Raw genomic sequence first — 288,358 nt, 5'->3', positions numbered from 1 at the left:
TGGGAACAGTCCAGCCTGAACTGCCAAGCCATGTCTTCCCTGGACCGGAAACAAGCATCCTGGGACCGGTTTCGGATTCATAATCCTCATCAGCCAGGCTATCTTGAATCCAGTGGCCAAGTGAGCAAGGGACTCACGTCTGAGCATACCCTGCCACACTTAGGGCGAACAAAGCGATACAAAAAGGGATGATGGACGAAGCGTTTGAGCAAATCAAACACTCACCCCCAGTCAACTGATCTGGGCTTAATCCATCATCATTCTTTAGCTCACTCAGCCACCCCAGTTCAGACATGGCCATATGCAAATCAGTCTGACCCTGTGCCTCATGGGAACAGTCCAGCCCGAACTGCCAAGCCATGTCTTCCCTGGACCGGAAACAAGCATCCTGGGACCGGTTTCGGATTCATAATCCTCATCAGCCAGGCTATCTTGAATCCAGTGGCCAAGTGAGCAAGGGACTCACGTCCAAGCATACCCTGCCACACTTAGGGCGAACAAAGCGATACAAAAAGGGATGATGGACGGAATGTTTGAGCAAATCAAACACACATCCCCAGTCAACTGATCTGGGCTTAATCCATCACCATTCTTTAGCACACTCAGCCACCCCAGTTCAGACATGGCCATATGCAAATCAGTCTGACCCTGTGCCTCATGGGAACAGTCCAGCCTGAACTGCCAAGCCATGTCTTCCCTGGACCGGAAACAAGCATCCTGGGACCGGTTTGGGATTCATAATCCTCATCAGCCAGGCTATCTTGAATCCAGTGGCCAAGTGAGCAAGGGACTCACGTCTGAGCATACCCTGCCACACTTAGGGCGAACAAAGCGATACAAAAAGGGATGATGGACGGAGCGTTTGAGCAAATCAAACACTCACCCCCAGTCAACTGATCTGGGCTTAATCCATCACCATTCTTTAGCTCACTCAGCCACCCCAGTTCAGACATGGCCATGTGCAAATCAGTTTGACCCTGTGCCTCATGGGAACAGTCCAGCCCGAACTGCCAAGCCATGTCTTCCCTGGACCGGACACAAGCATCCTGGGACCGGTTTCGGATTCATAATTCTCATCAGCCAGGCTATCTTGAATCCAGTGGCCAGGTGAGCAAGGGACTCACGTCTGAGCATACCCTGCCACACTTAGGGCGAACAAAGTGATACAAAAAGGGATGATGGACGGAGCGTTTGAGCAAATCAAACACTCACGCCCAGTCAACTGATCTGGGCTTAATCCATCACCATTCTTTAGCTCACTCAGCCACCCCAGTTCAGACATGGCCATATGCAAATCAGTCTGACCCTGAGCCTCATGGGAACAGTCCAGCCCGAACTGCCAAGCCATGTCTTCCCTGGACCGTAAACAAGCATCCTGGGACCGGTTTCGGATTCATAATCCTCATCAGCCAGGCTATCTTGAATCCAGGGGCCAAGTGAGCAAGGGACTCACGTCTGAGCATACCCTGCCACACTTAGGGCGAACAAAGCGATACAAAAAGGGATGATGGACGGAGCGTTTGAGCAAATCAAACACTCACACCCAGTCAACTGATCTGGGCTTAATCCATCACCATTCTTTAGCTCACTCAGCCACCCCAGTTCAGACATGGCCATATGCAAATCAGTCTGACCCTGTGCCTCATGGGAACAGCCAGCCCGAACTGCCAAGCCATGTCTTCCCTGGACCGGAAACAAGCATTCTGGGACCGGTTTCGGATTCATAATCCTCATCAGCCAGGCTATCTTGTATCCAGTGGCCAAGTGAGCAAGGGACTCACGTCTGAGCATACCCTGCCACACTTAGGGCGAACAAAGCGATACAAAAAGGGATGATGGACGGAGCGTTTGAGCAAATCAAACACTCACCCCCAGTCAACTGATCTGGGCTTAATCCATCACCATTCTTTAGCTCACTCAGCCACCCCAGTTCAGACATGGCCATATGCAAATCAGTCTGACCCTGTGCTTCATGGGAACAGTCCAGCCTGAACTGCCAAGCCATGTCTTCCCTGGACCGGAAACAAGCATCCTGGGACCGGTTTCGGATTCATAATCCTCATCAGCCAGGCTATCTTGAATCCAGTGGCCAAGTGAGCAAGGGACTCACGTCTGAGCATACCCTGCCACACTTAGGGCGAACAAAGCGATACAAAAAGGGATGATGGACGAAGCGTTTGAGCAAATCAAACACTCACCCCTAGTCAACTGATCTGGGCTTAATCCATCATCATTCTTTAGCTCACTCAGCCACCCCAGTTCAGACATGGCCATATGCAAATCAGTCTGACCCTGTGCCTCATGGGAACAGTCCAGCCCGAACTGCCAAGCCATGTCTTCCCTGGACCGGAAACAAGCATCCTGGGACTGGTTTTGGATTCATAATCCTCATCAGCCAGGCTATCTTGAATCCAGTGGCCAAGTGAGCAAGGGACTCACATCTGAGCATACCCTGCCACACTTAGGGCGAACAAAGCGATACAAAAAGGGATGATTGACGGAGCGTTTGAGCAAATCAAACACTCACCCCCAGTCAACTGATCTGGGCTTAATCCAACACCATTCTTTAGCTCACTCAGCCACCCCAGTTCAGACATGGCCATATGCAAATCAGTCTGACTCTGTGCCTCATGGGAACAGTCCAGCCCGAACTGCCAAGCCATGTCTTCCCTGGACCGGAAACAAGCATACTGGGACCGGTTTCGGATTCATAATCCTCACCAGCCAGGCTATCTTGAATCCAGTGGCAAAGTGAGCAAGGGACTCACATCTAAGCATACCCTACCACACTTAGGGCGAACAAAGCGATACAAAAAGGGATGATGGACGGAGCATTTGAGCAAATCAAACACTCACCCCCAGTCAACTGATCTGGGCTTAATCCATCACCATTCTTTAGCTCACTCAGCCACCCCAGTTCAGACATGGTTATATGCAAATAAATCTGACCCTGTGCCTCATGGGAACAGTCCAGCCCGAACTGCCAAGCCATGTCTTCCCTGGACAGGAAACAAGCATCCTGGGACCGGTTTCGGATTCATAATCCTCATCAGCCAGGCTATCTTGAATCCAGTGGCCAAGTGAGCAAGGGACTCACGTCTGAGCATACCCTGCCACACTTAGGGCGAACAAAGCGATACAAAAAGGGATGATGGACGGAGCGTTTGAGCAAATCAAACACTCACCCCCAGTCAACTGATCTGGGCTTAATCCATCACCATTCTTTAGCTCACTCAGCCACCCCAGTTCAGACATGGCCATATGCAAATCAGTCTGACCCTGTGCCTCATGGGAACAGTCCAGCCCGAACTGCCAAGCCATGTCTTCCCTGGACCGGAAACAAGCATCCTGGGACCGGTTTCCCATTCATAATCCTCATCAGCCAGGCTATCTTGAATCCAGTGGCCAAGTGAGCAAGGGACTCACGTCTGAGCATACCCTGCCACACTTAGGGCGTACAAAGCGATACAAAAAGGGATGATGGACGGAGCGTTTGAGCAAATCAAACACTCACCCCAGTCAACTGATCTGGGCTTAATCCATCGCCATTCTTTAGCTCACTCAGCCACCCCAGTTCAGACACGGCCATATGCAAATCAGTCTGACACTGTGCCTCATGGGAACAGTCCAGCCCGAACTGCCAAGCCATGTCTTGACTGGACCGGAAACAAGCATCCTGGGACCGGTTTTGGATTCATAATCCTCATCAGCCAGGCTATCTTGAATCCAGTGGCCAAGTGAGCAAGGGACTCACGTCTGAGCATACCCTGCCACACTTAGGGCGAACAAAGCGATACAAAAAGGGATGATGGACGGAGCGTTTGGGCAAATCAAACACTCACCCCCAGTGAACTGATCTGGGCTTAATCCATCGCCATTCTTTAGCTCACTCAGCCACCCCAGTTCAGACATGGCCATATGCAAATCAGTCTGACCCTGTGCCTCATGGGAACAGTCCAGCCCGAACTGCCAAGCCATGTCTTCCCTGGACCGGAAACAAGCATCCTGGGACCGGTTTCGGATTCATAATCCTCATCAGCCAGGCTATCTTGAATCCAGTGGCCAAGTGAGCAAGGGACTCACGTCCGAGCATACCCTGCCACACTTAGGGCGAACAAAGCGATACAAAAAGGGATGATGGACGGAACGTTTGAGCAAATCAAACACACATCCCCAGTCAACTGATCTGGGCTTAATTCATCACCATTCTTTAGCTCACTCAGCCACCCCAGTCCAGACATGGCCATATGCAAATCAGTCTGACCCTGTGCCTCATGGGAACAGTCCAGCCCGAACTGCCAAGCCATGTCTTCCCTGGACCGGAAACAAGCATCCTGGGACCGGTTTCCCATTCATAATCCTCATCAGCCAGGCTATCTTGAATCCAGTGGCCAAGTGAGCAAGGGACTCACGTCTGAGCATACCCTGCCACACTTAGGGCGTACAAAGCGATACAAAAAGGGATGATGGACGGAGCGTTTGAGCAAATCAAACACTCACCCCCAGTCAACTGATCTGGGCTTAATCCATCACCATTCTTTAGCTCACTCAGCCACCCCAGTTCAGACATGGCCATATGCAAATCAGTCTGACACTGTGCCTCATGGGAACAGTCCAGCCCGAACTGCCAAGCCATGTCTTCCCTGGACCGGAAACAAGCATCCTGGGACCGGTTTCGGATTCATAATCCTCATCAGCCAGGCTATCTTGAATCCAGTGGCCAAGTGAGCAAGGGACTCACGTCTGAGCATACCCTGCCACACTTAGGGCGAACAAAGCGATACAAAAAGGGATGATGGACGGAGCGTTTGAGCAAATCAAACACTCACCCCAGTCAACTGATCTAGGCTTAATCCATCGCCATTCTTTAGCTCACTCAGCCACCCCAGTTCAGACATGGCCATATGCAAATCAGTCTGACACTGTGCCTCATGGGAACAGTCCAGCCCGAACTGCCAAGCCATGTCTTGACTGGACCGGAAACAAGCATCCTGGGACCGGTTTTGGATTCATAATCCTCATCAGCCAGGCTATCTTGAATCCAGTGGCCAAGTGAGCAAGGGACTCACGTCTGAGCATACCCTGCCACACTTAGGGCGAACAAAGCGATACAAAAAGGGATGATGGACGGAGCGTTTGAGCAAATCAAACACTCACCCCCAGTGAACTGATCTGGGCTTAATCCATCGCCATTCTTTAGCTCACTCAGCCACCCCAGTTCAGACATGGCCATATGCAAATCAGTCTGACCCTGTGCCTCATGGGAACAGTCCAGCCCGAACTGCCAAGCCATGTCTTCCCTGGACCGGAAACAAGCATCCTGGGACCGGTTTCGGATTCATAATCCTCATCAGCCAGGCTATCTTGAATCCAGTGGCCAAGTGAGCAAGGGACTCACGTCCGAGCATACCCTGCCACACTTAGGGCGAACAAAGCGATACAAAAAGGGATGATGGACGGAACGTTTGAGCAAATCAAACACACATCCCCAGTCAACTGATCTGGGCTTAATTCATCACCATTCTTTAGCTCACTCAGCCACCCCAGTCCAGACATGGCCATATGCAAATCAGTCTGACACTGTGCCTCATGGGAACAGTCCAGCCCGAACTGCCAAGCCATGTCTTCCCTGGACCGGAAACAAGCATCCTGGGACCGGTTTTGGATTCATAATCCTCATCAGCCAGGCTATCTTGAATCCAGTGGCCAAGTGAGCAAGGGACTCACGTCTGAGCATACCCTGCCACACTTAGGGCGAACAAAGCGATACAAAAAGGGATGATGGACGGAGCGTTTGAGCAAATCAAACACTCACCCCAGTCAACTGATCTGGGCTTAATCCATCGCCATTCTTTAGCTCACTCAGCCACCCCAGTTCAGACACGGCCATATGCAAATCAGTCTGACACTGTGCCTCATGGGAACAGTCCAGCCCGAACTGCCAAGCCATGTCTTGACTGGACCGGAAACAAGCATCCTGGGACCGGTTTTGGATTCATAATCCTCATCAGCCAGGCTATCTTGAATCCAGTGGCCAAGTGAGCAAGGGACTCACGTCTGAGCATACCCTGCCACACTTAGGGCGAACAAAGCGATACAAAAAGGGATGATGGACGGAGCGTTTGAGCAAATCAAACACTCACCCCCAGTGAACTGATCTGGGCTTAATCCATCGCCATTCTTTAGCTCACTCAGCCACCCCAGTTCAGACATGGCCATATGCAAATCAGCCTGACCCTGTGCCTCATGGGAACAGTCCAGCCCCAACTGCCAAGCCATGTCTTCCCTGGACCGGAAACAAGCATCCTGGGACCGGTTTCGGATTCATAATCCTCATCAGCCAGGCTATCTTGAATCCAGTGGCCAAGTGAGCAAGGGACTCACGTCCGAGCATACCCTGCCACACTTAGGGCGAACAAAGCGATACAAAAAGGGATGATGGACGGAACGTTTGAGGAAATCAAACACACATCCCCAGTCAACTGATCTGGGCTTAATTCATCACCATTCTTTAGCTCACTCAGCCACCCCAGTCCAGACATGGCCATATGCAAATCAGTCTGACCCTGTGCCTCATGGGAACAGTCCAGCCCGATCTGCCAAGCCATGTCTTCCCTGGACTGGAAACAAGCATCCTGGGACCGGTTACGGATTCATAATCCTCATCAGCCAGGCTATCTTGAATCCAGTGGCCAAGTGAGCAAGGGACTCACGTCTGAGCATACCCTGCCACACTTAGGGCGAACAAAGTGATACAAAAAGGGATGATGGACGGAGCGTTTGAGCAAATCAAACACTCACCCCCAGTCAACTGATCTGGGCTTAATCCATCACCATTCTTTAGCTCACTCAGCCACCCCAGTTCAGACATGGCCATATGCAAATCAGTCTGACCCTGTGCCTCATGGGAACAGTCCAGCCTGAACTGCCAAGCCATGTCTTCCCTGGACCGGAAACAAGCATCCTGGGACCGGTTTCGGATTCATAATCCTCATCAGCCAGGCTATCTTGAATCCAGTGGCCAAGTGAGCAAGGGACTCACGTCTGAGCATACCCTGCCACACTTAGGGCGAACAAAGCGATACAAAAAGGGATGATGGACGGAGCGTTTGAGCAAATCAAACACTCACCCCCAGTCAACTGATCTGGGCTTAATCCAACACCATTCTTTAGCTCACTCAGCCACCCCAGTTCAGACATGGCCATATGCAAATCAGTCTGACTCTGTGCCTCATGGGAACAGTCCAGCCCGAACTGCCAAGCCATGTCTTCCCTGGACCGGAAACAAGCATACTGGGACCAGTTTCGGATTCATAATCCTCACCAGCCAGGCTGTCTTGAATCTAGTGGCAAAGTGAGCAAGGGACTCACATCTAAGCATACCCTACCACACTTAGGGCGAACAAAGCGATACAAAAAGGGATGATGGACGGAGCATTTGAGCAAATCAAACATTCACCCCCAGTCAACTGATCTGGGCTTAATCCATCACCATTCTTTAGCTCACTCAGCCACCCCAGTTCAGACATGGTTATATGCAAATAAATCTGACCCTGTGCCTCATGGGAACAGTCCAGCCCGAACTGCCAAGCCATGTCTTCCCTGGACCGGAAACAAGCATCCTGGGACCGGTTTCGGATTCATAATCCTCATCAGCCAGGCTATCTTGAATCCAGTGGCCAAGTGAGCAAGGGACTCACGTCTGAGCATACCCTGCCACACTTAGGGCGAACAAAGCGATACAAAAAGGGATGATGGACGGAGCGTTTGAGCAAATCAAACACTCACCCCCAGTCAACTGATCTGGGCTTAATCCATCACCATTCTTTAGCTCACTCAGCCACCCCAGTTCAGACATGGCCATATGCAAATCAGTCTGACCCTGTGCCTCATGGGAACAGTCCAGCCCGAACTGCCAAGCCATGTCTTCCCTGGACCGAAAACAAGCATCCTGGGACCGGTTTCGGATTCATAATCCTCATCAGCCAGGCTATCTTGAATCCAGTGGCCTAGTGAGCAAGGGACTCACGTCTGAGCATACCCTGCCACACTTAGGGCGTACAAAGCGATACAAAAAGGGATGATGGACGGAGCGTTTGAGCAAATCAAACACTCACCCCCAGTCAACTGATCTGGGCTTAATCCATCACCATTCTTTAGCTCACTCAGCCACCCCAGTTCAGACATGGCCATATGCAAATCAGTCTGACACTGTGCCTCATGGGAACAGTCCAGCCCGAACTGCCAAGCCATGTCTTCCCTGGACCGAAAACAAGCATCCTGGGACTGGTTTCGGATTCATAATCCTCATCAGCCAGGCTATCTTGAATCCAGTGGCCTAGTGAGCAAGGGACTCACGTCTGAGCATACCCTGCCACACTTAGGGCGAACAAAGCGATACAAAAAGGGATGATGGACGGAGCGTTTGAGCAAATCAAACACTCACCCCCAGTCAACTGATCTGGGCTTAATCCATCACCATTCTTTAGCTCACTCAGCCACCCCAGTTCAGACATGGCCATATGCAAATCAGTCTGACCCTGTGCCTCATGGGAACAGTCCAGCCCGAACTGCCAAGCCATGTCTTCCCTGGACCGAAAACAAGCATCCTGGGACCGGTTTCGGATTCATAATCCTCATCAGCCAGGCTATCTTGAATCCAGTGGCCTAGTGAGCAAGGGACTCACGTCTGAGCATACCCTGCCACACTTAGGGCGTACAAAGCGATACAAAAAGGGATGATGGACGGAGCGTTTGAGCAAATCAAACACTCACCCCCAGTCAACTGATCTGGGCTTAATCCATCACCATTCTTTAGCTCACTCAGCCACCCCAGTTCAGACATGGCCATATGCAAATCAGTCTGACACTGTGCCTCATGGGAACAGTCCAGCCCGAACTGCCAAGCCATGTCTTCCCTGGACCGGAAACAAGCATCCTGGGACCGGTTTCGGATTCATAATCCTCATCAGCCAGGCTATCTTAAATCCAGTGGCCAAGTGAGCAAGGGACTCACGTCCGAGCATACCCTGCCACACTTAGGGCGAACAAAGCGATACAAAAAGGGATGATGGACGGAACGTTTTAGCAAATCAAACACACATCCCCAGTCAACTGATCTGGGCTTAATTCATCACCATTCTTTAGCTCACTCAGTCACCCCAGTCCAGACATGGCCATATGCAAATCAGTCTGACCCTGTGCCTTATGGGAACAGTCCAGCCCGAACTGCCAAGCCATGTCTTCCCTGGACCGGAAACAAGCATCCTGGGACCGGTTTCCCATTCATAATCCTCATCAGCCAGGCTATCTTGAATCCAGTGGCCAAGTGAGCAAGGGACTCACGTCTGAGCATACCCTGCCACACTTAGGGCGTACAAAGCGATACAAAAAGGGATGATGGACGGAGCGTTTGAGCAAATCAAACACTCACCCCCAGTCAACTGATCTGGGCTTAATCCATCACCATTCTTTAGCTCACTCAGCCACCCCAGTTCAGACATGGCCATATGCAAATCAGTCTGACACTGTGCCTCATGGGAACAGTCCAGCCCGAACTGCCAAGCCATGTCTTCCCTGGACCGGAAACAAGCATCCTGGGACCGGTTTCGGATTCATAATCCTCATCAGCCAGGCTATCTTGAATCCAGTGGCCAAGTGAGCAAGGGACTCACGTCTGAGCATACCCTGCCACACTTAGGGCGAACAAAGCGATACAAAAAGGGATGATGGACGGAGCGTTTGAGCAAATCAAACACTCACCCCAGTCAACTGATCTGGGCTTAATCCATCGCCATTCTTTAGCTCACTCAGCCACCCCAGTTCAGACACGGCCATATGCAAATCAGTCTGACACTGTGCCTCATGGGAACAGTCCAGCCCGAACTGCCAAGCCATGTCTTGACTGGACCGGAAACAAGCATCCTGGGACCGGTTTTGGATTCATAATCCTCATCAGCCAGGCTATCTTGAATCCAGTGGCCAAGTGAGCAAGGGACTCACGTCTGAGCATACCCTGCCACACTTAGGGCGAACAAAGCGATACAAAAAGGGATGATGGACGGAGCGTTTGAGCAAATCAAACACTCACCCCCAGTGAACTGATCTGGGCTTAATCCATCGCCATTCTTTAGCTCACTCAGCCACCCCAGTTCAGACATGGCCATATGCAAATCAGTCTGACCCTGTGCCTCATGGGAACAGTCCAGCCCGAACTGCCAAGCCATGTCTTCCCTGGACCGGAAACAAGCATCCTGGGACCGGTTTCGGATTCATAATCCTCATCAGCCAGGCTATCTTGAATCCAGTGGCCAAGTGAGCAAGGGACTCACGTCCGAGCATACCCTGCCACACTTAGGGCGAACAAAGCGATACAAAAAGGGATGATGGACGGAACGTTTGAGCAAATCAAACACACATCCCCAGTCAACTGATCTGGGCTTAATCCATCATCATTCTTTAGCTCACTCGCCACCCCAGTTCAGACATGGCCATATGCAAATCAGTCTGACCCTGTGCCTCATGGGAACAGTCCAGCCCGAACTGCCAAGCCATGTCTTGCCTGGACCGGAAACAAGCATCCTGGGACTGGTTTTGGATTCATAATCCTCATCAGCCAGGCTATCTTGAATCCAGTGGCCAAGTGAGCAAGGGACTCACATCTGAGCATACCCTGCCACACTTAGGGCGAACAAAGCGATACAAAAAGGGATGATTGACGGAGAGTTTGAGCAAATCAAACACTCACCCCCAGTCAACTGATCTGGGCTTAATCCAACACCATTCTTTAGCTCACTCAGCCACCCCAGTTCAGACATGGCCATATGCAAATCAGTCTGACTCTGTGCCTCATGGGAACAGTCCAGCCCGAACTGCCAAGCCAGGTCTTCCCTGGACTGGAAACAAGCATTCTGGGACCGGTTTCGGATTCATAATCCTCATCAGCCAGGCTATCTTGAATCCAGTGGCCAAGTGAGCAAGGGACTCACGTCTGAGCATACCCTGCCACACTTAGGGCGAACAAAGCGATACAAAAAGGGATGATGGACGGAGAGTTTGAGCAAATCAAACACTCACCCCCAGTCAACTGATCTGGGCTTAATCCATCACCATTCTTTAGCTCACTCAGCCAGCCCAGTTCAGACATGGCCATATTCAAATCAGTCTGACCCTGTGCCTCATGGGAACAGTCCAGCCCGAACTGCCAAGCCATGTCTTCCCTGGACCGGAAACAAGCATCCTGGGACCGGTTTCGGATTCATAATCCTCATCAGCCAGGCTATCTTGAATCCAGTGGCCAAGTGAGCAAGGGACTCACGTCTGAGCATACCCTGCCACACTTAGGGCGAACAAAGCGATACAAAAAGGGATGATGGACGGAGCGTTTGAGCAAATCAAACACTCACCCCCAGTCAACTGATCTGGGCTTAATCCATCATCATTCTTTAGCTCACTCGCCGCCCCAGTTCAGACATGGCCATATGCAAATCAGTCTGACCCTGTGCCTCATGGGAACAGTCCAGCCCGAACTGCCAAGCCATGTCTTGCCTGGACCGGAAACAAGCATCCTGGGACTGGTTTTGGACTCATAATCCTCATCAGCCAGGCTATCTTGAATCCAGTGGCCAAGTGAGCAAGGGACTCACATCTGAGCATACCCTGCCACACTTAGGGCGAACAAAGCGATACAAAAAGGGATGATTGACGGAGAGTTTGAGCAAATCAAACACTCACCCCCAGTCAACTGATCTGGGCTTAATCCAACACCATTCTTTAGCTCACTCAGCCACCCCAGTTCAGACATGGCCATATGCAAATCAGTCTGACTCTGTGCCTCATGGGAACAGTCCAGCCCGAACTGCCAAGCCATGTCTTCCCTGGACCGGAAACAAGCATACTGGGACCGGTTTCGGATTCATAATCCTCACCAGCCAGGCTATCTTGAATCCAGTGGCAAAGTGAGCAAGGGACTCACATCTAAGCATACCCTACCACACTTAGGGCAAACAAAGCGATACAAAAAGGGATGATGGACGGAGCATTTGAGCAAATCAAACACTCACCCCCAGTCAACTGATCTGGGCTTAATCCATCACCATTCTTTAGCTCACTCAGCCACCCCAGTTCAGACATGGTTACATGCAAATAAATCTGACCCTGTGCCTCATGGGAACAGTCCAGCCCGAACTGCCAAGCCATGTCTTCCCTGGACCGGAAACAAGCATCCTGGGACCGGTTTCGGATTCATAATCCTCATCAGCCAGGCTATCTTGAATCCAGTGGCCAAGTGAGCAAGGGTCTCACGTCTGAGCATACCCTGCCACACTTAGGGCGAACAAAGCGATACAAAAAGGGATGATGGACGGAGCGTTTGAGCAAATCAAACACTCACCCCCAGTCAACTGATCTGGGCTTAATCCATCACCATTCTTTAGCTCACTCAGCCACCCCAGTTCAGACTTGGCCATATGCAAATCAGTCTGACACTGTGCCTCATGGGAACAGTCCAGCCCGAACTGCCAAGCCATGTCTTCCCTGGACCGGAAACAAGCATCCTGGGACCGGTTTCGGATTCATAATCCTCATCAGCCAGGCTATCTTGAATCCAGTGGCCAAGTGAGCAAGGGACTCACGTCTGAGCATACCCTGCCACACTTAGGGCGAACAAAGCGATACAAAAAGGGATGATGGACGGAGCGTTTGAGCAAATCAAACACTCACCCCCAGTCAACTGATCTGGGCTTAATCCATCGCCATTCTTTAGCTCACTCAGCCACCCCAGTTCAGACACGGCCATATGCAAATCAGTCTGACACTGTGCCTCATGGGAACAGTCCAGCCCGAACTGCCAAGCCATGTCTTGACTGGACCGGAAACAAGCATCCTGGGACCGGTTTTGGATTCATAATCCTCATCAGCCAGGCTATCTTGAATCCAGTGGCCAAGTGAGCAAGGGACTCACGTCTGAGCATACCCTGCCACACTTAGGGCGAACAAAGCGATACAAAAAGGGATGATGGACGGAGCGTTTGAGCAAATCAAACACTCACCCCCAGTGAACTGATCTGGGCTTAATCCATCGCCATTCTTTAGCTCACTCAGCCACCCCAGTTCAGAAATGGCCATATGCAAATCAGTCTGACCCTGTGCCTCATGGGAAGAGTCCAGCCCCAACTGCCAAGCCATGTCTTCCCTGGACCGGAAACAAGCATCCTGGGACCGGTTTCGGATTCATAATCCTCATCAGCCAGGCTATCTTGAATCCAGTGGCCAAGTGAGCAAGGGACTCACGTCCGAGCATACCCTGCCACACTTAGGGCGAACAAAGCGATACAAAAAGGGATGATTGACGGAGAGTTTGAGCAAATCAAACACTCACCCCCAGTCAACTGATCTGGGCTTAATCCAACACCATTCTTTAGCTCACTCAGCCACCCCAGTTCAGACATGGCCATATGCAAATCAGTCTGACTCTGTGCCTCATGGGAACAGTCCAGCCCGAACTGCCAAGCCATGTCTTCCCTGGACCGGAAACAAGCATACTGGGACCGGTTTCGGATTCATAATCCTCACCAGCCAGGCTATCTTGAATCCAGTGGCAAAGTGAGCAAGGGACTCACATCTAAGCATACCCTACCACACTTAGGGCAAACAAAGCGATACAAAAAGGGATGATGGACGGAGCATTTGAGCAAATCAAACACTCACCCCCAGTCAACTGATCTGGGCTTAATCCATCACCATTCTTTAGCTCACTCAGCCACCCCAGTTCAGACATGGTTATATGCAAATAAATCTGACCCTGTGCCTCATGGGAACAGTCCAGCCCGAACTGCCAAGCCATGTCTTCCCTGGACCGGAAACAAGCATCCTGGGACCGGTTTCGGATTCATAATCCTCATCAGCCAGGCTATCTTGAATCCAGTGGCCAAGTGAGCAAGGGTCTCACGTCTGAGCATACCCTGCCACACTTAGGGCGAACAAAGCGATACAAAAAGGGATGATGGACGGAGCGTTTGAGCAAATCAAACACTCACCCCCAGTCAACTGATCTGGGCTTAATCCATCACCATTCTTTAGCTCACTCAGCCACCCCAGTTCAGACATGGCCATATGCAAATCAGTCTGACCCTGTGCCTCATGGGAACAGTCCAGCCCGAACTGCCAAGCCATGTCTTCCCTGGACCAGAAACAAGCATCCTGGGACCGGTTTCGGATTCATAATCCTCATCAGCCAGGCTATCTTGAATCCAGTGGCCAAGTGAGCAAGGGACTCACGTCTGAGCATACCCTGCCACACTTAGGGCGTACAAAGCGATACAAAAAGGGATGATGGACGGAGCGTTTGAGCAAATCAAACACTCACCCCCAGTCAACTGATCTGGGCTTAATCCATCACCATTCTTTAGCTCACTCAGCCACCCCAGTTCAGACATGGCCATATGCAAATCAGTCTGACACTGTGCCTCATGGGAACAGTCCAGCCCGAACTGCCAAGCCATGTCTTCCCTGGACCGGAAACAAGCATCCTGGGACCGGTTTCGGATTCATAATCCTCATCAGCCAGGCTATCTTGAATCCAGTGGCCAAGTGAGCAAGGGACTCACGTCTGAGCATACCCTGCCACACTTAGGGCGAACAAAGCGATACAAAAAGGGATGATGGACGGAGCGTTTGAGCAAATCAAACACTCACCCCCAGTCAACTGATCTGGGCTTAATCCATCGCCATTCTTTAGCTCACTCAGCCACCCCAGTTCAGACACGGCCATATGCAAATCAGTCTGACACTGTGCCTCATGGGAACAGTCCAGCCCGAACTGCCAAGCCATGTCTTGACTGGACCGGAAACAAGCATCCTGGGACCGGTTTTGGATTCATAATCCTCATCAGCCAGGCTATCTTGAATCCAGTGGCCAAGTGAGCAAGGGACTCACGTCTGAGCATACCCTGCCACACTTAGGGCGAACAAAGCGATACAAAAAAGGATGATGGACGGAGCGTTTGAGCAAATCAAACACTCACCCCCAGTGAACTGATCTGGGCTTAATCCATCGCCATTCTTTAGCTCACTCAGCCACCCCAGTTCAGAAATGGCCATATGCAAATCAGTCTGACCCTGTGCCTCATGGGAAGAGTCCAGCCCCAACTGCCAAGCCATGTCTTCCCTGGACCGGAAACAAGCATCCTGGGACCGGTTTCGGATTCATAATCCTCATCAGCCAGGCTATCTTGAATCCAGTGGCCAAGTGAGCAAGGGACTCACGTCCGAGCATACCCTGCCACACTTAGGGCGAACAAAGCGATACAAAAAGGGATGATGGACGGAACGTTTGAGCAAATCAAACACACATCCCCAGTCAACTGATCTGGGCTTAATTCATCACCATTCTTTAGCTCACTCAGCCACCCCAGTCCAGACATGGCCATATGCAAATCAGTCTGACCCTGTGCCTCATGGGAACAGTCCAGCCCGATCTGCCAAGCCATGTCTTCCCTGGACTGGAAACAAGCATCCTGGGACCGGTTACGGATTCATAATCCTCATCAGCCAGGCTATCTTGAATCCAGTGGCCAAGTGAGCAAGGGACTCACGTCTGAGCATACCCTGCCACACTTAGGGCGAACAAAGTGATACAAAAAGGGATGATGGACGGAGCGTTTGAGCAAATCAAACACTCACCCCCAGTCAACTGATCTGGGCTTAATCCATCACCATTCTTTAGCTCACTCAGCCACCCCAGTTCAGACATGGCCATATGCAAATCAGTCTGACCCTGTGCCTCATGGGAACAGTCCAGCCCGAACTGCCAAGCCATGTCTTCCCTGGACCGGAAACAAGCATCCTGGGACCGGTTTCGGATTCATAATCCTCATCAGCCAGGCTATCTTGAATCCAGTGGCCAAGTGAGCAAGGGACTCACGTCTGAGCATACCCTGCCACACTTAGGGCGAACAAAGCGATACAAAAAGGGATGATGGACGGAGCGTTTGAGCAAATCAAACACTCACCCCCAGTCAACTGATCTGGGCTTAATCCATCACCATTCTTTAGCTCACTCAGCCACCCCAGTTCAGACATGGCCATATGCAAATCAGTCTGACCCTGTGCTTCATGGGAACAGTCCAGCCTGAACTGCCAAGCCATGTCTTCCCTGGACCGGAAACAAGCATCCTGGGACCGGTTTCGGATTCATAATCCTCATCAGCCAGGCTATCTTGAATCCAGTGGCCAAGTGAGCAAGGGACTCACGTCTGAGCATACCCTGCCACACTTAGGGCGAACAAAGCGATACAAAAAGGGATGATGGACGGAGCGTTTGAGCAAATCAAACACTCACCCCCAGTCAACTGATCTGGGCTTAATCCAACACCATTCTTTAGCTCACTCAGCCACCCCAGTTCAGACATGGCCATATGCAAATCAGTCTGACTCTGTGCCTCATGGGAACAGTCCAGCCCGAACTGCCAAGCCATGTCTTCCCTGGACCGGAAACAAGCATACTGGGACCGGTTTCGGATTCATAATCCTCACCAGCCAGGCTATCTTGAATCTAGTGGCAAAGTGAGCAAGGGACTCACATCTAAGCATACCCTACCACACTTAGGGCGAACAAAGCGATACAAAAAGGGATGATGGACGGAGCATTTGAGCAAATCAAACACTCACCCCCAGTCAACTGATCTGGGCTTAATCCATCACCATTCTTTAGCTCACTCAGCCACCCCAGTTCAGACATGGTTATATGCAAATAAATCTGACCCTGTGCCTCATGGGAACAGTCCAGCCCGAACTGCCAAGCCATGTCTTCCCTGGACCGGAAACAAGCATCCTGGGACCGGTTTCGGATTCATAATCCTCATCAGCCAGGCTATCTTGAATCCAATGGCCAAGTGAGCAAGGGACTCACGTCTGAGCATACCCTGCCACACTTAGGGCGAACAAAGCGATACAAAAAGGGATGATGGACGGAGCGTTTGAGCAAATCAAACACTCACCCCCAGTCAACTGATCTGGGCTTAATCCATCACCATTCTTTAGCTCACTCAGCCACCCCAGTTCAGACCTGGCCATATGCAAATCAGTCTGACCCTGTGCCTCATGGGAACAGTCCAGCCCGAACTGCCAAGCCATGTCTTCCCTGGACCGGAAACAAGCATCCTGGGACCGGTTTCGGATTCATAATCCTCATCAGCCAGGCTATCTTGAATCCAGTGGCCTAGTGAGCAAGGGACTCACGTCCGAGCATACCCTGCCACACTTAGGGCGAACAAAGCGATACAAAAAGGGATGATGGACGGAACGTTTGAGGAAATCAAACACACATCCCCAGTCAACTGATCTGGGCTTAATTCATCACCATTCTTTAGCTCACTCAGCCACCCCAGTCCAGACATGGCCATATGCAAATCAGTCTGACCCTGTGCCTCATGGGAACAGTCCAGCCCGATCTGCCAAGCCATGTCTTCCCTGGACTGGAAACAAGCATCCTGGGACCGGTTACGGATTCATAATCCTCATCAGCCAGGCTATCTTGAATCCAGTGGCCAAGTGAGCAAGGGACTCACGTCTGAGCATACCCTGCCACACTTAGGGCGAACAAAGTGATACAAAAAGGGATGATGGACGGAGCGTTTGAGCAAATCAAACACTCACCCCCAGTCAACTGATCTGGGCTTAATCCATCACCATTCTTTAGCTCACTCAGCCACCCCAGTTCAGACATGGCCATATGCAAATCAGTCTGACCCTGTGCCTCATGGGAACAGTCCAGCCCGAACTGCCAAGCCATGTCTTCCCTGGACCGGAAACAAGCATCCTGGGACCGGTTTCGGATTCATAATCCTCATCAGCCAGGCTATCTTGAATCCAGTGGCCAAGTGAGCAAGGGACACACGTCTGAGCATACCCTGCCACACTTAGGGCGAACAAAGCGATACAAAAAGGGATGATGGACGGAGCGTTTGAGCAAATCAAACACTCACCCCCAGTCAACTGATCTGGGCTTAATCCATCACCATTCTTTAGCTCACTCAGCCACCCCAGTTCAGACATGGCCATATGCAAATCAGTCTGACCCTGTGCTTCATGGGAACAGTCCAGCCTGAACTGCCAAGCCATGTCTTCCCTGGACCGGAAACAAGCATCCTGGGACCGGTTTCGGATTCATAATCCTCATCAGCCAGGCTATCTTGAATCCAGTGGCCAAGTGAGCAAGGGACTCACGTCTGAGCATACCCTGCCACACTTAGGGCGAACAAAGCGATACAAAAAGGGATGATGGACGGAGCGTTTGAGCAAATCAAACACTCACCCCCAGTCAACTGATCTGGGCTTAATCCAACACCATTCTTTAGCTCACTCAGCCACCCCAGTTCAGACATGGCCATATGCAAATCAGTCTGACTCTGTGCCTCATGGGAACAGTCCAGCCCGAACTGCCAAGCCATGTCTTCCCTGGACCGGAAACAAGCATACTGGGACCAGTTTCGGATTCATAATCCTCACCAGCCAGGCTGTCTTGAATCTAGTGGCAAAGTGAGCAAGGGACTCACATCTAAGCATACCCTACCACACTTAGGGCGAACAAAGCGATACAAAAAGGGATGATGGACGGAGCATTTGAGCAAATCAAACATTCACCCCCAGTCAACTGATCTGGGCTTAATCCATCACCATTCTTTAGCTCACTCAGCCACCCCAGTTCAGACATGGTTATATGCAAATAAATCTGACCCTGTGCCTCATGGGAACAGTCCAGCCCGAACTGCCAAGCCATGTCTTCCCTGGACCGGAAACAAGCATCCTGGGACCGGTTTCGGATTCATAATCCTCATCAGCCAGGCTATCTTGAATCCAGTGGCCAAGTGAGCAAGGGACTCACGTCTGAGCATACCCTGCCACACTTAGGGCGAACAAAGCGATACAAAAAGGGATGATGGACGGAGCGTTTGAGCAAATCAAACACTCACCCCCAGTCAACTGATCTGGGCTTAATCCATCACCATTCTTTAGCTCACTCAGCCACCCCAGTTCAGACATGGCCATATGCAAATCAGTCTGACCCTGTGCCTCATGGGAACAGTCCAGCCCGAACTGCCAAGCCATGTCTTCCCTGGACCGGAAACAAGCATCCTGGGACCGGTTTCGGATTCATAATCCTCATCAGCCAGGCTATCTTGAATCCAGTGGCCAAGTGAGCAAGGGACTCACGTCCGAGCATACCCTGCCACACTTAGGGCGAACAAAGCGATACAAAAAGGGATGATGGACGGAACGTTTGAGCAAATCAAACACACATCCCCAGTCAACTGATCTGGGCTTAATTCATCACCATTCTTTAGCTCACTCAGTCACCCCAGTCCAGACATGGCCATATGCAAATCAGTCTGACCCTGTGCCTTATGGGAACAGTCCAGCCCGAACTGCCAAGCCATGTCTTCCCTGGACCGGAAACAAGCATCCTGGGACCGGTTTCCCATTCATAATCCTCATCAGCCAGGCTATCTTGAATCCAGTGGCCAAGTGAGCAAGGGACTCACGTCTGAGCATACCCTGCCACACTTAGGGCGTACAAAGCGATACAAAAAGGGATGATGGACGGAGCGTTTGAGCAAATCAAACACTCACCCCCAGTCAACTGATCTGGGCTTAATCCATCACCATTCTTTAGCTCACTCAGCCACCCCAGTTCAGACATGGCCATATGCAAATCAGTCTGACACTGTGCCTCATGGGAACAGTCCAGCCCGAACTGCCAAGCCATGTCTTCCCTGGACCGGAAACAAGCATCCTGGGACCGGTTTCGGATTCATAATCCTCATCAGCCAGGCTATCTTGAATCCAGTGGCCAAGTGAGCAAGGGACTCACGTCTGAGCATACCCTGCCACACTTAGGGCGAACAAAGCGATACAAAAAGGGATGATGGACGGAGCGTTTGAGCAAATCAAACACTCACCCCAGTCAACTGATCTGGGCTTAATCCATCGCCATTCTTTAGCTCACTCAGCCACCCCAGTTCAGACACGGCCATATGCAAATCAGTCTGACACTGTGCCTCATGGGAACAGTCCAGCCCGAACTGCCAAGCCATGTCTTGACTGGACCGGAAACAAGCATCCTGGGACCGGTTTTGGATTCATAATCCTCATCAGCCAGGCTATCTTGAATCCAGTGGCCAAGTGAGCAAGGGACTCACGTCTGAGCATACCCTGCCACACTTAGGGCGAACAAAGCGATACAAAAAGGGATGATGGACGGAGCGTTTGAGCAAATCAAACACTCACCCCCAGTGAACTGATCTGGGCTTAATCCATCGCCATTCTTTAGCTCACTCAGCCACCCCAGTTCAGACAAGGCCATATGCAAATCAGTCTGACCCTGTGCCTCATGGGAACAGTCCAGCCCGAACTGCCAAGCCATGTCTTCCCTGGACCGGAAACAAGCATCCTGGGACCGGTTTCGGATTCATAATCCTCATCAGCCAGGCTATCTTGAATCCAGTGGCCAAGTGAGCAAGGGACTCACGTCCGAGCATACCCTGCCACACTTAGGGCGAACAAAGCGATACAAAAAGGGATGATGGACGGAGCATTTGAGCAAATCAAACACTCACCCCCAGTCAACTGATCTGGGCTTAATCCATCACCATTCTTTAGCTCACTCAGCCACCCCAGTTCAGACATGGTTATATGCAAATAAATCTGACCCTGTGCCTCATGGGAACAGTCCAGCCCGAACTGCCAAGCCATGTCTTCCCTGGACCGGAAACAAGCATCCTGGGACCGGTTTCGGATTCATAATCCTCATCAGCCAGGCTATCTTGAATCCAGTGGCCAAGTGAGCAAGGGTCTCACGTCTGAGCATACCCTGCCACACTTAGGGCGAACAAAGCGATACAAAAAGGGATGATGGACGGAGCGTTTGAGCAAATCAAACACTCACCCCCAGTCAACTGATCTGGGCTTAATCCATCACCATTCTTTAGCTCACTCAGCCACCCCAGTTCAGACATGGCCATATGCAAATCAGTCTGACCCTGTGCCTCATGGGAACAGTCCAGCCCGAACTGCCAAGCCATGTCTTCCCTGGACCGGAAACAAGCATCCTGGGACCGGTTTCGGATTCATAATCCTCATCAGCCAGGCTATCTTGAATCCAGTGGCCAAGTGAGCAAGGGACTCACGTCTGAGCATACCCTGCCACACTTAGGGCGAACAAAGCCATACAAAAAGGGATGATGGACGGAGCGTTTGAGCAAATCAAACACTCACCCCCAGTCAACTGATCTGGGCTTAATCCATCATCATTCTTTAGCTCACTCGCCACCCCAGTTCAGACATGGCCATATGCAAATCAGTCTGACCCTGTGCCTCATGGGAACAGTCCAGCCCGAACTGCCAAGCCATGTCTTGCCTGGACCGGAAACAAGCATCCTGGGACTGGTTTTGGATTCATAATCCTCATCAGCCAGGCTATCTTGAATCCAGTGGCCAAGTGAGCAAGGGACTCACATCTGAGCATACCCTGCCACACTTAGGGCGAACAAAGCGATACAAAAAGGGATGATTGACGGAGAGTTTGAGCAAATCAAACACTCACCCCCAGTCAACTGATCTGGGCTTAATCCAACACCATTCTTTAGCTCACTCAGCCACCCCAGTTCAGACATGGCCATATGCAAATCAGTCTGACTCTGTGCCTCATGGGAACAGTCCAGCCCGAACTGCCAAGCCAGGTCTTCCCTGGACTGGAAACAAGCATTCTGGGACCGGTTTCGGATTCATAATCCTCATCAGCCAGGCTATCTTGAATCCAGTGGCCAAGTGAGCAAGGGACTCACGTCTGAGCATACCCTGCCACACTTAGGGCGAACAAAGCGATACAAAAAGGGATGATGGACGGAGAGTTTGAGCAAATCAAACACTCACCCCCAGTCAACTGATCTGGGCTTAATCCATCACCATTCTTTAGCTCACTCAGCCAGCCCATTTCAGACATGGCCATATTCAAATCAGTCTGACCCTGTGCCTCATGGGAACAGTCCAGCCCGAACTGCCAAGCCATGTCTTCCCTGGACCGGAAACAAGCATCCTGGGACCGGTTTCGGATTCATAATCCTCATCAGCCAGGCTATCTTGAATCCAGTGGCCAAGTGAGCAAGGGACTCACGTCTGAGCATACCCTGCCACACTTAGGGCGAACAAAGCGATACAAAAAGGGATGATGGACGGAGCGTTTGAGCAAATCAAACACTCACCCCCAGTCAACTGATCTGGGCTTAATCCATCATCATTCTTTAGCTCACTCGCCGCCCCAGTTCAGACATGGCCATATGCAAATCAGTCTGACCCTGTGCCTCATGGGAACAGTCCAGCCCGAACTGCCAAGCCATGTCTTGCCTGGACCGGAAACAAGCATCCTGGGACTGGTTTTGGACTCATAATCCTCATCAGCCAGGCTATCTTGAATCCAGTGGCCAAGTGAGCAAGGGACTCACATCTGAGCATACCCTGCCACACTTAGGGCGAACAAAGCGATACAAAAAGGGATGATTGACGGAGAGTTTGAGCAAATCAAACACTCACCCCCAGTCAACTGATCTGGGCTTAATCCAACACCATTCTTTAGCTCACTCAGCCACCCCAGTTCAGACATGGCCATATGCAAATCAGTCTGACTCTGTGCCTCATGGGAACAGTCCAGCCCGAACTGCCAAGCCATGTCTTCCCTGGACCGGAAACAAGCATACTGGGACCGGTTTCGGATTCATAATCCTCACCAGCCAGGCTATCTTGAATCCAGTGGCAAAGTGAGCAAGGGACTCACATCTAAGCATACCCTACCACACTTAGGGCAAACAAAGCGATACAAAAAGGGATGATGGACGGAGCATTTGAGCAAATCAAACACTCACCCCCAGTCAACTGATCTGGGCTTAATCCATCACCATTCTTTAGCTCACTCAGCCACCCCAGTTCAGACATGGTTATATGCAAATAAATCTGACCCTGTGCCTCATGGGAACAGTCCAGCCCGAACTGCCAAGCCATGTCTTCCCTGGACCGGAAACAAGCATCCTGGGACCGGTTTCGGATTCATAATCCTCATCAGCCAGGCTATCTTGAATCCAGTGGCCAAGTGAGCAAGGGTCTCACGTCTGAGCATACCCTGCCACACTTAGGGCGAACAAAGCGATACAAAAAGGGATGATGGACGGAGCGTTTGAGCAAATCAAACACTCACCCCCAGTCAACTGATCTGGGCTTAATCCATCACCATTCTTTAGCTCACTCAGCCACCCCAGTTCAGACATGGCCATATGCAAATCAGTCTGACCCTGTGCCTCATGGGAACAGTCCAGCCCGAACTGCCAAGCCATGTCTTCCCTGGACCGGAAACAAGCATCCTGGGACCGGTTTCGGATTCATAATCCTCATCAGCCAGGCTATCTTGAATCCAGTGGCCAAGTGAGCAAGGGACTCACGTCTGAGCATACCCTGCCACACTTAGGGCGTACAAAGCGATACAAAAAGGGATGATGGACGGAGCGTTTGAGCAAATCAAACACTCACCCCCAGTCAACTGATCTGGGCTTAATCCATCACCATTCTTTAGCTCACTCAGCCACCCCAGTTCAGACATGGCCATATGCAAATCAGTCTGACACTGTGCCTCATGGGAACAGTCCAGCCCGAACTGCCAAGCCATGTCTTCCCTGGACCGGAAACAAGCATCCTGGGACCGGTTTCGGATTCATAATCCTCATCAGCCAGGCTATCTTGAATCCAGTGGCCAAGTGAGCAAGGGACTCACGTCTGAGCATACCCTGCCACACTTAGGGCGAACAAAGCGATACAAAAAGGGATGATGGACGGAGCGTTTGAGCAAATCAAACACTCACCCCCAGTCAACTGATCTGGGCTTAATCCATCGCCATTCTTTAGCTCACTCAGCCACCCCAGTTCAGACACGGCCATATGCAAATCAGTCTGACACTGTGCCTCATGGGAACAGTCCAGCCCGAACTGCCAAGCCATGTCTTGACTGGACCGGAAACAAGCATCCTGGGACCGGTTTTGGATTCATAATCCTCATCAGCCAGGCTATCTTGAATCCAGTGGCCAAGTGAGCAAGGGACTCACGTCTGAGCATACCCTGCCACACTTAGGGCGAACAAAGCGATACAAAAAGGGATGATGGACGGAGCGTTTGAGCAAATCAAACACTCACCCCCAGTGAACTGATCTGGGCTTAATCCATCGCCATTCTTTAGCTCACTCAGCCACCCCAGTTCAGAAATGGCCATATGCAAATCAGTCTGACCCTGTGCCTCATGGGAAAAGTCCAGCCCCAACTGCCAAGCCATGTCTTCCCTGGACCGGAAACAAGCATCCTGGGACCGGTTTCGGATTCATAATCCTCATCAGCCAGGCTATCTTGAATCCAGTGGCCAAGTGAGCAAGGGACTCACGTCCGAGCATACCCTGCCACACTTAGGGCGAACAAAGCGATACAAAAAGGGATGATTGACGGAGAGTTTGAGCAAATCAAACACTCACCCCCAGTCAACTGATCTGGGCTTAATCCAACACCATTCTTTAGCTCACTCAGCCACCCCAGTTCAGACATGGCCATATGCAAATCAGTCTGACTCTGTGCCTCATGGGAACAGTCCAGCCCGAACTGCCAAGCCATGTCTTCCCTGGACCGGAAACAAGCATACTGGGACCGGTTTCGGATTCATAATCCTCACCAGCCAGGCTATCTTGAATCCAGTGGCAAAGTGAGCAAGGGACTCACATCTAAGCATACCCTACCACACTTAGGGCAAACAAAGCGATACAAAAAGGGATGATGGACGGAGCATTTGAGCAAATCAAACACTCACCCCCAGTCAACTGATCTGGGCTTAATCCATCACCATTCTTTAGCTCACTCAGCCACCCCAGTTCAGACATGGTTATATGCAAATAAATCTGACCCTGTGCCTCATGGGAACAGTCCAGCCCGAACTGCCAAGCCATGTCTTCCCTGGACCGGAAACAAGCATCCTGGGACCGGTTTCGGATTCATAATCCTCATCAGCCAGGCTATCTTGAATCCAGTGGCCAAGTGAGCAAGGGTCTCACGTCTGAGCATACCCTGCCACACTTAGGGTGAACAAAGCGATACAAAAAGGGATGATGGACGGAGCGTTTGAGCAAATCAAACACTCACCCCCAGTCAACTGATCTGGGCTTAATCCATCACCATTCTTTAGCTCACTCAGCCACCCCAGTTCAGACATGGCCATATGCAAATCAGTCTGACCCTGTGCCTCATGGGAACAGTCCAGCCCGAACTGCCAAGCCATGTCTTCCCTGGACCAGAAACAAGCATCCTGGGACCGGTTTCGGATTCATAATCCTCATCAGCCAGGCTATCTTGAATCCAGTGGCCAAGTGAGCAAGGGACTCACGTCTGAGCATACCCTGCCACACTTAGGGCGTACAAAGCGATACAAAAAGGGATGATGGACGGAGCGTTTGAGCAAATCAAACACTCACCCCCAGTCAACTGATCTGGGCTTAATCCATCGCCATTCTTTAGCTCACTCAGCCACCCCAGTTCAGACACGGCCATATGCAAATCAGTCTGACCCTGTGCCTCATGGGAACAGTCCAGCCCGAACTGCCAAGCCATGTCTTCCCTGGACCGGAAACAAGCATCCTGGGACCGGTTTCGGATTCATAATCCTCATCAGCCAGGCTATCTTGAATCCAGTGGCCAAGTGAGCAAGGGACTCACGTCTGAGCATACCCTGCCACACTTAGGGCGAACAAAGCGATACAAAAAGGGATGATGGACGGAGCGTTTGAGCAAATCAAACACTCACCCCCAGTCAACTGATCTGGGCTTAATCCATCACCATTCTTTAGCTCACTCAGCCACCCCAGTTCAGACATGGCCATATGCAAATCAGTCTGACCCTGTGCTTCATGGGAACAGTCCAGCCTGAACTGCCAAGCCATGTCTTCCCTGGACCGGAAACAAGCATCCTGGGACCGGTTTCGGATTCATAATCCTCATCAGCCAGGCTATCTTGAATCCAGTGGCCAAGTGAGCAAGGGACTCACGTCTGAGCATACCCTGCCACACTTAGGGCGAACAAAGCGATACAAAAAGGGATGATGGACGGAGCGTTTGAGCAAATCAAACACTCACCCCCAGTCAACTGATCTGGGCTTAATCCAACACCATTCTTTAGCTCACTCAGCCACCCCAGTTCAGACATGGCCATATGCAAATCAGTCTGACTCTGTGCCTCATGGGAACAGTCCAGCCCGAACTGCCAAGCCATGTCTTCCCTGGACCGGAAACAAGCATACTGGGACCGGTTTCGGATTCATAATCCTCACCAGCCAGGCTATCTTGAATCTAGTGGCAAAGTGAGCAAGGGACTCACATCTAAGCATACCCTACCACACTTAGGGCGAACAAAGCGATACAAAAAGGGATGATGGACGGAGCATTTGAGCAAATCAAACACTCACCCCCAGTCAACTGATCTGGGCTTAATCCATCACCATTCTTTAGCTCACTCAGCCACCCCAGTTCAGACATGGTTATATGCAAATAAATCTGACCCTGTGCCTCATGGGAACAGTCCAGCCCGAACTGCCAAGCCATGTCTTCCCTGGACCGGAAACAAGCATCCTGGGACCGGTTTCGGATTCATAATCCTCATCAGCCAGGCTATCTTGAATCCAATGGCCAAGTGAGCAAGGGACTCACGTCTGAGCATACCCTGCCACACTTAGGGCGAACAAAGCGATACAAAAAGGGATGATGGACGGAGCGTTTGAGCAAATCAAACACTCACCCCCAGTCAACTGATCTGGGCTTAATCCATCACCATTCTTTAGCTCACTCAGCCACCCCAGTTCAGACCTGGCCATATGCAAATCAGTCTGACCCTGTGCCTCATGGGAACAGTCCAGCCCGAACTGCCAAGCCATGTCTTCCCTGGACCGGAAACAAGCATCCTGGGACCGGTTTCGGATTCATAATCCTCATCAGCCAGGCTATCTTGAATCCAGTGGCCTAGTGAGCAAGGGACTCACGTCCGAGCATACCCTGCCACACTTAGGGCGAACAAAGCGATACAAAAAGGGATGATGGACGGAACGTTTGAGGAAATCAAACACACATCCCCAGTCAACTGATCTGGGCTTAATTCATCACCATTCTTTAGCTCACTCAGCCACCCCAGTCCAGACATGGCCATATGCAAATCAGTCTGACCCTGTGCCTCATGGGAACAGTCCAGCCCGATCTGCCAAGCCATGTCTTCCCTGGACTGGAAACAAGCATCCTGGGACCGGTTACGGATTCATAATCCTCATCAGCCAGGCTATCTTGAATCCAGTGGCCAAGTGAGCAAGGGACTCACGTCTGAGCATACCCTGCCACACTTAGGGCGAACAAAGTGATACAAAAAGGGATGATGGACGGAGCGTTTGAGCAAATCAAACACTCACCCCCAGTCAACTGATCTGGGCTTAATCCATCACCATTCTTTAGCTCACTCAGCCACCCCAGTTCAGACATGGCCATATGCAAATCAGTCTGACCCTGTGCCTCATGGGAACAGTCCAGCCCGAACTGCCAAGCCATGTCTTCCCTGGACCGGAAACAAGCATCCTGGGACCGGTTTCGGATTCATAATCCTCATCAGCCAGGCTATCTTGAATCCAGTGGCCAAGTGAGCAAGGGACACACGTCTGAGCATACCCTGCCACACTTAGGGCGAACAAAGCGATACAAAAAGGGATGATGGACGGAGCGTTTGAGCAAATCAAACACTCACCCCCAGTCAACTGATCTGGGCTTAATCCATCACCATTCTTTAGCTCACTCAGCCACCCCAGTTCAGACATGGCCATATGCAAATCAGTCTGACCCTGTGCTTCATGGGAACAGTCCAGCCTGAACTGCCAAGCCATGTCTTCCCTGGACCGGAAACAAGCATCCTGGGACCGGTTTCGGATTCATAATCCTCATCAGCCAGGCTATCTTGAATCCAGTGGCCAAGTGAGCAAGGGACTCACGTCTGAGCATACCCTGCCACACTTAGGGCGAACAAAGCGATACAAAAAGGGATGATGGACGGAGCGTTTGAGCAAATCAAACACTCACCCCCAGTCAACTGATCTGGGCTTAATCCAACACCATTCTTTAGCTCACTCAGCCACCCCAGTTCAGACATGGCCATATGCAAATCAGTCTGACTCTGTGCCTCATGGGAACAGTCCAGCCCGAACTGCCAAGCCATGTCTTCCCTGGACCGGAAACAAGCATACTGGGACCAGTTTCGGATTCATAATCCTCACCAGCCAGGCTGTCTTGAATCTAGTGGCAAAGTGAGCAAGGGACTCACATCTAAGCATACCCTACCACACTTAGGGCGAACAAAGCGATACAAAAAGGGATGATGGACGGAGCATTTGAGCAAATCAAACATTCACCCCCAGTCAACTGATCTGGGCTTAATCCATCACCATTCTTTAGCTCACTCAGCCACCCCAGTTCAGACATGGTTATATGCAAATAAATCTGACCCTGTGCCTCATGGGAACAGTCCAGCCCGAACTGCCAAGCCATGTCTTCCCTGGACCGGAAACAAGCATCCTGGGACCGGTTTCGGATTCATAATCCTCATCAGCCAGGCTATCTTGAATCCAGTGGCCAAGTGAGCAAGGGACTCACGTCTGAGCATACCCTGCCACACTTAGGGCGAACAAAGCGATACAAAAAGGGATGATGGACGGAGCGTTTGAGCAAATCAAACACTCACCCCCAGTCAACTGATCTGGGCTTAATCCATCACCATTCTTTAGCTCACTCAGCCACCCCAGTTCAGACATGGCCATATGCAAATCAGTCTGACCCTGTGCCTCATGGGAACAGTCCAGCCCGAACTGCCAAGCCATGTCTTCCCTGGACCGAAAACAAGCATCCTGGGACCGGTTTCGGATTCATAATCCTCATCAGCCAGGCTATCTTGAATCCAGTGGCCTAGTGAGCAAGGGACTCACGTCTGAGCATACCCTGCCACACTTAGGGCGTACAAAGCGATACAAAAAGGGATGATGGACGGAGCGTTTGAGCAAATCAAACACTCACCCCCAGTCAACTGATCTGGGCTTAATCCATCACCATTCTTTAGCTCACTCAGCCACCCCAGTTCAGACATGGCCATATGCAAATCAGTCTGACACTGTGCCTCATGGGAACAGTCCAGCCCGAACTGCCAAGCCATGTCTTCCCTGGACCGGAAACAAGCATCCTGGGACCGGTTTCGGATTCATAATCCTCATCAGCCAGGCTATCTTGAATCCAGTGGCCAAGTGAGCAAGGGACTCACGTCCGAGCATACCCTGCCACACTTAGGGCGAACAAAGCGATACAAAAAGGGATGATGGACGGAACGTTTGAGCAAATCAAACACACATCCCCAGTCAACTGATCTGGGCTTAATTCATCACCATTCTTTAGCTCACTCAGTCACCCCAGTCCAGACATGGCCATATGCAAATCAGTCTGACCCTGTGCCTTATGGGAACAGTCCAGCCCGAACTGCCAAGCCATGTCTTCCCTGGACCGGAAACAAGCATCCTGGGACCGGTTTCCCATTCATAATCCTCATCAGCCAGGCTATCTTGAATCCAGTGGCCAAGTGAGCAAGGGACTCACGTCTGAGCATACCCTGCCACACTTAGGGCGTACAAAGCGATACAAAAAGGGATGATGGACGGAGCGTTTGAGCAAATCAAACACTCACCCCCAGTCAACTGATCTGGGCTTAATCCATCACCATTCTTTAGCTCACTCAGCCACCCCAGTTCAGACATGGCCATATGCAAATCAGTCTGACACTGTGCCTCATGGGAACAGTCCAGCCCGAACTGCCAAGCCATGTCTTCCCTGGACCGGAAACAAGCATCCTGGGACCGGTTTCGGATTCATAATCCTCATCAGCCAGGCTATCTTGAATCCAGTGGCCAAGTGAGCAAGGGACTCACGTCTGAGCATACCCTGCCACACTTAGGGCGAACAAAGCGATACAAAAAGGGATGATGGACGGAGCGTTTGAGCAAATCAAACACTCACCCCAGTCAACTGATCTGGGCTTAATCCATCGCCATTCTTTAGCTCACTCAGCCACCCCAGTTCAGACACGGCCATATGCAAATCAGTCTGACACTGTGCCTCATGGGAACAGTCCAGCCCGAACTGCCAAGCCATGTCTTGACTGGACCGGAAACAAGCATCCTGGGACCGGTTTTGGATTCATAATCCTCATCAGCCAGGCTATCTTGAATCCAGTGGCCAAGTGAGCAAGGGACTCACGTCTGAGCATACCCTGCCACACTTAGGGCGAACAAAGCGATACAAAAAGGGATGATGGACGGAGCGTTTGAGCAAATCAAACACTCACCCCCAGTGAACTGATCTGGGCTTAATCCATCGCCATTCTTTAGCTCACTCAGCCACCCCAGTTCAGACAAGGCCATATGCAAATCAGTCTGACCCTGTGCCTCATGGGAACAGTCCAGCCCGAACTGCCAAGCCATGTCTTCCCTGGACCGGAAACAAGCATCCTGGGACCGGTTTCGGATTCATAATCCTCATCAGCCAGGCTATCTTGAATCCAGTGGCCAAGTGAGCAAGGGACTCACGTCCGAGCATACCCTGCCACACTTAGGGCGAACAAAGCGATACAAAAAGGGATGATGGACGGAGCATTTGAGCAAATCAAACACTCACCCCCAGTCAACTGATCTGGGCTTAATCCATCACCATTCTTTAGCTCACTCAGCCACCCCAGTTCAGACATGGTTATATGCAAATAAATCTGACCCTGTGCCTCATGGGAACAGTCCAGCCCGAACTGCCAAGCCATGTCTTCCCTGGACCGGAAACAAGCATCCTGGGACCGGTTTCGGATTCATAATCCTCATCAGCCAGGCTATCTTGAATCCAGTGGCCAAGTGAGCAAGGGTCTCACGTCTGAGCATACCCTGCCACACTTAGGGCGAACAAAGCGATACAAAAAGGGATGATGGACGGAGCGTTTGAGCAAATCAAACACTCACCCCCAGTCAACTGATCTGGGCTTAATCCATCACCATTCTTTAGCTCACTCAGCCACCCCAGTTCAGACATGGCCATATGCAAATCAGTCTGACCCTGTGCCTCATGGGAACAGTCCAGCCCGAACTGCCAAGCCATGTCTTCCCTGGACCGGAAACAAGCATCCTGGGACCGGTTTCGGATTCATAATCCTCATCAGCCAGGCTATCTTGAATCCAGTGGCCAAGTGAGCAAGGGACTCACGTCTGAGCATACCCTGCCACACTTAGGGCGAACAAAGCCATACAAAAAGGGATGATGGACGGAGCGTTTGAGCAAATCAAACACTCACCCCCAGTCAACTGATCTGGGCTTAATCCATCATCATTCTTTAGCTCACTCGCCACCCCAGTTCAGACATGGCCATATGCAAATCAGTCTGACCCTGTGCCTCATGGGAACAGTCCAGCCCGAACTGCCAAGCCATGTCTTGCCTGGACCGGAAACAAGCATCCTGGGACTGGTTTTGGATTCATAATCCTCATCAGCCAGGCTATCTTGAATCCAGTGGCCAAGTGAGCAAGGGACTCACATCTGAGCATACCCTGCCACACTTAGGGCGAACAAAGCGATACAAAAAGGGATGATTGACGGAGAGTTTGAGCAAATCAAACACTCACCCCCAGTCAACTGATCTGGGCTTAATCCAACACCATTCTTTAGCTCACTCAGCCACCCCAGTTCAGACATGGCCATATGCAAATCAGTCTGACTCTGTGCCTCATGGGAACAGTCCAGCCCGAACTGCCAAGCCAGGTCTTCCCTGGACTGGAAACAAGCATTCTGGGACCGGTTTCGGATTCATAATCCTCATCAGCCAGGCTATCTTGAATCCAGTGGCCAAGTGAGCAAGGGACTCACGTCTGAGCATACCCTGCCACACTTAGGGCGAACAAAGCGATACAAAAAGGGATGATGGACGGAGAGTTTGAGCAAATCAAACACTCACCCCCAGTCAACTGATCTGGGCTTAATCCATCACCATTCTTTAGCTCACTCAGCCAGCCCATTTCAGACATGGCCATATTCAAATCAGTCTGACCCTGTGCCTCATGGGAACAGTCCAGCCCGAACTGCCAAGCCATGTCTTCCCTGGACCGGAAACAAGCATCCTGGGACCGGTTTCGGATTCATAATCCTCATCAGCCAGGCTATCTTGAATCCAGTGGCCAAGTGAGCAAGGGACTCACGTCTGAGCATACCCTGCCACACTTAGGGCGAACAAAGCGATACAAAAAGGGATGATGGACGGAGCGTTTGAGCAAATCAAACACTCACCCCCAGTCAACTGATCTGGGCTTAATCCATCATCATTCTTTAGCTCACTCGCCGCCCCAGTTCAGACATGGCCATATGCAAATCAGTCTGACCCTGTGCCTCATGGGAACAGTCCAGCCCGAACTGCCAAGCCATGTCTTGCCTGGACCGGAAACAAGCATCCTGGGACTGGTTTTGGACTCATAATCCTCATCAGCCAGGCTATCTTGAATCCAGTGGCCAAGTGAGCAAGGGACTCACATCTGAGCATACCCTGCCACACTTAGGGCGAACAAAGCGATACAAAAAGGGATGATTGACGGAGAGTTTGAGCAAATCAAACACTCACCCCCAGTCAACTGATCTGGGCTTAATCCAACACCATTCTTTAGCTCACTCAGCCACCCCAGTTCAGACATGGCCATATGCAAATCAGTCTGACTCTGTGCCTCATGGGAACAGTCCAGCCCGAACTGCCAAGCCATGTCTTCCCTGGACCGGAAACAAGCATACTGGGACCGGTTTCGGATTCATAATCCTCACCAGCCAGGCTATCTTGAATCCAGTGGCAAAGTGAGCAAGGGACTCACATCTAAGCATACCCTACCACACTTAGGGCAAACAAAGCGATACAAAAAGGGATGATGGACGGAGCATTTGAGCAAATCAAACACTCACCCCCAGTCAACTGATCTGGGCTTAATCCATCACCATTCTTTAGCTCACTCAGCCACCCCAGTTCAGACATGGTTATATGCAAATAAATCTGACCCTGTGCCTCATGGGAACAGTCCAGCCCGAACTGCCAAGCCATGTCTTCCCTGGACCGGAAACAAGCATCCTGGGACCGGTTTCGGATTCATAATCCTCATCAGCCAGGCTATCTTGAATCCAGTGGCCAAGTGAGCAAGGGTCTCACGTCTGAGCATACCCTGCCACACTTAGGGCGAACAAAGCGATACAAAAAGGGATGATGGACGGAGCGTTTGAGCAAATCAAACACTCACCCCCAGTCAACTGATCTGGGCTTAATCCATCACCATTCTTTAGCTCACTCAGCCACCCCAGTTCAGACATGGCCATATGCAAATCAGTCTGACCCTGTGCCTCATGGGAACAGTCCAGCCCGAACTGCCAAGCCATGTCTTCCCTGGACCGGAAACAAGCATCCTGGGACCGGTTTCGGATTCATAATCCTCATCAGCCAGGCTATCTTGAATCCAGTGGCCAAGTGAGCAAGGGACTCACGTCTGAGCATACCCTGCCACACTTAGGGCGTACAAAGCGATACAAAAAGGGATGATGGACGGAGCGTTTGAGCAAATCAAACACTCACCCCCAGTCAACTGATCTGGGCTTAATCCATCACCATTCTTTAGCTCACTCAGCCACCCCAGTTCAGACATGGCCATATGCAAATCAGTCTGACACTGTGCCTCATGGGAACAGTCCAGCCCGAACTGCCAAGCCATGTCTTCCCTGGACCGGAAACAAGCATCCTGGGACCGGTTTCGGATTCATAATCCTCATCAGCCAGGCTATCTTGAATCCAGTGGCCAAGTGAGCAAGGGACTCACGTCTGAGCATACCCTGCCACACTTAGGGCGAACAAAGCGATACAAAAAGGGATGATGGACGGAGCGTTTGAGCAAATCAAACACTCACCCCCAGTCAACTGATCTGGGCTTAATCCATCGCCATTCTTTAGCTCACTCAGCCACCCCAGTTCAGACACGGCCATATGCAAATCAGTCTGACACTGTGCCTCATGGGAACAGTCCAGCCCGAACTGCCAAGCCATGTCTTGACTGGACCGGAAACAAGCATCCTGGGACCGGTTTTGGATTCATAATCCTCATCAGCCAGGCTATCTTGAATCCAGTGGCCAAGTGAGCAAGGGACTCACGTCTGAGCATACCCTGCCACACTTAGGGCGAACAAAGCGATACAAAAAGGGATGATGGACGGAGCGTTTGAGCAAATCAAACACTCACCCCCAGTGAACTGATCTGGGCTTAATCCATCGCCATTCTTTAGCTCACTCAGCCACCCCAGTTCAGAAATGGCCATATGCAAATCAGTCTGACCCTGTGCCTCATGGGAAAAGTCCAGCCCCAACTGCCAAGCCATGTCTTCCCTGGACCGGAAACAAGCATCCTGGGACCGGTTTCGGATTCATAATCCTCATCAGCCAGGCTATCTTGAATCCAGTGGCCAAGTGAGCAAGGGACTCACGTCCGAGCATACCCTGCCACACTTAGGGCGAACAAAGCGATACAAAAAGGGATGATTGACGGAGAGTTTGAGCAAATCAAACACTCACCCCCAGTCAACTGATCTGGGCTTAATCCAACACCATTCTTTAGCTCACTCAGCCACCCCAGTTCAGACATGGCCATATGCAAATCAGTCTGACTCTGTGCCTCATGGGAACAGTCCAGCCCGAACTGCCAAGCCATGTCTTCCCTGGACCGGAAACAAGCATACTGGGACCGGTTTCGGATTCATAATCCTCACCAGCCAGGCTATCTTGAATCCAGTGGCAAAGTGAGCAAGGGACTCACATCTAAGCATACCCTACCACACTTAGGGCAAACAAAGCGATACAAAAAGGGATGATGGACGGAGCATTTGAGCAAATCAAACACTCACCCCCAGTCAACTGATCTGGGCTTAATCCATCACCATTCTTTAGCTCACTCAGCCACCCCAGTTCAGACATGGTTATATGCAAATAAATCTGACCCTGTGCCTCATGGGAACAGTCCAGCCCGAACTGCCAAGCCATGTCTTCCCTGGACCGGAAACAAGCATCCTGGGACCGGTTTCGGATTCATAATCCTCATCAGCCAGGCTATCTTGAATCCAGTGGCCAAGTGAGCAAGGGTCTCACGTCTGAGCATACCCTGCCACACTTAGGGTGAACAAAGCGATACAAAAAGGGATGATGGACGGAGCGTTTGAGCAAATCAAACACTCACCCCCAGTCAACTGATCTGGGCTTAATCCATCACCATTCTTTAGCTCACTCAGCCACCCCAGTTCAGACATGGCCATATGCAAATCAGTCTGACCCTGTGCCTCATGGGAACAGTCCAGCCCGAACTGCCAAGCCATGTCTTCCCTGGACCAGAAACAAGCATCCTGGGACCGGTTTCGGATTCATAATCCTCATCAGCCAGGCTATCTTGAATCCAGTGGCCAAGTGAGCAAGGGACTCACGTCTGAGCATACCCTGCCACACTTAGGGCGTACAAAGCGATACAAAAAGGGATGATGGACGGAGCGTTTGAGCAAATCAAACACTCACCCCCAGTCAACTGATCTGGGCTTAATCCATCGCCATTCTTTAGCTCACTCAGCCACCCCAGTTCAGACACGGCCATATGCAAATCAGTCTGACACTGTGCCTCATGGGAACAGTCCAGCCCGAACTGCCAAGCCATGTCTTGACTGGACCGGAAACAAGCATCCTGGGACCGGTTTTGGATTCATAATCCTCATCAGCCAGGCTATCTTGAATCCAGTGGCCAAGTGAGCAAGGGACTCACGTCTGAGCATACCCTGCCACACTTAGGGCGAACAAAGCGATACAAAAAGGGATGATGGACGGAGCGTTTGAGCAAATCAAACACTCACCCCCAGTGAACTGATCTGGGCTTAATCCATCGCCATTCTTTAGCTCACTCAGCCACCCCAGTTCAGAAATGGCCATATGCAAATCAGTCTGACCCTGTGCCTCATGGGAAGAGTCCAGCCCCAACTGCCAAGCCATGTCTTCCCTGGACCGGAAACAAGCATCCTGGGACCGGTTTCGGATTCATAATCCTCATCAGCCAGGCTATCTTGAATCCAGTGGCCAAGTGAGCAAGGGACTCACGTCCGAGCATACCCTGCCACACTTAGGGCGAACAAAGCGATACAAAAAGGGATGATGGACGGAACGTTTGAGCAAATCAAACACACATCCCCAGTCAACTGATCTGGGCTTAATTCATCACCATTCTTTAGCTCACTCAGCCACCCCAGTCCAGACATGGCCATATGCAAATCAGTCTGACCCTGTGCCTCATGGGAACAGTCCAGCCCGATCTGCCAAGCCATGTCTTCCCTGGACTGGAAACAAGCATCCTGGGACCGGTTACGGATTCATAATCCTCATCAGCCAGGCTATCTTGAATCCAGTGGCCAAGTGAGCAAGGGACTCACGTCTGAGCATACCCTGCCACACTTAGGGCGAACAAAGTGATACAAAAAGGGATGATGGACGGAGCGTTTGAGCAAATCAAACACTCACCCCCAGTCAACTGATCTGGGCTTAATCCATCACCATTCTTTAGCTCACTCAGCCACCCCAGTTCAGACATGGCCATATGCAAATCAGTCTGACCCTGTGCTTCATGGGAACAGTCCAGCCTGAACTGCCAAGCCATGTCTTCCCTGGACCGGAAACAAGCATCCTGGGACCGGTTTCGGATTCATAATCCTCATCAGCCAGGCTATCTTGAATCCAGTGGCCAAGTGAGCAAGGGACTCACGTCTGAGCATACCCTGCCACACTTAGGGCGAACAAAGCGATACAAAAAGGGATGATGGACGGAGCGTTTGAGCAAATCAAACACTCACCCCCAGTCAACTGATCTGGGCTTAATCCAACACCATTCTTTAGCTCACTCAGCCACCCCAGTTCAGACATGGCCATATGCAAATCAGTCTGACTCTGTGCCTCATGGGAACAGTCCAGCCCGAACTGCCAAGCCATGTCTTCCCTGGACCGGAAACAAGCATACTGGGACCGGTTTCGGATTCATAATCCTCACCAGCCAGGCTATCTTGAATCTAGTGGCAAAGTGAGCAAGGGACTCACATCTAAGCATACCCTACCACACTTAGGGCGAACAAAGCGATACAAAAAGGGATGATGGACGGAGCATTTGAGCAAATCAAACACTCACCCCCAGTCAACTGATCTGGGCTTAATCCATCACCATTCTTTAGCTCACTCAGCCACCCCAGTTCAGACATGGTTATATGCAAATAAATCTGACCCTGTGCCTCATGGGAACAGTCCAGCCCGAACTGCCAAGCCATGTCTTCCCTGGACCGGAAACAAGCATCCTGGGACCGGTTTCGGATTCATAATCCTCATCAGCCAGGCTATCTTGAATCCAATGGCCAAGTGAGCAAGGGACTCACGTCTGAGCATACCCTGCCACACTTAGGGTGAACAAAGCGATACAAAAAGGGATGATGGACGGAGCGTTTGAGCAAATCAAACACTCACCCCCAGTCAACTGATCTGGGCTTAATCCATCACCATTCTTTAGCTCACTCAGCCACCCCAGTTCAGACCTGGCCATATGCAAATCAGTCTGACCCTGTGCCTCATGGGAACAGTCCAGCCCGAACTGCCAAGCCATGTCTTCCCTGGACCGGAAACAAGCATCCTGGGACCGGTTTCGGATTCATAATCCTCATCAGCCAGGCTATCTTGAATCCAGTGGCCTAGTGAGCAAGGGACTCACGTCTGAGCATACCCTGCCACACTTGGGGCGAACAAAGCGATACAAAAAGGGATGATGGACGGAGCGTTTGAGCAAATCAAACACTCACCCCCAGTCAACTGATCTGGGCTTAATCCATCGCCATTCTTTAGCTCACTCAGCCACCCCAGTTCAGACACGGCCATATGCAAATCAGTCTGACACTGTGCCTCATGGGAACAGTCCAGCCTGAACTGCCAAGCCATGTCTTGACTGGACCGGAAACAAGCATCCTGGGACCGGTTTTGGATTCATAATCCTCATCAGCCAGGCTATCTTGAATCCAGTGGCCAAGTGAGCAAGGGACTCACGTCTGAGCATACCCTGCCACACTTAGGGCGAACAAAGTGATACAAAAAGGGATGATGGACGGAGCGTTTGAGCAAATCAAACACTCACCCCCAGTGAACTGATCTGGGCTTAATCCATCGCCATTCTTTAGCTCACTCAGCCACCCCAGTTCAGACATGGCCATATGCAAATCAGTCTGACCCTGTGCCTCATGGGAACAGTCCAGCCCGAACTGCCAAGCCATGTCTTCCCTGGACCGGAAACAAGCATCCTGGGACCGGTTTCGGATTCATAATCCTCATCAGCCAGGCTATCTTGAATCCAGTGGCCAAGTGAGCAAGGGACTCACGTCTGAGCATACCCTGCCACACTTAGGGCGAACAAAGCGATACAAAAAGGGATGATGGACGGAGCGTTTGAGCAAATCAAACACTCACCCCCAGTCAACTGATCTGGGCTTAATCCATCACCATTCTTTAGCTCACTCAGCCACCCCAGTTCAGACATGGCCATATGCAAATCAGTCTGACCCTGTGCTTCATGGGAACAGTCCAGCCTGAACTGCCAAGCCATGTCTTCCCTGGACCGGAAACAAGCATCCTGGGACCGGTTTCGGATTCATAATCCTCATCAGCCAGGCTATCTTGAATCCAGTGGCCAAGTGAGCAAGGGACTCACGTCTGAGCATACCCTGCCACACTTAGGGCGAACAAAGCGATACAAAAAGGGATGATGGACGGAGCGTTTGAGCAAATCAAACACTCACCCCCAGTCAACTGATCTGGGCTTAATCCAACACCATTCTTTAGCTCACTCAGCCACCCCAGTTCAGACATGGCCATATGCAAATCAGTCTGACTCTGTGCCTCATGGGAACAGTCCAGCCCGAACTGCCAAGCCAGGTCTTCCCTGGACTGGAAACAAGCATTCTGGGACCGGTTTCGGATTCATAATCCTCATCAGCCAGGCTATCTTGAATCCAGTGGCCAAGTGAGCAAGGGACTCACGTCTGAGCATACCCTGCCACACTTAGGGCGAACAAAGCGATACAAAAAGGGATGATGGACGGAGAGTTTGAGCAAATCAAACACTCACCCCCAGTCAACTGATCTGGGCTTAATCCATCACCATTCTTTAGCTCACTCAGCCAGCCCAGTTCAGACATGGCCATATTCAAATCAGTCTGACCCTGTGCCTCATGGGAACAGTCCAGCCCGAACTGCCAAGCCATGTCTTCCCTGGACCGGAAACAAGCATCCTGGGACCGGTTTCGGATTCATAATCCTCATCAGCCAGGCTATCTTGAATCCAGTGGCCAAGTGAGCAAGGGACTCACGTCTGAGCATACCCTGCCACACTTAGGGCGAACAAAGCGATACAAAAAGGGATGATGGACGGAGCGTTTGAGCAAATCAAACACTCACCCCCAGTCAACTGATCTGGGCTTAATCCATCATCATTCTTTAGCTCACTCGCCGCCCCAGTTCAGACATGGCCATATGCAAATCAGTCTGACCCTGTGCCTCATGGGAACAGTCCAGCCCGAACTGCCAAGCCATGTCTTGCCTGGACCGGAAACAAGCATCCTGGGACTGGTTTTGGACTCATAATCCTCATCAGCCAGGCTATCTTGAATCCAGTGGCCAAGTGAGCAAGGGACTCACATCTGAGCATACCCTGCCACACTTAGGGCGAACAAAGCGATACAAAAAGGGATGATTGACGGAGAGTTTGAGCAAATCAAACACTCACCCCCAGTCAACTGATCTGGGCTTAATCCAACACCATTCTTTAGCTCACTCAGCCACCCCAGTTCAGACATGGCCATATGCAAATCAGTCTGACTCTGTGCCTCATGGGAACAGTCCAGCCCGAACTGCCAAGCCATGTCTTCCCTGGACCGGAAACAAGCATACTGGGACCGGTTTCGGATTCATAATCCTCACCAGCCAGGCTATCTTGAATCCAGTGGCAAAGTGAGCAAGGGACTCACATCTAAGCATACCCTACCACACTTAGGGCAAACAAAGCGATACAAAAAGGGATGATGGACGGAGCATTTGAGCAAATCAAACACTCACCCCCAGTCAACTGATCTGGGCTTAATCCATCACCATTCTTTAGCTCACTCAGCCACCCCAGTTCAGACATGGTTATATGCAAATAAATCTGACCCTGTGCCTCATGGGAACAGTCCAGCCCGAACTGCCAAGCCATGTCTTCCCTGGACCGGAAACAAGCATCCTGGGACCGGTTTCGGATTCATAATCCTCATCAGCCAGGCTATCTTGAATCCAGTGGCCAAGTGAGCAAGGGTCTCACGTCTGAGCATACCCTGCCACACTTAGGGCGAACAAAGCGATACAAAAAGGGATGATGGACGGAGCGTTTGAGCAAATCAAACACTCACCCCCAGTCAACTGATCTGGGCTTAATCCATCACCATTCTTTAGCTCACTCAGCCACCCCAGTTCAGACATGGCCATATGCAAATCAGTCTGACCCTGTGCCTCATGGGAACAGTCCAGCCCGAACTGCCAAGCCATGTCTTCCCTGGACCGGAAACAAGCATCCTGGGACCGGTTTCGGATTCATAATCCTCATCAGCCAGGCTATCTTGAATCCAGTGGCCAAGTGAGCAAGGGACTCACGTCTGAGCATACCCTGCCACACTTAGGGCGTACAAAGCGATACAAAAAGGGATGATGGACGGAGCGTTTGAGCAAATCAAACACTCACCCCCAGTCAACTGATCTGGGCTTAATCCATCACCATTCTTTAGCTCACTCAGCCACCCCAGTTCAGACATGGCCATATGCAAATCAGTCTGACACTGTGCCTCATGGGAACAGTCCAGCCCGAACTGCCAAGCCATGTCTTCCCTGGACCGGAAACAAGCATCCTGGGACCGGTTTCGGATTCATAATCCTCATCAGCCAGGCTATCTTGAATCCAGTGGCCAAGTGAGCAAGGGACTCACGTCTGAGCATACCCTGCCACACTTAGGGCGAACAAAGCGATACAAAAAGGGATGATGGACGGAGCGTTTGAGCAAATCAAACACTCACCCCCAGTCAACTGATCTGGGCTTAATCCATCGCCATTCTTTAGCTCACTCAGCCACCCCAGTTCAGACACGGCCATATGCAAATCAGTCTGACACTGTGCCTCATGGGAACAGTCCAGCCCGAACTGCCAAGCCATGTCTTGACTGGACCGGAAACAAGCATCCTGGGACCGGTTTTGGATTCATAATCCTCATCAGCCAGGCTATCTTGAATCCAGTGGCCAAGTGAGCAAGGGACTCACGTCTGAGCATACCCTGCCACACTTAGGGCGAACAAAGCGATACAAAAAGGGATGATGGACGGAGCGTTTGAGCAAATCAAACACTCACCCCCAGTGAACTGATCTGGGCTTAATCCATCGCCATTCTTTAGCTCACTCAGCCACCCCAGTTCAGAAATGGCCATATGCAAATCAGTCTGACCCTGTGCCTCATGGGAAGAGTCCAGCCCCAACTGCCAAGCCATGTCTTCCCTGGACCGGAAACAAGCATCCTGGGACCGGTTTCGGATTCATAATCCTCATCAGCCAGGCTATCTTGAATCCAGTGGCCAAGTGAGCAAGGGACTCACGTCCGAGCATACCCTGCCACACTTAGGGCGAACAAAGCGATACAAAAAGGGATGATTGACGGAGAGTTTGAGCAAATCAAACACTCACCCCCAGTCAACTGATCTGGGCTTAATCCAACACCATTCTTTAGCTCACTCAGCCACCCCAGTTCAGACATGGCCATATGCAAATCAGTCTGACTCTGTGCCTCATGGGAACAGTCCAGCCCGAACTGCCAAGCCATGTCTTCCCTGGACCGGAAACAAGCATACTGGGACCGGTTTCGGATTCATAATCCTCACAAGCCAGGCTATCTTGAATCCAGTGGCAAAGTGAGCAAGGGACTCACATCTAAGCATACCCTACCACACTTAGGGCAAACAAAGCGATACAAAAAGGGATGATGGACGGAGCATTTGAGCAAATCAAACACTCACCCCCAGTCAACTGATCTGGGCTTAATCCATCACCATTCTTTAGCTCACTCAGCCACCCCAGTTCAGACATGGTTATATGCAAATAAATCTGACCCTGTGCCTCATGGGAACAGTCCAGCCCGAACTGCCAAGCCATGTCTTCCCTGGACCGGAAACAAGCATCCTGGGACCGGTTTCGGATTCATAATCCTCATCAGCCAGGCTATCTTGAATCCAGTGGCCAAGTGAGCAAGGGTCTCACGTCTGAGCATACCCTGCCACACTTAGGGCGAACAAAGCGATACAAAAAGGGATGATGGACGGAGCGTTTGAGCAAATCAAACACTCACCCCCAGTCAACTGATCTGGGCTTAATCCATCACCATTCTTTAGCTCACTCAGCCACCCCAGTTCAGACATGGCCATATGCAAATCAGTCTGACCCTGTGCCTCATGGGAACAGTCCAGCCCGAACTGCCAAGCCATGTCTTCCCTGGACCAGAAACAAGCATCCTGGGACCGGTTTCGGATTCATAATCCTCATCAGCCAGGCTATCTTGAATCCAGTGGCCAAGTGAGCAAGGGACTCACGTCTGAGCATACCCTGCCACACTTAGGGCGTACAAAGCGATACAAAAAGGGATGATGGACGGAGCGTTTGAGCAAATCAAACACTCACCCCCAGTCAACTGATCTGGGCTTAATCCATCACCATTCTTTAGCTCACTCAGCCACCCCAGTTCAGACATGGCCATATGCAAATCAGTCTGACACTGTGCCTCATGGGAACAGTCCAGCCCGAACTGCCAAGCCATGTCTTCCCTGGACCGGAAACAAGCATCCTGGGACCGGTTTCGGATTCATAATCCTCATCAGCCAGGCTATCTTGAATCCAGTGGCCAAGTGAGCAAGGGACTCACGTCTGAGCATACCCTGCCACACTTAGGGCGAACAAAGCGATACAAAAAGGGATGATGGACGGAGCGTTTGAGCAAATCAAACACTCACCCCCAGTCAACTGATCTGGGCTTAATCCATCGCCATTCTTTAGCTCACTCAGCCACCCCAGTTCAGACACGGCCATATGCAAATCAGTCTGACACTGTGCCTCATGGGAACAGTCCAGCCCGAACTGCCAAGCCATGTCTTGACTGGACCGGAAACAAGCATCCTGGGACCGGTTTTGGATTCATAATCCTCATCAGCCAGGCTATCTTGAATCCAGTGGCCAAGTGAGCAAGGGACTCACGTCTGAGCATACCCTGCCACACTTAGGGCGAACAAAGCGATACAAAAAGGGATGATGGACGGAGCGTTTGAGCAAATCAAACACTCACCCCCAGTGAACTGATCTGGGCTTAATCCATCGCCATTCTTTAGCTCACTCAGCCACCCCAGTTCAGAAATGGCCATATGCAAATCAGTCTGACCCTGTGCCTCATGGGAAGAGTCCAGCCCCAACTGCCAAGCCATGTCTTCCCTGGACCGGAAACAAGCATCCTGGGACCGGTTTCGGATTCATAATCCTCATCAGCCAGGCTATCTTGAATCCAGTGGCCAAGTGAGCAAGGGACTCACGTCCGAGCATACCCTGCCACACTTAGGGCGAACAAAGCGATACAAAAAGGGATGATGGACGGAACGTTTGAGCAAATCAAACACACATCCCCAGTCAACTGATCTGGGCTTAATTCATCACCATTCTTTAGCTCACTCAGCCACCCCAGTCCAGACATGGCCATATGCAAATCAGTCTGACCCTGTGCCTCATGGGAACAGTCCAGCCCGATCTGCCAAGCCATGTCTTCCCTGGACTGGAAACAAGCATCCTGGGACCGGTTACGGATTCATAATCCTCATCAGCCAGGCTATCTTGAATCCAGTGGCCAAGTGAGCAAGGGACTCACGTCTGAGCATACCCTGCCACACTTAGGGCGAACAAAGTGATACAAAAAGGGATGATGGACGGAGCGTTTGAGCAAATCAAACACTCACCCCCAGTCAACTGATCTGGGCTTAATCCATCACCATTCTTTAGCTCACTCAGCCACCCCAGTTCAGACATGGCCATATGCAAATCAGTCTGACCCTGTGCCTCATGGGAACAGTCCAGCCCGAACTGCCAAGCCATGTCTTCCCTGGACCGGAAACAAGCATCCTGGGACCGGTTTCGGATTCATAATCCTCATCAGCCAGGCTATCTTGAATCCAGTGGCCAAGTGAGCAAGGGACTCACGTCTGAGCATACCCTGCCACACTTAGGGCGAACAAAGCGATACAAAAAGGGATGATGGACGGAGCGTTTGAGCAAATCAAACACTCACCCCCAGTCAACTGATCTGGGCTTAATCCATCACCATTCTTTAGCTCACTCAGCCACCCCAGTTCAGACATGGCCATATGCAAATCAGTCTGACCCTGTGCTTCATGGGAACAGTCCAGCCTGAACTGCCAAGCCATGTCTTCCCTGGACCGGAAACAAGCATCCTGGGACCGGTTTCGGATTCATAATCCTCATCAGCCAGGCTATCTTGAATCCAGTGGCCAAGTGAGCAAGGGACTCACGTCTGAGCATACCCTGCCACACTTAGGGTGAACAAAGCGATACAAAAAGGGATGATGGACGGAGCGTTTGAGCAAATCAAACACTCACCCCCAGTCAACTGATCTGGGCTTAATCCAACACCATTCTTTAGCTCACTCAGCCACCCCAGTTCAGACATGGCCATATGCAAATCAGTCTGACTCTGTGCCTCATGGGAACAGTCCAGCCCGAACTGCCAAGCCATGTCTTCCCTGGACCGGAAACAAGCATACTGGGACCGGTTTCGGATTCATAATCCTCACCAGCCAGGCTATCTTGAATCCAGTGGCAAAGTGAGCAAGGGACTCACATCTAAGCATACCCTACCACACTTAGGGCAAACAAAGCGATACAAAAAGGGATGATGGACGGAGCATTTGAGCAAATCAAACACTCACCCCCAGTCAACTGATCTGGGCTTAATCCATCACCATTCTTTAGCTCACTCAGCCACCCCAGTTCAGACATGGTTATATGCAAATAAATCTGACCCTGTGCCTCATGGGAACAGTCCAGCCCGAACTGCCAAGCCATGTCTTCCCTGGACCGGAAACAAGCATCCTGGGACCGGTTTCGGATTCATAATCCTCATCAGCCAGGCTATCTTGAATCCAGTGGCCAAGTGAGCAAGGGTCTCACGTCTGAGCATACCCTGCCACACTTAGGGCGAACAAAGCGATACAAAAAGGGATGATGGACGGAGCGTTTGAGCAAATCAAACACTCACCCCCAGTCAACTGATCTGGGCTTAATCCATCACCATTCTTTAGCTCACTCAGCCACCCCAGTTCAGACATGGCCATATGCAAATCAGTCTGACCCTGTGCCTCATGGGAACAGTCCAGCCCGAACTGCCAAGCCATGTCTTCCCTGGACCGGAAACAAGCATCCTGGGACCGGTTTCGGATTCATAATCCTCATCAGCCAGGCTATCTTGAATCCAGTGGCCAAGTGAGCAAGGGACTCACGTCTGAGCATACCCTGCCACACTTAGGGCGTACAAAGCGATACAAAAAGGGATGATGGACGGAGCGTTTGAGCAAATCAAACACTCACCCCCAGTCAACTGATCTGGGCTTAATCCATCACCATTCTTTAGCTCACTCAGCCACCCCAGTTCAGACATGGCCATATGCAAATCAGTCTGACACTGTGCCTCATGGGAACAGTCCAGCCCGAACTGCCAAGCCATGTCTTCCCTGGACCGGAAACAAGCATCCTGGGACCGGTTTCGGATTCATAATCCTCATCAGCCAGGCTATCTTGAATCCAGTGGCCAAGTGAGCAAGGGACTCACGTCTGAGCATACCCTGCCACACTTAGGGCGAACAAAGCGATACAAAAAGGGATGATGGACGGAGCGTTTGAGCAAATCAAACACTCACCCCCAGTCAACTGATCTGGGCTTAATCCATCGCCATTCTTTAGCTCACTCAGCCACCCCAGTTCAGACACGGCCATATGCAAATCAGTCTGACACTGTGCCTCATGGGAACAGTCCAGCCCGAACTGCCAAGCCATGTCTTGACTGGACCGGAAACAAGCATCCTGGGACCGGTTTTGGATTCATAATCCTCATCAGCCAGGCTATCTTGAATCCAGTGGCCAAGTGAGCAAGGGACTCACGTCTGAGCATACCCTGCCACACTTAGGGCGAACAAAGCGATACAAAAAGGGATGATGGACGGAGCGTTTGAGCAAATCAAACACTCACCCCCAGTGAACTGATCTGGGCTTAATCCATCGCCATTCTTTAGCTCACTCAGCCACCCCAGTTCAGAAATGGCCATATGCAAATCAGTCTGACCCTGTGCCTCATGGGAAGAGTCCAGCCCCAACTGCCAAGCCATGTCTTCCCTGGACCGGAAACAAGCATCCTGGGACCGGTTTCGGATTCATAATCCTCATCAGCCAGGCTATCTTGAATCCAGTGGCCAAGTGAGCAAGGGACTCACGTCCGAGCATACCCTGCCACACTTAGGGCGAACAAAGCGATACAAAAAGGGATGATTGACGGAGAGTTTGAGCAAATCAAACACTCACCCCCAGTCAACTGATCTGGGCTTAATCCAACACCATTCTTTAGCTCACTCAGCCACCCCAGTTCAGACATGGCCATATGCAAATCAGTCTGACTCTGTGCCTCATGGGAACAGTCCAGCCCGAACTGCCAAGCCATGTCTTCCCTGGACCGGAAACAAGCATACTGGGACCGGTTTCGGATTCATAATCCTCACAAGCCAGGCTATCTTGAATCCAGTGGCAAAGTGAGCAAGGGACTCACATCTAAGCATACCCTACCACACTTAGGGCAAACAAAGCGATACAAAAAGGGATGATGGACGGAGCATTTGAGCAAATCAAACACTCACCCCCAGTCAACTGATCTGGGCTTAATCCATCACCATTCTTTAGCTCACTCAGCCACCCCAGTTCAGACATGGTTATATGCAAATAAATCTGACCCTGTGCCTCATGGGAACAGTCCAGCCCGAACTGCCAAGCCATGTCTTCCCTGGACCGGAAACAAGCATCCTGGGACCGGTTTCGGATTCATAATCCTCATCAGCCAGGCTATCTTGAATCCAGTGGCCAAGTGAGCAAGGGTCTCACGTCTGAGCATACCCTGCCACACTTAGGGCGAACAAAGCGATACAAAAAGGGATGATGGACGGAGCGTTTGAGCAAATCAAACACTCACCCCCAGTCAACTGATCTGGGCTTAATCCATCACCATTCTTTAGCTCACTCAGCCACCCCAGTTCAGACATGGCCATATGCAAATCAGTCTGACCCTGTGCCTCATGGGAACAGTCCAGCCCGAACTGCCAAGCCATGTCTTCCCTGGACCAGAAACAAGCATCCTGGGACCGGTTTCGGATTCATAATCCTCATCAGCCAGGCTATCTTGAATCCAGTGGCCAAGTGAGCAAGGGACTCACGTCTGAGCATACCCTGCCACACTTAGGGCGTACAAAGCGATACAAAAAGGGATGATGGACGGAGCGTTTGAGCAAATCAAACACTCACCCCCAGTCAACTGATCTGGGCTTAATCCATCACCATTCTTTAGCTCACTCAGCCACCCCAGTTCAGACATGGCCATATGCAAATCAGTCTGACACTGTGCCTCATGGGAACAGTCCAGCCCGAACTGCCAAGCCATGTCTTCCCTGGACCGGAAACAAGCATCCTGGGACCGGTTTCGGATTCATAATCCTCATCAGCCAGGCTATCTTGAATCCAGTGGCCAAGTGAGCAAGGGACTCACGTCTGAGCATACCCTGCCACACTTAGGGCGAACAAAGCGATACAAAAAGGGATGATGGACGGAGCGTTTGAGCAAATCAAACACTCACCCCCAGTCAACTGATCTGGGCTTAATCCATCGCCATTCTTTAGCTCACTCAGCCACCCCAGTTCAGACACGGCCATATGCAAATCAGTCTGACACTGTGCCTCATGGGAACAGTCCAGCCCGAACTGCCAAGCCATGTCTTGACTGGACCGGAAACAAGCATCCTGGGACCGGTTTTGGATTCATAATCCTCATCAGCCAGGCTATCTTGAATCCAGTGGCCAAGTGAGCAAGGGACTCACGTCTGAGCATACCCTGCCACACTTAGGGCGAACAAAGCGATACAAAAAGGGATGATGGACGGAGCGTTTGAGCAAATCAAACACTCACCCCCAGTGAACTGATCTGGGCTTAATCCATCGCCATTCTTTAGCTCACTCAGCCACCCCAGTTCAGAAATGGCCATATGCAAATCAGTCTGACCCTGTGCCTCATGGGAAGAGTCCAGCCCGAACTGCCAAGCCATGTCTTCCCTGGACCGGAAACAAGCATCCTGGGACCGGTTTCGGATTCATAATCCTCATCAGCCAGGCTATCTTGAATCCAGTGGCCAAGTGAGCAAGGGACTCACGTCTGAGCATACCCTGCCACACTTAGGGCGAACAAAGCGATACAAAAAGGGATGATGGACGGAGCGTTTGAGCAAATCAAACACTCACCCCCAGTCAACTGATCTGGGCTTAATCCATCACCATTCTTTAGCTCACTCAGCCACCCCAGTTCAGACATGGCCATATGCAAATCAGTCTGACCCTGTGCTTCATGGGAACAGTCCAGCCTGAACTGCCAAGCCATGTCTTCCCTGGACCGGAAACAAGCATCCTGGGACCGGTTTCGGATTCATAATCCTCATCAGCCAGGCTATCTTGAATCCAGTGGCCAAGTGAGCAAGGGACTCACGTCTGAGCATACCCTGCCACACTTAGGGTGAACAAAGCGATACAAAAAGGGATGATGGACGGAGCGTTTGAGCAAATCAAACACTCACCCCCAGTCAACTGATCTGGGCTTAATCCAACACCATTCTTTAGCTCACTCAGCCACCCCAGTTCAGACATGGCCATATGCAAATCAGTCTGACTCTGTGCCTCATGGGAACAGTCCAGCCCGAACTGCCAAGCCATGTCTTCCCTGGACCGGAAACAAGCATACTGGGACCGGTTTCGGATTCATAATCCTCACCAGCCAGGCTATCTTGAATCTAGTGGCAAAGTGAGCAAGGGACTCACATCTAAGCATACCCTACCACACTTAGGGCGAACAAAGCGATACAAAAAGGGATGATGGACGGAGCATTTGAGCAAATCAAACACTCACCCCCAGTCAACTGATCTGGGCTTAATCCATCACCATTCTTTAGCTCACTCAGCCACCCCAGTTCAGACATGGTTATATGCAAATAAATCTGACCCTGTGCCTCATGGGAACAGTCCAGCCCGAACTGCCAAGCCATGTCTTCCCTGGACCGGAAACAAGCATCCTGGGACCGGTTTCGGATTCATAATCCTCATCAGCCAGGCTATCTTGAATCCAATGGCCAAGTGAGCAAGGGACTCACGTCTGAGCATACCCTGCCACACTTAGGGCGAACAAAGCGATACAAAAAGGGATGATGGACGGAGCGTTTGAGCAAATCAAACACTCACCCCCAGTCAACTGATCTGGGCTTAATCAATCACCATTCTTTAGCTCACTCAGCCACCCCAGTTCAGACCTGGCCATATGCAAATCAGTCTGACCCTGTGCCTCATGGGAACAGTCCAGCCCGAACTGCCAAGCCATGTCTTCCCTGGACCGGAAACAAGCATCCTGGGACCGGTTTCGGATTCATAATCCTCATCAGCCAGGCTATCTTGAATCCAGTGGCCTAGTGAGCAAGGGACTCACGTCTGAGCATACCCTGCCACACTTAGGGCGAACAAAGCGATACAAAAAGGGATGATGGACGGAGCGTTTGAGCAAATCAAACACTCACCCCCAGTCAACTGATCTGGGCTTAATCCATCGCCATTCTTTAGCTCACTCAGCCACCCCAGTTCAGACACGGCCATATGCAAATCAGTCTGACACTGTGCCTCATGGGAACAGTCCAGCCTGAACTGCCAAGCCATGTCTTGACTGGACCGGAAACAAGCATCCTGGGACCGGTTTTGGATTCATAATCCTCATCAGCCAGGCTATCTTGAATCCAGTGGCCAAGTGAGCAAGGGACTCACGTCTGAGCATACCCTGCCACACTTAGGGCGAACAAAGTGATACAAAAAGGGATGATGGACGGAGCGTTTGAGCAAATCAAACACTCACCCCCAGTGAACTGATCTGGGCTTAATCCATCGCCATTCTTTAGCTCACTCAGCCACCCCAGTTCAGACATGGCCATATGCAAATCAGTCTGACCCTGTGCCTCATGGGAACAGTCCAGCCCGAACTGCCAAGCCATGTCTTCCCTGGACCGGAAACAAGCATCCTGGGACCGGTTTCGGATTCATAATCCTCATCAGCCAGGCTATCTTGAATCCAGTGGCCAAGTGAGCAAGGGACTCACGTCCGAGCATACCCTGCCACACTTAGGGCGAACAAAGCGATACAAAAAGGGATGATGGACGGAACGTTTGAGCAAATCAAACACACATCCCCAGTCAACTGATCTGGGCTTAATCCATCACCATTCTTTAGCTCACTCAGCCACCCCAGTCCAGACATGGCCATATGCAAATCAGTCTGACCCTGTGCCTCATGGGAACAGTCCAGCCCGAACTGCCAAGCCATGTCTTCCCTGGACCGGAAACAAGCATCCTGGGACCGGTTTCGGATTCATAATCCTCATCAGCCAGGCTATCTTGAATCCAGTGGCCAAGTGAGCAAGGGACTCACGTCTGAGCATACCCTGCCACACTTAGGGCGAACAAAGTGATACAAAAAGGGATGATGGACGGAGCGTTTGAGCAAATCAAACACTCACCCCCAGTCAACTGATCTGGGCTTAATCCATCACCATTCTTTAGCTCACTCAGCCACCCCAGTTCAGACATGGCCATATGCAAATCAGTCTGACCCTGTGCCTCATGGGAACAGTCCAGCCCGAACTGCCAAGCCATGTCTTCCCTGGACCGGAAACAAGCATCCTGGGACCGGTTTCGGATTCATAATCCTCATCAGCCAGGCTATCTTGAATCCAGTGGCCAAGTGAGCAAGGGACTCACGTCTGAGCATACCCTGCCACACTTAGGGCGAACAAAGCGATACAAAAAGGGATGATGGACGGAGCGTTTGAGCAAATCAAACACTCACCCCCAGTCAACTGATCTGGGCTTAATCCATCACCATTCTTTAGCTCACTCAGCCACCCCAGTTCAGACATGGCCATATGCAAATCAGTCTGACCCTGTGCTTCATGGGAACAGTCCAGCCTGAACTGCCAAGCCATGTCTTCCCTGGACCGGAAACAAGCATCCTGGGACCGGTTTCGGATTCATAATCCTCATCAGCCAGGCTATCTTGAATCCAGTGGCCAAGTGAGCAAGGGACTCACGTCTGAGCATACCCTGCCACACTTAGGGCGAACAAAGCGATACAAAAAGGGATGATGGACGGAGCGTTTGAGCAAATCAAACACTCACCCCCAGTCAACTGATCTGGGCTTAATCCAACACCATTCTTTAGCTCACTCAGCCACCCCAGTTCAGACATGGCCATATGCAAATCAGTCTGACTCTGTGCCTCATGGGAACAGTCCAGCCCGAACTGCCAAGCCATGTCTTCCCTGGACCGGAAACAAGCATACTGGGACCGGTTTCGGATTCATAATCCTCACCAGCCAGGCTATCTTGAATCTAGTGGCAAAGTGAGCAAGGGACTCACATCTAAGCATACCCTACCACACTTAGGGCGAACAAAGCGATACAAAAAGGGATGATGGACGGAGCATTTGAGCAAATCAAACACTCACCCCCAGTCAACTGATCTGGGCTTAATCCATCACCATTCTTTAGCTCACTCAGCCACCCCAGTTCAGACATGGTTATATGCAAATAAATCTGACCCTGTGCCTCATGGGAACAGTCCAGCCCGAACTGCCAAGCCATGTCTTCCCTGGACCGGAAACAAGCATCCTGGGACCGGTTTCGGATTCATAATCCTCATCAGCCAGGCTATCTTGAATCCAGTGGCCAAGTGAGCAAGGGACTCACGTCTGAGCATACCCTGCCACACTTAGGGCGAACAAAGCGATACAAAAAGGGATGATGGACGGAGCGTTTGAGCAAATCAAACACTCACCCCCAGTCAACTGATCTGGGCTTAATCCATCACCATTCTTTAGCTCACTCAGCCACCCCAGTTCAGACATGGCCATATGCAAATCAGTCTGACCCTGTGCCTAATGGGAACAGTCCAGCCCGAACTGCCAAGCCATGTCTTCCCTGGACCGGAAACAAGCATCCTGGGACCGGTTTCGGATTCATAATCCTCATCAGCCAGGCTATCTTGAATCCAGTGGCCTAGTGAGCAAGGGACTCACGTCTGAGCATACCCTGCCACACTTAGGGCGTACAAAGCGATACAAAAAGGGATGATGGACGGAGCGTTTGAGCAAATCAAACACTCACCCCCAGTCAACTGATCTGGGCTTAATCCATCACCATTCTTTAGCTCACTCAGCCACCCCAGTTCAGACATGGCCATATGCAAATCAGTCTGACACTGTGCCTCATGGGAACAGTCCAGCCCGAACTGCCAAGCCATGTCTTCCCTGGACCGGAAACAAGCATCCTGGGACCGGTTTCGGATTCATAATCCTCATCAGCCAGGCTATCTTGAATCCAGTGGCCAAGTGAGCAAGGGACTCACGTCTGAGCATACCCTGCCACACTTAGGGCGAACAAAGCGATACAAAAAGGGATGATGGACGGAGCGTTTGAGCAAATCAAACACTCACCCCCAGTCAACTGATCTGGGCTTAATCCATCGCCATTCTTTAGCTCACTCAGCCACCCCAGTTCAGACACGGCCATATGCAAATCAGTCTGACACTGTGCCTCATGGGAACAGTCCAGCCTGAACTGCCAAGCCATGTCTTGACTGGACCGGAAACAAGCATCCTGGGACCGGTTTTGGATTCATAATCCTCATCAGCCAGGCTATCTTGAATCCAGTGGCCAAGTGAGCAAGGGACTCACGTCTGAGCATACCCTGCCACACTTAGGGCGAACAAAGTGATACAAAAAGGGATGATGGACGGAGCGTTTGAGCAAATCAAACACTCACCCCCAGTGAACTGATCTGGGCTTAATCCATCGCCATTCTTTAGCTCACTCAGCCACCCCAGTTCAGACATGGCCACATGCAAATCAGTCTGACCCTGTGCCTCATGGGAACAGTCCAGCCCGAACTGCCAAGCCATGTCTTCCCTGGACCGGAAAAAAGCATCCTGGGACCGGTTTCGGATTCATAATCCTCATCAGCCATGCTATCTTGAATCCAGTGGCCAAGTGAGCAAGGGACTCACGTCCGAGCATACCCTGCCACACTTAGGGCGAACAAAGCGATACAAAAAGGGATGATGGACGGAACGTTTGAGCAAATCAAACACACATCCCCAGTCAACTGATCTGGGCTTAATCCATCACCATTCTTTAGCTCACTCAGCCACCCCAGTCCAGACATGGCCATATGCAAATCAGTCTGACCCTGTGCCTCATGGGAACAGTCCAGCCCGAACTGCCAAGCCATGTCTTCCCTGGACTGGAAACAAGCATCCTGGGACCGGTTTCGGATTCATAATCCTTATCAGCCAGGCTATCTTGAATCCAGTGGCCAAGTGAGCAAGGGACTCACGTCTGAGCATACCCTGCCACACTTAGGGCGAACAAAGCGATACAAAAAGGGATGATGGACTGAGCGTTTGAGCAAATCAAACACTCACCCCCAGTCAACTGATCTGGGCTTAATCCATCACCATTCTTTAGCTCACTCAGCCACCCCAGTTCAGACATGGCCATATGCAAATCAGTCTGACCCTGTGCTTCATGGGAACAGTCCAGCCTGAACTGCCAAGCCATGTCTTCCCTGGACCGGAAACAAGCATCCTGGGACCGGTTTCGGATTCATAATCCTCATCAGCCAGGCTATCTTGAATCCAGTGGCCAAGTGAGCAAGGGACTCACGTCTGAGCATACCCTGCCACACTTAGGGCGAACAAAGCAATACAAAAAGGGATGATGGACGGAGCGTTTGAGCAAATCAAACACTCACCCCCAGTCAACTGATCTGGGCTTAATCCAACACCATTCTTTAGCTCACTCAGCCACCCCAGTTCAGACATGGCCATATGCAAATCAGTCTGACCCTGTGCCTCATGGGAACAGTCTAGCCCGAACTGCCAAGCCATGTCTTCCCTGGACCGGAAACAAGCATACTGGGACCGGTTTCGGATTCATAATCCTCACCAGCCAGGCTATCTTGGATCCAGTGGCCAAGTGAGCAAGGGACTCACATCTAAGCATACCCTACCACACTTAGGGCGAACAAAGCGATACAAAAAGGGATGATGGACGGAGCATTTGAGCAAATCAAACACTCACCCCCAGTCAACTGATCTGGGCTTAATCCATCACCATTCTTTAGCTCACTCAGCCACCCCAGTTCAGACATGGTTATATGCAAATAAATATGACCCTGTGCCTCATGGGAACAGTCCAGCCCGAACTGCCAAGCCATGTCTTCCCTGGACCGGAAACAAGCATCCTGGGACCGGTTTCGGATTCATAATCCTCACCAGCCAGGCTATCTTGAATCCAGTGGCCAAGTGAGCAAGGGACCCATGTCTGAGCATACCCTGCCACACTTAGGGCGAACAAAGCGATACAAAAAGGGATGATGGACGGAGCGTTTGAGCAAATAAAACACTCACCCCCAGTCAACTGATCTGGGCTTAATCCATCACTATTCTTTAGCTCACTCAGCCACCCCAGTTCAGACATGGTTATATGCAAATAAATCTGACCCTGTGCCTCATGGGAACAGTCCAGCCCGAACTGCCAAGCCATGTCTTCCCTGGACCGGAAACAAGCATCCTGGGACCGGTTTCGGATTCATAATCCTCATCAGCCAGGCTATCTTGAATCCAGTGGCCAAGTGAGCAAGGGACTCACGTCTGAGCATACCCTGCCACACTTAGGGCGAACAAAGCGATACAAAAAGGGATGATGGACGGAGCGTTTGAGCAAATCAAACACTCACCCCCAGTCAACTGATCTGGGCTTAATCCATCACCATTCTTTAGCTCACTCAGCCACCCCAGTTCAGACATGGCCATATGCAAATCAGTCTGACCCTGTGCCTCATGGGAACAGTCCAGCCCGAACTGCCAAGCCATGTCTTCCCTGGACCGGAAACAAGCATCCTGGGACCGGTTTCGGATTCATAATCCTCATCAGCCAGGCTATCTTGAATCCAGTGGCCAAGTGAGCAAGGGACTCACGTCTGAGCATACCCTGCCACACTTAGGGCGTACAAAGCGATCCAAAAAGGGATGATGGACGGAGCGTTTGAGCAAATCAAACACTCACCCCCAGTCAACTGATCTGGGCTTAATCCATCACCATTCTTTAGCTCACTCAGCCACCCCAGTTCAGACATGGCCATATGCAAATCAGTCTGACCCTGTGCCTCATGGGAACAGTCCAGCCCGAACTGCCAAGCCATGTCTTCCCTGGACCGGAAACAAGCATCCTGGGACCGGTTTTGGTTTCATAATCCTCATCAGCCAGGCTATCTTGAGTCCAGTGGCCAAGTGAGCAAGGGACTCACGTCTGAGCATACCCTGCCACACTTAGGGCGAACAAAGCGATACAAAAAGGGATGATGGACGGAGCGTTTGAGCAAATCAAACACTCACCCCCAGTCAACTGATCTGGGCTTAATTCATCTCCATTCTTTAGCTCACTCAGCCACCCCAGTTCAGACATGGCCATATGCAAATCAGTCTGACCCTGTGCCTCATGGGAACAGTCCAGCCCGAACTGCCAAGCCATGTCTTCCCTGGACCGGAAACAAGCATCCTGGGACCGGTTTCGGATTCATAATCCTCATCAGCCAGGCTATCTTGAATCCAGTGGCCAAGTGAGCAAGGGACTCACGTCCGAGCATACCCTGCCACACTTAGGGCGAACAAAGCGATACAAAAAGGGATGATGGACGGAACGTTTGAGCAAATCAAACACACATCCCCAGTCAACTGATCTGGGCTTAATCCATCACCATTCTTTAGCACACTCAGCCACCCCAGTCCAGACATGGCCATATGCAAATCAGTCTGACCCTGTGCCTCATGGGAACAGTCCAGCCCGAACTGCCAAGCCATGTCTTCCCTGGCCCGGAAACAAGCATCCTGGGACCGGTTTCGGATTCATAATCCTCATCAGCCAGGCTATCTTGAATCCAGTGGCCAAGTGAGCAAGGGACTCACGTCTGAGCATACCCTGCCACACTTAGGGCGAACAAAGCGATACAAAAAGGGATGATGGACGGAGCGTTTGAGCAAATCAAACACTCACCCCCAGTTAACTGATCTGGGCTTAATCCATCCCCATTCTTTAGCTCACTCAGCCACCCCAGTCCAGACATGGCCATATGCAAATCAGTCTGACCCTGTGCCTCATGGGAACAGTCCAGCCTGAACTACCAAGCCATGTCTTCCCTGGACCGGAAACAAGCATCCTGGGACCGGTTTCGGATTCATAATCCTCATCAGCCAGGCTATCTTGAATCCAGTGGCCTAGTGAGCAAGGGACTCACGTCTGAGCATACCCTGCCACACTTAGGGCGAACAAAGCGATACAAAAAGGGATGATGGACGGAGCGTTTGAGCAAATCAAACACTCACCCCCAGTCAACTGAACTGGGCTTAATCCATCACCATTCTTTAGCTCACTCAGCCACCCCAGTTCAGACATGGCCATATGCAAATCAGTCTGACCCTGTGCCTCATGGAAACAGTCCAGCCCGAACTGCCGAGCCATGTCTTCCCTGGACCGGAAACTAGCATCCTGGGACCGGTTTCGGATTCATAATCCTCATCAGCCAGGCTATCTTGAATCCAGTGGCCAAGTGGGCAAGGGACTCACGTCTGAGCATACCCTGCCACACTTAGGGCGTACAAAGCGATACAAAAAGGGATGATGGACGGAGCATTTGAGCAAATCAAACACTCACCCCCAGTCAACTGATCTGGGCTTAATCCATCACCATTCTTTAGCTCACTCAGGCACCCCAGTTCAGACATGGCCATATGCAAATCAGTCTGACCCTGTGCCCCATGGGAACAGTCCAGCCCGAACTGCCAAGCCATGTCTTCCCTGGACCGGAAACATGCATCCTGGGACCGGTTTCGGATTCATAATCCTCATCAGCCAGGCTATCTTGAATCCAGTGGCCAAGTGAGCAAGGGACTCACGTCTGAGCATACCCTGCCACACTTAGGGCGAACAAAGCGATACAAAAAGGGATGATGGACGGAGCGTTTGAGCAAATCAAACACTCACACTCGGTGAACTGATCCGGGCTTAATCCATCACCATTCTTTAGCTCACTCAGCCACCCCAGTTCAGACATGGCCATATGCAAATCAGTCTGACCCTGTACCTCATGGGAACAGTCAAGCCCGAACTGCCAAGCCATGTCTTCCCTGGACCGGAAACAAGCATCCTGGGACCGGTTTCGGATTCATAATCCTCATCAGCCAGGCTATCTTGAATCCAGTGGCAAAGTGAGCAAGGGACTCACATCTGAGCATACCCTGCCACACTTAGGGCGAACAAAGCGATACAAAAAGGGATGATGGACGGAACGTTTGAGCAAATCAAACACACACCCCCAGTCAACTGATCTGGGCTTAATCCATCACCATTCTTTAGCACACTCAGCCACCCCAGTCCAGACATGGCCATATGCAAATCAGTCTGACCCTGTGCCTCATGGGAACAGTCCAGCCCGAACTGCCAAGCCATGTCTTCCCTGGACCGGAAACAAGCATCCTGGGACCGGTTTCGGATTCATAATCCTCATCAGCCAGGCTATCTTGAATCGGGTGGCCAAGTGAGCAAGGGACTCATGTCTGAGCATACCCTGCCACACTTAGGGCGAACAAAGCGATACAAAAAGGGATGATGGACGGAGCGTTTGAGCAAATCAAACACTCACCCCCAGTCAACTGATCTGGGCTTAATCCAACACCATTCTTTAGCTCACTCAGCCACCCCAGTTCAGACATGGCCATATGCAAATCAGTCTGACCCTGTGCCTCATGGGAACAGTCCAGCCCGAACTGCCAAGCCATGTCTTCCCTGGACCGGAAACAAGCATACTGGGACCGGTTTCGGATTCATAATCCTCACCAGCCAGGCTATCTTGGATCCAGTGGCCAAGTGAGCAAGGGACTCACATCTAAGCATACCCTACCACACTTAGGGCGAACAAAGCGATACAAAAAGGGATGATGGACGGAGCATTTGAGCAAATCAAACACTCACCCCCAGTCAACTGATCTGGGCTTAATCCATCACCATTCTTTAGCTCACTCAGCCACCCCAGTTCAGACATGGTTATATGCAAATAAATCTGACCCTGTGCCTCATGGGAACAGTCCAGCCCGAACTGCCAAGCCATGTCTTCCCTGGACCGGAAACAAGCATCCTGGGACCGGTTTCGGATTCATAATCCTCACCAGCCAGGCTATCTTGAATCCAGTGGCCAAGTGAGCAAGGGACTCATGTCTGAGCATACCCTGCCACACTTAGGGCGAACAAAGCGATACAAAAAGGGATGATGGACGGAGCGTTTGAGCAAATCAAACACTCACCCCCAGTCAACTGATCTGGGCTTAATCCATCACCATTCTTTAGCTCACTCAGCCACCCCAGTTCAGACATGGTTATATGCAAATAAATCTGACCCTGTGCCTCATGGGAACAGTCCAGCCCGAACTGCCAAGCCATGTCTTCCCTGGACCGGAAACAAGCATCCTGGGACCGGTTTCGGATTCATAATCCTCATCAGCCAGGCTATCTTGAATCCAGTGGCCAAGTGAGCAAGGGACTCACGTCTGAGCATACCCTGCCACACTTAGGGCGAACAAAGCGATACAAAAAGGGATGATGGACGGAGCGTTTGAGCAAATCAAACACTCACCCCCAGTCAACTGATCTGGGCTTAATCCAACACCATTCTTTAGCTCACTCAGCCACCCCAGTTCAGACATGGCCATATGCAAATCAGTCTGACCCTGTGCCTCATGGGAACAGTCCAGCCCGAACTGCCAAGCCATGTCTTCCCTGGACCGGAAACAAGCATACTGGGACCGGTTTCGGATTCATAATCCTCACCAGCCAGGCTATCTTGGATCCAGTGGCCAAGTGAGCAAGGGACTCACATCTAAGCATACCCTACCACACTTAGGGCGAACAAAGCGATACAAAAAGGGATGATGGACGGAGCATTTGAGCAAATCAAACACTCACCCCCAGTCAACTGATCTGGGCTTAATCCATCACCATTCTTTAGCTCACTCAGCCACCCCAGTTCAGACATGGTTATATGCAAATAAATCTGACCCTGTGCCTCATGGGAACAGTCCAGCCCGAACTGCCAAGCCATGTCTTCCCTGGACCGGAAACAAGCATCCTGGGACCGGTTTCGGATTCATAATCCTCACCAGCCAGGCTATCTTGAATACAGTGGCCAAGTGAGCAAGGGACTCATGTCTGAGCATACCCTGCCACACTTAGGGCGAACAAAGCGATACAAAAAGGGATGATGGACGGAGCGTTTGAGCAAATCAAACACTCACCCCCAGTCAACTGATCTGGGCTTAATCCATCACCATTCTTTAGCTCACTCAGCCACCCCAGTTCAGACATGGTTATATGCAAATAAATCTGACCCTGTGCCTCATGGGAACAGTCCAGCCCGAACTGCCAAGCCATGTCTTCCCTGGACCGGAAACAAGCATCCTGGGACCGGTTTCGGATTCATAATCCTCATCAGCCAGGCTATCTTGAATCCAGTGGCCAAGTGAGCAAGGGACTCACGTCTGAGCATACCCTGCCACACTTAGGGCGAACAAAGCGATACAAAAAGGGATGATGGACGGAGCGTTTGAGCAAATCAAACACTCACCCCCAGTCAACTGATCTGGGCTTAATCCATCACCATTCTTTAGCTCACTCAGCCACCCCAGTTCAGACATGGCCATATGCAAATCAGTCTGACCCTGTGCCTCATGGGAACAGTCCAGCCCGAACTGCCAAGCCATGTCTTCCCTGGACCGAAAACAAGCATCCTGGGACCGGTTTCGGATTCATAATCCTCATCAGCCAGGCTATCTTGAATCCAGTGGCCAAGTGAGCAAGGGACTCACGTCTGAGCATACCCTGCCACACTTAGGGCGTACAAAGCGATCCAAAAAGGGATGATGGACGGAGCGTTTGAGCAAATCAAACACTCACCCCCAGTCAACTGATCTGGGCTTAATCCATCACCATTCTTTAGCTCACTCAGCCACCCCAGTTCAGACATGGCCATATGCAAATCAGTCTGACCCTGTGCCTCATGGGAACAGTCCAGCCCGAACTGCCAAGCCATGTCTTCCCTGGACCGGAAACAAGCATCCTGGGACTGGTTTTGGTTTCATAATCCTCATCAGCCAGGCTATCTTGAGTCCAGTGGCCAAGTGAGCAAGGGACTCACGTCTGAGCATACCCTGCCACACTTAGGGCGAACAAAGCGATACAAAAAGGGATGATGGACGGAGCGTTTGAGCAAATCAAACACTCACCCCCAGTCAACTGATCTGGGCTTAATTCATCACCATTCTTTAGCTCACTCAGCCACCCCAGTTCAGACATGGCCATATGCAAATCAGTCTGACCCTGTGCCTCATGGGAACAGTCCAGCCCGAACTGCCAAGCCATGTCTTCCCTGGACCGGAAACAAGCATCCTGGGACCGGTTTCGGATTCATAATCCTCATCAGCCAGGCTATCTTGAATCCAGTGGCCAAGTGAGCAAGGGACTCACGTCCGAGCATACCCTGCCACACTTAGGGCGAACAAAGCGATACAAAAAGGGATGATGGACGGAACGTTTGAGCAAATCAAACACACATCCCCAGTCAACTGATCTGGGCTTAATCCATCACCATTCTTTAGCACACTCAGCCACCCCAGTCCAGACATGGCCATATGCAAATCAGTCTGACCCTGTGCCTCATGGGAACAGTCCAGCCCGAACTGCCAAGCCATGTCTTCCCTGGACCGGAAACAAGCATCCTGGGACCGGTTTCGAATTCATAATCCTCATCAGCCAGGCTATCTTGAATCCAGTGGCCAAGTGAGCAAGGGACTCATGTCTGAGCATACCCTGCCACACTTAGGGCGAACAAAGCGATACAAAAAGGGATGATGGACGGAGCGTTTGAGCAAATCAAACACTCACCCCCAGTCAACTGATCTGGGCTTAATCCAACACCATTCTTTAGCTCACTCAGCCACCCCAGTTCAGACATGGCCATATGCAAATCAGTCTGACCCTGTGCCTCATGGGAACAGTCCAGCCCGAACTGCCAAGCCATGTCTTCCCTGGACCGGAAACAAGCATACTGGGACCGGTTTCGGATTCATAATCCTCACCAGCCAGGCTATCTTGGATCCAGTGGCCAAGTGAGCAAGGGACTCACATCTAAGCATACCCTACCACACTTAGGGCGAACAAAGCGATACAAAAAGGGATGATGGACGGAGCATTTGAGCAAATCAAACACTCACCCCCAGTCAACTGATCTGGGCTTAATCCATCACCATTCTTTAGCTCACTCAGCCACCCCAGTTCAGACATGGTTATATGCAAATAAATCTGACCCTGTGCCTCATGGGAACAGTCCAGCCCGAACTGCCAAGCCATGTCTTCCCTGGACCGGAAACAAGCATCCTGGGACCGGTTTCGGATTCATAATCCTCACCAGCCAGGCTATCTTGAATCCAGTGGCCAAGTGAGCAAGGGACTCATGTCTGAGCATACCCTGCCACACTTAGGGCGAACAAAGCGATACAAAAAGGGATGATGGACGGAGCGTTTGAGCAAATCAAACACTCACCCCCAGTCAACTGATCTGGGCTTAATCCATCACCATTCTTTAGCTCACTCAGCCACCCCAGTTCAGACATGGTTATATGCAAATAAATCTGACCCTGTGCCTCATGGGAACAGTCCAGCCCGAACTGCCAAGCCATGTCTTCCCTGGACCGGAAACAAGCATCCTGGGACCGGTTTCGGATTCATAATCCTCATCAGCCAGGCTATCTTGAATCCAGTGGCCAAGTGAGCAAGGGACTCACGTCTGAGCATACCCTGCCACACTTAGGGCGAACAAAGCGATACAAAAAGGGATGATGGACGGAGCGTTTGAGCAAATCAAACACTCACCCACAGTCAACTGATCTGGGCTTAATCCATCACCATTCTTTAGCTCACTCAGCCACCCCAGTTCAGACATGGCCATATGCAAATCAGTCTGACCCTGTGCCTCATGGGAACAGTCCAGCCCGAACTGCCAAGCCATGTCTTCCCTGGACCGGAAACAAGCATCCTGGGACCGGTTTCGGATTCATAATCCTCATCAGCCAGGCTATCTTGAATCCAGTGGCCAAGTGAGCAAGGGACTCACGTCTGAGCATACCCTGCCACACTTAGGGCGTACAAAGCGATCCAAAAAGGGATGATGGACGGAGCGTTTGAGCAAATCAAACACTCACCCCCAGTCAACTGATCTGGGCTTAATCCATCACCATTCTTTAGCTCACTCAGCCACCCCAGTTCAGACATGGCCATATGCAAATCAGTCTGACCCTGTGCCTCATGGGAACAGTCCAGCCCGAACTGCCAAGCCATGTCTTCCCTGGACCGGAAACAAGCATCCTGGGACCGGTTTTGGTTTCATAATCCTCATCAGCCAGGCTATCTTGAGTCCAGTGGCCAAGTGAGCAAGGGACTCACGTCTGAGCATACCCTGCCACACTTAGGGCGAACAAAGCGATACAAAAAGGGATGATGGACGGAGCGTTTGAGCAAATCAAACACTCACCCCCAGTCAACTGATCTGGGCCTAATTCATCACCATTCTTTAGCTCACTCAGCCACCCCAGTTCAGACATGGCCATATGCAAATCAGTCTGACCCTGTGCCTCATGGGAACAGTCCAGCCCAAACTGCCAAGCCATGTCTTCCCTGGACCGGAAACAAGCATCCTGGGACCGGTTTCGGATTCATAATCCTCATCAGCCAGGCTATCTTGAATCCAGTGGCCAAGTGAGCAAGGGACTCACGTCCGAGCATACCCTGCCACACTTAGGGCGAACAAAGCGATACAAAAAGGGATGATGGACGGAACATTTGAGCAAATCAAACACACATCCCCAGTCAACTGATCTGGGCTTAATCCATCACCATTCTTTAGCACACTCAGCCACCCCAGTCCAGACATGGCCATATGCAAATCAGTCTGACCCTGTGCCTCATGGGAACAGTCCAGCCCGAACTGCCAAGCCATGTCTTCCCTGGACCGGAAACAAGCATCCTGGGACCGGTTTCGGATTCATAATCCTCATCAGCCAGGCTATCTTGAATCCAGTGGCCAAGTGAGCAAGGGACTCACGTCTGAGCATACCCTGCCACACTTAGGGCGAACAAAGCGATACAAAAAGGGATGATGGACGGAGCGTTTGAGCAAATCAAACACTCACCCCCAGTTAACTGATCTGGGCTTAATCCATCCCCATTCTTTAGCTCACTCAGCCACCCCAGTCCAGACATGGCCATATGCAAATCAGTCTGACCCTGTGCCTCATGGGAACAGTCCAGCCTGAACTACCAAGCCATGTCTTCCCTGGACCGGAAACAAGCATCCTGGGTCCGGTTTCGGATTCATAATCCTCATCAGCCAGGCTATCTTGTATCCAGTGGCCAAGTGAGCAAGGGACTCACGTCTGAGCACACCCTGCCACACTAAGGGCGAACAAAGCGATACAAAAACGGATGATGGACGGAGCGTTTGAGCAAATCAAACACTCACCCCCAGTCAACTGATCTGGGCTTAATCCATCACCATTCTTTAGCTCACTCAGCCACCCCAGTCCAGACATGGCCATATGCAAATCAGTCTGACCCTGTGCCTCATGGGAACAGTCCAGCCCGAACTGCCAAGCCATGTCTTGCCTGGACCGGAAACAAGCATCCTGGGACCGGTTTCGGATTCATAATCCTCATCAGCCAGGCTATCTTGAATCCAGTGGCCTAGTGAGCAAGGGACTCACGTCTGAGCACACCCTGCCACACTTAGGGCGAACAAAGCGATACAAAAAGGGATGATGGACGGAGCATTTGAGCAAATCAAACACTCACCCCCAGTCAACTGAACTGGGCTTAATCCATCACCATTCTTTAGCTCACTCAGCCACCCCAGTTCAGACATGGCCATATGCAAATCAGTCTGACCCTGTGCCTCATGGAAACAGTCCAGCCCGAACTGCCGAGCAATGTCTTCCCTGGACCGGAAACTAGCATCCTGGGACCGGTTTCGGATTCATAATCCTCATCAGCCAGGCTATCTTGAATCCAGTGGCCAAGTGGGCAAGGGACTCACGTCTGAGCATACCCTGCCACACTTAGGGCGTACAAAGCGATACAAAAAGGGATGATGGACGGAGCATTTGAGCAAATCAAACACTCACCCCCAGTCAACTGATCTGGGCTTAATCCATCACCATTCTTTAGCTCACTCAGGCACCCCAGTTCAGACATGGCCATATGCAAATCAGCCTGACCCTGTGCCCCATGGGAACAGTCCAGCCCGAACTGCCAAGCCATGTCTTCCCTGGACCGGAAACATGCATCCTGGGACCGGTTTCGGATTCATAATCCTCATCAGCCAGGCTATCTTGAATCCAGTGGCCAAGTGAGCAAGGTACTCACGTCTGAGCATACCCTGCCACACTTAGGGCGAACAAAGCGATACAAAAAGGGATGATGGACGGAGCGTTTGAGCAAATCAAACACTCACACCCGGTGAACTGATCTGGGCTTAATCCATCACCATTCTTTAGCTCACTCAGCCACCCCAGTTCAGACATGGCCATATGCAAATCAGTCTGACCCTGTGCCTCATGGGAACAGTCAAGCCCGAACTGCCAAGCCATGTCTTCCCTGGACCGGAAACAAGCATCCTGGGACCGGTTTCGGATTCATAATCCTCATCAGCCAGGCTATCTTGAATCCAGTGGCCAAGTGAGCAAGGGACTCACATCTGAGCATAACCTGCCACACTTAGGGCGAACAAAGCGATACAAAAAGGGATGATGGACGGAACGTTTGAGCAAATCAAACACACACCCCCAGTCAACTGATCTGGGCTTAATCCATCACCATTCTTTAGCACACTCAGCCACCCCAGTCCAGACATGGCCATATGCAAATCAGTCTGACCCTGTGCCTCATGGGAACAGTCCAGCCCGAACTGCCAAGCCATGTCTTCCCTGGACCGGAAACAAGCATCCTGGGACCGGTTTCGGATTCATAATCCTCATCAGCCAGGCTATCTTGAATCCAGTGGCCAAGTGAGCAAGGGACTCACGTCTGAGCATACCCTGCCACACTTAGGGCGAACAAAGAGATACAAAAAGGGATGATGGACGGAATGTTTGAGCAAATCAAACACACACCCCCAGTCAACTGATCTGGGCTTAATCCATCACCATTCTTTAGCACACTCAGCCACCCCAGTTCAGACATGGCCATATGCAAATCAGTCTGACCCTGTGCCTCATGGGAACAGTCCAGCCCGAACTGCCAAGCCATGTCTTCCCTGGACCGTAAACAAGCATCCTGGGACCGGTTTTGGATTCATAATCCTCATCAGCCAGGCTATCTTGAATCCAGGGGCCAAGTGAGCAAGGGACTCACGTCTGAGCATACCCTGCCACACTTAGGGCGAACAAAGCGATACAAAAAGGGATGATGGACGGAGCGTTTGAGCAAATCAAACACTCACCCCCAGTCAACTGATCTGGGCTTAATCCATCACCATTCTTTAGCTCACTCAGCCACCCCAGTTCAGACATGGCCATATGCAAATCAGTCTGACCCTGTGCCTCATGGGAACAGTCCAGCCCGAACTGCCAAGCCATGTCTTCCCTGGACCGGAAACAAGCATCCTGGGACCAGTTTCGGATTCATAATCCTCATCAGCCAGGCTATCTTGAATCCAGTGGCCAAGTGAGCAAGGGACTCATGTCTGAGCATACCCTGCCACACTTAGGGCGAACTAAGCGATACAAAAAGGGATGATGGACGGAGCGTTTGTGCAAATCAAACACTCACCCCCAGTCAACTGATCTGGGCTTAATCCATCACCATTCTTTAGCTCACTCAGCCACCCCAGTTCAGACAGGGCTATATGCAAATCAGTCTGACCCTGTGCCTCATGGGAACAGTCCAGCCCGAACTGCCAAGCCATGTCTTCCCTGGACCGGAAACAAGCATCCTGGGACCGGTTTCGGATTCATAATCCTCATCAGCCAGGCTATCTTGAATCCAGTGGCCAAGTGAGCAAGGGACTCACGTCTGAGCATACCCTGCCACACTTAGGGCGAACAAAGCAATACAAAAAGGGATGATGGACGGAGCGTTTGAGCAAATCAAACACTCACCCCCAGTCAACTGATCTGGGCTTAATCCATCACCATTCTTTAGCTCACTCAGCCACCCCAGTTCAGACATGGCCATATGCAAATCAGTTTGACCCTGTGCCTCATGGGAACAGTCCAGCCCGAACTGCCAAGCCATGTCTTCCCTGGACCGGAAACAAGCATCCTGGGACCGGTTTCGGATTCATAATCCTCATCAGCCAGGCTATCTTGAATCCAGTGGCCAAGTGAGCAAGGGACTCACGTCTTAGCATACCCTGCCACACTTAGGGCGAACAAAGCGATACAAAAAGGGATGATGGACAGAGCGTTTGAGCAAATCAAACACTCACCCCCAGTCAATGATCTGGCCTTAATCCATCACCATTCTTTAGCTCACTCAGCCACCCCAGTTCAGACATGGCCATATGCAAATCAGTCTGACCCTGTGCCTCATGGGAACAGTCCAGCCTGAACTGCCAAGCCATGTCTTCCCTGGACCGGAAACAAGAATCCTGGGACCGGTTTCGGATTCATAATCCTCATCAGCCAGGCTATCTTGAATCCAGGGGCCAAGTGAGCAAGGGACTCACGTCTGAGCATACCCTGCCACACTTAGGGCGAACAAAGCGATACAAAAAGGGATGATGGACAGAGCGTTTGAGCAAATCAAACACTCACCCCCAGTCAACTGATCTGGGCTTAATCCATCACCATTCTTTAGCTCACTCAGCCACCCCAGTTCAGACATGGCCATATGCAAATCAGTCTGACCCTGTGCCTCATGGGAACAGTCCAGCCCGAACTGCCAAGCCATGTCTTGCCTGGACCGGAAACAAGCATCCTGGGACTGGTTTCGGATTCATAATCCTCATCAGCCAGGCTATCTTGAATCCAGTGGCCTAGTGAGCAAGGGACTCACGTTTGAGCATACCCTGCCACACTTAGGGCGAACAAAGCGATACAAAAAGGGATGATGGACGGAGTGTTTGAGCAAATCAAACACTCACCTCCAGTCAACTGATCTGGGCTTAATCCATCACCATTCTTTAGCTCACTCAGCCACCCCAGTTCAGACATGGCCATATGCAAATCAGTCTGACCCTGTGCCTCATGGGAACAGTCCAGCCCGAGCTGCCAAGCCATGTCTTCCCTGGACCGGAAACAAGCATCCTGGGACCGATTTCGGATTCATAATCCTCATCAGCCATGCTATCTTGAATCCAGTGGCCAAGTGAGCAAGGGACTCACGTCTGAGCATACCCTGCCACACTTAGGGCGAACAAAGCGATACAAAAAGGGATGATGGACGGAGCATTTGAGCAAATCAAACACTCACCCCCAGTCAACTGATCTGGGCTTAATCCATCACCATTCTTTAGCTCACTCAGCCACCCCAGTTCAGACACGGCCATATGCAAATCAGTCTGACCCTGTGCCTCATGGGAACAGTCCAGCCCGAACTGCCAAGCCATGTCTTCCCTGGACCGGAAACAAGCATCCTGGGACCGGTTTCGGATTCACAATCCTCATCAGCCAGGCTATCTTGAATCCAGTGGCCAAGTGAGCAAGGGACTTGCGTCTGAGCATACCATGCCACACTTAGGGCGAACAAAGCGATACAAAAAGGGATGATGGACGGAGCGTTTGAGCAAATCAAACACTCACCCCCAGTCAACTGATCTGGGCTTAATCCATCACCATTCTTTAGCTCACTCAGCCAACCCTGTTCAGACATGGCCATATGCAAATCAGTTTGACCCTGTGCCTCATGGGAACAGTCCAGCCCGAACTGCCAAGCCATGTCTTCCCTGGACTGGAAACAAGCATCCTGGGACCGGTTTCGGATTCATAATCCTCATCAGCCAGGCTATCTTGAATCCAGTGGCCAAGTGAGCAAGGGACTCACGTCTGAGCATACCCTGCCACACTTAGGGCGAACAAAGCGATACAAAAAGGGATGATGGACGGAACGTTTGAGCAAATCAAACACACACCCCCAGTCAACTGATCTGGGCTTAATCCATCACCATTCTTTAGCACACTCAGCCACCCCAGTCCAGACATGGCCATATGCAAATCAGTCTGACCCTGTGCCTCATGGGAACAGTCCAGCCCGAACTGCCAAGCCATGTCTTCCCTGGACCGGAAACAAGCATCCTGGGACCGGTTTCGGATTCATAATCCTCATCAGCCAGGCTATATTGAATCCAGTGGCCAAGTGAGCAAGGGACTCATGTCTGAGCATACCCTGCCACACTTAGGGCGAACAAAGCGATACAAAAAGGGATGATGGACGGAGCGTTTGAGCAAATCAAACACTCACCCCCAGTCAACTGATCTGGGCTTAATCCATCACCATTCTTTAGCTCACTCAGCCACCCCAGTCCATACATGGCCATATGCAAATCAGTGTGACCCTGTGCCTCATGGGAACAGTCCAGCCCGAACTGCCAAGCCATGTCTTCCCTGGACCGGAAACAAGCATCCTGGGACCGGTTTCGGATTCATAATCCTCATCAGCCAGGCTATCTTGAATCCAGTGGCCAAGTGAGCAAGGGACTCACGTCTGAGCATACCCTGCCACACTTAGGGTGAACAAAGCGATACAAAAAGGGATGATGGACGGAGCGTTTGAGCAAATCAAATACTCACCCCCAGTCAACTGATCTGGGCTTAATCCATCACCATTCTTTAGCTCACTCAGCCACCCCAGTTCAGACATGGCCATCTGCAAATCAGTCTGACCCTGTGCCTCATGGGAACAGTCCAGCCCGAACTGCCAAGCCATGTCTTGCCTGGACCGGAAACAAGCATCCGGGGACCGGTTTCGGATTCATAATCCTCATCAGCCAGGCTATCTTGAATCCAGTGGCCAAGTGAGCAAGGGACTCACGTCTGAGCATACCCTGCCACACTTAGGGCGAACAAAGCGATACAAATAGGGATGATGGACGGAGCGTTTGAGCAAATCAAACACTCACCCCCAGTCAACTGATCTGGGCTTAATCCATCACCATTCTTTAGCTCACTCAGCCACCCCAGTTCAGACATGGCCATATGCAAATCAGTCTGACCCCGTGCCTCATGGGAACAGTCCAGCCCGAACTGCCGAGCCATGTCTTCCCTGGACCGGAAACAAACATCCTGGGACCGGTTTCGGATTCATAATCCTCATCAGCCAGGCTATCTTGCATCCAGTGGCCAAGTGAGCAAGGGACTCACGTCTTAGCATACCCTGCCACACTTAGGGCGAACAAAGCGATACAAAAAGGGATGATGGACGGAACGTTTGAGCAAATCAAACACTCACCCCCAGTCAACTGATCTGGGCTTAATCCATCACCATTCTTTAGCTCACTCAGCCACCCCAGTTCAGACATGGCATATGCAAATCAGTCTGACCCTGTGCCTCATGGGAACAGTCCAGCCCGAACTGCCAAGCCATGTCTTCCCTGGACCGTAAACAAGCATCCTGGGACCGGTTTTGGATTCATAATCCTCATCAGCCAGGCTATCTTGAATCCAGGGGCCAAGTGAGCAAGGGACTCACGTCTGAGCATACCCTGCCACACTTAGGGTGAACAAACCGATACAAAAAGGGATGATGGACGGAGCGTTTGAGCAAATCAAACACTCACCCCCAGTCAACTGATCTGGGCTTAATCCATCACTATTCTTAGCTCACTCAGCCACCCCAGTTCAGACATGGCCATATGCAAATCAGTCTGACCCTGTGCCTCATGGGAACAGTCCAGCCCGAACTGCCAAGCCATGTCTTCCCTGGACCGGAAACAAGCATCCTGGGACCAGTTTCGGATTCATAATCCTTATCAGCCAGGCTATCTTGAATCCAGTGGCCAAGTGAGCAAGGGACTCACGTCTGAGCATACCCTGCCACACTTAGGGCGAACTAAGCGATACAAAAAGGGATGATGGACGGAGCGTTTGTGCAAATCAAACACTCACCCCCAGTCAACTGATCTGGGCTTAATCCATCACCATTCTTTAGCTCACTCAGCCACCCCAGTTCAGACAGGGCTATATGCAAATCAGTCTGACCCTGTGCCTCATGGGAACAGTCCAGCCCGAACTGCCAAGCCATGTCTTCCCTGGACCGGAAACAAGCATCCTGGGACCGGTTTCGGATTCATAATCCTCATCAGCCAGGCTATCTTGAATCCAGTGGCCAGGTGAGCAAGGGACTCACGTCTGAGCATACCCTGCCACACTTAGGGCGAACAAAGCGATACAAAAGGGATGATGGACGGAGCGTTTGAGCAAATCAAACACTCACCCCAGTCAACTAATCTGGGCTTAATCCATCACCATTCTTTAGCTCACTCAGCCACCCCAGTTCAGACATGGCCATATGCAAATCAGTTTGACCCTGTGCCTCATGGGAACAGTCCAGCCCAAACTGCCAAGCCATGTCTTCCCTGGACCGGAAACAAGCATCCTGGGATCGGTTTCGGATTCATAATCCTCATCAGCCAGGCTATCTTGAATCCAGTGGCCAGGTGAGCAAGGGACTCACGTCTGAGCATACCCTGCCACACTTAGGGCGAACAAAGCGATACAAAAAGGGATGATGGACGGAGCGTTTGAGCAAATCAAACACTCACCCCCAGTCAACTGATCTGGGCTTAATCCATCACCATTCTTTAGCTCACTCAGCCACCCCAGTTCAGACATGGCCATCTGCAAATCAGTCTGACCCTGTGCCTCATGGGAACAGTCCAGCCCGAACTGCCAAGCCATGTCTTCCCTGGACCGTAAACAAGCATCCTGGGACCGGTTTTGGATTCATAATCCTCATCAGCCAGGCTATCTTGAATCCAGTGGCCAAGTGAGCAAGGGACTCACGTCTGAGCATACCCTGCCACACTTAGGGTGAACAAACCGATACAAAAAGGGATGATGGACGGAGTGTTTGAGCAAATCAAACACTCACCCCCAGTCAACTGATCTGGGCTTAATCCATCACTATTCTTTAGCTCACTCAGCCACCCCAGTTCAGACATGGCCATATGCAAATCAGTCTGACCCTGTGCCTCATGGGAACAGTCCAGCCCGAACTGCCAAGCCATGTCTTCCCTGGACCGGAAACAAGCATCCTGGGACCAGTTTCGGATTCATAATCCTCATCAGCCAGGCTATCTTGAATCCAGTGGCCAAGTGAGCAAGGGACTCACGTCTGAGCATACCCTGCCACACTTAGGGCGAACTAAGCGATACAAAAAGGGATGATGGACGGAGCGTTTGTGCAAATCAAACACTCACCCCCAGTCAACTGATCTGGGCTTAATCCCTCACCATTCTTTAGCTCACTCAGCCACCCCAGTTCAGACAGGGCTATATGCAAATCAGTCTGACCCTGTGCCTCATGGGAACAGTCCAGCCCGAACTGCCAAGCCATGTCTTCCCTGGACCGGAAACAAGCATCCTGGGACCGGTTTCGGATTCATAATCCTCATCAGCCAGGCTATCTTGAATCCAGTGGCCAGGTGAGCAAGGGACTCACGTCTGAGCATACCCTGCCACACTTAGGGCGAACAAAGCGATACAAAAAGGGATGATGGACGGAGCGTTTGAGCAAATCAAACACTCACCCCAGTCAACTAATCTGGGCTTAATCCATCACCATTCTTTAGCTCACTCAGCCACCCCAGTTCAGACATGGCCATATGCAAATCAGTTTGACCCTGTGCCTCATGGGAACAGTCCAGCCCGAACTGCCAAGCCATGTCTTCCCTGGACCGGAAACAAGCATCCTGGGATCGGTTTCGGATTCATAATCCTCATCAGCCAGGCTATCTTGAATCCAGTGGCCAGGTGAGCAAGGGACTCACGTCTGAGCATACCCTGCCACACTTAGGGCGAACAAAGCGATACAAAAAGGGATGATGGACGGAGCGTTTGAGCAAATGAAACACTCACCCCCAGTCAACTGATCTGGGCTTAATCCATCACCATTCTTTAGCTCACTTAGCCACCCCAGTTCAGACATGGCCATATGCAAATCAGTCTGACCCTGTGCCTCATGGGAACAGTCCAGCCCGAACTGCCAAGCCATGTCTTCCCTGGACCGTAAACAAGCATCCTGGGACCGGTTTTGGATTCATAATCCTCATCAGCCAGGCTATCTTGAATCCAGGGGCCAAGTGAGCAAGGGACTCACGTCTGAGCATACCCTGCCACACTTAGGGCGAACAAACCGATACAAAAAGAGATGATGGACGGAGCGTTTGAGCAAATCAAACACTCACCCCCAGTCAACTGATCTGGGCTTAATCCATCACCATTCTTTAGCTCACTCAGCCACCCCAGTTCAGACATGGCCATATGCAAATCAGTCTGACCCTGTGCCTCATGGGAACAGTCCAGCCCGAACTGCCAAGCCATGTCTTCCCTGGACCGGAAACAAGCATCCTGGGACCAGTTTCGGATTCATAATCCTCATCAGCCAGGCTATCTTGAATCCAGTGGCCAAGTGAGCAAGGGACTCACGTCTGAGCATACCCTGCCACACTTAGGGCGAACTAAGCGATACAAAAAGGGATGATGGACGGAGCGTTTGTGCAAATCAAACACTCACCCCCAGTCAACTGATCTGGGCTTAATCCATCACCATTCTTTAGCTCACTCAGCCACCCCAGTTCAGACATGGCCATATGCAAATCAGTCTGACCCTGTGCCTCATGGGAACAGTCCAGCCCGAACTGCCAAGCCATGTCTTCCCTGGACCGGAAACAAGCATCCTGGGACCGGTTTCGGATTCATAATCCTCATCAGCCAGGCTATCTTGAATCCAGTGGCCAAGTGAGCAAGGGACTCACGTCTGAGCATACCCTGCCACACTTAGGGCGAACAAAGCAATACAAAAAGGGATGATGGACGGAGCGTTTGAGCAAATCAAACACTCACCCCCAGTCAACTGACCTGGGCTTAATCCATCACTATTCTTTAGCTCACTCAGCCACCCCAGTTCAGACATGGTTATATGCAAATAAATCTGACCCTGTGCCTCATGGGAACAGTCCAGCCCGAACTGCCAAGCCATGTCTTCCCTGGACCGGAAACAAGCATCCTGGGACCGGTTTCGGATTCATAATCCTCATCAGCCAGGCTATCTTGAATCCAGTGGCCAAGTGAGCAAGGGACTCACGTCTGAGCATACCCTGCCACACTTAGGGCGAACAAAGCGATACAAAAAGGGATGATGGACGGAGCGTTTGAGCAAATCAAACACTCACCCCCAGTCAACTGATCTGGGCTTAATCCATCACCATTCTTTAGCTCACTCAGCCACCCCAGTTCAGACATGGCCATATGCAAATCAGTCTGACCCTGTGCCTCATGGGAACAGTCCAGCCCGAACTGCCAAGCCATGTCTTCCCTGGACCGGAAACAAGCATCCTGGGACCGGTTTCGGATTCATAATCCTCATCAGCCAGGCTATCTTGAATCCAGTGGCCAAGTGAGCAAGGGACTCACGTCTGAGCATACCCTGCCACACTTAGGGCGTACAAAGCGATCCAAAAAGGGATGATGGACGGAGCGTTTGAGCAAATCAAACACTCACCCCCAGTCAACTGATCTGGGCTTAATCCATCACCATTCTTTAGCTCACTCAGCCACCCCAGTTCAGACATGGCCATATGCAAATCAGTCTGACCCTGTGCCTCATGGGAACAGACCAGCCCGAACTGCCAAGCCATGTCTTCCCTGGACCGGAAACAAGCATCCTGGGACCGGTTTTGGTTTCATAATCCTCATCAGCCAGGCTATCTTGAGTCCAGTGGCCAAGTGAGCAAGGGACTCACGTCTGAGCATACCCTGCCACACTTAGGGCGAACAAAGCGATACAAAAAGGGATGATGGACGGAGCGTTTGAGCAAATCAAACACTCACCCCCAGTCAACTGATCTGGGCTTAATTCATCACCATTCTTTAGCTCACTCAGCCACCCCAGTTCAGACATGGCCATATGCAAATCAGTCTGACCCTGTGCCTCATGGGAACAGTCCAGCCCGAACTGCCAAGCCATGTCTTCCCTGGACCGGAAACAAGCATCCTGGGACCGGTTTCGGATTCATAATCCTCATCAGCCAGGCTATCTTGAATCCAGTGGCCAAGTGAGCAAGGGACTCACGTCCGAGCATACCCTGCCACACTTAGGGCGAACAAAGCGATACAAAAAGGGATGATGGACGGAACGTTTGAGCAAATCAAACACACATCCCCAGTCAACTGATCTGGGCTTAATCCATCACCATTCTTTAGCACACTCAGCCACCCCAGTCCAGACATGGCCATATGCAAATCAGTCTGACCCTGTGCCTCATGGGAACAGTCCAGCCCGAACTGCCAAGCCATGTCTTCCCTGGCCCGGAAACAAGCATCCTGGGACCGGTTTCGGATTCATAATCCTCATCAGCCAGGCTATCTTGAATCCAGTGGCCAAGTGAGCAAGGGACTCACGTCTGAGCATACCCTGCCACACTTAGGGCGAACAAAGCGATACAAAAAGGGATGATGGACGGAGCGTTTGAGCAAATCAAACACTCACCCCCAGTTAACTGATCTGGGCTTAATCCATCCCCATTCTTTAGCTCACTCAGCCACCCCAGTCCAGACATGGCCATATGCAAATCAGTCTGACCCTGTGCCTCATGGGAACAGTCCAGCCCGAACTGCCAAGCCATGTCTTCCCTGGACCGGAAACAAGCATCCTGGGATCGGTTTCGGATTCATAATCCTCATCAGCCAGGCTATCTTGAATCCAGTGGCCAGGTGAGCAAGGGACTCACGTCTGAGCATACCCTGCCACACTTAGGGCGAACAAAGCGATACAAAAAGGGATGATGGACGGAGCGTTTGAGCAAATCAAACACTCACCCCAGTCAACTGATCTGGCCTTAATCCATCACCATTCATTAGCTCACTCAGCCACCCCAGTTCAGACATGGCCATATGCAAATCAGTCTGACCCCGTGCCTCATGGGAACAGTCCAGCCCGAACTGCCGAGCCATGTCTTCCCTGGACCGGAAACAAACATCCTGGGACCGGTTTCGGATTCATAATCCTCATCAGCCAGGCTATCTTGAATCCAGTGGCCAAGTGAGCAAGGGACTCACGTCTTAGCATACCCTGCCACACTTAGGGCGAACAAAGCGATACAAAAAGGGATGATGGACGGAACGTTTGAGCAAATCAAACACTCACCCCCAGTCAACTGATCTGGGCTTAATCCATCACCATTCTTTAGCTCACTCAGCCACCCCAGTTCAGACATGGCATATGCAAATCAGTCTGACCCTGTGCCTCATGGGAACAGTCCAGCCCGAACTGCCAAGCCATGTCTTCCCTGGACCGTAAACAAGCATCCTGGGACCGGTTTTGGATTCATAATCCTCATCAGCCAGGCTATCTTGAATCCAGGGGCCAAGTGAGCAAGGGACTCACGTCTGAGCATACCCTGCCACACTTAGGGTGAACAAACCGATACAAAAAGGGATGATGGACGGAGCGTTTGAGCAAATCAAACACTCACCCCCAGTCAACTGATCTGGGCTTAATCCATCACTATTCTTTAGCTCACTCAGCCACCCCAGTTCAGACATGGCCATATGCAAATCAGTCTGACCCTGTGCCTCATGGGAACAGTCCAGCCCGAACTGCCAAGCCATGTCTTCCCTGGACCGGAAACAAGCATCCTGGGACCAGTTTCGGATTCATAATCCTCATCAGCCAGGCTATCTTGAATCCAGTGGCCAAGTGAGCAAGGGACTCACGTCTGAGCATACCCTGCCACACTTAGGGCGAACTAAGCGATACAAAAAGGGATGATGGACGGAGCGTTTGTGCAAATCAAACACTCACCCCCAGTCAACTGATCTGGGCTTAATCCATCACCATTCTTTAGCTCACTCAGCCACCCCAGTTCAGACAGGGCTATATGCAAATCAGTCTGACCCTGTGCCTCATGGGAACAGTCCAGCCCGAACTGCCAAGCCATGTCTTCCCTGGACCGGAAACAAGCATCCTGGGACCGGTTTCGGATTCATAATCCTCATCAGCCAGGCTATCTTGAATCCAGTGGCCAGGTGAGCAAGGGACTCACGTCTGAGCATACCCTGCCACACTTAGGGCGAACAAAGCGATACAAAAGGGATGATGGACGGAGCGTTTGAGCAAATCAAACACTCACCCCAGTCAACTAATCTGGGCTTAATCCATCACCATTCTTTAGCTCACTCAGCCACCCCAGTTCAGACATGGCCATATGCAAATCAGTTTGACCCTGTGCCTCATGGGAACAGTCCAGCCCAAACTGCCAAGCCATGTCTTCCCTGGACCGGAAACAAGCATCCTGGGATCGGTTTCGGATTCATAATCCTCATCAGCCAGGCTATCTTGAATCCAGTGGCCAGGTGAGCAAGGGACTCACGTCTGAGCATACCCTGCCACACTTAGGGCGAACAAAGCGATACAAAAAGGGATGATGGACGGAGCGTTTGAGCAAATCAAACACTCACCCCCAGTCAACTGATCTGGGCTTAATCCATCACCATTCTTTAGCTCACTCAGCCACCCCAGTTCAGACATGGCCATCTGCAAATCAGTCTGACCCTGTGCCTCATGGGAACAGTCCAGCCCGAACTGCCAAGCCATGTCTTCCCTGGACCGTAAACAAGCATCCTGGGACCGGTTTTGGATTCATAATCCTCATCAGCCAGGCTATCTTGAATCCAGTGGCCAAGTGAGCAAGGGACTCACGTCTGAGCATACCCTGCCACACTTAGGGTGAACAAACCGATACAAAAAGGGATGATGGACGGAGTGTTTGAGCAAATCAAACACTCACCCCCAGTCAACTGATCTGGGCTTAATCCATCACTATTCTTTAGCTCACTCAGCCACCCCAGTTCAGACATGGCCATATGCAAATCAGTCTGACCCTGTGCCTCATGGGAACAGTCCAGCCCGAACTGCCAAGCCATGTCTTCCCTGGACCGGAAACAAGCATCCTGGGACCAGTTTCGGATTCATAATCCTCATCAGCCAGGCTATCTTGAATCCAGTGGCCAAGTGAGCAAGGGACTCATGTCTGAGCATACCCTGCCACACTTAGGGCGAACTAAGCGATACAAAAAGGGATGATGGACGGAGCGTTTGTGCAAATCAAACACTCACCCCCAGTCAACTGATCTGGGCTTAATCCATCACCATTCTTTAGCTCACTCAGCCACCCCAGTTCAGACAGGGCTATATGCAAATCAGTCTGACCCTGTGCCTCATGGGAACAGTCCAGCCCGAACTGCCAAGCCATGTCTTCCCTGGACCGGAAACAAGCATCCTGGGACCGGTTTCGGATTCATAATCCTCATCAGCCAGGCTATCTTGAATCCAGTGGCCAGGTGAGCAAGGGACTCACGTCTGAGCATACCCTGCCACACTTAGGGCGAACAAAGCGATACAAAAAGGGATGATGGACGGAGCGTTTGAGCAAATCAAACACTCACCCCAGTCAACTAATCTGGGCTTAATCCATCACCATTCTTTAGCTCACTCAGCCACCCCAGTTCAGACATGGCCATATGCAAATCAGTTTGACCCTGTGCCTCATGGGAACAGTCCAGCCCGAACTGCCAAGCCATGTCTTCCCTGGACCGGAAACAAGCATCCTGGGATCGGTTTCGGATTCATAATCCTCATCAGCCAGGCTATCTTGAATCCAGTGGCCAGGTGAGCAAGGGACTCACGTCTGAGCATACCCTGCCACACTTAGGGCGAACAAAGCGATACAAAAAGGGATGATGGACGGAGCGTTTGAGCAAATGAAACACTCACCCCCAGTCAACTGATCTGGGCTTAATCCATCACCATTCTTTAGCTCACTTAGCCACCCCAGTTCAGACATGGCCATATGCAAATCAGTCTGACCCTGTGCCTCATGGGAACAGTCCAGCCCGAACTGCCAAGCCATGTCTTCCCTGGACCGTAAACAAGCATCCTGGGACCGGTTTTGGATTCATAATCCTCATCAGCCAGGCTATCTTGAATCCAGGGGCCAAGTGAGCAAGGGACTCACGTCTGAGCATACCCTGCCACACTTAGGGCGAACAAACCGATACAAAAAGGGATGATGGACGGAGCGTTTGAGCAAATCAAACACTCACCCCCAGTCAACTGATCTGGGCTTAATCCATCACCATTCTTTAGCTCACTCAGCCACCCCAGTTCAGACATGGCCATATGCAAATCAGTCTGACCCTGTGCCTCATGGGAACAGTCCAGCCCGAACTGCCAAGCCATGTCTTCCCTGGACCGGAAACAAGCATCCTGGGACCAGTTTCGGATTCATAATCCTCATCAGCCAGGCTATCTTGAATCCAGTGGCCAAGTGAGCAAGGGACTCACGTCTGAGCATACCCTGCCACACTTAGGGCGAACTAAGCGATACAAAAAGGGATGATGGACGGAGCGTTTGTGCAAATCAAACACTCACCCCCAGTCAACTGATCTGGGCTTAATCCATCACCATTCTTTAGCTCACTCAGCCACCCCAGTTCAGACATGGCCATATGCAAATCAGTCTGACCCTGTGCCTCATGGGAACAGTCCAGCCCGAACTGCCAAGCCATGTCTTCCCTGGACCGGAAACAAGCATCCTGGGACCGGTTTCGGATTCATAATCCTCATCAGCCAGGCTATCTTGAATCCAGTGGCCAAGTGAGCAAGGGACTCACGTCTGAGCATACCCTGCCACACTTAGGGCGAACAAAGCAATACAAAAAGGGATGATGGACGGAGCGTTTGAGCAAATCAAACACTCACCCCCAGTCAACTGATCTGGGCTTAATCCATCACTATTCTTTAGCTCACTCAGCCACCCCAGTTCAGACATGGTTATATGCAAATAAATCTGACCCTGTGCCTCATGGGAACAGTCCAGCCCGAACTGCCAAGCCATGTCTTCCCTGGACCGGAAACAAGCATCCTGGAACCGGTTTCGGATTCATAATCCTCATCAGCCAGGCTATCTTGAATCCAGTGGCCAAGTGAGCAAGGGACTCACGTCTGAGCATACCCTGCCACACTTAGGGCGAACAAAGCGATACAAAAAGGGATGATGGACGGAGCGTTTGAGCAAATCAAACACTCACCCCCAGTCAACTGATCTGGGCTTAATCCATCACCATTCTTTAGCTCACTCAGCCACCCCAGTTCAGACATGGCCATCTGCAAATCAGTCTGACCCTGTGCCTCATGGGAACAGTCCAGCCCGAACTGCCAAGCCATGTCTTCCCTGGACCGTAAACAAGCATCCTGGGACCGGTTTTGGATTCATAATCCTCATCAGCCAGGCTATCTTGAATCCAGTGGCCAAGTGAGCAAGGGACTCACGTCTGAGCATACCCTGCCACACTTAGGGTGAACAAACCGATACAAAAAGGGATGATGGACGGAGTGTTTGAGCAAATCAAACACTCACCCCCAGTCAACTGATCTGGGCTTAATCCATCACTATTCTTTAGCTCACTCAGCCACCCCAGTTCAGACATGGCCATATGCAAATCAGTCTGACCCTGTGCCTCATGGGAACAGTCCAGCCCGAACTGCCAAGCCATGTCTTCCCTGGACCGGAAACAAGCATCCTGGGACCAGTTTCGGATTCATAATCCTCATCAGCCAGGCTATCTTGAATCCAGTGGCCAAGTGAGCAAGGGACTCACGTCTGAGCATACCCTGCCACACTTAGGGCGAACTAAGCGATACAAAAAGGGATGATGGACGGAGCGTTTGTGCAAATCAAACACTCACCCCCAGTCAACTGATCTGGGCTTAATCCATCACCATTCTTTAGCTCACTCAGCCACCCCAGTTCAGACAGGGCTATATGCAAATCAGTCTGACCCTGTGCCTCATGGGAACAGTCCAGCCCGAACTGCCAAGCCATGTCTTCCCTGGACCGGAAACAAGCATCCTGGGACCGGTTTCGGATTCATAATCCTCATCAGCCAGGCTATCTTGAATCCAGTGGCCAGGTGAGCAAGGGACTCACGTCTGAGCATACCCTGCCACACTTAGGGCGAACAAAGCGATACAAAAAGGGATGATGGACGGAGCGTTTGAGCAAATCAAACACTCACCCCAGTCAACTAATCTGGGCTTAATCCATCACCATTCTTTAGCTCACTCAGCCACCCCAGTTCAGACATGGCCATATGCAAATCAGTTTGACCCTGTGCCTCATGGGAACAGTCCAGCCCGAACTGCCAAGCCATGTCTTCCCTGGACCGGAAACAAGCATCCTGGGATCGGTTTCGGATTCATAATCCTCATCAGCCAGGCTATCTTGAATCCAGTGGCCAGGTGAGCAAGGGACTCACGTCTGAGCATACCCTGCCACACTTAGGGCGAACAAAGCGATACAAAAAGGGATGATGGACGGAGCGTTTGAGCAAATGAAACACTCACCCCCAGTCAACTGATCTGGGCTTAATCCATCACCATTCTTTAGCTCACTTAGCCACCCCAGTTCAGACATGGCCATATGCAAATCAGTCTGACCCTGTGCCTCATGGGAACAGTCCAGCCCGAACTGCCAAGCCATGTCTTCCCTGGACCGTAAACAAGCATCCTGGGACCGGTTTTGGATTCATAATCCTCATCAGCCAGGCTATCTTGAATCCAGGGGCCAAGTGAGCAAGGGACTCACGTCTGAGCATACCCTGCCACACTTAGGGCGAACAAACCGATACAAAAAGGGATGATGGACGGAGCGTTTGAGCAAATCAAACACTCACCCCCAGTCAACTGATCTGGGCTTAATCCATCACCATTCTTTAGCTCACTCAGCCACCCCAGTTCAGACATGGCCATATGCAAATCAGTCTGACCCTGTGCCTCATGGGAACAGTCCAGCCCGAACTGCCAAGCCATGTCTTCCCTGGACCGGAAACAAGCATCCTGGGACCAGTTTCGGATTCATAATCCTCATCAGCCAGGCTATCTTGAATCCAGTGGCCAAGTGAGCAAGGGACTCACGTCTGAGCATACCCTGCCACACTTAGGGCGAACTAAGCGATACAAAAAGGGATGATGGACGGAGCGTTTGTGCAAATCAAACACTCACCCCCAGTCAACTGATCTGGGCTTAATCCATCACCATTCTTTAGCTCACTCAGCCACCCCAGTTCAGACATGGCCATATGCAAATCAGTCTGACCCTGTGCCTCATGGGAACAGTCCAGCCCGAACTGCCAAGCCATGTCTTCCCTGGACCGGAAACAAGCATCCTGGGACCGGTTTCGGATTCATAATCCTCATCAGCCAGGCTATCTTGAATCCAGTGGCCAAGTGAGCAAGGGACTCACGTCTGAGCATACCCTGCCACACTTAGGGCGAACAAAGCAATACAAAAAGGGATGATGGACGGAGCGTTTGAGCAAATCAAACACTCACCCCCAGTCAACTGATCTGGGCTTAATCCATCACTATTCTTTAGCTCACTCAGCCACCCCAGTTCAGACATGGTTATATGCAAATAAATCTGACCCTGTGCCTCATGGGAACAGTCCAGCCCGAACTGCCAAGCCATGTCTTCCCTGGACCGGAAACAAGCATCCTGGAACCGGTTTCGGATTCATAATCCTCATCAGCCAGGCTATCTTGAATCCAGTGGCCAAGTGAGCAAGGGACTCACGTCTGAGCATACCCTGCCACACTTAGGGCGAACAAAGCGATACAAAAAGGGATGATTGACGGAGCGTTTGAGCAAATCAAACACTCACCCCCAGTCAACTGATCTGGGCTTAATCCATCACCATTCTTTAGCTCACTCAGCCACCCCAGTTCAGACATGGCCATATGCAAATCAGTCTGACCCTGTGCCTCATGGGAACAGTCCAGCCCGAACTGCCAAGCCATGTCTTCCCTGGACCGGAAACAAGCATCCTGGGACCGGTTTCGGATTCATAATCCTCATCAGCCAGGCTATCTTGAATCCAGTGGCCAAGTGAGCAAGGGACTCACGTCTGAGCATACCCTGCCACACTTAGGGCGTACAAAGCGATCCAAAAAGGGATGATGGACGGAGCGTTTGAGCAAATCAAACACTCACCCCCAGTCAACTGATCTGGGCTTAATCCATCACCATTCTTTAGCTCACTCAGCCACCCCAGTTCAGACATGGCCATATGCAAATCAGTCTGACCCTGTGCCTCATGGGAACAGTCCAGCCCGAACTGCCAAGCCATGTCTTCCCTGGACCGGAAACAAGCATCCTGGGACCGGTTTTGGTTTCATAATCCTCATCAGCCAGGCTATCTTGAGTCCAGGGGCCAAGTGAGCAAGGGACTCACGTCTGAGCATACCCTGCCACACTTAGGGCGAACAAAGCGATACAAAAAGGGATGATGGACGGAGCGTTTGAGCAAATCAAACACTCACCCCCAGTCAACTGATCTGGGCTTAATTCATCACCATTCTTTAGCTCACTCAGCCACCCCAGTTCAGACATGGCCATATGCAAATCAGTCTGACCCTGTGCCTCATGGGAACAGTCCAGCCCGAACTGCCAAGCCATGTCTTCCCTGGACCGGAAACAAGCATCCTGGGACCGGTTTCGGATTCATAATCCTCATCAGCCAGGCTATCTTGAATCCAGTGGCCAAGTGAGCAAGGGACTCACGTCCGAGCATACCCTGCCACACTTAGGGCGAACAAAGCGATACAAAAAGGGATGATGGACGGAACGTTTGAGCAAATCAAACACACATCCCCAGTCAACTGATCTGGGCTTAATCCATCACCATTCTTTAGCACACTCAGCCACCCCAGTCCAGACATGGCCATATGCAAATCAGTCTGACCCTGTGCCTCATGGGAACAGTCCAGCCCGAACTGCCAAGCCATGTCTTCCCTGGCCCGGAAACAAGCATCCTGGGACCGGTTTCGGATTCATAATCCTTATCAGCCAGGCTATCTTGAATCCAGTGGCCAAGTGAGCAAGGGACTCACGTCTGAGCATACCCTGCCACACTTAGGGCGAACAAAGCGATACAAAAAGGGATGATGGACGGAGCGTTTGAGCAAATCAAACACTCACCCCCAGTTAACTGATCTGGGCTTAATCCATCCCCATTCTTTAGCTCACTCAGCCACCCCAGTCCAGACATGGCCATATGCAAATCAGTCTGACCCTGTGCCTCATGGGAACAGTCCAGCCTGAACTACCAAGCCATGTCTTCCCTGGACCGGAAACAAGCATCCTGGGACCGGTTTCGGATTCATAATCCTCATCAGCCAGGCTATCTTGTATCCAGTGGCCAAGTGAGCAAGGGACTCACGTCTGAGCACACCCTGCCACACTAAGGGCGAACAAAGCGATACAAAAACGGATGATGGACGGAGCGTTTGAGCAAATCAAACACTCACCCCCAGTCAACTGATCTGGGCTTAATCCATCACCATTCTTTAGCTCACTCAGCCACCCCAGTCCAGACATGGCCATATGCAAATCAGTCTGACCCTGTGCCTCATGGGAACAGTCCAGCCCGAACTGCCAAGCCATGTCTTGCCTGGACCGGAAACAAGCATCCTGGGACCGGTTTCGGATTCATAATCCTCATCAGCCAGGCTATCTTGAATCCAGTGGCCTAGTGAGCAAGGGACTCACGTCTGAGCACACCCTGCCACACTTAGGGCGAACAAAGCGATACAAAAAGGGATGATGGACGGAGCGTTTGAGCAAATCAAACACTCACCCCCAGTCAACTGAACTGGGCTTAATCCATCACCATTCTTTAGCTCACTCAGCCACCCCAGTTCAGACATGGCCATATGCAAATCAGTCTGACCCTGTGCCTCATGGAAACAGTCCAGCCCGAACTGCCGAGCCATGTCTTCCCTGGACCGGAAACTAGCATCCTGGGACCGGTTTCGGATTCATAATCCTCATCAGCCAGGCTATCTTGAATCCAGTGGCCAAGTGGGCAAGGGACTCACGTCTGAGCATACCCTGCCGCACTTAGGGCGTACAAAGCGATACAAAAAGGGATGATGGACGGAGCATTTGAGCAAATCAAACACTCACCCCCAGTCAACTGATCTGGGCTTAATCCATCACCATTCTTTAGCTCACTCAGGCACCCCAGTTCAGACATGGCCATATGCAAATCAGTCTGACCCTGTGCCCCATGGGAACAGTCCAGCCCGAACTGCCAAGCCATGTCTTCCCTGGACCGGAAACATGCATCCTGGGACCGGTTTCGGATTCATAATCCTCATCAGCCAGGCTATCTTGAATCCAGTGGCCAAGTGAGCAAGGGACTCACGTCTGAGCATACCCTGCCACACTTAGGGCGAACAAAGCGATACAAAAAGGGATGATGGACGGAGCGTTTGAGCAAATCAAACACTCACCCCCAGTCAACTGATCTGGGCTTAATCCATCACCATTCTTTAGCTCACTCAGCCACCCCAGTTCAGGCATGGTCATTGGCAAATCAGTCTGACCCTGTGCCTCATGGGAACAGTCCAGCCCGAACTGCCAAGCCATATCTTCCCTGGACCGGAAACAAGCATCCTGGGACCGGTTTCGGATTCATAATCCTCCTCAGCCAGGCTATCTTGAATCCAGTGAGCAAGGGACTCACGTCTGAGCATACCCTACCACACTGAGGGTGAACAAAGCAATGCAAAAAGGGATGATGGACGGAGCGTTTGAGCAAATCAAACACTCACCCCCAGTCAACTGATCTGGGCTTAATCCATCACCATTCTATAGCTCACTCAGCAACCCCAGTTCAGACATGGCCATATGCAAATCAGTCTGACCCTGTGCCTCATGGGAACAGTCCAGCCCGAACTGCCAAGCCATGTCTTCCCTGGACCGGAAACAAGCATCCTGGGACCGGTTTCGGATTCATAATCCTCATCAGCCAGGCTATCTTGAATCCAGGGGCCAAGTGAGCAAGGGACTCACGTCTGAGCATACCCTGCCACACTTAGGGCGAACAAAGCGATACAAAAAGGGATGATGGACGGAGCGTTTGAGAAAATCAAACACTCACCCCCAGTCAACTGATCTGGGCTAACTCCATCACCATTCTTTAGCTCACTCAGCCACCCCAGTTCAGACATGGCCATATGCAAATCAGTCTGACCCTGTGCCTCATGGGAACAGTCCAGCGCGAACTGCCAAGCCATGTCTTCCCTGGACCGGAAACAAGCATCCTGGGACCGGTTTCGGATTCATAATCCTCATCAGCCAGGCTATCTTGAATCCAGTGGCCAGGTGAGCAAGGGACTCACGTCTGAGCATACCCTGCCACACTTAAGGTGAACAAAGCGATACAAAAAGGGATGATGGACGGAGCGTTTGAGCAAATCAAACACTCACCCCCAGTCAACTGATCTGGGCTTAATCCATCACCATTCTTTAGCTCACTCAGCCACCCCAGTTCAGGCATGGCCATATGCAAATCAGTCTGACCCTGTGCCTCATGGGAACAGTCCAGCCCGAACTGCCAAGCCATATCTTCCCTGGACCGGAAACAAGCATCCTGGGACCGGTTTCGGATTCATAATCCTCATCAGCCAGGCTATCTTGAATCCAGTGAGCAAGGGACTCACGTCTGAGCATACCCTACCACACTGAGGGTGAACAAAGCGATACAAAAAGGGATGATGGACGGAGCGTTTGAGCAAATCAAACACTCACCCCCAGTCAACTGATCTGGGCTTAATCCATCACCATTCTATAGCTCACTCAGCCACCCCAGTTCAGACATGGCCATATGCAAATCAGTCTGACCCTGTGCCTCATGGGAACAGTCCAGCGCGAACTGCCAAGCCATGTCTTCCCTGGACCGGAAACAAGCATCCTGGGACCGGTTTCGGATTCAAAATCCTCATCAGCCAAGCTATCTTGAATCCAGTGGCCAGGTGAGCAAGGGACTCATGTCTGAGCATACCCTGCCACACTTAGGGCGAACAAAGCGATACAAAAAGGGATGATGGACGGAGCGTTTGAGCAAATCAAACACTCACCCCAGTCAACTGATCTGGGCTTAATCCATCACCATTCTTTAGCTCACTCAGCCAACCCAGTTCAGACATGGCCATATGCAAATCAGTCTGACCCTGTGCCTCATGGGAACAGTCCAGCCCGAACTGCCAAGCCATGTCTTCCCTGGACCGGAAACAAGCATTCTGGGACCGGTTTCGGATTCATAATCCTCATCAGCCAGGCTATCTTGAATCCAGTGGCCAAGTGAGCAAGGGACTCACGTCTAAGCACACCCTGCCACACTGAGGGCGAACACAGTGATACAAAAAGGGATGATGGACGGAGCGTTTGAGCAAATCAAACACTCACCCCCAGTCAACTGATCTGGTCTTAATCCATCACCATTCTTTAGCTCACTCAGCCACCCCAGTTCAGACATGGCCATATGCAAATCAGTCTGACCCTGTGCCTCATGGGAACAGTCCAGCCCGAACTGCCAAGCCATGTCTTCCCTGGACCGGAAACAAGCATCCTGGGACCGGTTTCGGATTCATAATCCTCATCAGCCAGGCTATCTTGAATCCAGGGGCCAAGTGAGCAAGGGACTCACGTCTGAGCATACCCTGCCACACTTAGGGCGAACAAAGTGATACAAAAAGGGATGATGGACGGAGCGTTTGAGCAAATAAAACACTCACCCCCAGTCAACTGATCTGGGCTTAATCTATCACCATTCTTTAGCTCACTCAGCCACCCCAGTTCAGACATGGCCATATGCAAATCAGTCTGACCCTGTGCCTCATGGGAACAGTCCAGCCCGAACTGCCAAGCCATGTCTTCCCTGGACCGGAAACAAGCATCCTGGGACCGGTTTCGGATTCATAATCCTCATCAGCCAGGCTATCTTGAATCCAGTGGCCAAGTGAGCAAGGGACTCACGTCTGAGCATACCCTGCCACACTTAGGGCGAATAAACCGATACAAAAAGGGATGATGGACGGAGCGTTTGAGCAAATCAAACACTCACCCCCAGTCAACTGATCTGGGCTTAATCCATCACCATTCTTTAACTCACTCAGCCACCCCAGTTCAGACATGGCCATATGCAAATCAGTCTGACCCTGTGCCTCATGGGAACAGTCCAGCGCGAACTGCCAAGCCATGTCTTCCCTGGACCGGAAACAAGCATCCTGGGACCGGTTTCGGATTCATAATCCTTATCAGCCAGGCTATCTTGAATCCAGTGGCCAAGTGAGCAAGGGACTCACGTCTGAGCATACCCTGCCGCACTTAGGGTGAACAAAGCGATACAAAAAGGGATGATGGAAGGAGCGTTTGAGCAAATCAAACACTCACCCCCAGTCAACTGATATGGGCTTAATCCATCACCATTCTTTAGCTCACTCAGCCACCCCAGTTCAGACATGGCCATATGCAAATCAGTCTGACCCTGTGCCTCATGGGAACAGTCCAGCCCGAACTGCAAAGCCATGTCTTCCCTGGACCGGAAATAAGCATCCTGGGACCGGTTTCGGATTCATAATCCTCATCAGCCAGGCTATCTTGAATCCAGTGGCCAGGTGAGCAAGGGACTCACGTCTGAGCATACCCTGCCACACTTAAGGTGAACAAAGCGATACAAAAAGGGATGATGGACGGAGCGTTTGAGCAAATCAAACACTCACCCCCAGTCAACTGATCTGGGCTTAATCCATCACCATTCTTTAGCTCCCTCAGCCACCCCAGTTCAGGCATGGCCATATGCAAATCAGTCTGACCCTGTGCCTCATGGGAACAGTCCAGCCCGAACTGCCAAGCCATATCTTCCCTGGACCGGAAACAAGCATCCTGGGACCGGTTTCGGATTCATAATCCTCATCAGCCAGGCTATCTTGAATCCAGTGAGCAAGGGACTCACGTCTGAGCATACCCTACCACACTGAGGGTGAACAAAGCGATACAAAAAGGGATGATGGACGGAGCGTTTGAGCAAATCAAACACTCACCCCCAGTCAACTGATCTGGGCTTAATCCATCACCATTCTATAGCTCACTCAGCCACCCCAGTTCAGACATGGCCATATGCAAATCAGTCTGACCCTGTGCCTCATGGGAACAGTCCAGCGCGAACTGCCAAGCCATGTCTTCCCTGGACCGGAAACAAGCATCCTGGGACCGGTTTCGGATTCAAAATCCTCATCAGCCAGGCTATCTTGAATCCAGTGGCCAGGTGAGCAAGGGACTCATGTCTGAGCATACCCTGCCACACTTAGGGCGAACAAAGCGATACAAAAAGGGATGATGGACGGAGCGTTTGAGCAAATCAAACACTCACCCCAGTCAACTGATCTGGGCTTAATCCATCACCATTCTTTAGCTCACTCAGCCAACCCAGTTCAGACATGGCCATATGCAAATCAGTCTGACCCTGTGCCTCATGGGAACAGTCCAGCCCGAACTGCCAAGCCATGTCTTCCCTGGACCGGAAACAAGCATTCTGGGACCGGTTTCGGATTCATAATCCTCATCAGCCAGGCTATCTTGAATCCAGTGGCCAAGTGAGCAAGGGACTCACGTCTAAGCACACCCTGCCACACTGAGGGCGAACACAGTGATACAAAAAGGGATGATGGACGGAGCGTTTGAGCAAATCAAACACTCACCCCCAGTCAACTGATCTGGTCTTAATCCATCACCATTCTTTAGCTCACTCAGCCACCCCAGTTCAGACATGGCGATATGCAAATCAGTCTGACCCTGTGCCTCATGGGAACAGTCCAGCCCGAACTGCCAAGCCATGTCTTCCCTGGACCGGAAACAAGCATCCTGGGACCGGTTTCGGATTCATAATCCTCATCAGCCAGGCTATCTTGAATCCAGGGGCCAAGTGAGCAAGGGACTCACGTCTGAGCATACCCTGCCACACTTAGGGCGAACAAAGCGATACAAAAAGGAATGATGGACGGAGCGTTTGAGCAAATAAAACACTCACCCCCAGTCAACTGATCTGGGCTTAATCCATCACCATTCTTTAGCTCACTCAGCCACCCCAGTTCAGACATGGCCATATGCAAATCAGTCTGACTCTGTGCCTCATGGGAACAGTCCAGCCCGAACTGCCAAGCCATGTCTTCCCTGGACCAGAAACAAGCATCCTGGGACCGGTTTCGGATTCATAATCCTCATCAGCCAGGCTATCTTGAATCCAGTGGCCAAGTGAGCAAGGGACTCACGTCTAAGCATACCCTGCCACACTTAGGGCGAATAAACCGATACAAAAAGGGATGATGGACGGAGCGTTTGAGCAAATCAAACACTCACCCCCAGTCAACTGATCTGGGCTTAATCCATCACCATTCTTTAGCTCACTCAGCCACCCCAGTTCAGACATGGCCATATGCAAATCAGTCTGACCCTGTGCCTCATGGGAACAGTCCAGCGCGAACTGCCAAGCCATGTCTTCCCTGGACCGGAAACAAGCATCCTGGGACCGGTTTCGGATTCATAATCCTTATCAGCCAGGCTATCTTGAATCCAGTGGCCAAGTGAGCAAGGGACTCACGTCTGAGCATACCCTGCCACACTTAGGGTGAACAAAGCGATACAAAAAGGGATGATGGAAGGAGCGTTTGAGCAAATCAAACACTCACCCCCAGTCAACTGATCTGGGCTTAATCCATCACCATTCTTTAGCTCACTCAGCCACCCCAGTTCAGACATGGCCATATGCAAATCAGTCTGACCCTGTGCCTCATGGGAACAGTCCAGCCCGAACTGCAAAGCCATGTCTTCCTTGGACCGGAAATAAGCATCCTGGGACCGGTTTCGGATTCATAATTCTCATCAGCCAGGCTATCTTGAATCCAGTGGCCAAGTGAGCAAGGGACTCACGTCTGAGTATACCCTGCCACACTTAGGGCGAACAAAGCGATACAAAAAGGGATGATGGACGGAGCGTTTGAGCAAATCAAACACTCACCCCCAGTCAACTGATCTGGGCTTAATCCATCACCATTCTTTAGCTCACTCAGCCACCCCAGTTCAGGCATGGCCATATGCAAATCAGTCTGACCCTGTGCCTCATGGGAACAGTCCAGCCGAACTGCCAAGCCATATCTTCCCTGGACCGGAAACAAGCATCCTGGGACCGGTTTCGGATTCATAATCCTCATCAGCCAGGCTATCTTGAATCCAGTGAGCAAGGGACTCACGTCTGAGCATACCCTACCACACTGAGGGTGAACAAAGCGATACAAAAAGGGATGATGGACGGAGCGTTTGAGCAAATCAAACACTCACCCCCAGTCAACTGATCTGGGATTAATCCATCACCATTCTTTAGCTCACTCAGCCACCCCAGTTCAGACATGGCCATATGCAAATCAGTCTGACCCTGTGCCTCATGGGAACAGTCCAGCCCGAACTGCCAAGCCATGTCTTCCCTGGACGGGAAACAAGCATCCTGGGACCGGCTTCGGATTCATAATCCTCATCAGCCAAGCTATCTTGAATACAGTGGCCAGGTGAGCAAGGGACTCACGTCTGAGCATACCCTGCCACACTTAGGGCGAATAAAGCAATACAAAAAGGGATGATGGACGGAGCGTTTGAGCAAATCAAACACTCACCCCCAGTCAACTGATCTGGGCTTAATCCATCACCATTCTTTAGCTCACTCAGCCACCCCAGTTCAGACATGGCCATATGCAAATCAGTCTGACCCTGTGCCTCATGGGAATAGTCCAGCCCGAACTTCCAAGCCATGTCTTCCCTCGACCGGAAACAAGCATCCTGGGACCGGTTTCGGATTCATAATCCTCATCAGCCAGGCAATCTTGAATCCAGTGGCCAAGTGAGCAAGGGACTCACGTCTGAGCATACCCTGCCACACTTAGTGCGAACAAAGCGATACAAAAAGGGATGAGGGGCGGAGCGTTTGAGCAAATCAAACACTCACCCCCTGTCAACTGATCTGAGCTTAATCCATCACCATTCTTTAGCTCACTCAGCCACCCCAGTTCAGGCATGGCCATATGCAAATCAGTCTGACCCTGTGCCTCATGGGAACAGTCCAGCCCGAACTGCCAAGCCATATCTTCCCTGGACCGGAAACAAGCATCCTGGGACCGGATTCGGATTCATAATCCTCATCAGCCAGGCTATCTTGAATCCAGTGAGCAAGGGACTCACGTCTGAGCATACCCTACCACACTGAGGGTGAACAAAGCGATACAAAAAGGGATTATGGACGGAGCGTTTGAGCAAATCAAACACTCACCCCCAGTCAACTGATCTGGGCTTAATCCATCACCATTCTTTAGCTCACTCAGCCACCCCAGTTCAGACATGGCCATATGCAAATCAGTCTGACCCTGTGCCTCATGGGAACAGTCCAGCCCCAACTGCCAAGCCATGTCTTCCCTCGACCGGAAACAAGCATCCTGGGACCGGTTTCGGATTCATAATCCTCATCAGCAGGCTATCTTGAATCCAGTGGCCAAGTGAGCAAGGGACTCACGTCTGAGCATACCCTGCCACACTTAAGGCGAACAAAGCGATACAAAAACGGATGATGGACGGAGCGTTTGAGCAAATCAAACACTCACCCCCAGTCAACTGATCTGGGCTTAATCCATCACCATTCTTTAGCTCACTCAGCCACCCCAGTTCAGGCATGGCCATATGCAAATCAGTCTGACCCTGTGCCTCATGGGAACAGTCCAGCCCGAACTGCCAAGCCATATCTTCCCTGGACCGGAAACAAGCATCCTGGGACCGGTTTCGGATTCATAATCCTCATCAGCCAGGCTATCTTGAATCCAGTGAGCAAGGGACTCACGTCTGAGCATACCCTACCACATTGAGGGTGAACAAAGCGATACAAAAAGGGATGATGGACGGAGAGTTTGAGCAAATCAAACACTCACCCCCAGTCAACTGATCTGGGCTTAATCCATCACCATTCTATAGCTCACTCAGCCACCCCAGTTCAGACATGGCCATATGCAAATCAGTCTGACCCTGTGCCTCATGGGAACAGTCCAGCGCGAACTGCCAAGCCATGTCTTCCCTGGACCGGAAACAAGCATCCTGGGACCGGTTTCGGATTCATAATCCTCATCAGCCAGGCTATCTTGAATCCAGGGGCCAAGTGAGCAAGGGACTCACGTCTGAGCATACCCTGCCACACTTAGGGCGAACAAAGCGATACAAAAAGGGATGATGGACGGAGCGTTTGAGCAAATCAAACACTCACCCCCAGTCAACTGATCTGGGCTTAATCCATCACCATTCTTTAGCTCACTCAGCCACCCCAGTTCAGACATGGCCATATGCAAATCAGTCTGACCCTGTGCCTCATGGGAACAGTCCAGCGCGAACTGCCAAGCCATGTCTTCCCTGGACCGGAAACAAGCATCCTGGGACCGGTTTCAGATTCATAATCCTCATCAGCCAGGCTATCTTGAATCCAGTGGCCAGGTGAGCAAGGGACTCACGTCTGAGCATACCCTGCCACACTTAGGGCGAACAAAGCGATACAAAAAGGGATGATGGACGGAGCGTTTGAGCAAATCAAACACTCACCCCCAGTCAACTGATCTGGGCTTAATCCATCACCATTCTTTAGCTCACTCAGCCACCCCAGTTCAGACATGGCCATATGCAAATTAGTCTGACCCTGTGCCTCATGGGAACAGTCCAGCCGAACTGCCAAGCCATATCTTCCCTGGACCGGAAACAAGCATCCTGGGACCGGTTTCGGATTCATAATCCTCATCAGCCAGGCTATCTTGAATCCAGTGAGCAAGGGACTCACGTCTGAGCATACCCTACCACACTGAGGGTGAACAAAGCGATACAAAAAGGGATGATGGACGGAGCGTTTGAGCAAATCAAACACTCACCCCCAGTCAACTGATCTGGGATTAATCCATCACCATTCTTTAGCTCACTCAGCCACCCCAGTTCAGACATGGCCATATGCAAATCAGTCTGACCCTGTGCCTCATGGGAACAGTCCAGCCCGAACTGCCAAGCCATGTCTTCCCTGGACCGGAAACAAGCATCCTGGGACCGGCTTCGGATTCATAATCCTCATCAGCCAGGCTATCTTGAATACAGTGGCCAGGTGAGCAAGGGACTCACGTCTGAGCATACCCTGCCACACTTAGGGCGAACCAAGCGATACAAAAAGGGATGATGGACGGAGCGTTTGAGCAAATCAAACACTCACCCCCAGTTAACTGATCTGGGCTTAATCCATCACCATTCTTTAGCTCACTCAGCCACCCCAGTTCAGACATGGCCATATGCAAATCAGTCTGACCCTGTGCCTCATGGGAACAGTCCAGCGCGAACTGCCAAGCCATGTCTTCCCTGGACCGGAAACAAGCATCCTGGGACCGGTTTCGGATTCATAATCCTCATCAGCCAGGCTATCTTGAATCCAGTGGCCAAGTGAGCAAGGGACTCAGGTCTGAGCATACCCTGCCACACTTAGGGCGAATAAAGCAATACAAAAAGGGATGATGGACGGAGCGTTTGAGCAAATCAAACACTCACCCCCAGTCAACTGATCTGGGCTTAATCCATCACCATTCTTTAGCTCACTCAGCCACCCCAGTTCAGACATGGCCATATGCAAATCAGTCTGACCCTGTGCCTCATGGGAATAGTCCAGCCCGAACTTCCAAGCCATGTCTTCCCTCGACCGGAAACAAGCATCCTGGGACCGGTTTCGGATTCATAATCCTCATCAGCCAGGCTATCTTGAATCCAGTGGCCAAGTGAGCAAGGGACTCACGTCTGAGCATACCCTGCCACACTTAGTGCGAACAAAGCGATACAAAAAGGGATGATGGACGGAGCGTTTGAGCAAATCAAACACTCACCCCCTGTCAACTGATCTGAGCTTAATCCATCACCATTCTTTAGCTCACTCAGCCACCCCAGTTCAGGCATGGCCATATGCAAATCAGTCTGACCCTGTGCCTCATGGGAACAGTCCAGCCCGAACTGCCAAGCCATGTCTTCCCTGGACCGGAAACAAGCATCCTGGGACCGGTTTCGGATTCATAATCCTCATCAGCCAGGCTATATTGAATCCAGTGGCCAAGTTAGCAAGGAACTCACGTCTGAGTATACCCTGCCACACTTAGGGCGAACAAAGCGATACAAAAAGGGATGATGGACGGAGCGTTTGAGCAAATCAAACACTCACCCACAGTCAACTGATCTGGGCTTAATCCATCACCATTCTATAGCTCACTCAGCCACCCCAGTTCAGACATGGCCATATGCAAATCAGTCTGACCCTGTGCCTCATGGGAACAGTCCAGCGCGAACTGCCAAGCCATGTCTTCCCTGGACCGGAAACAAGCATCCTGGGACCGGTTTCGGATTCAAAATCCTCATCAGCCAGGCTATCTTGAATCCAGTGGCCAGGTGAGCAAGGGACTCATGTCTGAGCATACCCTGCCACACTTAGGGCGAACAAAGCGATACAAAAAGGGATGATGGACGGAGCGTTTGAGCAAATCAAACACTCACCCCAGTCAACTGATCTGGGCTTAATCCAGCACCATTCTTTAGCTCACTCAGCCAACCCAGTTCAGACATGGCCATATGCAAATCAGTCTGACCCTGTGCCTCATGGGAACAGTCCAGCCCGAACTGCCAAGCCATGTCTTCCCTGGACCGGAAACAAGCATCCTGGGACCGGTTTCGGATTCATAATCCTCATCAGCCAGGCTATCTTGAATCCAGTGGCCAAGTGAGCAAGGGACTCACGTCTAAGCATACCCTGCCACACTGAGGGCGAACAAAGTGATACAAAAAGGGATGATGGACGGAGCGTTTGAGCAAATCAAACACTCACCCCCAGTCAACTGCTCTGGGCTTAATCCATCACCATTCTTTAGCTCACTCAGCCACCCCAGTTCAGACATGGCCATATGCAAATCAGTCTGACCCTGTGCCTCATGGGAACAGTCCAGCCCGAACTGCCAAGCCATGTCTTCCCTGGACCGGAAACAAGCATCCTGGGACCGGTTTCGGATTCATAATCCTCATCAGCCAGGCTATCTTGAATCCAGGGGCCAAGTGAGCAAGGGACTCACGTCTGAGCATACCCTGCCACACTTAGGGCGAACAAAGCGATACAAAAAGGGATGATGGACAGAGCGTTTGAGCAAATCAAACACTCACCCCCAGTCAACTGATCTGGGCTTAATCCATCACCATTCTTTAGCTCACTCAGCCACCCCAGTTCAGACATGGCCATATGCAAATCAGTCTGACCCTGTGTCTCATGGGAACAGTCCAGCCCGAACTGCAAAGCCATGTTTTCCCTGTACCGGAAACAAGCATCCTGGGACCGGTTTCGGATTCATAATCCTCATCAGCCAGGCTATCTTGAATCCAGTGGCCAAGTGAGCAAGGGACTCACGTCTGAGTATACCCTGCCACACTTAGGGCGAACAAAGCGATACAAAAAGGGATGATGGACGGAGCGTTTGAGCAAATCAAACACTCACCCCCAGTCAACTGATCTGGGCTTAATCTATCACCATTCTTTAGCTCACTCAGCCACCCCAGTTCAGACATGGCCATATGCAAATCAGTCTGACCCTGTGCCTCATGGGAACAGTCCAGCCCGAACTGCCAAGCCATGTCTTCCCTGGACCGGAAACAAGCATCCTGGGACCGGTTTCGGATTCATAATCCTCATCAGCCAGGCTATCTTGAATCCGGTGGCCAAGTGAGCAAGGGACTCACGTCTGAGCATACCCTGCCACACTTAGTGCGAACAAAGCGATACAAAAAGGGATGATGGACAGAGCGTTTGAGCAAATCAAACACTCACCCCCAGTCAACTGATCTGGGCTTAATCCATCACCATTCTTTAGCTCACTCAGCCACCCCAGTTCAGGCATGGCCATATGCAAATCAGTCTGACCCTGTGCCTCATGGGAACAGTCCAGCCGAACTGCCAAGCCATATCTTCCCTGGACCGGAAACAAGCATCCTGGGACCGGTTTCGGATTCATAATCCTCATCAGCCAGGCTATTTTGAATCCAGTGAGCAAGGGACTCACGTCTGAGCATACCCTACCACACTGAGGGTGAACAAAGCGATACAAAAAGGTATGATGGACGGAGCGTTTGAGCAAATCAAACACTCACCCCCAGTCAACTGATCTGGGCTTAATCCATCACCATTCTTTAGCTCACTCAGCCACCCCAGTTCAGACAGGGCCATATGCAAATCATTCTGACCCTGTGCCTCATGGGAACAGTCCAGCCCGAACTGCCAAGCCATGTCTTCCCTGGACCGGAAACAAGCATCCTGGGACCGGTTTGGGATTCATAATCCTTATCACCCAGGCTATCTTGAATCCAGTGGCCAAGTGAGCAAGGGACTCACGTCTGAGCATACCCTGCCACACTTAGGGTGAACAAAGCGATACAAAAAGGGATGATGGACGGAGCGTTTGAGCAAATCAAACACTTACCCCCAGTCAACTGATCTGGGCTTAATCCATCACCATTCTTTAGCTCACTCAGCCACCCCAGTTCAGACATGGCCATATGCAAATCAGTCTGACCCTGTGCCTCAAGGGAACAGTCCAGCCCGAACTGCCAAGCCATGTGTTCCCTCGACCGGAAACAAGCATCCTGGGACCGGTTTCGGATTCATAATCCTCATCAGCCAGGCTATCTTGAATCCAGGGGCCAAGTGAGCAAGGGACTCACGTCTGAGCATACCCTGCCACACTTAGGGCGAACAAAGCGATACAAAAAGGGATGATGGACGGAGCGTTTGAGCAAATCAAACACTCACCCCCAGTCAACTGATCTGGGCTTAATCCATCACCATTCTTTAGCTCACTCAGCCACCCCAGTTCAGACATGCCCATATGCAAATCAGTCTGACCCTGTGCCTCATGGGAACAGTCCAGCCCGAACTGCCAAGCCATGTCTTCCCTCGACCGGAAACAAGCATCCTGGGACCGGTTTCGGATTCATAATCCTCATCAGCCAGGCTATCTTGAATCCAGTGGCCAAGTGAGCAAGGGACTCACGTCTGAGCATACCCTGCCACACTTAAGGCGAACAAAGCGATACAAAAAGGGATGATGGACGGAGCGTTTGAGCAAATCAAACACTCAACCCCAGTCAACTGATCTGGGCTTAATCCATCACCATTCTTTAGCTCACTCAGCCACCCCAGTTCAGGCATGGCCATTGGCAAATCAGTCTGACCCTGTGCCTCATGGGAACAGTCCAGCCCGAACTGCCAAGCCATATCTTCCCTGGACCGGAAACAAGCATCCTGGGACCGGTTTCGGATTCATAATCCTCCTCAGCCAGGCTATCTTGAATCCAGTGAGCAAGGGACTCACGTCTGAGCATACCCTACCACACTGAGGGTGAACAAAGCGATACAAAAAGGGATGATGGACGGAGCGTTTGAGCAAATCAAACACTCACCCCCAGTCAACTGATCTGGGCTTAATCCATCACCATTCTATAGCTCACTCAGCCACCCCAGTTCAGACATGGCCATATGCAAATCAGTCTGACCCTGTGCCTCATGGGAACAGTCCAGCGCGAACTGCCAAGCCATGTCTTCCCTGGACCGGAAACAAGCATCCTGGGACCGGTTTCGGATTCATAATCCTCATCAGCCAGGCTATCTTGAATCCAGGGGCCAAGTGAGCAAGGGACTCACGTCTGAGCATACCCTGCCACACTTAGGGCGAACAAAGCGATACAAAAAGGGATGATGGACGGAGCGTTTGAGCAAATCAAACACTCACCCCAGTCAACTGATCTGGGCTTAATCCAGCACCATTCTTTAGCTCACTCAGCCAACCCAGTTCAGACATGGCCATATGCAAATCAGTCTGACCCTGTGCCTCATGGGAACAGTCCAGCTCGAACTGCCAAGCCATGTCTTCCCTGGACCGGAAACAAGCATCCTGGGACCGGTTTCGGATTCATAATCCTCATCAGCTAGGCTATCTTGAATCCAGTGGCCAGGTGAGCAAGGGACTCACGTCTGAGCATACCCTGCCACACTTAGGGCGAACAAAGCGATACAAAAAGGGATGATGGACGGAGCGTTTGAGCAAATCAAACACTCACCCCCAGTCAACTGATCTGGGCTTAATCCATCACCATTCTTTAGCTCACTCAGCCACCCCAGTTCAGACATGGCCATATGCAAATCTATCTGACCCTGTGCCTCATGGGAACAGTCCAGCCCGAACTGCCAAGCCATGTCTTCCCTCGACCGGAAACAAGCATCCTTGGACCAGTTTCGGATTCATAATCCTCATCAGCCAGGCTATCTTGAATCCAGTGGCCAAGTGAGCAAGGGACTCACGTCTGAGCATACCCTGCCACACTTAGGGTGAACAAAGCGATACAAAAAGGGATGATGGACGGAGCGTTTGAGCAAATCAAACACTTACCCCCAGTCAACTGATCTGGGCTTAATCCATCACCATTCTTTAGCTCACTCAGCCACCCCAGTTCAGACATGGCCATATGCAAATCAGTCTGACCCTGTGCCTCAAGGGAACAGTCCAGCCTGTACTGCCAAGCCATGTCTTCCCTGGACCGGAAACAAGCATCCTGGGACCGGTTTCGGATTCATAATCCTCATCAGCCAGGCTATCTTGAATCCAGGGGCCAAGTGAGCAAGGGACTCACGTCTGAGCATACCCTGCCACACTTAAGGCGAACAAAGCGATACAAAAAGGGATGATGGATGGAGCGTTTGAGCAAATCAAACACTCACCCCCAGTCAACTGATCTGGGCTTAATCCATCACCATTCTTTAGCTCACTCAGCCACCCCAGTTCAGACATGGCCATATGCAAATCAGTCTGACCCTGTGCCTCATGGGAACAGTCCAGCGCGAACTGCCAAGCCATGTCTTCCCTGGACCGGAAACAAGCATTGTGGGACCGGTTTCGGATTCATAATCCTCATCAGCCAGGCTATCTTGAATCCAGTGGCCAGGTGAGCAAGAGACTCACGTCTGAGCATACCCTGCCACACTTAGGGCGAACAAAGCGATACAAAAAGGGATGATGGACGGAGCGTTTGAGCAAATCAAACACTCACCCCCAGTCAACTGATCTGGGCTTAATCCATCACCATTCTTTAGCTCACTCAGCCACCCCAGTTCAGACATGGCCATATGCAAATCAGTCTGACCCTGTGCCTCATGGGAACAGTCCAGCGCGAACTGCCAAGCCATGTCTTCCCTGGACCGGAAACAAGCATCCTGGGACCGGTTTCGGATTCATAATCCTCATCAGCCAGGCTATCTTGAATCCAGTGGCCAGGTGAGCAAGGGACTCACGTCTGAGCATACCCTGCCACACTTAGGGCGAACAAAGCGATACAAAAAGGGATGATGGACGGAGCGTTTGAGCAAATCAAACACTCACCCCCAGTCAACTGATCTGGGCTTAATCCATCACCATTCTTTAGCTCACTCAGCCACCCCAGTTCAGACATGGCCATATGCAAATCAGTCTGACCCTGTGCCTCATGGGAACAGTCCAGCGCGAACTGCCAAGCCATGTCTTCCCTGGACCGGAAACAAGCATCCTGGGACCGGTTTCGGATTCATAATCCTCATCAGCCAGGCTATCTTGAATCCAGGGGCCAAGTGAGCAAGGGACTCACGTCTGAGCATACCCTGCCACACTTAGGGCGAACAAAGCGATACAAAAAGGGATGATGGACGGAGCGTTTGAGCAAATCAAACACTCACCCCCAGTCAACTGATCTGGGCTAAATCCATCACCATTCTTTAGCTCACTCAGCCACCCCAGTTCAGACATGGCCATATGCAAATCAGTCTGACCCTGTGCCTCATGGGAACAGTCCAGCGCGAACTGCCAAGCCATGTCTTCCCTGGACCGGAAACAAGCATCCTGGGACCGGTTTCGGATTCATAATCCTCATCAGCCAGGCTATCTTGAATCCAGTGGCCAGGTGAGCAAGGGACTCACGTCTGAGCATACCCTGCCACACTTAGGGCGAACAAAGCGATACAAAAAGGGATGATGGACGGAGCGTTTGAGCAAATCAAACACTCACCCCCAGTCAACTGATCTGGGCTTAATCCATCACCATTCTTTAGCTCTCTCAGCCACCCCAGTTCAGACATGGCCATATGCAAATCAGTCTGACCCTGTGCCTCATGGGAACAGTCCAGCCCGAACTGCCAAGCCATGTCTTCCCTCGACCGGAAACAAGCATCCTGGGACCGGTTTCGGATTCATAATCCTCATCAGCCAGGCTATCTTGAATCCAGTGGCCAAGTGAGCAAGGGACTCACGTCTGAGCATACCCTGCCACACTTAAGGCGAACAAAGCGATACAAAAAGGGATGATGGACGGAGCGTTTGAGCAAATCAAACACTCACCCCCAGTCAACTGATCTGGGCTTAATCCATCACCATTCTTTAGCTCACTCAGCCACCCCAGTTCAGGCATGGCCATATGCAAATCAGTCTGACCCTGTGCCTCATGGGAACAGTCCAGCCCGAACTGCCAAGCCATATCTTCCCTGGACCGGAAACAAGCATCCTGGGACCGGTTTCGGATTCATAATCCTCATCAGCCAGGCTATCTTGAATCCAGTGAGCAAGGGACTCACGTCTGAGCATACCCTACCACACTGAGGGTGAACAAAGCGATACAAAAAGGGATTATGGACGGAGCGTTTGAGCAAATCAAACACTCACCCCCAGTCAACTGATCTGGGCTTAATCCATCACCATTCTTTAGCTCACTCAGCCACCCCAGTTCAGACATGGCCATATGCAAATCAATCTGACCCTGTGCCTCATGGGAACAGTCCAGCCCCAACTGCCAAGCCATGTCTTCCCTCGACCGGAAACAAGCATCCTGGGACCGGTTTCGGATTCATAATCCTCATCAGCCAGGCTATCTTGAATCCAGTGGCCAAGTGAGCAAGGGACTCACGTCTGAGCATACCCTGCCACACTTAAGGCGAACAAAGCGATACAAAAAGGGATGATGGACGGAGCATTTGAGCAAATCAAACACTCACCCCCAGTCAACTGATCTGGGCTTAATCCATCACCATTCTTTAGCTCACTCAGCCACCCCAGTTCAGGCATGGCCATATGCAAATCAGTCTGACCCTGTGCCTCATGGGAACAGTCCAGCCCGAACTGCCAAGCCATATCTTCCCTGGACCGGAAACAAGCATCCTGGGACCGGTTTCGGATTCATAATCCTCATCAGCCAGGCTATCTTGAATCCAGTGAGCAAGGGACTCACGTCTGAGCATACCCTACCACACTGAGGGTGAACAAAGCGATACAAAAAGGGATGATGGACGGAGAGTTTGAGCAAATCAAACACTCACCCCCAGTTAACTGATCTGGGCTTAATCCATCACCATTCTATAGCTCACTCAGCCACCCCAGTTCAGACATGGCCATATGCAAATCAGTCTGACCCTGTGCCTCATGGGAACAGTCCAGCGCGAACTGCCAAGCCATGTCTTCCCTGGACCGGAAACAAGCATCCTGGGACCGGTTTCGGATTCATAATCCTCATCAGCCAGGCTATCTTGAATCCAGGGGCCAAGTGAGCAAGGGACTCACGTCTGAGCATACCCTGCCACACTTAGGGCGAACAAAGCGATACAAAAAGGGATGATGGACGGAGCGTTTGAGCAAATCAAACACTCACCCCCAGTCAACTGATCTGGGCTTAATCCATCACCATTCTTTAGCTCACTCAGCCACCCCAGTTCAGACATGGCCATATGCAAATCAGTCTGACCCTGTGCCTCATGGGAACAGTCCAGCGCGAACTGCCAAGCCATGTCTTCCCTGGACCGGAAACAAGCATCCTGGGACCGGTTTCAGATTCATAATCCTCATCAGCCAGGCTATCTTGAATCCAGTGGCCAGGTGAGCAAGGGACTCACGTCTGAGCATACCCTGCCACACTTAGGGCGAACAAAGCGATACAAAAAGGGATGATGGACGGAGCGTTTGAGCAAATCAAACACTCACCCCCAGTCAACTGATCTGGGCTTAATCCATCACCATTCTTTAGCTCACTCAGCCACCCCAGTTCAGACATGGCCATATGCAAATTAGTCTGACCCTGTGCCTCATGGGAACAGTCCAGCCCGAACTGCCAAGCCATATCTTCCCTGGACCGGAAACAAGCATCCTGGGACCGGTTTCGGATTCATAATCCTCATCAGCCAGGCTATCTTGAATCCAGTGAGCAAGGGACTCACGTCTGAGCATACCCTACCACACTGAGGGTGAACAAAGCGATACAAAAAGGGATGATGGACGGAGCGTTTGAGCAAATCAAACACTCACCCCCAGTCAACTGATCTGGGATTAATCCATCACCATTCTTTAGCTCACTCAGCCACCCCAGTTCAGACATGGCCATATGCAAATCAGTCTGACCCTGTGCCTCATGGGAACAGTCCAGCCCGAACTGCCAAGCCATGTCTTCCCTGGACCGGAAACAAGCATCCTGGGACCGGCTTCGGATTCATAATCCTCATCAGCCAGGCTATCTTGAATACAGTGGCCAGGTGAGCAAGGGACTCACGTCTGAGCATACCCTGCCACACTTAGGGCGAACAAAGCGATACAAAAAGGGATGATGGACGGAGCGTTTGAGCAAATCAAACACTCACCCCCAGTTAACTGATCTGGGCTTAATCCATCACCATTCTTTAGCTCACTCAGCCACCCCAGTTCAGACATGGCCATATGCAAATCAGTCTGACCCTGTGCCTCATGGGAACAGTCCAGCGCGAACTGCCAAGCCATGTCTTCCCTGGACCGGAAACAAGCATCCTGGGACCGGTTTCGGATTCATAATCCTCATCAGCCAGGCTATCTTGAATCCAGTGGCCAAGTGAGCAAGGGACTCACGTCTGAGCATACCCTGCCACACTTAGGGCGAATAAAGCAATACAAAAAGGGATGATGGACGGAGCGTTTGAGCAAATAAAACACTCACCCCCAGTCAACTGATCTGGGCTTAATCCATCACCATTCTTTAGCTCACTCAGCCACCCCAGTTCAGACATGGCCATATGCAAATCAGTCTGACCCTGTGCCTCATGGGAATAGTCCAGCCCGAACTTCCAAGCCATGTCTTCCCTCGACCGGAAACAAGCATCCTGGGACCGGTTTCGGATTCATAATCCTCATCAGCCAGGCTATCTTGAATCCAGTGGCCAAGTGAGCAAGGGACTCACGTCTGAGCATACCCTGCCACACTTAGTGCGAACAAAGCGATACAAAAAGGGATGATGGACGGAGCGTTTGAGCAAATCAAACACTCACCCCCTGTCAACTGATCTGAGCTTAATCCATCACCATTCTTTAGCTCACTCAGCCACCCCAGTTCAGGCATGGCCATATGCAAATCAGTCTGACCCTGTGCCTCATGGGAACAGTCCAGCCCGAACTGCCAAGCCATATCTTCCCTGGACCGGAAACAAGCATCCTGGGACCGGTTTCGGATTCATAATCCTCATCAGCCAGGCTATCTTGAATCCAGTGAGCAAGGGACTCACGTCTGAGCATACCCTACCACACTGAGGGTGAACAAAGCGATACAAAAAGGGATTATGGACGGAGCGTTTGAGCAAATCAAACACTCACCCCCAGTCAACTGATCTGGGCTTAATCCATCACCATTCTTTAGCTCACTCAGCCACCCCAGTTCAGACATGGCCATATGCAAATCAGTCTGACCCTGTGCCTCATGGGAACAGTCCAGCCCCAACTGCCAAGCCATGTCTTCCCTCGACCGGAAACAAGCATCCTCGGACCGGCTTCGGATTCATAATCCTCATCAGCCAGGCTATCTTGAATCCAGTGGCCAAGTGAGCAAGGGACTCACGTCTGAGAATACCCTGCCACACTTAAGGCGAACAAAGCGATACAAAAAGGGATGATGGACGGAGCGTTTGAGCAAATCAAACACTCACCCCCAGTCAACTGATCTGGGCTTAATCCATCACCATTCTTTAGCTCACTCAGCCACCCCAGTTCAGGCATGGCCATATGCAAATCAGTCTGACCCTGTGCCTCATGGGAACAGTCCAGCCCGAACTGCCAAGCCATATCTTCCCTGGACCGGAAACAAGCATCCTGGGACCGGTTTCGGATTCATAATCCTCATCAGCCAGGCTATCTTGAATCCAGTGAGCAAGGGACTCACGTCTGAGCATACCCTACCACACTGAGGGTGAACAAAGCGATACAAAAAGGGATGATGGACGGAGCGTTTGAGCAAATCAAACACTCACCCCCAGTCAACTGTTCTGGGCTTAATCCATCACCATTCTATAGCTCACTCAGCCACCCCAGTTCAGACATGGCCATATGCAAATCAGTCTGACCCTGTGCCTCATGGGAACAGTCCAGCGCGAACTGCCAAGCCATGTCTTCCCTGGACCGGAAACAAGCATCCTGGGACCGGTTTCGGATTCATAATCCTCATCAGCCAGGCTATCTTGAATCCAGGGGCCAAGTGAGCAAGGGACTCACGTCTGAGCATACCCTGCCACACTTCGGGCGAACAAAGCGATACAAAAAGGGATGATGGACGGAGCGTTTGAGCAAATCAAACACTCACCCCCAGTCAACTGATCTGGGCTTAATCCATCACCATTCTTTAGCTCACTCAGCCACCCCAGTTCAGACATGGCCATATGCAAATCAGTCTGACCCTGTGCCTCATGGGAACAGTCCAGCGCGAACTGCCAAGCCATGTCTTCCCTGGACCGGAAACAAGCATCCTGGGACCGGTTTCAGATTCATAATCCTCATCAGCCAGGCTATCTTGAATCCAGTGGCCAGGTGAGCAAGGGACTCACGTCTGAGCATACCCTGCCACACTTAGGGCGAACAAAGCGATACAAAAAGGGATGATGGACTGAGCGTTTGAGCAAATCAAACACTCACCCCCAGTCAACTGATCTGGGCTTAATCCATCACCATTCTTTAGCTCACTCAGCCACCCCAGTTCAGACATGGCCATATGCAAATCAGTCTGACCCTGTGCCTCATGGGAACAGTCCAGCCCGAACTGCCAAGCCATGTCTTCCCTCGACTGGAAACAAGCATCCTGGGACCGGTTTCGGATTCATAATCCTCATCAGCCAGGCTATCTTGAATCCAGTGGCCAAGTGAGCAAGGGACTCACGTCTGAGCATACCCTGCCACACTTAAGGCGAACAAAGCGATACAAAAAGGGATGATGGACGGAGCGTTTGAGCAAATCAAACACTCACCCCCAGTCAACTGATCTGGGCTTAATCCATCACCATTCTTTAGCTCACTCAGCCACCCCAGTTCAGGCATGGCAATATGCAAATCAGTCAGACCCTGTGCCTCATGGGAACAGTCCAGCCCGAACTGCCAAGCCATATCTTCCCTGGACCGGAAACAAGCATCCTGGGACCGGTTTCGGATTCATAATCCTCATCAGCCAGGCTATCTTGAATCCAGTGAGCAAGGGACTCACGTCTGAGCATACCCTGCCACACTTAGGGCGAACAAAGCGATACAAAAAGGGATGATGGATGGAGCGTTTGAGCAAATCAAACACTCACCCCCAGTCAACTGATCTGGGCTTAATCCATCACCATTCTTTAGCTCACTCAGCCACCCCAGTTCAGACATGGCCATATGCAAATCAGTCTGACCCTGTGCCTCATGGGAACAGTCCAGCGCGAACTGCCAAGCCATGTCTTCCCTGGACCGGAAACAAGCATCCTGGGACCGGTTTCAGATTCATAATCCTCATCAGCCAGGCTATCTTGAATCCAGTGGCCAGGTGAGCAAGGGACTCACGTCTGAGCATACCCTGCCACACTTAGGGCGAACAAAGCGATACAAAAAGGGATGATGGACGGAGCGTTTGAGCAAATCAAACACTCACCCCCAGTCAACTGATCTGGGCTTAATCCATCACCATTCTTTAGCTCACTCAGCCACCCCAGTTCAGACATGGCCATATGCAAATCAGTCTGACCCTGTGCCTCATGGGAACAGTCCAGCCCGAACTGCCAAGCCATGTCTTCCCTCGACCGGAAACAAGCATCCTGGGACCGCTTTCGGATTCATAATCCTCATCAGCCAGGCTATCTCGAATCCAGTGGCCAAGTGAGCAAGGGACTCACGTCTGAGAATACCCTGCTACACTTAAGGCGAACAAAGCGATACAAAAAGGGATGATGGACGGAGCGTTTGAGCAAATCAAACACTCACCCCCAGTCAACTGATCTGGGCTTAATCCATCACCATTCTTTAGCTCACTCAGCCACCCCAGTTCAGGCATGGCCATATGCAAATCAGTCAGACCCTGTGCCTCATGGGAACAGTCCAGCCCGAACTGCCAAGCCATATCTTCCCTGGACCGGAAACAAGCATCCTGGGACCGGTTTCGGATTCATAATCCTCATCAGCCAGGCTATCTTGAATCCAGTGAGCAAGGGACTCACGTCTGAGCATACCCTACCACACTGAGGGTGAACAAAGCGATACAAAAAGGGATGATGGACGGAGCGTTTGAGCAAATCAAACACTCACCCCCAGTCAACTGATCTGGGCTTAATCCATCACCATTCTATAGCTCACTCAGCCACCCCAGTTCAGACATGGCCATATGCAAATCAGTCTGACCCTGTGCCTCATGGGAACAGTCCAGCACGAACTGCCAAACCATGTCTTCCCTGGACCGGAAACAAGCATCCTGGGAACGGTTTCGGATTCATAATCCTCATCAGCCAGGCTATCTTGAATCCAGTGGCCAAGTGAGCAAGGGACTCACGTCTGAGCATACCCTGCCACACTTAAGGCTAATAAACCGATTCAAAAAGGGATGATGGACAGAGCGTTTGAGCAAATCAAACACTCACCCCCAGTCAACTGATCTGGGCTTAATCCATCACCATTCTTTAGCTCACTCAGCCACCCCAGTTCAGACATGGCCATATGCAAATCAGTCTGACCCTGTGCCTCATGGGAACAGTCCAGCGCGAACTGCCTAGCCATGTCTTCCCTGGACCGGAAACAAGCATCCTGGGACCGGTTTCGGATTCATAATCCTTATCAGCCAGGCTATCTTGAATCCAGTGGCCAAGTGAGCAAGGGACTCACGTCTGAGCATACCCTGCCACACTTAGGGCGAACAAAGCGATACAAAAAGGGATGATGGAAGGAGCGTTTGAGCAAATCAAACACTCACCCCCAGTCAACTGATCTGGGCTTAATCCATCACCATTCTTTAGCTCACTCAGCCACCCCAGTTCAGACATGGCCATATGCAAATCAGTCTGACCCTGTGCCTCATGGGAACAGTCCAGCCCGAACTGCAAAGCCATGTCTTCCCTGGACCGGAAATAAGCATCCTGGGCCCGGTTCGGATTCATAATCCTCATCAGCCAGGCTATCTTGAATCCAGTGGCCAAGTGAGCAAGGGACTCACGTCTGAGTATACCCTGCCACACTTAGGGCGAACAAAGCGATACAAAAAGGGATGATGGACGGAGCGTTTGAGCAAATCAAACACTCACCCCCAGTCAACTGATCTGGGCTTAATCCATCACCATTCTTTAGCTCACTCAGCCACCCCAGTTCAGACATGGCCATATGCAAATCAGTCTGACCCTGTGCCTCATGGGAACAGTCCATTCCGAACTGCCAAGCCATGTCTTCCCTGGACCGGAAACAAGCATCCTGGGACCGGTTTCAGATTCATAATCCTCATCAGCCAGGCTATCTTGAATCCAGTGGCCAAGTGAGCAAGGGACTCACGTCTGAGCATACCCTGCCACACTTAAGGCGAACAAAGCGATACAAAAAGGGATGATGGACGGAGCGTTTGAGCAAATCAAACACTCACCCCCAGTCAACTGATCTGGGCTTAATCCATCACCATTCTTTAGCTCACTCAGCCACCCCAGTTCAGGCATGGCCATATGCAAATCAGTCAGACCCTGTGCCTCATGGGAACAGTCCAGCCCGAACTGCCAAGCCATATCTTCCCTGGACCGGAAACAAGCATCCTGGGACCGGTTTCGGATTCATAATCCTCATCAGCCAGGCTATCTTGAATCCAGTGAGCAAGGGACTCACGTCTGAGCATACCCTACCACACTGAGGGTGAACAAAGCGATACAAAAAGGGATGATGGACGGAGCGTTTGAGCAAATCAAACACTCACCCCCAGTCAACTGATCTGGGCTTAATCCATCACCATTCTATAGCTCACTCAGCCACCCCAGTTCAGACATGGCCATATGCAAATCAGTCTGACCCTGTGCCTCATGGGAACAGTCCAGCACGAACTGCCAAGCCATGTCTTCCCTGGACCGGAAACAAGCATCCTGGGACCGGTTTCGGATTCAAAATCCTCATCAGCCAGGCTATCTTGAATCCAGTGGCCAGGTGAGCAAGGGACTCATGTCTGAGCATACCCTGCCACACTTAGGGCGAACAAAGCGATACAAAAAGGGATGATGGACGGAGCGTTTGAGCAAATCAAACACTCACCCCAGTCAACTGATCTGGCCTTAATCCATCACCATTCTTTAGCTCACTCAGCCAACCCAGTTCAGACATGGCCATATGCAAATCAGTCTGACCCTGTGCCTCATGGGAACAGTCCAGCCCGAACTGCCAAGCCATGTCTTCCCTGGACCGGAAACAAGCATCCTGGGACCGGTTTCGGATTCATAATCCTCATCAGCCAGGCTATCTTGAATCCAGTGGCCAAGTGAGCAAGGGACTCACGTCTGAGCATACCCTGCCACACTTAGGGCTAATAAACCGATACAAAAAGGGATGATGGACGGAGCGTTTGAGCAAATCAAACACTCACCCCCAGTCAACTGATCTGGTCTTAATCCATCACCATTCTTTAGCTCACTCAGCCACCCCAGTTCAGACATGGCCATATGCAAATCAGTCTGACCCTGTGCCTCATGGGAACAGTCCAGCGCGAACTGCCTAGCCATGTCTTCCCTGGACCGGAAACAAGCATCCTGGGACCGGTTTCGGATTCATAATCCTTATCAGCCAGGCTATCTTGAATCCAGTGACCAAGTGAGCAAGGGACTCACGTCTGAGCATACCCTGCCACACTTAGGGCGAACAAAGCGATACAAAAAGGGATGATGGAAGGAGCGTTTGAGCAAATCAAACACTCACCCCCAGTCCACTGATCTGGGCTTAATCCATCACCATTCTTTAGCTCACTCAGCCACCCCAGTTCAGATATGGCCATATGCAAATCAGTCTGACCCTGTGCCTCATGGGAACAGTCCAGCCCGAACTGCAAAGCCATGTCTTCCCTGGACCAGAAATAAGCATCCTGGGACCGGTTTCGGATTCATAATCCTCATCAGCCAGGCTATCTTGAATCCAGTGGCCAAGTGAGCAAGGGACTCACGTCTGAGCATACCCTGCCACACTTAGTGCGAACAAAGCGATACAAAAAGGGATGATGGACGGAGCGTTTGAGCAAATCAAACACTCACCCCCAGTCAACTGATCTGGGCTTAATCCATCACCATTCTTTAGCTTACTCAGCCACCCCAGTTCAGGCATGGCCATATGCAAATCAGTCTGACCCTGTGCCTCATGGGAACAGTCCAGCCGAACTGCCAAGCCATATCTTCCCTGGACCGGAAACAAGCATCCTGGGACCGGTTTCGGATTCATAATCCTCATCAGCCAGGCTATCTTGAATCCAGTGAGCAAGGGACTCACGTCTGAGCATAACCTACCACACTGAGGGTGAACAAAGCGATACAAAAAGGGATGATGGACGGAGCGTTTGAGCAAATCAAACACTCACCCCCAGTCAACTGATCTGGGATTAATCCATCACCATTCTTTAGCTCACTCAGCCACCCCAGTTCAGACATGGCCATATGCAAATCAGTCTGACCCTGTGCCTCATGGGAACAGTCCAGCCCGAACTGCCAAGCCATGTCTTCCCTGGACCGGAAACAAGCATCCTGGGACCGGTTTCGGATTCATAATCCTCATCAGCCAGGCTATCTTGAATCCAGGGGCCAAGTGAGCAAGGGACTCACGTCTGAGCATACCCTGCCACACTTAGGGCGAACAAAGCGATACAAAAAGGGATGATGGACGGAGCGTTTGAGCAAATCAAACACTCACCCCGAGTCAACGGATCTCGGCTTAATCCATCACCATTCTTTAGCTCACTCAGCCACATCAGTTCAGACATGGCCATATGCAAATCATTCTGACCCTGTGCCTCATGGGAACAGTCCAGCCCGAACTGCCAAGCCATGTCTTCCCTGGACCGGAAACAAGCATCCTGGGACCGGTTTCGGATTCATAATCCTCATCAGCCAGGCTATCTTGAATCCAGTGAGCAAGGGACTCACGTCTGAGCATACCCTACCACACTGAGGGTGAACAAAGCGATACAAAAAGGGATGATGGACGGAGCGTTTGAGCAAATCAAACACTCACCCCCAGTCAACTGATCTGGGCTTAATCCATCACCATTCTTTAGCTCACTCAGCCACCCCAGTTCAGACATGGCCATATGCAAATCAGTCTGACCCTGTGCCTCATGGGAACAGTCCAGCCCGAACTGCCAAGCCATGTCTTCCCTCGACTGGAAACAAGCATCCTGGGACCGGTTTCGGATTCATAATCCTCATCAGCCAGGCTATCTTGAATCCAGTGGCCAAGTGAGCAAGGGACTCACGTCTGAGCATACCCTGCCACACTTAAGGCGAACAAAGCGATACAAAAAGGGATGATGGACGGAGCGTTTGAGCAAATCAAACACTCACCCCCAGTCAACTGATCTGGGCTTAATCCATCACCATTCTTTAGCTCACTCAGCCACCCCAGTTCAGGCATGGCAATATGCAAATCAGTCAGACCCTGTGCCTCATGGGAACAGTCCAGCCCGAACTGCCAAGCCATATCTTCCCTGGACCGGAAACAAGCATCCTGGGACCGGTTTCGGATTCATAATCCTCATCAGCCAGGCTATCTTGAATCCAGTGAGCAAGGGACTCACGTCTGAGCATACCCTGCCACACTTAGGGCGAACAAAGCGATACAAAAAGGGATGATGGATGGAGCGTTTGAGCAAATCAAACACTCACCCCCAGTCAACTGATCTGGGCTTAATCCATCACCATTCTTTAGCTCACTCAGCCACCCCAGTTCAGACATGGCCATATGCAAATCAGTCTGACCCTGTGCCTCATGGGAACAGTCCAGCGCGAACTGCCAAGCCATGTCTTCCCTGGACCGGAAACAAGCATCCTGGGACCGGTTTCAGATTCATAATCCTCATCAGCCAGGCTATCTTGAATCCAGTGGCCAGGTGAGCAAGGGACTCACGTCTGAGCATACCCTGCCACACTTAGGGCGAACAAAGCGATACAAAAAGGGATGATGGACGGAGCGTTTGAGCAAATCAAACACTCACCCCCAGTCAACTGATCTGGGCTTAATCCATCACCATTCTTTAGCTCACTCAGCCACCCCAGTTCAGACATGGCCATATGCAAATCAGTCTGACCCTGTGCCTCATGGGAACAGTCCAGCCCGAACTGCCAAGCCATGTCTTCCCTCGACCGGAAACAAGCATCCTGGGACCGCTTTCGGATTCATAATCCTCATCAACCAGGCTATCTCGAATCCAGTGGCCAAGTGAGCAAGGGACTCACGTCTGAGAATACCCTGCTACACTTAAGGCGAACAAAGCGATACAAAAAGGGATGATGGACGGAGCGTTTGAGCAAATCAAACACTCACCCCCAGTCAACTGATCTGGGCTTAATCCATCACCATTCTTTAGCTCACTCAGCCACCCCAGTTCAGGCATGGCCATATGCAAATCAGTCAGACCCTGTGCCTCATGGGAACAGTCCAGCCCGAACTGCCAAGCCATATCTTCCCTGGACCGGAAACAAGCATCCTGGGACCGGTTTCGGATTCATAATCCTCATCAGCCAGGCTATCTTGAATCCAGTGAGCAAGGGACTCACGTCTGAGCATACCCTACCACACTGAGGGTGAACAAAGCGATACAAAAAGGGATGATGGACGGAGCGTTTGAGCAAATCAAACACTCACCCCCAGTCAACTGATCTGGGCTTAATCCATCACCATTCTATAGCTCACTCAGCCACCCCAGTTCAGACATGGCCATATGCAAATCAGTCTGACCCTGTGCCTCATGGGAACAGTCCAGCACGAACTGCCAAACCATGTCTTCCCTGGACCGGAAACAAGCATCCTGGGAACGGTTTCGGATTCATAATCCTCATCAGCCAGGCTATCTTGAATCCAGTGGCCAAGTGAGCAAGGGACTCACGTCTGAGCATACCCTGCCACACTTAAGGCTAATAAACCGATTCAAAAAGGGATGATGGACAGAGCGTTTGAGCAAATCAAACACTCACCCCCAGTCAACTGATCTGGGCTTAATCCATCACCATTCTTTAGCTCACTCAGCCACCCCAGTTCAGACATGGCCATATGCAAATCAGTCTGACCCTGTGCCTCATGGGAACAGTCCAGCGCGAACTGCCTAGCCATGTCTTCCCTGGACCGGAAACAAGCATCCTGGGACCGGTTTCGGATTCATAATCCTTATCAGCCAGGCTATCTTGAATCCAGTGGCCAAGTGAGCAAGGGACTCACGTCTGAGCATACCCTGCCACACTTAGGGCGAACAAAGCGATACAAAAAGGGATGATGGAAGGAGCGTTTGAGCAAATCAAACACTCACCCCCAGTCAACTGATCTGGGCTTAATCCATCACCATTCTTTAGCTCACTCAGCCACCCCAGTTCAGACATGGCCATATGCAAATCAGTCTGACCCTGTGCCTCATGGGAACAGTCCAGCCCGAACTGCAAAGCCATGTCTTCCCTGGACCGGAAATAAGCATCCTGGGCCCGGTTCGGATTCATAATCCTCATCAGCCAGGCTATCTTGAATCCAGTGGCCAAGTGAGCAAGGGACTCACGTCTGAGTATACCCTGCCACACTTAGGGCGAACAAAGCGATACAAAAAGGGATGATGGACGGAGCGTTTGAGCAAATCAAACACTCACCCCCAGTCAACTGATCTGGGCTTAATCCATCACCATTCTTTAGCTCACTCAGCCACCCCAGTTCAGACATGGCCATATGCAAATCAGTCTGACCCTGTGCCTCATGGGAACAGTCCATTCCGAACTGCCAAGCCATGTCTTCCCTGGACCGGAAACAAGCATCCTGGGACCGGTTTCAGATTCATAATCCTCATCAGCCAGGCTATCTTGAATCCAGTGGCCAAGTGAGCAAGGGACTCACGTCTGAGCATACCCTGCCACACTTAAGGCGAACAAAGCGATACAAAAAGGGATGATGGACGGAGCGTTTGAGCAAATCAAACACTCACCCCCAGTCAACTGATCTGGGCTTAATCCATCACCATTCTTTAGCTCACTCAGCCACCCCAGTTCAGGCATGGCCATATGCAAATCAGTCAGACCCTGTGCCTCATGGGAACAGTCCAGCCCGAACTGCCAAGCCATATCTTCCCTGGACCGGAAACAAGCATCCTGGGACCGGTTTCGGATTCATAATCCTCATCAGCCAGGCTATCTTGAATCCAGTGAGCAAGGGACTCACGTCTGAGCATACCCTACCACACTGAGGGTGAACAAAGCGATACAAAAAGGGATGATGGACGGAGCGTTTGAGCAAATCAAACACTCACCCCCAGTCAACTGATCTGGGCTTAATCCATCACCATTCTATAGCTCACTCAGCCACCCCAGTTCAGACATGGCCATATGCAAATCAGTCTGACCCTGTGCCTCATGGGAACAGTCCAGCACGAACTGCCAAGCCATGTCTTCCCTGGACCGGAAACAAGCATCCTGGGACCGGTTTCGGATTCAAAATCCTCATCAGCCAGGCTATCTTGAATCCAGTGGCCAGGTGAGCAAGGGACTCATGTCTGAGCATACCCTGCCACACTTAGGGCGAACAAAGCGATACAAAAAGGGATGATGGACGGAGCGTTTGAGCAAATCAAACACTCACCCCAGTCAACTGATCTGGCCTTAATCCATCACCATTCTTTAGCTCACTCAGCCAACCCAGTTCAGACATGGCCATATGCAAATCAGTCTGACCCTGTGCCTCATGGGAACAGTCCAGCCCGAACTGCCAAGCCATGTCTTCCCTGGACCGGAAACAAGCATCCTGGGACCGGTTTCGGATTCATAATCCTCATCAGCCAGGCTATCTTGAATCCAGTGGCCAAGTGAGCAAGGGACTCACGTCTGAGCATACCCTGCCACACTTAGGGCTAATAAACCGATACAAAAAGGGATGATGGACGGAGCGTTTGAGCAAATCAAACACTCACCCCCAGTCAACTGATCTGGTCTTAATCCATCACCATTCTTTAGCTCACTCAGCCACCCCAGTTCAGACATGGCCATATGCAAATCAGTCTGACCCTGTGCCTCATGGGAACAGTCCAGCGCGAACTGCCTAGCCATGTCTTCCCTGGACCGGAAACAAGCATCCTGGGACCGGTTTCGGATTCATAATCCTTATCAGCCAGGCTATCTTGAATCCAGTGACCAAGTGAGCAAGGGACTCACGTCTGAGCATACCCTGCCACACTTAGGGCGAACAAAGCGATACAAAAAGGGATGATGGAAGGAGCGTTTGAGCAAATCAAACACTCACCCCCAGTCCACTGATCTGGGCTTAATCCATCACCATTCTTTAGCTCACTCAGCCACCCCAGTTCAGATATGGCCATATGCAAATCAGTCTGACCCTGTGCCTCATGGGAACAGTCCAGCCCGAACTGCAAAGCCATGTCTTCCCTGGACCAGAAATAAGCATCCTGGGACCGGTTTCGGATTCATAATCCTCATCAGCCAGGCTATCTTGAATCCAGTGGCCAAGTGAGCAAGGGACTCACGTCTGAGCATACCCTGCCACACTTAGTGCGAACAAAGCGATACAAAAAGGGATGATGGACGGAGCGTTTGAGCAAATCAAACACTCACCCCCAGTCAACTGATCTGGGCTTAATCCATCACCATTCTTTAGCTTACTCAGCCACCCCAGTTCAGGCATGGCCATATGCAAATCAGTCTGACCCTGTGCCTCATGGGAACAGTCCAGCCGAACTGCCAAGCCATATCTTCCCTGGACCGGAAACAAGCATCCTGGGACCGGTTTCGGATTCATAATCCTCATCAGCCAGGCTATCTTGAATCCAGTGAGCAAGGGACTCACGTCTGAGCATAACCTACCACACTGAGGGTGAACAAAGCGATACAAAAAGGGATGATGGACGGAGCGTTTGAGCAAATCAAACACTCACCCCCAGTCAACTGATCTGGGATTAATCCATCACCATTCTTTAGCTCACTCAGCCACCCCAGTTCAGACATGGCCATATGCAAATCAGTCTGACCCTGTGCCTCATGGGAACAGTCCAGCCCGAACTGCCAAGCCATGTCTTCCCTGGACCGGAAACAAGCATCCTGGGACCGGTTTCGGATTCATAATCCTCATCAGCCAGGCTATCTTGAATCCAGGGGCCAAGTGAGCAAGGGACTCACGTCTGAGCATACCCTGCCACACTTAGGGCGAACAAAGCGATACAAAAAGGGATGATGGACGGAGCGTTTGAGCAAATCAAACACTCACCCCGAGTCAACGGATCTCGGCTTAATCCATCACCATTCTTTAGCTCACTCAGCCACATCAGTTCAGACATGGCCATATGCAAATCATTCTGACCCTGTGCCTCATGGGAACAGTCCAGCCCGAACTGCCAAGCCATGTCTTCCCTGGACCGGAAACAAGCATCCTGGGACCGGTTTCGGATTCATAATCCTCATCAGCCAGGCTATCTTGAATCCAGTGAGCAAGGGACTCACGTCTGAGCATACCCTACCACACTGAGGGTGAACAAAGCGATACAAAAAGGGATGATGGACGGAGCGTTTGAGCAAATCAAACACTCACCCCCAGTCAACTGATCTGGGCTTAATCCATCACCATTCTATAGCTCACTCAGCCACCCCAGTTCAGACATGGCCATATGCAAATCAGTCTGACCCTGTGCCTCATGGGAACAGTCCAGCACGAACTGCCAAGCCATGTCTTCCCTGGACCGGAAACAAGCATCCTGGGACCGGTTTCGGATTCAAAATCCTCATCAGCCAGGCTATCTTGAATCCAGTGGCCAGGTGAGCAAGGGACTCATGTCTGAGCATACCCTGCCACACTTAGGGCGAACAAAGCGATACAAAAAGGGATGATGGACGGAGCGTTTGAGCAAATCAAACACTCACCCCAGTCAACTGATCTGGCCTTAATCCATCACCATTCTTTAGCTCACTCAGCCAACCCAGTTCAGACATGGCCATATGCAAATCAGTCTGACCCTGTGCCTCATGGGAACAGTCCAGCCCGAACTGCCAAGCCATGTCTTCCCTGGACCGGAAACAAGCATCCTGGGACCGGTTTCGGATTCATAATCCTCATCAGCCAGGCTATCTTGAATCCAGTGGCCAAGTGAGCAAGGGACTCACGTCTGAGCATACCCTGCCACACTTAGGGCTAATAAACCGATACAAAAAGGGATGATGGACGGAGCGTTTGAGCAAATCAAACACTCACCCCCAGTCAACTGATCTGGTCTTAATCCATCACCATTCTTTAGCTCACTCAGCCACCCCAGTTCAGACATGGCCATATGCAAATCAGTCTGACCCTGTGCCTCATGGGAACAGTCCAGCGCGAACTGCCTAGCCATGTCTTCCCTGGACCGGAAACAAGCATCCTGGGACCGGTTTCGGATTCATAATCCTTATCAGCCAGGCTATCTTGAATCCAGTGACCAAGTGAGCAAGGGACTCACGTCTGAGCATACCCTGCCACACTTAGGGCGAACAAAGCGATACAAAAAGGGATGATGGAAGGAGCGTTTGAGCAAATCAAACACTCACCCCCAGTCCACTGATCTGGGCTTAATCCATCACCATTCTTTAGCTCACTCAGCCACCCCAGTTCAGACATGGCCATATGCAAATCAGTCTGACCCTGTGCCTCATGGGAACAGTCCAGCCCGAACTGCAAAGCCATGTCTTCCCTGGACCAGAAATAAGCATCCTGGGACCGGTTTCGGATTCATAATCCTCATCAGCCAGGCTATCTTGAATCCAGTGGCCAAGTGAGCAAGGGACTCACGTCTGAGCATACCCTGCCACACTTAGTGCGAACAAAGCGATACAAAAAGGGATGATGGACGGAGCGTTTGAGCAAATCAAACACTCACCCCCAGTCAACTGATCTGGGCTTAATCCATCACCATTCTTTAGCTTACTCAGCCACCCCAGTTCAGGCATGGCCATATGCAAATCAGTCTGACCCTGTGCCTCATGGGAACAGTCCAGCCGAACTGCCAAGCCATATCTTCCCTGGACCGGAAACAAGCATCCTGGGACCGGTTTCGGATTCATAATCCTCATCAGCCAGGCTATCTTGAATCCAGTGAGCAAGGGACTCACGTCTGAGCATAACCTACCACACTGAGGGTGAACAAAGCGATACAAAAAGGGATGATGGACGGAGCGTTTGAGCAAATCAAACACTCACCCCCAGTCAACTGATCTGGGATTAATCCATCACCATTCTTTAGCTCACTCAGCCACCCCAGTTCAGACATGGCCATATGCAAATCAGTCTGACCCTGTGCCTCATGGGAACAGTCCAGCCCGAACTGCCAAGCCATGTCTTCCCTGGACCGGAAACAAGCATCCTGGGACCGGTTTCGGATTCATAATCCTCATCAGCCAGGCTATCTTGAATCCAGGGGCCAAGTGAGCAAGGGACTCACGTCTGAGCATACCCTGCCACACTTAGGGCGAACAAAGCGATACAAAAAGGGATGATGGACGGAGCGTTTGAGCAAATCAAACACTCACCCCGAGTCAACGGATCTCGGCTTAATCCATCACCATTCTTTAGCTCACTCAGCCACATCAGTTCAGACATGGCCATATGCAAATCATTCTGACCCTGTGCCTCATGGGAACAGTCCAGCCCGAACTGCCAAGCCATGTCTTCCCTGGACCGGAAACAAGCATCCTGGGACCGGTTTCGGATTCATAATCCTTATCAGCCAGGCTATCTTGAATCCAGTGGCCAAGTGAGCAAGGGACTCACGTCTGAGCATACCCTGCCACACTTAAGGCAAACAAAGCGATACAAAAAGGGATGATGGACGGAGCGTTTGAGCAAATCAAACACTCACCCCCAGTCAACTGATCTGGGCTTAATCCATCACCATTCTTTAGCTCACTCAGCCACCCCAGTTCAGACATGGCCATATGCAAATCAGTCTGACCCTGTGCCTCATGGGAACAGTCCAGCCAGAACTGCCAAGCCATGTCTTCCCTGGACCGGAAACAAGCATCCTGGGACCAGTTTCGGATTCATAATCCTCATCAGCCAGGCTATCTTGAATCCAGTGGCCAAGTGAGCAAGGGACTCACATCTGAGCATACCCTGCCACACTTAGGGCGAATAAAGCGATACAAAAAGGGATGATGGACGGAGCGTTTGAGCAAATCAAACACTTACCCCCAGTCAACTGATCTGGGCTTAATCCATCACCATTCTTTAGCTCACTCAGCCACCCCAGTTCAGACATTTCCATAGGCAAATCAGTCTGACCCTGTGCCTCATGGGAACAGTCCAGCGCGAACTGCCAAGCCATGTCTTCCCTGGACCGGAAACAAGCATCCTGGGACCGGTTTCGGATTCATAATCCTCATCAGCCAGGCTATCTTGAATCCAGTGGCCAGGTGAGCAAGGGACTCACGTCTGAGCATACCCTGCCACACTTAGGGCGAACAAAGCGATACAAAAAGGGATGATGGACGGAGCATTTGAGCAAATCAAACACTCACCCCAGTCAACTGATCTGGGCTTAATCCATCACCATTCTTTAGCTCACTCAGCCACCCCAGTTCAGACATGGCCATATGCAAATCAGTCTGACCCTGTGCCTCAAGGGAACAGTCCAGCCCGAACTGCCAAGCCATGTCTTCCCTCGACCGGAAACAAGCATCCTGGGACCGGTTTACGATTCATAATCCTCATCAGCCAGGCTATCTTGAATCCAGGGGCCAAGTGAGCAAGGGACTCTCGTCTGAGCATACCCTGCAACACTTAGGGCGAACAAAGCGATACAAAAAGGGATGATGGACGGAGCGTTTTAGCAAATCAAACACTCGCCCCCAGTCAACTGATCTGGGCTTAATCCATCACCATTCTTTAGCTCACTCAGCCACCCCAGTTCAGACATGGCCATATGCAAATCAGTCTGACCCTGTGCCTCATGGGAACAGTCCATTCTGAACTGCCAAGCCATGTCTTCCCTGGACCGGAAACAAGCATCCTGGGACCGGTTTCAGATTCATAATCCTCATCAGCCAGGCTATCTTGAATCCAGTGGCCAAGTGAGCAAGGGACTCACGTCTGAGCATACCCTGCCACACTTAGTGCGAACAAAGCGATACAAAAAGGGATGATGGACGGAGCGTTTGAGCAAATCAAACACTCACCCCCAGTCAACTGATCTGGGCTTAATCCATCACCATTCTTTAGCTTACTCAGCCACCCCAGTTCAGGCATGGCCATATGCAAATCAGTCTGACCCTGTGCCTCATGGGAACAGTCCAGCCGAACTGCCAAGCCATATCTTCCCTGGACCGGAAACAAGCATCCTGGGACCGGTTTCGGATTCATAATCCTCATCAGCCAGGCTATCTTGAATCCAGTGAGCAAGGGACTCACGTCTGAGCATAACCTACCACACTGAGGGTGAACAAAGCGATACAAAAAGGGATGATGGACGGAGCGTTTGAGCAAATCAAACACTCACCCCCAGTCAACTGATCTGGGATTAATCCATCACCATTCTTTAGCTCACTCAGCCACCCCAGTTCAGACATGGCCATATGCAAATCAGTCTGACCCTGTGCCTCATGGGAACAGTCCAGCCCGAACTGCCAAGCCATGTCTTCCCTGGACCGGAAACAAGCATCCTGGGACCGGTTTCGGATTCATAATCCTCATCAGCCAGGCTATCTTGAATCCAGGGGCCAAGTGAGCAAGGGACTCACGTCTGAGCATACCCTGCCACACTTAGGGCGAACAAAGCGATACAAAAAGGGATGATGGACGGAGCGTTTGAGCAAATCAAACACTCACCCCGAGTCAACGGATCTCGGCTTAATCCATCACCATTCTTTAGCTCACTCAGCCACATCAGTTCAGACATGGCCATATGCAAATCATTCTGACCCTGTGCCTCATGGGAACAGTCCAGCCCGAACTGCCAAGCCATGTCTTCCCTGGACCGGAAACAAGCATCCTGGGACCGGTTTCGGATTCATAATCCTTATCAGCCAGGCTATCTTGAATCCAGTGGCCAAGTGAGCAAGGGACTCACGTCTGAGCATACCCTGCCACACTTAAGGCAAACAAAGCGATACAAAAAGGGATGATGGACGGAGCGTTTGAGCAAATCAAACACTCACCCCCAGTCAACTGATCTGGGCTTAATCCATCACCTATCTTTAGCTCACTCAGCCACCCCAGTTCAGACATGGCCATATGCAAATCAGTCTGACCCTGTGCCTCATGGGAACAGTCCAGCCAGAACTGCCAAGCCATGTCTTCCCTGGACCGGAAACAAGCATCCTGGGACCAGTTTCGGATTCATAATCCTCATCAGCCAGGCTATCTTGAATCCAGTGGCCAAGTGAGCAAGGGACTCACATTTGAGCATACCCTGCCACACTTAGGGCGAAAAAAGCGATACAAAAAGGGATGATGGACGGAGCGTTTGAGCAAATCAAACACTTACCCCCAGTCAACTGATCTGGGCTTAATCCATCACCATTCTTTAGCTCACTCAGCCACCCCAGTTCAGACATGGCCATAGGCAAATCAGTCTGACCCTGTGCCTCATGGGAACAGTCCAGCGCGAACTGCCAAGCCATGTCTTCCCTGGACCGGAAACAAGCATCCTGGGACCGGTTTCGGATTCATAATCCTCATCAGCCAGGCTATCTTGAATCCAGTGGCCAGGTGAGCAAGGGACTCACGTCTGAGCATACCCTGCCACACTTAGGGCGAACAAAGCGATACAAAAAGGGATGATGGACGGAGCATTTGAGCAAATCAAACACTCACCCCAGTCAACTGATCTGGGCTTAATCCATCACCATTCTTTAGCTCACTCAGCCACCCCAGTTCAGACATGGCCATATGCAAATCAGTCTGACCCTGTGCCTCAAGGGAACAGTCCAGCCCGAACTGCCAAGCCATGTCTTCCCTCGACCGGAAACAAGCATCCTGGGACCGGTTTACGATTCATAATCCTCATCAGCCAGGCTATCTTGAATCCAGGGGCCAAGTGAGCAAGGGACTCTCGTCTGAGCATACCCTGCCACACTTAGGGCGAACAAAGCGATACAAAAAGGGATGATGGACGGAGCGTTTTAGCAAATCAAACACTCGCCCCCAGTCAACTGATCTGGGCTTAATCCATCACCATTCTTTAGCTCACTCAGCCACCCCAGTTCAGACATGGCCATATGCAAATCAGTCTGACCCTGTGCCTCATGGGAACAGTCCAGCGCGAACTGCCAAGCCATGTCTTCCCTGGACCGGAAACAAGCATCCTGGGACCGGTTTCGGATTCATAATCCTCATCAGCCAGGCTATCTTGAATCCAGTGGCCAGGTGAGCAAGGGACTCACGTCTGAGCATACCCTGCCACACTTAGGGCGAACAAAGCGATACAAAAAGGGATGATGGACGGAGCGTTTGAGCAAATCAAACACTCACCCCCAGTCAACTGATCTGGGCTTAATCCATCACCATTCTTTAGCTCACTCAGCCACCCCAGTTCAGGCATGGCCATATGCAAATCAGTCAGACCCTGTGCCTCATGGGAACAGTCCAGCCCGAACTGCCAAGCCATATCTTCCCTGGACCGGAAACAAGCATCCTGGGACCGGTTTCGGATTCATAATCCTCATCAGCCAGGCTATCTTGAATCCAGTGAGCAAGGGACTCACGTCTGAGCATACCCTACCACACTGAGGGTGAACAAAGCGATACAAAAAGGGATGATGGACGGAGCGTTTGAGCAAATCAAACACTCACCCCCAGTCAACTGATCTGGGCTTAATCCATCACCATTCTATAGCTCACTCAGCCACCCCAGTTCAGACATGGCCATATGCAAATCAGTCTGACCCTGTGCCTCATGGGAACAGTCCAGCACGAACTGCCAAGCCATGTCTTCCCTGGACCGGAAACAAGCATCCTGGGACCGGTTTCGGATTCAAAATCCTCATCAGCCAGGCTATCTTGAATCCAGTGGCCAGGTGAGCAAGGGACTCATGTCTGAGCATACCCTGCCACACTTAGGGCGAACAAAGCGATACAAAAAGGGATGATGGACGGAGCGTTTGAGCAAATCAAACACTCACCCCAGTCAACTGATCTGGCCTTAATCCATCACCATTCTTTAGCTCACTCAGCCAACCCAGTTCAGACATGGCCATATGCAAATCAGTCTGACCCTGTGCCTCATGGGAACAGTCCAGCCCGAACTGCCAAGCCATGTCTTCCCTGGACCGGAAACAAGCATCCTGGGACCGGTTTCGGATTCATAATCCTCATCAGCCAGGCTATCTTGAATCCAGTGGCCAAGTGAGCAAGGGACTCACGTCTGAGCATACCCTGCCACACTTAGGGCTAATAAACCGATACAAAAAGGGATGATGGACGGAGCGTTTGAGCAAATCAAACACTCACCCCCAGTCAACTGATCTGGTCTTAATCCATCACCATTCTTTAGCTCACTCAGCCACCCCAGTTCAGACATGGCCATATGCAAATCAGTCTGACCCTGTGCCTCATGGGAACAGTCCAGCGCGAACTGCCTAGCCATGTCTTCCCTGGACCGGAAACAAGCATCCTGGGACCGGTTTCGGATTCATAATCCTTATCAGCCAGGCTATCTTGAATCCAGTGACCAAGTGAGCAAGGGACTCACGTCTGAGCATACCCTGCCACACTTAGGGCGAACAAAGCGATACAAAAAGGGATGATGGAAGGAGCGTTTGAGCAAATCAAACACTCACCCCCAGTCCACTGATCTGGGCTTAATCCATCACCATTCTTTAGCTCACTCAGCCACCCCAGTTCAGACATGGCCATATGCAAATCAGTCTGACCCTGTGCCTCATGGGAACAGTCCAGCCCGAACTGCAAAGCCATGTCTTCCCTGGACCGGAAATAAGCATCCTGGGACCGGTTTCGGATTCATAATCCTCATCAGCCAGGCTATCTTGAATCCAGTGGCCAAGTGAGCAAGGGACTCACGTCTGAGCATACCCTGCCACACTTAGTGCGAACAAAGCGATACAAAAAGGGATGATGGACGGAGCGTTTGAGCAAATCAAACACTCACCCCCAGTCAACTGATCTGGGCTTAATCCATCACCATTCTTTAGCTTACTCAGCCACCCCAGTTCAGGCATGGCCATATGCAAATCAGTCTGACCCTGTGCCTCATGGGAACAGTCCAGCCGAACTGCCAAGCCATATCTTCCCTGGACCGGAAACAAGCATCCTGGGACCGGTTTCGGATTCATAATCCTCATCAGCCAGGCTATCTTGAATCCAGTGAGCAAGGGACTCACGTCTGAGCATAACCTACCACACTGAGGGTGAACAAAGCGATACAAAAAGGGATGATGGACGGAGCGTTTGAGCAAATCAAACACTCACCCCCAGTCAACTGATCTGGGATTAATCCATCACCATTCTTTAGCTCACTCAGCCACCCCAGTTCAGACATGGCCATATGCAAATCAGTCTGACCCTGTGCCTCATGTGAACAGTCCAGCCCGAACTGCCAAGCCATGTCTTCCCTGGACCGGAAACAAGCATCCTGGGACCGGTTTCGGATTCATAATCCTCATCAGCCAGGCTATCTTGAATCCAGGGGCCAAGTGAGCAAGGGACTCACGTCTGAGCATACCCTGCCACACTTAGGGCGAACAAAGCGATACAAAAAGGGATGATGGACGGAGCGTTTGAGCAAATCAAACACTCACCCCGAGTCAACGGATCTCGGCTTAATCCATCACCATTCTTTAGCTCACTCAGCCACATCAGTTCAGACATGGCCATATGCAAATCATTCTGACCCTGTGCCTCATGGGAACAGTCCAGCCCGAACTGCCAAGCCATGTCTTCCCTGGACCGGAAACAAGCATCCTGGGACCGGTTTCGGATTCATAATCCTTATCAGCCAGGCTATCTTGAATCCAGTGGCCAAGTGAGCAAGGGACTCACGTCTGAGCATACCCTGCCACACTTAAGGCAAACAAAGCGATACAAAAAGGGATGATGGACGGAGCGTTTGAGCAAATCAAACACTCACCCCCAGTCAACTGATCTGGGCTTAATCCATCACCATTCTTTAGCTCACTCAGCCACCCCAGTTCAGACATGGCCATATGCAAATCAGTCTGACCCTGTGCCTCATGGGAACCGTCCAGCCAGAACTGCCAAGCCATGTCTTCCCTGGACCGGAAACAAGCATCCTGGGACCAGTTTCAGATTCATAATCCTCATCAGCCAGGCTATCTTGAATCCAGTGTAAAAGTGAGCAAGGGACTCACATCTGAGCATACCCTGCCACACTTAGGGCGAATAAAGCGATACAAAAAGGGATGATGGACGGAGCGTTTGAGCAAATCAAACACTTACCCCCAGTCAACTGATCTGGGCTTAATCCATCACCATTCTTTAGCTCACTCAGCCACCCCAGTTCAGACATTTCCATAGGCAAATCAGTCTGACCCTGTGCCTCATGGGAACAGTCCAGCGCGAACTGCCAAGCCATGTCTTCCCTGGACCGGAAACAAGCATCCTGGGACCGGTTTCGGATTCATAATCCTCATCAGCCAGGCTATCTTGAATCCAGTGGCCAGGTGAGCAAGGGACTCACGTCTGAGCATACCCTGCCACACTTAGGGCGAACAAAGCGATACAAAAAGGGATGATGGACGGAGCATTTGAGCAAATCAAACACTCACCCCAGTCAACTGATCTGGGCTTAATCCATCACCATTCTTTAGCTCACTCAGCCACCCCAGTTCAGACATGGCCATATGCAAATCAGTCTGACCCTGTGCCTCAAGGGAACAGTCCAGCCCGAACTGCCAAGCCATGTCTTCCCTCGACCGGAAACAAGCATCCTGGGACCGGTTTACGATTCATAATCCTCATCAGCCAGGCTATCTTGAATCCAGGGGCCAAGTGAGCAAGGGACTCTCGTCTGAGCATACCCTGCAACACTTAGGGCGAACAAAGCGATACAAAAAGGGATGATGGACGGAGCGTTTTAGCAAATCAAACACTCGCCCCCAGTCAACTGATCTGGGCTTAATCCATCACCATTCTTTAGCTCACTCAGCCACCCCAGTTCAGACATGGCCATATGCAAATCAGTCTGACCCTGTGCCTCATGGGAACAGTCCATTCCGAACTGCCAAGCCATGTCTTCCCTGGACCGGAAACAAGCATCCTGGGACCGGTTTCAGATTCATAATCCTCATCAGCCAGGCTATCTTGAATCCAGTGGCCAAGTGAGCAAGGGACTCACGTCTGAGCATACCCTGCCACACTTAGTGCGAACAAAGTGATACAAAAAGGGATGATGGACGGAGCGTTTGAGCAAATCAAACACTCACCCCCAGTCAACTGATCTGGGCTTAATCCATCACCATTCTTTAGCTTACTCAGCCACCCCAGTTCAGGCATGGCCATATGCAAATCAGTCTGACCCTGTGCCTCATGGGAACAGTCCAGCCGAACTGCCAAGCCATATCTTCCCTGGACCGGAAACAAGCATCCTGGGACCGGTTTCGGATTCATAATCCTCATCAGCCAGGCTATCTTGAATCCAGTGAGCAAGGGACTCACGTCTGAGCATAACCTACCACACTGAGGGTGAACAAAGCGATACAAAAAGGGATGATGGACGGAGCGTTTGAGCAAATCAAACACTCACCCCCAGTCAACTGATCTGGGATTAATCCATCACCATTCTTTAGCTCACTCAGCCACCCCAGTTCAGACATGGCCATATGCAAATCAGTCTGACCCTGTGCCTCATGGGAACAGTCCAGCCCGAACTGCCAAGCCATGTCTTCCCTGGACCAGAAACAAGCATCCTGGGACCGGTTTCGGATTCATAATCCTCATCAGCCAGGCTATCTTGAATCCAGGGGCCAAGTGAGCAAGGGACTCACGTCTGAGCATACCCTGCCACACTTAGGGCGAACAAAGCGATACAAAAAGGGATGATGGACGGAGCGTTTGAGCAAATCAAACACTCACCCCGAGTCAACGGATCTCGGCTTAATCCATCACCATTCTTTAGCTCACTCAGCCACATCAGTTCAGACATGGCCATATGCAAATCATTCTGACCCTGTGCCTCATGGGAACAGTCCAGCCCGAACTGCCAAGCCATGTCTTCCCTGGACCGGAAACAAGCATCCTGGGACCGGTTTCGGATTCATAATCCTTATCAGCCAGGCTATCTTGAATCCAGTGGCCAAGTGAGCAAGGGACTCACGTCTGAGCATACCCTGCCACACTTAAGGCAAACAAAGCGATACAAAAAGGGATGATGGACGGAGCGTTTGAGCAAATCAAACACTCACCCCCAGTCAACTGATCTGGGCTTAATCCATCACCTATCTTTAGCTCACTCAGCCACCCCAGTTCAGACATGGCCATATGCAAATCAGTCTGACCCTGTGCCTCATGGGAACAGTCCAGCCAGAACTGCCAAGCCATGTCTTCCCTGGACCGGAAACAAGCATCCTGGGACCAGTTTCGGATTCATAATCCTCATCAGCCAGGCTATCTTGAATCCAGTGGCCAAGTGAGCAAGGGACTCACATCTGAGCATACCCTGCCACACTTAGGGCGAAAAAAGCGATACAAAAAGGGATGATGGACGGAGCGTTTGAGCAAATCAAACACTTACCCCCAGTCAACTGATCTGGGCTTAATCCATCACCATTCTTTAGCTCACTCAGCCACCCCAGTTCAGACATGGCCATAGGCAAATCAGTCTGACCCTGTGCCTCATGGGAACAGTCCAGCGCGAACTGCCAAGCCATGTCTTCCCTGGACCGGAAACAAGCATCCTGGGACCGGTTTCGGATTCATAATCCTCATCAGCCAGGCTATCTTGAATCCAGTGGCCAGGTGAGCAAGGGACTCACGTCTGAGCATACCCTGCCACACTTAGGGCGAACAAAGCGATACAAAAAGGGATGATGGACGGAGCATTTGAGCAAATCAAACACTCACCCCAGTCAACTGATCTGGGCTTAATCCATCACCATTCTTTAGCTCACTCAGCCACCCCAGTTCAGACATGGCCATATGCAAATCAGTCTGACCCTGTGCCTCATGGGAACAGTCCAGCCAGAACTGCCAAGCCATGTCTTCCCTGGACCGGAAACAAGCATCCTGGGACCAGTTTCGGATTCATAATCCTCATCAGCCAGGCTATCTTGAATCCAGTGGCCAAGTGAGCAAGGGACTCACATCTGAGCATACCCTGCCACACTTAGGGCGAATAAAGCGATACAAAAAGGGATGATGGACGGAGCGTTTGAGCAAATCAAACACTTACCCCCAGTCAACTGATCTGGGCTTAATCCATCACCATTCTTTAGCTCACTCAGCCACCCCAGTTCAGACATTTCCATAGGCAAATCAGTCTGACCCTGTGCCTCATGGGAACAGTCCAGCGCGAACTGCCAAGCCATGTCTTCCCTGGACCGGAAACAAGCATCCTGGGACCGGTTTCGGATTCATAATCCTCATCAGCCAGGCTATCTTGAATCCAGTGGCCAGGTGAGCAAGGGACTCACGTCTGAGCATACCCTGCCACACTTAGGGCGAACAAAGCGATACAAAAAGGGATGATGGACGGAGCATTTGAGCAAATCAAACACTCACCCCAGTCAACTGATCTGGGCTTAATCCATCACCATTCTTTAGCTCACTCAGCCACCCCAGTTCAGACATGGCCATATGCAAATCAGTCTGACCCTGTGCCTCAAGGGAACAGTCCAGCCCGAACTGCCAAGCCATGTCTTCCCTCGACCGGAAACAAGCATCCTGGGACCGGTTTACGATTCATAATCCTCATCAGCCAGGCTATCTTGAATCCAGGGGCCAAGTGAGCAAGGGACTCTCGTCTGAGCATACCCTGCAACACTTAGGGCGAACAAAGCGATACAAAAAGGGATGATGGACGGAGCGTTTTAGCAAATCAAACACTCGCCCCCAGTCAACTGATCTGGGCTTAATCCATCACCATTCTTTAGCTCACTCAGCCACCCCAGTTCAGACATGGCCATATGCAAATCAGTCTGACCCTGTGCCTCATGGGAACAGTCCATTCCGAACTGCCAAGCCATGTCTTCCCTGGACCGGAAACAAGCATCCTGGGACCGGTTTCAGATTCATAATCCTCATCAGCCAGGCTATCTTGAATCCAGTGGCCAAGTGAGCAAGGGACTCACGTCTGAGCATACCCTGCCACACTTAGTGCGAACAAAGCGATACAAAAAGGGATGATGGACGGAGCGTTTGAGCAAATCAAACACTCACCCCCAGTCAACTGATCTGGGCTTAATCCATCACCATTCTTTAGCTTACTCAGCCACCCCAGTTCAGGCATGGCCATATGCAAATCAGTCTGACCCTGTGCCTCATGGGAACAGTCCAGCCGAACTGCCAAGCCATATCTTCCCTGGACCGGAAACAAGCATCCTGGGACCGGTTTCGGATTCATAATCCTCATCAGCCAGGCTATCTTGAATCCAGTGAGCAAGGGACTCACGTCTGAGCATAACCTACCACACTGAGGGTGAACAAAGCGATACAAAAAGGGATGATGGACGGAGCGTTTGAGCAAATCAAACACTCACCCCCAGTCAACTGATCTGGGATTAATCCATCACCATTCTTTAGCTCACTCAGCCACCCCAGTTCAGACATGGCCATATGCAAATCAGTCTGACCCTGTGCCTCATGGGAACAGTCCAGCCCGAACTGCCAAGCCATATCTTCCCTGGACCGGAAACAAGCATCCTGTGACCGGTTTCGGATTCATAATCCTCATCAGCCAGGCTATCTTGAATCCAGGGGCCAAGTGAGCAAGGGACTCACGTCTGAGCATACCCTGCCACACTTAGGGCGAACAAAGCGATACAAAAAGGGATGATGGACGGAGCGTTTGAGCAAATCAAACACTCACCCCGAGTCAACGGATCTCGGCTTAATCCATCACCATTCTTTAGCTCACTCAGCCACATCAGTTCAGACATGGCCATATGCAAATCATTCTGACCCTGTGCCTCATGGGAACAGTCCAGCCCGAACTGCCAAGCCATGTCTTCCCTGGACCGGAAACAAGCATCCTGGGACCTGTTTCGGATTCATAATCCTTATCAGCCAGGCTATCTTGAATCCAGTGGCCAAGTGAGCAAGGGACTCACGTCTGAGCATACCCTGCCACACTTAAGGCAAACAAAGCGATACAAAAAGGGATGATGGACGGAGCGTTTGAGCAAATCAAACACTCACCCCCAGTCAACTGATCTGGGCTTAATCCATCACCTATATTTAGCTCACTCAGCCACCCCAGTTCAGACATGGCCATATGCAAATCAGTCTGACCCTGTGCCTCATGGGAACAGTCCAGCCAGAACTGCCAAGCCATGTCTTCCCTGGACCGGAAACAAGCATCCTGGGACCAGTTTCGGATTCATAATCCTCATCAGCCAGGCTATCTTGAATCCAGTGGCCAAGTGAGCAAGGGACTCACATCTGAGCATACCCTGCCACACTTAGGGCGAAAAAAGCGATACAAAAAGGGATGATGGACGGAGCGTTTGAGCAAATCAAACACTTACCCCCAGTCAACTGATCTGGGCTTAATCCATCACCATTCTTTAGCTCACTCAGCCACCCCAGTTCAGACATGGCCATAGGCAAATCAGTCTGACCCTGTGCCTCATGGGAACAGTCCAGCGCGAACTGCCAAGCCATGTCTTCCCTGGACCGGAAACAAGCATCCTGGGACCGGTTTCGGATTCATAATCCTCATCAGCCAGGCTATCTTGAATCCAGTGGCCAGGTGAGCAAGGGACTCACGTCTGAGCATACCCTGCCACACTTAGGGCGAACAAAGCGATACAAAAAGGGATGATGGACGGAGCATTTGAGCAAATCAAACACTCACCCCAGTCAACTGATCTGGGCTTAATCCATCACCATTCTTTAGCTCACTCAGCCACCCCAGTTCAGACATGGCCATATGCAAATCAGTCTGACCCTGTGCCTCAAGGGAACAGTCCAGCCCGAACTGCCAAGCCATGTCTTCCCTCGACCGGAAACAAGCATCCTGGGACCGGTTTACGATTCATAATCCTCATCAGCCAGGCTATCTTGAATCCAGGGGCCAAGTGAGCAAGGGACTCTCGTCTGAGCATACCCTGCCACACTTAGGGCGAACAAAGCGATACAAAAAGGGATGATGGACGGAGCGTTTTAGCAAATCAAACACTCGCCCCCAGTCAACTGATCTGGGCTTAATCCATCACCATTCTTTAGCTCACTCAGCCACCCCAGTTCAGACATGGCCATATGCAAATCAGTCTGACCCTGTGCCTCATGGGAACAGTCCAGCGCGAACTGCCAAGCCATGTCTTCCCTGGACCGGAAACAAGCATCCTGGGACCGGTTTCGGATTCATAATCCTCATCAGCCAGGCTATCTTGAATCCAGTGGCCAGGTGAGCAAGGGACTCACGTCTGAGCATACCCTGCCACACTTAGGGCGAACAAAGCGATACAAAAAGGGATGATGGACGGAGCGTTTGAGCAAATCAAACACTCACCCCCAGTCAACTGATCTGGGCTTAATCCATCACCATTCTTTAGCTCACTCAGCCACCCCAGTTCAGATATGGCCATATGCAAATCAGTCTGACCCAGTGCCTCATGGGAACAGTCCAGCCCGAACTGCCAAGCCATGTCTTCCCTCGACCGGAAACAAGCATCCTGGGACCTGTTTCGGATTCATAATCCTCATCAGCCAGGCTATCTTGAATCCAGGGGCCAAGTGAGCAAGGGACTCACGTCTGAGCATACCCTGCCACACTTAGGGCAAACAAAGCGATACAAAAAGGGATGATGGACGGAGCGTTTGAGCAAATCAAACACTCACCCCCAGTCAACTGATCTGGGCTTAATCCATCACCATTCTTTAGCTCACTCAGCCACCCCAGTTCAGACATGGCCATATGCAAATCAGTCTGACCCTGTGCCTCATGGGAACAGTCCAGCGCGAACTGCCAAGCCATGTCTTCCCTGGACCGGAAACAAGCATCCTGGGACCGGTTTCGGATTCATAATCCTCATCAGCCAGGCTATCTTGAATCCAGTGGCCAGGTGAGCAAGGGACTCACGTCTGAGCATACCCTGCCACACTTAGGGCGAACAAAGCGATACAAAAAGGGATGATGGACGGAGCGTTTGAGCAAATCAAACACTCACCCCCAGTCAACTGATCTGGGCTTAATCCATCACCATTCTTTAGCTCACTCAGCCACCCCAGTTCAGACATGGCCATATGCAAATCAGTCTGACCCTGTGCCTCATGGGAACAGTCCAGCCCGAACTGCCAAGCCATGTCTTCCCTCGACCGGAAACAAGCATCCTGGGACCAGTTTCGGATTCATAATCCTCATCAGCCAGGCTATCTTGAATCCAGTGGCCAAGTGAGCAAGGGACTCACGTCTGAGCATACCCTGCCACACTTAGGGTGAACAAAGCGATACAAAAAGGGATGATGGACGGAGCGTTTGAGCAAATCAAACACTTACCCCCAGTCAATTGATCTGGGCTTAATCCATCACCATTCTTTAGCTCACTCAGCCACCCCAGTTCAGACATGGCCATATGCAAATCAGTCTGACCCTGTGCCTCAAGGGAACAGTCCAGCCCGAACTGCCAAGCCATGTCTTCCCTGGACCGGAAACAAGCATCCTGGGACCGGTTTCGGATTCATAATCCTCATCAGCCAGGCTATCTTGAATCCAGGGGCCAAGTGAGCAAGGGACTCACGTCTGAGCATACCCTGCCACACTTAGGGCGAACAAAGCGATACAAAAAGGGATGATGGACGGAGCGTTTGAGCAAATCAAACACTCACCCCCAGTCAACTGTTCTGGGCTTAATCCATCACCATTCTTTAGCTCACTCAGCCACCCCAGTTCAGACATGGCGATATGCAAATCAGTCTGACCCTGTGCCTCATGGGAACAGTCCAGCACTAACTGCCAAGCCATGTCTTCCTTGGACCGGAAACAAGCATCCTGGGACCGGTTTCGGATTCATAATCCTCATCAGCCAGGCTATCTTGAATCCAGTGGCCAGGTGAGCAAGAGACTCATGTCTGAGCATACCCTGCCACACTTAGGGCGAACAAAGCGATACAAAAAGGGATGATGGACGGAGCGTTTGAGCAAATCAAACACTCACCCCCAGTCAACTGATCTGGGCTTAATCCATCACCATTCTTTAGCTCACTCAGCCACCCCAGTTCAGACATGGCCATATGCAAATCAGTCTGACCCTGTGCCTCATGGGAACAGTCCAGCCCGAACTGCCAAGCCATGTCTTCCCTCGACCGGAAACAAGCATCCTGGGACCAGTTTCGGATTCATAATCCTCATCAGCCAGGCTATCTTGAATCCAGTGGCCAAGTGAGCAAGGGACTCACGTCTGAGCATACCCTGCCACACTTAGGGTGAACAAAGCGATACAAAAAGGGATGATGGACGGAGCGTTTGAGCAAATCAAACACTTACCCCCAGTCAATTGATCTGGGCTTAATCCATCACCATTCTTTAGCTCACTCAGCCACCCCAGTTCAGACATGGCCATATGCAAATCAGTCTGACCCTGTGCCTCAAGGGAACAGTCCAGCCCGAACTGCCAAGCCATGTCTTCCCTGGACCGGAAACAAGCATCCTGGGACCGGTTTCGGATTCATAATCCTCATCAGCCAGGCTATCTTGAATCCAGGGGCCAAGTGAGCAAGGGACTCACGTCTGAGCATACCCTGCCACACTTAGGGCGAACAAAGCGATACAAAAAGGGATGATGGACGGAGCGTTTGAGCAAATCAAACACTCACCCCCAGTCAACTGATCTGGGCTTAATCCATCACCATTCTTTAGCTCACTCAGCCACCCCAGTTCAGACATGGCCATATGCAAATCAGTCTGACCCTGTGCCTCATGGGAACAGTCCAGCGCGAACTGCCAAGCCATGTCTTCCCTGGACCGGAAACAAGCATCCTGGGACCGGTTTCGGATTCATAATCCTCATCAGCCAGGCTATCTTGAATCCAGTGGCCAGGTGAGCAAGGGACTCACGTCTGAGCATACCCTGCCACACTTAGGGCGAACAAAGCGATACAAAAAGGGATGATGGACGGAGCGTTTGAGCAAATCAAACACTCACCCCCAGTCAACTGATCTGGGCTTAATCCATCACCATTCTTTAGCTCACTCAGCCACCCCAGTTCAGACATGGCCATATGCAAATCAGTCTGACCCTGTGCCTCATGGGAACAGTCCAGCCCGAACTGCCAAGCCATGTCTTCCCTCGACCGGAAACAAGCATCCTGGGACCGGTTTCGGATTCATAATCCTCATCAGCCAGGCTATCTTGAATCCAGTGGCCAAATGAGCAAGGGACTCACGTCTGAGCATACCCTGCCACACTTAAGGCGAACAAAGCGATACAAAAAGGGATGATGGACGGAGCGTTTGAGCAAATCAAACACTCACCCCCAGTCAACTGATCTGGGCTTAATCCATCACCATTCTTTAGCTCACTCAGCCACCCCAGTTCAGGCATGGCCATTGGCAAATCAGTCTGACCCTGTGCCTCATGGGAACAGTCCAGCCCGAACTGCCAAGCCATATCTTCCCTGGACCGGAAACAAGCATCCTGGGACCGGTTTCGGATTCATAATCCTCCTCAGCCAGGCTATCTTGAATCCAGTAAGCAAGGGACTCACGTCTGAGCATACCCTACCACACTGAGGGTGAACAAAGCGATACAAAAAGGGATGATGGACGGAGCGTTTGAGCAAATCAAACACTCACCCCCAGTCAACTGATCTGGGCTTAATCCATCACCATTCTATAGCTCACTCAGCCACCCCAGTTCAGACATGGCCATATGTAAATCAGTCTGACCCTGTGCCTCATGGGAACAGTCCAGCGCGAACTGCCAAGCCATGTCTTCCCTGGACCGGAAACAAGCATCCTGGGACCGGTTTCGGATTCATAATCCTCATCAGCCAGGCTATCTTGAATCCAGGGGCCAAGTGAGCAAGGGACTCACGTCTGAGCATACCCTGCCACACTTAGGGCGAACAAAGCGATACAAAAAGGGATGATGGACGGAGCGTTTGAGCAAATCAAACACTCACCCCCAGTCAACTGATCTGGGCTAAATCCATCACCATTCTTTAGCTCACTCAGCCACCCCAGTTCAGACATGGCCATATGCAAATCAGTCTGACCCTGTGCCTCATGGGAACAGTCCAGCGCGAACTGCCAAGCCATGTCTTCCCTGGACCGGAAACAAGCATCCTGGGACCGGTTTCGGATTCATAATCCTCATCAGCCAGGCTATCTTGAATCCAGTGGCCAGGTGAGCAAGGGACTCACGTCTGAGCATACCCTGCCACACTTAGGGCGAACAAAGCGATACAAAAAGGGATGATGGACGGAGCGTTTGAGCAAATCAAACACTCACCCCCAGTCAACTGATCTGGGCTTAATCCATCACCATTCTTTAGCTCACTCAGCCACCCCAGTTCAGACATGGCCATATGCAAATCAGTCTGACCCTGTGCCTCATGGGAACAGTCCAGCCCGAACTGCCAAGCCATGTCTTCCCTCGACCGGAAACAAGCATCCTGGGACCGGTTTCGGATTCATAATCCTCATCAGCCAGGCTATCTTGAATCCAGTGGCAAAGTGAGCAAGGGACTCACGTCTGAGCATACCCTGCCACACTTAAGGCGAACAAAGCGATACAAAAAAGGATGATGGACGGAGCGTTTGAGCAAATCAAACACTCACCCCCAGTCAACTGATCTGGGCTTATTCCATCACCATTCTTTAGCTCACTCAGCCACCCCAGTTCAGGCATGGCCATATGCAAATCAGTCTGACCCTGTGCCTCATGGGAACAGTCCAGCCCGAACTGCCAAGCCATATCTTCCCTGGACCGGAAACAAGCATCCTGGGACCGGTTTCGGATTCATAATCCTCATCAGCCAGGCTATCTTGAATCCAGTGAGCAAGGGACTCACGTCTGAGCATACCCTACCACACTGAGGGTGAACAAAGCGATACAAAAAGGGATGATGGACGGAGCGTTTGAGCAAATCAAACACTCACCCCCAGTCAACTGATCTGGGCTTAATCCATCACCATTCTATAGCTCACTCAGCCACCCCAGTTCAGACATGGCCATATGCAAATCAGTCTGACTGAGGTTCCGTGACGATTTTACTCGTGTTTGTAATCATTGTCGTAAATACTTAATTTTGGTATCAGTGAACCGCAAATGATCCATTTAGTATATCCTGGTGTTTTCGTTATGCTACGAGCAAGAGCACTCCTGTTACCAACACATTTGTGATTTACCCATGGCATCCATCTTAGAACACGGAAGCCATTTTGTATTCCTTGCCCTCACATAGTCAATGGACACGCAATGACTTCTTCTTATTTAAGGACACGTAGGCCTTAACCGGCGATTCACCTTGCTAGTGACACGTGCACCTTAGGCCAGCAACGCTGTGGCAGCATGACTCGGCAAGAACTGCCTCCCCAGCCTGAGGCCAGTCCTGCTATACTGGTTCTTGTGTTCGTTGGCTTGATCATGATTAGGAGGCCGAAGCTGGTAACCGTGCCCATTTACGACCCACAAACATTTCTTATCCTGTCTTTCTATCTTCTGCACCTGGCTCTGCTCCTTTCCTTCTGGGCCTTTATTAGGGGGAGGTAACGAAATTTACAATGAGGCGGTCCGGGTCTTGAATGAAGAATTGACATGGGATTATGATGGACTAGTGGGAACCCCTCATTCGTAATGTTTTGACATCAGATACTGTTGACGATTCCTGTGCAACGCCAAATATTTATTGTTTAAGACACGAATGTTTAGAACTGTGGTAACATGTAAAGAATTTGCCTGAAGCCCAATATTTAGTATATAAGGAGCAACCCTCTTTGTACAAATTGAACAGGCTCCTAGATACTGCCCATGTGTAGTTTCTGTGACTTCTGTGTCCCTGCAGTAATAAACCTTTGGTCTTTGACGCCACCATCGAGAAGCCCGTGTTTCTGTTTGTTTGTGCACCGAGACAGGTGGAACTCCGGGGTCTTCGGGTGTTATCCCTGACACCTCTGGACGGAACCAAAAAGTCCAGAACTCCAATTGGCGCCCAACGTGGGGCGACGTCATTCGGTACCGGTCCAAAAGCCTGAAGAGTTCGAGGAGCTTCGTGTGAAGATTTCAGAGGGAGGCGCCCCACTTCATCGATCCCGGCATATCGCAAAAGTGGCCCCGACGTTCTCTTCCACGAGGGTTCCCGTTCAGACGGCTGCAGTGGTCCGTTGCCTTGACCGTCGCCCTGTCTTGGACCCGAGGTGCAGTCCTCAGTACGGCGAAACGTGACGGGTTTCTCCTTGGTGACGTCTTCAGTGCCTCAGTTAAGTATTCAGTGGTTGCTAGTTGGTTATTTTGTAAGGGTTGCTCCTATTTGGATAATCCTTTTAGTTCTCAGTTCAGTTCAGTTCTGTAAGGTTATCACTGGTTATTCTGGTTACGATAATCATTCTGTTCAGTTCAGGTATCGATACATTTGTCAGTTCTGGTAGGCCTAAGTTCTTGGTTCGAGTGCGCATCTTTTCTGTTTGTGTCTTGTTTGTTTTGTGTTCCGGATTATAAAATGGTAAGTCGGAAAAATTGTATGTTGTCTTGTTTTAGTTGCAACAGTGATTCCCAGTTGGAGGACTCGTGTTTGGTTCCTCCGATTGGAACTCCCCTTTATGATCTATATTGCAAATTTGGTGTGGGCCCTATCTCTTATAATGAGGTATGGATCCACTACACAGAGAAAGATGGTGTCCTTAGTTGGCCACTACATGGTAGTTTTGAACCTGAAGTTCTCGATAATCTAGAAAGAAGGTTGTTTAAGAAGAAAGCCCGGCCGGCAATGTTTGATTCTTTCCGTTATTGGCGAAAAGAATCTAAACAGAGAGAAATTAAAAAGTTGAAGAAAGAACAGAAAGAGCAAGAGTTGACTTTAGAACAGTCTGCTAGGCAGCTGCAACTCAACGAGTCTGAGAAAGCGATGGAGGTGGCCGATAGAGAGCGTAATTTAGCGATAGACAAGTGCTATCCTGCTTTGCCATCGAGTACGGCTAAGATAGTAGAGGACCCTGAAAAGGATCCCCTGTTGTCTTACTTGTTACGATCACCCCCACCGTATGCACAGGGTGCTACGGCTCCACCTATACCGAATGTTCAATTACCGGTTGCTGGACAACCTGGTGTCCCTGTTCCCGCTCCCCTGAATCAAGTTCCTGTACCTCCTGTAGTCAATATTAATGTTCCTTCGACAACCCCTCTTCTAGGGTTGCCGGCTTCTTTACCTACGCCTGTGTCGCTCACACCTGCTACTTCACAAGCTATTTTTCCTGCTACTCCTACTGTTCCTAATCTATCTGTTCCAACTGCTACTCTATTCACTGCCTCTGCTAATATTATGACTCCGCTTTCTGTTCGTCGAAGAATCACTGATTCTGTCTCTAATATTCTATCTCCCTTCTATAAAACTCTGATTAAGACTCCTACCTCTGACTCTATGCAGAGACGTAGCCAGCTTCCCAGTACTGAAGAAAGAGGAATATTAGATTCCACTGCTCTTAGATGGGTTTCGAAAGTTGGAAGATATAATGTACAAGATGTATTAGATACATTTATGCAATGGAACGAACCGACACAACGATATGTGTTCGATGAAATGTGTTTCCTTCTACGTGAGGAATTGGAAGAGGATGACCCTGAATCAAATCTAGGAGAATTAATTAATGTTCAGAAAGAGTTTGCTGCAGGTATGATAGTTGGACAAAATATAAAAGAAGCGATGGAACTGATTTTAAGTTATAGGAATGACCCATCCCTTCGTTCACCAAGAGAATTAGAGAAACGTAGTACAAAACAAAATCGTCAATATCCAATGAGAGAGGTTCCACCAATTTGGCGTGAAGCTGTGCAAGCTAACGCAAACCTTGGTATTGCAGCCGCTCCGGCCCAATTCCAGAGAGTCTGGATACATATTCCATGGAAGCGAGCTGAAGTATTAGCAGTGAAACAGGCCTTGCCAGATCCGCGTAAAAATCCTGCAGGGTACTACAAAGAGTTGGCTCAAACAGTTGACGCTTGTGTATTGAATTTGGCTGACATAGATCTGCTATTTGGTAATGTAGTACCGCAACCAATTTGGGCTAAAATTCGTAAAGAGAATCATCCAGTTGCCCTAGGTGGTGACTGGGCAGCTATAATTGCAGCGGATGGTCAACAAATAGGTGGTTCCAAACCTGAACCTTTAATTGCTAATTTGCCTGGTAGAATAATCGATTTAATGAAAACCTTGATGCCAGCATTGCGCGTTAACTGGGACAAATTGTCAGCGTGCAAACAAAAGAAAGACGAAAGCGTCTCCGACTTTTTCACAAGATTCGAAGAGACTTTCGTGGATCATAGTGGTCAGGATATGAGCACAGAAGGAGGCCAGAGATTATTTGTTGATAAATTTGTGCACACTCTGTTGCCAGAACTTAGTAGTAAATTAAAGAATTCTGAAAGTGCGTGGGCTGTCTCTACGACTGCGCAAATACTTGCGACTGCTCAGTACTATGAAAATAGGGATAAAGAAGAGAAGGAAAAATCAGATAAAAAGACGAAAGATTTAAAAACTAAAGTACTTTTACAGCAAGCTTATCCGCCTCGCATGAATCAAACTAATATGCAGCAAGGGTCATATCAAAGAACGGATTATAATTTTCAAAGGCCACAATACCAATGGAATCAATGTGCTTATTGCAAAAAGGAAGGTCATTACAAAAGTGAGTGTCCAGTTCGAACGCAAAATAATGCTGCGGCAGCTCAGAGAGGTCGTGGTAGTTCTATGCAAAACTCTAGAGGTCGAGGACGAGGTGCTATGCCTCCACAGACAAGTGATCGCCCCTCTAATTATTTCGACCAGCGAAATGGACAATCTGCCCAACAGAATAGGTCTCCACAGTATCATGTCGAAGACTATTATGAAACTAGTGAGGAAGTTCAGCAAAGTGAATACTAGGACAGCCATGGACAAAGAGAGGGAGTAGTATCAGTACCAGTAGATCAGAGTGGGCCTTATGTCGCAGTAGCAACATCAGGTATAGTCGAACCGTTTCTGTTGGATACTGGTGCAGCAAAAAGTTCTATCATACATGCAAAACTCCCTGGCGCACCTTTGTCTGGCTCAACAAACGTTTCAGTAGGTTTTTCGGGCGCCCCTGTTCACAACCCTGTTTCTGGTCCTTTGTCTATTTCTGTTGGACCCCGTCAATTGAAAGCACCCCTGATTTTGACGACAGGTTGTAACGAAAATCTGCTTGGTTTAGACTTGTTAAAACGCCTGTACGCGACATTGTACTGTTCTCCAGCAGGAGTACAACTTACGTTGGGTAAAAGAATAATCTCTCCGATGTACTTGTCGGTGGATGCGCTCCCACCAGAGCTGCGTTCACTCCCTGATACTCTTTGGGCGACTGGTCCTAATGATGTAGGTCTATTGGAAATTCCACCCTATGTAGTAACTTTGAAAGCAAATGTTAAACTTCCACGAATTCCACAATACAGAATCTCTAGTGAAGGTGAGCGTGCTCTCCTACTGATAGTGCATGATCTGATTGAGAAAGACGTTATAGAAGAAACTAGAGGTAATGTCTGTAATAGTCCTGTACTGCCTATTTTGAAACGAACTGACCCAACAAAGCCTCCAGTATATAGGTTCGTAATTGATCTTAGAGAGGTTAATAAAATTGTGATCCCACAGTTTCCTGTGGTACCAGACATTACTGCATTGTTAACGTTGATTCCTGCTACAGCAGCATGGTTTTCAGTTGTCGACTTGAAAAATGCCTTTTTCAGCATTCCGATAGCCGAGGAAAGCAGAGATATCTTCGGTTTCTCTCTAGGAGGACGAAGTTTCAGATTTAAACGCGCTCCACAAGGTTATTGTGAAAGCCCATCCATTTACAGTCAAGCATTAAAAAGCCAGTTAGATTCCTTCGTCCTTCCTTGTGGTTCTGCTTTAGTACAGTATGTCGATGATCTTCTAGTGGCTGCCGATGACAAGGAAACTTGCAAAACAGCTACGATTTCTTTATTGCATCACTTGTCAGATTTGAATCACAAGGTGTCACCTTCAAAAATGCAATACTGTTGCCAAGAAGTGACCTACCTAGGTCATCTCTTGTCAAAGGAGGGAAGGAAGTTGACCCCAGAGAGAATAAAAGCAATTACACAGATGAATGTTCCTAGCACGCAGAGAGAAGTACGTGCCTTTTTGGGTATTACCTCATATTGTAGGCAATGGATCCCAAATTTTTCTCTTCTAGCAAAACCATTGGTAGCCTTGACTGGGAAAGGTGTTCCGAGTCCGGTACCATGGTCTGCTGAATGTCAGCAGAGTTTTTCTGAGTTACGAAATGCACTGTGTTCAGCACCTGTATTGGGTACACCCGACTACAGTAAGCCATTCACGCTCTATGTCCACGAGAGAGAAGGTTGTGCATTGAGTGTTTTGACGCAGAAATTTGGTGATAAACAACGCCCTTGTGCGTATTTTTCATCAACATTAGATCCAGTAGCTAGAGCATTGCCTAGTTGCTTGAGAGCTACAGCCGCAGCTGCAGCTTCCATTCGACAATCTGCTGGTTTAGTAATGAACAACATGCTAGTAGTTATGGTTCCTCATGCTGTGGATACACTCATGAACCGAACCAAGACGCAACACCTTACCAGTGCTAGATTATCAGGTTATGAACTGACACTGTTAGCTAGTCATATTCAGATCAAAAGATGCAATGTATTGAATCCAGCAACATTGTTGCCGACTAGCCAAGAGTCGAGTGATTCCGAACCACACGACTGTTGTTTCAAAACTGAGGAAGAAACAAAAGGACGAATCGATCTAAAAGACACTCCGTTGTCAGATCCAGATGGCACGTTGTATGTTGACGGGTCTTGCTTCAAATTGGAGAATGGTGATGTGACTGCTGCTTATGCAGTAACAACTTTGAGTACGATTGTGGAGACTGCAAGAGTGAGTCAGAATTCTGCCCAGGCTGCAGAATTGATCGCGCTAACAAGAGCGTGCGTTTTAGCTAAGGGAAAGAGAGTGAATGTGTTCACAGATAGTCAGTACGCGTTCGGCGTGGCCCATAGTTTTGGCCGTTTGTGGAAAGAAAGAGGTTTCATTACGTCCCATGGGACTAAGATTCAACATGGTCAGCTAGTTAATGACTTGTTGGAATCTCTAACCTGGCCGACTGAAGTTGCGATTGTGAAATGCAGTGCTCATAAAGCAATCACGGATGATGTTGGTCGTGGGAATGCTTTTGCTGATGAGACTGCAAAACAGACAGCTAGAAATATGATGAGTAGAATGTATGTTGCAACGTCTGCAAGATGGATTTCTGAGTCTGGAATGTGTGAGAACACAGTGGAAAGCGTGAAGGAAATTCAGAAAGAGGCGACTGAGGAGGAAAAACTTGCATGGAGAGAGAGCACGGGTAAATTGGACTCGAGTGGGTGTTGGATTGATTTGTCGGAACAACAGCGTTGGATGTTGCCTGATGCGTATGTGCTTGCAGTAGTAACGATGGCACATGGAACAGCGCACATCAGCTCAAAAGGGATTTGTAAGATGTTGGCTCCGGTCTGGAAGAATGATGGGATTAGTAAGTGTGCAGAGAGAGTGGTGAGAAATTGTATGGTATGCTTGATGCATAATCCTGGCAAGGGAATCCCCACACCTGCAGGTCACTTCGCTCCTCCTTCCTGCCCCTTTGAGGTGATCCAGCTAGACTTCATTCACATGGATCGTTGCAATAATCTGAAATACGTCCTAGTGGTAGTTTGTGCTTTCTCCAGATGGATCGAAGCATACCCGCTAAAGGACAATACTGCCTTATCCACTGCCAAAATTCTTCTTAAAGAATACTTCCCCAGATACGGAATGCCACGGATTGTATGGTCAGACAACGGAAGTGAGTTCGTAGGGAAAGTTATGCAGAGTGTGTGTGCCGGCCTAGGGATTAGACAGAAATTTCATAGTGCGAATCATCCCCAGTCCGCGGGTTTAGTCGAGGGTTACAATGGTACCCTTAAACTGAAACTTGCTAAGATACAAGCATCCACGGGTTTGTCCTGGCCAGACGCATTGCCTTTGGCTTTGCTATCAACAAGAGCAACTGTACATTCTAGAGTAGGGCTTAGTCCTTACGAAATAGTTTTTGGCCGCCCTGCAAATGTTTGGGGGGTACCTAGGCCGAAAGAATTTAAGCAGCTGGAATACCCAATGTTAATTGATTACCTTTTCGACTTGACTGCTAAATTGAGTCTTATTCACCAACAGGTTTTCGATGCATTGCCAAAGCCACCGGAGAGTCCAGGCCATCAGCTGAAACCGGGTGATCAGGTGGTCATCAAAAATTTTGCAAGAACAAAAAATCTTCAGCCCAGATTTATTGGCCCTTTCCAAGTCCTGCTAGCAACGAGAACTGCTATTCGTGTGGCCGGAAGGAAAAATTGGATCCATACGACACATGCTAAACGTGTGCCTCTGCCACTTCCTTACGACAACTGGGTAAAGAAAGGAATCGGTGCCTCTGAAACGGAACAAATCCCCAGGTTCATACCTTTCAGCGATGCAGAACTGATCACGGATTCACCAAATTCTGACTCACCTCCTGAAACTGCTCTTTTGAACCCTGAACATTTGCCATCTGCACCAAAAGAACATTTGCCATCGGCGAACGTGAACATTGCAACGTCAGCTGAAAATACATTGTTTCCAGATCAGACAGCTCCTGCAAAACTGAGATACAACTTACGTTCTCGCAATATGGACAAATAAAGCAGGAAACTGCCTATTTTCAGATTTGAATTTGCTATACATTGCCTCCAGCCAGGAAGTTTGCTAATACTTTGTATTGTTTCTTTTTGTTTTAAAATTGCCTTGCCGTCTGGGTAGCCGTAGGGTCGTGGCTGTGTGCCTAGTTGAATCTGCGGGGGTCAGACACAAGGTCGATCTTTCTGTTAGTTCTGGGAACTCCCAGGGCTGATAGAGGCATTTTCATCTACATACACATCATCAGTGGTCGCGAACGGTCGTAGAAGATGGAGCTTCCTGAGCTACAACGAGAAAATGTAATTTATGTTCGCAGAAATAGACTGTACAGAATACTTCACAGCAAATGCTTTCTAATGCAATGTGCAGTTACATTTTTAATTGTTTTGATAACGTTGGTGGGTGGAATCATCTTTGGTGTACATTTGATTTTTATGCCAGTAGCTACAGTACCTCCCCTTGATCCTACTACTTCTACGGTTTCTTCTATGCATTCTTTTCACTCATTTCCTGAACACGAACAAGCTCGACGCTCAGAATTTATTAACAATACATTTGTACAGCTCTTACATCAACACCAACTGATAGTTAATACTACAGACTGCTGGGTGTGTGGCTTGATACCCCACACTATGGATAAAGGCATTCCCTATCTAGTCTTGCCTTTCAGCTACAATGGATCATTTCAGGCCTTTCAGACCATTTTTTCATATGCCCTTGAAACCTATCCTCCGCGTCCACCACGGTCCACTAAATACAACTCAGCCAACAAAGCTTTAGTCCAGGAAATTATTGATATGATTAAAGACGTCAATAATACTCCATCTTATCCTAGAGACGAATTACTGATGTATTTGAGTTGGAACTCTACAGAGTATCGCCTTAGTTTGGGAGAAAGCAAGCGTAAAAGCTCCACTTCAGTTTGGGTCGTGCCTCACCGAGGTCAGGTCTGTTTGCAAGGAAATGGGAGAAATCCGAGAGCTCAGCTAGGGAGGAGTGAGTGCGTTGAGACTTACGTATTTCCGTCTAACTCCTCCCCTGCCTTTCTGACTGCTAGGGGTACCTACTTCATTTGTCAGGACAGAGCATATACATGGCTGCCTGCTGACTTTTCAGGTTCATGTTATATTGCTCGATTGTTACCCCCGACATACACTGCTTCTTCAGATTATCACAAAACCAGAGTAGCAAGAGGTGTCTTCAGCAAGGAAGATACCGCTGGCCAAGAAGCTGGAGACTTTTTCAAAGGTTTCCTTCCGTTTTGGGGGCCTATGGCCAATAGTAGAAATCTTCGTCAACTAACACGGGTAGTTGAATCTACTATTACAGAAACTGCAGGTGCCCTTAGTAACTTAACAGCTGAGCTTCAGGCGGATCGTCTCATGACGTTGCAGAACCGTATGGTTCTAGACGTAATACTTGCAGATCGAGGTGGGGTATGCAGAATGATCCAATCGAGCTGCTGTGTCTTTATTCCAAATAATGCTCCAACAGTCTATGAAGCAATCTCTAAGCTACATAAGATTTCCGACTCTATACACGTAGATAAGGGAAACTGGTCCTTCATGGAGTGGTTTTGGACTCTGGTATCAGCGTGGGGATGGAAGGTTCTGATGGTTATTGGTGTCATCCTAGTATTTCTGTTCTCGTGCTGTCTTATTATCCAATGCGGTCCCGCTCTGTGTAGCCTCTGTGCTGCAACCTGTTTCAGAAAACCACCTGCATTAGGAGAAAAGGCACGAAACAGGATGATGATACAACAACATGTCACTGACCTAATGAGCATAGAATTAGACTCTGACTCTGATATAGACTGAGTAATTGCCTATGTAAGGGCAAAAGGAGGGTCTGAGGTTCCGTGACGATTTTACTCGTGTTTGTAATCATTGTCGTAAATACTTAATTTTGGTATCAGTGAACCGCAAATGATCCATTTAGTATATCCTGGTGTTTTCGTTATGCTACGAGCAAGAGCACTCCTGTTACCAACACATTTGTGATTTACCCATGGCATCCATCTTAGAACACGGAAGCCATTTTGTATTCCTTGCCCTCACATAGTCAATGGACACGCAATGACTTCTTCTTATTTAAGGACACGTAGGCCTTAACCGGCGATTCACCTTGCTAGTGACACGTGCACCTTAGGCCAGCAACGCTGTGGCAGCATGACTCGGCAAGAACTGCCTCCCCAGCCTGAGGCCAGTCCTGCTATACTGGTTCTTGTGTTCGTTGGCTTGATCATGATTAGGCGGCCGAAGCTGGTAACCGTGCCCATTTACGACCCACAAACATTTCTTATCCTGTCTTTCTATCTTCTGCACCTGGCTCTGCTCCTTTCCTTCTGGGCCTTTATTAGGGGGAGGTAACGAAATTTACAATGAGGCGGTCCGGGTCTTGAATGAAGAATTGACATGGGATTATGATGGACTAGTGGGAACCCCTCATTCGTAATGTTTTGACATCAGATACTGTTGACGATTCCTGTGCAACGCCAAATATTTATTGTTTAAGACACGAATGTTTAGAACTGTGGTAACATGTAAAGAATTTGCCTGAAGCCCAATATTTAGTATATAAGGAGCAACCCTCTTTGTACAAATTGAACAGGCTCCTAGATACTGCCCATGTGTAGTTTCTGTGACTTCTGTGTCCCTGCAGTAATAAACCTTTGGTCTTTGACGCCACCATCGAGAAGCCCGTGTTTCTGTTTGTTTGTGCACCGAGACAGGTGGAACTCCGGGGTCTTCGGGTGTTATCCCTGACACCTCTGGACGGAACCAAAAAGTCCAGAACTCCATGACCCTGTGCCTCATGGGAACAGTCCAGCGCGAACTGCCAAGCCATGTCTTCCCTGGACCGGAAACAAGCATCCTGGGACCGGTTTCGGATTCAAAATCCTCATCAGCCAGGCTATCTTGAATCCAGTGGCCAGGTGAGCAAGGGACTCATGTCTGAGCATACCCTGCCACACTTAGGGCGAACAAAGCGATACAAAAAGGGATGATGGACGGAGCGTTTGAGCAAATCAAACACTCACCCCAGTCAACTGATCTGGGATTAATCCATCACCATTCTTTAGCTCACTCAGCCACCCCAGTTCAGACATGGCCATATGCAAATCAGTCTGACCCTGTGCCTCATGGGAACAGTCCAGCCCGAACTGCCAAGCCATGTCTTCCCTGGACCGGAAACAAGCATCCTGGGACCGGTTTCGGATTCATAATCCTCATCAGCCAGGCTATCTTGAATCCAGGGGCCAAGTGAGCAAGGGACTCACGTCTGAGCATACCCTGCCACACTTAGGGCGAACAAAGCGATACAAAAAGGGATGATGGACGGAGCGTTTGAGCAAATCAAACACTCACCCCGAGTCAACGGATCTCGGCTTAATCCATCACCATTCTTTAGCTCACTCAGCCACATCAGTTCAGACATGGCCATATGCAAATCATTCTGACCCTGTGCCTCATGGGAACAGTCCAGCCCGAACTGCCAAGCCATGTCTTCCCTGGACCGGAAACAAGCATCCTGGGACCGGTTTCGGATTCATAATCCTTATCAGCCAGGCTATCTTGAATCCAGTGGCCAAGTGAGCAAGGGACTCACGTCTGAGCATACCCTGCCACACTTAAGGCAAACAAAGCGATACAAAAAGGGATGATGGACGGAGCGTTTGAGCAAATCAAACACTCACCCCCAGTCAACTGATCTGGGCTTAATCCATCACCATTCTTTAGCTCACTCAGCCACCCCAGTTCAGACATGGCCATATGCAAATCAGTCTGACCCTGTGCCTCATGGGAACAGTCCAGCCAGAACTGCCAAGCCATGTCTTCCCTGGACCGGAAACAAGCATCCTGGGACCAGTTTCGGATTCATAATCCTCATCAGCCAGGCTATCTTGAATCCAGTGGCCAAGTGAGCAAGGGACTCACATCTGAGCATACCCTGCCACACTTAGGGCGAATAAAGCGATACAAAAAGGGATGATGGACGGAGCGTTTGAGCAAATCAAACACTTACCCCCAGTCAACTGATCTGGGCTTAATCCATCACCATTCTTTAGCTCACTCAGCCACCCCAGTTCAGACATGGCCATAGGCAAATCAGTCTGACCCTGTGCCTCATGGGAACAGTCCAGCGCGAACTGCCAAGCCATGTCTTCCCTGGACCGGAAACAAGCATCCTGGGACCGGTTTCGGATTCATAATCCTCATCAGCCAGGCTATCTTGAATCCAGTGGCCAGGTGAGCAAGGGACTCACGTCTGAGCATACCCTGCCACACTTAGGGCGAACAAAGCGATACAAAAAGGGATGATGGACGGAGCATTTGAGCAAATCAAACACTCACCCCAGTCAACTGATCTGGGCTTAATCCATCACCATTCTTTAGCTCACTCAGCCACCCCAGTTCAGACATGGCCATATGCAAATCAGTCTGACCCTGTGCCTCAAGGGAACAGTCCAGCCCGAACTGCCAAGCCATGTCTTCCCTCGACCGGAAACAAGCATCCTGGGACCGGTTTACGATTCATAATCCTCATCAGCCAGGCTATCTTGAATCCAGGGGCCAAGTGAGCAAGGGACTCTCGTCTGAGCATACCCTGCCACACTTAGGGCGAACAAAGCGATACAAAAAGGGATGATGGACGGAGCGTTTTAGCAAATCAAACACTCGCCCCCAGTCAACTGATCTGGGCTTAATCCATCATCATTCTTTAGCTCACTCAGCCACCCCAGTTCAGACATGGCCATATGCAAATCAGTCTGACCCTGTGCCTCATGGGAACAGTCCAGCGCGAACTGCCAAGCCATGTCTTCCCTGGACCGGAAACAAGCATCCTGGGACCGGTTTCGGATTCATAATCCTCATCAGCCAGGCTATCTTGAATCCAGTGGCCAGGTGAGCAAGGGACTCACGTCTGAGCATACCCTGCCACACTTAGGGCGAACAAAGCGATACAAAAAGGGATGATGGACGGAGCGTTTGAGCAAATCAAACACTCACCCCCAGTCAACTGATCTGGGCTTAATCCATCACCATTCTTTAGCTCACTCAGCCACCCCAGTTCAGACATGGCCATATGCAAATCAGTCTGACCCTGTGCCTCATGGGAACAGTCCAGCCCGAACTGCCAAGCCATGTCTTCCCTCGACCGGAAACAAGCATCCTGGGACCGGTTTCGGATTCATAATCCTCATCAGCCAGGCTATCTTGAATCCAGGGGCCAAGTGAGCAAGGGACTCACGTCTGAGCATACCCTGCCACACTTAGGGCGAACAAAGCGATACAAAAAGGGATGATGGACGGAGCGTTTGAGCAAATCAAACACTCACCCCCAGTCAACTGATCTGGGCTTAATCCATCACCATTCTTTAGCTCACTCAGCCACCCCAGTTCAGACATGGCCATACGCAAATCAGTCTGACCCTGTGCCTCATGGGAACAGTCCAGCGCGAACTGCCAAGCCATGTCTTCCCTGGACCGGAAACAAGCATCCTGGGACCGGTTTCGGATTCATAATCCTCATCAGCCAGGCTATCTTGAATCCAGTGGCCAGGTGAGCAAGGGACTCACGTCTGAGCATACCCTGCCACACTTAGGGCGAACAAAGCGATACAAAAAGGGATGATGGACGGAGCGTTTGAGCAAATCAAACACTCACCCCCAGTCAACTGATCTGGGCTTAATCCATCACCATTCTTTAGCTCACTCAGCCACCCCAGTTCAGACATGGCCATATGCAAATCAGTCTGACCCTGTGCCTCATGGGAACAGTCCAGCCCGAACTGCCAAGCCATGTCTTCCCTCGACCGGAAACAAGCATCCTGGGACCAGTTTCGGATTCATAATCCTCATCAGCCAGGCTATCTTGAATCCAGTGGCCAAGTGAGCAAGGGACTCACGTCTGAGCATACCCTGCCACACTTAGGGTGAACAAAGCGATACAAAAAGGGATGATGGACGGAGCGTTTGAGCAAATCAAACACTTACCCCCAGTCAATTGATCTGGGCTTAATCCATCACCATTCTTTAGCTCACTCAGCCACCCCAGTTCAGACATGGCCATATGCAAATCAGTCTGACCCTGTGCCTCAAGGGAACAGTCCAGCCCGAACTGCCAAGCCATGTCTTCCCTGGACCGGAAACAAGCATCCTGGGACCGGTTTCGGATTCATAATCCTCATCAGCCAGGCTATCTTGAATCCAGGGGCCAAGTGAGCAAGGGACTCCATCTGAGCATACCCTGCCACACTTAGGGCGAACAAAGCGATACAAAAAGGGATGATGGACGGAGCGTTTGAGCAAATCAAACACTCACCCCCAGTCAACTGTTCTGGGATTAATCCATCACCATTCTTTAGCTCACTCAGCCACCCCAGTTCAGACATGGCGATATGCAAATCAGTCTGACCCTGTGCCTCATGGGAACAGTCCAGCGCGAACTGCCAAGCCATGTCTTTCTTGGACCGGAAACAAGCATGCTGGGACCGGTTTCGGATTCATAATCCTCATCAGCCAGGCTATCTTGAATCCAGTGGCCAGGTGAGCAAGAGACTCATGTCTGAGCATACCCTGCCACACTTAGGGCGAACAAAGCGATACAAAAAGGGATGATGGACGGAGCGTTTGAGCAAATCAAACACTCACCCCCAGTCAACTGATCTGGGCTTAATCCATCACCATTCTTTAGCTCACTCAGCCACCCCAGTTCAGACATGGCCATATGCAAATCAGTCTGACCCTGTGCCTCATGGGAACAGTCCAGCGCGAACTGCCAAGCCATGTCTTCCCTGGACCGGAAACAAGCATCCTGGGACCGTTTTCGGATTCATAATCCTCATCAGCCAGGCTATCTTGAATCCAGTGGCCAGGTGAGCAAGGGACTCATGTCTGAGCATACCCTGCCACACTTAGGGCGAACAAAGCGATACAAAAAGGGATGATGGACGGAGCGTTTGAGCAAATCAAACACTCACCCCAGTCAACTGATCTGGGCTTAATCCATCACCATTCTTTAGCTCACTCAGCCACCCCAGTTCAGACATGGCCATATGCAAATCAGTCTGACCCTGTGCCTCATGGGAACAGTCCAGCCCGAACTGCCAAGCCATGTCTTCCCTGGACCGGAAACAAGCATCCTGGGACCGGTTTCGGATTCAAAATCCTCATCAGCCAGGCTATCTTGAATCCAGTGGCCAGGTGAGCAAGGGACTCATGTCTGAGCATACCCTGCCACACTTAGGGCGAACAAAGCGATACAAAAAGGGATGATGGACGGAGCGTTTGAGCAAATCAAACACTCACCCCAGTCAACTGATCTGGGATTAATCCATCACCATTCTTTAGCTCACTCAGCCACCCCAGTTCAGACATGGCCATATGCAAATCAGTCTGACCCTGTGCCTCATGGGAACAGTCCAGCCCGAACTGCCAAGCCATGTCTTCCCTGGACCGGAAACAAGCCTCCTGGGACCGGTTTCGGATTCATAATCCTCATCAGCCAGGCTATCTTGAATCCAGGGGCCAAGTGAGCAAGGGACTCACGTCTGAGCATACCCTGCCACACTTAGGGCGAACAAAGCGATACAAAAAGGGATGATGGACGGAGCGTTTGAGCAAATCAAACACTCACCCCGAGTCAACGGATCTCGGCTTAATCCATCACCATTCTTTAGCTCACTCAGCCACATCAGTTCAGACATGGCCATATGCAAATCATTCTGACCCTGTGCCTCATGGGAACAGTCCAGCCCGAACTGCCAAGCCATGTCTTCCCTGGACCGGAAACAAGCATCCTGGGACCGGTTTCGGATTCATAATCCTTATCAGCCAGGCTATCTTGAATCCAGTGGCCAAGTGAGCAAGGGACTCACGTCTGAGCATACCCTGCCACACTTAAGGCAAACAAAGCGATACAAAAAGGGATGATGGACGGAGCGTTTGAGCAAATCAAACACTCACCCCCAGTCAACTGATCTGGGCTTAATCCATCACCATTCTTTAGCTCACTCAGCCACCCCAGTTCAGGCATGGCCATTGGCAAATCAGTCTGACCCTGTGCCTCATGGGAACAGTCCAGCCCGAACTGCCAAGCCATATCTTCCCTGGACCGGAAACAAGCATCCTGGGACCGGTTTCGGATTCATAATCCTCCTCAGCCAGGCTATCTTGAATCCAGTAAGCAAGGGACTCACGTCTGAGCATACCCTACCACACTGAGGGTGAACAAAGCGATACAAAAAGGGATGATGGACGGAGCGTTTGAGCAAATCAAACACTCACCCCCAGTCAACTGATCTGGGCTTAATCCATCACCATTCTATAGCTCACTCAGCCACCCCAGTTCAGACATGGCCATATGCAAATCAGTCTGACCCTGTGCCTCATGGGAACAGTCCAGCGCGAACTGCCAAGCCATGTCTTCCCTGGACCGGAAACAAGCATCCTGGGACCGGTTTCGGATTCATAATCCTCATCAGCCAGGCTATCTTGAATCCAGTGGCCAGGTGAGCAAGGGACTCACGTCTGAGCATACCCTGCCACACTTAGGGCGAATAAAGCGATACAAAAAGGGATGATGGACGGAGCGTTTGAGCAAATCAAACACTTACCCCCAGTCAACTGATCTGGGCTTAATCCATCACCATTCTTTAGCTCACTCAGCCACCCCAGTTCAGACATGGCCATAGGCAAATCAGTCTGACCCTGTGCCTCATGGGAACAGTCCAGCGCGAACTGCCAAGCCATGTCTTCCCTGGACCGGAAACAAGCATCCTGGGACCGGTTTCGGATTCATAATCCTCATCAGCCAGGCTATCTTGAATCCAGTGGCCAGGTGAGCAAGGGACTCACGTCTGAGCATACCCTGCCACACTTAGGGCGAACAAAGCGATACAAAAAGGGATGATGGACGGAGCATTTGAGCAAATCAAACACTCACCCCAGTCAACTGATCTGGGCTTAATCCATCACCATTCTTTAGCTCACTCAGCCACCCCAGTTCAGACATGGCCATATGCAAATCAGTCTGACCCTGTGCCTCAAGGGAACAGTCCAGCCCGAACTGCCAAGCCATGTCTTCCCTCGACCGGAAACAAGCATCCTGGGACCGGTTTACGATTCATAATCCTCATCAGCCAGGCTATCTTGAATCCAGGGGCCAAGTGAGCAAGGGACTCTCGTCTGAGCATACCCTGCCACACTTAGGGCGAACAAAGCGATACAAAAAGGGATGATGGACGGAGCGTTTTAGCAAATCAAACACTCGCCCCCAGTCAACTGATCTGGGCTTAATCCATCATCATTCTTTAGCTCACTCAGCCACCCCAGTTCAGACATGGCCATATGCAAATCAGTCTGACCCTGTGCCTCATGGGAACAGTCCAGCGCGAACTGCCAAGCCATGTCTTCCCTGGACCGGAAACAAGCATCCTGGGACCGGTTTCGGATTCATAATCCTCATCAGCCAGGCTATCTTGAATCCAGTGGCCAGGTGAGCAAGGGACTCACGTCTGAGCATACCCTGCCACACTTAGGGCGAACAAAGCGATACAAAAAGGGATGATGGACGGAGCGTTTGAGCAAATCAAACACTCACCCCCAGTCAACTGATCTGGGCTTAATCCATCACCATTCTTTAGCTCACTCAGCCACCCCAGTTCAGACATGGCCATATGCAAATCAGTCTGACCCTGTGCCTCATGGGAACAGTCCAGCCCAAACTGCCAAGCCATGTCTTCCCTCGACCGGAAACAAGCATCCTGGGACCGGTTTCGGATTCATAATCCTCATCAGCCAGGCTATCTTGAATCCAGGGGCCAAGTGAGCAAGGGACTCACGTCTGAGCATACCCTGCCACACTTAGGGCGAACAAAGCGATACAAAAAGGGATGATGGACGGAGCGTTTGAGCAAATCAAACACTCACCCCCAGTCAACTGATCTGGGCTTAATCCATCACCATTCTTTAGCTCACTCAGCCACCCCAGTTCAGACATGGCCATACGCAAATCAGTCTGACCCTGTGCCTCATGGGAACAGTCCAGCGCGAACTGCCAAGCCATGTCTTCCCTGGACCGGAAACAAGCATCCTGGGACCGGTTTCGGATTCATAATCCTCATCAGCCAGGCTATCTTGAATCCAGTGGCCAGGTGAGCAAGGGACTCACGTCTGAGCATACCCTGCCACACTTAGGGCGAACAAAGCGATACAAAAAGGGATGATGGACGGAGCGTTTGAGCAAATCAAACACTCACCCCCAGTCAACTGATCTGGGCTTAATCCATCACCATTCTTTAGCTCACTCAGCCACCCCAGTTCAGACATGGCCATATGCAAATCAGTCTGACCCTGTGCCTCATGGGAACAGTCCAGCCCGAACTGCCAAGCCATGTCTTCCCTCGACCGGAAACAAGCATCCTGGGACCAGTTTCGGATTCATAATCCTCATCAGCCAGGCTATCTTGAATCCAGTGGCCAAGTGAGCAAGGGACTCACGTCTGAGCATACCCTGCCACACTTAGGGTGAACAAAGCGATACAAAAAGGGATGATGGACGGAGCGTTTGAGCAAATCAAACACTTACCCCCAGTCAATTGATCTGGGCTTAATCCATCACCATTCTTTAGCTCACTCAGCCACCCCAGTTCAGACATGGCCATATGCAAATCAGTCTGACCCTGTGCCTCAAGGGAACAGTCCAGCCCGAACTGCCAAGCCATGTCTTCCCTGGACCGGAAACAAGCATCCTGGGACCGGTTTCGGATTCATAATCCTCATCAGCCAGGCTATCTTGAATCCAGGGGCCAAGTGAGCAAGGGACTCCATCTGAGCATACCCTGCCACACTTAGGGCGAACAAAGCGATACAAAAAGGGATGATGGACGGAGCGTTTGAGCAAATCAAACACTCACCCCCAGTCAACTGTTCTGGGATTAATCCATCACCATTCTTTAGCTCACTCAGCCACCCCAGTTCAGACATGGCGATATGCAAATCAGTCTGACCCTGTGCCTCATGGGAACAGTCCAGCGCGAACTGCCAAGCCATGTCTTTCTTGGACCGGAAACAAGCATGCTGGGACCGGTTTCGGATTCATAATCCTCATCAGCCAGGCTATCTTGAATCCAGTGGCCAGGTGAGCAAGAGACTCATGTCTGAGCATACCCTGCCACACTTAGGGCGAACAAAGCGATACAAAAAGGGATGATGGACGGAGCGTTTGAGCAAATCAAACACTCACCCCCAGTCAACTGATCTGGGCTTAATCCATCACCATTCTTTAGCTCACTCAGCCACCCCAGTTCAGACATGGCCATATGCAAATCAGTCTGACCCTGTGCCTCATGGGAACAGTCCAGCGCGAACTGCCAAGCCATGTCTTCCCTGGACCGGAAACAAGCATCCTGGGACCGTTTTCGGATTCATAATCCTCATCAGCCAGGCTATCTTGAATCCAGTGGCCAGGTGAGCAAGGGACTCATGTCTGAGCATACCCTGCCACACTTAGGGCGAACAAAGCGATACAAAAAGGGATGATGGACGGAGCGTTTGAGCAAATCAAACACTCACCCCAGTCAACTGATCTGGGCTTAATCCATCACCATTCTTTAGCTCACTCAGCCACCCCAGTTCAGACATGGCCATATGCAAATCAGTCTGACCCTGTGCCTCATGGGAACAGTCCAGCCCGAACTGCCAAGCCATGTCTTCCCTGGACCGGAAACAAGCATCCTGGGACCGGTTTCGGATTCAAAATCCTCATCAGCCAGGCTATCTTGAATCCAGTGGCCAGGTGAGCAAGGGACTCATGTCTGAGCATACCCTGCCACACTTAGGGCGAACAAAGCGATACAAAAAGGGATGATGGACGGAGCGTTTGAGCAAATCAAACACTCACCCCAGTCAACTGATCTGGGATTAATCCATCACCATTCTTTAGCTCACTCAGCCACCCCAGTTCAGACATGGCCATATGCAAATCAGTCTGACCCTGTGCCTCATGGGAACAGTCCAGCCCGAACTGCCAAGCCATGTCTTCCCTGGACCGGAAACAAGCATCCTGGGACCGGTTTCGGATTCATAATCCTCATCAGCCAGGCTATCTTGAATCCAGGGGCCAAGTGAGCAAGGGACTCACGTCTGAGCATACCCTGCCACACTTAGGGCGAACAAAGCGATACAAAAAGGGATGATGGACGGAGCGTTTGAGCAAATCAAACACTCACCCCGAGTCAACGGATCTCGGCTTAATCCATCACCATTCTTTAGCTCACTCAGCCACATCAGTTCAGACATGGCCATATGCAAATCATTCTGACCCTGTGCCTCATGGGAACAGTCCAGCCCGAACTGCCAAGCCATGTCTTCCCTGGACCGGAAACAAGCATCCTGGGACCGGTTTCGGATTCATAATCCTTATCAGCCAGGCTATCTTGAATCCAGTGGCCAAGTGAGCAAGGGACTCACGTCTGAGCATACCCTGCCACACTTAAGGCAAACAAAGCGATACAAAAAGGGATGATGGACGGAGCGTTTGAGCAAATCAAACACTCACCCCCAGTCAACTGATCTGGGCTTAATCCATCACCATTCTTTAGCTCACTCAGCCACCCCAGTTCAGACATGGCCATATGCAAATCAGTCTGACCCTGTGCCTCATGGGAACAGTCCAGCCAGAACTGCCAAGCCATGTCTTCCCTGGACCGGAAACAAGCATCCTGGGACCAGTTTCGGATTCATAATCCTCATCAGCCAGGCTATCTTGAATCCAGTGGCCAAGTGAGCAAGGGACTCACATCTGAGCATACCCTGCCACACTTAGGGCGAATAAAGCGATACAAAAAGGGATGATGGACGGAGCGTTTGAGCAAATCAAACACTTACCCCCAGTCAACTGATCTGGGCTTAATCCATCACCATTCTTTAGCTCACTCAGCCACCCCAGTTCAGACATGGCCATAGGCAAATCAGTCTGACCCTGTGCCTCATGGGAACAGTCCAGCGCGAACTGCCAAGCCATGTCTTCCCTGGACCGGAAACAAGCATCCTGGGACCGGTTTCGGATTCATAATCCTCATCAGCCAGGCTATCTTGAATCCAGTGGCCAGGTGAGCAAGGGACTCACGTCTGAGCATACCCTGCCACACTTAGGGCGAACAAAGCGATACAAAAAGGGATGATGGACGGAGCGTTTGAGCAAATCAAACACTCACCCCCAGTCAACTGATCTGGGCTTAATCCATCACCATTCTTTAGCTCACTCAGCCACCCCAGTTCAGACATGGCCATATGCAAATCAGTCTGACCCTGTGCCTCATGGGAACAGTCCAGCCCGAACTGCCAAGCCATGTCTTCCCTCGACCGGAAACAAGCATCCTGGGACCGGTTTCGGATTCATAATCCTCATCAGCCAGGCTATCTTGAATCCAGGGGCCAAGTGAGCAAGGGACTCACGTCTGAGCATACCCTGCCACACTTAGGGCGAACAAAGCGATACAAAAAGGGATGATGGACGGAGCGTTTGAGCAAATCAAACACTCACCCCCAGTCAACTGATCTGGGCTTAATCCATCACCATTCTTTAGCTCACTCAGCCACCCCAGTTCAGACATGGCCATATGCAAATCAGTCTGACCCTGTGCCTCATGGGAACAGTCCAGCGCGAACTGCCAAGCCATGTCTTCCCTGGACCGGAAACAAGCATCCTGGGACCGGTTTCGGATTCATAATCCTCATCAGCCAGGCTATCTTGAATCCAGTGGCCAGGTGAGCAAGGGACTCACGTCTGAGCATACCCTGCCACACTTAGGGCGAACAAAGCGATACAAAAAGGGATGATGGACGGAGCGTTTGAGCAAATCAAACACTCACCCCCAGTCAACTGATCTGGGCTTAATCCATCACCATTCTTTAGCTCACTCAGCCACCCCAGTTCAGACATGGCCATATGCAAATCAGTCTGACCCTGTTCCTCATGGGAACAGTCCAGCCTGAACTGCCAAGCCATGTCTTCCCTCGACCGGAAACAAGCATCCTGGGACCAGTTTCGGATTCATAATCCTCATCAGCCAGGCTATCTTGAATCCAGTGGCCAAGTGAGCAAGGGACTCACGTCTGAGCATACCCTGCCACACTTAGGGTGAACAAAGCGATACAAAAAGGGATGATGGACGGAGCGTTTGAGCAAATCAAACACTTACCCCCAGTCAATTGATCTGGGCTTAATCCATCACCATTCTTTAGCTCACTCAGCCACCCCAGTTCAGACATGGCCATATGCAAATCAGTCTGACCCTGTGCCTCAAGGGAACAGTCCAGCCCGAACTGCCAAGCCATGTCTTCCCTGGACCGGAAACAAGCATCCTGGGACCGGTTTCGGATTCATAATCCTCATCAGCCAGGCTATCTTGAATCCAGGGGCCAAGTGAGCAAGGGACTCACGTCTGAGCATACCCTGCCACACTTAGGGCGAACAAAGCGATACAAAAAGGGATGATGGATGGAGCGTTTGAGCAAATCAAACACTCACCCCCAGTCAACTGTTCTGGGCTTAATCCATCACCATTCTTTAGCTCACTCAGCCACCCCAGTTCAGACATGGCGATATGCAAATCAGTCTGACCCTGTGCCTCATGGGAACAGTCCAGCGCGAACTGCCAAGCCATGTCTTCCTTGGACCGGAAACAAGCATCCTGGGACCGGTTTCGGATTCATAATCCTCATCAGCCAGGCTATCTTGAATCCAGTGGCCAGGTGAGCAAGAGACTCATGTCTGAGCATACCCTGCCACACTTAGGGCGAACAAAGCGATACAAAAAGGGATGATGGACGGAGCGTTTGAGCAAATCAAACACTCACCCCCAGTCAACTGATCTGGGCTTAATCCATCACCATACTTTAGCTCACTCAGCCACCCCAGTTCAGACATGGCCATATGCAAATCAGTCTGACCCTGTGCCTCATGGGAACAGTCCAGCGCGAACTGCCAAGCCATGTCTTCCCTGGACCGGAAACAAGCATCCTGGGACCGGTTTCGGATTCATAATCCTCATCAACCAGGCTATCTTGAATCCAGTGGCCAGGTGAGCAAGGGACTCACGTCTGAGCATACCCTGCCACACTTAGGGCGAACAAAGCGATACAAAAAGGGATGATGGACGGAGCGTTTGAGCAAATCAAACACTCACCCCCAGTCAACTGATCTGGGCTTAATCCATCACCATTCTTTAGCTCACTCAGCCACCCCAGTTCAGACATGGCCATATGCAAATCAGTCTGACCCTGTGCCTCATGGGAACAGTCCAGCCCGAACTGCCAAGCCATGTCTTCCCTCGACCGGAAACAAGCATCCTGGGACCGGTTTCGGATTCATAATCCTCATCAGCCAGGCTATCTTGAATCCAGTGGCCAAATGAGCAAGGGACTCACGTCTGAGCATACCCTGCCACACTTAAGGCGAACAAAGCGATACAAAAAGGGATGATGGACGGAGCGTTTGAGCAAATCAAACACTCACCCCCAGTCAACTGATCTGGGCTTAATCCATCACCATTCTTTAGCTCACTCAGCCACCCCAGTTCAGGCATGGCCATTGGCAAATCAGTCTGACCCTGTGCCTCATGGGAACAGTCCAGCCCGAACTGCCAAGCCATATCTTCCCTGGACCGGAAACAAGCATCCTGGGACCGGTTTCGGATTCATAATCCTCCTCAGCCAGGCTATCTTGAATCCAGTAAGCAAGGGACTCACGTCTGAGCATACCCTACCACACTGAGGGTGAACAAAGCGATACAAAAAGGGATGATGGACGGAGCGTTTGAGCAAATCAAACACTCACCCCCAGTCAACTGATCTGGGCTTAATCCATCACCATTCTATAGCTCACTCAGCCACCCCAGTTCAGACATGGCCATATGTAAATCAGTCTGACCCTGTGCCTCATGGGAACAGTCCAGCGCGAACTGCCAAGCCATGTCTTCCCTGGACCGGAAACAAGCATCCTGGGACCGGTTTCGGATTCATAATCCTCATCAGCCAGGCTATCTTGAATCCAGGGGCCAAGTGAGCAAGGGACTCACGTCTGAGCATACCCTGCCACACTTAGGGCGAACAAAGCGATACAAAAAGGGATGATGGACGGAGCGTTTGAGCAAATCAAACACTCACCCCCAGTCAACTGATCTGGGCTAAATCCATCACCATTCTTTAGCTCACTCAGCCACCCCAGTTCAGACATGGCCATATGCAAATCAGTCTGACCCTGTGCCTCATGGGAACAGTCCAGCGTGAACTGCCAAGCCATGTCTTCCCTGGACCGGAAACAAGCATCCTGGGACCGGTTTCGGATTCATAATCCTCATCAGCCAGGCTATCTTGAATCCAGTGGCCAGGTGAGCAAGGGACTCACGTCTGAGCATACCCTGCCACACTTAGGGCGAACAAAGCGATACAAAAAGGGATGATGGACGGAGCGTTTGAGCAAATCAAACACTCACCCCCAGTCAACTGATCTGGGCTTAATCCATCACCATTCTTTAGCTCACTCAGCCACCCCAGTTCAGACATGGCCATATGCAAATCAGTCTGACCCTGTGCCTCATGGGAACAGTCCAGCCCGAACTGCCAAGCCATGTCTTCCCTGGACCGGAAACAAGCATCCTGGGACCGGTTTCGGATTCATAATCCTCATCAGCCAGGCTATCTTGAATCCAGGGGCCAAGTGAGCAAGGGACTCCATCTGAGCATACCCTGCCACACTTAGGGCGAACAAAGCGATACAAAAAGGGATGATGGACGGAGCGTTTGAGCAAATCAAACACTCACCCCCAGTCAACTGTTCTGGGATTAATCCATCACCATTCTTTAGCTCACTCAGCCACCCCAGTTCAGACATGGCGATATGCAAATCAGTCTGACCCTGTGCCTCATGGGAACAGTCCAGCGCGAACTGCCAAGCCATGTCTTCCTTGGACCGGAAACAAGCATGCTGGGACCGGTTTCGGATTCATAATCCTCATCAGCCAGGCTATCTTGAATCCAGTGGCCAGGTGAGCAAGAGACTCATGTCTGAGCATACCCTGCCACACTTAGGGCGAACAAAGCGATACAAAAAGGGATGATGGACGGAGCGTTTGAGCAAATCAAACACTCACCCCCAGTCAACTGATCTGGGCTTAATCCATCACCATTCTTTAGCTCACTCAGCCACCCCAGTTCAGACATGGCCATATGCAAATCAGTCTGACCCTGTGCCTCATGGGAACAGTCCAGCGCGAACTGCCAAGCCATGTCTTCCCTGGACCGGAAACAAGCATCCTGGGACCGGTTTCGGATTCATAATCCTCATCAGCCAGGCTATCTTGAATCCAGTGGCCAGGTGAGCAAGGGACTCATGTCTGAGCATACCCTGCCACACTTAGGGCGAACAAAGCGATACAAAAAGGGATGATGGACGGAGCGTTTGAGCAAATCAAACACTCACCCCAGTCAACTGATCTGGGCTTAATCCATCACCATTCTTTAGCTCACTCAGCCACCCCAGTTCAGACATGGCCATATGCAAATCAGTCTGACCCTGTGCCTCATGGGAACAGTCCAGCCCGAACTGCCAAGCCATGTCTTCCCTGGACCGGAAACAAGCATCCTGGGACCGGTTTCGGATTCAAAATCCTCATCAGCCAGGCTATCTTGAATCCAGTGGCCAGGTGAGCAAGGGACTCATGTCTGAGCATACCCTGCCACACTTAGGGCGAACAAAGCGATACAAAAAGGGATGATGGACGGAGCGTTTGAGGAAATCAAACACTCACCCCAGTCAACTGATCTGGGATTAATCCATCACCATTCTTTAGCTCACTCAGCCACCCCAGTTCAGACATGGCCATATGCAAATCAGTCTGACCCTGTGCCTCATGGGAACAGTCCAGCCCGAACTGCCAAGCCATGTCTTCCCTGGACCGGAAACAAGCATCCTGGGACCGGTTTCGGATTCATAATCCTCATCAGCCAGGCTATCTTGAATCCAGGGGCCAAGTGAGCAAGGGACTCACGTCTGAGCATACCCTGCCACACTTAGGGCGAACAAAGCGATACAAAAAGGGATGATGGACGGAGCGTTTGAGCAAATCAAACACTCACCCCGAGTCAACGGATCTCGGCTTAATCCATCACCATTCTTTAGCTCACTCAGCCACATCAGTTCAGACATGGCCATATGCAAATCATTCTGACCCTGTGCCTCATGGGAACAGTCCAGCCCGAACTGCCAAGCCATGTCTTCCCTGGACCGGAAACAAGCATCCTGGGACCGGTTTCGGATTCATAATCCTTATCAGCCAGGCTATCTTGAATCCAGTGGCCAAGTGAGCAAGGGACTCACGTCTGAGCATACCCTGCCACACTTAAGGCAAACAAAGCGATACAAAAAGGGATGATGGACGGAGCGTTTGAGCAAATCAAACACTCACCCCCAGTCAACTGATCTGGGCTTAATCCATCACCATTCTTTAGCTCACTCAGCCACCCCAGTTCAGACATGGCCATATGCAAATCAGTCTGACCCTGTGCCTCATGGGAACAGTCCAGCCAGAACTGCCAAGCCATGTCTTCCCTGGACTGGAAACAAGCATCCTGGGACCAGTTTCGGATTCATAATCCTCATCAGCCAGGCTATCTTGAATCCAGTGGCCAAGTGAGCAAGGGACTCACATCTGAGCATACCCTGCCACACTTAGGGCGAATAAAGCGATACAAAAAGGGATGATGGACGGAGCGTTTGAGCAAATCAAACACTTACCCCCAGTCAACTGATCTGGGCTTAATCCATCACCATTCTTTAGCTCACTCAGCCACCCCAGTTCAGACATGGCCATAGGCAAATCAGTCTGACCCTGTGCCTCATGGGAACAGTCCAGCGCGAACTGCCAAGCCATGTCTTCCCTGGACCGGAAACAAGCATCCTGGGACCGGTTTCGGATTCATAATCCTCATCAGCCAGGCTATCTTGAATCCAGTGGCCAGGTGAGCAAGGGACTCACGTCTGAGCATACCCTGCCACACTTAGGGCGAACAAAGCGATACAAAAAGGGATGATGGACGGAGCATTTGAGCAAATCAAACACTCACCCCAGTCAACTGATCTGGGCTTAATCCATCACCATTCTTTAGCTCACTCAGCCACCCCAGTTCAGACATGGCCATATGCAAATCAGTCTGACCCTGTGCCTCAAGGGAACAGTCCAGCCCGAACTGCCAAGCCATGTCTTCCCTCGACCGGAAACAAGCATCCTGGGACCGGTTTACGATTCATAATCCTCATCAGCCAGGCTATCTTGAATCCAGGGGCCAAGTGAGCAAGGGACACTCGTCTGAGCATACCCTGCCACACTTAGGGCGAACAAAGCGATACAAAAAGGGATGATGGACGGAGCGTTTTAGCAAATCAAACACTCGCCCCCAGTCAACTGATCTGGGCTTAATCCATCACCATTCTTTAGCTCACTCAGCCACCCCAGTTCAGACATGGCCATATGCAAATCAGTCTGACCCTGTGCCTCATGGGAACAGTCCAGCGCGAACTGCCAAGCCATGTCTTCCCTGGACCGGAAACAAGCATCCTGGGACCGGTTTCGGATTCATAATCCTCATCAGCCAGGCTATCTTGAATCCAGTGGCCAGGTGAGCAAGGGACTCACGTCTGAGCATACCCTGCCACACTTAGGGCGAACAAAGCGATACAAAAAGGGATGATGGACGGAGCGTTTGAGCAAATCAAACACTCACCCCCAGTCAACTGATCTGGGCTTAATCCATCACCATTCTTTAGCTCACTCAGCCACCCCAGTTCAGACATGGCCATATGCAAATCAGTCTGACCCTGTGCCTCATGGGAACAGTCCAGCCCGAACTGCCAAGCCATGTCTTCCCTCGACCGGAAACAAGCATCCTGGGACCGGTTTCGGATTCATAATCCTCATCAGCCAGGCTATCTTGAATCCAGGGGCCAAGTGAGCAAGGGACTCACGTCTGAGCATACCCTGCCACACTTAGGGCGAACAAAGCGATACAAAAAGGGATGATGGACGGAGCGTTTGAGCAAATCAAACACTCACCCCCAGTCAACTGATCTGGGCTTAATTCATCACCATTCTTTAGCTCACTCAGCCACCCCAGTTCAGACATGGCCATATGCAAATCAGTCTGACCCTGTGCCTCATGGGAACAGTCCAGCGCGAACTGCCAAGCCATGTCTTCCCTGGACCGGAAACAAGCATCCTGGGACCGGTTTCGGATTCATAATCCTCATCAGCCAGGCTATCTTGAATCCAGTGGCCAGGTGAGCAAGGGACTCACGTCTGAGCATACCCTGCCACACTTAGGGCGAACAAAGCGATACAAAAAGGGATGATGGACGGAGCGTTTGAGCAAATCAAACACTCACCCCCAGTCAACTGATCTGGGCTTAATCCATCACCATTCTTTAGCTCACTCAGCCACCCCAGTTCAGACATGGCCATATGCAAATCAGTCTGACCCTGTTCCTCATGGGAACAGTCCAGCCTGAACTGCCAAGCCATGTCTTCCCTCGACCGGAAACAAGCATCCTGGGACCAGTTTCGGATTCATAATCCTCATCAGCCAGGCTATCTTGAATCCAGTGGCCAAGTGAGCAAGGGACTCACGTCTGAGCATACCCTGCCACACTTAGGGTGAACAAAGCGATACAAAAAGGGATGATGGACGGAGCGTTTGAGCAAATCAAACACTTACCCCCAGTCAATTGATCTGGGCTTAATCCATCACCATTCTTTAGCTCACTCAGCCACCCCAGTTCAGACATGGCCATATGCAAATCAGTCTGACCCTGTGCCTCAAGGGAACAGTCCAGCCCGAACTGCCAAGCCATGTCTTCCCTGGACCGGAAACAAGCATCCTGGGACCGGTTTCGGATTCATAATCCTCATCAGCCAGGCTATCTTGAATCCAGGGGCCAAGTGAGCAAGGGACTCACGTCTGAGCATACCCTGCCACACTTAGGGCGAACAAAGCGATACAAAAAGGGATGATGGATGGAGCGTTTGAGCAAATCAAACACTCACCCCCAGTCAACTGTTCTGGGCTTAATCCATCACCATTCTTTAGCTCACTCAGCCACCCCAGTTCAGACATGGCGATATGCAAATCAGTCTGACCCTGTGCCTCATGGGAACAGTCCAGCGCGAACTGCCAAGCCATGTCTTCCTTGGACCGGAAACAAGCATCCTGGGACCGGTTTCGGATTCATAATCCTCATCAGCCAGGCTATCTTGAATCCAGTGGCCAGGTGAGCAAGAGACTCATGTCTGAGCATACCCTGCCACACTTAGGGCGAACAAAGCGATACAAAAAGGGATGATGGACGGAGCGTTTGAGCAAATCAAACACTCACCCCCAGTCAACTGATCTGGGCTTAATCCATCACCATTCTTTAGCTCACTCAGCCACCCCAGTTCAGACATGGCCATATGCAAATCAGTCTGACCCTGTGCCTCATGGGAACAGTCCAGCGCGAACTGCCAAGCCATGTCTTCCCTGGACCGGAAACAAGCATCCTGGGACCGGTTTCGGATTCATAATCCTCATCAGCCAGGCTATCTTGAATCCAGTGGCCAGGTGAGCAAGGGACTCACGTCTGAGCATACCCTGCCACACTTAGGGCGAACAAAGCGATACAAAAAGGGATGATGGACGGAGCGTTTGAGCAAATCAAACACTCACCCCCAGTCAACTGATCTGGGCTTAATCCATCACCATTCTTTAGCTCACTCAGCCACCCCAGTTCAGACATGGCCATATGCAAATCAGTCTGACCCTGTGCCTCATGGGAACAGTCCAGCCCGAACTGCCAAGCCATGTCTTCCCTCGACCGGAAACAAGCATCCTGGGACCGGTTTCGGATTCATAATCCTCATCAGCCAGGCTATCTTGAATCCAGTGGCCAAATGAGCAAGGGACTCACGTCTGAGCATACCCTGCCACACTTAAGGCGAACAAAGCGATACAAAAAGGGATGATGGACGGAGCGTTTGAGCAAATCAAACACTCACCCCCAGTCAACTGATCTGGGCTTAATCCATCACCATTCTTTAGCTCACTCAGCCACCCCAGTTCAGGCATGGCCATTGGCAAATCAGTCTGACCCTGTGCCTCATGGGAACAGTCCAGCCCGAACTGCCAAGCCATATCTTCCCTGGACCGGAAACAAGCATCCTGGGACCGGTTTCGGATTCATAATCCTCCTCAGCCAGGCTATCTTGAATCCAGTAAGCAAGGGACTCACGTCTGAGCATACCCTACCACACTGAGGGTGAACAAAGCGATACAAAAAGGGATGATGGACGGAGCGTTTGAGCAAATCAAACACTCACCCCCAGTCAACTGATCTGGGCTTAATCCATCACCATTCTATAGCTCACTCAGCCACCCCAGTTCAGACATGGCCATATGTAAATCAGTCTGACCCTGTGCCTCATGGGAACAGTCCAGCGCGAACTGCCAAGCCATGTCTTCCCTCGACCGGAAACAAGCATCCTGGGACCGGTTTCGGATTCATAATCCTCATCAGCCAGGCTATCTTGAATCCAGGGGCCAAGTGAGCAAGGGACTCACGTCTGAGCATACCCTGCCACACTTAGGGCGAACAAAGCGATACAAAAAGGGATGATGGACGGAGCGTTTGAGCAAATCAAACACTCACCCCCAGTCAACTGATCTGGGCTAAATCCATCACCATTCTTTAGCTCACTCAGCCACCCCAGTTCAGACATGGCCATATGCAAATCAGTCTGACCCTGTGCCTCATGGGAACAGTCCAGCGTGAACTGCCAAGCCATGTCTTCCCTGGACCGGAAACAAGCATCCTGGGACCGGTTTCGGATTCATAATCCTCATCAGCCAGGCTATCTTGAATCCAGTGGCCAGGTGAGCAAGGGACTCACGTCTGAGCATACCCTGCCACACTTAGGGCGAACAAAGCGATACAAAAAGGGATGATGGACGGAGCGTTTGAGCAAATCAAACACTCACCCCCAGTCAACTGATCTGGGCTTAATCCATCACCATTCTTTAGCTCACTCAGCCACCCCAGTTCAGACATGGCCATATGCAAATCAGTCTGACCCTGTGCCTCATGGGAACAGTCCAGCCCGAACTGCCAAGCCATGTCTTCCCTCGACCGGAAACAAGCATCCTGGGACCGGTTTCGGATTCATAATCCTCATCAGCCAGGCTATCTTGAATCCAGTGGCAAAGTGAGCAAGGGACTCACGTCTGAGCATACCCTGCCACACTTAAGGCGAACAAAGCGATACAAAAAAGGATGATGGACGGAGCGTTTGAGCAAATCAAACACTCACCCCCAGTCAACTGATCTGGGCTTAATCCATCACCATTCTTTAGCTCACTCAGCCACCCCAGTTCAGGCATGGCCATATGCAAATCAGTCTGACCCTGTGCCTCATGGGAACAGTCCAGCCCGAACTGCCAAGCCATATCTTCCCTGGACTGGAAACAAGCATCCTGGGACCGGTTTCGGATTCATAATCCTCATCAGCCAGGCTATCTTGAATCCAGTGAGTAAGGGACTCACGTCTGAGCATACCCTACCACACTGAGGGTGAACAAAGCGATACAAAAAGGGATGATGGACGGAGCGTTTGAGCAAATCAAACACTCACCCCCAGTCAACTGATCTGGGCTTAATCCATCACCATTCTATAGCTCACTCAGCCACCCCAGTTCAGACATGGCCATATGCAAATCAGTCTGACCCTGTGCCTCATGGGAACAGTCCAGCGCGAACTGCCAAGCCATGTCTTCCCTGGACCGGAAACAAGCATCCTGGGACCGGTTTCGGATTCAAAATCCTCATCAGCCAGGCTATCTTGAATCCAGTGGCCAGGTGAGCAAGGGACTCATGTCTGAGCATACCCTGCCACACTTAGGGCGAACAAAGCGATACAAAAAGGGATGATGGACGGAGCGTTTGAGCAAATCAAACACTCACCCCAGTCAACTGATCTGGGATTAATCCATCACCATTCTTTAGCTCACTCAGCCACCCCAGTTCAGACATGGCCATATGCAAATCAGTCTGACCCTGTGCCTCATGGGAACAGTCCAGCCCGAACTGCCAAGCCATGTCTTCCCTGGACCGGAAACAAGCATCCTGGGACCGGTTTCGGATTCATAATCCTCATCAGCCAGGCTATCTTGAATCCAGGGGCCAAGTGAGCAAGGGACTCACGTCTGAGCATACCCTGCCACACTTAGGGCGAACAAAGCGATACAAAAAGGGATGATGGACGGAGCGTTTGAGCAAATCAAACACTCACCCCGAGTCAACGGATCTCGGCTTAATCCATCACCATTCTTTAGCTCACTCAGCCACATCAGTTCAGACATGGCCATATGCAAATCATTCTGACCCTGTGCCTCATGGGAACAGTCCAGCCCGAACTGCCAAGCCATGTCTTCCCTGGACCGGAAACAAGCATCCTGGGACCGGTTTCGGATTCATAATCCTTATCAGCCAGGCTATCTTGAATCCAGTGGCCAAGTGAGCAAGGGACTCACGTCTGAGCATACCCTGCCACACTTAAGGCACACAAAGCGATACAAAAAGGGATGATGGACGGAGCGTTTGAGCAAATCAAACACTCACCCCCAGTCAACTGATCTGGGCTTAATCCATCACCATTCTTTAGCTCACTCAGCCACCCCAGTTCAGACATGGCCATATGCAAATCAGTCTGACCCTGTGCCTCATGGGAACAGTCCAGCCAGAACTGCCAAGCCATGTCTTCCCTGGACCGGAAACAAGCATCCTGGGACCAGTTTCGGATTCATAATCCTCATCAGCCAGGCTATCTTGAATCCAGTGGCCAAGTGAGCAAGGGACTCACATCTGAGCATACCCTGCCACACTTAGGGCGAATAAAGCGATACAAAAAGGGATGATGGACGGAGCGTTTGAGCAAATCAAACACTTACCCCCAGTCAACTGATCTGGGCTTAATCCATCACCATTCTTTAGCTCACTCAGCCACCCCAGTTCAGACATGGCCATAGGCAAATCAGTCTGACCCTGTGCCTCATGGGAACAGTCCAGCGCGAACTGCCAAGCCATGTCTTCCCTGGACCGGAAACAAGCATCCTGGGACCGGTTTCGGATTCATAATCCTCATCAGCCAGGCTATCTTGAATCCAGTGGCCAGGTGAGCAAGGGACTCACGTCTGAGCATACCCTGCCACACTTAGGGCGAACAAAGCGATACAAAAAGGGATGATGGACGGAGCATTTGAGCAAATCAAACACTCACCCCAGTCAACTGATCTGGGCTTAATCCATCACCATTCTTTAGCTCACTCAGCCACCCCAGTTCAGACATGGCCATATGCAAATCAGTCTGACCCTGTGCCTCAAGGGAACATTCCAGCCCGAACTGCCAAGCCATGTCTTCCCTCGACCGGAAACAAGCATCCTGGGACCGGTTTACGATTCATAATCCTCATCAGCCAGGCTATCTTGAATCCAGGGGCCAAGTGAGCAAGGGACTCTCGTCTGAGCATACCCTGCCACACTTAGGGCGAACAAAGCGATACAAAAAGGGATGATGGACGGAGCGTTTTAGCAAATCAAACACTCGCCCCCAGTCAACTGATCTGGGCTTAATCCATCACCATTCTTTAGCTCACTCAGCCACCCCAGTTCAGACATGGCCATATGCAAATCAGTCTGAACCTGTGCCTCATGGGAACAGTCCAGCGCGAACTGCCAAGCCATGTCTTCCCTGGACCGGAAACAAGCATCCTGGGACCGGTTTCGGATTCATAATCCTCATCAGCCAGGCTCTCTTGAATCCAGTGGCCAGGTGAGCAAGGGACTCACGTCTGAGCATACCCTGCCACACTTAGGGCGAACAAAGCGATACAAAAAGGGATGATGGACGGAGCGTTTGAGCAAATCAAACACTCACCCCCAGTCAACTGATCTGGGCTTAATCCATCACCATTCTTTAGCTCACTCAGCCACCCCAGTTCAGACATGGCCATATGCAAATCAGTCTGACCCTGTGCCTCATGGGAACAGTCCAGCCCGAACTGCCAAGCCATGTCTTCCCTCGGCCGGAAACAAGCATCCTGGGACCGGTTTCGGATTCATAATCCTCATCAGCCAGGCTATCTTGAATCCAGGGGCCAAGTGAGCAAGGGACTCACGTCTGAGCATACCCTGCCACACTTAGGGCGAACAAAGCGATACAAAAAGGGATGATGGACGGAGCGTTTGAGCAAATCAAACACTCACCCCCAGTCAACTGATCTGGGCTTAATCCATCACCATTCTTTAGCTCACTCAGCCACCCCAGTTCAGACATGGCCATATGCAAATCAGTCTGACCCTGTGCCTCATGGGAACAGTCCAGCACGAACTGCCAAGCCATGTCTTCCCTGGACCGGAAACAAGCATCCTGGGACCGGTTTCGGATTCATAATCCTCATCAGCCAGGCTATCTTGAATCCAGTGGCCAGGTGAGCAAGGGACTCACGTCTGAGCATACCCTGCCACACTTAGGGCGAACAAAGCGATACAAAAAGGGATGATGGACGGAGCGTTTGAGCAAATCAAACACTCACCCCCAGTCAACTGATCTGGGCTTAATCCATCACCATTCTTTAGCTCACTCAGCCACCCCAGTTCAGACATGGCCATATGCAAATCAGTCTGACCCTGTGCCTCATGGGAACAGTCCAGCCCGAACTGCCAAGCCATGTCTTCCCTCGACCGGAAACAAGCATCCTGGGACCAGTTTCGGATTCATAATCCTCATCAGCCAGGCTATCTTGAATCCAGTGGCCAAGTGAGCAAGGGACTCACGTCTGAGCATACCCTGCCACACTTAGGGTGAACAAAGCGATACAAAAAGGGATGATGGACGGAGCGTTTGAGCAAATCAAACACTCACCCCGAGTCAACGGATCTCGGCTTAATCCATCACCATTCTTTAGCTCACTCAGCCACATCAGTTCAGACATGGCCATATGCAAATCATTCTGACCCTGTGCCTCATGGGAACAGTCCAGCCCGAACTGCCAAGCCATGTCTTCCCTGGACCGGAAACAAGCATCCTGGGACCGGTTTCGGATTCATAATCCTTATCAGCCAGGCTATCTTGAATCCAGTGGCCAAGTGAGCAAGGGACTCACGTCTGAGCATACCCTGCCACACTTAAGGCAAACAAAGCGATACAAAAAGGGATGATGGACGGAGCGTTTGAGCAAATCAAACACTCACCCCCAGTCAACTGATCTGGGCTTAATCCATCACCATTCTTTAGCTCACTCAGCCACCCCAGTTCAGACATGGCCATATGCAAATCAGTCTGACCCTGTGCCTCATGGGAACAGTCCAGCCAGAACTGCCAAGCCATGTCTTCCCTGGACCGGAAACAAGCATCCTGGGACCAGTTTCGGATTCATAATCCTCATCAGCCAGGCTATCTTGAATCCAGTGGCCAAGTGAGCAAGGGACTCACATCTGAGCATACCCTGCCACACTTAGGGCGAATAAAGCGATACAAAAAGGGATGATGGACGGAGCGTTTGAGCAAATCAAACACTTACCCCCAGTCAACTGATCTGGGCTTAATCCATCACCATTCTTTAGCTCACTCAGCCACCCCAGTTCAGACATGGCCATAGGCAAATCAGTCTGACCCTGTGCCTCATGGGAACAGTCCAGCGCGAACTGCCAAGCCATGTCTTCCCTGGACCGGAAACAAGCATCCTGGGACCGGTTTCGGATTCATAATCCTCATCAGCCAGGCTATCTTGAATCCAGTGGCCAGGTGAGCAAGGGACTCACGTCTGAGCATACCCTGCCACACTTAAGGCAAACAAAGCGATACAAAAAGGGATGATGGACGGAGCGTTTGAGCAAATCAAACACTCACCCCCAGTCAACTGATCTGGGCTTAATCCATCACCATTCTTTAGCTCACTCAGCCACCCCAGTTCAGACATGGCCATATGCAAATCAGTCTGACCCTGTGCCTCATGGGAACAGTCCAGCCAGAACTGCCAAGCCATGTCTTCCCTGGACCGGAAACAAGCATCCTGGGACCGGTTTCGGATTCATAATCCTCATCAGCCAGGCTATCTTGAATCCAGTGGCCAGGTGAGCAAGGGACTCACGTCTGAGCATACCCTGCCACACTTAGGGCGAACAAAGCGATACAAAAAGGGATGATGGACGGAGCATTTGAGCAAATCAAACACTCACCCCAGTCAACTGATCTGGGCTTAATCCATCACCATTCTTTAGCTCACTCAGCCACCCCAGTTCAGACATGGCCATATGCAAATCAGTCTGACCCTGTGCCTCAAGGGAACAGTCCAGCCCGAACTGCCAAGCCATGTCTTCCCTCGACCGGAAACAAGCATCCTGGGACCGGTTTACGATTCATAATCCTCATCAGCCAGGCTATCTTGAATCCAGGGGCCAAGTGAGCAAGGGACTCTCGTCTGAGCATACCCTGCCACACTTAGGGCGAACAAAGCGATACAAAAAGGGATGATGGACGGAGCGTTTTAGCAAATCAAACACTCGCCCCCAGTCAACTGATCTGGGCTTAATCCATCACCATTCTTTAGCTCACTCAGCCACCCCAGTTCAGACATGGCCATATGCAAATCAGTCTGACCCTGTGCCTCATGGGAACAGTCCAGCGCGAACTGCCAAGCCATGTCTTCCCTGGACCGGAAACAAGCATCCTGGGACCGGTTTCGGATTCATAATCCTCATCAGCCAGGCTATCTTGAATCCAGTGGCCAGGTGAGCAAGGGACTCAAGTCTGAGCATACCCTGCCACACTTAGGGCGAACAAAGCGATACAAAAAGGGATGATGGACGGAGCGTTTGAGCAAATCAAACACTCACCCCCAGTCAACTGATCTGGGCTTAATCCATCACCATTCTTTAGCTCACTCAGCCACCCCAGTTCAGACATGGCCATATGCAAATCAGTCTGACCCTGTGCCTCATGGGAACAGTCCAGCCCGAACTGCCAAGCCATGTCTTCCCTCGACCGGAAACAAGCATCCTGGGACCGGTTTCGGATTCATAATCCTCATCAGCCAGGCTATCTTGAATCCAGGGGCCAAGTGAGCAAGGGACTCACGTCTGAGCATACCCTGCCACACTTAGGGCGAACAAAGCGATACAAAAAGGGATGATGGACGGAGCGTTTGAGCAAATCAAACACTCACCCCCAGTCAACTGATCTGGGCTTAATCCATCACCATTCTTTAGCTCACTCAGCCACCCCAGTTCAGACATGGCCATATGCAAATCAGTCTGACCCTGTGCCTCATGGGAACAGTCCAGCGCGAACTGCCAAGCCATGTCTTCCCTGGACCGGAAACAAGCATCGTGGGACCGGTTTCGGATTCATAATCCTCATCAGCCAGGCTATCTTGAATCCAGTGGCCAGGTGAGCAAGGGACACACGTCTGAGCATACCCTGCCACACTTAGGGCGAACAAAGCGATACAAAAAGGGATGATGGACGGAGCGTTTGAGCAAATCAAACACTCACCCCCAGTCAACTGATCTGGGCTTAATCCATCACCATTCTTTAGCTCACTCAGCCACCCCAGTGCATGGCCATATGCAAATCAGTCTGACCCTGTGCCTCATGGGAACAGTCCAGCCCGAACTGCCAAGCCATGTCTTCCCTCGACCGGAAACAAGCATCCTGGGACCAGTTTCGGATTCATAATCCTCATCAGCCAGGCTATCTTGAATCCAGTGGCCAAGTGAGCAAGGGACTCACGTCTGAGCATACCCTGCCACACTTAGGGTGAACAAAGCGATACAAAAAGGGATGATGGACGGAGCGTTTGAGCAAATCAAACACTTACCCCCAGTCAATTGATCTGGGCTTAATCCATCACCATTCTTTAGCTCACTCAGCCACCCCAGTTCAGACATGGCCATATGCAAATCAGTCTGACCCTGTGCCTCAAGGGAACAGTCCAGCCCGAACTGCCAAGCCATGTCTTCCCTGGACCGGAAACAAGCATCCTGGGACCGGTTTCGGATTCATAATCCTCATCAGCCAGGCTATCTTGAATCCAGGGGCCAAGTGAGCAAGGGACTCACGTCTGAGCATACCCTGCCACACTTAGGGCGAACAAAGCGATACAAAAAGGGATGATGGACGGAGCGTTTGAGCAAATCAAACACTCACCCCCAGTCAACTGTTCTGGGCTTAATCCATCACCATTCTTTAGCTCACTCAGCCACCCCAGTTCAGACATGGCGATATGCAAATCAGTCTGACCCTGTGCCTCATGGGAACAGTCCAGCGCGAACTGCCAAGCCATGTCTTCCTTGGACCGGAAACAAGCATCCTGGGACCGGTTTCGGATTCATAATCCTCATCAGCCAGGCTATCTTGAATCCAGTGGCCAAGTGAGCAAGGGACTCACGTGTAAGCATACCCTGCCACACTGAGGGCAAACAAAGTGATACAAAAAGGGATGATGGACGGAGCGTTTGAGCAAATCAAACACTCACCCCCAGTCAACTGCTCTGGGCTTAATCCATCACCATTCTTTAGCTCACTCAGCCACCCCAGTTCAGACATGGCCATATGCAAATCAGTCTGACCCTGTGCCTCATGGGAACAGTCCAGCCCGAACTGCCAAGCCATGTCTTCCCTCGACCGGAAACAAGCATCCTGGGACCAGTTTCGGATTCATAATCCTCATCAGCCAGGCTATCTTGAATCCAGTGGCCAAGTGAGCAAGGGACTCACGTCTGAGCATACCCTGCCACACTTAGGGTGAACAAAGCGATACAAAAAGGGATGATGGACGGAGCGTTTGAGCAAATCAAACACTCACCCCGAGTCAACGGATCTCGGCTTAATCCATCACCATTCTTTAGCTCACTCAGCCACATCAGTTCAGACATGGCCATATGCAAATCATTCTGACCCTGTGCCTCATGGGAACAGTCCAGCCCGAACTGCCAAGCCATGTCTTCCCTGGACCGGAAACAAGCATCTGGGACCGGTTTCGGATTCATAATCCTTATCAGCCAGGCTATCTTGAATCCAGTGGCCAAGTGAGCAAGGGACTCACGTCTGAGCATACCCTGCCACACTTAAGGCAAACAAAGCGATACAAAAAGGGATGATGGACGGAGCGTTTGAGCAAATCAAACACTCACCACCAGTCAACTGATCTGGGCTTAATCCATCACCATTCTTTAGCTCACTCAGCCACCCCAGTTCAGACATGGCCATATGCAAATCAGTCTGACCCTGTGCCTCATGGGAACAGTCCAGCCAGAACTGCCAAGCCATGTCTTCCCTGGACCGGAAACAAGCATCCTGGGACCAGTTTCGGATTCATAATCCTCATCAGCCAGGCTATCTTGAATCCAGTGGCCAAGTGAGCAAGGGACTCACATCTGAGCATACCCTGCCACACTTAGGGCGAATAAAGCGATACAAAAAGGGATGATGGACGGAGCGTTTGAGCAAATCAAACACTTACCCCCAGTCAACTGATCTGGGCTTAATCCATCACCATTCTTTAGCTCACTCAGCCACCCCAGTTCAGACATGGCCATAGGCAAATCAGTCTGACCCTGTGCCTCATGGGAACAGTCCAGCGCGAACTGCCAAGCCATGTCTTCCCTGGACCGGAAACAAGCATCCTGGGACCGGTTTCGGATTCATAATCCTCATCAGCCAGGCTATCTTGAATCCAGTGGCCAGGTGAGCAAGGGACTCACGTCTGAGCATACCCTGCCACACTTAGGGCGAACAAAGCGATATAAAAAGGGATGATGGACGGAGCATTTGAGCAAATCAAACACTCACCCCAGTCAACTGATCTGGGCTTAATCCATCACCATTCTTTAGCTCACTCAGCCACCCCAGTTCAGACATGGCCATATGCAAATCAGTCTGACCCTGTGCCTCAAGGGAACAGTCCAGCCCGAACTGCCAAGCCATGTCTTCCCTCGACCGGAAACAAGCATCCTGGGACCGGTTTACGATTCATAATCCTCATCAGCCAGGCTATCTTGAATCCAGGAGCCAAGTGAGCAAGGGACTCTCGTCTGAGCATACCCTGCCACACTTAGGGCGAACAAAGCGATACAAAAAGGGATGATGGACGGAGCGTTTTAGCAAATCAAACACTCGCCCCCAGTCAACTGATCTGGGCTTAATCCATCACCATTCTTTAGCTCACTCAGCCACCCCAGTTCAGACATGGCCATATGCAAATCAGTCTGACCCTGTGCCTCATGGGAACAGTCCAGCCAGAACTGCCAAGCCATGTCTTCCCTGGACCGGAAACCAGCATCCTGGGACCGGTTTCGGATTCATAATCCTCATCAGCCAGGCTATCTTGAATCCAGTGGCCAGGTGAGCAAGGGACTCACGTCTGAGCATACCCTGCCACACTTAGGGCGAACAAAGCGATACAAAAAGGGATGATGGACGGAGCGTTTGAGCAAATCAAACACTCACCCCCAGTCAACTGATCTGGGCTTAATCCATCACCATTCTTTAGCTCACTCAGCCACCCCAGTTCAGACATGGCCATATGCAAATCAGTCTGACCCTGTGCCTCATGGGAACAGTCCAGCCCGAACTGCCAAGCCATGTCTTCCCTCGACCGGAAACAAGCATCCTGGGACCGGTTTCGGATTCATAATCCTCATCAGCCAGGCTATCTTGAATCCAGGGGCCAGGTGAGCAAGGGACTCACGTCTGAGCATACCCTGCCACACTTAGGGCGAACAAAGCGATACAAAAAGGGATGATGGACGGAGCGTTTGAGCAAATCAAACACTCACCCCCAGTCAACTGATCTGGGCTTAATCCATCACCATTCTTTAGCTCACTCAGCCACCCCAGTTCAGACATGGCCATATGCAAATCAGTCTGACCCTGTGCCTCATGGGAACAGTCCAGCGCGAACTGCCAAGCCATGTCTTCCCTGGACCGGAAACAAGCATCCTGGGACTGGTTTCGGATTCATAATCCTCATCAGCCAGGCTATCTTGAATCCAGTGGCCAGGTGAGCAAGGGACTCACGTCTGAGCATACCCTGCCACACTTAGGGCGAACAAAGCGATACAAAAAGGGATGATGGACGGAGCGTTTGAGCAAATCAAACACTCACCCCCAGTCAACTGATCTGGGCTTAATCCATCACCATTCTTTAGCTCACTCAGCCACCCCAGTTCAGACATGGCCATATGCAAATCAGTCTGACCCTGTGCCTCATGGGAACAGTCCAGCCCGAACTGCCAAGCCATGTCTTCCCTCGACCGGAAACAAGCATCCTGGGACCAGTTTCGGATTCATAATCCTCATCAGCCAGGCTATCTTGAATCCAGTGGCCAAGTGAGCAAGGGACTCACGTCTGAGCATACCCTGCCACACTTAGGGTGAACAAAGCGATACAAAAAGGGATGATGGACGGAGCGTTTGAGCAAATCAAACACTTACCCCCAGTCAATTGATCTGGGCTTAATCCATCACCATTCTTTAGCTCACTCAGCCACCCCAGTTCAGACATGGCCATATGCAAATCAGTCTGACCCTGTGCCTCAAGAGAACAGTCCAGCCCGAACTGCCAAGCCATGTCTTCCCTGGACCGGAAACAAGCATCCTGGGACCGGTTTCGGATTCATAATCCTCATCAGCCAGGCTTTCTTGAATCCAGGGGCCAAGTGAGCAAGGGACTCACGTCTGAGCATACCCTGCCACACTTAGGGCGAACAAAGCGATACAAAAAGGGATGATGGACGGAGCGTTTGAGCAAATCAAACACTCACCCCCAGTCAACTGTTCTGGGCTTAATCCATCACCATTCTTTAGCTCACTCAGCCACCCCAGTTCAGACATGGCGATATGCAAATCAGTCTGACCCTGTGCCTCATGGGAACAGTCCAGCGCGAACTGCCAAGCCATGTCTTCCTTGGACCGGAAACAAGCATCCTGGGACCGGTTTCGGATTCATAATCCTCATCAGCCAGGCTATCTTGAATCCAGTGGCCAGGTGAGCAAGAGACTCATGTCTGAGCATACCCTGCCACACTTAGGGCGAACAAAGCGATACAAAAAGGGATGATGGACGGAGCGTTTGAGCAAATCAAACACTCACCCCCAGTCAACTGATCTGGGCTTAATCCATCACCATTCCTTAGCTCACTCAGCCACTCCAGTTCAGACATGGCCATATGCAAATCAGTCTGACCCTGTGCCTCATGGGAACAGTCCAGCGCGAACTGCCAAGCCATGTCTTCCCTGGACCGGAAACAAGCATCCTGGGACCGGTTTCGGATTCATAATCCTCATCAGCCAGGCTATCTTGAATCCAGTGGCCAGGTGAGCAAGGGACTCACGTCTGAGCATACCCTGCCACACTTAGGGCGAACAAAGCGATACAAAAAGGGATGATGGACGGAGCGTTTGAGCAAATCAAACACTCACCCCCAGTCAACTGATCTGGGCTTAATCCATCACCATTCTTTAGCTCACTCAGCCACCCCAGTTCAGACATGGCCATATGCAAATCAGTCTGACCCTGTGCCTCATGGGAACAGTCCAGCCCGAACTGCCAAGCCATGTCTTCCCTCGACCGGAAACAAGCATCCTGGGACCGGTTTCGGATTCATAATCCTCATCAGCCAGGCTATCTTGAATCCAGTGGCCAAGTAAGCAAGGGACTCACGTCTGAGCATACCCTGCCACACTTAAGGCGAACAAAGCGATACAAAAAGGGATGATGGACGGAGCGTTTGAGCAAATCAAACACTCACCCCCAGTCAACTGATCTGGGCTTAATCCATCACCATTCTTTAGCTCACTCAGCCACCCCAGTTCAGGCATGGCCATTGGCAAATCAGTCTGACCCTGTGCCTCATGGGAACAGTCCAGCCCGAACTGCCAAGCCATATCTTCCCTGGACCGGAAACAAGCATCCTGGGACTGGTTTCGGATTCATAATCCTCCTCAGCCAGGCTATCTTGAATCCAGTAAGCAAGGGACTCACGTCTGAGCATACCCTACCACACTGAGGGTGAACAAAGCGATACAAAAAGGGATGATGGACGGAGCGTTTGAGCAAATCAAACACTCACCCCCAGTCAACTGATCTGGGCTTAATCCATCACCATTCTATAGCTCACTCAGCCACCCCAGTTCAGACATGGCCATATGTAAATCAGTCTGACCCTGTGCCTCATGGGAACAGTCCAGCGCGAACTGCCAAGCCATGTCTTCCCTGGACCGGAAACAAGCATCCTGGGACCGGTTTCGGATTCATAATCCTCATCAGCCAGGCTATCTTGAATCCAGGGGCCAAGTGAGCAAGGGACTCACGTCTGAGCATACCCTGCCACACTTAGGGCGAACAAAGCGATACAAAAAGGGATGATGGACGGAGCGTTTGAGCAAATCAAACACTCACCCCCAGTCAACTGATCTGGGCTAAATCCATCACCATTCTTTAGCTCACTCAGCCACCCCAGTTCAGACATAGCCATATGCAAATCAGTCTGACCCTGTGCCTCATGGGAACAGTCCAGCGCGAACTGCCAAGCCATGTCTTCCCTGGACCGGAAACAAGCATCCTGGGACCGGTTATGGATTCATAATCCTCATCAGCCAGGCTATCTTGAATCCAGTGGCCAGGTGAGCAAGGGACTCACGTCTGAGCATACCCTGCCACACTTAGGGCGAACAAAGCGATACAAAAAGGGATGATGGACGGAGCGTTTGAGCAAATCAAACACTCACCCCCAGTCAACTGATCTGGGCTTAATCCATCACCATTCTTTAGCTCACTCAGCCACCCCAGTTCAGACATGGCCATATGCAAATCAGTCTGACCCTGTGCCTCATGGGAACAGTGCAGCCCGAACTGCCAAGCCATGTCTTCCCTCGACCGGAAACAAGCATCCTGGGACCGGTTTCGGATTCATAATCCTCATCAGCCAGGCTATCTTGAATCCAGTGGCCAAGTGAGCAAGGGACTCACGTCTGAGCATACCCTGCCACACTTAAGGCGAACAAAGCGATACAAAAAAGGATGATGGACGGAGCGTTTGAGCAAATCAAACACTCACCCCCAGTCAACTGATCTGGGCTTAATCCATCACCATTCTTTAGCTCACTCAGCCACCCCAGTTCAGGCATGGCCATATGCAAATCAGTCTGACCCTGTGCCTCATGGGAACAGTCCAGCCCGAACTGCCAAGCCATATCTTCCCTGGACCGGAAACAAGCATCCTGGGACCGGTTTCGGATTCATAATCCTCATCAGCCAGGCTATCTTGAATCCAGTGAGCAAGGGACTCACGTCTGAGCATACCCTACCACACTGAGGGTGAACAAAGTGATACAAAAAGGGATGATGGACGGAGCGTTTGAGCAAATCAAACACTCACCCCCAGTCAACTGATCTGGGCTTAATCCATCACCATTCTATAGCTCACTCAGCCACCCCAGTTCAGACATGGCCATATGCAAATCAGTCTGACCCTGTGCCTCATGGGAACAGTCCAGCGCGAACTGCCAAGCCATGTCTTCCCTGGACCGGAAACAAGCATCCTGGGACCGGTTTCGGATTCAAAATCCTCATCAGCCAGGCTATCTTGAATCCAGTGGCCAGGTGAGCAAGGGACTCATGTCTGAGCATACTCTGCCACACTTAGGGCGAACAAAGCGATACAAAAAGGGTTGATGGACGGAGCGTTTGAGCAAATCAAACACTCACCCCAGTCAACTGATCTGGGCTTAATCCATCACCATTCTTTAGCTCACTCAGCCAACCCAGTTCAGACATGGCCATATGCAAATCAGTCTGACCCTGTGCCTCATGGGAACAGTCCAGCCCGAACTGCCAAGCCATGTCTTCCCTGGACCGGAAACAAGCATCCTGGGACCGGTTTCGGATTCATAATCCTCATCAGCCAGGCTATCTTGAATCCAGTGGCCAAGTGAGCAAGGGACTCACGTCTAAGCACACCCTGCCACACTGAGGGCGAACAAAGTGATACAAAAAGGGATGATGGACGGAGCGTTTGAGCAAATCAAACACTCACCCCCAGTCAACTGATCTGGTCTTAATCCATCACCATTCTTTAGCTCACTCAGCCACCCCAGTTCAGACATGGCCATATGCAAATCAGTCTGACCCTGTGCCTCATGGGAACAGTCCAGCCCGAACTGCCAAGCCATGTCTTCCCTGGACCGGAAACAAGCATCCTGGGACCGGTTTCGGATTCATAATCCTCATCAGCCAGGCTATCTTGAATCCAGGGGCCAAGTGAGCAAGGGACTCATGTCTGAGCATACCCTGCCACACTTAGGGCGAACAAAGCGATACAAAAAGGGATGATGGACGGAGCGTTTGAGCAAATCAAACACTCACCCCCAGTCAACTGATCTGGGCTTAATCCATCACCATTCCTTAGCTCACTCAGCCACCCCAGTTCAGACATGGCCATATGCAAATCAGTCTGACCCTGTGCCTCATGGGAACAGTCCAGCGCGAACTGCCAAGCCATGTCTTCCCTGGACCGGAAACAAGCATCCTGGGACCGGTTTCGGATTCATAATCCTCATCAGCCAGGCTATCTTGAATCCAGTGGCCAGGTGAGCAAGGGACTCACGTCTGAGCATACCCTGCCACACTTAGGGCGAACAAAGCGATACAAAAAGGGATGATGGACGGAGCGTTTGAGCAAATCAAACACTCACCCCCAGTCAACTGATCTGGGCTTAATCCATCACCATTCTTTAGCTCACTCAGCCACCCCAGTTCAGACATGGCCATATGCAAATCAGTCTGACCCTGTGCCTCATGGGAACAGTCCAGCCCGAACTGCCAAGCCATGTCTTCCCTCGACCGGAAACAAGCATCCTGGGACCGGTTTCGGATTCATAATCCTCATCAGCCAGGCTATCTTGAATCCAGTGGCCAAGTGAGCAAGGGACTCACGTCTGAGCATACCCTGCCACACTTAAGGCGAACAAAGCGATACAAAAAGGGATGATGGACGGAGCGTTTGAGCAAATCAAACACTCACCCCCAGTCAACTGATCTGGGCTTAATCCATCACCATTCTTTAGCTCACTCAGCCACCCCAGTTCAGGCATGGCCATTGGCAAATCAGTCTGACCCTGTGCCTCATGGGAACAGTCCAGCCCGAACTGCCAAGCCATATCTTCCCTGGACCGGAAACAAGCATCCTGGGACCGGTTTCGGATTCATAATCCTCCTCAGCCAGGCTATCTTGAATCCAGTAAGCAAGGGACTCACGTCTGAGCATACCCTACCACACTGAGGGTGAACAAAGCGATACAAAAAGGGATGATGGACGGAGCGTTTGAGCAAATCAAACACTCACCCCCAGTCAACTGATCTGGGCTTAATCCATCACCATTCTATAGCTCACTCAGCCACCCCAGTTCAGACATGGCCATATGCAAATCAGTCTGACCCTGTGCCTCATGGGAACAGTCCAGCGCGAACTGCCAAGCCATGTCTTCCCTGGACCGGAAACAAGCATCCTGGGACCGGTTTCGGATTCAAAATCCTCATCAGCCAGGCTATCTTGAATCCAGTGGCCAGGTGAGCAAGGGACTCATGTCTGAGCATACTCTGCCACACTTAGGGCGAACAAAGCGATACAAAAAGGGTTGATGGACGGAGCGTTTGAGCAAATCAAACACTCACCCCAGTCAACTGATCTGGGCTTAATCCATCACCATTCTTTAGCTCACTCAGCCAACCCAGTTCAGACATGGCCATATGCAAATCAGTCTGACCCTGTGCCTCATGGGAACAGTCCAGCCCGAACTGCCAAGCCATGTCTTCCCTGGACCGGAAACAAGCATCCTGGGACCGGTTTCGGATTCATAATCCTCATCAGCCAGGCTATCTTGAATCCAGTGGCCAAGTGAGCAAGGGACTCACGTCTAAGCACACCCTGCCACACTGAGGGCGAACAAAGTGATACAAAAAGGGATGATGGACGGAGCGTTTGAGCAAATCAAACACTCACCCCCAGTCAACTGATCTGGTCTTAATCCATCACCATTCTTTAGCTCACTCAGCCACCCCAGTTCAGACATGGCCATATGCAAATCAGTCTGACCCTGTGCCTCATGGGAACAGTCCAGCCCGAACTGCCAAGCCATGTCTTCCCTGGACCGGAAACAAGCATCCTGGGACCGGTTTCGGATTCATAATCCTCATCAGCCAGGCTATCTTGAATCCAGGGGCCAAGTGAGCAAGGGACTCATGTCTGAGCATACCCTGCCACACTTAGGGCGAACAAAGCGATACAAAAAGGGATGATGGACGGAGCGTTTGAGCAAATCAAACACTCACCCCCAGTCAACTGATCTGGGCTTAATCCATCACCATTCCTTAGCTCACTCAGCCACCCCAGTTCAGACATGGCCATATGCAAATCAGTCTGACCCTGTGCCTCATGGGAACAGTCCAGCGCGAACTGCCAAGCCATGTCTTCCCTGGACCGGAAACAAGCATCCTGGGACCGGTTTCGGATTCATAATCCTCATCAGCCAGGCTATCTTGAATCCAGTGGCCAGGTGAGCAAGGGACTCACGTCTGAGCATACCCTGCCACACTTAGGGCGAACAAAGCGATACAAAAAGGGATGATGGACGGAGCGTTTGAGCAAATCAAACACTCACCCCCAGTCAACTGATCTGGGCTTAATCCATCACCATTCTTTAGCTCACTCAGCCACCCCAGTTCAGACATGGCCATATGCAAATCAGTCTGACCCTGTGCCTCATGGGAACAGTCCAGCCCGAACTGCCAAGCCATGTCTTCCCTCGACCGGAAACAAGCATCCTGGGACCGGTTTCGGATTCATAATCCTCATCAGCCAGGCTATCTTGAATCCAGTGGCCAAGTGAGCAAGGGACTCACGTCTGAGCATACCCTGCCACACTTAAGGCGAACAAAGCGATACAAAAAGGGATGATGGACGGAGCGTTTGAGCAAATCAAACACTCACCCCCAGTCAACTGATCTGGGCTTAATCCATCACCATTCTTTAGCTCACTCAGCCACCCCAGTTCAGGCATGGCCATTGGCAAATCAGTCTGACCCTGTGCCTCATGGGAACAGTCCAGCCCGAACTGCCAAGCCATATCTTCCCTGGACCGGAAACAAGCATCCTGGGACCGGTTTCGGATTCATAATCCTCCTCAGCCAGGCTATCTTGAATCCAGTAAGCAAGGGACTCACGTCTGAGCATACCCTACCACACTGAGGGTGAACAAAGCGATACAAAAAGGGATGATGGACGGAGCGTTTGAGCAAATCAAACACTCACCCCCAGTCAACTGATCTGGGCTTAATCCATCACCATTCTATAGCTCACTCAGCCACCCCAGTTCAGACATGGCCATATGTAAATCAGTCTGACCCTGTGCCTCATGGGAACAGTCCAGCGCGAACTGCCAAGCCATGTCTTCCCTGGACCGGAAACAAGCATCCTGGGACCGGTTTCGGATTCATAATCCTCATCAGCCAGGCTATCTTGAATCCAGGGGCCAAGTGAGCAAGGGACTCACGTCTGAGCATACCCTGCCACACTTAGGGCGAACAAAGCGATACAAAAAGGGATGATGGACGGAGCGTTTGAGCAAATCAAACACTCACCCCCAGTCAACTGATCTGGGCTAAATCCATCACCATTCTTTAGCTCACTCAGCCACCCCAGTTCAGACATGGCCATATGCAAATCAGTCTGACCCTGTGCCTCATGGGAACAGTCCAGCGCGAACTGCCAAGCCATGTCTTCCCTGGACCGGAAACAAGCATCCTGGGACCGGTTATGGATTCATAATCCTCATCAGCCAGGCTATCTTGAATCCAGTGGCCAGGTGAGCAAGGGACTCACGTCTGAGCATACCCTGCCACACTTAGGGCGAACAAAGCGATACAAAAAGGGATGATGGACGGAGCGTTTGAGCAAATCAAACACTCACCCCCAGTCAACTGATCTGGGCTTAATCCATCACCATTCTTTAGCTCACTCAGCCACCCCAGTTCAGACATGGCCATATGCAAATCAGTCTGACCCTGTGCCTCATGGGAACAGTGCAGCCCGAACTGCCATCCCATGTCTTCCCTCGACCGGAAACAAGCATCCTGGGACCGGTTTCGGATTCATAATCCTCATCAGCCAGGCTATCTTGAATCCAGTGGCCAAGTGAGCAAGGGACTCACGTCTGAGCATACCCTGCCACACTTAAGGCGAACAAAGCGATACAAAAAAGGATGATGGACGGAGCGTTTGAGCAAATCAAACACTCACCCCCAGTCAACTGATCTGGGCTTAATCCATCACCATTCTTTAGCTCACTCAGCCACCCCAGTTCAGGCATGGCCATATGCAAATCAGTCTGACCCTGTGCCTCATGGGAACAGTCCAGCCCGAACTGCCAAGCCATATCTTCCCTGGACCGGAAACAAGCATCCTGGGACCGGTTTCGGATTCATAATCCTCATCAGCCAGGCTATCTTGAATCCAGTGAGCAAGGGACTCACGTCTGAGCATACCCTACCACACTGAGGGTGAACAAAGTGATACAAAAAGGGATGATGGACGGAGCGTTTGAGCAAATCAAACACTCACCCCCAGTCAACTGATCTGGGCTTAATCCATCACCATTCTATAGCTCACTCAGCCACCCCAGTTCAGACATGGCCATATGCAAATCAGTCTGACCCTGTGCCTCATGGGAACAGTCCAGCGCGAACTGCCAAGCCATGTCTTCCCTGGACCGGAAACAAGCATCCTGGGACCGGTTTCGGATTCAAAATCCTCATCAGCCAGGCTATCTTGAATCCAGTGGCCAGGTGAGCAAGGGACTCATGTCTGAGCATACTCTGCCACACTTAGGGCGAACAAAGCGATACAAAAAGGGTTGATGGACGGAGCGTTTGAGCAAATCAAACACTCACCCCAGTCAACTGATCTGGGCTTAATCCATCACCATTCTTTAGCTCACTCAGCCAACCCAGTTCAGACATGGCCATATGCAAATCAGTCTGACCCTGTGCCTCATGGGAACAGTCCAGCCCGAACTGCCAAGCCATGTCTTCCCTGGACCGGAAACAAGCATCCTGGGACCGGTTTCGGATTCATAATCCTCATCAGCCAGGCTATCTTGAATCCAGTGGCCAAGTGAGCAAGGGACTCACGTCTAAGCACACCCTGCCACACTGAGGGCGAACAAAGTGATACAAAAAGGGATGATGGACGGAGCGTTTGAGCAAATCAAACACTCACCCCCAGTCAACTGATCTGGTCTTAATCCATCACCATTCTTTAGCTCACTCAGCCACCCCAGTTCAGACATGGCCATATGCAAATCAGTCTGACCCTGTGCCTCATGGGAACAGTCCAGCCCGAACTGCCAAGCCATGTCTTCCCTGGACCGGAAACAAGCATCCTGGGACCGGTTTCGGATTCATAATCCTCATCAGCCAGGCTATCTTGAATCCAGGGGCCAAGTGAGCAAGGGACTCACGTCTGAGCATACCCTGCCACACTTAGGGCGAACAAAGCGATACAAAAAGGGATGATGGATGGAGCGTTTGAGCAAATCAAACACTCACCCCCAGTCAACTGATCTGGGCTTAATCCATCACCATTCTTTAGCTCACTCAGCCACCCCAGTTCAGACATGGCCATATGCAAATCAGTCTGACCTTGTGCCTCATGGGAACAGTCCAGCCCGAACTGCCAAGCCATGTCTTCCCTGGACCGGAAACAAGCATCCTGGGACCGGTTTCGGATTCATAATCCTCATCAGCCAGGCTATCTTGAATCCAGTGGCCAAGTGAGCAAGGGACTCACGTCTGAGCAAACCCTGCCACACTTAGGGCGAATAAACCGATACAAAAAGGGATGATGGACGGAGCGTTTGAGCAAATCAAACACTCACCCCCAGTCAACTGATCTGGGCTTAATCCATCACCATTCTTTAGCTCACTCAGCCACCTCAGTTCAGACATGGCCATATGCAAATCAGTCTGACCCTGTGCCTCATGGGAACAGTCCAGCGCGAACTGCCAAGCCATGTCTTCCCTGGACCGGAAACAAGCATCCTGGGACCGGTTTCGGATTCATAATCCTTATCAGCCAGGCTATCTTGAATCCAGTGGCCAAGTGAGCAAGGGACTCACGTCTGAGCATACCCTGCCACACTTAGGGCGAACAAAGCGATACAAAAAGGGATGATGGAAGGAGCGTTTGAGCAAATCAAACACTCACCCCCAGTCAACTGATCTGGGCTTAATCCTTCACCATTCTTTAGCTCACTCAGCCACCCCAGTTCAGACATGGCCATATGCAAATATGTCTGACCCTGTGCCTCATGGGAACAGTCCAGCCCGAACTGCAAAGCCATGTCTTCCCTGGACCGGAAATAAGCATCCTGGGACCGGTTTCGGATTCATAATCCTCATCAGCCAGGCTATCTTGAATCCAGTGGCCAAGTGAGCAAGGGACTCACGTCTGAGTATACCCTGCCACACTTAGGGCGAACAAAGCGATACAAAAAGGGATGATGGACGGAGCGTTTGAGCAAATCAAACACTCACCCCCAGTCAACTGATCTGGGCTTAATCCATCACCATTCTTTAGCTCACTCAGCCACCCCAGTTCAGACATGGCCATATGCAAATCAGTCTGACCCTGTGCCTCATGGGAACAGTCCAGCCCGAACTGCCAAGCCATGTCTTCCCTGGACCGGAAACAAGCATCCTGGGACCGGTTTCGGATTCATAATCCTCATCAGCCAGGCTATCTTGAATCCAGTGGCCAAGTGAGCAAGGGACTCACGTCTGAGCATACCCTGCCACACTTAGGGCGAATAAACCGATACAAAAAGGGATGATGGACGGAGCGTTTGAGCAAATCAAACACTCACCCCCAGTCAACTGATCTGGGCTTAATCCATCACCATTCTTTAGCTCACTCAGCCACCCCAGTTCAGACATGGCCATATGCAAATCAGTCTGACCCTGTGCCTCATGGGAACAGTCCAGCGCGAACTGCCAAGCCATGTCTTCCCTGGACCGGAAACAAGCATCCTGGGACCGGTTTCGGATTCATAATCCTTATCAGCCAGGCTATCTTGAATCCAGTGGCCAAGTGAGCAAGGGACTCACGTCTGAGCATACCCTGCCACACTTAGGGCGAACAAAGCGATACAAAAAGGGATGATGGAAGGAGCGTTTGAGCATATCAAACACTCACCCCCAGTCAACTGATCTGGGCTTAATCCATCACCATTCTTTAGCTCACTCAGCCACCCCAGTTCAGACATGGCCATATGCAAATCAGTCTGACCCTGTGCCTCATGGGAACAGTCCAGCCCAAACTGCAAAGCCATGTCTTCCCTGGACCGGAAATAAGCCTCCTGGGACCGGTTTCGGATTCATAATCCTCATCAGCCAGGCTATCTTGAATCCAGTGGCCAGGTTAGCAAGGGACTCATGTCTGAGCATACCCTGCCACACTTAGGGCGAACAAAGCGATACAAAAAGGGATGATGGACGGAGCGTTTGAGCAAATCAAACACTCACCCCCAGTCAACTGATCTGGGCTTAATCCATCACCATTCTTTAGCTCACTCAGCCACCCCAGTTCAGACATGGCCATATGCAAATCAGTCTGACCCTGTGCCTCATGGGAACAGTCCAGCGCGAACTGCCAAGCCATGTCTTCCCTGGACCGGAAACAAGCATCCTGGGACCGGTTTCGGATTCATAATCCTCATCAGCCAGGCTATCTTGAATCCAGTGGCCAGGTGAGCAAGGGACTCACGTCTGAGCATACCCTGCCACACTTAGGGCGAACAAAGCGATACAAAAAGGGATGATGGACGGAGCGTTTGAGCAAATCAAACACTCACCCCCAGTCAACTGATCTGGGCTTAATCCATCACCATTCTTTAGCTCACTCAGCCACCCCAGTTCAGACATGGCCATATGCAAATCAGTCTGACCCTGTGCCTCATGGGAACAGTCCAGCCCGAACTGCCAAGCCATGTCTTCCCTCGACTGGAAACAAGCATCCTGGGACCGGTTTCGGATTCATAATCCTCATCAGCCAGGCTATCTTGAATCCAGTGGCCAAGTGAGCAAGGGACTCACGTCTGAGCATACCCTGCCACACTTAAGGCGAACAAAGCGATACAAAAAGGGATGATGGACGGAGCGTTTGAGCAAATCAAACACTCACCCCCAGTCAACTGATTTGGGCTTAATCCATCACCATTCTTTAGCTCACTCAGCCACCCCAGTTCAGGCATGGCCATTGGCATATCAGTCTGACCCTGTGCCTCATGGGAACAGTCCAGCCCGAACTGCCAAGCCATATCTTCCCTGGACCGGAAACAAGCATCCTGGGACCGGTTTCGGATTAATAATCCTCCTCAGCCAGGCTATCTTGAATCCAGTGAGCAAGGGACTCACGTCTGAGCATACCCTACCACACTGAGGGTGAACAAAGCGATACAAAAAATGATGATGGACGGAGCGTTTGAGCAAATCAAACACTCACCCCCAGTCAACTGATCTGGGCTTAATCCATCACCATTCTATAGCTCACTCAGCCACCCCAGTTCAGACATGGCTATATGTAAATCAGTCTGACCCTGTGCCTCATGGGAACAGTCCAGCGCGAACTGCCAAGCCATGTCTTCCCTGGACCGGAAACAAGCATCCTGGGACCGGTTTCGGATTCATAATCCTCATCAGCCAGGCTATCTTGAATCCAGGGGCCAAGTGAGCAAGGGACTCACGTCTGAGCATACCCTGCCACACTTAGGGCGAACAAAGCGATACAAAAAGGGATGATGGACGGAGCATTTGAGCAAATCAAACACTCACCCCCAGTCAACTGATCTGGGCTAAATCCATCACCATTCTTTAGCTCACTCAGCCACCCCAGTTCAGACATGGCCATATGCAAATCAGTCTGACCCTGTGCCTCATGGGAACAGTCCAGCCCGAACTGCCAAGCCATATCTTCCCTCGACCGGAAACAAGCATCCTGGGACCGGTTTCGGATTCATAATCCTCATCAGCCAGGCTATCTTGAATCCAGTGGCCAAGTGAGCAAGGGACTCACGTCTGAGCATACCCTGCCACACTTAAGGCGAACAAAGCGATACAAAAAAGGATGATGGACGGAGCGTTTGAGCAAATCAAACACTCACCCCCAGTCAACTGATCTGGGCTTAATCCATCACCATTCTTTAGCTCACTCAGCCACCCCAGTTCAGGCATGGCCATATGCAAATCAGTCTGACCCTGTGCCTCATGGGAACAGTCCAGCCCGAACTGCCAAGCCATATCTTCCCTGGACCGGAAACAAGCATCCTGGGACCGGTTTCGGATTCATAATCCTCATCAGCCAGGCTATCTTGAATCCAGTGAGCAAGGGACTCACGTCTGAGCATACCCTACCACACTGAGGGTGAACAAAGCGATACAAAAAGGGATGATGGACGGAGCGTTTGAGCAAATCAAACACTCACCCCCAGTCAACTGATCTGGGCTTAATCCATCACCATTCTATAGCTCACTCAGCCACCCCAGTTCAGACATGGCCATATGCAAATCAGTCTGACCCTGTGCCTCATGGGAACAGTCCAGCGCGAACTGCCAAGCCATGTCTTCCCTGGACCGGAAACAAGCATCCTGGGACCGGTTTCGGATTCAAAATCCTCATCAGCCAGGCTATCTTGAATCCAGTGGCCAGGTGAGCAAGGGACTCATGTCTGAGCATACCCTGCCACACTTAGGGCGAACAAAGCGATACAAAAAGGGATGATGGACGGAGCGTTTGAGCAAATCAAACACTCACCCCAGTCAACTGATCTGGGCTTAATCCATCACCATTCTTTAGCTCACTCAGCCAACCCAGTTCAGACATGGCCATATGCAAATCAGTCTGACCCTGTGCCTCATGGGAACAGTCCAACCCGAACTGCCAAGCCATGTCTTCCCTGGACCGGAAAAAAGCATCCTGGGACCGGTTTCGGATTCATAATCCTCATCAGCCAGGCTATCTTGAATCCAGTGGCCAAGTGAGCAAGGGACTCACGTCTAAGCACACCCTGCCACACTGAGGGCGAACAAAGTGATACAAAAAGGGATGATGGACGGAGCGTTTGAGCAAATCAAACACTCACCCCCAGTCAACTGATCTGGTCTTAATCCATCACCATTCTTTAGCTCACTCAGCCACCCCAGTTCAGACATGGCCATATGCAAATCAGTCTGACCCTGTGCCTCATGGGAACAGTCCAGCCCGAACTGCCAAGCCATGTCTTCCCTGGACCGGAAACAAGCATCCTGGGACCGGTTTCGGATTCATAATCCTCATCAGCCAGGCTATCTTGAATCCAGGGGCCAAGTGAGCAAGGGACTCACGTCTGAGCATACCCTGCCACACTTAGGGCGAACAAAGCGATACAAAAAGGGATGATGGATGGAGCGTTTGAGCAAATCAAACACTCACCCCCAGTCAACTGATCTGGGCTTAATCCATCACCATTCTTTAGCTCACTCAGCCACCCCAGTTCAGACATGGCCATATGCAAATCAGTCTGACCCTGTGCCTCATGGGAACAGTTCAGCCCGAACTGCCAAGCCATGTCTTCCCTGGACCGGAAACAAGCATCCTGGGACCGGTTTCGGATTCATAATCCTCATCAGCCAGGCTATCTTGAATCCAGTGGCCAAGTGAGCAAGGGACTCACGTCTGAGCAAACCCTGCCACACTTAGGGCGAATAAACCGATACAAAAAGGGATGATGGACGGAGCGTTTGAGCAAATCAAACACTCACCCCCAGTCAACTGATCTGGGCTTAATCCATCACCATTCTTTAGCTCACTCAGCCACCCCAGTTCAGACATGGCCATATGCAAATCAGTCTGACCCTGTGCCTCATGGGAACAGTCCAGCGCGAACTGCCAAGCCATGTCTTCCCTGGACCGGAAACAAGCATCCTGGGACCGGTTTCGGATTCATAATCCTCATCAGCCAGGCTATCTTGAATCCAGTGGCCAGGTGAGCAAGGGACTCACGTCTGAGCATACCCTGCCACACTTAGGGCGAACAAAGCGATACAAAAAGGGATGATGGACGGAGCGTTTGAGCAAATCAAACACTCACCCCCAGTCAACTGATCTGGGCTTAATCCATCACCATTCTTTAGCTCACTCAGCCACCCCAGTTCAGACATGGCCATATGCAAATCAGTCTGACCCTGTGCCTCATGGGAACAGTTCAGCCCGAACTGCCAAGCCATGTCTTCCCTCGACTGGAAACAAGCATCCTGGGACCGGTTTCGGATTCATAATCCTCATCAGCCAGGCTATCTTGAATCCAGTGGCCAAGTGAGCAAGGGACTCACGTCTGAGCATACCCTGCCACACTTAAGGCGAACAAAGCGATACAAAAAGGGATGATGGACGGAGCGTTTGAGCAAATCAAACACTCACCCCCAGTCAACTGATTTGGGCTTAATCCATCACCATTCTTTAGCTCACTCAGCCACCCCAGTTCAGGCATGGCCATTGGCAAATCAGTCTGACCCTGTGCCTCATGGGAACAGTCCAGCCCGAACTGCCAAGCCATATCTTCCCTGGACCGGAAACAAGCATCCTGGGACCGGTTTCGGATTAATAATCCTCCTCAGCCAGGCTATCTTGAATCCAGTGAGCAAGGGACTCACGTCTGAGCATACCCTACCACACTGAGGGTGAACAAAGCGATACAAAAAATGATGATGGACGGAGCGTTTGAGCAAATCAAACACTCACCCCCAGTCAACTGATCTGGGCTTAATCCATCACCATTCTATAGCTCACTCAGCCACCCCAGTTCAGACATGGCTATATGCAAATCAGTCTGACCCTGTGCCTCATGGGAACAGTCCAGCGCGAACTGCCAAGCCATGTCTTCCCTGGACCGGAAACAAGCATCCTGGGACCGGTTTCGGATTCATAATCCTCATCAGCCAGGCTATCTTGAATCCAGGGGCCAAGTGAGCAAGGGACTCACGTCTGAGCATACCCTGCCACACTTAGGGCGAACAAAGCGATACAAAAAGGGATGATGGACGGAGCATTTGAGCAAATCAAACACTCACCCCCAGTCAACTGATCTGGGCTAAATCCATCACCATTCTTTAGCTCACTCAGCCACCCCAGTTCAGACATGGCCATATGCAAATCAGTCTGACCCTGTGCCTCATGGGAACAGTCCAGCCCGAACTGCCAAGCCATATCTTCCCTCGACCGGAAACAAGCATCCTGGGACCGGTTTCGGATTCATAATCCTCATCAGCCAGGCTATCTTGAATCCAGTGGCCAAGTGAGCAAGGGACTCACGTCTGAGCATACCCTGCCACACTTAAGGCGAACAAAGCGATACAAAAAAGGATGATGGACGGAGCGTTTGAGCAAATCAAACACTCACCCCCAGTCAACTGATCTGGGCTTAATCCATCACCATTCTTTAGCTCACTCAGCCACCCCAGTTCAGGCATGGCCATATGCAAATCAGTCTGACCCTGTGCCTCATGGGAACAGTCCAGCCCGAACTGCCAAGCCATATCTTCCCTGGACCGGAAACAAGCATCCTGGGACCGGTTTCGGATTCATAATCCTCATCAGCCAGGCTATCTTGAATCCAGTGAGCAAGGGACTCACGTCTGAGCATACCCTACCACACTGAGGGTGAACAAAGCGATACAAAAAGGGATGATGGACGGAGCGTTTGAGCAAATCAAACACTCACCCCCAGTCAACTGATCTGGGCTTAATCCATCACCATTCTATAGCTCACTCAGCCACCCCAGTTCAGACATGGCCATATGCAAATCAGTCTGACCCTGTGCCTCATGGGAACAGTCCAGCGCGAACTGCCAAGCCATGTCTTCCCTGGACCGGAAACAAGCATCCTGGGACCGGTTTCGGATTCAAAATCCTCATCAGCCAGGCTATCTTGAATCCAGTGGCCAGGTGAGCAAGGGACTCATGTCTGAGCATACCCTGCCACACTTAGGGCGAACAAAGCGATACAAAAAGGGATGATGGACGGAGCGTTTGAGCAAATCAAACACTCACCCCAGTCAACTGATCTGGGCTTAATCCATCACCATTCTTTAGCTCACTCAGCCAACCCAGTTCAGACATGGCCATATGCAAATCAGTCTGACCCTGTGCCTCATGGGAACAGTCCAACCCGAACTGCCAAGCCATGTCTTCCCTGGACCGGAAAAAAGCATCCTGGGACCGGTTTCGGATTCATAATCCTCATCAGCCAGGCTATCTTGAATCCAGTGGCCAAGTGAGCAAGGGACTCACGTCTAAGCACACCCTGCCACACTGAGGGCGAACAAAGTGATACAAAAAGGGATGATGGACGGAGCGTTTGAGCAAATCAAACACTCACCCCCAGTCAACTGATCTGGTCTTAATCCATCACCATTCTTTAGCTCACTCAGCCACCCCAGTTCAGACATGGCCATATGCAAATCAGTCTGACCCTGTGCCTCATGGGAACAGTCCAGCCCGAACTGCCAAGCCATGTCTTCCCTGGACCGGAAACAAGCATCCTGGGACCGGTTTCGGATTCATAATCCTCATCAGCCAGGCTATCTTGAATCCAGGGGCCAAGTGAGCAAGGGACTCACGTCTGAGCATACCCTGCCACACTTAGGGCGAACAAAGCGATACAAAAAGGGATGATGGATGGAGCGTTTGAGCAAATCAAACACTCACCCCCAGTCAACTGATCTGGGCTTAATCCATCACCATTCTTTAGCTCACTCAGCCACCCCAGTTCAGACATGGCCATATGCAAATCAGTCTGACCCTGTGCCTCATGGGAACAGTTCAGCCCGAACTGCCAAGCCATGTCTTCCCTGGACCGGAAACAAGCATCCTGGGACCGGTTTCGGATTCATAATCCTCATCAGCCAGGCTATCTTGAATCCAGTGGCCAAGTGAGCAAGGGACTCACGTCTGAGCAAACCCTGCCACACTTAGGGCGAATAAACCGATACAAAAAGGGATGATGGACGGAGCGTTTGAGCAAATCAAACACTCACCCCCAGTCAACTGATCTGGGCTTAATCCATCACCATTCTTTAGCTCACTCAGCCACCCCAGTTCAGACATGGCCATATGCAAATCAGTCTGACCCTGTGCCTCATGGGAACAGTCCAGCGCGAACTGCCAAGCCATGTCTTCCCTGGACCGGAAACAAGCATCCTGGGACCGGTTTTGGATTCATAATCCTTATCAGCCAGGCTATCTTGAATCCAGTGGCCAAGTGAGCAAGGGACTCACGTCTGAGCATACCCTGCCACACTTAGGGCGAACAAAGCGATACAAAAAGGGATGATGGAAGGAGCGTTTGAGCAAATCAAACACTCACCCCCAGTCAACTGATCTGGGCTTAATCCATCACCATTCTTTAGCTCACTCAGCCACCCCAGTTCAGACATGGCCATATGCAAATCAGTCTGACCCTGTGCCTCATTGGAACAGTCCAGCCCGAACTGCAAAGCCATGTCTTCCCTGGACCGGAAATAAGCATCCTGGGACCGGTTTCGGATTCATAATCCTCATCAGCCAGGCTATCTTGAATCCAGTGGCCAAGTGAGCAAGGGACTCACGTCTGAGTATACCCTGCCACACTTAGGGCGAACAAAGCGATACAAAAAGGGATGATGGACGGAGCGTTTGAGCAAATCAAACACTCACCCCCAGTCAACTGATCTGGGCTTAATCCATCACCATTCTTTAGCTCACTCAGCCACCCCAGTTCAGACATGGCCATATGCAAATCAGTCTGACCCTGTGCCTCATGGGAACAGTCCAGCCCGAACTGCCAAGCCATGTCTTCCCTGGACCGGAAACAAGCATCCTGGGACCGGTTTCGGATTCATAATCCTCATCAGCCAGGCTATCTTGAATCCAGTGGCCAAGTGAGCAAGGGACTCACGTCTGAGCATACCCTGCCACACTTAGGGCGAATAAACCGATACAAAAAGGGATGATGGACGGAGCGTTTGAGCAAATCAAACACTCACCCCCAGTCAACTGATCTGGGCTTAATCCATCACCATTCTTTAGCTCACTCAGCCACCCCAGTTCAGACATGGCCATATGCAAATCAGTCTGACCCTGTGCCTCATGGGAACAGTCCAGCGCGAACTGCCAAGCCATGTCTTCCCTGGACCGGAAACAAGCATCCTGGGACCGGTTTCGGATTCATAATCCTTATCAGCCAGGCTATCTTGAATCCAGTGGCCAAGTGAGCAAGGGACTCACGTCTGAGCATACCCTGCCACACTTAGGGCGAACAAAGCGATACAAAAAGGGATGATGGAAGGAGCGTTTGAGCATATCAAACACTCACCCCCAGTCAACTGATCTGGGCTTAATCCATCACCATTCTTTAGCTCACTCAGCCACCCCAGTTCAGACATGGCCATATGCAAATCAGTCTGACCCTGTGCCTCATGGGAACAGTCCAGCCCGAACTGCAAAGCCATGTCTTCCCTGGACCGGAAATAAGCATCCTGGGACCGGTTTCGGATTCATAATCCTCATCAGCCAGGCTATCTTGAATCCAGTGGCCAAGTGAGCAAGGGACTCACGTCTGAGTATACCCTGCCACACTTAGGGCGAACAAAGCGATACAAAAAGGGATGATGGACGGAGCGTTTGAGCAAATCAAACACTCATCCCCAGTCAACTGATCTGGGCTTAATCCATCACCATTCTTTAGCTCACTCAGCCACCCCAGTTCAGACATGGCCATATGCAAATCAGTCTGACCCTGTGCCTCATGGGAACAGTCCAGCCCGAACTGCCAAGCCATGTCTTCCCTGGACCGGAAACAAGCATCCTGGGACCGGTTTCGGATTCATAATCCTCATCAGCCAGGCTATCTTGAATCCAGTGGCCAAGTGAGCAAGGGACTCACGTCTGAGCATACCCTGCCACACTTAGTGCGAACAAAGCGATACAAAAAGGGATGATGGACGGAGCGTTTGAGCAAATCAAACACTCACCCCCAGTCAACTTATCTGGGCTTAATCCATCACCATTCTTTAGCTCACTCAGCCACCCCAGTTCAGGCATGGCCATATGCAAATCAGTCTGACCCTGTGCCTCATGGGAACAGTCCAGCCGAACTGCCAAGCCATATCTTCCCTGGACCGGAAACAAGCATCCTGGGACCGGTTTCGGATTCATAATCCTCATCAGCCAGGCTATCTTGAATCCAGTGAGCAAGGGACTCACGTCTGAGCATACCCTACCACACTGAGGGTGAACAAAGCGATACAAAAAGGGATGATGGACGGAGCGTTTGAGCAAATCAAACACTCACCCCCAGTCAACTGATCTGGGATTAATCCATCACCATTCTTTAGCTCACTCAGCCACCCCAGTTCAGACATGGCCATATGCAAATCAGTTTGACCCTGTGCCTCATGGGAACAGTCCAGCCCGAACTGCCAAGCCATGTCTTCCCTGGACCGGAAACAAGCATCCTGGGATCGGTTTCGGATTCATAATCCTCATCAGCCAGGCTATCTTGAATCCAGTGGCCAGGTGAGCAAGGGACTCACGTCTGAGCATACCCTGCCACACTTAGGGCGAACAAAGCGATACAAAAAGGGATGATGGACGGAGCGTTTGAGCAAATCAAACACTCACCCCCAGTCAACTGATTTGGGCTTAATCCATCACCATTCTTTAGCTCACTCAGCCACCCCAGTTCAGGCATGGCCATTGGCAAATCAGTCTGACCCTGTGCCTCATGGGAACAGTCCAGCCCGAACTGCCAAGCCATATCTTCCCTGGACCGGAAACAAGCATCCTGGGACCGGTTTCGGATTAATAATCCTCCTCAGCCAGGCTATCTTGAATCCAGTGAGCAAGGGACTCACGTCTGAGCATACCCTACCACACTGAGGGTGAACAAAGCGATACAAAAAATGATGATGGACGGAGCGTTTGAGCAAATCAAACACTCACCCCCAGTCAACTGATCTGGGCTTAATCCATCACCATTCTATAGCTCACTCAGCCACCCCAGTTCAGACATGGCTATATGTAAATCAGTCTGACCCTGTGCCTCATGGGAACAGTCCAGCGCGAACTGCCAAGCCATGTCTTCCCTGGACCGGAAACAAGCATCCTGGGACCGGTTTCGGATTCATAATCCTCATCAGCCAGGCTATCTTGAATCCAGGGGCCAAGTGAGCAAGGGACTCACGTCTGAGCATACCCTGCCACACTTAGGGCGAACAAAGCGATACAAAAAGGGATGATGGACGGAGCATTTGAGCAAATCAAACACTCACCCCCAGTCAACTGATCTGGGCTAAATCCATCACCATTCTTTAGCTCACTCAGCCACCCCAGTTCAGACATGGCCATATGCAAATCAGTCTGACCCTGTGCCTCATGGGAACAGTCCAGCCCGAACTGCCAAGCCATATCTTCCCTCGACCGGAAACAAGCATCCTGGGACCGGTTTCGGATTCATAATCCTCATCAGCCAGGCTATCTTGAATCCAGTGGCCAAGTGAGCAAGGGACTCACGTCTGAGCATACCCTGCCACACTTAAGGCGAACAAAGCGATACAAAAAAGGATGATGGACGGAGCGTTTGAGCAAATCAAACACTCACCCCCAGTCAACTGATCTGGGCTTAATCCATCACCATTCTTTAGCTCACTCAGCCACCCCAGTTCAGGCATGGCCATATGCAAATCAGTCTGACCCTGTGCCTCATGGGAACAGTCCAGCCCGAACTGCCAAGCCATATCTTCCCTGGACCGGAAACAAGCATCCTGGGACCGGTTTCGGATTCATAATCCTCATCAGCCAGGCTATCTTGAATCCAGTGAGCAAGGGACTCACGTCTGAGCATACCCTACCACACTGAGGGTGAACAAAGCGATACAAAAAGGGATGATGGACGGAGCGTTTGAGCAAATCAAACACTCACCCCCAGTCAACTGATCTGGGCTTAATCCATCACCATTCTATAGCTCACTCAGCCACCCCAGTTCAGACATGGCCATATGCAAATCAGTCTGACCCTGTGCCTCATGGGAACAGTCCAGCGCGAACTGCCAAGCCATGTCTTCCCTGGACCGGAAACAAGCATCCTGGGACCGGTTTCGGATTCAAAATCCTCATCAGCCAGGCTATCTTGAATCCAGTGGCCAGGTGAGCAAGGGACTCATGTCTGAGCATACCCTGCCACACTTAGGGCGAACAAAGCGATACAAAAAGGGATGATGGACGGAGCGTTTGAGCAAATCAAACACTCACCCCAGTCAACTGATCTGGGCTTAATCCATCACCATTCTTTAGCTCACTCAGCCAACCCAGTTCAGACATGGCCATATGCAAATCAGTCTGACCCTGTGCCTCATGGGAACAGTCCAACCCGAACTGCCAAGCCATGTCTTCCCTGGACCGGAAAAAAGCATCCTGGGACCGGTTTCGGATTCATAATCCTCATCAGCCAGGCTATCTTGAATCCAGTGGCCAAGTGAGCAAGGGACTCACGTCTAAGCACACCCTGCCACACTGAGGGCGAACAAAGTGATACAAAAAGGGATGATGGACGGAGCGTTTGAGCAAATCAAACACTCACCCCCAGTCAACTGATCTGGTCTTAATCCATCACCATTCTTTAGCTCACTCAGCCACCCCAGTTCAGACATGGCCATATGCAAATCAGTCTGACCCTGTGCCTCATGGGAACAGTCCAGCCCGAACTGCCAAGCCATGTCTTCCCTGGACCGGAAACAAGCATCCTGGGACCGGTTTCGGATTCATAATCCTCATCAGCCAGGCTATCTTGAATCCAGGGGCCAAGTGAGCAAGGGACTCACGTCTGAGCATGCCCTGCCACACTTAGGGCGAACAAAGCGATACAAAAAGGGATGATGGATGGAGCGTTTGAGCAAATCAAACACTCACCCCCAGTCAACTGATCTGGGCTTAATCCATCACCATTCTTTAGCTCACTCAGCCACCCCAGTTCAGACATGGCCATATGCAAATCAGTCTGACCCTGTGCCTCATGGGAACAGTTCAGCCCGAACTGCCAAGCCATGTCTTCCTTGGACCGGAAACAAGCATCCTGGGACCGGTTTCGGATTCATAATCCTCATCAGCCAGGCTATCTTGAATCCAGTGGCCAAGTGAGCAAGGGACTCACGTCTGAGCAAACCCTGCCACACTTAGGGCGAATAAACCGATACAAAAAGGGATGATGGACGGAGCGTTTGAGCAAATCAAACACTCACCCCCAGTCAACTGATCTGGGCTTAATCCATCACCATTCTTTAGCTCACTCAGCCACCCCAGTTCAGACATGGCCATATGCAAATCAGTCTGACCCTGTGCCTCATGGGAACAGTCCAGCGCGAACTGCCAAGCCATGTCTTCCCTGGACCGGAAACAAGCATCCTGGGACCGGTTTTGGATTCATAATCCTTATCAGCCAGGCTATCTTGAATCCAGTGGCCAAGTGAGCAAGGGACTCACGTCTGAGCATACCCTGCCACACTTAGGGCGAACAAAGCGATACAAAAAGGGATGATGGAAGGAGCGTTTGAGCAAATCAAACACTCACCCCCAGTCAACTGATCTGGGCTTAATCCATCACCATTCTTTAGCTCACTCAGCCACCCCAGTTCAGACATGGCCATATGCAAATCAGTCTGACCCTGTGCCTCATTGGAACAGTCCAGCCCGAACTGCAAAGCCATGTCTTCCCTGGACCGGAAATAAGCATCCTGGGACCGGTTTCGGATTCATAATCCTCATCAGCCAGGCTATCTTGAATCCAGTGGCCAAGTGAGCAAGGGACTCACGTCTGAGTATACCCTGCCACACTTAGGGCGAACAAAGCGATACAAAAAGGGATGATGGACGGAGCGTTTGAGCAAATCAAACACTCACCCCCAGTCAACTGATCTGGGCTTAATCCATCACCATTCTTTAGCTCACTCAGCCACCCCAGTTCAGACATGGCCATATGCAAATCAGTCTGACCCTGTGCCTCATGGGAACAGTCCAGCCCGAACTGCCAAGCCATGTCTTCCCTGGACCGGAAACAAGCATCCTGGGACCGGTTTCGGATTCATAATCCTCATCAGCCAGGCTATCTTGAATCCAGTGGCCAAGTGAGCAAGGGACTCACGTCTGAGCATACCCTGCCACACTTAGGGCGAATAAACCGATACAAAAAGGGATGATGGACGGAGCGTTTGAGCAAATCAAACACTCACCCCCAGTCAACTGATCTGGGCTTAATCCATCACCATTCTTTAGCTCACTCAGCCACCCCAGTTCAGACATGGCCATATGCAAATCAGTCTGACCCTGTGCCTCATGGGAACAGTCCAGCGCGAACTGCCAAGCCATGTCTTCCCTGGACCGGAAACAAGCATCCTGGGACCGGTTTCGGATTCATAATCCTTATCAGCCAGGCTATCTTGAATCCAGTGGCCAAGTGAGCAAGGGACTCACGTCTGAGCATACCCTGCCACACTTAGGGCGAACAAAGCGATACAAAAAGGGATGATGGAAGGAGCGTTTGAGCATATCAAACACTCACCCCCAGTCAACTGATCTGGGCTTAATCCATCACCATTCTTTAGCTCACTCAGCCACCCCAGTTCAGACATGGCCATATGCAAATCAGTCTGACCCTGTGCCTCATGGGAACAGTCCAGCCCGAACTGCAAAGCCATGTCTTCCCTGGACCGGAAATAAGCATCCTGGGACCGGTTTCGGATTCATAATCCTCATCAGCCAGGCTATCTTGAATCCAGTGGCCAAGTGAGCAAGGGACTCACGTCTGAGTATACCCTGCCACACTTAGGGCGAACAAAGCGATACAAAAAGGGATGATGGACGGAGCGTTTGAGCAAATCAAACACTCATCCCCAGTCAACTGATCTGGGCTTAATCCATCACCATTCTTTAGCTCACTCAGCCACCCCAGTTCAGACATGGCCATATGCAAATCAGTCTGACCCTGTGCCTCATGGGAACAGTCCAGCCCGAACTGCCAAGCCATGTCTTCCCTGGACCGGAAACAAGCATCCTGGGACCGGTTTCGGATTCATAATCCTCATCAGCCAGGCTATCTTGAATCCAGTGGCCAAGTGAGCAAGGGACTCACGTCTGAGCATACCCTGCCACACTTAGTGCGAACAAAGCGATACAAAAAGGGATGATGGACGGAGCGTTTGAGCAAATCAAACACTCACCCCCAGTCAACTTATCTGGGCTTAATCCATCACCATTCTTTAGCTCACTCAGCCACCCCAGTTCAGGCATGGCCATATGCAAATCAGTCTGACCCTGTGCCTCATGGGAACAGTCCAGCCGAACTGCCAAGCCATATCTTCCCTGGACCGGAAACAAGCATCCTGGGACCGGTTTCGGATTCATAATCCTCATCAGCCAGGCTATCTTGAATCCAGTGAGCAAGGGACTCACGTCTGAGCATACCCTACCACACTGAGGGTGAACAAAGCGATACAAAAAGGGATGATGGACGGAGCGTTTGAGCAAATCAAACACTCACCCCCAGTCAACTGATCTGGGATTAATCCATCACCATTCTTTAGCTCACTCAGCCACCCCAGTTCAGACATGGCCATATGCAAATCAGTCTGACCCTGTGCCTCATGGGAACAGTCCAGCCCGAACTGCCAAGCCATGTCTTCCCTGGACCGGAAACAAGCATCCTAGGACCGGTTTCGGATTCATAATCCTCATCAGCCAGGCTATCTTGAATCCAGGGGCCAAGTGAGCAAGGGACTCACGTCTGAGCATACCCTGCCACACTTAGGGCGAACAAAGCGATACAAAAAGGGATGATGGACGGAGCGTTTGAGCAAATCAAACACTCACCCCGAGTCAACGGATCTTGGCTTAATCCATCACCATTCTTTAGCTCACTCAGCCACATCAGTTCAGACATGGCCATATGCAAATCAGTCTGACCCTGTGCCTCATGGGAACAGTCCAGCGCGAACTGCCAAGCCATGTCTTCCCTGGACCGGAAACAAGCATCCTGGGACCGGTTTCGGATTCATAATCCTCATCAGCCAGGCTATCTTGAATACAGTGGCCAGGTGAGCAAGGGACTCACGTCTGAGCATACCCTGCCACACTTAGGGTGAACAAAGCGATACAAAAAGGGATGATGGACGGAGCGTTTGAGCAAATCAAACACTTACCCCCAGTCAATTGATCTGGGCTTAATCCATCACCATTCTTTAGCTCACTCAGCCACCCCAGTTCAGACATGGCCATATGCAAATCAGTCTGACCCTGTGCCTCAAGGGAACAGTCCAGCCCGAACTGCCAAGCCATGTCTTCCCTGGACCGGAAACAAGCATCCTGGGACCGGTTTCGGATTCATAATCCTCATCAGCCAGGCTATCTTGAATACAGGGGCCAAGTGAGCAAGGGACTCACGTCTGAGCATACCCTGCCACACTTAGGGCGAACAAAGCGATACAAAAAGGGATGATGGACGGAGCGTTTGAGCAAATCAAACACTCACCCCCAGTCAACTGATCTGGGCTTAATCCATCACCATTCTTTAGCTCACTCAGCCATCCCAGTTCAGACATGGCCATATGCAAATCAGTCTGACCCTGTGCCTCATGGGAACAGTCCAGCGCGAACTGCCAAGCCATGTCTTCCCTGGACCGGAAACAAGCATCCTGGGACCGGTTTCGGATTCATAATCCTCATCAGCCAGGCTATCTTGAATCCAGTGGCCAGGTGAGCAAGGGACTCACGTCTGAGCATACCCTGCCTCACTTAGGGCGAACAAAGCGATACAAAAAGGGATGATGGACGGAGCGTTTGAGCAAATCAAACACTCACCCCCAGTCAACTGATCTGGGCTTAATCTATCACCATTCTTTAGCTCACTCAGCCACCCCAGTTCAGACATGGCCATATGCAAATCAGTCTGACCCTGTGCCTCATGGGAACAGTCCAGCGCGAACTGCCAAGCCATGTCTTCCCTGGACCGGAAACAAGCATCCTGGGACCGGTTTCGGATTCATAATCCTCATCAGCCAGGCTATCTTGAATCCAGTGGCCAGGTGAGCAAGGGACTCACGTCTGAGCATACCCTGCCACACTTAGGGCGAACAAAGCGATACAAAAAGGGATGATGGACGGAGCGTTTGAGCAAATCAAACACTCACCCCCAGTCAACTGATCTGGGCTTAATCCATCACCATTCTTTAGCTCACTCAGCCACCCCAGTTCAGACATGGCCATATGCAAATCAGTCTGACCCTGTGCCTCATGGGAACAGTCCAGCCCGAACTGCCAAGCCATGTCTTCCCTCGACCGGAAACAAGCATCCTGGGACCGGTTTCGGATTCATAATCCTCATCAGCCAGGATATCTTGAATCCAGTGGCCAAGTGAGCAAGGGACTCACGTCTGAGCATACCCTGCCACACTTAAGGCGAACAAAGCGATACAAAAAGGGATGATGGACGGAGCGTTTGAGCAAATCAAACACTCACCCCCAGTCAACTGATCTGGGCTTAATCCATCACCATTCTTTAGCTCACTCAGCCACCCCAGTTCAGGCATGGCCATTGGCAAATCAGTCTGACCCTGTGCCTCATGGGAACAGTCCAGCCCGAACTGCCAAGCCATATCTTCCCTGGACCGGAAACAAGCATCCTGGGACCGGTTTCGGATTCATAATCCTCCTCAGCCAGGCTATCTTGAATCCAGTGAGCAAGGGACTCACGTCTGAGCATACCCTACCACACTGAGGGTGAACAAAGCGATACAAAAAGGGATGATGGACGGAGCGTTTGAGCAAATCAAACACTCACCCCCAGTCAACTGATCTGGGCTTAATCCATCACCATTCTATAGCTCACTCAGCCACCCCAGTTCAGACATGGCCATATGCAAATCAGTCTGACCCTGTGCCTCATGGGAACAGTCCAGCGCGAACTGCCAAGCCATGTCTTCCCTGGACTGGAAACAAGCATCCTGGGACCGGTTTCGGATTCATAATCCTCATCAGCCAGGCTATCTTGAATCCAGGGGCCAAGTGAGCAAGGGACTCACGTCTGAGCATACCCTGCCACACTTAGGGCGAACAAAGCGATACAAAAAGGGATGATGGACGGAGCGTTTGAGCAAATCAAACACTCACCCCCAGTCAACTGATCTGGGCTAAATCCATCACCATTCTTTAGCTCACTCAGCCACCCCAGTTCAGACATGGCCATATGCAAATCAGTCTGACCCTGTGCCTCATGGGAACAGTCCAGCGCGAACTGCCAAGCCATGTCTTCCCTGGACCGGAAACAAGCATCCTGGGACCGGTTTCGGATTCATAATCCTCATCAGCCAGGCTATCTTGAATCCAGTGGCCAGGTGAGCAAGGGACTCACGTCTGAGCATACCCTGCCACACTTAGGGCGAACAAAGCGATACAAAAAGGGATGATGGACGGAGCGTTTGAGCAAATCAAACACTCACCCCCAAGCAACTGATCTGGGCTTAATCCATCACCATTCTTTAGCTCACTCAGCCACCCCAGTTCAGACATGGCCATATGCAAATCAGTCTGACCCTGTGCCTCATGGGAACAGTCCAGCCCGAACTGCCAAGCCATGTCTTCCCTCGACCGGAAACAAGCATCCTGGGACCGGTTTCGGATTCATAATCCTCATCAGCCAGGCTATCTTGAATCCAGTGGCCAAGTGAGCAAGGGACTCACGTCTGAGCATACCCTGCCACACTTAAGGCGAACAAAGCGATACAAAAAGGGATGATGGACGGAGCGTTTGAGCAAATCAAACACTCACCCCCAGTCAACTGATCTGGGCTTAATCCATCACCATTCTTTAGCTCACTCAGCCACCCCAGTTCAGGCATGGCAATATGCAAATCAGTCTGACCCTGTGCCTCATGGGAACAGTCCAGCCCGAACTGCCAAGCCATATCTTCCCTGGACCGGAAACAAGCATCCTGGGACCGGTTTCGGATTCATAATCCTCATCAGCCAGGCTATCTTGAATCCAGTGAGCAAGGGACGCACGTCTGAGCATACCCTACCACACTGAGGGTGAACAAAGCGATACAAAAAGGGATGATGGACGGAGCGTTTGAGCAAATCAAACACTCACCCCCAGACAACTGATCTGGGCTTAATCCATCACCATTCTTTAGCACACTCAGCTACCCCAGTTCAGACATGGCCATATGCAAATCAGTCTGACCCTGTGCCTCATGGGAACAGTCCAGCGTGAACTGCCAAGCCATGTCTTCCCTGGACCGGAAACAAGCATCCTGGGACCGGTTTCTGATTCATAATCCTCATCAGCCAGGCTATCTTGAATCCAGTGGCCAGGTGAGCAAGGGTCTCACGTCTGAGCATACCCTGCCACACTTAGGGCGAACAAAGCGATACAAAAAGGGATGATGGACGGAGCGTTTGAGCAAATCAAACACTCACCCTAGTCAACTGATCTGGGCTTAATCCATCACCATTCTTTAGCTCACTCAGCCACCCCAGTTCAGACATGGCCATATGCAAATCAGTCTGACCCTGTGCCTCATGGGAACAGTCCAGCCCGAACTGCCAAGCAATGTCTTCCCTGGACCGGAAACAAGCATCCTGGGACCAGTTTCGGATTCATAATCCTCATCAGCCATGCTATCTTGAATCCAGTGGCCAAGTGAGCAAGGGACTCACGTCTGAGCATACCCTGCCACACTTAGGGCAAATAAAGCGATACAAAAAGGGATGATGGATGGAGCGTTTGAGCAAATCAAACACTCACCCCCAGTCAACTGATCTAGGCTTAATCCATCACCATTCTTTAGCTCACTCAGCCACCCCAGTTCAGACATGGCCATATGCAAATCAGTCTGACCCTGTGCCTCTTGGGAACAGTCCAGCCCTAACTGCCAAGCCATGTCTTCCCTGGACCGGAAACAAGCATCCTGGGACCGGTTTTGGATTCATAATCCTCATCAGCCAGGCTATCTTGAATCCAGTGGCCAAGTGAGCAAGGGACTCACGTCTGAGCATACCCTGCCACACTTAGGGCAAATAAAGCGATACAAAAAGGGATGATGGACGGAGCGTTTGAGCAAATCAAACACTCACCCCCAGTCAACTGATCTGGGCTTAATCCATCACCATTCTTTAGCTCACTCAGCCACCCCGTGTTCAGGCATGGCCATATGCAAATCAGTCTGACCCTGTGCCTCATGGGAACAGTCCAGCCCGAACTGCCAAGCCATGTCTTCCCTGGACCGGAAAAAAGCATCCTGGGACCGTTTTCAGATTCACAATCCTCATCAGCCAGGCTATCTTGAATCCAGTGTGCAAGGGACTCACGTCTGAGCATACCCTACCACACTGAGGGCGAACAAAGCGATACAAAAAAGGATAATGGACGGAGAGTTTGAGCAAATCAAACACTCACCCCCAGTCAACTGATCTGGGCTTAATCCATCACCATTCTTTAGCTCACTCAGCCACCCCAGTTCAGACATGGCCATTTTCAAATCATTCTGACCCTGTGCCTCATGGGAACAGTCCAGCCCGAACTGCCAAGCCATGTCTTCCCTGGACCAGAAACAAGCATCCTGGGACCGGTTTCGGATTCATAATCCTTATCAGCCAGGCTATCTTGAATGCAGTGGCCAAGTGAGCAAGGGACTCACGTCTGAGCATACCCTGCCACACTTAGGGCAAACAAAGCGATACAAAAAGGGATGCTGGACGGAGCGTTTGAGCAAATCAAACACTCACCCCCAGTCAACTGATCTGGGCTTAATCCATCACCATTCTTTAGCTCACTCAGCCGCCCCAGTTCAGACATGGCCATATGCAAATCAGTCTGACCCTGTGCCTCATGGGAACAGTCCAGCCCGAACTGCCAAGCCATGTCTTCCCTGGACCGGAAACAAGCATCCTGGGACCGGTTTCGGATTCATAATCCTCATCAGCCAGGCTATCTTGAATCCAGTGGCCAAGTGAGCAAGGGACTCACGTCTGAGTATACCCTGCCACACTTAGGGCGAACAAAGCGTTACAAAAAGGGATGATGGACGGAGCGTTTGAGCAAATCAAACACTCACCCCCAGTCAACTGATCTGGGCTTAATCCATCACCATTCTTTAGCTCACTCAGCCACCCCAGTTCAGACATGGCCATATGCAAATCAGTCTGACCCTGCCCCTCATGGGAACAGTCCAGCCCGAACTGCCAAGCCATGTCTTCCCTGGACCGGAAACAAGCATCCTGGGACCGGTTTCGGATTCATAATCCTCATCAGCCAGACTATCTTGAATCCAGTGGCCAAGTGAGCAAGGGACTCACGTCTGAGCATACCCTGCCACACTTAGTGCGAACAAAGCGATACAAAAAGGGATGATGGATGGAGCGTTTGAGCAAATCAAACACTCACCCCCAGTCAACTTATCTGGGCTTAATCCATCACCATTCTTTAGCTCACTCAGCCACCCCAGTTCAGGCATGGCCATATGCAAATCAGTCTGACCCTGTGCCTCATGGGAACAGTCCAGCCCGAACAGCCAAGCCATGTCTTCCCTGGACCGGAAACAAGCATCCTGGGACCGGTTTCGGATTCATAATCCTCATCAGCCAGGCTATCTTGAATCCAGTGAGCAAGGGACTCACGTCTGAGCATACCCTACCACACTGAGGGCGAACAAAGTGATACAAAAAGGGATGATGGACGGTGCGTTTGAGCAAATCAAACACTCACCCCAAGTCAACTGATCTGGGCTTAATCCATCACCATTCTTTAGCTCACTCAGCCACCCCAGTTCAGACATGGCCATATGCAAATCATTCTGACCCTGTGCCTCATGGGAACAGTCCAGCCCGAACTGCCAAGCCATGTCTTCCCTGGACCGGAAACAAGCATCCTGGGACTGGTTTCGGATTCATAATCCTTATCAGCCAGGCTATCTTGAATCCAGTGGCCAAGTGAGCAAGGGACTCACGTCTGAGCATACCCTGCCACACTTAGTGCGAACAAAGCGATACAAAAAGGGATGATGGACGGAGCGTTTGAGCAAATCAAACACTCACCCCCAGTCAACTGATCTGGGCTTAATCCATCACCATTCTTTAGCTCACTCAGCCACCCCAGTTCAGACATGGCCATATGCAAATCAGTCTGACCCTGTGCCTCATGGGAACAGTCCAGCCCGAACTGCCAAGCCATGTCTTCCCTGGACCGGAAACAAGCATCCTGGGACCGGTTTCGGATTCATAATCCTCATCAGCCAGGCTATCTTGAATCCAGTGGCCAAGTTAGCAAGGAACTCACGTCTGAGTATACCCTGCCACACTTAGGGCGAGCAAAGCGATACAAAAAGGGATGATGGACGGAGCGTTTGAGCAAATCAAACACTCACCCACAGTCAACTGATCTGGACTTAATCCATCACCATTCTATAGCTCACTCAGCCACCCCAGTTCAGACATGGCCATATGCAAATCAGTCTGACCCTGTGCCTCATGGGAACAGTCCAGCGCGAACTGCCAAGCCATGTCTTCCCTGGACCGGAAACAAGCATCCTGGGACCGGTTTCGGATTCAAAATCCTCATCAGCCAGGCTATCTTGAATCCAGTGGCCAGGTGAGCAAGGGACTCATGTCTGAGCATACCCTGCCACACTTAGGGCGAACAAAGCGATACAAAAAGGGATGATGGACGGAGCGTTTGAGCAAATCAAACACTCACCCCAGTCAACTGATCTGGGCTTAATCCAGCACCATTCTTTAGCTCACTCAGCCAACCCAGTTCAGACATGGCCATATGCAAATCAGTCTGACCCTGTGCCTCATGGGAACAGTCCAGCCCGAACTGCCAAGCCATGTCTTCCCTGGACCGGAAACAAGCATCCTGGGACCGGTTTCGGATTCATAATCCTCATCAGCCAGGCTATCTTGAATCCAGTGGCCAAGTGAGCAAGGGACTCACGTCTAAGCATACCCTGCCACACTGAGGGCGAACAAAGTGATACAAAAAGGGATGATGGACGGAGCGTTTGAGCAAATCAAACACTCACCCCCAGTCAACTGATCTGGGCTTAATCCATCACCATTCTTTAGCTCACTCAGCCACCCCAGTTCAGACATGGCCATATGCAAATCAGTCTGACCCTGTGCCTCATGGGAACAGTCCAGCCCGAACTGCCAAGCCATGTCTTCCCTGGACCGGAAACAAGCATCCTGGGACCGGTTTCGGATTCATAATCCTCATCAGCCAGGCTATCTTGAATCCAGGGGCCAAGTGAGCAAGGGACTCACGTCTGAGCATACCCTGCCACACTTAGGGCGAACAAAGCGATACAAAAAGGGATGATGGACGGAGCGTTTGAGCAAATCAAACACTCACCCCCAGTCAACTGATCTGGGCTTAATCCATCACCATTCTTTAGCTCACTCAGCCACCCCATTTCAGACATGGCCATATGCAAATCAGTCTGACCCTGTGTCTCATGGGAACAGTCCAGCCCGAACTGCAAAGCCATGTCTTCCCTGGACCGGAAACAAGCATCCTGGGACCGGTTTCGGATTCATAATCCTCATCAGCCAGGCTATCTTGAATCCAGTGGCCAAGTGAGCAAGGGACTCACGTCTGAGCATACCCTGCCACACTTAGGGCAAACAAAGCGATACAAAAAGGGATGATGGACGGAGCGTTTGAGCAAATCAAGCACTCACCCCCAGTCAACTGATCTGGGCTTAATCCATCACCATTCTTTAGCTCACTCAGCCGCCCCAGTTCAGACATGGCCATATGCAAATCAGTCTGACCCTGTGCCTCATGGGAACAGTCCAGCCCGAACTTCCAAGCCATGTCTTCCCTGGACCGGAAACAAGCATCCTGGGACCGGTTTCGGATTCATAATCCTCATCAGCCAGGCTATCTTGAATCCAGTGGCCAAGTGAGCAAGGGACTCACGTCTGAGTATACCCTGCCACACTTAGGGCGAACAAAGCGTTACAAAAAGGGATGATGGACTGAGCGTTTGAGCAAATCAAACACTCACCCCCAGTCAACTGATCTGGGCTTAATCCATCACCATTCTTTAGCTCACTCAGCCACCCCAGTTCAGACATGGCCATATGCAAATCAGTCTGACCCTGTGCCTCATGGGAACAGTCCAGCCCGAACTGCCAAGCCATGTCTTCCCTGGACCGGAAACAAGCATCCTGGGACCGGTTTCGGATTCATAATCCTCATCAGCCAGGCTATCTTGAATCCAGGGGCCAAGTGAGCAAGGGACTCACGTCTGAGCATACCCTGCCACACTTAGGGCGAACAAAGCGATACAAAAAGGGATGATGGACGGAGCGTTTGAGCAAATCAAACACTCACCCCCAGTCAACTGATCTGGGCTTAATCCATCACCATTCTTTAGCTCACTCAGCCACCCCATTTCAGACATGGCCATATGCAAATCAGTCTGACCCTGTGTCTCATGGGAACAGTCCAGCCCGAACTGCAAAGCCATGTCTTCCCTGGACCGGAAACAAGCATCCTGGGACCGGTTTCGGATTCATAATCCTCATCAGCCAGGCTATCTTGAATCCAGTGGCCAAGTGAGCAAGGGACTCACGTCTGAGCATACCCTGCCACACTTAGGGCAAACAAAGCGATACAAAAAGGGATGATGGACGGAGCGTTTGAGCAAATCAAGCACTCACCCCCAGTCAACTGATCTGGGCTTAATCCATCACCATTCTTTAGCTCACTCAGCCGCCCCAGTTCAGACATGGCCATATGCAAATCAGTCTGACCCTGTGCCTCATGGGAACAGTCCAGCCCGAACTTCCAAGCCATGTCTTCCCTGGACCGGAAACAAGCATCCTGGGACCGGTTTCGGATTCATAATCCTCATCAGCCAGGCTATCTTGAATCCAGTGGCCAAGTGAGCAAGGGACTCACGTCTGAGTATACCCTGCCACACTTAGGGCGAACAAAGCGTTACAAAAAGGGATGATGGACTGAGCGTTTGAGCAAATCAAACACTCACCCCCAGTCAACTGATCTGGGCTTAATCCATCACCATTCTTTAGCTCACTCAGCCACCCCAGTTCAGACATGGCCATATGCAAATCAGTCTGACCCTGCCCCTCATGGGAACAGTCCAGCCCGAACTGCCAAGCCATGTCTTCCCTGGACCGGAAACAAGCATCCTGGGACCGGTTTCGGATTCATAATCCTCATCAGCCAGACTATCTTGAATCCAGTGGCCAAGTGAGCAAGGGACTCACATCTGAGCATACCCTGCCACACTTAGTGCGAACAAAGCGATACAAAAAGGGATGATGGACGGAGCGTTTGAGCAAATCAAACACTCACCCCCAGTCAACTTATCTGGGCTTAATCCATCACCATTCTTTAGCTCACTCAGCCACCCCAGTTCAGACATGGCCATATGCAAATCATTCTGACCCTGTGCCTCATGGGAACAGTACAGCCCGAACTGCCAAGCCATGTCTTCCCTGGACCGGAAACAAGCATCCTGGGACTGGTTTCGGATTCATAATCCTTATCAGCCAGGCTATCTTGAATCCAGTGGCCAAGTGAGCAAGGGACTCACGTCTAAGCATACCCTGCCACACTGAGGGCGAACAAAGTGATACAAAAAGGGATGATGGACGGAGCGTTTGAGCAAATCAAACACTCACCCCCAGTCAACTGATCTGGGCTTAATCCATCACCATTCTTTAGCTCACTCAGCCACCCCAGTTCAGACATGGCCATATGCAAATCAGTCTGACCCTGTGCCTCATGGGAACAGTCCAGCCCGAACTGCCAAGCCATGTCTTCCCTGGACCGGAAACAAGCATCCTGGGACCGGTTTCGGATTCATAATCCTCATCAGCCAGGCTATCTTGAATCCAGGGGCCAAGTGAGCAAGGGACTCACGTCTGAGCATACCCTGCCACACTTAGGGCGAACAAAGCGATACAAAAAGGGATGATGGACGGAGCGTTTGAGCAAATCAAACACTCACCCCCAGTCAACTGATCTGGGCTTAATCCATCACCATTCTTTAGCTCACTCAGCCACCCCAGTTCAGACATGGCCATATGCAAATCAGTCTGACCCTGTGCCTCATGGGAACAGTCCAGCCCGAACTGCCAAGCCATGTCTTCCCTGGACCGGAAACAAGCATCCTGGGACCGGTTTCGGATTCATAATCCTCATCAGCCAGGCTATCTTGAATCCGGTGGCCAAGTGAGCAAGGGACTCACGTCTGAGCATACCCTGCCACACTTAGTGCGAACAAAGCGATACAAAAAGGGATGATGGACAGAGCGTTTGAGCAAATCAAACACTCAACCCCAGTCAACTGATCTGGGCTTAATCCATCACCATTCTTTAGCTCACTCAGCCACCCCAGTTCAGACATGGCCATATGCAAATCAGTCTGACCCTGTGCCTCAAGGGAACAGTCCAGCCCGAACTGCCAAGCCATGTCTTCCCTCGACCGGAAACAAGCATCCTGGGACCGGTTTCGGATTCATAATCCTCATCAGCCAGGCTATCTTGAATCCAGGGGCCAAGTGAGCAAGGGACTCACGTCTGAGCATACCCTGCCACACTTAGGGCGAACAAAGCGATACAAAAAGGGATGATGGACGGAGCGTTTGAGCAAATCAAACACTCGCCCCCAGTCAACTGATCTGGGCTTAATCCATCACCATTCTTTAGCTCACTCAGCCACCCCAGTTCAGACATGGCCATATGCAAATCAGTCTGACCCTGTGCCTCATGGGAACAGTCCAGCGCGAACTGCCAAGCCATGTCTTCCCTGGACCGGAAACAAGCATCCTGGGACCGGTTTCGGATTCATAATCCTCTTCAGCCAGGCTATCTTGAATCCAGTGGCCAGGTGAGCAAGGGACTCACGTCTGAGCATACCCTGCCACACTTAGGGCGAACAAAGCGATACAAAAAGGGATGATGGACGGAGCGTTTGAGCAAATCAAACACTCACCCCCAGTCAACTGATCTGGGCTTAATCCATCACCATTCTTTAGCTCACTCAGCCACCCCAGTTCAGACATGCCCATATGCAAATCAGTCTGACCCTGTGCCTCATGGGAACAGTCCAGCCCGAACTGCCAAGCCATATCTTCCCTGGACCGGAAACAAGCATCCTGGGACCGGTTTCGGATTCATAATCCTCCTCAGCCAGGCTATCTTGAATCCAGTGAGCAAGGGACTCACGTCTGAGCATACCCTACCACACTGAGGGTGAACAAAGCGATACAAAAAGGGATGATGGACGGAGCGTTTGAGCAAATCAAACACTCACCCCCAGTCAACTGATCTGGGCTTAATCCATCACCATTCTATAGCTCACTCAGCCACCCCAGTTCAGACATGGCCATATGCAAATCAGTCTGACCCTGTGCCTCATGGGAACAGTCCAGCGCGAACTGCCAAGCCATGTCTTCCCTGGACCGGAAACAAGCATCCTGGGACCAGTTTCGGATTCATAATCCTCATCAGCCAGGCTATCTTGAATCCAGGGGCCAAGTGAGCAAGGGACTCACGTCTGAGCATACCCTGCCACACTTAGGGCGAACAAAGCGATACAAAAAGGGATGATGGACGGAGCGTTTGAGCAAATCAAACACTCACCCCCAGTCAACTGATCTGGGCTTAATCCATCACCATTCTTTAGCTCACTCAGCCACCCCAGTTCAGACAAGGCCATATGCAAATCAGTCTGACCCTGTGCCTCATGGGAACAGTCCAGCGCGAACTGCCAAGCCATGTCTTCCCTGGACCGGAAACAAGCATCCTGGGACCGGTTTCGGATTCATAATCCTCATCAGCCAGGCTATCTTGAATCCAGTGGCCAGGTGAGCAAGGGACTCACGTCTGAGCATACCCTGCCACACTTAGGGCGAACAAAGCGATACAAAAAGGGATGATGGACGGAGCGTTTGAGCAAATCAAACACTCACCCCCAGTCAACTGATCTGGGCTTAATCCATCACCATTCTTTAGCTCACTCAGCCACCCCAGTTCAGACATGGCCATATGCAAATCAGTCTGACCCTGTGCCTCATGGGAACAGTCCAGCCCGAACTGCCAAGCCATGTCTTCCCTCGACCGGAAACAAGCATCCTGGGACCAGTTTCGGATTCATAATCCTCATCAGCCAGGCTATCTTGAATCCAGTGGCCAAGTGAGCAAGGGACTCACGTCTGAGCATACCCTGCCACACTTAGGGTGAACAAAGCGATACAAAAAGGGATGATGGACGGAGCGTTTGAGCAAATCAAACACTTACCCCCAGTCAACTGATCTGGGCTTAATCCATCACCATTCTTTACCTCACTCAGCCACCCCAGTTCAGACATGGCCATATGCAAATCAGTCTGACCCTGTGCCTCAAGGGAACAGTCCAGGCCGAACTGCCAAGCCATGTCTTCCCTGGACCGGAAACAAGCATCCTGGGACCGGTTTCGGATTCATAATCCTCATCAGCCAGGCTATCTTGAATCCAGGGGCCAAGTGAGCAAGGGACTCACGTCTGAGCATACCCTGCCACACTTAGGGCGAACAAAGCGATACAAAAAGGGATGATGGACGGAGCGTTTGAGCAAATCAAACACTCACCCCCAGTCAACTGATCTGGGCTTAATCCATCACCATTCTTTAGCTCACTCAGCCACCCCAGTTCAGACATGGCCATATGCAAATCAGTCTGACCCTGTGCCTCATGGGAACAGTCCAGCGCGAACTGCCAAGCCATGTCTTCCCTGGACCGGAAACAAGCATCCTGGGACCGGTTTCGGATTCATAATCCTCATCAGCCAGTCTATCTTGAATCCAGTGGCCAGGTGAGCAAGGGACTCACGTCTGAGCATACCCTGCCACACTTAGGGCGAACAAAGCGATACAAAAAAGGATGATGGACGGAGCGTTTGAGCAAATCAAACACTCACCCCCAGTCAACTGATCTGGGCTTAATCCATCACCATTCTTTAGCTCACTCAGCCACCCCAGTTCAGACATGGCCATATGCAAATCAGTCTGACCCTGTGCCTCATGGGAACAGTCCAGCCCGAACTGCCAAGCCATGTCTTCCCTCGACCGGAAACAAGCATCCTGGGACCAGTTTCGGATTCATAATCCTCATCAGCCAGGCTATCTTGAATCCAGTGGCCAAGTGAGCAAGGGACTCACGTCTGAGCATACCCTGCCACACTTAGGGTGAACAAAGCGATACAAAAAGGGATTATGGACGGAGCGTTTGAGCAAATCAAACACTTACCCCCAGTCAACTGATCTGGGCTTAATCCATCACCATTCTTTAGCTCACTCAGCCACCCCAGTTCAGACATGGCCATATGCAAATCAGTCTGACCCTGTGCCTTAAGGGAACAGTCCAGCTCGAACTGCCAAGCCATGTCTTCCCTGGACCGGAAACAAGCATCCTGGGACCGGTTTCGGATTCATAATCCTCATCAGCCAGGCTATCTTGAATCCAGGGGCCAAGTGAGCAAGGGACTCACGTCTGAGCATACCCTGCCACACTTAGGGCGAACAAAGCGATACAAAAAGGGATGATGGACGGAGCGTTTGAGCAAATCAAACACTCACCCCCAGTCAACTGATCTGGGCTTAATCCATCACCATTCTTTAGCTCACTCAGCCACCCCAGTTCAGACATGGCCATATGCAAATCAGTCTGACCCTGTGCCTCATGGGAACAGTCCAGCGCGAACTGCCAAGCCATGTCTTCCCTGGACCGGAAACAAGCATCCTGGGACCGGTTTCGGATTCATAATCCTCATCAGCCAGGCTATCTTGAATCCAGTGGCCAGGTGAGCAAGGGACTCACGTCTGAGCATACCCTGCCACACTTAGGGCGAACAAAGCGATACAAAAAGGGATGATGGACGGAGCGTTTGAGCAAATCAAACACTCACCCCCAGTCAACTGATCTGGGCTTAATCCATCACCATTCTTTAGCTCACTCAGCCACCCCAGTTCAGACATGGCCATATGCAAATCAGTCTGACCCTTTGCCTCATGGGGTGCCGCTCGCAGTGAGGTTTTTGCAGTGAATTCACCCGTTTCCTTTCCTACGCAACAGGAGTTGCCAGCACGACTTCCAGGCCACGGAGGAGCAGAGGAGCTGAATAGCGAGGCCGCAGTGGAGGTGAGAGGCGCGGCCCCGGGACTGCGAGGACCAGCATTCAACACCTGCAGCTGGTCCTCTTCCCGTGCGAGCCGCGCCCCCTCCCAGTGCCCGCCCTCTTTCACGTAACAAGTATTTCAGTCACTGGGGGGCGGAGCTAGCAGCCGCGGAAAATGGCCGCATAGTCCCTGAGCTCCTTCGGCACCAACTCTTTATCCTAAATAATCCTACATCAACCTAACCCTGGATACTCCCCCGACACCCCAGTGAGTAGCGGACTGCGAGGTGGACGAGCGGACCCGTCCTGGGATAGATCCTTACTGCCCTGACGACGTTGCAGAGGCGGCGGACTTCGGCGGCGCGAGGGCCCGTGATCCGCGGACTCAGGTGGCTGCGAGTCCGGGCTGCGTGCAAAGACGTGCGGCGGCGCCTGGGAGCAGGCGCGGGGGGAGATCGGACCTCCTGCTGAGATCGGCATTTGGACGGAGAGAACCCGTCGGTGACTCCGGCCGCCTGTGCTGCGGACTCGTCCAGACGGTGAGGCGGCGTGGGGAGTGTGGGGAGTGCGTGAGGCCTATAATAGACTCGGGAGCCGGGGGCACTCGGAGCGGCTACCCCAGGGAGAGCACGGAGCACGGTACATGAGAGGCGCGACTGCCCTTTGAACCCCCCCTCCCTACCTCGGATGTGAGGCGATATTTGCACCCCCGGACGGGGTCCGGTTCATTTCCTGAGGCCGGTGCACGGCGACGTTGGGACGGCGCTCCCCCTCTACTCTCCCGCCCCTCGCTCACATCACTGGGTCTGCACTAAAGGGCCTTGCACACGTGGCCTGGGCCTTGCCAAGCGGCCTGCAGACCACACGGCTCAGGCGGAGACTGTCCTGCGGCTCTACCGGCTCGATTGAGACCCCTACCTGGAGGCGGAGGCACTCCTGAGTGCAACGGTCACGCTCACAGCAGTTCACGGGGACTGGTCTTCCTTCACGCGGGTGTGCCAACACCGCAGACAGCAGGGAAGCATGGGGAAGGGAGATAGAACCCAAAGCAAGCTCCCCTTTTCACAGCGCCGGGTGCCAGTGCTTAGCCCCCAGGCTCGCCAAAACGAGGCGCAGCCGGCGGGTGAACAGCCGGAGGACAATGCGGATATTAAATCAATGCTTAGAACCATGGAATTAAACATGCAGGCGAATTTCACGGCGCTGGGTACGAAAATGGATGCCATGTCCTACAGAATGGACCGCATGGCGGAACGACTAGATAAGCACTCGGAGAGGCACGACATGGCGGAAAGGCGCATAACAGAGGTGGAGGAGGCCCAAACGGACTTGGACACGGCGAGACGCAGGGCGGAGACATTGATCAGGTCTTTGCAGGACAAAACGGAGGATTTAGAAGCAAGGTCCCGTCGCTGTAACCTTCGCATACTTGGCCTGCCGGAGACCACTCAGACCGGTAAAATGGAGCTATTCGTGGAAAACTTACTCACCAAGCTGCTGGGTGAAGGAGTGTTTTCAGCGATGTTTGTGGTTGAACGTGCACACCGATCGCTGGGTCCGAAGCCTAATCCGGGCCTCCCTCCGAGGCCGATCATTGCGAAGTTACTGAATTACAGAGACAGGGACACGGCACTCCGGCTGGCACGGTCCAAGGGCGATCTACACTTCGAGGGATCAGTGATCTCCATTTTCCCGGATTTCACGGCTCGGGTACAGGAGGCGCGCAAACATTTTGCGCCACACAAGAAACGACTCAGAGACATGGGGCTCGATTACGCCATGCTGTACCCGGCCAAGCTGCGGGTCAACAGGCAGGGCCACTCTCACATCTTCACGGACCCTGTGGAACTGCAAAAAGCCTTGAAGAAGTGGGCCCGAGACAAACCGGAGGATCAGTCAGAACGCCGGGAGGATGCTGATCAACGAAATATGGATGACCAGGAGTGACTTGGCGATGTCCACCTTGTGGCGTAGTAACTGCCGACGCGTCATCCTGCGACGAGAACTGTGAGGGTCGTGGAACTGGAGCAGCCCTACATGGACATGATGTCACAGATAAGCGGGGATGGGATACTGGCACTGCGATTGGTCATTTATTGTATTGGTATGCCCCTGTGGTATCTGCTTCGCTCCACGGGCCAATGACTGTGGTTGGGTTATGTTGGCTAAATTTGGGGTGGGTAGGGGGAGGTTGCCCTACACAGTTGGGGTATACTGATGTTGTTGTTGCTCAGGTTGATGTGACGTAATGTTACTGGTGGTGCGCGTCGAGGGGATGGGGCTCTGGGCAACAGAGTTGTAACTTGCTAGCTGAGACTGAGTTGGCTGGTTACCTTCGCCCACGAGCTGTTGGCTGATGGGGCGTTCGAACTGGTGTTTGGGGAGGGGCGGGCGGGATGGGGACCTGCATGGCCGAGTTGGGGTGGGTCAGCTGTGGGAGGGGGGTGGTATGTTGGGGTTTGGTTTCGAATTCATGCTGTTTTTGTGGATGATTGCCCCTGCGCTCTGCCGAACTTTGCGGAGGATTCCCACTGTGTGTGCTGCTCCTATTTCCCTTCCGATTAGCCTGCTGGAGTGCGCCACTGGGAATTACAAGACATTTCCACCCAATTTTATCGCAATATACCATGGCGGATAGAACAGATACTTATAATTTCACATCATTGAGGGGGTCGGAACCTGCTAGCTTGAGAGTTCTCACTTGGAATGTGAGGGGCTTAAATGACTTCAGAAAGCTCCGTAAAGTACTCAGTTATCTGCGCAGACATCACATAGATCTTGCCCTCTTACAGGAAACTCACTTGCCTCTGACCAGCAAAATGCTCACACACAGGGGGCTGGCGGGTTGTAGCGTGGCTGCGGGCTTCACGACACATTCTAGGGGGACTCTTACTTGGGTTAACCCCAGTTCCAAACTCACGTTAACACTCTTGGAATCCGACACTGAGGGTAGATATGTCCTCTGCAGGTGCAAGGGTAGGGGGCTTGACTGCATGGTGGTAAATGTGTATGGCCCTAACTTTGACTCCCCGGAGTTCTACACCACTCTAGCACAGAAATGCAGACAGTACGACTGTTCGGGGATGCTCTGGGGTGGGGACTTCAACCTGGTTCTTGATCCAAAGCTAGATAGATCAGCGGGTCCTCCCAGGAGTCCATCAGCGGCTGCCGCGGTGTTACAAACTGAAATGGTTCGCCTTGCACTAATGGATGTCTGGCGCAGCAGACACCACACTAGAGGGGGTTACACACACTATTCCGCCTTCCATGAGATCCACACGAGAATAGATTACTGGCTATTGACACAATTCTTAGCTCACAGGGTGAGGGATTGTCAGATTCTACCACGCACGCTGTCAGATCATTCTCCTCTTCTCCTGATTCTCGATCTCCCGACGCCTAGACTCCCCCCCTACACGTGGCGCTTCCCCCCATATTCCTTACTGGATGAGGTGTTTAAAGGGGAACTTGCGGATGAGATCCAGTCCTTCTTTGATATTAATGTAGGTTCGGTGGACGATTTTCAAACAATATGGGAAACCTTTAAGGTGTATATACGCGGGGTGGCGATGGCCAAGCACTCCAGCGTCCTTAAATCCATCAGACAGAGGCTCGTCCTCCTAGAAACTCAGCTGGCGGAACTTGAACAGGCCCATCAGGCTGACCCTAATGGTGATACGCTCGATCGGATTAAACTGCTGGTGTCGGAATATAATTCGGAAGCCGACAGGGAGGTCCAACATATGGGCAAGTACGCTACTGCGCGCTCTTATGGAGAGGGCGAGAGACCCGGCTCCCTGCTGGCTAACATTGCCCGCACTGAAAGGCGTCAGCTTGTGGTCGGCGAGCTGATATCGAGCACGGGAGTGGTCCTTACCGACGAGGAGCAAATACTTGCAGAGTTCCGACAATACTACTCCACTCTTTATGACTCCAAGTCACCTGGTATGGAGGGGGCGATAGACGATTATTTAGGATTTATCAATATGCCGCAATTGTCGAACGCACAGCGAGAGTTCCTAATGATGCCTATTCAGAGGGAGGAAATTGTGGACGCTCTAAACAGCATGAGATCCGGTAGTGCCCCGGGGGCAGACGGGCTCACGGTGGGCTTTTACAAGGCCTTCAAGGACCAACTGCTACCCTACCTGTCGACGCTGTTTGACGACATCTGACTGGAGGGTTGCATGCCTCCTTCCATGCGAGAAGCACTCATTATTACCCTACTTAAACCGGGGAAACCCGCAAATGAACGGAGTTCGTATAGGCCTCTCTCGTTGATAAATGTCGACGCTAAACTGTATGCCAAGGTTCTGGCGACGCGTCTCGCCCTCTTGGCTCCGGAACTGGTAGCCCCGGAACAGGCCGGCTTCATCCCAACTAGGAATCTCACATATAATATACGTACAGTGTTGGGAACAATGCAACACGTGAAGCCGGAATGTAAGGCGCTGGCGGTATTCCTAGATATGGAAAAGGCGTTCGACTCTGTCGAATGGCCATTCATGTCGAGAGTGCTACGGAAGCTAGGACTGGGAGAGCCTTTCTTACAAATGGTGGGAGCATTGTACTATGAACCATCGGCTAGAATCCGCCTGGGGAACAGAGTCACGGAGGCGTTTGCGATACGCAGGGGCACCAGACAAGGTTGTCCTCTCTCTCCACTGCTGTACGCCCTTGTTGCGGAACCTCTGGCGTGCGCTCTGCGAGAATACCATAGCCACGAGGGCATCAGCTTCCCAACCTACAAGATCTGCATCTCTACGTACGCAGACGACACCCTCTTATACGTAAGAGATCCGGAGCACAACCTATCCTCTGTGCTACGTGAAGTAGTGCAGTTCGGAGCGTTGTCTGGACTGAGAGTAAATTGGAATAAATCTGTGGCGTTTCCACTGACCCCAACGACGAGCAAGTTTGGGATGGATTATCCGCTGCAGTGGTCGGACGACCCGGTCCGCTACCTGGGTATACAACTGCACCCGGATCCTGACATTCTGGTGAGGGAAAACTATGGGGTGGCCTTTTCTAAATTGACAGACGATGTGGACAGGTGGTGCAAATTACCGTTATCCCTGTCGGGACGCATTGCCCTGATGAAAATGATTGTCCTCCCTCGGTTCCTGTTTCTGTTCAATAACATCCCGGTGACATTACCGAAGGTTTTTTTCAAGACACTGACGCAGGCCCTCACACGGCTTGCGTGGGGAGGCAAGCAACCGAGAGTACAGTGGCAAGTTTTAACGCTCCCGTACGACCAAGGGGGGCTAGGGGCCCCGGACCTGGAAAGGTACTATAGGGTCGCTCAAGCAACTCATTTACATACTTGGGCACACGGGGACCGCAATATCCCACATGTGGTACTTGAGACCCTCTTCACTGCCCCTCTCCCCCCGCCAGCCACGGTGTTTGAACCGGCTCCTCGTCGTGTGGGTACTCTGGACTCCATTACTGCGACGAACCACGCATGGCACTCACTGGCCCGAGGGCATGGGCACGACATACTGTATTCCCCGCTCACCCCTATAGACTGGGCAGTCTGGCTCTCACCGTTACGAGAGAAGGGGGTCACGTGCGCGCTTCGGCAATTGGGTATACTTAAGCTGGGTGACCTATTCAAGGACGGGACTACGATCACCTGGGCACAACTGGTCCACTCCCGACCTCCAGCTACGTTAATGCAACGTTTCCACTTCCACAGGGTACGGGCGGCGTTGCGGACCTTGCTGGGTCCAACGATGCTAGAGCCTCCCGAGACACCAGAATTAACTTTTGTTATTAAACACTCGTCCCCGGGTCATCTTATCTCCCGGATGTATAGGTTGGGCCAAGCTGGCGGGAAACAGCCTTTCTCCAAGGCCCGGGCGGCATGGCAGCGAGATCTGCAAGCAACCATCAGCGACTCCATGTGGATGTATTGCTGCCGCAACACTAGGAGGGTGTCCCTTAATGCTCGACATAGGCTTATACATTTTAAATTCTTACAAAGAGTATATTATACCCCTGAGCGACTATGTAGATACGGCCTCCGAGACACACCGGAGTGCGAGCGCTGTCATGCCCAGGTGGCGGACTTCATGCATCTGGCGTGGTCCTGCCCGGGCATTAACAAATTCTGGGCTGACGTCTTTGCAGAGCTAGGTCAGATATTGGAGACTGAGTTGCCGATTGACCCAGCGTTGGCATTACTAGGTTATTCCAGACCCCTCCGACCGGCGTTACGTCGCATGGCAGACTTGGGACTAATCTTAGCCCGACGTGCGGTGGCGCGATGTTGGATGCGGGGACCTCTCCCGACCATAGGTGGCTGGTCCAGAGACATGCTATATGGGTGCACCCAGTCGCAGCTCTATAGCGAGCTTCTCCCACCAATCAGCAGACCCAAAAACTTCTGGGACTTGTATCTTACGTATGTGGCCCGTAGGGAGGATGCGGATTCGGTGCAGGAGGGGAGTGAGGAGAGACAGAGCGAGGAAGAGTGCACTGGGTTTCCCGATCCAATGTGAAGAGATAGAGTGGGTCATGAGGGCCCGAGTGCTCGAATGGGCGAATCCACGAGGACCTTGAGTGCTTGATGGAGGCGTCTCCCCCGAGAACTACTGGTTGCAGGTCATGCATAGTGGGGATTGCTCTGGGGGAGGGAGTCACAACGGAGTGGGACAGACGTAGAGGAGGGCGGAGACAGGGCGGACAGGGCATGGAGGCGCTAAGGTTCTGGGAGGGGGGCAGAGGTACACACAGGGGCAGGTAGAGTGGGGGGTGGAGTTGGGGGGGGAAGTTCTAAGGGGCGGTTAGTGTTGGGTTGGAGGTTCGGACAGGCATACCACACCACTACATCTAATTCCACACAGACATTGAGTGTGCACCAACATGGGTGGGTGAGACCGAGACAGGGAATTCGAGTTACCTTTGTCACGTTAGTTCCGCTACATGAAGGCGGCATAGAGGCTACTGACCATTGGGAGGCGGCGGGTCTGCTTCGTCGAATGCTCATACTGTGATTGTATTGTTGTTCTTTTACGTTGCTGCCGGCCCCAGGGTTGTAGGCGTGGAGCTGTGTGTATGTGCTGACACCGAATAAAAGTTTATAACCCAAAAAAAAAAAAAAAAAAAAGTATTTCAGTCACTCTACCTACGCGCAACGCGGGACGCGCGCGGGTTTGCGCCGGGCTAAGCCCGGGCAAAGGGCGGGCCCTCTACGGCCCTCCAAGGCCAGACAAGGTTTGGTTTGGCCACCCATCTGTCGTTGTAAGTATAAAAACGAAAGGCTGCGTATTTCAACAACTCTAAGAGTGGGATCACAGGCCGAACATGTCTACACCCACTGGTGACCTTTTACCTTCCAGGGTAGGTTCCTCTATCCTGGGCCCATTGGACAAATACTTCATAAAAGCCAACGTGGAAGTTGACAGAGAGCTGGCCCTGGCAGAGCGCCGTGCAGCTCGACGACTATCAATCGAGCACATGAAACATACAGCCTGTAATACTGGTATTAGAGCTATCCCAGATGCCCAGGTGGATCTTCAAACCCAGGAAACTTCTGATGACGATCTATTTAATACGGACAATGTTCCTTTAATTTTTCAGTCCAGTTCGTCCTCCAAAGATCAGATTTTTATCACTAACATAACTATTGATCTCATTGATCTCGACACCCCTAAACCTACTAACACTCATGAAAGCATATGTATTAGGGAGAAATCCAATCCTTCAGAGGCGGGACAGCATAAACAAAGTGAATTATTTACTTTTAAACAAAAGGGTCCTAAAATGCCGAGAGGCATTATTCCGGTGAAAAGGAAAAAGGCCATAATTAAATCACCTCCAAAAAAGCGAAGGAAGAAAAGCTTATGCCACGCTGACACAATTAGTCACAAACTAATGCCTCAAAAGGATTTACTAATGAAAGAACTACATAATATAGTAGAAGGGGTGCCAACTGTCCTTACCACTACCCTTAACAAGTCACTGATGGCTCAGGTTCCTCCAACTTTGAAAGACTTTGTAGATGCTATGGAGCACCTTATGAAAGCTTTACTCATACCAATAGTGGAGAGAGTTAGGAAATTAGGAACCCAATTGGATACTCTTATAGGATACCCTACCCTAAACTCCGCTAACAGTAATAACACGGCAAATTCTCCATCGATTACTAAAGCCAAAGACAAAGAGAAAGTCATTAAAGAGGTAAAAACATCCAACTGTGGTATAACTGTAACAACACCAAAAACATGTACCATACCAACCTCCGCAGCTCCTTTGTCCAAAATAAACAAAGTTCTTAAGGCCCCATCTAAATTGCCGGTAGACAGTCAAGCACAGTCTGCTCAAATTAAATCTCTTATGGATTCGGCAAAAATGGGGAATACTAAGCCCATGCGGGACACGAAGACCCCTGCCCAGAAACACAGGAGAACACGGGGCGAGAGACACGTGGATCTACCTCCAGCAGCATCCCACAATGTTATTATTCTAACAGGGGTTCCACCTCTATCATCGGAAGTAAGATATGAGGACCCTACTAGCCTCAAAAACAAGGTCATTTATTGGCTAAAAAAGAACAGGCCATTGCCACCACACCTAAACGGTGATATCATCATGGTGAGGAGAACTAGTTGGGTAGGGTTACGCCCCAAAGATATTGAGGGTGATGTAATAATAGTTACCTTCAAAGACCCCAGAGTTATAAACCATATAATGGATTGGTTTAATGCTACTAATAATGGCCCTATTTCACCCAAATCCGTATTATATTTCTACCCAGAAGCCCTAATGCCCCCAAAACCATTTTGCGCCACAAACCAGCAAGAGAACTTCACACATCAATACCACCAAAGATCAATGCGGAAGTTCCACATTCAAGGACAGGGAAATAGGGGCGAAAATATTTTTGCTACCTTTAATCCACAATTCCAACATGGCAGGTCATGGAGAAACAAAACCTATCAAACTCCTAGATATGACCAAGCTGGCTATGGCAATTATTTTCCGCCGATAACTCCACTGTGGAATTTTCCCTGTAATAATTACTATGAGCCGCTCTATGGCTTGGAGGACATAGACTGACTCTCTTTTAAGAATAATCCAAGGGTGGAGGGGGAGGAAAAGGTTAGTATACCCTCAAATACCCCAGCCATGAAGAGTCCTTTAAAAAATACTGAGCCACCAAAAGACCTGGCAAATGAAATTAACATGCAACTGCCATTACAACATTCTCTCCCAGTCCACCAGCACAGCATTATTAAAACTTTACCTACCCGCATGGTAACACAAGATCTAACCCCTAGATTACGCATCCTTAGTTGGAATTTGGCGGGTATATTATCAAAAACCACTCAACCTGCTTGGCTGAAGGTGGTTAATTCATATTCCGTCCTGTGTTTCCAGGAAACCTGGGTCCTTACCCCAATACATTTACTGGGTTTCCAAACCTTTCACTCAGCAGCAATAGAGAGTGATCAGGGTAGACACCGGGGGGGACTGTGTATATATGTAAGGGTAGACGTGGCACATAGGGTACGGAAAAGTGTATTGGGGGTTTATTACCAAATTTTAGTCATGGATTTGGGCTCAGCTCTGAGTCTATTAATTATTAATTTGTATAATAATATCCCCTTAGATCGGCTGAAGAAAACACTAGATGATCTGTCGCACTCCATTATCTCAATCAAAGAAATGCGGGGGGGGAATGTATGACAGCACTTGTGGGCGATTTTAACTGTTATACCTGTCAAAATATATCTAGGGGGGTATGCGAAATTCCTCCTTCGCACGATAAGGAAACAGAGGAAGATATGTCCGATCACTTTGTCCACACAAATACAGGGGAACTAATAAATAATTTTATGGCATCTTTTAACTTAGATTTTGCAAATGCTTTATTATCCCCTTCGAAACCATTTAAACCGACATACCATGGGAGAGGAGTAAATTCCACCATTGATTTCATCCTTTTTTCGAGGGTGCATGCCTCTCACATATTATGTTGGGATACCCTGGACCACCTTTTTGGAGATCACTATCCTCTTGCCCTAGCTATTGTCTTACCTTTTTCTACCACTAGCCATGGAAATCCCGGCCCTAAATATGAACAACCTATACGACTAGGTACCCTAAATGGTTATTCTATCAAATGGGAAAAAATTAATCCGGCTAATCTTTTTAGAAATTTACTTAAGGTGAGAAGGAAGGAGATACACATTTGCTTGTCCCCCGAAGAACATCCCCAAGCAATTGTGGAAGCCTTCTTGAAAATTCAACAGAGTCTGAAAACGTTACTTACAAGACAGTTTAAGCAAGGCCCTATTACCCCAAAAGGGTGGTTTGACAAAGAGTGTACAAGAGCCTTAAAATCTCTCAAGAAAATCCTCCACACAACACCTAAACAAGTTATGGAGATTCGACAAGCCAGACTCCGATACCAGTTGGCCATTAAAAACAGAAAAAATATTCTTAAGAAAGAAGCCTGGCAGACACTCTTGTCAACAAGTGAAAATAGGGACTCCTCAGCCTTTTGGACATTTTTAAACACTCCACTCCCATGGATAGAAACAACTAAGAGACACCTGGATCTCGCAATAGGGGGTGAAAAGTGGGCTGCCCATTTCCAAGAATTATACAGTAAACCTAGTCCCTCAAACGGCACACCTCTCGTTTCTACCCTGTCTACACATTTAACATTTCCCTCTAGGAGCAAAAGCAATTCGAACATTGTGTTTTTGCATGAAGAGGTGCTTGAAGCAATAAGGGAGAGTCCGTCCGGGAAGGCCCCTGGTCCGGATGCCATCCCTGCAGATGTTTTTAAGGCCGAGATACATATGTGGGCACCAATATTAACTACTGTTCTGAATTCAGCGAACGCTTCTGGCCAACTTCCAACTTGGGCCGAAGCAATAGTGATACCCATATATAAAAAAGGAGACAGGCATTTACCATCATGCTATCGGCCTATCTCCTTGCTCGATGCCACCATGAAGATCGCAGGGCGAATCATCCTGAAACGCTTACAAAAGTGGACAGAAGAGGAGAACATACTTTCTAGGTTGCAATATGGTTTCCGAACGGGAAGGGGTACAATCGAGCAGAGCTTAAACTTACATCTCATTATGTCAAAATATGTGGAGATCAAGAGGGGAAGTCTCTACATAACATACATAGATTTAAGCTCTGCTTTTGACTGTGTGGTCCATGACCAATTGTGGGAAACTCTTGATCGCCTAGGGATTGACCCATTAATTCTTGCCTTTATCATGAAATTGTATAAGGATACTGGTTCCAAGGTCCGGTTCGGCCTGAAAGGAGAATGCTCGCCAAGGTTTTCCATCAATAGAGGGGTGAGGCAGGGTTGCATCCTAGCCCCCCTGCTCTTCTCCCTCTATATAAACGCCATTGGTGAGCATCTAAAAAACATTGAATGTGACTACCCTAAGGTGGGAGGCCAACCCATCCCAATCTTGTTGTACGCCGATGATGCGGCTATTATCTCCCAAACAAGATTGGGGTTACAAAGAGCTGTTGCTGCATTTACCAGCTATATGCATGAAAGGGGCCTAAAAGTCAACATCGGGAAGACCTTTTCTATGGCCTGTAGCCAAGGCAGAAAGAAAACTCCTTGCCCCATTTTCATCAAGGATCAAAAACTGGAGACAGTTGACAACTTCACGTACCTTGGTATAACTATAAACAGGAAGGTATTATGGCACTCCGCTGTTAAAGCTAGGAAACTTGCCTTTGCTAGAGCAATTGGAGGCATACGTGACTTTTCAAGTAAAATAGGAGGGAGGCCAGTTAAACAACTTATTAAGATCTATAAAGCTAAGTGTGTGTCCACAGCCATCTATGGGGCTGGCCTCTGGGGTATTGAAAATGACATCTTATCAATCCAAGTGGTAGAAAATAACTTTCTAAGATACCTGTTAGCAACATCGAAATCTACATCAGTCTATATGATGCATATAGAATTAGACCTACCGTTTATTATAGATCTAATCAAAGTTGAGCCACCGCTCCTATGGCACAAAATTTGGACCACTGCCGAGACTGATCTGAATCGCGACATAATAATGGATATTCTTAAACTGGAGGGAGCAAAACATATGAAATGGCTTACATATGTCAAAAAGATGTTCCAAGACATAGATCGTCCAGAATATTACACCGACCCAACGACATTGGAGAATATCTCAAGGAAAGAACTTAGAAAAACCCTATTGGATCACCTAGAAGCCAAAAGGTGGGCGACTCAGAAACTAAATAAATCAGTTCAGGCCTATCAAAGGATTACAGTGAAAAAAGGGCTACAACAATACCTGTCCAGTGATAATTCCTGCTATACAAGAATGCTGCTTACAAGATTTAGGCTGGGCTCCTTTTTTCGCCTAATAACTTTTCCGAAATGTAATGACTGGTCGCGAAACCTGAGCCTATGCCCTTGTGATCATACGTCGGCCCAATCAAACATTCACTCTGTATTATTTTGCACTTATTATACCACCCCAAGGAAATCTTTATTGAGACCTCTGTTGAGAAAATGGGGCCTAAGGTCTTGCAGAGACGCCTTTGAACACCTCCAAGAGCTGGAGGACAAGGATGTTATATGTAAAATGGAATATTTTTTAAAATTATTACTTAAATTTAGAACTACGTTAGCAGGCATAAATTGAGTTGCTAAAATAGCTAAAGTTATTATTGTATACTAGTATATTTTTAATTACGATGTTCGTCGAAAGATTTTTTTTTTTTTTTTTCTTATGGAAAATGTAATTAACTGTTATAAACGTTTCTTTTGAACGCTTTTATGATATTCTATGTAAATATCGAATAAAGCTTATTCTGATTCTGATTCTGATTCATGGGAACAGTCCAGCCCGAACTGCCAAGCCATGTCTTCCCTCGACCGGAAACAAGCATCCTGGGACCGGTTTTGGATTCATAATCCTCATCAGCCAGGCTATCTTGAATCCAGTGGCCAAGTGAGCAAGGGACTCACGTCTGAGCATACCCTGCCACACTTAAGGCGAACAAAGCGATACAAAAAGGGATGATGGACGGAGCGTTTGAGCAAATCAAACACTCACCCCCAGTCAACTGATCTGGGCTTAATCCATCACCATTCTTTAGCTCACTCAGCCACCCCAGTTCAGGCATGGCCATATGCAAATCAGTCTGACCCTGTGCCTCATGTTAACAGTCCAGCCCGAACTGCCAAGCCATATCTTCCCTGGACCGGAAACAAGCATCCTGGGACCGGTTTCGGATTCATAATCCTCATCAGCCAGGCTATCTTGAATCCAGTGAGCAAGGGACTCACGTCTGAGCATACCCTACCACACTGAGGGTGAACAAAGCGATACAAAAAGGGATGATGGACGGAGCGTTTGAGCAAATCAAACACTCACCCCCAGTCAACTGATCTGGGCTTAATCCATCACCATTCTTTAGCACACTCAGCTACCCCAGTTCAGACATGGCCATATGCAAATCAGTCTGACCCTGTGCCTCATGGGAACAGTCCAGCGTGAACTGCCAAGCCATGTCTTCCCTGGACCGGAAACAAGCATCCTGGGACCGGTTTCTGATTCATAATCCTCATCAGCCAGGCTATCTTGAATCCAGTGGCCAGGTGAGCAAGGGACTCACGTCTGAGCATACCCTGCCACACTTAGGGCGAACAAAGCGATACAAAAAGGGATGATGGACGGAGCGTTTGAGCAAATCAAACACTCACCCTAGTCAACTGATCTGGGCTTAATCCATCACCATTCTTTAGCTCACTCAGCCACCCCAGTTCAGACATGGCCATATGCAAATCAGTCTGACCCTGTGCCTCATGGGAACAGTCCAGCCCGAACTGCCAAGCAATGTCTTCCCTGGACCGGAAACAAGCATCCTGGGACCAGTTTCGGATTCATAATCCTCATCAGCCAGGCTATCTTGAATCCAGTGGCCAAGTGAGCAAGGGACTCACGTCTGAGCATACCCTGCCACACTTAGGGCAAATAAAGCGATACAAAAAGGGATGATGGATGGAGCGTTTGAGCAAATCAAACACTCACCCCCAGTCAACTGATCTAGGCTTAATCCATCACCATTCTTTAGCTCACTCAGCCACCCCAGTTCAGACATGGCCATATGCAAATCAGTCTGACCCTGTGCCTCATGGGAACAGTCCAGCCCTAACTGCCAAGCCATGTCTTCCCTGGACCGGAAACAAGCATCCTGGGACCGGTTTTGGATTCATAATCCTCATCAGCCAGGCTATCTTGAATCCAGTGGCCAAGTGAGCAAGGGACTCACGTCTGCGCATACCCTGCCACACTTAGGGCAAATAAAGCGATACAAAAAGGGATGATGGACGGAGCGTTTGAGCAAATCAAACACTCACCCCCAGTCAACTGATCTGGGCTTAATCCATCACCATTCTTTAGCTCACTCAGCCACCCCGTGTTCAGGCATGGCCATATGCAAATCAGTCTGACCCTGTGCCTCATGGGAACAGTCCAGCCCGAACTGCCAAGCCATGTCTTCCCTGGACCGGAAAAAAGCATCCTGGGACCGGTTTCGGATTCACAATCCTCATCAGCCAGGCTATCTTGAATCCAGTGAGCAAGGGACTCACGTCTGAGCATACCCTACCACACTGAGGGCGAACAAAGCGATACAAAAAAGGATAATGGACGGAGAGTTTGAGCAAATCAAACACTCACCCCCAGTCAACTGATCTGGGCTTAAACCATCACCATTCTTTAGCTCACTCAGCCACCCCAGTTCAGACATGGCCATTTGCAAATCATTCTGACCCTGTGCCTCATGGGAACAGTCCAGCCCGAACTGCCAAGCCATGTCTTCCCTGGACCGGAAACAAGCATCCTGGGACCGGTTTCGGATTCATAATCCTTATCAGCCAGGCTATCTTGAATGCAGTGGCCAAGTGAGCAAGGGACTCACGTCTGAGCATACCCTGCCACACTTATGGCAAACAAAGCGATACAAAAAGGGATGATGGACGGAGCGTTTGAGCAAATCAAACACTCACCCCCAGTCAACTGATCTGGGCTTAATCCATCACCATTCTTTAGCTCACTCAGCCGCCCCAGTTCAGACATGGCCATATGCAAATCAGTCTGACCCTGTGCCTCATGGGAACAGTCCAGCCCGAACTGCCAAGCCATGTCTTCCCTGGACCGGAAACAAGCATCCTGGGACCGGTTTCGGATTCATAATCCTCATCAGCCAGGCTATCTTGAATCCAGTGGCCAAGTGAGCAAGGGACTCACGTCTGAGTATACCCTGCCACACTTAGGGCGAACAAAGCGTTACAAAAAGGGATGATGGACGGAGCGTTTGAGCAAATCAAACACTCACCCCCAGTCAACTGATCTGGGCTTAATCCATCACCATTCTTTAGCTCACTCAGCCACCCCAGTTCAGACATGGCCATATGCAAATCAGTCTGACCCTGCCCCTCATGGGAACAGTCCAGCCCGAACTGCCAAGCCATGTCTTCCCTGGACCGGAAACAAGCATCCTGGGACCGGTTTCGGATTCATAATCCTCATCAGCCAGACTATCTTGAATCCAGTGGCCAAGTGAGCAAGGGACTCACGTCTGAGCATACCCTGCCACACTTAGTGCGAACAAAGCGATACAAAAAGGGATGATGGACGGAGCGTTTGAGCAAATCAAACACTCACCCCCAGTCAACTTATCTGGGCTTAATCCATCACCATTCTTTAGCTCACTCAGCCACCCCAGTTCAGGCATGGCCATATGCAAATCAGTCTGACCCTGTGCCTCATGGGAACAGTCCAGCCCGAACAGCCAAGCCATGTCTTCCCTGGACCGGAAACAAGCATCCTGGGACCAGTTTCGGATTCATAATCCTCATCAGCCAGGCTATCTTGAATCCAGTGAGCAAGGGACTCACGTCTGAGCATACCCTACCACACTGAGGGCGAACAAAGCGATACAAAAAGGGATGATGACGGTGCGTTTGAGCAAATCAAAGACTCACCCCAAGTCAACTGATCTGGGCTTAATCCATCACCATTCTTTAGCTCACTCAGCCACCCCAGTTCAGACATGGCCATATGCAAATCATTCTGACCCTGTGCCTCATGGGAACAGTCCAGCCCGAACTGCCAAGCCATGTCTTCCCTGGACCGGAAACAAGCATCCTGGGACTGGTTTCGGATTCATAATCCTTATCAGCCAGGCTATCTTGAATCCAGTGGCCAAGTGAGCAAGGGACTCACGTCTGAGCATACCCTGCCACACTTAGTGCGAACAAAGCGATACAAAAAGGGATGATGGACGGAGCGTTTGAGCAAATCAAACACTCACCCCCAGTCAACTGATCTGGGCTTAATCCATCACCATTCTTTAGCTCACTCAGCCACCCCAGTTCAGACATGGCCATATGCAAATCAGTCTGACCCTGTGCCTCATGGGAACAGTCCAGCCCGAACTGCCAAGCCATGTCTTCCCTGGACCGGAAACAAGCATCCTGGGACCGGTTTTGGATTCATAATCCTCATCAGCCAGGCTATCTTGAATCCAGTGGCCAAGTTAGCAAGGAACTCACGTCTGAGTATACCCTGCCACACTTAGGGCGAACAAAGCGATACAAAAAGGGATGATGGACGGAGCGTTTGAGCAAATCAAACACTCACCCACAGTCAACTGATCTGGGCCTAATCCATCACCATTCTATAGCTCACTCAGCCACCCCAGTTCAGACATGGCCATATGCAAATCAGTCTGACCCTGTGCCTCATGGGAACAGTCCAGCGCGAACTGCCAAGCCATGTCTTCCCTGGACCGGAAACAAGCATCTTGGGACCGGTTTCGGATTCAAAATCCTCATCAGCCAGGCTATCTTGAATCCAGTGGCCAGGTGAGCAAGGGACTCATGTCTGAGCATACCCTGCCACACTTAGGGCGAACAAAGCGATACAAAAAGGGATGATGGACGGAGCGTTTGAGCAAATCAAACACTCACCCCAGTCAACTGATCTGGGCTTAATCCAGCACCATTCTTTAGCTCACTCAGCCAACCCAGTTCAGACATGGCCATATGCAAATCAGTCTGACCCTATGCCTCATGGGAACAGTCCAGCCCGAACTGCCAAGCCATGTCTTCCCTGGACCGGAAACAAGCATCCTGGGACCGGTTTCGGATTCATAATCCTCATCAGCCAGGCTATCTTGAATCCAGTGGTCAAGTGAGCAAGGGACTCACGTCTAAGCATACCCTGCCACACTGAGGGCGAACAAAGTGATACAAAAAGGGATGATGGACGGAGCGTTTGAGCAAATCAAACACTCACCCCCAGTCAACTGATCTGGGCTTAATCCATCACCATTCTTTAGCTCACTCAGCCACCCCAGTTCAGACATGGCCATATGCAAATCAGTCTGACCCTGTGCCTCATGGGAACAGTCCAGCCCGAACTGCCAAGCCATGTCTTCCCTGGACCGGAAACAAGCATCCTGGGACCGGTTTCGGATTCATAATCCTCATCAGCCAGGCTATCTTGAATCCAGGGGCCAAGTGAGCAAGGGACTCACGTCTGAGCATACCCTGCCACACTTAGGGCGAACAAAGCGATACAAAAAGGGATGATGGACGGAGCGTTTGAGCAAATCAAACACTCACCCCCAGTCAACTGATCTGGGCTTAATCCATCACCATTCTTTAGCTCACTCAGCCACCCCATTTCAGACATGGCCATATGCAAATCAGTCTGACCCTGTGTCTCATGGGAACAGTCCAGCCCGAACTGCAAAGCCATGTCTTCCCTGGACCGGAAACAAGCATCCTGGGACCGGTTTCGGATTCATAATCCTCATCAGCCAGGCTATCTTGAATCCAGTGGCCAAGTGAGCAAGGGACTCACGTCTGAGTATACCCTGCCACACTTAGGGCGAACAAAGCGATACAAAAAAGGATGATGGACGGAGCATTTGAGCAAATCAAACACTCACCCCCAGTCAACTGATCTGGGCTTAATCCATCACCATTCTTTAGCTCACTCAGCCACCCCAGTTCAGACATGGCCATATGCAAATCAGTCTGACCCTGTGCCTCATGGGAACAGTCCAGCCCGAACTGCCAAGCCATGTCTTCCCTGGACCGGAAACAAGCATCCTGGGACCGGTTTCGGATTCATAATCCTCATCAGCCAGGCTATCTTGAATCCGGTGGCCAAGTGAGCAAGGGACTCACGTCTGAGCATACCCTGCCACACTTAGTGCGAACAAAGCGATACAAAAAGGGATGATGGACAGAGCGTTTGAGCAAATCAAACACTCACCCCCAGTCAACTGATCTGGGCTTAATCCATCACCATTCTTTAGCTCACTCAGCCACCCCAGTTCAGACATGGCCATATGCAAATCATTCTGACCCTGTGCCTCATGGGAACAGTCCAGCCCGAACTGCCAAGCCATGTCTTCCCTGGACCGGAAACAAGCATCCTGGGACCGGTTTGGGATTCATAATCCTCATCAGCCAGGCTATCTTGAATCCGGTGGCCAAGTGAGCAAGGGACTCACGTCTGAGCATACCCTGCCACACATAGGGCAAACAAAGCGATACAAAAAGGGATGATGGACGGAGCGTTTGAGCAAATCAAACACTCACCCCCAGTCAACTGATCTGGGCTTAATCCATCACCATTCTTTAGCTCACTCAGCCGCCCCAGTTCAGACATGGCCATATGCAAATCAGTCTGACCCTGTGCCTCATGGGAACAGTCCAGCCCGAACTGCCAAGCCATGTCTTCCCTGGACCGGAAACAAGCATCCTGGGACCGGTTTCGGATTCATAATCCTCATCAGCCAGGCTATCTTGAATCCAGTGGCCAAGTGAGCAAGGGACTCACGTCTGAGTATACCCTGCCACACTTAGGGCGAACAAAGCGTTACAAAAAGGGATGATGGACGGAGCGTTTGAGCAAATCAAACACTCACCCCCAGTCAACTGATCTGGGCTTAATCCATCACCATTCTTTAGCTCACTCAGCCACCCCAGTTCAGACATGGCCATATGCAAATCAGTCTGACCCTGCCCCTCATGGGAACAGTCCAGCCCGAACTGCCAAGCCATGTCTTCCCTGGACCGGAAACAAGCATCCTGGGACCGGTTTCGGATTCATAATCCTCATCAGCCAGACTATCTTGAATCCAGTGGCCAAGTGAGCAAGGGACTCACGTCTGAGCATACCCTGCCACACTTAGTGCGAACAAAGCGATACAAAAAGGGATGATGGACGGAGCGTTTGAGCAAATCAAACACTCACCCCCAGTCAACTTATCTGGGCTTAATCCATCACCATTCTTTAGCTCACTCAGCCACCCCAGTTCAGGCATGGCCATATGCAAATCAGTCTGACCCTGTGCCTCATGGGAACAGTCCAGCCCGAACAGCCAAGCCATGTCTTCCCTGGACCGGAAACAAGCATCCTGGGACCGGTTTCGGATTCATAATCCTCATCAGCCAGGCTATCTTGAATCCAGTGAGCAAGGGACTCACGTCTGAGCATACCCTACCACACTGAGGGCGAACAAAGCGATACAAAAAGGGATGATGACGGTGCGTTTGAGCAAATCAAACACTCACCCCAAGTCAACTGATCTGGGCTTAATCCATCACCATTCTTTAGCTCACTCAGCCACCCCAGTTCAGACATGGCCATATGCAAATCAGTCTGACCCTGTGCCTCATGGGAACAGTCCAGCGCGAACTGCCAAGCCATGTCTTCCCTGGACCGGAAACAAGCATCCTGGGACCGGTTTCGGATTCATAATCCTCATCAGCCAGGCTATCTTGAATCCAGTGAGCAAGGGACTCACGTCTGAGCATACCCTACCACACTGAGGGCGAACAAAGCGATACAAAAAGGGATGATGACGGTGCGTTTGAGCAAATCAAACACTCACCCCAAGTCAACTGATCTGGGCTTAATCCATCACCATTCTTTAGCTCACTCAGCCACCCCAGTTCAGACATGGCCATATGCAAATCATTCTGACCCTGTGCCTCATGGGAACAGTCCAGCCCGAACTGCCAAGCCATGTCTTCCCTGGACCGGAATCAAGCATCCTGGGACTGGTTTCGGATTCATAATCCTTATCAGCCAGGCTATCTTGAATCCAGTGGCCAAGTGAGCAAGGGACTCACGTCTGAGCATACCCTGCCACACTTAGTGCGAACAAAGCGATACAAAAAGGGATGATGGACGGAGCGTTTGAGCAAATCAAACACTCACCCCCAGTCAACTGATCTGGGCTTAATCCATCACCATTCTTTAGCTCACTCAGCCACCCCAGTTCAGACATGGCCATATGCAAATCAGTCTGACCCTGTGCCTCATGGGAACAGTCCAGCCCGAACTGCCAAGCCATGTCTTCCCTGGACCGGAAACAAGCATCCTGGGACCGGTTTTGGATTCATAATCCTCATCAGCCAGGCTATCTTGAATCCAGTGGCCAAGTTAGCAAGGAACTCACGTCTGAGTATACCCTGCCACACTTAGGGCGAACAAAGCGATACAAAAAGGGATGATGGACGGAGCGTTTGAGCAAATCAAACACTCACCCACAGTCAACTGATCTGGGCCTAATCCATCACCATTCTATAGCTCACTCAGCCACCCCAGTTCAGACATGGCCATATGCAAATCAGTCTGACCCTGTGCCTCATGGGAACAGTCCAGCGCGAACTGCCAAGCCATGTCTTCCCTGGACCGGAAACAAGCATCGTGGGACCGGTTTCGGATTCAAAATCCTCATCAGCCAGGCTATCTTGAATCCAGTGGCCAGGTGAGCAAGGGACTCATGTCTGAGCATACCCTGCCACACTTAGGGCGAACAAAGCGATACAAAAAGGGATGATGGACGGAGCGTTTGAGCAAATCAAACACTCACCCCAGTCAACTGATCTGGGCTTAATCCAGCACCATTCTTTAGCTCACTCAGCCAACCCAGTTCAGACATGGCCATATGCAAATCAGTCTGACCCTATGCCTCATGGGAACAGTCCAGCCCGAACTGCCAAGCCATGTCTTCCCTGGACCGGAAACAAGCATCCTGGGACCGGTTTCGGATTCATAATCCTCATCAGCCAGGCTATCTTGAATCCAGTGGCCAAGTGAGCAAGGGACTCACGTCTAAGCATACCCTGCCACACTGAGGGCGAACAAAGTGATACAAAAAGGGATGATGGACGGAGCGTTTGAGCAAATCAAACACTCACCCCCAGTCAACTGATCTGGGCTTAATCCATCACCATTCTTTAGCTCACTCAGCCACCCCATTTCAGACATGGCCATATGCAAATCAGTCTGACCCTGTGTCTCATGGGAACAGTCCAGCCCGAACTGCAAAGCCATGTCTTCCCTGGACCGGAAACAAGCATCCTGGGACCGGTTTCGGATTCATAATCCTCATCAGCCAGGCTATCTTGAATCCAGTGGCCAAGTGAGCAAGGGACTCACGTCTGAGTATACCCTGCCACACTTAGGGCGAACAAAGCGATACAAAAAGGGATGATGGACGGAGCGTTTGAGCAAATCAAACACTCACCCCCAGTCAACTGATCTGGGGTTAATCCATCACCATTCTTTAGCTCACTCAGCCACCCCAGTTCAGACATGGCCATATGCAAATCAGTCTGACCATGTGCCTCATGGGAACAGTCCAGCGCGAACTGCCAAGCCATGTCTTCCCTGGACCGGAAACAAGCATCCTGGGACCGGTTTCGGATTCATAATCCTCATCAGCCAGGCTATCTTGAATCCAGTGGCCAGGTGAGCAAGGGACTCACGTCTGAGCATACCCTGCCACACTTAGGGCGAACAAAGCGATACAAAAAGGGATGATGGACGGAGCGTTTGAGCAAATCAAACACTCACCCCCAGTCAACTGATCTGGGCTTAATCCATCACCATTCTTTAGCTCACTCAGCCACCCCAGTTCAGACATGCCCATATGCAAATCAGTCTGACCCTGTGCCTCATGGGAACAGTCCAGCCCGAACTGCCAAGCCATGTCTTCCCTCGACCGGAAACAAGCATCCTGGGACCGGTTTCGGATTCATAATCCTCATCAGCCAGGCTATCTTGAATCCAGTGGCCAAGTGAGCAAGGGACTCACGTCTGAGCATACCCTGCCACACTTAAGGCGAACAAAGCGATACAAAAAGGGATGATGGACGGAGCGTTTGAGCAAATCAAACACTCACCCCCAGTCAACTGATCTGGGCTTAATCCATCACCATTCTTTAGCTCACTCAGCCACCCCAGTTCAGGCATGGCCATTGGCAAATCAGTCTGACCCTGTGCCTCATGGGAACAGTCCAGCCCGAACTGCCAAGCCATATCTTCCCTGGACCGGAAACAAGCATCCTGGGACCGGTTTCGGATTCATAATCCTCCTCAGCCAGGCTATCTTGAATCCAGTGAGCAAGGGACTCACGTCTGAGCATACCCTACCACACTGAGGGTGAACAAAGCGATACAAAAAGGGATGATGGACGGAGCGTTTGAGCAAATCAAACACTCACCCCCAGTCAACTGATCTGGGCTTAATCCATCACCATTCTATAGCTCACTCAGCCACCCCAGTTCAGACATGGCCATATGCAAATCAGTCTGACCCTGTGCCTCATGGGAACAGTCCAGCGCGAACTGCCAAGCCATGTCTTCCCTGGACCGGAAACAAGCAACCTGGGACCGGTTTCGGATTCATAATCCTCATCAGCCAGGCTATCTTGAATCCAGGGGCCAAGTGAGCAAGGGACTCACGTCTGAGCATACCCTGCCACACTTAGGGCGAACAAAGCGATACAAAAAGGGATGATGGACGGAGCGTTTGAGCAAATCAAACACTCACCCCCAGTCAACTGATCTGGGCTTAATCCATCACCATTCTTTAGCTCACTCAGCCACCCCAGTTCAGACATGGCCATATGCAAATCAGTCTGACCCTGTGCCTCATGGGAACAGTCCAGCGCGAACTGCCAAGCCATGTCTTCCCTGGACCGGAAACAAGCATCCTGGGACCGGTTTCGGATTCATAATCCTCATCAGCCAGTCTATCTTGAATCCAGTGGCCAGGTGAGCAAGGGACTCACGTCTGAGCATACCCTGCCACACTTAGGGCGAACAAAGCGATACAAAAAGGGATGATGGACGGAGCGTTTGAGCAAATCAAACACTCACCCCCAGTCAACTGATCTGGGCTTAATCCATCACCATTCTTTAGCTCACTCAGCCACCCCAGTTCAGACATGGCCATATGCAAATCAGTCTGACCCTGTGCCTCATGGGAACAGTCCAGCCCGAACTGCCAAGCCATGTCTTCCCTCGACCGGAAACAAGCATCCTGGGACCAGTTTCGGATTCATAATCCTCATCAGCCAGGCTATCTTGAATCCAGTGGCCAAGTGAGCAAGGGACTCACGTCTGAGCATACCCTGCCACACTTAGGGTGAACAAAGCGATACAAAAAGGGATGATGGACGGAGCGTTTGAGCAAATCAAACACTTACCCCCAGTCAACTGATCTGGGCTTAATCCATCACCATTCTTTAGCTCACTCAGCCACCCCAGTTCAGACATGGCCATATGCAAATCATTCTGACCCTGTGCCTCATGGGAACAGTCCAGCCCGAACTGCCAAGCCATGTCTTCCCTGGACCGGAAACAAGCATCCTGGGACTGGTTTCGGATTCATAATCCTTATCAGCCAGGCTATCTTGAATCCAGTGGCCAAGTGAGCAAGGGACTCACGTCTGAGCATACCCTGCCACACTTAGTGCGAACAAAGCGATACAAAAAGGGATGATGGACGGAGCGTTTGAGCAAATCAAACACTCACCCCCAGTCAACTGATCTGGGCTTAATCCATCACCATTCTTTAGCTCACTCAGCCACCCCAGTTCAGACATGGCCATATGCAAATCAGTCTGACCCTGTGCCTCATGGGAACAGTCCAGCCCGAACTGCCAAGCCATGTCTTCCCTGGACCGGAAACAAGCATCCTGGGACCGGTTTTGGATTCATAATCCTCATCAGCCAGGCTATCTTGAATCCAGTGGCCAAGTTAGCAAGGAACTCACGTCTGAGTATACCCTGCCACACTTAGGGCGAACAAAGCGATACAAAAAGGGATGATGGACGGAGCGTTTGAGCAAATCAAACACTCACCCACAGTCAACTGATCTGGGCCTAATCCATCACCATTCTATAGCTCACTCAGCCACCCCAGTTCAGACATGGCCATATGCAAATCAGTCTGACCCTGTGCCTCATGGGAACAGTCCAGCGCGAACTGCCAAGCCATGTCTTCCCTGGACCGGAAACAAGCATCTTGGGACCGGTTTCGGATTCAAAATCCTCATCAGCCAGGCTATCTTGAATCCAGTGGCCAGGTGAGCAAGGGACTCATGTCTGAGCATACCCTGCCACACTTAGGGCGAACAAAGCGATACAAAAAGGGATGATGGACGGAGCGTTTGAGCAAATCAAACACTCACCCCAGTCAACTGATCTGGGCTTAATCCAGCACCATTCTTTAGCTCACTCAGCCAACCCAGTTCAGACATGGCCATATGCAAATCAGTCTGACCCTATGCCTCATGGGAACAGTCCAGCCCGAACTGCCAAGCCATGTCTTCCCTGGACCGGAAACAAGCATCCTGGGACCGGTTTCGGATTCATAATCCTCATCAGCCAGGCTATCTTGAATCCAGTGGTCAAGTGAGCAAGGGACTCACGTCTAAGCATACCCTGCCACACTGAGGGCGAACAAAGTGATACAAAAAGGGATGATGGACGGAGCGTTTGAGCAAATCAAACACTCACCCCCAGTCAACTGATCTGGGCTTAATCCATCACCATTCTTTAGCTCACTCAGCCACCCCAGTTCAGACATGGCCATATGCAAATCAGTCTGACCCTGTGCCTCATGGGAACAGTCCAGCCCGAACTGCCAAGCCATGTCTTCCCTGGACCGGAAACAAGCATCCTGGGACCGGTTTCGGATTCATAATCCTCATCAGCCAGGCTATCTTGAATCCAGGGGCCAAGTGAGCAAGGGACTCACGTCTGAGCATACCCTGCCACACTTAGGGCGAACAAAGCGATACAAAAAGGGATGATGGACGGAGCGTTTGAGCAAATCAAACACTCACCCCCAGTCAACTGATCTGGGCTTAATCCATCACCATTCTTTAGCTCACTCAGCCACCCCATTTCAGACATGGCCATATGCAAATCAGTCTGACCCTGTGTCTCATGGGAACAGTCAAGCCCGAACTGCAAAGCCATGTCTTCCCTGGACCGGAAACAAGCATCCTGGGACCGGTTTCGGATTCATAATCCTCATCAGCCAGGCTATCTTGAATCCAGTGGCCAAGTGAGCAAGGGACTCACGTCTGAGTATACCCTGCCACACTTAGGGCGAACAAAGCGATACAAAAAAGGATGATGGACGGAGCATTTGAGCAAATCAAACACTCACCCCCAGTCAACTGATCTGGGCTTAATCCATCACCATTCTTTAGCTCACTCAGCCACCCCAGTTCAGACATGGCCATATGCAAATCAGTCTGACCCTGTGCCTCATGGGAACAGTCCAGCCCGAACTGCCAAGCCATGTCTTCCCTGGACCGGAAACAAGCATCCTGGGACCGGTTTCGGATTCATAATCCTCATCAGCCAGGCTATCTTGAATCCGGTGGCCAAGTGAGCAAGGGACTCACGTCTGAGCATACCCTGCCACACTTAGTGCGAACAAAGCGATACAAAAAGGGATGATGGACAGAGCGTTTGAGCAAATCAAACACTCACCCCCAGTCAACTGATCTGGGCTTAATCCATCACCATTCTTTAGCTCACTCAGCCACCCCAGTTCAGACATGGCCATATGCAAATCATTCTGACCCTGTGCCTCATGGGAACAGTCCAGCCCGAACTGCCAAGCCATGTCTTCCCTGGACCGGAAACAAGCATCCTGGGACCGGTTTGGGATTCATAATCCTCATCAGCCAGGCTATCTTGAATCCGGTGGCCAAGTGAGCAAGGGACTCACGTCTGAGCATACCCTGCCACACATAGGGCAAACAAAGCGATACAAAAAGGGATGATGGACGGAGCGTTTGAGCAAATCAAACACTCACCCCCAGTCAACTGATCTGGGCTTAATCCATCACCATTCTTTAGCTCACTCAGCCGCCCCAGTTCAGACATGGCCATATGCAAATCAGTCTGACCCTGTGCCTCATGGGAACAGTCCAGCCCGAACTGCCAAGCCATGTCTTCCCTGGACCGGAAACAAGCATCCTGGGACCGGTTTCGGATTCATAATCCTCATCAGCCAGGCTATCTTGAATCCAGTGGCCAAGTGAGCAAGGGACTCACGTCTGAGTATACCCTGCCACACTTAGGGCGAACAAAGCGTTACAAAAAGGGATGATGGACGGAGCGTTTGAGCAAATCAAACACTCACCCTCAGTCAACTGATCTGGGCTTAATCCATCACCATTCTTTAGCTCACTCAGCCACCCCAGTTCAGACATGGCCATATGCAAATCAGTCTGACCCTGCCCCTCATGGGAACAGTCCAGCCCGAACTGCCAAGCCATGTCTTCCCTGGACCGGAAACAAGCATCCTGGGACCGGTTTCGGATTCATAATCCTCATCAGCCAGACTATCTTGAATCCAGTGGCCAAGTGAGCAAGGGACTCACGTCTGAGCATACCCTGCCACACTTAGTGCGAACAAAGCGATACAAAAAGGGATGATGGACGGAGCGTTTGAGCAAATCAAACACTCACCCCCAGTCAACTTATCTGGGCTTAATCCATCACCATTCTTTAGCTCACTCAGCCACCCCAGTTCAGGCATGGCCATATGCAAATCAGTCTGACCCTGTGCCTCATGGGAACAGTCCAGCCCGAACAGCCAAGCCATGTCTTCCCTGGACCGGAAACAAGCATCCTGGGACCGGTTTCGGATTCATAATCCTCATCAGCCAGGCTATCTTGAATCCAGTGAGCAAGGGACTCACGTCTGAGCATACCCTACCACACTGAGGGCGAACAAAGCGATACAAAAAGGGATGATGACGGTGCGTTTGAGCAAATCAAACACTCACCCCAAGTCAACTGATCTGGGCTTAATCCATCACCATTCTTTAGCTCACTCAGCCACCCCAGTTCAGACATGGCCATATGCAAATCAGTCTGACCCTGTGCCTCATGGGAACAGTCCAGCGCGAACTGCCAAGCCATGTCTTCCCTGGACCGGAAACAAGCATCCTGGGACCGGTTTCGGATTCATAATCCTCATCAGCCAGGCTATCTTGAATCCAGTGAGCAAGGGACTCACGTCTGAGCATACCCTACCACACTGAGGGCGAACAAAGCGATACAAAAAGGGATGATGACGGTGCGTTTGAGCAAATCAAACACTCACCCCAAGTCAACTGATCTGGGCTTAATCCATCACCATTCTTTAGCTCACTCAGCCACCCCAGTTCAGACATGGCCATATGCAAATCATTCTGACCCTGTGCCTCATGGGAACAGTCCAGCCCGAACTGCCAAGCCATGTCTTCCCTGGACCGGAATCAAGCATCCTGGGACTGGTTTCGGATTCATAATCCTTATCAGCCAGGCTATCTTGAATCCAGTGGCCAAGTGAGCAAGGGACTCACGTCTGAGCATACCCTGCCACACTTAGTGCGAACAAAGCGATACAAAAAGGGATGATGGACGGAGCGTTTGAGCAAATCAAACACTCACCCCCAGTCAACTGATCTGGGCTTAATCCATCACCATTCTTTAGCTCACTCAGCCACCCCAGTTCAGACATGGCCATATGCAAATCAGTCTGACCCTGTGCCTCATGGGAACAGTCCAGCCCGAACTGCCAAGCCATGTCTTCCCTGGACCGGAAACAAGCATCCTGGGACCGGTTTTGGATTCATAATCCTCATCAGCCAGGCTATCTTGAATCCAGTGGCCAAGTTAGCAAGGAACTCACGTCTGAGTATACCCTGCCACACTTAGGGCGAACAAAGCGATACAAAAAGGGATGATGGACGGAGCGTTTGAGCAAATCAAACACTCACCCACAGTCAACTGATCTGGGCCTAATCCATCACCATTCTATAGCTCACTCAGCCACCCCAGTTCAGACATGGCCATATGCAAATCAGTCTGACCCTGTGCCTCATGGGAACAGTCCAGCGCGAACTGCCAAGCCATGTCTTCCCTGGACCGGAAACAAGCATCGTGGGACCGGTTTCGGATTCAAAATCCTCATCAGCCAGGCTATCTTGAATCCAGTGGCCAGGTGAGCAAGGGACTCATGTCTGAGCATACCCTGCCACACTTAGGGCGAACAAAGCGATACAAAAAGGGATGATGGACGGAGCGTTTGAGCAAATCAAACACTCACCCCAGTCAACTGATCTGGGCTTAATCCAGCACCATTCTTTAGCTCACTCAGCCAACCCAGTTCAGACATGGCCATATGCAAATCAGTCTGACCCTATGCCTCATGGGAACAGTCCAGCCCGAACTGCCAAGCCATGTCTTCCCTGGACCGGAAACAAGCATCCTGGGACCGGTTTCGGATTCATAATCCTCATCAGCCAGGCTATCTTGAATCCAGTGGCCAAGTGAGCAAGGGACTCACGTCTAAGCATACCCTGCCACACTGAGGGCGAACAAAGTGATACAAAAAGGGATGATGGACGGAGCGTTTGAGCAAATCAAACACTCACCCCCAGTCAACTGATCTGGGCTTAATCCATCACCATTCTTTAGCTCACTCAGCCACCCCATTTCAGACATGGCCATATGCAAATCAGTCTGACCCTGTGTCTCATGGGAACAGTCCAGCCCGAACTGCAAAGCCATGTCTTCCCTGGACCGGAAACAAGCATCCTGGGACCGGTTTCGGATTCATAATCCTCATCAGCCAGGCTATCTTGAATCCAGTGGCCAAGTGAGCAAGGGACTCACGTCTGAGTATACCCTGCCACACTTAGGGCGAACAAAGCGATACAAAAAGGGATGATGGACGGAGCGTTTGAGCAAATCAAACACTCACCCCCAGTCAACTGATCTGGGGTTAATCCATCACCATTCTTTAGCTCACTCAGCCACCCCAGTTCAGACATGGCCATATGCAAATCAGTCTGACCATGTGCCTCATGGGAACAGTCCAGCGCGAACTGCCAAGCCATGTCTTCCCTGGACCGGAAACAAGCATCCTGGGACCGGTTTCGGATTCATAATCCTCATCAGCCAGGCTATCTTGAATCCAGTGGCCAGGTGAGCAAGGGACTCACGTCTGAGCATACCCTGCCACACTTAGGGCGAACAAAGCGATACAAAAAGGGATGATGGACGGAGCGTTTGAGCAAATCAAACACTCACCCCCAGTCAACTGATCTGGGCTTAATCCATCACCATTCTTTAGCTCACTCAGCCACCCCAGTTCAGACATGCCCATATGCAAATCAGTCTGACCCTGTGCCTCATGGGAACAGTCCAGCCCGAACTGCCAAGCCATGTCTTCCCTCGACCGGAAACAAGCATCCTGGGACCGGTTTCGGATTCATAATCCTCATCAGCCAGGCTATCTTGAATCCAGTGGCCAAGTGAGCAAGGGACTCACGTCTGAGCATACCCTGCCACACTTAAGGCGAACAAAGCGATACAAAAAGGGATGATGGACGGAGCGTTTGAGCAAATCAAACACTCACCCCCAGTCAACTGATCTGGGCTTAATCCATCACCATTCTTTAGCTCACTCAGCCACCCCAGTTCAGGCATGGCCATTGGCAAATCAGTCTGACCCTGTGCCTCATGGGAACAGTCCAGCCCGAACTGCCAAGCCATATCTTCCCTGGACCGGAAACAAGCATCCTGGGACCGGTTTCGGATTCATAATCCTCCTCAGCCAGGCTATCTTGAATCCAGTGAGCAAGGGACTCACGTCTGAGCATACCCTACCACACTGAGGGTGAACAAAGCGATACAAAAAGGGATGATGGACGGAGCGTTTGAGCAAATCAAACACTCACCCCCAGTCAACTGATCTGGGCTTAATCCATCACCATTCTATAGCTCACTCAGCCACCCCAGTTCAGACATGGCCATATGCAAATCAGTCTGACCCTGTGCCTCATGGGAACAGTCCAGCGCGAACTGCCAAGCCATGTCTTCCCTGGACCGGAAACAAGCAACCTGGGACCGGTTTCGGATTCATAATCCTCATCAGCCAGGCTATCTTGAATCCAGGGGCCAAGTGAGCAAGGGACTCACGTCTGAGCATACCCTGCCACACTTAGGGCGAACAAAGCGATACAAAAAGGGATGATGGACGGAGCGTTTGAGCAAATCAAACACTCACCCCCAGTCAACTGATCTGGGCTTAATCCATCACCATTCTTTAGCTCACTCAGCCACCCCAGTTCAGACATGGCCATATGCAAATCAGTCTGACCCTGTGCCTCATGGGAACAGTCCAGCGCGAACTGCCAAGCCATGTCTTCCCTGGACCGGAAACAAGCATCCTGGGACCGGTTTCGGATTCATAATCCTCATCAGCCAGTCTATCTTGAATCCAGTGGCCAGGTGAGCAAGGGACTCACGTCTGAGCATACCCTGCCACACTTAGGGCGAACAAAGCGATACAAAAAGGGATGATGGACGGAGCGTTTGAGCAAATCAAACACTCACCCCCAGTCAACTGATCTGGGCTTAATCCATCACCATTCTTTAGCTCACTCAGCCACCCCAGTTCAGACATGGCCATATGCAAATCAGTCTGACCCTGTGCCTCATGGGAACAGTCCAGCCCGAACTGCCAAGCCATGTCTTCCCTCGACCGGAAACAAGCATCCTGGGACCAGTTTCGGATTCATAATCCTCATCAGCCAGGCTATCTTGAATCCAGTGGCCAAGTGAGCAAGGGACTCACGTCTGAGCATACCCTGCCACACTTAGGGTGAACAAAGCGATACAAAAAGGGATGATGGACGGAGCGTTTGAGCAAATCAAACACTTACCCCCAGTCAACTGATCTGGGCTTAATCCATCACCATTCTTTAGCTCACTCAGCCACCCCAGTTCAGACATGGCCATATGCAAATCAACCTGACCCTGTGCCTCAAGGGAACAGTCCAGCCCGAACTGCCAAGCCATGTCTTCCCTGGACCGGAAACAAGCATCCTGGGACCGGTTTCGGATTCATAATCCTCATCAGCCAGGCTATCTTGAATCCAGGGGCCAAGTGAGCAAGGGACTCACGTCTGAGCATACCCTGCCACACTTAGGGCGAACAAAGCGATACAAAAAGGGATGATGGACGGAGCGTTTGAGCAAATCAAACACTCACCCCCAGTCAACTGATCTGGGCTTAATCCATCACCATTCTTTAGCTCACTCAGCCACCCCAGTTCAGACATGGCCATATGCAAATGAGTCTGACCCTGTGCCTCATGGGAACAGTCCAGCGCGAACTGCCAAGCCATGTCTTCCCTGGACCGGAAACAAGCATCCTGGGACCGGTTTCGGATTCATAAACCTCATCAGCCAGGCTATCTTGAATCCAGTGGCCAGGTGAGCAAGGGACTCACGTCTGAGCATACCCTGCCACACTTAGGGCGAACAAAGCGATACAAAAAGGGATGATGGACGGAGCGTTTGAGCAAATCAAACACTCACCCCCAGTCAACTGATCTGGGCTTAATCCATCACCATTCTTTAGCTCACTCAGCCACCCCAGTTCAGACATGGCCATATGCAAATCAGTCTGACCCTGTGCCTCATGGGAACAGTCCAGCGCGAACTGCCAAGCCATGTCTTCCCTGGACCGGAAACAAGCATCCTGGGACCGGTTTCGGATTCATAATCCTCATCAGCCAGGCTATCTTGAATCCAGTGGCCAGGTGAGCAAGGGACTCACGTCTGAGCATACCCTGCCACACTTAGGGCGAACAAAGCGAAACAAAAAGGGATGATGGACGGAGCGTTTGAGCAAATCAAACACTCACCCACAGTCAACTGATCTGGGCCTAATCCATCACCATTCTATAGCTCACTCAGCCACCCCAGTTCAGACATGGCCATATGCAAATCAGTCTGACCCTGTGCCTCATGGGAACAGTCCAGCGCGAACTGCCAAGCCATGTCTTCCCTGGACCGGAAACAAGCATCTTGGGACCGGTTTCGGATTCAAAATCCTCATCAGCCAGGCTATCTTGAATCCAGTGGCCAGGTGAGCAAGGGACTCATGTCTGAGCATACCCTGCCACACTTAGGGCGAACAAAGCGATACAAAAAGGGATGATGGACGGAGCGTTTGAGCAAATCAAACACTCACCCCAGTCAACTGATCTGGGCTTAATCCAGCACCATTCTTTAGCTCACTCAGCCAACCCAGTTCAGACATGGCCATATGCAAATCAGTCTGACCCTATGCCTCATGGGAACAGTCCAGCCCGAACTGCCAAGCCATGTCTTCCCTGGACCGGAAACAAGCATCCTGGGACCGGTTTCGGATTCATAATCCTCATCAGCCAGGCTATCTTGAATCCATTGGCCAAGTGAGCAAGGGACTCACGTCTAAGCATACCCTGCCACACTGAGGGAGAACAAAGTGATACAAAAAGGGATGATGGACGGAGCGTTTGAGCAAATCAAACACTCACCCCCAGTCAACTAATCTGGGCTTAATCCATCACCATTCTTTAGCTCACTCAGCCACCCCAGTTCAGACATGGCCATATGCAAATCAGTCTGACCCTGTGCCTCATGGGAACAGTCCAGCCCGAACTGCCAAGCCATGTCTTCCCTGGACCGGAAACAAGCATCCTGGGACCGGTTTCGGATTCATAATCCTCATCAGCCAGGCTATCTTGAATCCAGGGGCCAAGTGAGCAAGGGACTCACGTCTGAGCATACCCTGCCACACTTAGGGCGAACAAAGCGATACAAAAAGGGATGATGGACGGAGCGTTTGAGCAAATCAAACACTCACCCCCAGTCAACTGATCTGGGCTTAATCCATCACCATTCTTTAGCTCACTCAGCCACCCCATTCCAGACATGGCCATATGCAAATCAGTCTGACCCTGTGTCTCATGGGAACAGTCCAGCCCGAACTGCAAAGCCATGTCTTCCCTGGACCGGAAACAAGCATCCTGGGACCGGTTTCGGATTCATAATCCTCATCAGCCAGGCTATCTTGAATCCAGTGGCCAAGTGAGCAAGGGACTCACGTCTGAGTATACCCTGCCACACTTAGGGCGAACAAAGCGATACAAAAAGGGATGATGGACGGAGCGTTTGAGCAAATCAAACACTCACCCCCAGTCAACTGATCTGGGCTTAATCCATCACCATTCTTTAGCTCACTCAGCCACCCCAGTTCAGACATGGCCATATGCAAATCAGTCTGACCATGTGCCTCATGGGAACAGTCCAGCGCGAACTGCCAAGCCATGTCTTCCCTGGACCGGAAACAAGCATCCTGGGACCGGTTTCGGATTCATAATCCTCATCAGCCAGGCTATCTTGAATCCAGTGGCCAGGTGAGCAAGGGACTCACGTCTGAGCATACCCTGCCACACTTAGGGCGAACAAAGCGATACAAAAAGGGATGATGGACGGAGCGTTTGAGCAAATCAAACACTCACCCCCAGTCAACTGATCTGGGCTTAATCCATCACCATTCTTTAGCTCACTCAGCCACCCCAGTTCAGACATGCCCATATGCAAATCAGTCTGACCCTGTGCCTCATGGGAACAGTCCAGCCCGAACTGCCAAGCCATGTCTTCCCTCGACCGGAAACAAGCATCCTGGGACCGGTTTCGGATTCATAATCCTCATCAGCCAGGCTATCTTGAATCCAGTGGCCAAGTGAGCAAGGGACTCACGTCTGAGCATACCCTGCCACACTTAAGGCGAACAAAGCGATACAAAAAGGGATGATGGACGGAGCGTTTGAGCAAATCAAACACTCACCCCCAGTCAACTGATCTGGGCTTAATCCATCACCATTCTTTAGCTCACTCAGCCACCCCAGTTCAGGCATGGCCATTGGCAAATCAGTCTGACCCTGTGCCTCATGGGAACAGTCCAGCCCGAACTGCCAAGCCATATCTTCCCTGGACCGGAAACAAGCATCCTGGGACCGGTTTCGGATTCATAATCCTCCTCAGCCAGGCTATCTTGAATCCAGTGAGCAAGGGACTCACGTCTGAGCATACCCTACCACACTGAGGGTGAACAAAGCGATACAAAAAGGGATGATGGACGGAGCGTTTGAGCAAATCAAACACTCACCCCCAGTCAACTGATCTGGGCTTAATCCATCACCATTCTATAGCTCACTCAGCCACCCCAGTTCAGACATGGCCATATGCAAATCAGTCTGACCCTGTGCCTCATGGGAACAGTCCAGCGCGAACTGCCAAGCCATGTCTTCCCTGGACCGGAAACAAGCAACCTGGGACCGGTTTCGGATTCATAATCCTCATCAGCCAGGCTATCTTGAATCCAGGGGCCAAGTGAGCAAGGGACTCACGTCTGAGCATACCCTGCCACACTTAGGGCGAACAAAGCGATACAAAAAGGGATGATGGACGGAGCGTTTGAGCAAATCAAACACTCACCCCCAGTCAACTGATCTGGGCTTAATCCATCACCATTCTTTAGCTCACTCAGCCACCCCAGTTCAGACATGGCCATATGCAAATCAGTCTGACCCTGTGCCTCATGGGAACAGTCCAGCGCGAACTGCCAAGCCATGTCTTCCCTGGACCGGAAACAAGCATCCTGGGACCGGTTTCGGATTCATAATCCTCATCAGCCAGTCTATCTTGAATCCAGTGGCCAGGTGAGCAAGGGACTCACGTCTGAGCATACCCTGCCACACTTAGGGCGAACAAAGCGATACAAAAAGGGATGATGGACGGAGCGTTTGAGCAAATCAAACACTCACCCCCAGTCAACTGATCTGGGCTTAATCCATCACCATTCTTTAGCTCACTCAGCCACCCCAGTTCAGACATGGCCATATGCAAATCAGTCTGACCCTGTGCCTCATGGGAACAGTCCAGCGCGAACTGCCAAGCCATGTCTTCCCTGGACCGGAAACAAGCATCCTGGGACCGGTTTCGGATTCATAATCCTCATCAGCCAGGCTATCTTGAATCCAGTGGCCAGGTGAGCAAGGGACTCATGTCTGAGCATACCCTGCCACACTTAGGGTGAACAAAGCGATACAAAAAGGGATGATGGACGGAGCGTTTGAGCAAATCAAACACTTACCCCCAGTCAACTGATCTGGGCTTAATCCATCACCATTCTTTAGCTCACTCAGCCACCCCAGTTCAGACATGGCCATATGCAAATCAGTCTGACCCTGTGCCTCAAGGGAACAGTCCAGCCCGAACTGCCAAGCCATGTCTTCCCTGGACCGGAAACAAGCATCCTGGGACCGGTTTCGGATTCATAACCCTCATCAGCCAGGCTATCTTGAATCCAGGGGCCAAGTGAGCAAGGGACTCACGTCTGAGCATACCCTGCCACACTTAGGGCGAACAAAGCGATACAAAAAGGGATGATGGACGGAGCGTTTGAGCAAATCAAACACTCACCCCCAGTCAACTGATCTGGGCTTAATCCATCACCATTCTTTAGCTCACTCAGCCACCCCAGTTCAGACATGGCCATATGCAAATCAGTCTGACCCTGTGCCTCATGGGAACAGTCCAGCGCGAACTGCCAAGCCATGTCTTCCCTGGACCGGCAACAAGCATCCTTGGTCAGGTTTCGGATTCATAAACCTCATCAGCCAGGCTATCTTGAATCCAGTGGCCAGGTGAGCAAGGGACTCACGTCTGAGCATACCCTGCCACACTTAGGGCGAACAAAGCGATACAAAAAGGGATGATGGACGGAGCGTTTGAGCAAATCAAACACTCACCCCCAGTCAACTGATCTGGGCTTAATCCATCACCATTCTTTAGCTCACTCAGCCAACCCAGTTCAGACATGGCCATATGCAAATCAGTCTGACCCTGTGCCTCATGGGAACAGTCCAGCGCGAACTGCCAAGCCATGTCTTCCCTGGACCGGAAACAAGCATCCTGGGACCGGTTTCGGATTCATAATCCTCATCAGCCAGGCTATCTTGAATCCAGTGGCCAGGTGAGCAAGGGACTCACGTCTGAGCATACCCTGCCACACTTAGGGCGAACAAAGCGATACAAAAAGGGATGATGGACGGAGCGTTTGAGCAAATCAAACACTCACCCCCAGTCAACTGATCTGGGCTTAATCCATCACCATTCTTTAGCTCACTCAGCCACCCTAGTTCAGACATGGCCATATGCAAATCAGTCTGACCCTTTGCCTCATGGGAACAGTCCAGCCCGAACTGCCAAGCCATGTCTTCCCTCGACCGGAAACAAGCATCCTGGGACCGGTTTCGGATTCATAATCCTCATCAGCCAGGCTATCTTGAATCCAGTGGCCAAGTGAGCAAGGGACTCACGTCTGAGCATACCCTGCCACACTTAAGGCGAACAAAGCGATACAAAAAGGGATGATGGACGGAGCGTTTGAGCAAATCAAACACTCACCCCCAGTCAACTGATCTGGGCTTAATCCATCACCATTCTTTAGCTCACTCAGCCACCCCAGTTCAGGCATGGCCATTGGCAAATCAGTCTGACCCTGTGCCTCATGGGAACAGTCCAGCCCGAACTGCCAAGCCATATCTTCCCTGGACCGGAAACAAGCATCCTGGGACCGGTTTCGGATTCATAATCCTCCTCAGCCAGGCTATCTTGAATCCAGTGAGCAAGGGACTCACGTCTGAGCATACCCTACCACACTGAGGGTGAACAAAGCGATACAAAAAGGGATGATGGACGGAGCGTTTGAGCAAATCAAACACTCACCCCCAGTCAACTGATCTGGGCTTAATCCAGCACCATTCTTTAGCTCACTCAGCCACCCCAGTTCAGACATGGCCATATGCAAATCAGTCTGACCCTGTGCCTCATGGGAACAGTCCAGCGCGAACTGCCAAGCCATGTCTTCCCTGGACCGGAAACAAGCATCCTGGGACCGGTTTCGGATTCATAATCCTCATCAGCCAGTCTATCTTGAATCCAGTGGCCAGGTGAGCAAGGGACTCACGTCTGAGCATACCCTGCCACACTTAGGGCGAACAAAGCGATACAAAAAGGGATGATGGACGGAGCGTTTGAGCAAATCAAACACTCACCCCCAGTCAACTGATCTGGGCTTAATCCATCACCATTCTTTAGCTCACTCAGCCACCCCAGTTCAGACATGGCCATATGCAAATCAGTCTGACCCTGTGCCTCATGGGAACAGTCCAGCCCGAACTGCCAAGCCATGTCTTCCCTCGACCGGAAACAAGCATCCTGGGACCAGTTTCGGATTCATAATCCTCATCAGCCAGGCTATCTTGAATCCAGTGGCCAAGTGAGCAAGGGACTCACGTCTGAGCATACCCTGCCACACTTAGGGTGAACAAAGCGATACAAAAAGGGATGATGGACGGAGCGTTTGAGCAAATCAAACACTTACCCCCAGTCAACTGATCTGGGCTTAATCCATCACCATTCTTTAGCTCACTCAGCCACCCCAGTTCAGACATGGCCATATGCAAATCAACCTGACCCTGTGCCTCAAGGGAACAGTCCAGCCCGAACTGCCAAGCCATGTCTTCCCTGGACCGGAAACAAGCATCCTGGGACCGGTTTCGGATTCATAATCCTCATCAGCCAGGCTATCTTGAATCCAGGGGCCAAGTGAGCAAGGGACTCACGTCTGAGCATACCCTGCCACACTTAGGGCGAACAAAGCGATACAAAAAGGGATGATGGACGGAGCGTTTGAGCAAATCAAACACTCACCCCCAGTCAACTGATCTGGGCTTAATCCATCACCATTCTTTAGCTCACTCAGCCACCCCAGTTCAGACATGGCCATATGCAAATCAGTCTGACCCTGTGCCTCATGGGAACAGTCCAGCGCGAACTGCCAAGCCATGTCTTCCCTGGACCGGAAACAAGCATCCTGGGACCGGTTTCGGATTCATAAACCTCATCAGCCAGGCTATCTTGAATCCAGTGGCCAGGTGAGCAAGGGACTCACGTCTGAGCATACCCTGCCACACTTAGGGCGAACAAAGCGATACAAAAAGGGATGATGGACGGAGCGTTTGAGCAAATCAAACACTCACCCCCAGTCAACTGATCTGGGCTTAATCCATCACCATTCTTTAGCTCACTCAGCCACCCCAGTTCAGACATGGCCATATGCAAATCAGTCTGACCCTGTGCCTCATGGGAACAGTCCAGCGCGAACTGCCAAGCCATGTCTTCCCTGGACCGGAAACAAGCATCCTGGGACCGGTTTCGGATTCATAATCCTCATCAGCCAGGCTATCTTGAATCCAGTGGCCAGGTGAGCAAGGGACTCACGTCTGAGCATACCCTGCCACACTTAGGGCGAACAAAGCGAAACAAAAAGGGATGATGGACGGAGCGTTTGAGCAAATCAAACACTCACCCACAGTCAACTGATCTGGGCCTAATCCATCACCATTCTATAGCTCACTCAGCCACCCCAGTTCAGACATGGCCATATGCAAATCAGTCTGACCCTGTGCCTCATGGGAACAGTCCAGCGCGAACTGCCAAGCCATGTCTTCCCTGGACCGGAAACAAGCATCTTGGGACCGGTTTCGGATTCAAAATCCTCATCAGCCAGGCTATCTTGAATCCAGTGGCCAGGTGAGCAAGGGACTCACGTCTGAGCATACCCTGCCACACTTAGGGCGAACAAAGCGATACAAAAAGGGATGATGGACGGAGCGTTTGAGCAAATCAAACAATCACCCCAGTCAACTGATCTGGGCTTAATCCAGCACCATTCTTTAGCTCACTCAGCCAACCCAGTTCAGACATGGCCATATGCAAATCAGTCTGACCCTATGCCTCATGGGAACAGTCCAGCCCGAACTGCCAAGCCATGTCTTCCCTGGACCGGAAACAAGCATCCTGGGACCGGTTTCGGATTCATAATCCTCATCAGCCAGGCTATCTTGAATCCAGTGGCCAAGTGAGCAAGGGACTCACGTCTAAGCATACCCTGCCACACTGAGGGAGAACAAAGTGATACAAAAAGGGATGATGGACGGAGCGTTTGAGCAAATCAAACACTCACCCCCAGTCAACTAATCTGGGCTTAATCCATCACCATTCTTTAGCTCACTCAGCCACCCCAGTTCAGACATGGCCATATGCAAATCAGTCTGACCCTGTGCCTCATGGGAACAGTCCAGCCCGAACTGCCAAGCCATGTCTTCCCTGGACCGGAAACAAGCATCCTGGGACCGGTTTCGGATTCATAATCCTCATCAGCCAGGCTATCTTGAATCCAGGGGCCAAGTGAGCAAGGGACTCACGTCTGAGCATACCCTGCCACACTTAGGGCGAACAAAGCGATACAAAAAGGGATGATGGACGGAGCGTTTGAGCAAATCAAACACTCACCCCCAGTCAACTGATCTGGGCTTAATCCATCACCATTCTTTAGCTCACTCAGCCACCCCATTCCAGACATGGCCATATGCAAATCAGTCTGACCCTGTGTCTCATGGGAACAGTCCAGCCCGAACTGCAAAGCCATGTCTTCCCTGGACCGGAAACAAGCATCCTGGGACCGGTTTCGGATTCATAATCCTCATCAGCCAGGCTATCTTGAATCCAGTGGCCAAGTGAGCAAGGGACTCACGTCTGAGTATACCCTGCCACACTTAGGGCGAACAAAGCGATACAAAAAGGGATGATGGACGGAGCGTTTGAGCAAATCAAACACTCACCCCCAGTCAACTGATCTGGGCTTAATCCATCACCATTCTTTAGCTCACTCAGCCACCCCAGTTCAGACATGGCCATATGCAAATCAGTCTGACCATGTGCCTCATGGGAACAGTCCAGCGCGAACTGCCAAGCCATGTCTTCCCTGGACCGGAAACAAGCATCCTGGGACCGGTTTCGGATTCATAATCCTCATCAGCCAGGCTATCTTGAATCCAGTGGCCAGGTGAGCAAGGGACTCACGTCTGAGCATACCCTGCCACACTTAGGGCGAACAAAGCGATACAAAAAGGGATGATGGACGGAGCGTTTGAGCAAATCAAACACTCACCCCCAGTCAACTGATCTGGGCTTAATCCATCACCATTCTTTAGCTCACTCAGCCACCCCAGTTCAGACATGCCCATATGCAAATCAGTCTGACCCTGTGCCTCATGGGAACAGTCCAGCCCGAACTGCCAAGCCATGTCTTCCCTCGACCGGAAACAAGCATCCTGGGACCGGTTTCGGATTCATAATCCTCATCAGCCAGGCTATCTTGAATCCAGTGGCCAAGTGAGCAAGGGACTCACGTCTGAGCATACCCTGCCACACTTAAGGCGAACAAAGCGATACAAAAAGGGATGATGGACGGAGCGTTTGAGCAAATCAAACACTCACCCCCAGTCAACTGATCTGGGCTTAATCCATCACCATTCTTTAGCTCACTCAGCCACCCCAGTTCAGGCATGGCCATTGGCAAATCAGTCTGACCCTGTGCCTCATGGGAACAGTCCAGCCCGAACTGCCAAGCCATATCTTCCCTGGACCGGAAACAAGCATCCTGGGACCGGTTTCGGATTCATAATCCTCCTCAGCCAGGCTATCTTGAATCCAGTGAGCAAGGGACTCACGTCTGAGCATACCCTACCACACTGAGGGTGAACAAAGCGATACAAAAAGGGATGATGGACGGAGCGTTTGAGCAAATCAAACACTCACCCCCAGTCAACTGATCTGGGCTTAATCCCATCACCATTCTATAGCTCACTCAGCCACCCCAGTTCAGACATGGCCATATGCAAATCAGTCTGACCCTGTGCCTCATGGGAACAGTCCAGCGCGAACTGCCAAGCCATGTCTTCCCTGGACCGGAAACAAGCAACCTGGGACCGGTTTCGGATTCATAATCCTCATCAGCCAGGCTATCTTGAATCCAGGGGCCAAGTGAGCAAGGGACTCACGTCTGAGCATACCCTGCCACACTTAGGGCGAACAAAGCGATACAAAAAGGGATGATGGACGGAGCGTTTGAGCAAATCAAACACTCACCCCCAGTCAACTGATCTGGGCTTAATCCATCACCATTCTTTAGCTCACTCAGCCACCCCAGTTCAGACATGGCCATATGCAAATCAGTCTGACCCTGTGCCTCATGGGAACAGTCCAGCGCGAACTGCCAAGCCATGTCTTCCCTGGACCGGAAACAAGCATCCTGGGACCGGTTTTGGATTCATAATCCTCATCAGCCAGTCTATCTTGAATCCAGTGGCCAGGTGAGCAAGGGACTCACGTCTGAGCATACCCTGCCACACTTAGGGCGAACAAAGCGATACAAAAAGGGATGATGGACGGAGCGTTTGAGCAAATCAAACACTCACCCCCAGTCAACTGATCTGGGCTTAATCCATCACCATTCTTTAGCTCACTCAGCCACCCCAGTTCAGACATGGCCATATGCAAATCAGTCTGACCCTGTGCCTCATGGGAACAGTCCAGCGCGAACTGCCAAGCCATGTCTTCCCTGGACCGGAAACAAGCATCCTGGGACCGGTTTCGGATTCATAATCCTCATCAGCCAGGCTATCTTGAATCCAGTGGCCAGGTGAGCAAGGGACTCATGTCTGAGCATACCCTGCCACACTTAGGGTGAACAAAGCGATACAAAAAGGGATGATGGACGGAGCGTTTGAGCAAATCAAACACTTACCCCCAGTCAACTGATCTGGGCTTAATCCATCACCATTCTTTAGCTCACTCAGCCACCCCAGTTCAGACATGGCCATATGCAAATCAGTCTGACCCTGTGCCTCAAGGGAACAGTCCAGCCCGAACTGCCAAGCCATGTCTTCCCTGGACCGGAAACAAGCATCCTGGGACCGGTTTCGGATTCATAACCCTCATCAGCCAGGCTATCTTGAATCCAGGGGCCAAGTGAGCAAGGGACTCACGTCTGAGCATACCCTGCCACACTTAGGGCGAACAAAGCGATACAAAAAGGGATGATGGACGGAGCGTTTGAGCAAATCAAACACTCACCCCCAGTCAACTGATCTGGGCTTAATCCATCACCATTCTTTAGCTCACTCAGCCACCCCAGTTCAGACATGGCCATATGCAAATCAGTCTGACCCTGTGCCTCATGGGAACAGTCCAGCGCGAACTGCCAAGCCATGTCTTCCCTGGACCGGAAACAAGCATCCTTGGTCAGGTTTCGGATTCATAAACCTCATCAGCCAGGCTATCTTGAATCCAGTGGCCAGGTGAGCAAGGGACTCACGTCTGAGCATACCCTGCCACACTTAGGGCGAACAAAGCGATACAAAAAGGGATGATGGACGGAGCGTTTGAGCAAATCAAACACTCACCCCCAGTCAACTGATCTGGGCTTAATCCATCACCATTCTTTAGCTCACTCAGCCAACCCAGTTCAGACATGGCCATATGCAAATCAGTCTGACCCTGTGCCTCATGGGAACAGTCCAGCGCGAACTGCCAAGCCATGTCTTCCCTGGACCGGAAACAAGCATCCTGGGACCGGTTTCGGATTCATAATCCTCATCAGCCAGGCTATCTTGAATCCAGTGGCCAGGTGAGCAAGGGACTCACGTCTGAGCATACCCTGCCACACTTAGGGCGAACAAAGCGATACAAAAAGGGATGATGGACGGAGCGTTTGAGCAAATCAAACACTCACCCCCAGTCAACTGATCTGGGCTTAATCCATCACCATTCTTTAGCTCACTCAGCCACCCTAGTTCAGACATGGCCATATGCAAATCAGTCTGACCCTTTGCCTCATGGGAACAGTCCAGCCCGAACTGCCAAGCCATGTCTTCCCTCGACCGGAAACAAGCATCCTGGGACCGGTTTCGGATTCATAATCCTCATCAGCCAGGCTATCTTGAATCCAGTGGCCAAGTGAGCAAGGGACTCACGTCTGAGCATACCCTGCCACACTTAAGGCGAACAAAGCGATACAAAAAGGGATGATGGACGGAGCGTTTGAGCAAATCAAACACTCACCCCCAGTCAACTGATCTGGGCTTAATCCATCACCATTCTTTAGCTCACTCAGCCACCCCAGTTCAGGCATGGCCATTGGCAAATCAGTCTGACCCTGTGCCTCATGGGAACAGTCCAGCCCGAACTGCCAAGCCATATCTTCCCTGGACCGGAAACAAGCATCCTGGGACCGGTTTCGGATTCATAATCCTCCTCAGCCAGGCTATCTTGAATCCAGTGAGCAAGGGACTCACGTCTGAGCATACCCTACCACACTGAGGGTGAACAAAGCGATACAAAAAGGGATGATGGACGGAGCGTTTGAGCAAATCAAACACTCACCCCCAGTCAACTGATCTGGGCTTAATCCATCACCATTCTATAGCTCACTCAGCCACCCCAGTTCAGACATGGCCATATGCAAATCAGTCTGACCCTGTGCCTCATGGGAACAGTCCAGCGCGAACTGCCAAGCCATGTCTTCCCTGGACCGGAAACAAGCATCCTGGGACCGGTTTCGGATTCATAATCCTCATCAGCCAGGCTATCTTGAATCCAGGGGCCAAGTGAGCAAGGGACTCACGTCTGAGCATACCCTGCCACACTTAGGGCGAACAAAGCGATACAAAAAGGGATGATGGACGGAGCGTTTGAGCAAATCAAACACTCACCCCCAGTCAACTGATCTGGGCTAAATCCATCACCATTCTTTAGCTCACTCAGCCACCCCAGTTCAGACATGGCCATATGCAAATCAGTCTGACCCTGTGCCTCATGGGAACAGTCCAGCGCGAACTGCCAAGCCATGTCTTCCCTGGACCGGAAACAAGCATCCTGGGACCGGTTTCGGATTCATAATCCTCATCAGCCAGGCTATCTTGAATCCAGTGGCCAGGTGAGCAAGGGACTCACGTCTGAGCATACCCTGCCACACTTAGGGCGAACAAAGCGATACAAAAAGGGATGATGGACGGAGCGTTTGAGCAAATCAAACACTCACCCCCAGTCAACTGATCTGGGCTTAATCCATCACCATTCTTTAGCTCACTCAGCCACCCCAGTTCAGACATGGCCATATACAAATCAGTCTGACCCTGTGCCTCATGGGAACAGTCCAGCCCGAACTGCCAAGCCATGTCTTCCCTCGACCGGAAACAAGCATCCTGGGACCGGTTTCGGATTCATAATCCTCATCAGCCAGGCTATCTTGAATCCAGTGGCCAAGTGAGCAAGGGACTCACGTCTGAGCATACCCTGCCACACTTAAGGCGAACAAAGCGATACAAAAAGGGATGATGGACGGAGCGTTTGAGCAAATCAAACACTCACCCCCAGTCAACTGATCTGGGCTTAATCCATCACCATTCTTTAGCTCACTCAGCCACCCCAGTTCAGGCATGGCCATATGCAAATCAGTCTGACCCTGTGCCTCATGGGAACAGTCCAGCCCGAACTGCCAAGCCATATCTTCCCTGGACCGGAAACAAGCATCCTGGGACCGGTTTCGGATTCATAATCCTCATCAGCCAGGCTATCTTGAATCCAGTGAGCAAGGGACTCACGTCTGAGCATACCCTACCACACTGAGGGTGAACAAAGCGATACAAAAAGGGATGATGGATGGAGCGTTTGAGCAAATCAAACACTCACCCCCAGTCAACTGATCTGGGCTTAATCCATCACCATTCTATAGCTCACTCAGCCACCCCAGTTCAGACATGGCCATATGCAAATCAGTCTGACCCTGTGCCTCATGAGAACAGTCCAGCGCGAACTGCCAAGCCATGTCTTCCCTGGACCGGAAACAAGCATCCTGGGACCGGTTTCGGATTCAAAATCCTCATCAGCCAGGCTATCTTGAATCCAGTGGCCAGGTGAGCAAGGGACTCATGTCTGAGCATACCCTGCCACACTTAGGGCGAACAAAGCGATACAAAAAGGGATGATGGACGGAGCGTTTGAGCAAATCAAACACTCACCCCAGTCAACTGATCTGGGCTTAATCCATCACCATTCTTTAGCTCACTCAGCCAACCCAGTTCAGACATGGCCATATGCAAATCAGTCTGACCCTGTGCCTCATGGGAACAGTCCAGCCCGAACTGCCAAGCCATGTCTTCCCTGGACCGGAAACAAGCATCCTGGGACCGGTTTCGGATTCATAATCCTCATCAGCCAGGCTATCTTGAATCCAGTGGCCAAGTGAGCAAGGGACTCACGTCTAAGCACACCCTGCCACACTGAGGGCGAACACAGTGATACAAAAAGGGATGATGGACGGAGCGTTTGAGCAAATCAAACACTCACCCCCAGTCAACTGATCTGGTCTTAATCCATCACCATTCTTTAGCTCACTCAGCCACCCCAGTTCAGACATGGCCATATGCAAATCAGTCTGACCCTGTGCCTCATGGGAACAGTCCAGCCCGAACTGCCAAGCCATTTCTTCCCTGGACCGGAAACAAGCACCCTGGGACCGGTTTCGGATTCATAATCCTCATCAGCCAGGCTATCTTGAATCCAGGGGCCAAGTGAGCAAGGGACTCACGTCTGAGCATACCCTGCCACACTTAGGGCGAACAAAGCGATACAAAAAGGGATGATGGAAGGAGCGTTTGAGCAAATAAAACACTCACCCCCAGTCAACTGATCTGGGCTTAATCCATCACCATTCTTTAGCTCACTCAGCCACCCCAGTTCAGACATGGCCATATGCAAATCAGTCTGACCCTGTGCCTCATGGGAACAGTCCGGCCCGAACTGCCAAGCCATGTCTTCCCTGGACCGGAAACAAGCATCCTGGGACCGGTTTCGGATTCATAATCCTCATCAGCCAGGCTATCTTGAATCCAGTGGCCAAGTGAGCAAGGGACTCACGTCTGAGCATACCCTGCCACACTTAGGGCGAATAAACCGATACAAAAAGGGATGATGGACGGAGCGTTTGAGCAAATCAAACACTCACCCCCAGTCAACTGATCTGGGCTTAATCCATCACCATTCTTTAGCTCACTCAGCCACCCCAGTTCAGACATGGCCATATGCAAATCAGTCTGACCCTGTGCCTCATGGGAACAGTCCAGCGCGAACTGCCAAGCCATGTCTTCCCTGGACCGGAAACAAGCATCCTGGGACCGGTTTCGGATTCATAATCCTTATCAGCCAGGCTATCTTGAATCCAGTGGCCAAGTGAGCAAGGGACTCACGTCTGAGCATACCCTGCCACACTGAGGGCGAACAAAGCGATACAAAAAGGGATGATGGAAGGAGCGTTTGAGCAAATCAAACACTCACCCCCAGTCAACTGATCTGGGCTTAATCCATCACCATTCTTTAGCTCACTCAGCCACCCCAGTTCAGACATGGCCATATGCAAATCAGTCTGACCCTGTGCCTCATGGGAACAGTCCAGCCCGAACTGCAAAGCCATGTCTTCCCTGGACCGGAAATAAGCATCCTGGGACCGGTTTCGGATTCATAATCCTCATCAGCCAGGCTATCTTGAATCCAGTGGCCAAGTGAGCAAGGGACTCACGTCTGAGTATACCCTGCCACACTTAGGGCGAACAAAGCGATACAAAAAGGGATGATGGACGGAGCGTTTGAGCAAATCAAACACTCACCCCCAGTCAACTGATCTGGGCTTAATCCATCACCATTCTTTAGCTCACTCAGCCACCCCAGTTCAGACATGGCCATATGCAAATCAGTCTGACCCTGTGCCTCATGGGAACAGTCCAGCCCGAACTGCCAAGCCATGTCTTCCCTGGACCGGAAACAAGCATCCTGGGACCGGTTTCGGATTCATAATCCTCATCAGCCAGGCTATCTTGAATCCAGTGGCCAAGTGAGCAAGGGACTCACGTCTGAGCATACCCTGCCACACTTAGTGCAAACAAAGCGATACAAAAAGGGATGATGGACGGAGCGTTTGAGCAAATCAAACACTCACCCCCAGTCAACTGATCTGGGCTTAATCCATCACCATTCTTTAGCTCACTCAGCCACCCCAGTTCAGGCATGGCCATATGCAAATCAGTCTGACCCTGTGCCTCATGGGAACAGTCCAGCCCGAACTGCCAAGCCATGTCTTCCCTGGACCGGAAACAAGCATCCTGGGACCGGTTTCGTATTCATAATCCTCATCAGCCAGGCTATCTTGAATCCAGGGGCCAAGTGAGCAAGGGACTCATGTCTGAGCATACCCTGCCACACTTAGGGCGAACAAAGCGATACAAAAAGGGATGATGGACGGAGCGTTTGAGCAAATCAAACACTCACCCAGAGTCAACGGAACTCGGCTTAATGCATCACCATTCTTTAGCTCACTCAGCCACATCAGTTCAGACATGGCCATATGCAAATCAGTCTGACCCTGTGCCTCATGGGAACAGTCCAGCGCGAACTGCCAATCCATGTCTTCCCTGGACCGGAAACAAGCATCCTGGGACCGGTTTCGGATTCATAATCCTCATCAGCCAGGCTATCTTGAATACAGTGGCCAGGTGAGCAAGGGACTCACGTCTGAGCATACCCTGCCACACTTAGGGCGAACAAAGCGATACAAAAAGGGATGATGGACGGAGCGTTTGAGCAAATCAAACACTCACCCCCAGTTAACTGATCTGGGCTTAATCCATCACCATTCTTTAGCTCACTCAGCCACCCCAGTTCAGACATGGCCATATGCAAATCAGTCTGACCCTGTGCCTCATGGGAACAGTCCAGCGCGAACTGCCAAGCCATGTCTTCCCTGGACCGGAAACAAGCATCCTGGGACCGGTTTCGGATTCATAATCCTCATCAGCCAGGCTATCTTGAATCCAGTGGCCAAGTGAGCAAGGGACTCACGTCTGAGCATACCCTGCCACACTTAGGGCGAATAAAGCGATACAAAAAGGGATGATGGACGGAGCGTTTGAGCAAATCAAACACTCACCCCCAGTCAACTGATCTGGGCTTAATCCATCACCATTCTTTAGCTCACTCAGCCACCCCAGTTCAGACATGGCCATATGCAAATCAGTCTGACCCTGTGCCTCATGGGAACAGTCCAGCCCGAACTTCCAAGCCATGTCTTCCCTCGACCGGAAACAAGCATCCTGGGACCGGTTTCGGATTCATAATCCTCATCAGCCAGGCTATCTTGAATCCAGTGGCCAAGTGAGCAAGGGACTCACGTCTGAGCATACCCTGCCACACTTAGTGCGAACAAAGCGATACAAAAAGGGATGATGGACGGTGCGTTTGAGCAAATCAAACACTCACCCCCTGTCAACTGATCTGAGCTTAATCCATCACCATTCTTTAGCTCACTCAGCCACCCCAGTTCAGGCATGGCCATATGCAAATCAGTCTGACCCTGTGCCTCATGGGAACAGTCCAGCCCGAACTGCCAAGCCATATCTTCCCTGGACCGGAAACAAGCATCCTGGGACCGGTTTCGGATTCATAATCCTCATCAGCCAGGCTATCTTGAATCCAGTGAGCAAGGGACTCACGTCTGAGCATACCCTACCACACTGAGGGTGAACAAAGCGATACAAAAAGGGATTATGGACGGAGCGTTTGAGCAAATCAAACACTCACCCCCAGTCAACTGATCTGGGCTTAATCCATCACCATTCTTTAGCTCACTCAGCCACCCCAGTTCAGACATGGCCATATGCAAATCAGTCTGACCCTGTGCCTCATGGGAACAGTCCAGCCCCAACTGCCAAGCCATGTCTTCCCTCGACCGGAAACAAGCATCCTGGGACCGGTTTCGGATTCATAATCCTCATCAGCCAGGCTATCTTGAATCCAGTGGCCAAGTGAGCAAGGGACTCACGTCTGAGCATACCCTGCCACACTTAAGGCGAACAAAGCGATACAAAAAGGGATGATGGATGGAGCGTTTGAGCAAATCAAACACTCACCCCCAGTCAACTGATCTGGGCTTAATCCATCACCATTCTTTAGCTCACTCAGCCACCCCAGTTCAGGCATGGCCATATGCAAATCAGTCTGACCCTGTGCCTCATGGGAACAGTCCAGCCCGAACTGCCAAGCCATATCTTCCCTGGACCGGAAACAAGCATCCTGGGACCGGTTTCGGATTCATAATCCTCATCAGCCAGGCTATCTTGAATCCAGTGAGCAAGGGACTCACGTCTGAGCATACCCTACCACACTGAGGGTGAACAAAGCGATACAAAAAGGGATGATGGACGGAGCGTTTGAGCAAATCAAACACTCACCCCCAGTCAACTGATCTGGGCTTAATCCATCACCATTCTATAGCTCACTCAGCCACCCCAGTTCAGACATGGCCATATGCAAATCAGTCTGACCCTGTGCCTCATGGGAACAGTCCAGCGCGAACTGCCAAGCCATGTCTTCCCTGGACCGGAAACAAGCATCCTGGGACCGGTTTCGGATTCATAATCCTCATCAGCCAGGCTATCTTGAATCCAGGGGCCAAGTGAGCAAGGGACTCACGTCTGAGCATACCCTGCCACACTTAGGGCGAACAAAGCGATACAAAAAGGGATGATGGACGGAGCGTTTGAGCAAATCAAACACTCACCCCCAGTCAACTGATCTGGGCTTAATCCATCACCATTCTTTAGCTCACTCAGCCACCCCAGTTCAGACATGGCCATATGCAAATCAGTCTGACCCTGTGCCTCATGGGAACAGTCCAGCGCAAACTGCCAAGCCATGTCTTCCCTGGACCGGAAACAAGCATCCTGGGACCGGTTTCAGATTCATAATCCTCATCAGCCAGGCTATCTTGAATCCAGTGGCCAGGAGAGCAAGGGACTCACGTCTGAGCATACCCTGCCACACTTAGGGCGAACAAAGCGATACAAAAAGGGATGATGGACGGAGCGTTTGAGCAAATCAAACACTCACCCCCAGTCAACTGATCTGGGCTTAATCCATCACCATTCTTTAGCTCACTCAGCCACCCCAGTTCAGACATGGCCATATGCAAATCAGTCTGACCCTGTGCCTCATGGGAACAGTCCAGCCCGAACTGCCAAGCCATGTCTTCCCTCGACCGGAAACAAGCATCCTGGGACCGGTTTCGGATTCATAATCCTCATCAGCCAGGCTATCTTGAATCCAGTGGCCAAGTGAGCAAGGGACTCACGTCTGAGCATACCCTGCCACACTTAGTGCGAACAAAGCGATACAAAAAGGGATGATGGACGGTGCGTTTGAGCAAATCAAACACTCACCCCCTGTCAACTGATCTGAGCTTAATCCATCACCATTCTTTAGCTCACTCAGCCACCCCAGTTCAGGCATGGCCATATGCAAATCAGTCTGACCCTGTGCCTCATGGGAACAGTCCAGCCCGAACTGCCAAGCCATATCTTCCCTGGACCGGAAACAAGCATCCTGGGACCGGTTTCGGATTCATAATCCTCATCAGCCAGGCTATCTTGAATCCAGTGAGCAAGGGACTCACGTCTGAGCATACCCTACCACACTGAGGGTGAACAAAGCGATACAAAAAGGGATTATGGACGGAGCGTTTGAGCAAATCAAACACTCACCCCCAGTCAACTGATCTGGGCTTAATCCATCACCATTCTTTAGCTCACTCAGCCACCCCAGTTCAGACATGGCCATATGCAAATCAGTCTGACCCTGTGCCTCATGGGAACAGTCCAGCCCCAACTGCCAAGCCATGTCTTCCCTCGACCGGAAACAAGCATCCTGGGACCGGTTTCGGATTCATAATCCTCATCAGCCAGGCTATCTTGAATCCAGTGGCCAAGTGAGCAAGGGACTCACGTCTGAGCATACCCTGCCACACTTAAGGCGAACAAAGCGATACAAAAAGGGATGATGGATGGAGCGTTTGAGCAAATCAAACACTCACCCCCAGTCAACTGATCTGGGCTTAATCCATCACCATTCTTTAGCTCACTCAGCCACCCCAGTTCAGGCATGGCCATATGCAAATCAGTCTGACCCTGTGCCTCATGGGAACAGTCCAGCCCGAACTGCCAAGCCATATCTTCCCTGGACCGGAAACAAGCATCCTGGGACCGGTTTCGGATTCATAATCCTCATCAGCCAGGCTATCTTGAATCCAGTGAGCAAGGGACTCACGTCTGAGCATACCCTACCACACTGAGGGTGAACAAAGCGATACAAAAAGGGATGATGGACGGAGCGTTTGAGCAAATCAAACACTCACCCCCAGTCAACTGATCTGGGCTTAATCCATCACCATTCTATAGCTCACTCAGCCACCCCAGTTCAGACATGGCCATATGCAAATCAGTCTGACCCTGTGCCTCATGGGAACAGTCCAGCGCGAACTGCCAAGCCATGTCTTCCCTGGACCGGAAACAAGCATCCTGGGACCGGTTTCGGATTCATAATCCTCATCAGCCAGGCTATCTTGAATCCAGGGGCCAAGTGAGCAAGGGACTCACGTCTGAGCATACCCTGCCACACTTAGGGCGAACAAAGCGATACAAAAAGGGATGATGGACGGAGCGTTTGAGCAAATCAAACACTCACCCCCAGTCAACTGATCTGGGCTTAATCCATCACCATTCTTTAGCTCACTCAGCCACCCCAGTTCAGACATGGCCATATGCAAATCAGTCTGACCCTGTGCCTCATGGGAACAGTCCAGCGCAAACTGCCAAGCCATGTCTTCCCTGGACCGGAAACAAGCATCCTGGGACCGGTTTCAGATTCATAATCCTCATCAGCCAGGCTATCTTGAATCCAGTGGCCAGGAGAGCAAGGGACTCACGTCTGAGCATACCCTGCCACACTTAGGGCGAACAAAGCGATACAAAAAGGGATGATGGACGGAGCGTTTGAGCAAATCAAACACTCACCCCCAGTCAACTGATCTGGGCTTAATCCATCACCATTCTTTAGCTCACTCAGCCACCCCAGTTCAGACATGGCCATATGCAAATCAGTCTGACCCTGTGCCTCATGGGAACAGTCCAGCCCGAACTGCCAAGCCATGTCTTCCCTCGACCGGAAACAAGCATCCTGGGACCGGTTTCGGATTCATAATCCTCATCAGCCAGGCTATCTTGAATCCAGTGGCCAAGTGAGCAAGGGACTCACGTCTGAGCATACCCTGCCACACTTAAGGCGAACAAAGCGATACAAAAAGGGATGATGGACGGAGCGTTTGAGCAAATCAAACACTCACCCCCAGTCAACTGATCTGGGCTTAATCCATCACCATTCTTTAGCTCACTCAGCCACCCCAGTTCAGGCATGGCCATATGCAAATCAGTCAGACCCTGTGCCTCATGGGAACAGTCCAGCCCGAACTGCCAAGCCATATCTTCCCTGGACCGGAAACAAGCATCCTGGGACCGGTTTCGGATTCATAATCCTCATCAGCCAGGCTATCTTGAATCCAGTGAGCAAGGGACTCACGTCTGAGCATACCCTACCACACTGAGGGTGAACAAAGCGATACAAAAAGGGATGATGGACGGAGCATTTGAGCAAATCAAACACTCACCCCCAGTCAACTGATCTGGGCTTAATCCATCACCATTCTATAGCTCACTCAGCCACTCCAGTTCAGACATGGCCATATGCAAATCAGTCTGACCCTGTGCCTCATGGGAACAGTCCAGCACGAACTGCCAAGCCATGTCTTCCCTGGACCGGAAACAAGCATCCTGGGACCGGTTTCGGATTCAAAATCCTCATCAGCCAGGCTATCTTGAATCCAGTGGCCAGGTGAGCAAGGGACTCATGTCTGAGCATACCCTGCCACACTTAGGGCGAACAAAGCAATACAAAAAGGGATGATGGACGGAGCGTTTGAGCAAATCAAACACTCACCCAAGTCAACTGATCTGGCCTTAATCCATCACCATTCTTTAGCTCACTCAGCCAACCCAGTTCAGACATGGCCATATGCAAATCAGTCTGACCCTGTGCCTCATGGGAACAGTCCAGCCCGAACTGCCAAGCCATGTCTTCCCTGGACCGGAAACAAGCATCCTGGGACCGGTTTCGGATTCATAATCCTCATCAGCCAGGCTATCTTGAATCCAGTGGCCAAGTGAGCAAGGGACTCACGTCTGAGCATACCCTGCCACACTTAGGGCTAATAAACCGATACAAAAAGGGATGATGGACGGAGCGTTTGAGCAAATCAAACACTCACCCCCAGTCAACTGATCTGGGCTTAATCCATCACCATTCTTTAGCTCACTCAGCCACCCCAGTTCAGACATGGCCATATGCAAATCAGTCTGACCCTGTGCCTCATGGGAACAGTCCAGCGCGAACTGCCAAGCCATGTCTTCCCTGGACCGGAAACAAGCATCCTGGGACCGGTTTCGGATTCATAATCCTTATCAGCCAGGCTATCTTGAATCCATTGGCCAAGTGAGCAAGGGACTCACGTCTGAGCATACCCTGCCACACTTAGGGCGAACAAAGCGATACAAAAAGGGATGATGGAAGGAGCGTTTGAGCAAATCAAACACTCACCCCCAGTCAACTGATCTGGGCTTAATCCATCACCATTCTTTAGCTCACTCAGCCACCCCAGTTCAGACATGGCCATATGCAAATCAGTCTGACCCTGTGCCTCATGGGAACAGTCCAGCGCGAACTGCCAAGCCATGTCTTCCCTGGACCGGAAACAAGCATCCTGGGACCGGTTTCGGATTCATAATCCTCATCAGCCAGTCTATCTTGAATCCAGTGGCCAGGTGAGCAAGGGACTCACGTCTGAGCATACCCTGCCACACTTAGGGCGAACAAAGCGATACAAAAAGGGATGATGGACGGAGCGTTTGAGCAAATCAAACACTCACCCCCAGTCAACTGATCTGGGCTTAATCCATCACCATTCTTTAGCTCACTCAGCCACCCCAGTTCAGACATGGCCATATGCAAATCAGTCTGACCCTGTGCCTCATGGGAACAGTCCAGCCCGAACTGCCAAGCCATGTCTTCCCTCGACCGGAAACAAGCATCCTGGGACCAGTTTCGGATTCATAATCCTCATCAGCCAGGCTATCTTGAATCCAGTGGCCAAGTGAGCAAGGGACTCACGTCTGAGCATACCCTGCCACACTTAGGGTGAACAAAGCGATACAAAAAGGGATGATGGACGGAGCGTTTGAGCAAATCAAACACTTACCCCCAGTCAACTGATCTGGGCTTAATCCATCACCATTCTTTAGCTCACTCAGCCACCCCAGTTCAGACATGGCCATATGCAAATCAACCTGACCCTGTGCCTCAAGGGAACAGTCCAGCCCGAACTGCCAAGCCATGTCTTCCCTGGACCGGAAACAAGCATCCTGGGACCGGTTTCGGATTCATAATCCTCATCAGCCAGGCTATCTTGAATCCAGGGGCCAAGTGAGCAAGGGACTCACGTCTGAGCATACCCTGCCACACTTAGGGCGAACAAAGCGATACAAAAAGGGATGATGGACGGAGCGTTTGAGCAAATCAAACACTCACCCCCAGTCAACTGATCTGGGCTTAATCCATCACCATTCTTTAGCTCACTCAGCCACCCCAGTTCAGACATGGCCATATGCAAATCAGTCTGACCCTGTGCCTCATGGGAACAGTCCAGCGCGAACTGCCAAGCCATGTCTTCCCTGGACCGGAAACAAGCATCCTGGGACCGGTTTCGGATTCATAAACCTCATCAGCCAGGCTATCTTGAATCCAGTGGCCAGGTGAGCAAGGGACTCACGTCTGAGCATACCCTGCCACACTTAGGGCGAACAAAGCGATACAAAAAGGGATGATGGACGGAGCGTTTGAGCAAATCAAACACTCACCCCCAGTCAACTGATCTGGGCTTAATCCATCACCATTCTTTAGCTCACTCAGCCACCCCAGTTCAGACATGGCCATATGCAAATCAGTCTGACCCTGTGCCTCATGGGAACAGTCCAGCGCGAACTGCCAAGCCATGTCTTCCCTGGACCGGAAACAAGCATCCTGGGACCGGTTTCGGATTCATATTCCTCATCAGCCAGGCTATCTTGAATCCAGTGGCCAGGTGAGCAAGGGACTCACGTCTGAGCATACCCTGCCACACTTAGGGCGAACAAAGCGAAACAAAAAGGGATGATGGACGGAGCGTTTGAGCAAATCAAACACTCACCCACAGTCAACTGATCTGGGCCTAATCCATCACCATTCTATAGCTCACTCAGCCACCCCAGTTCAGACATGGCCATATGCAAATCAGTCTGACCCTGTGCCTCATGGGAACAGTCCAGCGCGAACTGCCAAGCCATGTCTTCCCTGGACCGGAAACAAGCATCTTGGGACCGGTTTCGGATTCAAAATCCTCATCAGCCAGGCTATCTTGAATCCAGTGGCCAGGTGAGCAAGGGACTCATGTCTGAGCATACCCTGCCACACTTAGGGCGAACAAAGCGATACAAAAAGGGATGATGGACGGAGCGTTTGAGCAAATCAAACAATCACCCCAGTCAACTGATCTGGGCTTAATCCAGCACCATTCTTTAGCTCACTCAGCCAACCCAGTTCAGACATGGCCATATGCAAATCAGTCTGACCCTATGCCTCATGGGAACAGTCCAGCCCGAACTGCCAAGCCATGTCTTCCCTGGACCGGAAACAAGCATCCTGGGACCGGTTTCGGATTCATAATCCTCATCAGCCAGGCTATCTTGAATCCAGTGGCCAAGTGAGCAAGGGACTCACGTCTAAGCATACCCTGCCACACTGAGGGAGAACAAAGTGATACAAAAAGGGATGATGGACGGAGCGTTTGAGCAAATCAAACACTCACCCCCAGTCAACTAATCTGGGCTTAATCCATCACCATTCTTTAGCTCACTCAGCCACCCCAGTTCAGACATGGCCATATGCAAATCAGTCTGACCCTGTGCCTCATGGGAACAGTCCAGCCCGAACTGCCAAGCCATGTCTTCCCTGGACCGGAAACAAGCATCCTGGGACCGGTTTCGGATTCATAATCCTCATCAGCCAGGCTATCTTGAATCCAGGGGCCAAGTGAGCAAGGGACTCACGTCTGAGCATACCCTGCCACACTTAGGGCGAACAAAGCGATACAAAAAGGGATGATGGACGGAGCGTTTGAGCAAATCAAACACTCACCCCCAGTCAACTGATCTGGGCTTAATCCATCACCATTCTTTAGCTCACTCAGCCACCCCATTCCAGACATGGCCATATGCAAATCAGTCTGACCCTGTGTCTCATGGGAACAGTCCAGCCCGAACTGCAAAGCCATGTCTTCCCTGGACCGGAAACAAGCATCCTGGGACCGGTTTCGGATTCATAATCCTCATCAGCCAGGCTATCTTGAATCCAGTGGCCAAGTGAGCAAGGGACTCACGTCTGAGTATACCCTGCCACACTTAGGGCGAACAAAGCGATACAAAAAGGGATGATGGACGGAGCGTTTGAGCAAATCAAACACTCACCCCCAGTCAACTGATCTGGGCTTAATCCATCACCATTCTTTAGCTCACTCAGCCACCCCAGTTCAGACATGGCCATATGCAAATCAGTCTGACCATGTGCCTCATGGGAACAGTCCAGCGCGAACTGCCAAGCCATGTCTTCCCTGGACCGGAAACAAGCATCCTGGGACCGGTTTCGGATTCATAATCCTCATCAGCCAGGCTATCTTGAATCCAGTGGCCAGGTGAGCAAGGGACTCACGTCTGAGCATACCCTGCCACACTTAGGGCGAACAAAGCGATACAAAAAGGGATGATGGACGGAGCGTTTGAGCAAATCAAACACTCACCCCCAGTCAACTGATCTGGGCTTAATCCATCACCATTCTTTGGCTCACTCAGCCACCCCAGTTCAGACATGCCCATATGCAAATCAGTCTGACCCTGTGCCTCATGGGAACAGTCCAGCCCGAACTGCCAAGCCATGTCTTCCCTCGACCGGAAACAAGCATCCTGGGACCGGTTTCGGATTCATAATCCTCATCAGCCAGGCTATCTTGAATCCAGTGGCCAAGTGAGCAAGGGACTCACGTCTGAGCATACCCTGCCACACTTAAGGCGAACAAAGCGATACAAAAAGGGATGATGGACGGAGCGTTTGAGCAAATCAAACACTCACCCCCAGTCAACTGATCTGGGCTTAATCCATCACCATTCTTTAGCTCACTCAGCCACCCCAGTTCAGGCATGGCCATTGGCAAATCAGTCTGACCCTGTGCCTCATGGGAACAGTCCAGCCCGAACTGCCAAGCCATATCTTCCCTGGACCGGAAACAAGCATCCTGGGACCGGTTTCGGATTCATAATCCTCCTCAGCCAGGCTATCTTGAATCCAGTGAGCAAGGGACTCACGTCTGAGCATACCCTACCACACTGAGGGTGAACAAAGCGATACAAAAAGGGATGATGGACGGAGCGTTTGAGCAAATCAAACACTCACCCCCAGTCAACTGATCTGGGCTTAATCCATCACCATTCTATAGCTCACTCAGCCACCCCAGTTCAGACATGGCCATATGCAAATCAGTCTGACCCTGTGCCTCATGGGATCAGTCCAGCGCGAACTGCCAAGCCATGTCTTCCCTGGACCGGAAACAAGCAACCTGGGACCGGTTTCGGATTCATAATCCTCATCAGCCAGGCTATCTTGAATCCAGGGGCCAAGTGAGCAAGGGACTCACGTCTGAGCATACCCTGCCACACTTAGGGCGAACAAAGCGATACAAAAAGGGATGATGGACGGAGCGTTTGAGCAAATCAAACACTCACCCCCAGTCAACTGATCTGGGCTTAATCCATCACCATTCTTTAGCTCACTCAGCCACCCCAGTTCAGACATGGCCATATGCAAATCAGTCTGACCCTGTGCCTCATGGGAACAGTCCAGCGCGAACTGCCAAGCCATGTCTTCCCTGGACCGGAAACAAGCATCCTGGGACCGGTTTCGGATTCATAATCCTCATCAGCCAGTCTATCTTGAATCCAGTGGCCAGGTGAGCAAGGGACTCACGTCTGAGCATACCCTGCCACACTTAGGGCGAACAAAGCGATACAAAAAGGGATGATGGACGGAGCGTTTGAGCAAATCAAACACTCACCCCCAGTCAACTGATCTGGGCTTAATCCATCACCATTCTTTAGCTCACTCAGCCACCCCAGTTCAGACATGGCCATATGCAAATCAGTCTGACCCTGTGCCTCATGGGAACAGTCCAGCGCGAACTGCCAAGCCATGTCTTCCCTGGACCGGAAACAAGCATCCTGGGACCGGTTTCGGATTCATAATCCTCATCAGCCAGGCTATCTTGAATCCAGTGGCCAGGTGAGCAAGGGACTCATGTCTGAGCATACCCTGCCACACTTAGGGTGAACAAAGCGATACAAAAAGGGATGATGGACGGAGCGTTTGAGCAAATCAAACACTTACCCCCAGTCAACTGATCTGGGCTTAATCCATCACCATTCTTTAGCTCACTCAGCCACCCCAGTTCAGACATGGCCATATGCAAATCAGTCTGACCCTGTGCCTCAAGGGAACAGTCCAGCCCGAACTGCCAAGCCATGTCTTCCCTGGACCGGAAACAAGCATCCTGGGACCGGTTTCGGATTCATAACCCTCATCAGCCAGGCTATCTTGAATCCAGGGGCCAAGTGAGCAAGGGACTCACGTCTGAGCATACCCTGCCACACTTAGGGCGAACAAAGCGATACAAAAAGGGATGATGGACGGAGCGTTTGAGCAAATCAAACACTCACCCCCAGTCAACTGATCTGGGCTTAATCCATCACCATTCTTTAGCTCACTCAGCCACCCCAGTTCAGACATGGCCATATGCAAATCAGTCTGACCCTGTGCCTCATGGGAACAGTCCAGCGCGAACTGCCAAGCCATGTCTTCCCTGGACCGGAAACAAGCATCCTTGGTCAGGTTTCGGATTCATAAACCTCATCAGCCAGGCTATCTTGAATCCAGTGGCCAGGTGAGCAAGGGACTCACGTCTGAGCATACCCTGCCACACTTAGGGCGAACAAAGCGATACAAAAAGGGATGATGGACGGAGCGTTTGAGCAAATCAAACACTCACCCCCAGTCAACTGATCTGGGCTTAATCCATCACCATTCTTTAGCTCACTCAGCCAACCCAGTTCAGACATGGCCATATGCAAATCAGTCTGACCCTGTGCCTCATGGGAACAGTCCAGCGCGAACTGCCAAGCCATGTCTTCCCTGGACCGGAAACAAGCATCCTGGGACCGGTTTCGGATTCATAATCCTCATCAGCCAGGCTATCTTGAATCCAGTGGCCAGGTGAGCAAGGGACTCACGTCTGAGCATACCCTGCCACACTTAGGGCGAACAAAGCGATACAAAAAGGGATGATGGACGGAGCGTTTGAGCAAATCAAACACTCACCCCCAGTCAACTGATCTGGGCTTAATCCATCACCATTCTTTAGCTCACTCAGCCACCCTAGTTCAGACATGGCCATATGCAAATCAGTCTGACCCTTTGCCTCATGGGAACAGTCCAGCCCGAACTGCCAAGCCATGTCTTCCCTCGACCGGAAACAAGCATCCTGGGACCGGTTTCGGATTCATAATCCTCATCAGCCAGGCTATCTTGAATCCAGTGGCCAAGTGAGCAAGGGACTCACGTCTGAGCATACCCTGCCACACTTAAGGCGAACAAAGCGATACAAAAAGGGATGATGGACGGAGCGTTTGAGCAAATCAAACACTCACCCCCAGTCAACTGATCTGGGCTTAATCCATCACCATTCTTTAGCTCACTCAGCCACCCCAGTTCAGGCATGGCCATTGGCAAATCAGTCTGACCCTGTGCCTCATGGGAACAGTCCAGCCCGAACTGCCAAGCCATATCTTCCCAGGACCGGAAACAAGCATCCTGGGACCGGTTTCGGATTCATAATCCTCCTCAGCCAGGCTATCTTGAATCCAGTGAGCAAGGGACTCACGTCTGAGCATACCCTACCACACTGAGGGTGAACAAAGCGATACAAAAAGGGATGATGGACGGAGCGTTTGAGCAAATCAAACACTCACCCCCAGTCAACTGATCTGGGCTAAATCCATCACCATTCTTTAGCTCACTCAGCCACCCCAGTTCAGACATGGCCATATGCAAATCAGTCTGACCCTGTGCCTCATGGGAACAGTCCAGCGCGAACTGCAAAGCCATGTCTTCCCTGGACCGGAAACAAGCATCCTGGGACCGGTTTCGGATTCATAATCCTCATCAGCCAGGCTATCTTGAATCCAGTGGCCAAGTGAGCAAGGGACTCACGTCTGAGTATACCCTGCCACACTTAGGGCGAACAAAGCGATACAAAAAGGGATGATGGACGGAGCGTTTGAGCAAATCAAACACTCACCCCCAGTCAACTGATCTGGGCTTAATCCATCACCATTCTTTAGCTCACTCAGCCACCCCAGTTCAGACATGGCCATATGCAAATCAGTCTGACCATGTGCCTCATGGGAACAGTCCAGCGCGAACTGCCAAGCCATGTCTTCCCTGGACCGGAAACAAGCATCCTGGGACCGGTTTCGGATTCATAATCCTCATCAGCCAGGCTATCTTGAATCCAGTGGCCAGGTGAGCAAGGGACTCACGTCTGAGCATACCCTGCCACACTTAGGGCGAACAAAGCGATACAAAAAGGGATGATGGACGGAGCGTTTGAGCAAATCAAACACTCACCCCCAGTCAACTGATCTGGGCTAAATCCATCACCATTCTTTAGCTCACTCAGCCACCCCAGTTCAGACATGGCCATATGCAAATCAGTCTGACCCTGTGCCTCATGGGAACAGTCCAGCGCGAACTGCCAAGCCATGTCTTCCCTGGACCGGAAACAAGCATCCTGGGACCGGTTTCGGATTCATAATCCTCATCAGCCAGGCTATCTTGAATCCAGTGGCCAGGTGAGCAAGGGACTCACGTCTGAGCATACCCTGCCACACTTAGGGCAAACAAAGCGATACAAAAAGGGATGATGGACGGAGCGTTTGAGCAAATCAAACACTCACCCCCAGTCAACTGATCTGGGCTTAATCCATCACCATTCTTTAGCTCACTCAGCCACCCCAGTTCAGACATGGCCATATACAAATCAGTCTGACCCTGTGCCTCATGGGAACAGTCCAGCCCGAACTGCCAAGCCATGTCTTCCCTCGACCGGAAACAAGCATCCTGGGACCGGTTTCGGATTCATAATCCTCATCAGCCAGGCTATCTTGAATCCAGTGGCCAAGTGAGCAAGGGACTCACGTCTGAGCATACCCTGCCACACTTAAGGCGAACAAAGCGATACAAAAAGGGATGATGGACGGAGCGTTTGAGCAAATCAAACACTCACCCCCAGTCAACTGATCTGGGCTTAATCCATCACCATTCTTTAGCTCACTCAGCCACCCCAGTTCAGGCATGGCCATATGCAAATCAGTCTGACCCTGTGCCTCATGGGAACAGTCCAGCCCGAACTGCCAAGCCATATCTTCCCTGGACCGGAAACAAGCATCCTGGGACCGGTTTCGGATTCATAATCCTCATCAGCCAGGCTATCTTGAATCCAGTGAGCAAGGGACTCACGTCTGAGCATACCCTACCACACTGAGGGTGAACAAAGCGATACAAAAAGGGATGATGGATGGAGCGTTTGAGCAAATCAAACACTCACCCCCAGTCAACTGATCTGGGCTTAATCCATCACCATTCTATAGCTCACTCAGCCACCCCAGTTCAGACATGGCCATATGCAAATCAGTCTGACCCTGTGCCTCATGAGAACAGTCCAGCGCGAACTGCCAAGCCATGTCTTCCCTGGACCGGAAACAAGCATCCTGGGACCGGTTTCGGATTCAAAATCCTCATCAGCCAGGCTATCTTGAATCCAGTGGCCAGGTGAGCAAGGGACTCATGTCTGAGCATACCCTGCCACACTTAGGGCGAACAAAGCGATACAAAAAGGGATGATGGACGGAGCGTTTGAGCAAATCAAACACTCACCCCAGTCAACTGATCTGGGCTTAATCCATCACCATTCTTTAGCTCACTCAGCCAACCCAGTTCAGACATGGCCATATGCAAATCAGTCTGACCCTGTGCCTCATGGGAACAGTCCAGCCCGAACTGCCAAGCCATGTCTTCCCTGGACCGGAAACAAGCATCCTGGGACCGGTTACGGATTCATAATCCTCATCAGCCAGGCTATCTTGAATCCAGTGGCCAAGTGAGCAAGGGACTCACGTCTAAGCACACCCTGCCACACTGAGGGCGAACACAGTGATACAAAAAGGGATGATGGACGGAGCATTTGAGCAAATCAAACACTCACCCCCAGTCAACTGATCTGGTCTTAATCCATCACCATTCTTTAGCTCACTCAGCCACCCCAGTTCAGACATGGCCATATGCAAATCAGTCTGACCCTGTGCCTCATGGGAACAGTCCAGCCCGAACTGCCAAGCCATTTCTTCCCTGGACCGGAAACAAGCATCCTGGGACCGGTTTCGGATTCATAATCCTCATCAGCCAGGCTATCTTGAATCCAGGGGCCAAGTGAGCAAGGGACTCACGTCTGAGCATACCCTGCCACACTTAGGGCGAACAAAGCGATACAAAAAGGGATGATGGAAGGAGCGTTTGAGCAAATAAAACACTCACCCCCAGTCAACTGATCTGGGCTTAATCCATCACCATTCTTTAGCTCACTCAGCCACCCCAGTTCAGACATGGCCATATGCAAATCAGTCTGACCCTGTGCCTCATGGGAACAGTCCGGCCCGAACTGCCAAGCCATGTCTTCCCTGGACCGGAAACAAGCATCCTGGGACCGGTTTCGGATTCATAATCCTCATCAGCCAGGCTATCTTGAATCCAGTGGCCAAGTGAGCAAGGGACTCACGTCTGAGCATACCCTGCCACACTTAGGGCGAATAAACCGATACAAAAAGGGATGATGGACGGAGCGTTTGAGCAAATCAAACACTCACCCCCAGTCAACTGATCTGGGCTTAATCCATCACCATTCTTTAGCTCACTCAGCCACCCCAGTTCAGACATGGCCATATGCAAATCAGTCTGACCCTGTGCCTCATGGGAACAGTCCAGCGCGAACTGCCAAGCCATGTCTTCCCTGGACCGGAAACAAGCATCCTGGGACCGGCTTCGGATTCATAATCCTTATCAGCCAGGCTATCTTGAATCCAGTGGCCAAGTGAGCAAGGGACTCACGTCTGAGCATACCCTGCCACACTGAGGGCGAACAAAGCGATACAAAAAGGGATGATGGAAGGAGCGTTTGAGCAAATCAAACACTCACCCCCAGTCAACTGATCTGGGCTTAATCCATCACCATTCTTTAGCTCACTCAGCCACCCCAGTTCAGACATGGCCATATGCAAATCAGTCTGACCCTGTGCCTCATGGGAACAGTCCAGCCCGAACTGCAAAGCCATGTCTTCCCTGGACCGGAAATAAGCATCCTGGGACCGGTTTCGGATTCATAATCCTCATCAGCCAGGCTATCTTGAATCCAGTGGCCAAGTGAGCAAGGGACTCACGTCTGAGTATACCCTGCCACACTTAGGGCGAACAAAGCGATACAAAAAGGGATGATGGACGGAGCGTTTGAGCAAATCAAACACTCACCCCCAGTCAACTGATCTGGGCTTAATCCATCACCATTCTTTAGCTCACTCAGCCACCCCAGTTCAGACATGGCCATATGCAAATCAGTCTGACCCTGTGCCTCATGGGAACAGTCCAGCCCGAACTGCCAAGCCATGTCTTCCCTGGACCGGAAACAAGCATCCTGGGACCGGTTTCGGATTCATAATCCTCATCAGCCAGGCTATCTTGAATCCAGTGGCCAAGTGAGCAAGGGACTCACGTCTGAGCATACCCTGCCACACTTAGTGCAAACAAAGCGATACAAAAAGGGATGATGGACGGAGCGTTTGAGCAAATCAAACACTCACCCCCAGTCAACTGATCTGGGCTTAATCCATCACCATTCTTTAGCTCACTCAGCCACCCCAGTTCAGGCATGGCCATATGCAAATCAGTCTGACCCTGTGCCTCATGGGAACAGTCCAGCCCGAACTGCCAAGCCATGTCTTCCCTGGACCGGAAACAAGCATCCTGGGACCGGTTTCGTATTCATAATCCTCATCAGCCAGGCTATCTTGAATCCAGGGGCCAAGTGAGCAAGGGACTCACGTCTGAGCATACCCTGCCACACTTAGGGCGAACAAAGCGATACAAAAAGGGATGATGGACGGAGCGTTTGAGCAAATCAAACACTCACCCCGAGTCAACGGAACTCGGCTTAATGCATCACCATTCTTTAGCTCACTCAGCCACATCAGTTCAGACATGGCCATATGCAAATCAGTCTGACCCTGTGCCTCATGGGAACAGTCCAGCGCGAACTGCCAATCCATGTCTTCCCTGGACCGGAAACAAGCATCCTGGGACCGGTTTCGGATTCATAATCCTCATCAGCCAGGCTATCTTGAATACAGTGGCCAGGTGAGCAAGGGACTCACGTCTGAGCATACCCTGCCACACTTAGGGCGAACAAAGCGATACAAAAAGGGATGATGGACGGAGCGTTTGAGCAAATCAAACACTCACCCCCAGTTAACTGATCTGGGCTTAATCCATCACCATTCTTTAGCTCACTCAGCCACCCCAGTTCAGACATGGCCATATGCAAATCAGTCTGACCCTGTGCCTCATGGGAACAGTCCAGCGCGAACTGCCAAGCCATGTCTTCCCTGGACCGGAAACAAGCATCCTGGGACCGGTTTCGGATTCATAATCCTCATCAGCCAGGCTATCTTGAATCCAGTGGCCAAGTGAGCAAGGGACTCACGTCTGAGCATACCCTGCCACACTTAGGGCGAATAAAGCGATACAAAAAGGGATGATGGACGGAGCGTTTGAGCAAATCAAACACTCACCCCCAGTCAACTGATCTGGGCTTAATCCATCACCATTCTTTAGCTCACTCAGCCACCCCAGTTCAGACATGGCCATATGCAAATCAGTCTGACCCTGTGCCTCATGGGAACAGTCCAGCCCGAACTTCCAAGCCATGTCTTCCCTCGACCGGAAACAAGCATCCTGGGACCGGTTTCGGATTCATAATCCTCATCAGCCAGGCTATCTTGAATCCAGTGGCCAAGTGAGCAAGGGACTCACGTCTGAGCATACCCTGCCACACTTAGTGCGAACAAAGCGATACAAAAAGGGATGATGGACGGTGCGTTTGAGCAAATCAAACACTCACCCCCTGTCAACTGATCTGAGCTTAATCCATCACCATTCTTTAGCTCACTCAGCCACCCCAGTTCAGGCATGGCCATATGCAAATCAGTCTGACCCTGTGCCTCATGGGAACAGTCCAGCCCGAACTGCCAAGCCATATCTTCCCTGGACCGGAAACAAGCATCCTGGGACCGGTTTCGGATTCATAATCCTCATCAGCCAGGCTATCTTGAATCCAGTGAGCAATGGACTCACGTCTGAGCATACCCTACCACACTGAGGGTGAACAAAGCGATACAAAAAGGGATTATGGACGGAGCGTTTGAGCAAATCAAACACTCACCCCCAGTCAACTGATCTGGGCTTAATCCATCACCATTCTTTAGCTCACTCAGCCACCCCAGTTCAGACATGGCCATATGCAAATCAGTCTGACCCTGTGCCTCATGGGAACAGTCCAGCCCCAACTGCCAAGCCATGTCTTCCCTCGACCGGAAACAAGCATCCTGGGACCGGTTTCGGATTCATAATCCTCATCAGCCAGGCTATCTTGAATCCAGTGGCCAAGTGAGCAAGGGACTCACGTCTGAGCATACCCTGCCACACTTAAGGCGAACAAAGCGATACAAAAAGGGATGATGGACGGAGCGTTTGAGCAAATCAAACACTCACCCCCAGTCAACTGATCTGGGCTTAATCCATCACCATTCTTTAGCTCACTCAGCCACCCCAGTTCAGGCATGGCCATATGCAAATCAGTCTGACCCTGTGCCTCATGGGAACAGTCCAGCCCGAACTGCCAAGCCATATCTTCCCTGGACCGGAAACAAGCATCCTGGGACCGGTTTCGGATTCATAATCCTCATCAGCCAGGCTATCTTGAATCCAGTGAGCAAGGGACTCACGTCTGAGCATACCCTACCACACTGAGGGTGAACAAAGCGATACAAAAAGGGATGATGGACGGAGCGTTTGAGCAAATCAAACACTCACCCCCAGTCAACTGATCTGGGCTTAATCCATCACCATTCTATAGCTCACTCAGCCACCCCAGTTCAGACATGGCCATATGCAAATCAGTCTGACCCTGTGCCTCATGGGAACAGTCCAGCGCGAACTGCCAAGCCATGTCTTCCCTGGACCGGAAACAAGCATCCTGGGACCGGTTTCGGATTCATAATCCTCATCAGCCAGGCTATCTTGAATCCAGGGGCCAAGTGAGCAAGGGACTCACGTCTGAGCATACCCTGCCACACTTAGGGCGAACAAAGCGATACAAAAAGGGATGATGGACGGAGCGTTTGAGCAAATCAAACACTCACCCCCAGTCAACTGATCTGGGCTTAATCCATCACCATTCTTTAGCTCACTCAGCCACCCCAGTTCAGACATGGCCATATGCAAATCAGTCTGACCCTGTGCCTCATGGGAACAGTCCAGCGCAAACTGCCAAGCCATGTCTTCCCTGGACCGGAAACAAGCATCCTGGGACCGGTTTCAGATTCATAATCCTCATCAGCCAGGCTATCTTGAATCCAGTGGCCAGGTGAGCAAGGGACTCACGTCTGAGCATACCCTGCCACACTTAGGGCGAACAAAGCGATACAAAAAGGGATGATGGACGGAGCGTTTGAGCAAATCAAACACTCACCCCCAGTCAACTGATCTGGGCTTAATCCATCACCATTCTTTAGCTCACTCAGCCACCCCAGTTCAGACATGGCCATATGCAAATCAGTCTGACCCTGTGCCTCATGGGAACAGTCCAGCCCGAACTGCCAAGCCATGTCTTCCCTCGACCGGAAACAAGCATCCTGGGACCGGTTTCGGATTCATAATCCTCATCAGCCAGGCTATCTTGAATCCAGTGGCCAAGTGAGCAAGGGACTCACGTCTGAGCATACCCTGCCACACTTAAGGCGAACAAAGCGATACAAAAAGGGATGATGGACGGAGCGTTTGAGCAAATCAAACACTCACCCCCAGTCAACTGATCTGGGCTTAATCCATCACCATTCTTTAGCTCACTCAGCCACCCCAGTTCAGGCATGGCCATATGCAAATCAGTCAGACCCTGTGCCTCATGGGAACAGTCCAGCCCGAACTGCCAAGCCATATCTTCCCTGGACCGGAAACAAGCATCCTGGGACCGGTTTCGGATTCATAATCCTCATCAGCCAGGCTATCTTGAATCCAGTGAGCAAGGGACTCACGTCTGAGCATACCCTACCACACTGAGGGTGAACAAAGCGATACAAAAAGGGATGATGGACGGAGCATTTGAGCAAATCAAACACTCACCCCCAGTCAACTGATCTGGGCTTAATCCATCACCATTCTATAGCTCACTCAGCCACTCCAGTTCAGACATGGCCATATGCAAATCAGTCTGACCCTGTGCCTCATGGGAACAGTCCAGCACGAACTGCCAAGCCATGTCTTCCCTGGACCGGAAACAAGCATCCTGGGACCGGTTTCGGATTCAAAATCCTCATCAGCCAGGCTATCTTGAATCCAGTGGCCAGGTGAGCAAGGGACTCATGTCTGAGCATACCCTGCCACACTTAGGGCGAACAAAGCAATACAAAAAGGGATGATGGACGGAGCGTTTGAGCAAATCAAACACTCACCCCAGTCAACTGATCTGGCCTTAATCCATCACCATTCTTTAGCTCACTCAGCCAACCCAGTTCAGACATGGCCATATGCAAATCAGTCTGACCCTGTGCCTCATGGGAACAGTCCAGCGCGAACTGCCAAGCCATGTCTTCCCTGGACCGGAAACAAGCATCCTGGGACCGGTTTCGGATTCATAATCCTTATCAGCCAGGCTATCTTGAATCCATTGGCCAAGTGAGCAAGGGACTCACGTCTGAGCATACCCTGCCACACTTAGGGCGAACAAAGCGATACAAAAAGGGATGATGGAAGGAGCGTTTGAGCAAATCAAACACTCACCCCCAGTCAAATGATCTGGGCTTAATTCATCACCATTCTTTAGCTCACTCAGCCACCCCAGTTCAGACATGGCCATATGCAAATCAGTCTGACCCTGTGCCTCATGGGAACAGTCCAGCCCGAACTGCAAAGCCATGTCTTCCCTGGACCGGAAATAAGCATCCTGGGACCGGTTTCGGATTCATAATCCTCATCAGCCAGGCTATCTTGAATCCAGTGGCCAAGTGAGCAAGGGACTCACGTCTGAGTATACCCTGCCACACTTAGGGCGAACAAAGCGATACAAAAAGGGATGATGGACGGAGCGTTTGAGCAAATCAAACACTCACCCCCAGTCAACTGATCTGGGCTTAATCCATCACCATTCTTTAGCTCACTCAGCCACCCCAGTTCAGACATGGCCATATGCAAATCAGTCTGACCCTGTGCCTCATGGGAACAGTCCAGCCCGAACTGCCAAGCCATGTCTTCCCTGGACCGGAAACAAGCATCCTGGGACCGGTTTCGGATTCATAATCCTCATCAGCCAGGCTATCTTGAATCCAGTGGCCAAGTGAGCAAGGGACTCACGTCTGAGCATACCCTGCCACACTTAGTGCGAACAAAGCGATACAAAAAGGGATGATGGACGGAGCGTTTGAGCAAATCAAACACTCACCCCCAGTCAACTGATCTGGGCTTAATCCATCACCATTCTTTAGCTCACTCAGCCACCCCAGTTCAGACATGGCCATATGCAAATCAGTCTGACCCTGTGCCTCATGGGAACAGTCCAGCGCAAACTGCCAAGCCATGTCTTCCCTGGACCGGAAACAAGCATCCTGGGACCGGTTTCAGATTCATAATCCTCATCAGCCAGGCTATCTTGAATCCAGTGGCCAGGTGAGCAAGGGACTCACGTCTGAGCATACCCTGCCACACTTAGGGCGAACAAAGCGATACAAAAAGGGATGATGGACGGAGCGTTTGAGCAAATCAAACACTCACCCCCAGTCAACTGATCTGGGCTTAATCCATCACCATTCTTTAGCTCACTCAGCCACCCCAGTTCAGACATGGCCATATGCAAATCAGTCTGACCCTGTGCCTCATGGGAACAGTCCAGCCCGAACTGCCAAGCCATGTCTTCCCTCGACCGGAAACAAGCATCCTGGGACCGGTTTCGGATTCATAATCCTCATCAGCCAGGCTATCTTGAATCCAGTGGCCAAGTGAGCAAGGGACTCACGTCTGAGCATACCCTGCCACACTTAGGGCGAACAAAGCGATACAAAAAGGGATGATGGAAGGAGCGTTTGAGCAAATCAAACACTCACCCCCAGTCAACTGATCTGGGCTTAATCCATCACCATTCTTTAGCTCACTCAGCCACCCCAGTTCAGACATGGCCATATGCAAATCAGTCTGATCCTGTGCCTCATGGGAACAGTCCAGCCCGAACTGCAAAGCCATGTCTTCCCTGGACCGGAAATAAGCATCCTGGGACCGGTTTCGGATTCATAATCCTCATCAGCCAGGCTATCTTGAATCCAGTGGCCAAGTGAGCAAGGGACTCACGTCTGAGTATACCCTGCCACACTTAGGGCGAACAAAGCGATACAAAAAGGGATGATGGACGGAGCGTTTGAGCAAATCAAACACTCACCCCCAGTCAACTGATCTGGGCTTAATCCATCACCATTCTTTAGCTCACTCAGCCACCCCAGTTCAGACATGGCCATATGCAAATCAGTCTGACCCTGTGCCTCATGGGAACAGTCCAGCCCGAACTGCCAAGCCATATCTTCCCTGGACCGGAAACAAGCATCCTGGGACCGGTTTCGGATTCATAATCCTCATCAGCCAGGCTATCTTGAATCCAGTGAGCA

The sequence above is a fragment of the Lissotriton helveticus genome, chromosome 3_1 (genome assembly GCF_964261635.1).
Source record: "Lissotriton helveticus chromosome 3_1, aLisHel1.1, whole genome shotgun sequence".
NCBI classification, from domain to species: Eukaryota; Metazoa; Chordata; class Amphibia; order Caudata; family Salamandridae; genus Lissotriton; species Lissotriton helveticus.
The sequence above is the reverse complement of the archived record's forward strand: the minus strand, read 5'-3'. Positions refer to the sequence as shown.